Below are 288,358 nucleotides of genomic sequence, written 5' to 3' on the forward strand. Positions count from 1 at the left end.
GACGAGTGGTGGCCACTCTCAAAAAGATATTTAAAAAGTTATTCCTCAGTCTGTGAAACTAGGAACCACAGGAATGTTGCTTCTACCTCCAAAAGAAATACTGTCCAGATTATCCTTTCCAGGTTACTACCATTGCACATCCCTTTCCTTCAACCACACCTCCAAGACCTCAGCTGTGAGGCAGCGTAGGATCATTGCTCCTTGAGGCCCTAATCCAGTGAGCTGCATTGGGACCCTGCATTTGCATTCATGGTGCACCAGAATTAGGGCAAGAAGGCTCACGGCCCATTTATAGATAATCTTAGGTGCATGTCTTTCGGTGCACATTGAAGCTATGGCATCTTTTTTGTACCAGTTTCCAGCTCTGCATAATTCTCAAGCAACGTATTTTAAAGATGTTCCATACAGGGACTTACAATTAAAAAATTATTATTTTGCTATTGAATCCCCCATATTCTATACACACCACGACAGTCTGTTTGTTCATTGGGAGTCGCTTAAGACATTGCACCATGATTCAGTAATATGCATTTATCCAACTCTGACCCATTACCAGCAATGGAAAATATGATAACATGATATTAAAGATGACAACAGATAAAACAATTTATGTAGCAGCCGCAATCATTTTGGTAAGAATGTTACAGCTGTTCAGGTTTTTTTCCTATATTCTGGTAGATGTCTTCCCCTGCAGTGTTACGATTTCCACATGAAGCTGGAGTTTGGAAATCCCTAGGCCCACGTAAAATCTTCCATATGTGTAGAATGATTCAGTTACATCCTGAATTGTATCTCATGTTTAGAAAGTGGGAGAAATATTGCAAAGTCTGGGATATTTTGAACTCTGGTCAAACTGTGCAAGAATCATAAGTCAGAGGGAGTGCTGACATTCAGATTCTGCTGTTTAACAAGAAGAACCAAAATTATTCTCTGCTACTGTTGCTTTGCTTGATGGGTTTGCTACAGAGAAGCAACCAATTACAATCGTATGGTTCTAGTTGCCCAATTGCACAATTGTCTGTCACTTGTTAGAAGCTGAAAGAGATACACTGATCCAAAAACATTAATAGATCATCATACCTTCAATACCAAATAATTTGTAGTCAATGACAAGTACCATAAACTAAATAAGTCATTACATGTCCAACATATATTAGTTAGAACTAAATATTTATAAACCTCTTGGCTGTAGCTGATTAAAATGGAGACCACATCATTTTATTGAAAGAAAATAAAATTGTTCTCCAGTGTATCTCAGATGTTTGAGACTATTTCTGCTAGTTAGTGAGAACTAATTATTCACATAGTTGAAGTCTCAATAGCAATATTTTACTTGAGATAATCAATCTCTCGACATATTATTTTATCAGCTAAAGATTTTTGTGGGAAGAAGGCTTCAATGTGTCAGATAGGTTTGTAACTTACAGCTAAAAGCAGCATGCATCAATTTCCTGGTAGAACAAAACAAGTTATTTATGCCAAGTCTGTGTCTTTTGATGAATTGATGGGTCACTGGAGCATTAAGAGTTAATAATTAATACAAGTCAAATGAAAGTAGTTATTGGCAACTGTATTCATTGCCCTTAGTGTTTCTTTCTCTTCTCCTTAAATTTTGCCAACAAACATTACTGCAAGCCAACATATTGGCAACATAAATGCCCAACGTACAATTTAGAAACTCGAAATAATCAGTTTGGTTAAAAGCAAAACAAATCAATTGCTGAGCATTAGACCTTCAGATCAACCACCTCCTTTTGATGCAGCTGACTTCAGCTACAGGGGAAAGCAAACCTTTATAACGAAGAAGGAATAAGTACAGACAGGGGCTGTTTGAATGGTCATGAACAATAATTGGCGGTACAGCATGTGTGGAAAGCTTACTGCCAACATGGATGTTTGACATGAAGTTCCTGTCGGACTGAATCGCTTTTGTTTCCACCTTCAGCAGGAGATTCCTATCTTACTGAGCCATGTTTTCCCAACAGTTGTGGCCACATTCAGAGGTGGCCAGCAGGGGCCAGGCCACCCCAGTAGCCTCACTCCTCCCCTCTCCCCATGTCCCCCTTACAATTAGTCTCTGTAATTCAGAGTGAAAACAATCCCCAGCCTCTCAGTGCAAGATGAAAGGAATTTGTGCAGCAGAAGTAATTTCACTGCTGTGAAGAAGCCACTCCAGGCATTGTGTCCAGTTAAGGAGTTGGAACAGGATTGGCTGGCAGGGAATGCCATGTGATTCTGCTGCTACCTACTGTTTTTATGGTGCTTAGGTAGAGCTTGTTAGGATAATAGTGACAAAAGAATACAGGACAGAAAGTAATCTTTTAATGCACAGAGAAAAGTGTTTTATTTATACAACACTAGTTCTGCCATTGCATGCAAACCTAATTGCACTTTCTTCATGCAGAACAATTTCTAAAGAAGTCCACTGTCTTTCACTTCACAGTGGCCTAATTAACTAAAAGCCTTAAATAAGCACATTTTATAGTTTGAGATCACAGGTTGGACACTATATAAAATCACATCTACAATTAGTACGTAACAGAAGTCAAGCTGCCCAGGTTTTGAAACCAACCAGAAAATGGAAGAAAGTAAACTGTAACAATTCTCATTTGGATCTTTGAAATCTTGTGCTTTTAACTTTGCAAACATAAAACATTTTTTGCAACAAATAAAGGTAAAAGATATCAAATAAAAAACAGCTTATTTTTTTAATAAGCATCAGTCAATTCTGTATCTCAACAGCTCTGCATATCCATTGCATTATTAAAAAAAAATCAGGTTGAAACTCAAACAAAGTCAAATTTAGTGTGCATCAAGTAAGTTACTAATGGCTTTTCTCAGTTTGACACGTTTCAGATGAATCTGTTTTACCAGAATCCTTCCACAATTTTTAATAAAAAATACTAAACCTATCCAACAAACAAAAATTCCAAGCAAGGGAATAGTTGCTTCTTAAACCAGATACTCTCGATGTGCTTCCAACTAACAACCAGGACAGATTTAGCATGCTGCAACACTTCAATGTTTTTTAATGCAAAGTTTTTTCCGAAGGGAAAGAAATGATGTGTAATCGAACATTAAACCTGTCTAGCCTTAAAGTCTGTTCGGAGCAAAGGAGGTGGCAGTCAAGCAACTAAAGAGAAAACAAGGTTTCGTTACTTCGTTCTTTAAACTACAGGATATTAGCCTGACCTTTCCCAGAGTGCTGCTGGTCCAGTTGTCTATAAAAAAACCCAGAATGTAAGGCTAATGAGGCATGGGGGTCAAGAGCCTGCACACCAGGGGAACAATCAGGGTCAAAAACTCCAGTTACACTTAAAAAAATGTCTTCAGTGGGTGTGCAACACAGACAGCAGTGCAGAACAAGACAAACAGAAAATGTCAGCTACAATCAAGTCTTTAGTCCAAAAAGATCCTTTGCCTTAGAGATTGACTGAGTGACATAGGCCTTGCACATCAACAGAAGATTGAGATAACGTACTATTTGAGTTATTACGTTGTAGTTCCAATTTCAGTACTATGGTAATTCTAATATCTGCAGAGCCATTTACTTATTCAATGTTCTTACTAACTGTAAGAGCCAAGAATCTTTGCTTACATATCCACACTAGAAAATAGTATCTTCACAGCTTTGATGCAATCCAATTTGATCAATTCAAATTAATTGAAACGCTAAAGTCTGGGATAGTTTAACTGAAGTACCACGTGCACAATGTCAGGAAATTCTTCTAAGTTTTTTTCTTAAGATCAAACACGCATTTTTGTATTAACAGATTTAGCTATAACAAACTATTCACGTTCATGTGCTCAAGCAACTTTAGCATCAGTACCATCAATCAACTAGTTTACAACAAAACTTCACAAACTGGAGAGTCCAATTGCCAGAGAGTTGTAGTTTATTAGGGGACAAAAATGCAATGATTGAAGCTTTATATCATAAATAACCCAAATTATGAGAGTATTTTCACACAGTCTCATATGAGATCACAACAATCACTGTATACTTAAACTGAGAATCTGCAGCACAAGCAATAACTAGTCATACGGAAGGGAGTTACTTATTACACAAAGAGAATTAACATGGCACCAGTTACAATATTAATGTGGAAGCTCTTATTCCTTCTCTGTTACAGCTAAAAGCTGGTGTTCTCTTCCTGCTCCTGGAATTGCATGTAAGACAATCCAGTTTACTGAATTTGCCTTTGCCAAGGGTGTGTTTATGGGATTTACAAAATGCAAACTTAATTAGTAGTAGTTAAGATATATATATAATTTTGTTCAGCATTTCCATAAATTTACAATTAAGCATTTTTTTTTATTATTTTGACTGTATTTTAACTGTAATGTAAAAGTAAAGTGTTTAGCTTAAAGTCAAGTAGTTTGACAATTCAAATTGCATCTACGATGCAATGACCTACACTTAAAGTAAGAAAATGTTAAGATCTAAGCTATCTTCTTAATATGTTGAGAAGGGTTTGATCTGGTCCATAACACACCAGGGATCATTACAAAGTGAACGTGAAGACAAATGCATTATTGTGGGAACCTGTAAAGCAACATGAAGTGCAGTTCTGAGTGATAGATTTATTGGTGCTGTTAAGTCACTGACATATGCATAATGTAAAGACTCATGCGTTCAGTTACATAATTTTTTTCCTGCTACTTACACAAGCTCACAGATACTCAGACGCCTCTTTCCAATTGATAAAGCAGTTGTCAATTGTAAGGCCTTAGATCGATAGTCACCATATTATCTTCCAAAGGAATTCTGAAGGTTTTGGAAATCCCTTTGTGTCTCATGAACTCATTTCTACAGCCCTTTTTCTGAACAATATTAACATCAATATGCAGCTCAGCGTATCATTAATTAGATACAATAAATTTTAGGTAAGATATTAATCACAATTGGTGTGCTTGATTGACTTGGTTAGGTTTTGATACTTTAATCTAAAGTATAGGACACATTAGTTAAAAAAAGATAGTGCATTCACTATCTGGGTAGTTAGATGAAAGGAGTCTTGCAATAGGGGTTGCTTTATTCAATGGTACAGACAAGGTTTATTATCGATTAAAGTTCCCCCAGAAGCTGTTAAATTAATCACAAATTCTGCTTAACTATTTCTCTTGCAAATTTGTTTTAAGCCAAGTCTTGATCTCCATATTTACTTAATCACAAGAGAGAACATTGAGAGATTCTACAACCATCCGATTTGAAATGCTGCAGCTGTCTGAAACAAATTCCCGATTTCAAGTAATGTACAACTTTCACATGTTTTATGAATGGCTATTGAGAGCGTAGCTATTGAGTATTTTGTTGCAACATCCTTCAGCCAGTTTAATTGCAATACAGTTGAAAAAGATTTGAATACTGTGCAAATGAACAAAAAGGAATGAGATACAGCTTTTTGCTATTAACATTCTAGCGTCAAATCTGCCACAATTAATGACTCTGTCTCATTAAACAATTTAACATTCTTCAACTGGCCGTCCTCATTTTATCTGTAACTTTTAAACCCGTTCATGTCCTGTATTTTACTCTTGTGGCAGCAGAACACTGGTACAGACAGATTAATTAATGATAATTGTAAATCTAAAAGCCTCAGTTCCTGTAAAATAAACAGCAGGCTCACCCTGGTGCAGATACGTTATATACAATTAATTAAACTGACAATATCTTGGCTTTTGCTAGAATGTGCAGATAATTTGAGATGAGCTAATTGGTGTGAAATATTATCCAAATTGAAAATACATTTACTGTATCTCATGTAATGAACCTCAACAGATTCTTAGTTGCTCAGTAGCATACTGCCACTCACAACAGTAACATTTTCACGTCTTATATACAGCAATTGTAATTATTGAGCTTAATTAAGAAAATAATGTCCTTAGCTAAATTTAAATCAATTCAAAACAGCAATAATGTAACTTAGTATAACATTTGATATGCAATGTGAAATGCAGTTTCCTTTTCTGTATGAATAAATACAAAGCAATCTCTAACTATTCAGGTAGCTATTCAACAAACGAGCTATGTCCGTTGACCTATCTTGGTCTGTACTTACAAAACACTTATCCAAATGAGCCTTTGTAAATCCCTTGACGAATAATAGCACTCACAGTATAGCTTTTCCAATTGAGAACTTGACTCCAGATACAAACAAAATATTAGGTATTCATTCTGCTAACATACACACAGACAACACATTACATGTATCAAAATGGGAGGACTTAGATAGCTATGAAATAGTGTAGCTTCACTGTTTCCTCAGGAGTACTCTCTTTTGAACTAACTTTATAAAAATTTCAAAGTGATCATTAGATGTATAAATTTGGAAATGCTTGACTCAGAGACCTATCAGAGTCATAAATATTCATAGGCAGACTTGATTATAACTACAAATCGTCAGTGTTTCCCCTTTTCATCAAACTTCATCGGGCAAGGATGCAAATCTCATTAAAAATCAGGCTTCCCGTCCAAAAATGCACACATATTTCCAGGCAAAATTCAGCTCTCAATGCAAAAGTGAAGGTAATATTACATTAGGTTCAAACAGAAATACTTCGGTCCTGAGATTTTATGCTGAGGCTAAGTTGTACTTTACATCCCATATACCTTGCTACTCAATGAAATTCTGGTTTTTCCTTTTCCCAGTGGGTCACACAATGTTCCTGCAAGGTAACTCAAGGCCAATTTGATGTCATGTCCCTGGTCTAGATTAGTATAGGATTTTGATTGTATGTGTGTGTATATATATATATACATAGATGCAGAAAGACCGGGTGTCTACGCATACATATCTGTTTACAGAAGGTAAATCCCTCAGGAGCGGACGAGTATTGGGTCCAGAGGCAATAAGACTGACATCATTTGCATGGAGCCCGATTTACGAGTTTTATTTACCGACAGATTCCGATCCACGAACAGCAGCTGATCTTACTAATTAAACAAGGGAACCCTCCTCTCTCGTTTCCTCCCTCCTCCGCTCCATATGCTATGTGACAAACACAGCCACATCTTATCAATTACACCCACCCCTTTCCCACCGGGAATCGATTCTCCCTTTTAAAATCTGTTGCAGCAAGTGGAGGTGGCTTTGTGAAAGATGGCCTCTTTGATCCAGCTCTTTCGATTTTTGAAAATATGTGTACGTATTTTTAAAAAAATTGTTGGATTCTTTCACCCCTCCACGCCAACAAGAGTAAATGATGTAGACATGCAAATACTGCAAGCTTAAGAAGTACGTGTTCCGTAAAAGCAAAACACCTATATTCGGTAGTTATAGTAGTTAGAAAGCCAATGCAGATTGGAGTGGAATATTAACAGCACGGTTTCCATAAAGGTGACAGTGAGAATGAGTTAAATCCGACAGTTTTGTTGCAGATATCGTTAACAGCAGCCAGTAGTGTTCCACTAAATCAGGGGAGTGTATGCTTACTAACTCCTAGGGTTTAAATTTTAATCGAAGTGCTTCGATTTCAACTTTTAACGAACGTGCAAGGCTGGTGGCGGGGTGGTTACACACTATTTAGGACAATTACAGACTGTTGTTACAAATAGAATAAATCGGACCAGTTCAATAATTACACATTGACAGCTCAGAAACCTGAAAGTGGGCTCCGGGCGGCACGGTGTCTGGTTACCATGTCCTCAGGAAACGTGAATCCTCCTGATTAGGCATCAACTGCAAAATTGAGCGCAACGGCGGGATGTATTTGTCGTATAAAGCCTTAATTCTTTCGAAACTAAAACTGGGGCAAAAACGAAACACATTTAGATCTGTAGCATCGCGTGGGTTTTGTTTTTAAAACAAGGAAGCTGCACGAAGATGGCGATCCGCAGTTGAAGTGGCATGAGAAATGTGTGAAGAGTTAACAGCCTAAAAGGTGAGGGAGTAAATCACAATCTTCGGAGTTGAGGGTGGATATGTGTGTTTTGCTTCTTGTGCAGAATCGCTCGGGGACTATGAGGTTGAGTCACGGCTCGATAGCCAGTTGGTGGCAGCACTCTCACAGAATCGGACAACCATCTGTCTGGCTAACTCGCCGTGCACGGCCAAGGATCTGCCTCGCCTCGTATAATCGCCAGCTATTTTTAATATTGCACAACGGCCCGCTCCCACCCAACCCTCAAAAACAATTTTTAAAAAGCGGCACCTCCTGATTAAACACAAGGGGGAGACTGGAACAGGAGGAAATGTCTAGCCAGTTACGAATTTTAACAGCTAGGAAAAACTTTGTTTCTCGAAACGTGACCCTTTCACTCAGTTCCTCACGTCCTTGTACCCCACATATTCTGGAATAAAATGCCGCAGCTCTTCCTTGAGACGATTAGAGCAAGTATTGGGGTTGGAAATGTGCAACGTTCAGCCGGTTTACAAATCCAAATGATAAGGAAAGCCTGTTCTTTCATTGTGATGCGGGTTTAATGAACTATCATTTATTTGCGTTCCGGTTAAGATTTAAACTCAATTGCCAACCAATACTATTCATGGCCAACTTTCCCTTTGCTAAGAGGAGTACTGAATCGTCACTGTTGGTACATGACTCCGACCATCTAAAAACATCACTTGGTCCTCATTAATAACACACTTCCAGCCATAATTAGTTGGCACTTAATGTGGAGACCAGGTCTGGCCTGGATTACAATTATCTTCTCAAAATAAAACAGCCGGCGATCTCCTGGCAGATGGATTCTTGTTTGTTTATTTATTTGCCGTCTTCGTCATCAGTCTTTAGGGTTTGTTGTCACAGCAAACAGAAACAAACTGGCAAACTCTGTTGCAAGTCCAGGTCCATCCGCAAACTCCAAATGGCAATTGCTGAAGAGAGGCTGTTATGCCAGTGACTTCCGGTCCTGGGCAAACCATTTCAGCGGAATCAGAAAGGGAGAGGGGAGACGACGTAAAAACAGATTTCCCACCCACACTTCATTCGCTGCTGTTTAATTACATTGGAGAGAGAGTGCATAAGTCATCTGAATTTTAATTAATGTAATCCAAATATTAATTAATATCTGAATATTGCAAAATGTTGTACTTTGTATATTCCCTTCGGAATAAAGAATGTGGATTAATTAGAATCTATATCAAGGAAACCCACTTCGGTCGGTATTGGATATTTTATGTGGCGTGATTTATTGCCGAATAATTACCTGCAAAGGGGAGGGACATGGCAGCCACGAATTTTATTTCTCTTGCGTTATTAAAATCCTCTATTTTTTTGGACAGCCAGGACTCCCTGGTGTAAAACTAGGAGTTTTGCATCCAGTGACGTGACTGATAATTAGACATTACTTTCAGGGGTATCTGTACTTGTCAAACACTCCCCCAGGACTCTCACTGCAGACTGTTTCAGGCAAGAGTACCGGAGAGAAGGAGGGATGCACACACACCGGGATTTATTTTCCTTGCCGCTCGGTGAGGTCGGTTAATGCTGACTTTCCAACCAACAACAAATGACCTGGCAACGGCGCAGTTTGAGACGGAGCGTAGTAATCAATGGAATCGCGAGAGGAAGGAGTCCAACATTTCAAGAGTATTTGGTTAGCTTCCTTCGTTTTGTGGTGTAGCCCAGTGAAACACACTCCATAAAAAAAATCTATTCCAGTTCAACTTACTCATGTTCACATTATTTTAAACTCATTCTGATAATTATGTAGAAAATAGAGGTTTTTAAAAATGTAACATGTAATCTCTGTTACAACTAACCAAGTCACTATTTAATCTCGCATAGCCTCCCGAACTCACGAAGGCAGTTTATACACATTATTTATCAACGTTAGGGAACTAAAATCATTGAACCGTCGACACATATTTCTGGAACGACTGTATTTTTTAAAAATCCTTTTGAGTTAATTACTTAATTCTTCCTAAATCCGTAGGTATAATTTTTATTTAAAATCGGATTTTGACGGCTTTTAAATGGTACGCTTCACTCCGACGTTGTAATAAATTCCTCGCGGCGTTGATGCAACGATCGGGTGTAAGAATTCTAAAAGGCTTCATATTCTGATTGCACCAACTCGCAAAAGCGGGGAAAATTAAAGTAGGAAACTTTCTGAAACTCTCCACAGCTTTCAAGCGAAGAACTATCACACGACAAAAAACCTCGACATCAAAGCCTTCGCCCCCAAGGCTTTGGAGGCAGAAGTCAAGAGAGTTCACATTAAATCCCAGCAGATTCCGCAAATCTCGCCACACTCTGATCTTCCTCACCTTGCTCCTTTGAAAACAATCTTCCGGAAATAGAACGATACTTTTATAAATATATAATAAAAAGGAGAGGGACGCAAGTCACAGCAAAATTAGCTCTCCTTTCGTGTTCGAAAAACTAGCAGAAGATCGGAATTGAGATTTTATTGACAAGTCTGTTTTAAGAATAGGACGCCTCACCCACTCACCCTTGTTGGGAAGTGAAAACCGCGTGGGGAGAAAAAATACAACTTTTTCTGCACACTCCATTCATCTCCCATCCCCTCAGACTTGACCATGTGAAAGTTTAAAAATAACAACGAATGTTTCTTTGTTTTTTTTTGAAACAAAAAAAATCATTCAATGGATGTTACACTCAAAGCGATTGGCAACGGTCGACCTCCCGACATAAATAGTGGGCCGTAGGAAGAGAAACTTAAAAAGACAAGGCAGGGGATTAATCTTCAGCGAGTACAAGATAATTTCGAGCAATCAGTGTCAATCATCGGGGGAGACATTAAAAATCATTAGCTGAACCACTTCGGTGTTTGAGACAAACTGGCTTCGTCCGATAATTCTGAGTTCTCATTCCATGGAAGATGCAGAAACAAGATTTTGTTTTTAAAACTTCAATTTACTGGCAGGTGAGGAGGCGGCGCCCGGTTTTATGAGCTGGGGATTGTGTTTTAAAATCAGAAGCCAGCACCCGCGGCTCCCCCAGGCGTTCTGACATCCCATTCGTGGAACAGCACTTTGGCTTGTGGGAACAGGGTTTCATTCCCCGCCGAACTGCTGTCCTCGAAAGGAGTTCAGACAGCAAACACTGAAATCAGAAACTCGGGCAGAAACAGCGGCAGGTTCGTCCACAAACAGGAACAGATCTCGTTGCCTGCGTCAGTGATAGTGGGAACTGCAGATGCTGGAGAATCCGAGATAACAAAGTGTGGAGCTGGATGAACACAGCAGGGCCAAGTGCTCCTGAGATGCTGCTTGGCCTGCTGTGTTCATCCAGCCCCACACTTTGTTATCCCGTTGCCTGCGTCTGATGTGTTCCCAGCGTTTGTTACTGAGCCGTTTCCTGGTTTGATGAATGGAAGCTAAAAGATTGCACTTTCTGAACCGACACTATATTCCCTTTAACGGGCCCACTGTGGAGATCTATAAAAATAGAAGCGCACTGCCCTCGGCTCCCGACAGTTTGAACCTCATGAGATTTGCAACATTTATTTTAATGATCCATCTTAACCACTGCCTTCCCCCACCGCTGAAGCCACTCTCTAGACACACCGTTCACTAAAAGTTGCTGAGTATCGTTGAAAGTCAGATCGAAGAAGTCTCAAAGTTAAGCACTCAAAACAACTCTCCAGCATCTGCAGCAAATAGACCATAGAGCGCACTTCCTGACAGAGAGTAAGTCAAATTCTAACATCAGATCAGATTTCGCCAAAACCTTGCCTTTTTTGCCCGCAAGGATATGTATGACGTTCAATTTGCTTCAAAACACATTGGGGAGTTCCTCAAATTCACGCCCATTCCCACCCCCCCCCCCCCCACTCCCAAGTGCACATAAACAGGTAGCGCAATACCTACACCAAACTATCATTAAACGCTTTTCCTGACACGCCGTGGCACCAGCCGGCCGCCGCTGGAAGATGCTTAACTCGCGTCGCTGTAAATCAATTCAAATCGTACTAAAAGCGCACATCCATGTTAACCCTTGTGAAATCGAGACTGTGAAAATAATCCACACATGCACCACAGGCTCGAGGTTACACAGATGTACTGTATGGTATAGTCTAAGAGGGCTGAACCTGCCGCTTTCACAACCGTTAAACACGCCCCCGCACCCCATTCCATCCCATAAACTCCTGAGAAAGGAGCTGGAGAAATGCCATCACTGCAAAGCGGGGCTGAAAGGGGGTGGGGGTGGTGGAATTGTCAGATCAGTTTTATCGCATTAAGCAACAAAAAAAGGAAATTCAACTCAAGTTAAAACAAAATAGAAAACGTGCCTAAGCATAGCGCTCAACACAAGGTCTTACGCTGATGGAGTCCAACGTTTGAGAGTCTTATTTAAGGCTGGGGGTTGTTCAGATTCGGGGAGATGGGGGAGAGCCTACCAGAGGACGGGAGGAGAGATCGGCGAGTTTTGACCGCTGTAGGCTCCGCGGGGGAAAGGTGTCGCAGCCTGTTGCAGCCAGCGGGAGTAGACCCCAGGCGCACTGGCATTCGACATTTGCTTCAAAACACCAGGCAGAAGGTCCCCGCTAGAACACAGTGATAACCTAAAGCAATCACACACACCCAGGCAGCAAACCGGCTCCCCGCGGGCTGGCACACACTTGGCGGGCTGAATGGACGAGGGACCAGACTCAGTTGCGATCAACCTGTGTTTTGGCATCCCAGTGCCCTCGTCAAAATACAAATTTAAAAAAATTCCCCGCCGGTTTTGTCCAACCCCTCCTCCCCTGGACACTTACTGATACCACTCCATGCCGTTGGCGTAGTGTCTGTCAAAAAAGTGGGGCTCTGCCCCCACCGCTCGGACGTCGGGATGGATTCGGAGGAATTCGAGTAGCGCCCGGGTGCCTCCCTTCTTCACGCCGATGATGATCGCCTGCGGCAGCTTCTTGGCTCCGTAGCCTCCCAGGTTGAACTCGAAAGGTTTGGGCGAGTGGCCGCCCTCGGCCGTGGGGCTCTCCTCAGTCAGCTCGACACGGTCATCCTGCAGCAGGTCCCGGGAAGCCGACCTGAAGACCAGGCGCTCCCGGGCGGCGGCTAGAACCGGCTCCTGCCGCGGCTGCGAGCTTAGCTCAGACATACTGCCTCCTGCTGACACCTTCAGGCCGCCCGGCACGCTGCTGCCGCCGCCGCCGTCCTTGGTGTAGCCCAAGCCGGGCACTGAGAGGCAGAGGCCAGCGCAAGAGTAGAAGATGTAGAGCCACAGGAAGATCATGGTGAGCAGCAACAAAAGTTTCTTTCGGAAGGCGGCCGGGAGAGTGAATTCTGAATGATACCAGCTCAGGCTGCATTCCATGCCGTGTGCAAGCGATTCATCTTTAACCAGGCGCAACCTACTTACAGAAAGTGCAAGGGGGTGATCAAATCCATTTCCATCGTCTAGGAACACAGTGGGTGGCGGCTGCAGAGAATCACTGCCTTTAGACTGGCCGCATAGTGAAACTCCTCTCTCTCAGATCCTCGCTTCTGCTTCTGCTGCTAATTCCCAAGCTCACCCAGCCTCACAGCCTCTTTGATAAAAAAAAGAGGGTGGGCTGATGAGAGACGCATCCCCTCATCTGATTGACACCTATTCTCACCAATCGGGATCCTTTATACATATTCATCACCCAGACACAAACCCCGGCTACATCCAATAGAAGACCGGATCGACTCCCGGCAGCCACTAAGCTCTTCTATTGGTTCATAGCCCAGTAGCTCCCGCCACTCCCCACCTCCCCTCCTCAGCACCAACCCCTCAGAGCCCAGCCGCAGAAGTGTTGCTATGCACCTGGTGGGGAATCCATCACACCTTTTACCCTCCTCCACGGGGCAAAGGAGATTGATCCAGTTTTGCTGGGCCCTCTCTGACAAACGCTTTCTGCCCCAGCTCCAGGCGTGTCCCAAGTGAAATACTGACTCGCCAGTCCCTCTCCAGCCCACGATTCCCGTGTCAGAACAGTCCCGGCATTTCCGCCACAGCTCACTTTATACCCGGAGCCGGCTCCTTAATCTCGCCCGTGTATAACATTCCTCCTCTGAGGAAGGATCACCGGACTCTTTTTTCCTTCACAGATGCTGCCAGACCTGTTGGGCTTTTCTAGCAACTTTGTTTTTGTTCCTGATTCACAGCACCCGCAGTTCCTTCGGTTTTTATTATAACATTCCTCCCTCGGCCGTCTCCTTGCAGTGAATAAGACTTCGAGAATTGATACTGATAGAGAAATGTGAAGACTGGCGCAGGCGGGCATTCTAAATAGACGGGTTAATCGGGATATTTCAGATAAATGAAACGGGTTGTAAAATTATTTCTTGTGGGCCCCATCAGAAGGACCTCTGACACTGCCATCTAGTGCAGCCGGTGAAGGCTGGTGGACGAAGGGGAGCGGAGAGGAGTGCGAAAACCTTAATCTTATAAATTGTTGAAAACGATCAACGGGAAGAGAAATTAAACATCTCAGAGTAAAGATGCAAACTGCAGACCAGGGCCCTTTAGATTAAACAAATGTCTCTATCCATGAAACACAACATGCCCAATTAAAATTATATCAAATACATTGTTTTCTGCAACGTTTGATATCTGTATCAGCCGTGAGAACCAGGGTTTGCCCCAGCGTCTGTGGTTACAAACAAGAGGTTTCTAACTCGATATGTAATTACACAGAGTTAGAAAAACACACTAAACTATAAGCTGTTTGAAGTGAAATGTTGTTACTATTAATCTGTCAGATTAATGTAGATTTACCAAACTTCACAAACCGTCCCGTAATTTATACACAAGTATTTAGATTGGACACAGTTGTGAAAGTGATAAAGGCTTTTCGCATTTTTATTAACATCTGGATCGCTTCATTCTTCCAAAGTATTTGATCACTTAAAAGGCAGCGCTTTCAGGAAGGGGTTATCTCTACCTTGCAATCGTGAAATAACTTTCATCTCTTTTTAAAAAAAATAAATATTGTAATTAACGGAAGACCTCGCTACTTCACGACTGTGTTAGGAGGCGAATCGCAGAATTCAGCTTTTGTAGATTTGTCTTAGATAAAAAGAAACGACCCAAAGGATCCCAAATCCGGCGCGTGTCCCTTCACGTTTTCTTAGTGTGTTTTATCCTTTGAGATCATTCCCTGTAGCAGGCCGGCTCTCAGAGACATTATTTATGAGCTTTCAAATTTTTCAACACCGAACCCATATGAAGGCTCAAATGTAAAGAGCCGTTTGATATTTGTTTTGGAGGGGAGTTGGTTATGAGGGAGACTGATCCTAGCGCAGACTGACTTCTTGCAATCGCGGTCGAAATTTGTTGAGCCTTTTAGTTAGTACAGTCCAATCCTTAGGGGAAAAGAAAATAACTTTGCACCGTTGAGACTGCGGAAATTTTTTAAAATATAAAATCAAGTGAACACTTCCTCCGCTGGCATTATTTTAAAATATCGCAACCTGGGCCCTCGAATGTGTTTGGACTGGCCGAGTCAACACTGCTCATGGGTTGAATTTATTTCTTGTTATGTGTTGCTGCAAAAATAGCATTTTAAAACATTAAACTGCCAGCCAGGATGGCTCCTGTGGCAGGCGTGAACGCACGGAAATCGCCGAGCCCGCTCCTTCTTCATTCAGAAAACTGACATGAAATTGATGCGTGGGTGATATAACGGGGCGGGGGTTCTAACCGATTCACACCCGGTATCGGGAAGCACTGTTCACCTTCAAGTACAGACACGCTGGCTTTCCCCGCTCTCTGTACATTCAATCCATCCTCACAATCTATCCCCGCCCGATTCGACATCGTTCTGGCAGGTGCCGGAAAGTCTTTCCCTCCTCTGGGGAGGGACAAGGCGAGAGAGCCCACACCCCAGATTTTGGGTTTTTTTTCAGTCGAACGATTGAACCTTTTCAACAAGCTCCTGGAAAGTTGCTCCAAACATTTGTCCAGCGCGTGGATAATTGACGAGTCTGTGGGATAGGCTGTGTTTTCCCTTCATTATCAACGATTACACTTTGTAATTGCTGCTTGTGGCTGCAGTAACATTAGAAAGAGCCGTGACGCTGTCCTGTGAGAGGATGGTTGATGATCTTCGATAGTGCAACATTATCCTCATTAACACAAGCGTGTGGGGAGCGACTCCCACTTGTGAACTCTCACCACAAAATATTTCCCAAACGTCTTGAATTCCCCTAATTTACGGCCAGAGTCTAAATACACCATTGGTTATAATGTTAGTTCTGTCAACCATTGTTATTTTTTAAAAAAAGCTTTTATTAATGCTTAAAGCGATGACGCAAAGCGATTTCTTCCAGTTCCAGTGGAAGTGTTGGGTATTGATTGTCGTGTGCCCTGTCTATCCCCGTGTCTGTGTGCTGCCTGCTCCCGCGTAGGTCTGTGCTCTGTGTTTGTGTGTGTCCCTGTCTCTGTGTGTACCTCTGTGTGGGTCTGTGCTCTGTGTTTGTGTGTGTCCCTGTCTCTGTGTGTACCTCTGTGTGGGTCTGTGCTCTGTGTTTGTGTGTGTCCCTGTCTCTGTGTGTACCTCTGTGTGGGTCTGTGCTCTGTATGTGTTTGTTTGTGTTGTCTGTCCCTGTGTGTGTCTGTGTTTGCTTGTGTCTGTCCCTGTGTGTGTCTGTGTTTGCTTGTGTCTGATCCTGTGTGGGTCTGTGCTCTGTTTCTGTTTGTGTGTATTGTCTTTCAGAGAGCCTGTTTTTGTGTGCTGTCTTTCTCCTTGTGGGTCTATACTTTTGTGCTTGTGTGTATTGTCTCTCCCTCGTGTGGTTCTACGCTCTGTATTTGCTTGGGTCTGCGTGTTGCCTGTCCCTGTCTGGGTCTGTTCTCTGTCTTGTGTTTGAGTGTATTGTCTGTTCCTGTGTGGGTTCATGGTCTGTGTGCGTGTGTCCGTTGTACATTTGGTGAGGATGAAACAAAATGGATCCCCGACATTCAGAGAAGTATTTCATTGATTGAGTTTCGCTCTGCGCATTGCGTTGGGGAAGTCATAGAAACCGTGGTCAACTTTGAGCTAAGCCCTCCCGTTCACTAACTATTAAAGTTTGAAGTTATAACCGCGACTGGGGTAAAAAATCAAGTTATTTCCGTTTTTATCTGGAACTGACAAAACACAGACTGATAGGATACGAGAGCTTGCTGATAACCTCAAAGTGAGCCGAAACTCGAACAGTGGAAGCTTTACTTTGCAATCTGTTCGATGTTTTGGAATGGTTTTTGATAGGATTGGGACGCCAGAACAACAAAAAAGCGGGAATCATGTGTAAAATATTAATAATGAAATACCTCCAAACACTGCCTGAATCATTTAGTGGCGCTCCCGGAGTTTGTTTACTGTGAAACCAAATGAAGTAAGAACGCGTTGTATTCCCAGTCTGGATGATGGAGCGGAATAAAATGTGGACCGTTCACTCTTTAAACAGGGTTGGTCATTTGTTGTAATAGCTGAACGCTATTGAGATAAATAAAAGAGCAAATATTTCCTGGCAGATAAGCAATGAAGCATTCCGAGATCGGTTAATTACCCTCAGTCGGAAATTGTTTTATAATCTCAGAATTAACATCAGTCACTTAGTTATATCAGTGAACATGTGTTACTATCAGCGAGGAAATTGCTTTATATCTCCTGGTTCACAAGGACATGACACTTCGTGCAGGTTACACTCGAGGTACATTCTGTGCGAAACTTGTTTTTTTCTATTAAAAACGCGTAAAACACATGTACACGAAAAAAAATCAGAGAGAAAGCACTTCCGTTTTTTTCCGTTGAAACTTGTAGAAGCGAGTTCAGGAGCGAGTACACGTATAAGGATTCAATTCGTTCTTATTCTGCTTTTCATATCAGAAAAGAAACTCGCTTCACCAGAATTCATATTTCATACGCTCTGCTTTCGGACGTTTATAACATTTAGAAAGAAAGGGAGCTTGGTTTCAGTTTCCGCAGTTTGCAGTTAGGTTAAGAGAGTTTCTATTTTTAAAAAAAATCAAGAAATTGTCAGCGCCCAGAGGGTTAAAGCGCAGTGTCTGAGACTGGCGTGGAGAGTGTTTGTAATCTGCCCGGGATGTGGTCAGGAACCATTACAAATACTTAGTCCATTTCGAAAATCCCCCAAGCACTCGTCTGTCTCTTTCTGCCGCTTTGGACAGATTCATTATTCTTTACAAACTCGACATCTATTCTAACCCTGAAATATGAAGTGCCGGTGAATGGTCGAGGTAATATTTAATATCCTGCGAGGCAGCCTTCTCTTTTTTCCTTGACAAATGAACTACAAGCCAACCAAATGGTTCACATCTGTTTGGGCGCTTCTTCAGTGTTTGCAAATTAACATTAAAATATGGGAAAACAATAGAGAAGCCGTTTCTAGATCACAGGACACAGACAATGATTACTGCACTAAGAACCGTGCCAAAAGCATCTGACATGGTCAGACCAGATGTTTTTGCATCTCTTATAGTTTCCTTCCTCTTTAGAAACAAAATCCACACACACACACACACACACACACACACACACATATGCACTCATAAATGTACACACACATACATTCTCACAAATACACAGACACTCACAAATATACAGAAACACATGCATACAGTCTCTCTCCCTCTCTCTCTCTCTCACACACACAGACACACCATGAAAGGGTCTGATTTTGGACTTAAATGAAATGACCAAAATCATCCGGTTTAACCTATCTCCACTCTCGGTATTCAACTTTCACATTTCTTTTCCCAACCGGATACCACACACTCGTGTATTTATAAACGTACAGTGTTGAAACGTTAGTCCAGCTTTGAGATTGGACCCTGTGAGAAGTTTTCCCACCAGCACCGAGTGAATGATAACAAGCCGAACACGCATTTCCCAAGTCAGGTTGGTTACGGTGGATCACATCTTCGCGGACTGTCTAATTTAACTGTTTATATTGTCTTCGTGCCAGTGAACTACATTACACGGAATTCAGCTGAAAAATTGATGAAGTTGATAATCAGTAATCCCAGGCTCGGATTCTACCAATTGCTGGTAAGACCGCCTCGTTTCCAGATCTCTGTACGGCCACTCCATTTGGACATATATTCCAGAATTCGGCAGACAGTGATAATAAAATCCTGAAAAAAATTCGAAGCTCAGCTCATGTTTGCAAGCATTCACTGCTTGGGAATTTGGCTGCGGATTGAATGTGTGTTTGGCCGTTAAAATGGGTTATCCGGGAACATTCCACACCTGGATCAAAAAAAAACTCATACACAACGCTTTTCCAACTCTCGAACTTTGCTCTGGAGATTATAAACTCGTCAAGACTGTATTCATTGCACGTAGCTTTATTTTCCTATTGGCTCCAATCGAACATGCGTGTTTAGACGGTGTCTTTTATCTGAAGTTATCGACAGCTCCCTGCGATTAATGTTAAGAGTAATTACTATTGTAATGTGGTAAATACAGCAGCCAATTTATGCGTGTAAGGCCCAATTAAAAACAATGTGACAACAAGGTTATTTGATATTTTTTACTTGCATTTGCCATTAGAATTGGAGCTGTTTTCACTCTCCTGGCCCCACGCTCTAGAATTCTATCCTATGTTTTATAATTTACCCACGCAGCGCCTTGGTGTACCTCATTAGGTTAAAATAGCGGGGTCTTAGATGTTAGGGGATTAGTCATTGATCACGAAACGGAGAAGGGGCGAAGCTCCCTGTTTCTTTTTCCAAACAATCCCACCCACCATCCAAAATACAGACGGCAGGAAGGGGCTCGCTTTAACTTTTCATTGGGAAGGTGGCATAACACAGCATTTCTGCCGTTCTTTCATTCTCTCAGGGCCCCACTTTTACCCAATGCTAGCTGGAATAACTGGGATTAGAGTCTACACCTACAACCTGCTGTCCTAGAGGCGCCAGAGCTAGCGCTAAAACATCTAAAATGAACATTGCCTTGAAAACCATTTTGCAAATCAAATGCTAAACGTCAGTTAACTGAGTTCATAAGAAGCGCTTACATCAATAGTTCCAGCTTTTTCGTCCATGCCACACTTGCAATGAATGTAAATAAATCCTTGAATGCGGAATCTGATAGATTAATGTCAATTTTCCACAGATATTTTAAAGCAGAACCGATCGATCTGAAAGATGTCCAGCCACCGCAAGTTTTTCTCATGGCAAGGTTTGACCAGCGATAGACTGTGGGCAGGTCTTCGGGATTTTAAATTACACTCAGTCCTCTGCTAAAGAAATGATGGTTCTGAAAACGGGATAGAATCTGTTTGAAAATATCATTGGCAACAGAAATGTTCCCTTGTAAATAGTTTTGCTGCTTTTGTGTCTGTGGGTCACGAACATATATATGAAAATGACAAAAAGACGATTGCAACAGGTTTTCTCTAAGGAATGTATGTGGAACGAGGATATACTCCTCACTCAAACAAGGCTTAAAACCATCAACCAATTTAAAAACAAAGATGGGTTCAATGAAAAGTAATAGTTGAAAAAAGGCTATCGCAGCAGTAAAGAGGATGTATTTGGGGTTACTTTACACTCGTATTAACCAGCGACACTTCCACATTAAAAATAACTCCCCGATCAATTAGCAAACTGCGAGGCTAATGACTTCTACACATTTCAGGAAAACCAGTCTTCCAATACAAAGCCGTAACTCCATTGTCCTCATCTGGCTCATGAAGCACTGCCCAAGAAAACAAAAGGTAAATGTTCGCGTTCAGGGGGTTACACTGCGAACAAAACTTGGAAAGCTCTTTTAAAAAGTCGCACTGATTTACTGTAAAGTTGCTGAATTAGAACCAGGCGGAACAATATGCCGCATCAATGGAGCAAAAAGCTGCACTTACAGGGTCTACGCCTGAAACGTCAGCTTTCCTGCTCCTCTGATGCTGCTTGGCCTGCTGTGTTCATCCAGCTCCACACCTTGTTATCTCTTTATGACTAAGGTCCAGAATTCTATCCATTGTTTTCCTCCGTGTGTCTCTAGACCAGTGAACGTTTCTCCTGCTGATATGAATCCATCCTCGCGCAGCTGCCCGCAGTTCCCCACACCACGCATCGGCCAGCTGTACAAAAACTAAAACGTGATGAATCTTAATTGGCAGTGTTCTTCAATCTGAGGAGAGTTTTAATTTGGGATGAATTACCCTTTAAAAACTTCTCCAAAAATCAACAGGACCCCAAATTAATCAGAACGGGAAATTCCGGCATTAGAAGTCTTCATATTCAGTTGCGGTTTAAGTGAGATTTTAACTTTCCATTCACAAACCCAGGGTATTAGTGATCATTTCCACAGGTCCTTTCGGATTTTCCAACTGAAAACCGATTGAGGTTTGAAACGCTCAACATGTTAATGTAATGCGGCCTGCGCTTACGGCCTTGTAAGGACGGGGGTGGATTTGAGCTGATGTAACTGGGAGCTACAAAATGCATTAATATAGACACGACAAGAAGACCTCTTTTATTCGGTCGGGGGACAGGGGCGCCAGCAATTATTGTGTCTAATTGCTTTCGAGAAGATGATGGTAAGCTGCCTTTTTGAACTGCTGATATCTATGTGGCTTAGGTAGAGCCACAATGCTGTCAGAAAGGCAATCCCAAGAGTTTGATCCTGCACCAGTGAAGGAACCACAATATATTTCTAAGTTAGTTTGCTGAGTGGTTTGAAAGGGAACTTGTGAGTGGCAAAAGTATGTAATTTGTCCAATGGGGTCTATTATCTATTCAATGAGATTATAGCTGATCTTATAATTCTTAACTCCACATTTCTGTCTTTTCCTAAATAACCCCTGATTTTCTTATTAATTCAAAATCTATCTTGGTCTGGAATATACTTAAGGATTCAGCTTCAACAAACTACCCTCAGAGAAGAAATTCATCTTTCCCTAATGATTCCAAAACCAAGCTCTCTGAATTCAGAGAACTTGTGGAATTTGCTTGCATTTAAATCTGCTTTCAAAGACATCCCCTCAGGGCAGAATGAGACAAAAAATGATGTAGGCTTTTGATAGAGTACTTGAGAAGAAAAATGCTTTATTACTTGCGGGTATGTCAAGAACTAGAGGCCACAGTTATGAGTCAGCACAATCAACTACAATACAGCCATTTGGCCCACCAAGCCTGCACTGATTCTTAATCCTCATTTAGATCTGCTACTTATTGTTCATGTACAGTTTCTATCCCTCTGTTTGCCTACAGTTCACAAGTCTCATGCCATGACCATTCTCTGCACCCTCTCTAAAATATACATATCCTTCTGGCAGTGCTGCAACCAGAACTGCAGACAATATTCCAAACGTGACCTAACTAAAGTTTTATACAGCCATAACATAACTTGCCAACTTCTATATTTGATGCCACAGCTGATGAAGGCAAGCATGCTGTATGTCTTCTTGACCACCTTATCCCCCAACCTGTGTTGCCACTTTCAAGGATCTGTGGACCTATACACCCAGAAATCTCTGTATGTCAATACTCCTAAGCATTCTTCCATTTATTGCATAACTTGCATTTCAATTTGATCCTCCAAAATGCATCGCCTTGTTTTTGGATTCAACTTCATCTGCCATTTCTCTGCCCAGATCTGCGATCTATCTATACCCCACTGTATCCTTTGACAATCCTCCTCACAATCTACAACTCTGCCAATTTTGGTGTCACTCACAAACTTACTAATCAGACCACTTATATTTTCTTTCAGGTCATTTACATATATTACAAAAGTCTCAGCACTGATCTCTGTGGAATGTCACTAGCTTCTGATCTCCATTCTGAAAAGTACCCTTCTGTCACTAATCTTGGTCTTTGATGACCAAGCCACTTTTGTATCCATTTAGCCAGCTCACGCTGGATCGCATGAGACTCTATTTTCTGTACCAGCCTGCCATGAGGTACCTTATCAAATCTTTACATAAGATCACATAGACAACACACTTCCCTCATTGGTCATTCTTGTCACTTTCTCAAAACACACAATCAAGTTGGTGAGACATGACCTTCCCCTGCACAAACCTATGCTGCCTAACACTAACATGTCCATTCAGTTCCAAATGTGAAAAAAATCCTATCTCTCTGTATGTTCTCCAACATTTTCCCACCATTGGGGTCTGGTTCACTGTCATATACATATGACTGTCATATTAATCTGGATTACCTTTGTTTCCCTTTTAAACAAAAGAACCACATTGGCCATTCTCCAGTCATCTGGAACCTCACCTGAGGCCCAAGAGGATGCAAATATATCTGTTAAGAACCCAGCTATTTCTTCCCTTGCCTCCCATAATATCCCATCTGGCCATGGGGACTTGTCTACCTTAATACATTCCAAAACAACCAACACTTCCACTTTCATTATGTTGACCTGTCTGAGACTATTCACACAGCTTTCCTGAACTTCAACATCGCTCATGATTCGCTCTTTGGTGAAAACTCACTAATAAATCCAAGTGGAACTACTTTACTCACCGGTATATTAATAATTGGGAATTTGTAACAGCATAAGAGTGGCTGAGGCCAATGCATTTAAGGCAAAGCTAAATAAGCACACAGGGGAGAAAGATATAGAAAGGCACGTTACTGTGAGATAAATTAGCCAACAGCAGGCTCCTGTGGAGTACAATTATTGTAAGGTTTTAGAGTAGATTTGTAGCTCGGTTTGTGGATGTTGTGATTGGTTGGCTCGCCAAGCTGGTGCATTATTTTTCTGCAGACGTTTCATTATCTTGCTGGGTAACATCATCAGTGCAGCCTCCAATGAAGCTGCTGCTTTTCCACCATTACTTAAACTCTGGAGTCCATTGACTGGATTACCTCACTTCCGGTTTTCCTTCATAGCAGACTGTATATGGGGTCAAGTTCAATGTGTCTATTAATGGCTTTCTTTGTGGAGTACCAGGCTTCTGGGAATTCCCATGCTTATCTCTGCTTTGCTTGTCCCAAGATCTTGGTGTTGTTCCAGTTGAATTGGTGGTTCTCTTTATTCAAGTGGATAGAGATGAGTGTCGGTCATGTCTTTTCACAGGCAACTGATGTTCTCGTGCGCTTGTTGTTAAGTTCCTTTGCATTTGTCTGATGTCATGTTTGTCATAGTTTGTGCAGGGCATCTTGTATATGACATTGATCCTGTCCATAGTGGGTTTGGTTTGGGTGAGCAGTTGTCACAGTGGTTGATGTGGGTTTGTGTGCTACTCTGATGCCCAGTGGTTGTAGAAGTCTTGTGGTCAGTTCAAATGTGTTCCTGATATAAGGTAATGTGATGCGTATGTCTGGGCATGTAGTATTTTCCTGCTGTTGTTCATGTAATAGGCATCTTCTGACCCAGTTTTTCAGGTATCCACTGTCTTTGAATACCTGGAAGGGGTGCTTTTCCTTCTTCTCAGCATAGCTCTGTGCTGTTGTTCTGGAACAGAATGTTCATAAGTCACCTGGACTTAATGATCTACATCCTAGTGTGTTGTAGAGGTGGTGGATATCTTGGTAGTCATCTTTCAAAATTCCATTGACTCCAGTATGGTTTGTGCAAATAGGATGAAAGTAATTTTATTTAAGAAAGGAAGCAGGGAAGAAACTAAGGGTTACATAGCTGGTACCTTGACATCAATATTAGAGAAAAAGCTAGAATTTATCAAAAATGATGTGATAACTGGGTATTTTAAAAAATAGTGGTAGTATTAGGCAAAGTCATCATGGATTTATAACAGAGAAATCATGCATAGCAAACCCTTTGGAGCATTTTGAGGATTAACAAGCAAAATAGATAAAGGGGACTCGATAGGTATGGTGTATTTGGATTTTTCAGAAGATTTCTCTGAAGTCCCATACAGGTTAGTAATTCGAGACAATGCATGCCGTTGCAACGATATACTGGTATGGATCGAGAAACTGATAATGGGTATGAATCAGACAGTTGGAACAAATGGGTCATTCCCAGGTTGGCAGAGTGTGACTGATGGAATACTGCGAGGCTTAATGCTTGCACACCCAGCTATTCATACTTAAATCAATGATTTAGAGGTGGAAACCAAATGTAATGTTTCTGATTTGCTGATGATAAAATTTCCCACTTTGATATGAGAAAGGCTGAATATTTTTGAAATTGAGAGATTATTGATTTCCATGGGGTCCTGGGAGTTCTTGAAGGTAAACAATTGAAATGGGTGCTGGTGCAGATGCAATGCAAGTACACAATTAGGAAGGGGAATGGGATTTAAGACCATTATTGCAAGAGGAACTGGCTGCAGGAATTAAGTGGTTCTGTTACAATATATAGAGCCTTGGCAAGGCACACCTGGAGGTCAGCAGATTGATCCCAGGAGTGTACTAAAAGGAGGTTGAGAAGACAGGGCTTGTATTCTCCAAAGTTTAGAAGGGCAAGAGGTACTCTTAATTATGAATACAAACATTTTATAGGACTCAGCAGAATGGATGCAGGAAGCATGTTTCCCATGTTTAGATGTGGGGAACAGCATTGTGGTAAGGGTTTAGAAAAATGTACAAAGGCTCAAAATACGTGGTAGGCCATTTGTCATGAAATTCTTCCCTCACAGCTGATGAATTAATGGAATTCCCCACTGCAGAGGCACGTAGAGGTAAGTAATTTTGAGACAGACTGCAACAGATTTGCATGTATTAAAGATATCAGGGGATATGAAGATAATGTGGGAGAACAACATTTGTAGAAGCTCAGTCCGAATTGATCTAATAACAGAACAAGTTCAAGAAGTGGATGGCTTATTCTGGTTCTACATTCTTATAAGGGGATAATTAATTCATTGAGAGTTACAGGGTGAGAAAAGGGTACAACGTATGGAGGATAAGTTCATTTATGGATTATAGGCTGATTTATTCACAATGATGAGAATTTTAATATCAAACACTAATTGACTTCTAATCCAATGCAGCTCATGTAGCACTGGAGGACGGATGATAATGGGCGGCAGAATGTTTGATCAGCTTTAGTTTGTGGAGTATGGCCAACTAATCATTAGAATGATCAAGTCTTCGAATAACAATTACATTGGTAAAATTCTAATCTACATGAGTTGAAAATGAGTGTTTGAGTGAAATCCATTTTAGATATTTACATTTCAGATAATATACTTTTCATAATGTGTATATACATACCATTGCCATCTGATGTATTTCTTGTCCCATAGTGAAAATCAACACGTGCAGTTTAGATTATTACATTTAACCTGCTAATCCATTATTCCCGTGCTCACTGGCCTAGCTTCCAGTTCAGAAATATCTCAATTATAAAATTATTTTTAAATTCCCATATGGCCTCACGCTCTCTATCGTTACTACATTCTCCGCCCCAACAAACCCGCAAGACGCTTGTGCTGCTTCAATTCTGATTTTGGTGCATCCGGTTTACATCGCGTAGTTGCTATTGACGGAGCATACAACGATGGACGATCTTAATATTGGAATGTACTCCCAAAACTTTCTGACAATCTTCCCGTTTTAAGGTAATCTTAAAAACCCACCTCCTTGCTAAGCTTTTGGTCATTTACTCTAAAAGACCCTGGTTTGTTAACACTCCGGTGAAGCACCTTCAGATGTTTTGCTATGTTAATGACACCTAATAAACACGCACTGTTAAATTAAAAAAAAACTGACTAGCTCTGAAACTTAAATTAGCTATTTGTTTTTAAAAAGCTAATCTTGATTTGTTCCTTTCTGAATATCGAATAACTTGTTCAAAGTCTGACCGCAGAGTTCAATTTTAATATGTTAATTGCTTCTTTAGTGAGCAGTTCTTATTAAAACCTCTAGTCGGAGCACCACTTTTTCACCACCATCGTTCCAGGCTCTGTGCAGTGCAACCGTCTGATGATTGCACACAGTGTAGCTCACCACCTCATTTCATCCCCTTGAATACTAAACCATCACGTAAACTAATACAGGAAAATATAAAGTTTGCAAGTACAGTTTACAACTGGAATCTGTTAACATAGCAAATTAACTGCATTAAAAAAACACATTTGAACAAAAAGATCTTTATCTCCCATTTTTATTCCAGCATCATATATATTCTAAAGGCTTAACATAACACATGCATTCTTCATTCCATTCCGGCATCTCATTTATTAATATATCATGACTGCTGGGCAGCTGCAATTTAAAATATCTCCTTTAAGTCAATGTGTGGCGGAGGTGTTGAGAGACAAACAGGTGATCTGGTTGCTGCAGATTGAAATTTAGTGAAAATAAGGTGCAAGTGTTAAGATCCGAACACAAAGTTTGCACAATCACAGGCAGAACAAGACTAAAAGGTTTCACAGTAGAAAGCCAACCACATCTGCCACTATGCGAGGTAGAAGAAATGGCCGATTTTGGGTCAACATGCAAATAGTACACTAGTGAGAATGGAAACCATCTTGAATTTAGAAAAGGATCCTGAAGAATTAAAGATCACAGATCATCAAGGGGATCTTGCAATGGAAAGTCCAATCAATTCTGCTCAAAAGTTTGAATGAATGAGACATTTGGCAGGGCACTGGAAGGTCCACTCTGATGAAGCAGGAAGAGATTCTATTACAGCCAAGAGTAGCTTTAGGCTTTAAACACAAGACAATTCAGCTAAGAATATAATGTAATGATTGAATACTTGGAGAGTTTTTTTATTGTTAAGAAGTTACCAAGAAGACTCTTCCATTGTTACTTAGTAATTAATAAGTACAATTTTTCATCAATGTTGAATTTAATTTTGTCACAGTAAAGATCTTAAAATATATCTTGTTACACGATCCTTTCCTTAGGTCGGTGGGAAATTCACAGTTCTATACTTTACTGGTCTCCAGAGGAATGATGTTTTATTTGGCATCCACTTAATTAGCCGCAATGATATATTCACCGCAATAATGTCCTAACAACCTTTGTCCCTAACGTTAGTTGACGGCTAAACGACATGAAGGGTACAGGGAACAAAGGCCCTGAATGCAACATCTCACTGAAAGATGGCACCTCTGACATGACGAAGCTCCTCAGAACTGGAGTGTCAGTCCAGATTGTGCATTTGAGTCTCTGAAGTAGGACTCAAACACACAAACATATGATTTAGTGGTGAGATTGCTGCCACTGAACAGATCATAAACAAAGATGAGTCATATGCAAATAATAAAACTGCCAGTGAGGAATTACAAAGACAATACAAAAACTATCAATCAAGTACAACCTAGCTGCATAATCCACTGACAGAGAATGGAAGCACTTCATACATTTTTTGAAAATATTTTCTGGAGCCAACTTGGTTTCTCCAATAAGACGAGAATTCATTGACAAGGTTAATGGAAGCAATGTTGAATTTAATAGAGTGAATCATAGGATCACGACAGTGTTGAAGCAGGCCCATCAAGTCCACACTGACCCTCAGAACAGCGTCCCAGCCATTTCCACTACCCCCTCCTATTCATTTAACCCTGCATTACCCAAGGCTGCCATATCCAGCTAACCTGCACATCTTTGGTCTGTGGGAGGAAACCCATGCGGACAAAGGGAGAACATGCAAACTCCACACTGATAGCCACTCTTGTGTGGAATTGAACCTGGGTCCCTGGCACTGTAGGGCAGCTGTGCTAAGCACTAAGCCAGCATGCCGCAAGATAAGCTAAAACCCAGATGAATGTTGTGTCTGAAATGCCTTTATACACATTTTCTATTCCATGCCTTTTTTGAGAAGTATGAAGGTGGAGCTTAGTGTTTGAGACCTCTCAGTAACTGAAGAGACTATACAGACAATAAGCTATAATACGCAAAGTGCACCACAACTTTGTCTTAAATATCTGCCCTCCCCCCACTTCTGTCAGATATTGAGGAACAATGTAACAGCATAGAAAGCAGTTCAAATGTTTGTGTATAATTTAATTGGAAAGAGGAGACTGGCATTTTCGTCTTTTCCTGAGGTAACTTGGTTAAGTACAGACAACTTTCTTCAATGAAATGCTTATATAGCAAATGAATGCTACTTGAGAGAGGATAAAAAATGTTATTTGATTCCTGTACTTGCAATGTAAAAGCAGATTTCATGCATATGAATTCTGGAAGGATGAATGTGAAGGTTTTATTTTTTAAGGAAACTAATTGTCAAAGTTTTTTATTTTGTGCTCACCAGGGTGTATGTGAGGTTGCCAGCTTTCACATTTGACATTTTTGCATTTGTATTGATGAACAGAAAATGGCAACATGAATCTCTTTACAGCAATATTCAAGTTTTGTAGTCCCACCTGACTGTTAATGCAGACTGCAGAGCACTAGCGATATGTACTAAGCACGAGAATGTACGTTGGAAGATCTCGGTTTGAGATTACAATAAACCAGTTTACATTCACAGCAAACACTGGGTAAATTATCTCAATCTGTGATAGTAGTTCTGCAGTTTTTCAATACAGTTGGACAAACTGTACGCATTTCTAACCTATATTTTAAAGGCTACTTCCTGGACGGATAGACAACGAGTGCAATTTATTTTTGTAACATTTTGTTATTTATCTGTGGAACTGTGGTGTAAGAAGGACACAAAAGTATTTGTCTTCCTGCAGTGAGTGAAGGATATATTTATTTTCTCAATCAAAAAATACGTCACTGTCTCTAAAGAGACCACTTGCAAACTTCTTTTCAGATCCATTAAGCAGGGAAATTCACTCTGCTCTCAACAGCAGTACAACCTCTGACTCAATGAGACCAATTACCAATTACTCATTAAAAACGATTTACTTTTAATCAACATACCTTGCAAAGATATGACCACAGATGGTTGAATATCTGATCAGAAACAATATGATATAGGTAACAAATCTTTACACTTCCATTTTAAAAAAATCTTTCAAACAATGTGCATAATGCTAACAATAGTGTGAATTACATTTACTTTGGTGCTTACATAGTATAATAAATCGCTTTACACTATAATTTCTCTTGCCCTACTTTTCAAAAAAAGTAAACCCGACTGTGGACCATTTTATTCTGCTGTACATATTTATTATGTTCATTAAAAGACATAATATAAACAAAATATTTAATTTGATTAAGACAGTTACAATCGGATTCCAATCTATTCATCACATTAATTAATTATTGCAGGTCAAAGTGACAGCAAATAAAAGCTGGAGGATTACTTTACACATTGACCATACTGTTAACTTGTAAAAAATTCTCTCATGGGATGTGGGTGTTGCTGGCCATGTCAGCATTTAATACACATTCTGAGACAACAGCGTGCTCTGCTGAGATATCTCTGATGGAAGTTAAGAGTCAACTGTATTGCCGTGGGTCTGAAGTCACATAAATGTCAGACCAAGTAAGGATGGTAGATTTCTTGAACCTAAATGGCATGAATGAACTAGATGGGACTTTACAAAATCCAGTAGTTTCACTGTCCCCATTACTGGTCCTTGTTCATTTAACTTTATACTTATTTAAATGGATGAATTTAAATTTTCCAGCTCCAGGGGTGAAAGTAGAACTTTTAACTCTGGATCATTAGTCCAGGCCTCTGGACTATGGGTCCAGTAACCTAACCACAATTTTATACAGCTCCTCACACAGTTACTAATGCATAAACAGACATTTATTTCTAAGGGTTGTATTGGTGGAATAAGAATTTCAGCAAAGCTTGAAGATTCACGTAATTTCATATTCACATGAATATAGACTACTAACATGTTCTGAACAATCTTTTAAGTTTCACTGAAGCGACTGAATGATAGTTACTATTGTATCCTTTGTGTTAACAATCTGAGATGAAGAAAAACCAAAAAGAACTGTTCATAACATATTGATGCAATAAATAGATTTTGTGATAACATGAGCTATGGCTTAGATAGTAGTCCTTTCGTCCTTTCATAAATTTCCACGATGTTTCAAGGTAATCAGTTTCAAAGGACATATTCAGCAACATCAATTGTTGACAGACTATGACTGTACTTTAGCAAGACTTCATATATGCAAACAATGTATCTTGGGCATAAGGACATGAAATAATATGGAAAGATAACTCTAACGTGCAATATAAGCTGTCACTTCTGAAGTTCTGAACAAAGTGTCATTGTTAAATAGAAATCTTTGGTCAGAACAGAAATGTCTTCAATACATTGTGAAATGTGACAGGATGTTTTAAAAAGTACTCCAACAGATTAATGTTTTGAAAAGCCTTCAGAGTAAGTGCAGTTCACTGTAATGCCACATTCTTAGGAGAATTTGTTTGATTATTTTCTGGAACAACACAACTGATAACATTTTCACACCTTGTTTTAAGGAAATTCATTCGTTGTGCAAATCACTGGCCACTGATTATATAATAAATCCTGAATTCTCCTTGGTAACATTACCAAAATTTTAATTTGTTATCAGCATGCTTATGTAATGGAGCAATGGGATACTTACAGGGTGTGAGGCTGTAAGATACCATTAAAGGAGAGTTCAGGGAGATTGGAAGACACATTATGAATTTATGGGTACAACGTACAAGTTGAAAATACAATTTAACCCCTGTCAAGGTCCTGAAAGTGTTGATTTCATAAACCTGGCTTGTATTCCCTGGAGTTTAGAAGATTGAGGGTTCAGCTCATTGAGATATTTAACATGTCATAAAGAGTCCATAGGATGGATACAGATAAACCATTTATCCTAAGGAGTGAATTAAGATCAAGCAGCATAAAATCTAAGCTAGGTGAGTTAGGAGATACATCAATAAGCATTTTTTACTTCAGACAAAGGATAGCAGATACTTAGAACTCTTTCCCCCAAAAGGCTGTGGATTCTGAGATAATTGGAGCCTGTAAAATTGAGACTGATATATTCATGTTAGGTTAGGGAGTCAAGGGATTTGGAGTAACAGTGGGTAAAAACAGCTGACGTATAGATCCACTGTGACCTACTGAATGGCTAAGCAGACTACAAGGGAAGAATGGTCTATTTACATTCCTAAGAAAATGATGAAACCAATTTTCATCTTACAGTACAAAATCATATGCAGTAGTATGTTGAAATATCAGGAGTTAGACCAGTGCACTTCATGAAGTTTCATTAACATGACACAGGAATACATTTGGACAATTTCTAAAGATCTCTCAATAAAAGTGAAAGTTACCCTTGCATTTCTGTTTGAACTTTGTGGTGAGCCACATTTACATTTTCAAATAGAGATTTCTTGCAGGTCAACATGAGGAGCAATAACATAGGGAGATGCCAGAGGCTGCAAAAGAAAAGTTTTCGGGCACTGTTGCGATTTGAATCTCTGTAAAATCGATAGCCGAGGTAGCTGATGTACAAGTTGATTGGGAGTGAAATAAGTGGGAAAGTCCATGTAGTTACATCAAAGACAGAACACAACGTTGACAATCCAATGAGAGCAATGCAGTGGCGGAATGCCACTCGTTTGCATAGCAATGGATGTGTGACTGACATCATGCGGTAGCCACCTCGTGAGTAATCTTCTCGAAGATTCCAGCTTAAAGCATTGAAATGTGGGAACTGCCAAGAATACAGGATTCCACCCAATAGCAAGGCACCTAAACGGAGGGACAGGGAGGTGAGTATAAAATTTCAAACAAGGTAAGCTTTTCTAAAGTGAATAATTTCCAAAAAGTTTAACTTCTGCACATTAAATGTTTTTGCAAACTTCCTTGCTTGATAATTCCTCAATATTACAAGCTGAAGCTCTTTACAAGTGACAAAATCAATTTTAGACCATTCTTTCGCACATTTCAACATCCAGTTACACATTGGCTTTCATGCATGAAAACCAGATAAAATTGTGTTGCAGTACTTAAAAAATGTGAGTAGACGAATTGTTCAAATTTTTGCTCCATTACTTGATTTTTGGCTAAAGGTATCAGAAGAATATCAATCATGAGTGTTGGCAGTGCAACATTTCCCATCTGCTTTGTCACTCTCACTGAAACCTATAAGAACTTTAGGTAAGATAAACCGATGCTGCTTTTTTGAACCGTCCTTAAATAGAAAATGCTCTCAGGAGTACTAGGACAGCGTGCCCCATCTTATAACTCTATTATAATTGCTGGTAAGGATAAAAATTTCAGAGTTAAACCATCAGTCATCTCTTTCTCATGAGAGAGCAGTCCTATGGTCCTCTGGGACTCTGGTGACTTTATCTTTACCTTGTGTCATCAAAACATGGGAGAACTAACAGTCATTACTACAAGAAAATACTTGATAAATACAATCTTGAAGATTTGTTTTGTCTGCTTTACTTAAACATCTCTAAAAGGTAAGGATAAAATTCCATTGTCTGATGTAGTTGGACTACTGGAATAATCTAAACTCTCAGCAGGTCCATTACACAAAAGATCCCTATTGAATTTAAAATTAAATCAAAGATCAAATTATAGAGTTATTGAAATGACAGTCCATGGAGCTATTCAACTGTGTCTGTACTTGACCCCAAAAGAGCTCGTCCCATTCTCCAGCCTTATCTCCATAGCCCTCTAAGCTAATCACTTTTAAAGATAAATCCAGCTCTATTTTGAAACTTTGTAGGAAATCTGCCTCCACCACTTTCCTTGGCAGTGCATTCCAAAACCAAACAAGCCTCTGACTTAAAATTCTCTTCATCTCACTCCTTGCTCAATGTTGAAATTCTAATCCCTAGTTACTAATATATTGTCTAATGGAAACATAACATCCACCTTTATCTTGTCAAATCGTTCATAATTTTGAACAGCTCAACAAGTGATCAAGAACAATGGTTCAAAATGTAACCATTGCTAAGAAACAATTTTGAGAATATGCTAAGCTGTTATAGATGTAAGTGGCAATATAACACTAGGGCTGTTTACTGAAACGTACAGAGTACAAGGACTTGCATTCAATACTACACACAGCAAGCTAAGAATCTCAATTGAACCCTTAGGAGAAAGCAAAAAGTTGAGGTGAAGTGTTGCTCTGTATTGGGGGAGGGAAAATGATATGCGGCGAAGTTGATCTCTGTGCTAATCACGAGGGTACCTGGGCAGAGATATAACCATCATCTATCATGGGCACTTGCAAGCAATACTGAGTGGTGTGGCAGAGGTTGGAAAAAAAAAGTAAATCACACCAATTCTCGAGGGTAATAAAGCAAATCAGAACTGAAGAACTAATGCTTGGTTTAGGGAAATATCAGTATTTTGTATAAATATTATAACTTGAGGTATTACTTCAGCAATACCAAAGCAAAGTCCTTAAAAGGCAGGACTAATTTTATTTTTCTTTTTATGAGAAATAATGAAGATTCCCGAAACAGGACTTCAATCTTACGATAAGTGGCAAAGTTCCAAATAGTGCTCACTGTCCCAGTGTGAATAATATAATATTATCACTGTGAATGTCATGTAAAGAAACTAATGTCACTGTTAGAGAAAAGCACAAACTTGTCTCTGATATTTTGGACCTATGACTGTCCATCCCTAGTCATGGGGTCCATGTTTAGGCATTGTGACTAATATCAAAATTCTGAAAATTCAATTCTGGAACAGCTCAATTTTACGTTTTCCCTGGCACAATATTAAATTCTAGAAGCCAAACATTCCATATTGGACACAAGTCACTGCACAATTTCATGGAGTACTGACGGAATTCAAAGAGAGAGTTTTAAGGAATACCTTTTAATATTAAAAATATATCAGAAACAGAATATTTGGCAAGCAATTATGAAGTACTACATTTGAGGGATATTTTGGTAATTCAAACATTTTATTATAATTCTGCTCACTTAAAAGATATTCTATAATTATTCACAGACTATCCTCATTATAGCTCATAGCACAGAAGTGACAGGATGCACAAGAGCCATTAGTCCTGTTTACATTAGTAGATAGAACAACTATCTGGTCAGTGGGGTGGTGGAGCCTGGAGCTGCCCTGTTTATATTACAGCATCAGAGCAGAGCAGCACTGATGACAGATTATGAGTTGCATATGCTAGTTTCACTTGGAAACGTGTCAAAGGCTACAACGTGTCAGATACTTCCAACAGTATTCAGCTGGCTTCGCTGTTGCTAGGTAGCTCAAAGGCCATCACAGTGAGGCCTCATGAGGTAGCAGTTTATAGAACACTTATTCTGTTGTCAAACTATTATAAAGCACAGAGAAGAAAATGCTTGTGCTTTCATAGTGATTGTGCCACAAATATCACGCATATAAAGTCAACTGATGGTGGAATGTGACCAAAATGAGTCGAAATTCAAACTTTTAATAATTTAGACCTGAATTACTAGCAGTGTGATATTAGTTTATTACATTTATTTACTTTTATAGCAAGTACCAATTCAAATACATATTTTAAGCATTTGGTGAAGTCAGAACCCATGTCCCTTCACACTATTTGCTCTGTTCTAGTAGATTCAGAAGAAACACAATTTATTGTTTAAATAAACATGTTTTTAGACAACAGTAAGGGAGCTTGTATTGCTGAGAACCAGATGTATAAAAATTACTACGTCTAGTCAAAACTTTCCATAAAATTTAAATAAATTTCTTAGGGTCACAGCATACGAGAGATAGGACTTTGCCACAAACCTGAATCCATTCAGCACTCACTGGGCAACAAACATTAGAGATCGAACGTGACTAATGACAAGGTTATGTAGAATGTCCTTTATCAATGCATTTCAGACAAAGTAATAGTTGCTTCCAAGATTGTAAATTGCAGCATTAATATAATTAACAATTGTAGTAATAGCCATGTTTTCCCCGGAATATTGTTGACCTCAGGCCACCAAGGCAGCACACTGCTGCTCTTCTGATGAGACACCACCCACTATGAGAAAATCTCCTTATCTGATTAACAATTAATGATAAGGCCATCATGTGTCCACAGGGACCACCTTTCATCCATTGCTCAGTAGTTTGTGCAGTTGCTATAAACTTTAACTTATGTCTTGCCCAATTCACGAGGTTTGGCATGGGAATGATGTGACATTTAGTAACAAGTGGGTCAGGTACAATCTATTCATGACTCAAATTCATGCCAGGAATGCATTCCTTCATCCGAATAGTTGCATACATTATACCATTTTTCTCAACTAAACCTCAACTCAGGAAATAGGCAAGTATAGAAGCAATTACAGGATGACTATTTACTCAACTAGAAGGTTGATTTTATAGGAAAAGTCCAACAAAGTGCATAAACATCTGAATGTGAATTGATTAGTTTAGTCACAACATTGGCTGTTTGACATATAGTAACTAACCAACTTACAACACAGCCTCTACTACCAAACTGTTAATATATTTTGGGTTGTAACTCTATGCTATGGAGCTCAGGAATGTAAATCTTTGATTGTTTACAGAATAGCTGAACTAATTAAATAGGTAACAATTTTCTGCTATACTAATTATTCTAAATCCATGCCCGAGTGGTCATAACTTAATTTTGGAAGAGGATTGTTCAGCTATCCTTTGTAAATCCATTTTTTAAAACAATCCAATCTTGGGATGTGGGTATCACTGGCAGAGCTAACATTTATTGCCCATTCTTGATTGTCACTTGATCTGAATGGCTTTTTTTGGGCCACTTCAGAGGGCAATTAAGAGCCAATCACATTGCTGAGGGTCTGGAATCACATGTATGCCAGACCAAATAAGGATAGTAGATTTCCATTCCCAAAGAACATTCATGAACCAGGTGGGTTTACATGGCAATTGACAATGTGAGCCATTTGGCTAGTACAATTCGAGATTACTGAATCCAAATTTCACTATCTGCCGTGGTGTGATTTGAACTCCAGACATTAGCTTGGGCTCTGAACTACTAGTCCAGTGACATCATCACTATACCACTGTCTCCCCATAGTACCTTTTAATTGGCTTATGAATAAATTTAAGTTCTCCACCCACCTGAAGTTCAACTTCTATGTTAATTACGCACCGTACTGAGAAAAGGCTGTGGTGTAGGATCTAACTCTGTCCTAAAATATACCAAGGAACCAAGAAGGAATACCAAATTAAACAGAACATTGGGAGAAACGGACAGCATTGGAATAGGGGACACTATGTTAATAGGTGGAGTCAGAGAAAAGGAAAAATAATAAAGTTTAAAATCAGGGTTACTGAGCATGTATATGAACATATGGAGTGTGATACAGTGGTAAAGTTGTTGAATATGGCATTAAGAATGTCTCATTAGGATCAAGGTCAAAATCAATTTGCTAGAGCAAAGGAAGAAAAATATGTTCAACTTCATTGCTTTTCATAGTATATAGGTCACCCATTAAGTGGAAACAAGCAACAAGCAAAGGGACAAGTTTTTCAAGAAAAAAATATACAGCAATTATAATGGAGAACTCAATTATTTGAATTTAAACTTTGATCACAGTTGCGTAAAGGACAGATGGGGCAGGTATTCCTAGATAGGGTCAGGAAAATTTTCAACAGCATCATGTTTCCAGGCCAACGGAAGAACAGAAATTGCCGAGCCTTGTTCTTGGGAATGAGATAGGTCAAGCAGATCAAATTACAGTAAGAAAACACTTAGGTACAGTGATCATTATATCATGAAGTTTAGGCTGACCATGGAAAAGGATATTGAACAATCTAGAATAACAATAATAAAATGGAGGAAATCCAATTTCAACAGCGATAAGAATGGATGTGGGAACAAATGTTGAACAAATGCTGGGGAGCAAAAAGAATAAGGAAAATGAGCTAAACAGTGGGCTACCTTCAAAGCAGGGATGGTTTAGGCTCAGTTAAAGTGTATTTCCATGAAAGTGATACGTAGGGCAAAGAAATCCAGAGCTTGCTAGGTGATAACAGTCAGAAATTAGGACAAATATGTTAGGTAGAAAATACAATTGTCAACGAAGCTGAATATAGAAGGATCAAGGTGGAGGTGAAAAAGAAAATAAAAAAAGCCAAGGTGTATGAGAAAAGACTGGCAGCTAACCGCAAAAAAGTATCTCAAAATCTTCCAGAGTCACATAATTTGTAAAAAGGTAGAAAAGGAAGCATGAGGCCAATTAGGGACCAAAAAGGGGATTTACACATGATGGCAGGGCAGAACTGAATATCACATCAGTACTTTACATCCATCTTTATCAAAGATGCTGCTGTATAAACTTGAGAAAGGGAAGTTAACTGAAATAACCATAAGGTTTATGAAAAATAAGGCATCAGATCAGCTGTCTGTACGTAAAGTTGATAAGGCATGGGATAGGATGAGATGCAACTAAGGATTCTGAAGAGTGACAGTGACAGAGGCACCAATTATAAACTTTCAGTCTTCCACAGACTTGAGGGGTTGCTAACATTGTGCCCTTGTTCAACAGAGTATGCAAAGACAGCCCAACAACTGTAGGTCAGTCACTTTAACTTTGGTGTTTGGATACTTATGAGGACAAAATTAACAGCAACCTGGACATATATTGGTTAATTAAGGAAACTCAGCAGGGATTTCTTAAAGGAAAATCATGTTTAGCTTGCTGGAATTTTTTGAAGAGGCAAAAGAGGAGGTTGGTGAGGGCAATGCAGTTCATGTGGTATACACAGACTTCCAAAAGACATTGGATATATTGCCACACAACAGAAATGTGAGCAAAGTTAAGTTCATGAAATAAAAGCGACAGTAACAAAATAGATACTGAATTGACTGAGTGATAGGTAGTTAAAATAAGAGTTAATAGTTATCCTTCAGGTTGGAAGACAGTTTGCACGAGAGTTCCCCAGGGGTCAGTGCTGGAACCCTAGTTTTTTGATATATATTAATGATCTAGTCCTTACTGAACAGGACACAATTTTAAAATTTGTAGATGACGCAAAACGTGGAAACATTCTGAACTGTGGGGAGGATAGTGTGGGACTTCGAAAGGACATAGACCAAGTTGATGGAATGGGTAGACAGTTGACAGATGAAATTCAGTGTGGAGAAATGTCAGGTGATTTACTTTAAAATCATAAGACATAGCAACAGGAGTAGGCCATTTAGGCACTTGAGCCTGCTTTGCCAATCAATAGGACAATGGCTGACCTGACATTCCTGCATGTTCTCCATAACCCTTGATTACCCTACTGATCAAGAATCTTTCTCACTCAAATATACACAAGGATTCTGCCCCCACAGCTGTCTGTGACAAAGAATTTCAAAGACTCTCAATCTTCTAAGAGAAGAAATTCCGCCTCAGGTCAATCTTAAATTGACGCCGCTTTGTTCTGAGACCATGTCCTTCGGTCCTACACTCTGTCTCAGCATTTAGCCTGAGAAGCCCCTTAAGAATGCTATGTTTCAATGAGATCATTTTTCATTTTTCTAGACTCCAGTGGGTAGAGCCCCAACCTGTTTAGCCTTTGCTCATAAGGCAATCCCTCCATACCAGGGATCATCTTCGTGAGCCTTCTCTGAACTGTATCCAATGAAACAATATCTTCTTTTAAAAAAGACTGTTTACAGTACTCCAGATTTGGTCTCACCAGCACATTGTACAGTACAGTAAGACTTTGCAATTCTTGTACTTCAATCCATTTGAAATAAAGGGCTAACATTCCTTTAACCTTTGCGATTCCCTGCTGCACCAATGTGCTAACTTTGTGTTTCATGCATTAGTACCCCCAAGTTTCTCTCTGCTGCAGCTTCCTGCAGTTTTCTCCATTAAATGATATTCTGTTCTTTTGTTCTGCCTTCCAAAATGAATAACTTGACATTTTCCCACCTTATAATCTATTTGCTAACTTTTTTCCCCAATTACATAACCTATTAATATTTCTTTGTAAACTGTTTATATCTGACTTGCAACCACTTTGGTAAGAACAACAACAATAGATAATATAAAGTAAGGATACAACTCTTAAGGAGCGCTGAAACAGAGAAACCTATTGGGTGTGCGTGTGTATGTATAAATATATATATATATAATATTAATATATAGTGTGTGTGTATATAAATATGTATATTATATATGCATACGTCTCTAAAAGCAACAATACAGATGGAGAGGATGGTTAATAAAGCATACAGCTTTAGGCTTTGTAAACAGGGGCATATCTTACAAGAGCAGAGGTTATTTTGAAATTGTATTCAATGTTAGATTGGCCCCCGTTCTGGCCAATACACTTTGGGAGGATGAGAAGACATTGGAGAAAGTGTAAAAGAGTTTTATGCGAATGGCTCCAGGAATTAGGAACTTCAGTTATGAAAATATAATGGAGAAGTTAGGACTGTTCTCCTTAAAAGGTAAAAAAGATTAAGGGGCAATCTGATGTGGTATTAAAAATCATGAGGGAGCAAGACAGTGAGATGGTCAGAGACTGTTCTTACTTGCGAAAGGATTATGAACAAGACGGCAGAGATTTCAGATAATTATCAAAAGAAGAGAAGGTGATGTGAGATAAACAGCTTTTCCAGGTGAGTGGTTAAAGTCTGGACCACACTGCCTGAATGTTGTGGATACAGGTTTATTGAGGCAGTCAATGGGGATTAGACAAGTGAAAAGGAGGAATGTGCAGGCTTATGGGGAGAAGGGAGGAGAATGGCACCATAAAATGCTCAGAGTAAGTGCAGGCATTATGGACAGAATGGTCCTCCTTCGGTGCTGTAGCAATTCTGACAGCGTGGGGTTAGACTAGCTCTGTCAGCCATGATTCGATGTCCTGTTGCCACGGAAAGAATTCCTTCTTAAACTGTTCTTCCTGCTCATCCTAAAAGCATTATTCATTTTTACAATCAATATTGATGATTATTCCAAAAATGACCCTCAATATACATTCAATGCACATCCTTTCCTTTCCCAGAAATACTTTTTGTAGGACAGGCTATATAAAAGGACTTACCTGCGCTGATGGTGCCAGTGGCTGCTGTCCAGCCCATGATCGGAGGAATAGCTCCAACCACAGACCCTACCCAGGTGTTAAGTATACTCAAACGCTTCATTGGGGTGTAGCAGCACGTGTAGAGGAAAATGTTAAAGGCTCCTAATGCTCCAGTCAGTGGGTTAACTCCAAGAGTCAGTACAGCTATACCAGGCACACTGCAGGCAACTGCAAAAGACACCGCATGGAGTGGACTGAGGGTTTTAGAAAGAAAAATAAATCAATAAATTGCAGAAGTTATATCTCTTATACAGTTCCAATAGTATTCCAGAAGTAGAGAAAACTAATCATTAAATGCTGATCTCTCTCACTACATTAGATTTCAATGTTGATTACCAAGTAGAAATTTGCCTGCTCTCTATACCACCATATCCCTGTCCCCTACAATAATGTGATCATAATTAAGTCACTAGGGGCACATTTGTGTCATGTACTTTTGTCTAATCTGCAATTATTAATGCCTGAATCTGTCATGTTACTTTCAGGTTCTAATCAGGATAGGTAACCTTGTGCACATTGACAGTGGATAAGTTAGAATTTAACGACTAACATAAGCAACATTTTAGGTACTTCTGCTATAACGTGTGTTTCGTTAATGCCAATTGGCTGTAACACGATTGATGACTAGTTGACACTGGATAACACACACTGTACAGGTATGGCAATTTTCTATAGCGGTTTCCCCATAATGCGATTTTCTATGGTGATTTCCTACACAGCAATTTTTCAATTACATGAGGTCATACGAGAAAACAACCACATCATAGGAGAACCACCTGTATTCCCTTTGCCATAAATGACTAAGAAGGAAGCTACCTTTACCATCAAATCTATGCCACGTCCTCTGAATATTTCTCACAATTATAAGGACTAAAGGTACTTTACAAGTTTATTTGTCAAGATACTAAGATTAGACAACACTTACTTATTGGCATATCTCCACGAGCCATGAGGACAAAACATTATGGGAGGCTATGATTTACCTAGACATGAAATCTACTGTAATAAGGAGGCTAACTAGATAACTGCACTGTAAATAAGTGTGCTGTGGATGTTGACTTGTTGCCTATGTATAAAGCAGGTAGGTTTTCAGCAGGACCTAATTAAATTACACTTAGAATTCCCAGTTGCATCGACTTGTGGATGTGAAATTTAACTTTATTGCTCTTTTTGCATTGAAATGTTGCAATATTTCTATCTGCCCACAGCATTTCTCACAATGCCTTGTTGAATTCACCAAGTAAAGGAGCCAAGTGGAAGAATTCCAAGATTAAATCTTATTCTGATCTACCAGATTTCAGCAGATCAGATTCACACTTCTCATTGCCACCCAACCAAAGATAGATACATTTGTGTGTCGGCAAAAGACAGGATCCACTTTGGCCATGAGCGTGTAGTTAACTGCCCCTGTTCAGAGTTAATGCTGAGGTAGCTGTACTTTTAGCAGTGGACAAAACAAAGTTTAAACACAAGGGACCTTAAACCACTGGTACAGCAGATACTAGGAACACCCGATCTCATCCCAAGACCAGCCCATCTCATCACTACCTCCTTGACCTGTCTGTCTTTTCTCCCACCTAACTGCTCCTCAGACTTCACTGATCAACTCCCACCTACACGTCTTACCTATTAGCCTCATCCCCGCCTTCTGTCCAACCTACCTGCTCCTGCCTCCTCACTGACCCACACCCCCACCTACACTCACCCGCACTGGCTTCATGTCCGCCTCCTTGACCTGTCCATCTTCTCTCCACCTTTCATCATCGCCTCCCCCTCTCCCTATTTTACAGCCCCATCCCCTCCCGCATTTCTGAAGAGGTGTCCAGACCCGAATCGCCAGCTTCCTGGTCTTCTGATGCTGCCTGGTCTGTTGTGTTCATCCAGCTCCACAACTATCTCAGACTCCAGCATCAGCAGTTCCTACTATCTCTGATGTTCGAATTTCTGTTGTTAGTAGTGTAATTTAGCTGGCTGCAAGTTAAAAGGGCAAAAAAAATCCCTTTCATTCAAGTGGTAGGAGGATCAGAACCAAATGTGAATGTCATTAGACGATGGCACCATTCTAATATTTGCATTCATTCCTCTGCTTCAGATGCTGAGTATGAACTATATGTGACTCTATCTGCCCTGCCATCAGCTGGTCAATTGTTGAACTATTAGGTGCCAGGAATTCCACTTGAGCTTGAGGCTCAATCCTTCACTGTAATGGCAAAGTTGTGCATTGGTGTACCTTAGATACACTTTTGGATGATGCATATACCATACGCACTGAGGCAAAAGCAAGTACAGAATAATTTGCCTTTATTGTACAAGTCCCTGTATTACTGCAATAACTACACAAAGCTATGTTATTTGGTTGCGAAGTGCATTGGGATGTTGAGATGTTTAAGACGCTATGTAAATAATCTATTAAATTTTAGTCTGCTCTTAAGCACAGCAAAATGTACAACAGAAGATTTATTACAACATTGCCGCGGTTTTTGATAAATTAGCTTGCTTTATCTTAATTTAAACTTCACTATTGTAAATGTTGCTGAGCAATGAACACATTCTCTGCATAAGTCAAGGGAAATCCAATGCTATACAGAAAAGATAATTTTGACATACTACCTAAAACTGATCAGATTAATTGGCAACAAAATAAACCATCTTGAAGCGATTCTGAAAAGTAGCTTGCTTTCACACATTTTGTCCAAAGATTGTTGTCACAAATCTTCACTTTTTTTTGAGAATCTGATTCTTTCATTGTGAAACAAATTGTTGAACAAAGAAAATAAGAGAGAGTTAAATAAACAAAGAAACCAAGGTGTTAGGCTTCTCTTGTGTGGTAAATATTGATGACAGCATCTTTAACAAAGGTTTCTTGGGGCATACGGTGTTGCTTCACAATTGCATGGCCTGAACAGGTTCTGGTGTATGGCCAAGCCTGATTCCCTATCCATCATCCCTGGCTAAGCCAGGAACATTATGGAGTTTCACCAACCTGTCAAGTCAGGATGGTTAGCAACTTTCAGCAAGTTGAAGGATGGGCAGAGTGCTGCGATGATAGAGACTCAGTTTGTTCTGAAAAGCCACTTATACTTTATCCTGTAAGCTTCCACAAATTACTTCAGGGAGATGTTAACTTTTAAACATGCAGACAGCCACGTAACACTTCAATCCACTTAGGAACAGATTTTTACACCTTGAAGCACTTTACAACGAGGCTTGCTACACTATGGTACTTTGGCAGTTTGTTTTCTGGAAACAATAATTCCCCAAAAACTAAGTACAATTTGGTTTCCAGGTTATAGGACACTAAATCTGTGAGAAAAATCAGTATATATTTTGACAAAACATTTTATTTGCAATTTCAATGGTGGAATGTAGTCTCTGTTGTAATGTAATGAAACATGGCAGTACATTTGTGCACACCAGTATTTTACAAACAGTACCAGATAAATGACCGCATTGTGATCTTGGGATATGACATGAATGATAAATAAAAGCCAAGTGACTGAGAAAACACTATGTTCTTCTTTGGAGTAATTTTATGGGATCTTTTACACCGAAGAGAGAAGTTGTAATTTTGATTTAACATTTCTTCCAAACAATCAGGCTTGTGATTGTGTAAGATCTTACAACATAGTGATATCACAAAGTGCTTCAAACACAATAAAGTATTGTTGCAGAGCAGTCACTGCTGTTGTGCAGGCAAATATGATGAGCATTTTGAACACAGCAAAACAATCTTTTGGTTTATCCACTTTACAGGTTAAAAGGTAAAAATCGGCCAAATATATTATGCCTATCTGAACAGGTAGATGAGGCTTCAGTTTAACAGTTGCATTTCCTCACTATTGCGTTGAAGTGTCAGCCTACATTATATGTTCAAGACATGAAGCAGTGGTGACAGTGCTATCAAACAAGATGAGATGGCTCTTATTACAAGATCAATCAGAGTGGGTAAGCTTGGAATAGAAGTATTAGACCAAAACGACAATGATTACAATAGGTATGGTAGGTTTCCCTTTAGAAACAAATCCAGTAATTATTTAAGCATCTCATGGCAGCAGCAAGGAAATTTCCAAACATGTGCAGAAACAATGTATGAAACACTCAAAACAATCATGGTGGTTTTGGAAAACTGCACACATTTTCAGGATAGAGCACGGAACAATTTGTTGAAAATGACTTACAATGAAGTCGAGGTACCCTGTTTAAAATTTCAAGTTAGCAGTGCATAAATAAGTCAACATTACATCTTCGTTACTATGTGATATATCTAAATTGAATTTGAAATATAGTTTCACTAACACAGACTGATATAAAATCCAAAATACACCACACTGATAATAAAATGTGAGGCTGGATGAACACAGCAGGGTCAGCAGCATCTCAGGAGCACAAAAGCTTTTGTGCTCCTGAGATGCTGCTGGGCCTGCTGTATTCATCCAGCCTCACATTTTATTATCTTGGATTCTCCAGCATCTGCAGTTCCCATTATCACTACACCACACTGAGGCTCACTAATAATCTGAGTCCAATTAGTCTACAAGTGAGACAAGAAAGGGGGTCAGCTTGTAGGAATTAATAACCATGTTTCATACCACTGAACTAGATAACCAACTCATAATAACCAGGTTTCATGTTAAAATAATTTTTAATTAGTACTAGGTGAAATTTTAGTCTGGAGGCCAGTTTTAGTCCCATAGTTTACTTGCATATTAAGGTTAGATTATTTTCCTCAGCAATCAGCAAAAAAAGCAAAATTCAATTTTATGATCGATATCAAAAATGCATTTATAAGCATTATCAACACACAGAACAGACTTCTGAATATAGCATTGAAAATGAAAACCCTGGAGCCATTTAGAAGTCAACTGGATTTTGAGATTGTCCCAAAGATGCTGCACTTTTGAGGTTGGTTGGCTCGCCGAGCTGGTTTCTTGTTTCACAGACGTTTCATTACCATGTTGGGTATTATCCTCAGTGCAGCGTCCGATGAAGTGAGCATCCGACGCTGGCATAAGGATATTACACAACTTGGTAACGAAACGCCTGTGGAACAAGAAACCAGCTCGGCGAGCCAACCAACCTCAACACCCACAACCTGAGCTACAAATCTATTCCAAAACTTTAGATGCTGCACTTCCTGGGTGGATTAGCTAAAGATTCAAATGATTTTCTTCATCCATGTTTATTGTGAGTGGATGGTATCCATGAAATAGCATTAATTTTTGTAAGTGAAGTGAACCTCTTTTGAAAAATTTCAGGAAATTGAAGAACTGCATTGAGCATTATATTTGACCATTTCACTTCCAAACGAGTGGGGGTAGAGATGGAAAAAGGATATTCTGCATTAAGAGGCTTTAAATTCAAATTTGGAATGAATTCCTGTCACTTCCCACCACCCCCAATCAAAAAACCTATGGATAGTGAAAGGGAAATAACAGGTCATAGCTCTAGAGATCAAAACAGACAGTGGTGACATGCTTTTAAAGGAGAATAATGAGGGCAGTGCAAAAGGTAAGGTCAATGGAATGCGTCATGGAAACTATCAAACTGAGCTGTCATGCCATGGAGTATTTTGGAAAGGCTATTATGATAACAGGAATTACTAGGTAGCTGAAATGCTGCATAATGACATTTTCCATTTAAATCTAAAATCAATAAATTTTAATTGTGTAAAACATTTTGTTGTGGTTAGGGCTTGAATGCATTTGCAAGCATAGTATTGGTGCTAAATAATTTTTGCTGTGGATTGCTACCAAAATAACGAGAAGTAATTCTGGATTTACAGTCTGACTTTACTCGTGACAATCTCTCTCTACTTCTTTCTGGAGCCAGGTGAAACTCTCTGGATTTAGCCTGTCATTAGATGTTAACGGATGATAGGAAGCAAAATCATTGCAAATTGATATCTTATGATAACACAAAAGCACTTATGAATTTGTATTAGATTGATTGAACATTTGTCATTTAAGGATGTTTTGAGCTCTGCAGATGAATCGTGGTACCTAGCAAAAGCCTGATAATATAACAGGACTTAAGTCTGTGAATGTCTTTGCTGCAAGTTGTCAATTTGAGCTGCAATGAAATGACGACGCAGAGAACAGAGGAAAAAGAAAAGAGGTTACATGAACAGTGAGCCAATGACATTCTGCACTTCTACATTTTGGCTTAACTAGCTCAGAACAGTCGTGACTTTCTTTTTGGCATATCAGGAAAGGTGAGTTGAAAAGTGAACAAAATGCATATTAATAATGCATTGAATTAATACAAAAATATTTTGAGGATACATAGTCAATAACATGCATTCTATTCACCTTAAACTTCAATCTAAATCCAATCTAGACTCAATGTTTAGCATGAGTTACAGTTGCAGTGAAAATGTTAGTGGAATAAATGGCACTGGAATGGAAAAGGAAATAGTGTTCACAGCAGAGCACATTATTTAATTTACAGAATATATTTAATGAAATCAAATACTATCTGTCCAGTTATACTTTAAACAACAATGTTCACTTGTGCTGTTAGAAAGGCGGTGGAATGCTGGCCTCAATGCATTGTATATTTGACAAGGTGTACAACTAGAATGAGTCCAAATGTATTGATTTATCTCCTTTGAAATCTAGAAGGATAAAACTGATAATGATGGCTTGTATATGATGGATTCAGTAAAGTGTCAACAGTTGGCTGTGAAATGCAAAATGATGAAAGTACCATGTTTCATTAGATTTATCAGTGTGTAATGGGATTTGTAGCTAGGATAAAACTGGAAGTTTTGCATCTGCATTGGACCAGGTGGGAAAGACAACGCTAACAGTGTTTAAGTTGTACAGTGTAAGAAAACTATTAATTTCTCTCTTCAAACGTGGGATGTAAAGTATTCTTCTTGACAAGTTGGGGTTAATGTTATTTCAAAAAGTTTGCTAATTTGTACAAATTTCATGCATAATATTTTGATGTCATTTTGTAGAGATCAATCACTTCAAGTCTTATATCCACAAAGCTAACTCAAAAGTTTTATTAGACTAGGTCTCTGAGAAGTCCAGAATCCTTATCAGTTACAAATGCCGCTTGGGACCTAATGGACCAGCAGTGAAGCTTCCAGATTTAAATACTTAGCAGAAAACAGGATCAATGCCAGTTTAAGCATTTGCAGGGCAAGTCTGAGACCTGAAATAGGAGGTGTAATGAAGCAGTTAATAATAACACCAGTCAGTTAAGTTGGACTGGGCATTCAAGTTGAAGACTTTTTAAACAATAATTTTAACGTAGATGGATTGAAAAGGAGTGTGGCAATTTTTTTTGAGGGGAGGATGTGGTTTCAGTTAGTAATGTTCTCCTGCTCTATTGTTATTTCATATTAAACATACAGAATGGAGTATGACAAATAGCTGTATCCTGTGAAAGCCTATGTAACCACCTGCCCATTAACCTATGACACCAAAAGAACCAGTAGAAAGTGATTTAAATCTACGTGTTTCATTAGCTCTCAATTTTACAACGTACTGAAGAAAACTCCTGCTTTCCTCTTAAGTAAGATGCATACATTTCAATACACAAAAATACTGAGGAATTTGAGTAGCAAATGTTGTGAATTTTACTTTTAATATTTGCAACAAAATCAAGAACCTTCACAAATAATCTGAATACTCTGTGCATTCTTCAAGATCTTCATCATTTACAAAAGTATAATTTCTCAATTAACAGAATGTGGTGTTTAGGAAGTTATTAAGCCAGATAATAAGCCAGATTAAGCCATGTGGACACTGCAGCGCTTCAAGAGACAAGGCTCCCAGAATTGGGGACCTTATGTGAGAGAGACCATACCTTCTTCTGGCAGGGGAAAGGCACAGACGAGACCAGAGAGCATGGTGTCGGCTTTGCCATGAAGAACTCGCTGTTCAAGATAGTAGAACCCAGCAAGGATGGATCAGAGCGGATCCTCTCACTTCGACTGCACACCTTCGGTGGCCCTTTTAACCTTGTCAGTGCTTATTCCCCAAGCCTCTATTCCACACAAGATGCAAAGGATGAGTTTTATGACCAGCTTTCAAGGAAAATACAGGCGATCCTGAATCAGGAACTTGGCAACTTCAACGCCAGAGTGGCTGCCGACCATGACTCCTGGCCAGGCTGTCTGGGACGGTATGGGATCGGCAACGTGAATGACAATGGACAACGACTGCTCGAGCTTTGCATGCTCCATGAACTATGTGTCACGAACAACCTATTTCCAGGCCAAAGCTCAGCACAAAGTTTCATGGCGACATCCCCGCTCCAAACACTGGCATCAGCTAGACCTGATCCTCACAAGACGCAGCCACCTGAAAAACGTGCTCATGACTCGGTCCTTTCAGAGTGCCGACTGTGACATGGATCACTCCCTGGTCTGCTGCAAACTCAGACTCCAACCAAAGAAGATGCACTACAACAAGCCTGCAGGCAAGCAGTGTATCAATGCTACTATGACCCAACATTCAGACAAAGCGGCAGTATTCATCAAGTCACTGGAGGACGCCCTCCTTGCAGACCCACCAGAAGGAGCTGCTCAGCAGAGATGGGACTCTCTAAGGGACACTATCCACAGCACTGCGTTGAAGATCTTCGGGAAGAAGTGGAGCAGGACACAGGACTGGTTCGAAGCAAATGTGAATAAACTCAACGTGACCATTGAGGCGAAGCGTGCTGCACTGTTGAAACACAGACACCAACCTACCCAGGTAACACTGCAAGTGCCGAGGACAGCAAGAAACAATGCACAGAAGATGGTCAGATGCTGTGCAAATGACTACTGGTTACAACTATGCGAAAGCATCCAGTTATCATTTGACACAGGCAACATACGTGGAATGTATGAGGGGATCAAGAAAGCCATCAGTCTAACCCAGAGCAAGACAGCTCCACTAAAATCCAGGGCAGGCGAGATCATCAAAGACAAAAGCAAGCAGATGGAGAGATGGGTGGAGCATTACTCCGAACTCTACTCCAGGGAAAAGGGCATCTCGGACAACGTGCTAGACACTGTGGAATGCCTACCGGTCATGGAGCAGCTGGACACATTGCCGACTGCTGACGAGCTGAGTAGAGCCATTGACAGCTTACCACTGGGAAGGCATCAGGATTGGATGGCATCCCACCAGAGGTCATCAAGTGTGCAAAGGGAGTTCTGCTTAGCCACCTGCTGGAACTGCTGTGCCAGTGCTGGGAAGAGGGAACGGTGCCACAAGACATGAGAGACTATAACACTGTCAACCCTCAATAAGAACAAAGGGGACAGAAGCGACTGTAACAACTACAGAGGAATCTCTTTGCTAAGCATCGTTGAGAAGGTCTTCGCCCGCGTGGTCCTGAACAGACTACAGAAAATCGCCGAAAGGGTATACCCCGAATCGCAGTGCGGTTTCAGATCAGAACGCTCCACAATCAACATGATCTTCTCCCTCCGACAGCTACAAGAGAAATGCTGACAGCAAAGACAACCAGTCTGCGTCGCTTCCATTGACCTCACGAAGGCATATTATTGTTACATCAGTAGCTGAATCAAAACTCTCCAGGCGCGGATCCATGGTCTCTCGAGACTGACGGATGCCACAGTAAGCCAGATAGGCATAATTTATTCTGAGACAACGTGAAGGTGTAGTACAAAACCAAAGGAAATTGAATGCGTACATTTATTGGTCCAATCCTGTAACAAAAAGCTACAATATACTTAAACAACACAAGTCATTAGAGGTAAAGAAAAGACAAGAAATTTTTAATAATGCATTAGAAAATTATTTCTTAGAGTAGATGCTATGAATTACAACTGCCTAGCTGACACCAATTTAAAATTGTGTGTTTGGTTCAAATAGGACACGATGGCAAGATGTACACAATGGTATAAAACTCCATCAAAGTAACTCAATTTGACCGTTTGAAGATGGCAGCAGCAGTGAAGATGGTTCCATTAGGAGACAAACCTTCTTCTCAGCTCCTCACCAAAAGCAGATGGAGCTCCTTTTAGCAAAATGAACCACGACTCCAAGTTTATAGATGAGCATCTGGGATGTTTCCTAACACAATGAGTGGTGGAATACAGTCAAATCTGTCAAGTGCACAGGCCAATAGTGAATGTGTTAGAAACCTGCATTGTATGCCTCTGGATGCAAGGACCCCTAGCCTCTCCAAAAAAAAATGATTTGAGATGTGAGGGGTCAATGGCATGTGTGCAAGATTAATGTTTAAGAATTTAAGGTTTTGAAACCTCTTGAATTCTATAAAACAATGCCATAAATTTTTAAAAACTTTTATATCTATGAGACATAAGCACAGTAGAATATTATAGGAGACTGTGCTAATAAATTGGGAAGGCACAGAAGAAAAGCAACAAGCACATCCAGCTAATACATGGCAGGAATTTTGTTATAAATCACAAAACTGTTATGTTGTATATGCTCTCAAAGACATGATCCCTTCTGACACTTTGTTTAAAAAAAAATCAGGTTATTGGGTTTATTTCACAAGCTATTAATAACTCTGTTTCATGCCATGTTGTTTTGCCAAGTTGCCAAGTACCCCAGGTAAAATTCTTTGAAAAGGTGAATAGTGTAAACACAAAACTAAAACTGTACATTTTTAAAAAATGTTAAAACTGCACTGATTCCAACCATAAACTGGTTCAATTTCAATGGAATGTCTCAATAAAAATCAGTAGTCAAACTGGAGAATATTAAGGTCAATCTCAGCTGGGTTGATGTTAGATCAAATGTTAATCATGGTTGGAGTTGCTGGAAGAGTTAATGAAAAGGGAACATGAGCTTTTATAGAAAAAAAGCTCCATTTCGAAAGTACTCATTGAAAGAAACAGGAATACTTAAAACACATTGCCATTACTATCACTGAATCCAAGGTTATGTCACAGGTCAAACAAAACAATCTGTTGTATTACTGAAAAAATAGGCTTCATGCGACAAAGATTTCAGCTTTTCAGTTATTTCTGACGTATATATACACATATTTTGTATTAATTACATCAAAATACATAAAAGGTTTTTACATCCTGCAAAAGCATTGCACGAACAATTACAGAGTAGAAATTATCACATTATTCTAAAATTGTGAAGCATGCATAATGCTCTATTTCAATTGAGCCCAGGTTCCAATAAGATTATATTGCTTTTCAATTCAGTGAAAATTCAATAATATATTTTCTGATTACTGAGTTGACAAATGAGTATGCCCAAAACAATCCCTAATAAACCTAATCACACCACTCACTGCTTCTGTAATCTTGTCCTTTCTTGTGATATTGCCGTAGCTCGAAGCCACTTCCAACAATACTCTTAACCATTAGCAAAGTATGCTTGATGTTTTGTGTGTAATTGTTTTGTTATGCATCCATTTGCTCAATGCCTCCTCCCTTTCTTTTTAATCCGTCCATCTAATAGTACAGTTATATCCATAGAATTATTTTAAGAGGTAAGGCAGACACAAAATCACTTTACCACCAGACAGTAGGTTCGACACTAGTATGGCTAGTAAATCTCACAAAGTGTGAATATAAGATTTGAAGAATCAAAGCTTCAGTGATTAAAATTAATGCAAATCAATGTGAAACCAATGCAACAATTAAGATATGTAAATGAATAAGTTAGCACCATTTGTTATTTTTTTGAAATACCAATATCATAGGAACAGCAATCACCTCCCTCTAATACTGGCTGATCTGTAACTTGGACACCACATTTATTAGTAGCCTTGCTCAGTAATGATCTATCAAACTCAGTCTTGAAATTTTCAATCTCCCTCAGGATGAGGATGGGGATGGGGATGGATATAGGATTATAGATCTCTGTCTTGAGTGAAATAAATGTCTTTTCGATTTCACTCCTTGGTGGCCTAGTTGTAATTTTCTTATTATAACTATATGTCTGGAACATTCCTGCCAATGAAAACAGTTCCTCAATACCTACCCAACTGAATCCCTTTTCTATTTTAAACACTTGATTAGAATATCTTCAACCCTAAACTGAAGGAATTATGAAATTTATGTAACCCAAGCTCACAAATTGAAGCCTCACGCCTTCGTATTATGATGTTGAATTGGCAGTGTATCCATTCCAAGACGAATATATCCTTCCTGAGGGGCAGTGCCCGAAACTAAATAGAAATTTCAGGAAGGATCTCCCCAAAACTTTGTGCAACAGAACCACAACTTCTTCCCTTTTGTATTCAATTCCTTAAAGATAAAGGGCAACACCTGCAGCCATTCTGAATATTTTTGGTTCTTGTGCTTTAACTTTTAGAGATCTGAATACAACGACACCTAAATCTCCGTTTCTCGATTGCTTTTAATTACTCACTATTGAGAAAACATTTGGAACATCCTATTATTAAAGCAGCCAGTGTTGACACCATGAAATGGTTTCATTAATTAGATTTAAAGAGCTGAATGGCGACAGAAGATTGACTGTACTGCACACAGTTGAAGCAACAAATGATTATTCTACTTCTGTACTTCCGAGCCCTCTATTAGCCCAGGATTCAGTAATTCAGCACAGATGAGAAACTAAAGCTTGGATTTTTCTAGTTTGTGTTGCTCAGTATCATACTGTGCAGTTAACATGAACCATGTGCTAACAAATGTTTCAAAGCTTACAAAACCTCATGAAACTCTAAAAAAAGTAACAAGCACAATTCTGAATGGAGACCAACCTAATTTGTCCTCTGACCAGGGGTCTGTTCTTCGTCCTGTTCATGTTCGAGTCAAATGGCACCTCAAAGAACTATTAGGAATTACAATGGAACCGTGTTAGACACTATCAATTTGATGAAGCAAATTCAAGTTTAACATAATGAAGCAAAATTTTCTGCCAAGATGAATCTTCAAAACACAAGAAGTCAAACCTCGAATTATACAGAATAAGTATGCAGAAAAAGCACCTTCACACAATAGAATATTTTCTCAAATTGTTTAGCCTATGCTTTAAGATTTAAATTGAAGACCACAAGAAAACCAAAATTATCATTTGCAGTACTACAACCCGAATAAATGGTTTCTGAATGTATTTACAATATAGTTTATATAACTTACACCTTTTTACTTAAGTCAGAACATATTGAAAGTAGTACAGAGAAGATTCACTTGTCTAAACTCTGGGATGGAGGAGTTTTCTTTTATGAAAGGTTGGGACTGCACATATTGGAGTCTAGAAGAAAGAGAGGTGATCTCTTTGAAACATACAGTTCTGGAAGCAAATAGATCGGGTGGGTACTAAGAGGATATTCACTCATTTCAGAGAGACTAGAATTAGGTGATAAAAGTTTTAAAATAATGGGTCTCCCATTATTTTATAGCAGAACAAATAAGAAAATCAATGGGATTCTCTTCCCCAGAGAACAGTAGAGGCAGAATTATTGAATTTATTAAAGCTGAGGCAAAGGCTACATAAGATTTCTAGAAAAGTTGAGCTGAGGCTAAAATCAGATCTACTAACATGTTATTGAATGGTGGGGCAGGTTGAGGAACTGAATAATGTCTTCCTGCTGCTAATTCATATGCTTGTAAATCTATCCGGAAATGCCTCAACTTTGATTATCTTTTGAAACAGAACTACACAGAAACAAAAATAACCAAAGATCTTTGATCAATAGTACATGGTGCTACACACAAGTGGATCGTTGGAGAATTTCAACAACCATCACCACCCAGCTATGTTGATAGTTCTCTTAATAAATGTATTTTCCTAAAGCAGAAAGTATCTTCATCAGCAGGTAGTTTGTATAAAATGAATATTCTCAACTCAAACCTCAGTCGTAAATTGAGATGAAAATATATAAAAATACATACCATGTTGAGTAAAATATGGAGATCTAAACTCCTTAAATATTGAATTTCACTCATTGCTAAGTGATTGTATTTGCACAATAATGATGTTATTTGCAATTGAAACTAGAATACAAGTAAATCACTGCAACAATTTTCATGAAACATTGTGAAATAGACCAAGTGACTATAGTAAGTACATGCCTAATGCACGTCAGTCCAGAACTGCTTTTGTACCATGAAAAGCTTGATGACAGTGGCATCTACCACCTGGTTTCATGAAGATAACTATACCCTTAAAAGAAACTTGCTACAATTTGCCACGATCCGTGACCTGCCCAGCACTTGAGCAGCAGACAGTTGTGCACGACATGAGCGTGGGTTCCAATTTTTAATTATGAACTGCATTAAAGAAATTGTACAGGCGTAACATACTGAATCTCCATCTTCCATGTGTCAAGATTCTATGACTATTTGGATTTCGTGGATTCCTTTATTTTGATGACAGAACAAAAAGAAATTACCAGAAATAATTATGTTCAAAAGTGCCAGCAGAATAAATTGGAGCATTCTGCTAGTAACTATGTTTAGCCTTTTCACAATCCTTTCAAGTTCTTTGTGACAGGACAGGGGAGATTTACAAGAGGCATGCCACAATTTACTTTTAAAAAAGTATCTCGAAAGGCAGTCTAAACTTGAATTCCAGACAAAATTAACTGGATTACGTACACTGGATATTCAATAGTTATAGATTATTCTATCTCACAGTACTCTTAATATCAGATTTAGCGGAAATTAAATGCTATCCTTGTTAACCAACAGACTGTTGAAATGATTCACTATGTATATTCAAGTTGTTTAGATCAAAATGGACTTTCTAAATGCAAGATTTCTTGAATGTAACTAAAATCTACTTTCTAGGAAGAGAGAACATACAGAAAGATTCAGACATTAGAAAATATATAATGGTTAATATGTGCTTCAGATGGCTTTTTTGTTACTTCAAAGCCCAAATGGTAAAGAAAAATCCTCCACAAAAAGGCACTCATTGACAACTGACTCAGTCTACAAAAACTGACTTAAGAGCTGTTGTGCAATGTATTTGTATGCAATTGACCCAGAACATTGCACAATTGCTGATTGGGTTGCTGCTACATTACTGACACCAGGTGCAAGACTACATAGGACTTTGTTTGAGTCAGTGCTGCAAGCCACACCTCCTAGCTGTTCTGTTTATGTCAGACAGCTAACGAATCAAAGTACTTCGATGGCACATTGTTTTGGGTACGGCTAAAACAGAATTTTGTTCCTTTGAAGCCCCATTCAATGAAGAGGACTTTGAAGGTATCTTTTTAACTATACAATCTTTCATGTTGGTGCTCCCAGAAGTAAATGTCTTGCTGCTTTCCCCAATACTTTCTCCGATATGTCAATATCTGTTTGTTCGTCACATTCACTCAAATATCTACACTGACTGTGGCTGAGTGGTGGGAAGAGACACCCTCAATAAGGATGAAAAATAAGAGTAACAGTTTAACAAGACAGCTGAAAACTTATGTTTCTTGGACAGACAAGGTCCAAAAGATGAAAGGAGTTTTGATAAATGAATCAAGCAAGAAATTCTTTATCATTAAGTAATTATACAAGAGTGGAATTTCACAAAGGACATCATGACAGGCTTGTATAATTTTAATTGCAAACAAAATACATCAGCAGTCCATGGAAAAGCAAAATGCAAATAAAAGGGTGGCTGATGGGAGCCGTCAGCCACAACAAATTTTTTTTTTAAGCCTAGTTTTTGGTACAAATGATACATGGCCATTAACATGGAAGTCTTTCATCAACAATGCAATGTGAAACTTTGATTCCCTCACACTGACTCTTTTTTCCACTTGCAACATACAAAGATTCTCAGTTGAATGAAAACAATTCAACATGAACAACTGTAATAGCTGTTTTCAAAATTTCGCTTCAACACAAATTAACGTTCAGGTGATCATAACTATAATTTTACAGAGTCAGATTATTTGACTGTTTAAATTATTTCAGGGATGCATGTAGAGTTTATTTACACAAGTCAATAAATAAGTGCACAGGAAGGTTATCTTGAAATTATGACCTAGGCATCTTAACAGCAGGAACTATGTGCTAATGAAAATGTACAATGGGGTTATTTGCTGTTCATTTATTCAAGTAACATTGCACTTGTCCTAACATGATGCACTATTGGAAGTCAATGTGCTTGTGTACTTAATGTCAGCAAACTCAGTGAACTCTGATATAATTATTAACCAGTCATCTCCTGCTCTTCTTAAATCAGTAACAGTGGAACAAGAGATATCCAGTGGGCAGTCTAAACAAGGGGGTAATATTTAGATATGATCTTTGATTGAGAGAATAAGGTTAATAGGTGCTAAATTTAAAGCTACTTATTTTCCTGACGAATGAAACATTTTCATTTGATTAGTTTACTAGCACCAAATTTGTTGGATTAAAACAACAGTGAAAATTTGATTTGGTCTGCTTGTGAAATAGTCCAGCTGTATGGCATAGCAGAACTTTGTTGATTTAAATTAAGGCATGCAGGGGGGAGGGCAGCAGGTGCAAAAGCAGAAGGAAGATCAAAGGTTTAGACCACAGCAGTGCGGGAAATGACAGGTCAAAACTTAATGTAGGGGAGAATTAATATGTTGTGCCATAAAGTGGGAATAAGTTTTATTCTCTTTTTCTAAACTTTTGACTTGTGGAAGTGCTTGCTCCTAATGTTAGACACCAGAACAGCAGTATTAGCAGTGGCTCAGGAACCAGCTGTGTGCCCATACGCTTTGCTGCAGATATCTGCCCTGGAAAAAAATCTCAGTCCCAAATAAAGGAATTTTCATTTTCTGTTGCTGTTAAGTGAAATTTTTCAACAAAGAATATGGCACTCGTCCAGTTTTAAAACAGATAAAACCAATATCACAGAATCTAATAAAAAGGATATGAAAGAGTCAACTGTACTAAAAATAAAAGTTACAAAATTCCTAAACAGGGTCAATCAGATCCAGATAGCACTTGGAATTTTTACATTGATATATTTATGCAAGTTGTCACATGACAACATTCCACTATATATCATTATATGCAAAATCAATGCAAACTGTGCATCTGTTCTGGGATGATTAAATTACAATTTGACAAAAGTGTTTCAAAATAAGCTTTACTTGCAATTTTAAAACAAATCAGTATTTCCACATGTCAAAAAGTATCTTAAAACATTTTTGACTCCATGCAAATGAGCTGCAAGCTGTTATAGTTGAACAGCAAGAAGAAATAAAACATTTACTAATCCCTTTATGAGATTTTACATAACGGAGTATCAGAGACACAGCTACACACAAATACATCCTCAAGACAAATGGCAAGATGTAACACAACAGGGACACAACTTGTCTTTGGGTTTATTTCTCTCCCAAAGAGTTCTGTATGCCAAACATTTATCATGAGACAAAATTTTACATTGACACCGGCAATAACTAAATGGCGAATTTCTGGTGAGTTAATATTTATTTTTGTGTTTGGATATAATTATCAGCTCTTCTGTTAGGTGCCATGCTTCTAAATCAGTAGGCCATTGGTCCAGCATCATGAAGACACTTATTCACATAATCTAGGATAATATTTCAACATAGCACTGATAGTGTGCATTGTCAAAGGTTCTGTAATTTAGATGTCTAAAAACTTTAAACTGAAGCTGAATGAGATAACGAGGTGTAGAGCTGGATGAACACAGCAGGCCAAGCAGCATCAGAGGAGCCTTCCTTCTCCTGTTCCCCTGGTGTTCTTGTCAATATTGACCCCTTAAGTAATACCACAAAAGTATTGATTATCTAGTCTTTTATCTCATTGCTGAATTTTATTACATCAAACTAACTGCTGTATTTTCTACAGTTCAAAAATTATGTGGAGCACTATTGCATATCCTGAAGTTATTTAAAAAAGCCTTAGACTGCCTCTCAAATGAAGCTGTTTTCTCTCAAAGGCAAGATAAACCAGTACTACAAAATGTGAGGCTGGATGAACACAGCAGGCCAAGCAGCATCTCAGGAGCACAAAAGCTGACGTTTTGGGCCTAGACTCTTCATCAGAGAGGGGGATGGGGTGAGGGAACTGGAATAAATAGGGAGAGGGGGGGAGGCGGACCGAAGATGGAGAGAAAAGAAGATAGGTGGAGAGAGTATAGGTGGGCAGGTAGGGAGGGGATAGGTCAGTCCAGGGAAGACGGACAGGTCAAGGAGGTGGGATGAGGTTACTAGGTAGATGGGGGTGCGGCTTGGGGTGGGAGGAAGGGATGGGTGAGAGGAAGAACCGGTTAGGGAGGCAGAGACAGGTTGGACTGGTTTTGGGATGCAGTGGGTGGAGTGGAGGAGCTGGGCTGGTTGTGTGGTGCAGTGGGGGGAGGGGACGAACTGGGCTGGTTTAGGGATGCAGTGGGGAAGGGGAGATTTTGAAACTGGTGAAGTCCACATTGGTACCATTAGGTTGCAGGGTTCCCAGGCGGAATATGAGTTGCTGTTCCTGCAACCTTGGGTGGCATCACTGTGGCACTGCAGGAGGCCCATGATGGACATGTCATCTAAAGAATGGGAGGGGGAGTGGAAATGGTTTGCGACTGGGAGGTGCAGTAGTTTGTTGTGAACTGAGCGGAGGTGTTCTGCAAAGCGGTCTCCAAGCCCCCGCTTGGTTTCCCCAATGTAGAGGGAGCCACACCGGGGACAGTGGATGCAGTATACCACATTGGCAGATGTGCAGGTGAACCTCTGCTTAATGTGGAATGTCATCTTGGGGCCTGGGATAGGGGTGAGGGGGGAGGGGTGGGGGCAAGTGTAGCATTTCCTCCACTCCACCCACTGCATCCCAAAACCAGTCCAACCTGTCTCCGCCTCCCTAACCTGTTCTTCCTCTCACCCATCCCAAGCCGCACCCCCATCTACCTACTAACCTAATCCCACCTCCTTGACCTGTCCGTCTTCCCTGGACTGACCTATCCCCTCCCTACCTCCCCACCTATACTCTCTCCACCTATCTTCTTTTCTATCCATCTTCGGTCCGCCTCCCCCTCTCTGCCTATTTATTCCAGAACCCTCACCCCATCCCCCTCTCTGATGAAGGGTCTAGGCCCGAAACATCAGCTTTTGTGCTCCTGAGATGCTGCTTGGCCTGCTGTGTTCATCCAGCCTCACACTTTGTTGTCTTGGATTCTCCAGCATCTGCAGTTCCCATTATCTCTCATAAACCAGTACTGTCGTGTTCATATTAAACTAACCAATTAACAAAGCTTCTTACTGAATGGACAAGTTGTCAAGGTTACACCAAGGATAAAATCTCAAAAAATAATAAACATTCCCCTGGAATGGTGAAACTCCATGTTATATCATTATTTGAAATATAAATGCATTAAATCCTGCAGCACATTAGAAGTCCTTTTAATCTTAAAACTGTAAAGTCTCACTACACAAACAATGCTCTCAATTGTGTCACGCACAGAAACTGATGTAATGTTTGAGTTACACAGTGGAACACCATTGAAAACTTTATATTACATTAGTGGATACTTAATCTGATTTCCAAGACAGTGGCTATTAATCTGCAGTTAAAGCTGGCTTTTGCTTCAGAAGCCCTTTGTTTGTGATGTCATTCATACAAGAGACAACTTGGTGCCATTAGTGGTAAGTATACAGCACTTAAGACTGCATTATGTGGGCATTGGAACAGGAGTAAAATATTTGTAAGCAATTTCTTTCAATATGTTCCTCTTTTTGGATAAACACATCATTACTTGGGTAATCAAATCTACTGCACGATCCCTTATTTATATCATTTTGAATTGACAAATGGTGTCACTACATTTTCCAGATTATTATGTATCACTACCTTAAGCAATGTGAATCTTCGTCAGGAACTTTTTTCTAAATTAGGCATATAAAATCTACAGAAACTAAATAAAAGCTCATGATATATCACATCCCTTACTCCCATTTCAATAAAATATGTTAGAAAGCTCACAGATACAGAAGAGCATTTATGAAGTCAAATATGGAGATAAACATTGTGAAATATCAAATATGTTTTGGGTTGTCAATTGGCCTACCTGCCTTTGCTATGTTTTCATGACTAATACTGCCAGTGGAAACTGAAGTGCAGGAACAAGATGGGAAAAGACCACTGAAATCTCATTTATTTTGGGAAAAAAAATCCTACATATTTTAAATATCACAATTTTTTCACCAAACTACATTTAACGTTATTTTTAAGATAGCCTGCACCCCAAATTTCCCACTCATGGTATCATGTGGTTTAAAGCAAGTCATCATTCACGTTCTCCTGTTATCAAGTGTCTTGTATAAACCTTTCAGTTAATCTGGCCCCACAGAACTCTGAAAACTTTGCTGACACCATCCAAACATTCTCTTGTTCTCACAAAAACACATGCCACTTCTTAAAGAGTCTCCGCCCAGATTAGTTGTCTAATTTTTGGCTTCAGCTGACTTCTGTCTCTTAGGCTCACGAAAAATAGGAAGTTTATGCTGTGGCATGGAAATTAACATTAATAGGATTACAGATCGAGTGGAATCCATTCTCTAGGATAATTCCAGTTTCTAACTGATCACCCCCAAAGCCCCATTCGGGAATGAACAGTTCCAATAATCACTTCAATACCAACAGTCTGGACCTCGATACCCAAGTGCACCAATTTATCCATTTACTTTTATTAGCAATTTTCAACATTCGTTAGGTTTCTTTGTCCCTCTCTGCCAATTCCTTCTCTACTGGGGGAAAGCAACCTATGGTTTCCTCTGCGACAAAATTATCTTTTAGCTATCTTGCAACTTTAGGTTATTTAACACTGTATCAAGAAAATACTATTTCCTGACCGCCATATTGATAATACATGTTTTTCACTATGCTCTGTTCCAGAATTTTAAAAGTTGTCAAAAATCATTAAGAATACTTAGAAATTATTAACCCCATTTAGAATAACCCCATTTAGAATACTGTGTCCAATTTTGGGCCGCACACCTCACAAAGGACATAGTGGCACTGGAGTGTGTCCAGCGGAGATTCACGCAGATGATCCCTGGAATGGTAGGTTTAACATACGATGAACAGCTGAGGATCCTGGGACTGTGTTCATGAGAGTTTAGAAGGTTGAGGGGAGATCTAATAGAAACTTACAAGATAATATATGACTTAGAAAGGGTGGACGCTGGGAAGTTGTTTCCGACAGGCAGGGAGACTAGAATCCGTGGGCACAGCCTTAGAGAATTAGAGGGGGTAAATTTAAAACGGAAATGAGAAGGCATTTCTTCAGCCAGAAAGTGGTGGGCCTGTGGAATTCATTGCCACGGAATGCAGTGGAGGCCAGGACGTTAAATGTCTTCAAGGCAGAGATTGATAAATTCTTGATCTCACAAGGAATCAAGGGCTATGGGGAGAGTGCAGGAAAGTGGAGTTGAAATGCCCATCAGCTATGACTAAATGGCGGAGTGGACTCGGTGGGCTGAATGGCCTTCCACTCCTATGTCTTACGGTCTTAATTAGAAAGTTGCTAATAGTTTACAAACTGCATGACTAATTTTTTTACAGGAATACAATTCATGACTGGCACGATTCAAAATATTGTGGACTTCTTACATCGACAACTGGATTCTAAGACAAGACTGTCAGATTATAAAATAATTATGTGTTTCCTCCCGCTTTCCAAAATCTCGAATTTCACAAACAGAATCCAACAAATGAGGGTAAACTCTTCAGGAATAAACTAAGATTCCTCTGTGCCGTACGATTCTGTGAATGCATATATGCTTCTAAATAGCTGTTCCACCAATGCCTCAAGTTTAAAATTCTTGCTATTATGTTTAAATCTCTTCATCAGTTTACTGCTAAACACCTCTAACTTTTTCCATCTGCTACTGATCTCTCCCTGTATTTTGGAAATGTTTTGAATTTCCTTTATCAAACCTTTGTCAGTTGTGTATTTCAGCTACCTAACTTATAATTCTGAAATAAGTGAAGTTCCTCTAACTCTCTACAACTCTCTCCACTGTACAGACCACTGTGAAATAATTTGGGCCATCTTTCCACGTGAAAGACATTACACAAATGCATATAGTTGATGAGAGTTTACTTATAGTATTTACAAAATAGTGATTGATTTCATATATAACCTAATTCTTAATCAAAAGGATATGGTCCATAACAGCCCATCATATTCATTAGTCCATAACAGCAATTAGCCAAAGTCCACAAATAACCAGAGGTATCTTGCTCCAATGGAGACAGAACTGTTCTATGCATCTCGAAGGACATGACTATCCGAACATAAGGTAAACTGAGGAGGCAGGGTCTTCACTAAATTCCATTGAGAGTATGGAGATCAAACCTGTTTTGTTGGCATCATTCTGCACTGGGGTCTAGCCAACTGAATCATAATAACTGAGATAAATTCCATCTTTTCAGTCTGGGAGTATCTGTTGCCCTGATGACAACCTCTTCTCCCCAGTCCCTCCAATCAAGATCCACCTCAGATTAAACCATACCACTAAATCTTTCTCGCCAGCTCCATGGTTAAAGTTCAGAGCACAGACAATTTATACACTTGACTGCACTGGAACTAAACAACCTGCTTAACTTCATTTCCCATAGATAACAAGGTGGATGAACACAACAGGCTAGGCAGCATCAGAGGAGCAGGAATACTGATGTTTCGAGTAAGGTCTAGGCCCGAAACATCAGCTTTCCTGGTCTTCTGATGCTGCTTGGCCTGCTGTGTTCATCCAGCTCCACAACTTGTTATCTTAGATTCTCTAGCATCTGCAGTTCCTGCCATCCCTCTAACTTCATCTCCCAATTCCTTTCTAATTCAGCTCTCGTTTTGTCAGCCTCTCAACTCGCATCTTCCTTTAGCTCCTTCTGCAACTCACCCGCAAGTGAACTGGGAAATTCAGTTATGTGAGAGGTCAGTACAAATCCAATGGCAGAAATTTAAGGAGATGTTTCAGGATGCTAAGAGGAGGTACATCCAGTAAGAAAGAATGCATTATCCCTGCCTAATTAAAGAAGCTAAAGATAGTATGAAACAGAAAGAAAAGCATATGATTCAACAAAACTTAATTTTAAAATAAAAGAAAACAGAACACAACAGGAAAGAATTTAACAGAAAAATAAAATAAGGAACTGAAGGAGGACAAAAAGCTCTAATTTCAGGCAAGTCACATCATTTAAACATTTCGAGCCCATGAGCAACACCACAGAAGTAGAAAGACAGTCTTGATTGCTTTGCTGCTGAGGAGGCTGAAAGGTTTTTCAAACAGGCATCTGCTAAAAAGGAATCTTCACAGCAATTTTGCTGACACAAAAACAAAGTTGCTGGAAAAGCTCAGTGGGTCTGGCAGTATCTGTGAAGCATCTGTGAAGCACAAAACAGAGTTAATGTTTCAGGTCTGCTGACCATTCCTCAGAACTGCTGGTGCCTGGGAGAACATCAGTTTATATGCAGAATAAAAGGAGGGGGGTGGGGTAGTAAGTAAACGATAGGTTAGAGCTTAAAGAGAGAAGAGCAGTTGGACAGACAAAGATTCGATAATGATCTGGCTGGGATAGTGAATAGTTGATAATGGGGACTATTAGCGACAAACAACAGGTGCTGTGTAATGGCAGGCTATGTGGTAACACGGCCTGGTGTGTGGGGTAGGGGGCTAGGGACGTGGGAGAGTTCAGGCCCAAAAATTATGAACTTGATATTGAGTCTGGTCAGCTGCAGGACCCCCAAGTAGAAAATTGGGTGGTGTTCCTCCAGTTTGCGTTAAGCTTTGCCGGAACACTACAACAAGCCAGAGACGAAGATGTTGGCCAGGGAATGGGGTGGTGCATTAACGTGGTAAGCAACAGGTAATTCAGGGTCCTTTTAATGGGCAGAACGTAGAGGTTCTGCAAAGCAGTCACCCAGTCTATGCTTTGTTTCCCCAGCATCGAGGAGCCCACATTGTGAACAGTGAATGCAGTAGACTAGATTCTGGGAAGTGCAGGTGAAGGTGCCATAGGGCTGTGGGGGGTTGCTGGGAGTGAAGGAAGTGTGGACCAGGGTGTCCCAGAGGTAACAGTCCCTGCTGAAGACAGGTAAGGGAGGAGAGGGGAATGTGTGTCTGGTGGTGGAATCTTGGTGGAGATGGCAGAAATGGCCTCTGATTATCTTCTGAATCCAATGTTCTATAGATTCAGGATCAGTTCCTGTGGATTGGAGGGTGGCTAATGTTGTCTCACTTTTCAGTAAAGGGGGGAAGAGAGAAAACAGGGAATTATAGACCGGTTAGCCTGATGGTGGGAAAGATGCTGGAGTCAACTATAAAAGATGAAATTACGACTCATTTGGATAGCAGTAACAGGATAGGTCAGAGTCAGCATGAATTTATGAAGGGGAAATCATGCTTGACTAATCTTCTGGAATTTTTTGAGGATATAACTATGAAGATGGATAAGGGAGAACCAGTGGATGTAGTGTACCTGGACTTTCAGAAAGCCTTTGATAAAGTCCCACAAAGGAGATTGGTGAGCAAAATTAGGGCACATGGTATTGGGGGCAAAATTCTGATTCGGATTGAAAATTGACTGGCTGACAGGAAGCAAAAAGAGTAGTGATAAACGGGTCCCTTTCGGAATAGTAGGTGGTGACCAGTGGGGTGCCACAAGGTTCGTTGCTGGGGCCACCGCTGTTTACAATATACATTAATGATATAGATGAAGGCATTAAAAGTAATATTAGCAAATTTGCTGATGACACAAAGCTGGGTGGCAGTGTGAAATCTGAGGAGGATGTTACGAGAATACAGGGTGACTCGGACAGGCTAGGTGAGTGGACGGATGCATGGCAGATGCAGTTTAATGTGGACAAATGTGTGGTTATCCACTTTGGTGGCAAGAACAGGAAGGCAGATTACTATCTGAATGGAGTCAAGTTAGGTAAAGGGGAAGCACAACGAGATCTAGGTGTTCTTGTACATCAGTCAATGAAAGCAAGCATGCAGGTACAGCAGGCAGTGATGAAAGCTAATGGCATGCTGGCCTTCATAACAAGAGGAATTGAGTATAGGAGCAAAGAGGTCCTTCTGTAGCTGTACAGGGTCCTGGTGAGACCGCACCTGGAGTATTGTATGAAGTTTTGGTCTCCAAACTTAAGGAAGGACATTCTTGCTATTGAGGGAGTGCAGCGTAGGTTCAAGAGGTCAATTCCCAGAACGGCGAGACTATCATATGTTGAAAGATTGGAGCGACTGGGCTTGTACACACTTGAGTTTAGAAGGATGAGAGGGGATCTGATTGAGACGTATAAGATTATTAAGGAATGGGACACTCTGGAGGCAGGAAGCATGTTTCTGCTGTTGGGTGAGTCCAGAACGAGAGGACGCAGTTTAAAAATAAGGGGTAGGCCATTTAGAACAGAGTTGAGGAAAAGTGGTGGATATATGGAATGCTCTGCCCCAGAAGGCAGTGGAGGCCAAGTCTCCGGATAGTTTCAAGAAAGAGATAGATACAGCTCTTAAAGGTAGTGGAATCAAGGGTTATGGGGATAAGGCAGGAACAGGATACTGATTGTGGATGATCAGCCAAGATCATAATGAATGGTGGTGCTGGCTCAAATGGCCGAATGGCTTACTCCTGCACCTATTGTCGATTGGATTGCTAGTGGGACGGTAGGTAAGGATAAGGGGAACTATATTGCTGTTGCAAGAGGAAAGACAAAGGGTGAGGGCAGAAGTGTGGGAGATGGATAGGATCTGGTTGAGGGCCCTTTCAACAAAGGAGCAGGGGAATTCTCAATTGAGGAAGAAGGTGGACATTTCGGATGCTCCCTTGTTGAAGTTGGCCTCCTCTGAGCATAAATGACAGAGACCAAGGAACTGAGAGAATGGGATGAAGTCTTTACAGGAAGTGGGGTGTGAGGATGTGTAGTCAAGGTAGCTGTGGGAGTCAGTGGGTTTGTAATGGATATTAGTGGTTAGTCTATCCCAAGAAATAGAAACAGAAATGTCAAGGAAGGGAAGGGTGGAGTCAGAGATAGACCAGGTGAAAGTGAGGGCAAAGTGAAAATTGGAGGCAGAATTGATGGAAGTTTTCCAATTCCACACGAGAGAGGGAAGCAGCAGCGATGGTATCATCGAAGTGTCGGAGAAAGAGTTGTGGGTGGGGCCCAGACTAGGACTGGAACAAGGAATGTTCCACATACCCCATGAAGGGATAGGCATAACTAGGGGCCATGTGGGTACCCATGGCCAACCCTCTTACCTGAAGAAAACAAGGAGTTAAAAGAGAAGTTGTTGAGATTGAAGACAATCTCGGCAAGCTGAGGAGGGTTGCAGTGGGTGGGGATGATTCAAGTCTTTGCTCCAGGAAGAAGTGGAGAGCCCTATGAGCCTCCTGGTGGGAGATGGTGTGTAAAGGGATTGCTTGTCCACGGTAAAGAGGACTCAGCTGGAACCAGCAAACCGGAAATTTTGAAACCAGCATAAGACATCGGAGGAATCAGGGATGGACACGGACAGGGACTGGACCAGGGAACTGAAGGCTGAGTCAAGGTAGGAAGAGATGAATTCTGTGGGGCACGAGCAGTTTGAAACGATGGGTCTGCCTGGAGTCCTATTTCTAGATTTTTGGGAGGTAGAAGCGAGCTGCATGGGGCTGGGGGACTATAAGCTTGGAAGTAAAGGGTTGGGGGAAAATCACCAGATGAAATGAGATCAACTAACATTGTAGATACAATGGCCTGATATGTCATGGTCCAGGGAAAGGTAGGAGGAGGTATCTGAGAGTTGGCGCTCAGCCTCTGCAAGGTAGAGTCGGCACACCAGGCTACAACAGCACCACCCTTGTCAGCAGGCTTAATAATAAAGTCAGAGTTAGATCCGAGTGCATGGAGTGCAGTTCGATTTGTTGAGGGCGGCAAAGAAATTGAGACGACTGATAGCACGTTGACAGCTCTCAATGAACCGATTGAGTGCACGTAAAAGGCCAGAGGGAGGGGTCCAAGTGGAGGTAGAGTGTTAGAACTGGGCAAAGGGGTTTGTGGGATGGGAAGAGGACTCTTGTCCAAAGAAATGAGCACAGAGGCAAAGACGGTGGAAGAAGAGTTCGATGTCATGTCATGCCCAAAATTCGTTAAGTGGGGACGTAGAGGAATAAAGCTGAGGCCTTTGCTCAGTACAGAACATTCAGAGAGAGAGGAAGTTAGGAGGGATGGTCAATACCTGACTGAAGGTGGGGTTGGGGGGAGGGGATGGAGTCAGAGGGAAGGGAAGGAGAGGAAGGTTCCAGCGGGCCAAGGGTATCTTCGAGTTGATGCATCTTGTGGGGTTTGATGCCTGAAAGGGAAAGAAAAAGCTGCTGAGCTTGTCCAGCAACTTTGTTTTTGTTCCTGATTTACAAATTCCACAGTTCTTTCAGTTTTTATTTAGCAATTTTGCTGAGTCTGTGTAGCTTTAAATCTGACTTGCAGTTAACCATGATAAACTGTAATTGGAGAATCTGGTGCAGGTTGTGAACAACACAACAATGCAGTAGAAATCTTTATATTGTTAGTAGACTATAATGTCAACAAGCTTGGTAATGCATATAATGTCTTGCATTTTGCAGTCGATTATAAACACATCATACATTATACTTTTACACATGATCACACATCATTGAATTAGGGGCAAAATAAGCCACTTTTGGCCCCTCAGGCTAACTCTACATTCAACGTGATCATGGCTGATCTGATTACTCCATATTTCCACCTCTAAGAACAAAGAACAAAGAACAAAGAAAATTACAGCATGGCAACAGGCCCTTCGGCCCTCCAAGCCTGCACCAATCCAGATCCTCTATTTAAACCTGTTGCCTATTTTCCAAGGATCTGTATCCCTCTGCTCCCTGCCCATTCATGTTTCTGTCTAGATACATCTTAAGTGATGCTATCACACTGACCTCTACCACCTCTGCTGGCAATGTGTTCCAGGCACCTACCACCATCTGCGTAAAGAACTTTCCATGCACATCTCCGTTAAACTTTTCCCCTCTCACCTTGAAATTGTGACCCCTAGTAATTGAGTCCCCCACTCTGGGAAAAATCTTCTTGCTATCCACCTTGTCTATATTTCTCGTGATTTTGTAGACCTCAATCAGGTCCCCCCTCAACCTCTGTCTTTCTAATGTAAATAATGCTAATCTACTCAACCTCTCCCAATAGCTAGCACCCTCCATACTAGGCAACATCCTGGTGAACTTCCTCTGCACCCTCTCTAAAGCATCCACATCCTTTTGGTAATGTGGCGACCAGAACTGTACACAGTATTCCAAATCTGGTCGAACCAAAGTCCTATACAACTGTAACATGACCTGCCAACTCTTGTATTCAAAACCCCGTCCGATGAAAGAAAGCATGCCGTATGCCTTCTTGACCACTATCGACCTGCGTTGCCACCTTCAGGGAACAATGGACCTGAACACCCAGATATCTCCGTGCATCAATTCTCCCCAGGACTTTTCCATTTACCGTATAGTTCGCTCTTGAATTGGATCTTCCAAAATGCATCACCTCGCATTTGCCTGGATTGAACTCCATCTGCCATTTCTCCACCAAACCCTCCAATCTATCTATATTCTGCTGCCTTCTCCAACAATCCCCTTCACTATCTGCTACTCCACCAATCTTAGTGTCACCTGCAAACTTAATGATCAGATTGCTGCGGCCGATAACATCTCATTCTTGTTTTTCAAGAATCTATCTACTGCTGCCGTAAAAAAAATTCAGATTCTCTAGGTCCACTGCATTTTGAGGAAGAGAGATTCAAGACTCTAACAGTAAAAAAAATCTCACTTCTCATTTAAATGGGCAGCTGTGCATCGTAACACGTAAGATTCTGATGGGGTCTTGACAGTGTTCGTATGGAAAACGTCACCACTTTGGAAAAACCTAGAAATAGGGTCACTCTTTACAAATCAGCTCTTATCTTCTAGGCCCCATTTGATCCAAGCCGAAACTGTCCACCCTTACCTCATAGGACAACCCACCCATTTTGGATATGTTAAGTAAATCACCTGAACCGCTTCCAATGTATTTACATCTTTCCTTAAATAGGCAAATCAATACTGTACCCAGTAGTTCATATCTTAGCATAGGTCTCAGCAAATTCAACAACTATGCATTCAGTCCCTCTCTCCAAGTCACTAAAAAGACCCTCACTCGAAACACTGACTGGTGAGGTTACTGCTGGTATACTTCTAGTGCATATGCATGAAGCTGAAACATTTTAACTGGGCCATCTCTACTACATTTCAGATTTCAATATAACAATTAACATTGTTCATTGCAGTACGATCCGCTAAATTTTTCCAAGTATAGTAGTTCCTGAACTTAGGCAAGTTTAAACCAGAGATTATGTTCACTTGCAAATAATTCATTACTGTAATAATTTAAGGTTATCTTGGATTCACCCAGTTAATTGAGTGTTCCTTTGCTGACATATTTAAAACGGCTCTCTTCACTTTAGCCTCCTTCTCCCTACACAGGGCTCTCACAGACACTTCGACCAGCCACATCCATCTTGGCCTCTATAACATGCCAGAAGGCTCCAAGCAGAACTCCTGAATCTGGCACAGTCCCAATCCTGGCTTTGGAAAATAACCCTCTCCCCCACCCCCACTAATTTGAGCCACAGGAAAAGGCAGTTCCCCCATCTTGTATTCGGTTTATGGCAGTTCCTGTTTCTGGATTCAGTTGTCTAACTGACCAACAACCAAATGCTGAACAATGTACTAAAAACTTTCGAGATTTACAAGGGGTTTTATTGTAAACCTACAGTTTGGCACAAACATCGGTTTTCACATTTCACTTCTGGATCATTTCCTTGTCCAGAAGGCAACTCCGACTACGCCCCTGCGAAGAATCCCTCAGGGGATGGCAGTGACTCTGCAGTACACAAACCTGCTGCCATCTTTCAGCATCTGTTTGTACTCTCATTACTGCAACTCCACACAACCTGTCTCCCTCCCATATCAAGCTGGTGTAATCTGAAGATAAGCCCTTAAGACCCATATCCATTTGAGGACATCCTATATGGCCATCTACAGTATTCCCAATTCTACTGCTCCAGGCTTTTATACTTTTGAACATTCAGTCTCAGGTCCCAGTATAGCAGGGCAATGCAGACGTGGAGGGTTAGGGTTAGAAAGATGGTTTCTTATCCCTTCCTGAACAACAATGAACACTGAAAGCCTCACTTTTATTCCTATGGCAAAATCCAGGCAAACAGTAGACTCATCCTTTTTGGTTTGACTTGGAAGGTTTGTCACAAAGAGCTTGATTGTTGAAATAGGATTTAAGATATTGTCACAACCATGGTTCACAACCCAAACCACCTATGCACATATCACATTGGAATTAGAAGTGTGCTTTAAAGAGGACTGCTACAGTCAGACAAACGACTGCAGATCGTAAATTCAGTGGCTGTCAGGAGATCCTACAATACCACCTCTGACAAGGTGTTCAGGAAGCTTCGTAGGAATGAAACAGGACAAAAAGACGACACTCTCACTTTGGGTGCTACCAGCTAATTGCCAAACGGAAACAGGACAAAAGGACTTCAACTAATCCGCAAAGCCAAAAATCCCTAAATCAATTGCTTATCTATCAATGTTGCATTATTTACTCTTTATTAATGACTAAGACACTGACCTTTACAATCTGTGTGTATGTTGCATTACTACTTTTTCTTGTATTTAGTGACTAATTTACCAGCTCTTTTATTAACTCAAGAAAGCCTGGTAAAACTGTTTCCTTCTGAACAAAAATTCATTAGTTCTGGGAGAAAGGCAGCCACCGGGAGAGATGATTTTTAAAATGAGCCATCTTTTGACTAACTGAGGAAATTGGTAAATAAAGACAAGGAGCCAGTTCAACCTTCCTACCTGGGAACCTAATAATTTGGGGTATCTGATCTGGAACTATAACTAGTAACTTCACCTGAGAACTGGACGTTACAATGTGGACAGCATAGATGTTGCTAACTCTACCCTGCTTTACTGTCTGCTGGTGTTCAACAAGACATGAGTTTTTTTTTCTGCAGTTTCAACCAATTTCTGCTTTTCATTTCTGAGAATATACCAAGAATGTTCTCCTAATTATTAGCTTGAGGGTACTCATAAGCCTGTAAAAGTATACAGGATTCTTTAATGGGCACTGAAATGGTGAGGAAACAAGAATTTTACACACATTAGTATATGATCAGACAATATTTTCTTTCTTAAAATAAAACTAACAAAACTAATCGAAGACTACAGTCCAAAATAGAGATTACGGTTAAGAGAGGTCCGAGTACACTTGTACATGAATAATGTGCTTTCCTGCAAACAGACAGCAAGCAGCCCTGTTTCCCAAACAAACTCACTAGCTTTATGGTATATTTTTTGCCACTTTGCCTGTGTGACACAGCCTCTGCTTGACACATTGACTAAAAATGAGTTCAAGGCAGGCAGGAATTCTACTGCAAGGTTCTGCTGACCTTTTAAAAATTGAACATTGCTTTTTCAGCTTATGATGTCATTAAAATCATCCAATTGAAGTAACTTTGTAATTCATTGCAACACACCAAACATACAAGGTCAACTTCATCATGTTTATACTGCAGCCACGAAATGTTAAAAACCCTGCTTGTATTACAGGTTTTGTTTTAAACCACAAAAGCCTTCCTCTCAGTGAATTCCACATTCACAACACTTAACAATCTAGCCACGTAATGTGCACCGAAATGCCAGTTTAATAGCGCCCCACATGGTAACTTTTCAAGCAATTATATGGTAACCATTTAATTATCCATGTTGATACAAATTCTTACTGTCTTCTATCTGCACAGTCTAACTGTGTAAATAATATCTAATTTCTTTACAGGCAAGTCTTGCCATGTAAAATTAAAATGTGAGTGCATTTTTGTTCAAAATATTAGTTTGGGGTCCTCTTAAGCGATTCCAAATAATTAACTGTAAACTGAAAGAGAGTGAATTTACTGTTTTAAGAAAAGCCAAAGGGCATTACATTTCTATTTTCTGACTTCTTTAAATATGTTAGCTTCATTTGCAATGCTGTTTCCTAGCACTTTATTTGCAAGATACAAATGATACAACGCACAGTGAAGGTAATAAAACATTTATGACTTATACCAAGCTGAAAAACGACATTTGTTATATTTTAAATGACAAACAGATAATGCTTGAAATTACAGTATTTAGCAGCACTAGTAACTAATGTGGAGAGAGAAACAGAGTTAAGTTTTCAGGTCTCTGACCTTGCATATTTTGCAGGCTAGACCACACCAGTGGTTACAGATCAATATTAATTATTACTGATTCTTTACACACCCAAATCAGCAACTTTGAACTTTTGTTACACTTATCAATAAAGGAGACAAAGGATATGCTTCCTTTTCCTTGAAACAGATGCAAGAATGCAAAGATATGACAAATTCCTAAAAAAATCTGATTGTCTTACTGTAGGTGTTCAACCTAAAGCAAGTTATATCAATTGAACAACTGATCTGATTTCTTCGTTCTTTCTAGAGATTCACATCACGTCAGCTATTGTTCTCTTTATAAAAACGTGATTCTAGGAAAGCACTGCACAGAAGCCTTTGTAAACAGCACCAAATTAAACTTCATACATTATGCTCATCAATGTACTCAAGCACCAACATGCATGGAAGACTGAGTGCTGCCTTAAACAAGCTGTCAAAATAAGCAAAACTGAAGTTCTGTTTAGATAGTTCAAGTTCTCAGTCTATGTGAAACCTTAATACTGATTCAGCATGCAAAATTAAATGACTGCACATTGTTAATCTTGAAGCAGGTTAAATGGCAATTGAAATAAAAAGAACGAATTCAATGATTAGAGTGCCATTTATTCAGAAATATGGATCTGATGTTACTACAGCTGGTTGCCAATCGGAGGTGGTCAGTATTGATTTAAAATTAACTTTCGTGTCCCACATTGCATCAGCACATTTCAGATTTAAAAACTTCTAAAACATATGTTATTGCAAATATTTCACTACAATGCAAAACAATAGGTAAAACCAGAAACATCTAGAGAATGTACGATATATTTTGAGGAATCATTGATCTGACTTCTGACTTAAAAAGTTATTCATTTTTCAAATACCTCACGTACGGGTAGAATTGTGACTTCCAGCCAAAAGAAAACAAAGTTTTTATACTTGACACTCACTCCGGCAGTCATAGAGTCATAAAGCTGTACAGCATGGGAACATAGCCTTTGGTCCAACTTGTCCATGCCAATCAGATATCCTAAATTAACTAGTCTCATTTGCCAGCGTTTGACTCATAGCCCTCGAAACCCTTCCTATTCATATATCCATCCAGATGCCTTTTAAACATTGTATTGTACCAGCCTCCACTACTTCCTCTGGCAGCTCATTCCACACGCACACCACCCACTACGTAAAAAAAAGTTGCTCCTAACGTCCCTTTTAAATCTTTCCCCTCTCTCATTAAATCTGTGCCCTCTAGTTTTAAACTCCCCCACCCCAGTAAAAGACCTTGGCTATTCACCCTAGCTATGCCCTTCATGATTTTACAAACCCCTATAAGGTCACGCCTCAGCCTCCAATGCCCCAGGGGAAATAGCCCCAGCTTATTCAGCCTCTCCGGAGAGTTCAAACCCTCAATCTCATCCTAGTGCATACTTTCTATTGGAATCATAGAACAAAACATCATTGAAGGCAGCTGTTCATCTTATGTCTGTACATAATAACGAGTAATGTCACACTACCAGCCCAACAGTATGTGTTGCATTCTCACCGATCCTGTCCTCTGACTGGTATCAAGAAGGAACAGCAGATACGTAGTCCAGATCAAACCTAGTCATCAAGACTGCACAGCAGCAACATGACTATGCAGCCATACTTGAAAGGCAAAGTTGCAAAGTATGTCAATAAAAAGTGAACGAAAATTTTTCAATGTACTCAGATTTTGCCCTGAAACAAGAAAATTAAGCACGGCACATATCCAAGTCAGCCCCAAGTGATATAAAGGGTTTATAAAGAAAAATAAGTCTGCATTGCACAACAAGACCAAAATTTCACAGTGTCTCCCTGCCAAACTTGATGAGGAGATTACCACACTTCACTGATATATTCACAGAATCCCGACAGCGTGGAAACTGGCACTTCAGCCCAACAAGTCCACACCAACCCTCAGAGGATCCCACCCAGACCCATCCTCCTATAACTCACCTATTCTACACATCCCTGAACACTACAGGCAATTTAGCAAGGCCATTCCACCCAGCCTGCATATCTTTGGACTCTGGGAAGAAACTGGAGCACCCGGAGGAAGGTAACGCAGACATGGGGTGAATGTGCAAACTCCATACTGACAGCTGCCAGAGGGTGGAATTGAACCCAGGTCCCTGGTTCTGTGAGGCAGCAGTGCTAACCACTGAGCCAATGTAGCCAAAAAACTACACACAGATTGGCTGTATGAGGAACACAGATGATAGTCTTATGACTTTATACGTCAGACAGCCAAATGGTGACCAAAGTTGGAGAGAAAATAATGACAATGCAAAGCACACATTCATAGTTGTGCCTATGCACAGGCACAAAAAAAAACACTGGTTGTCATTCTAAGCAAATGTCAAGAATAAGAAGAAAAAAGTGAAAAGTCTGGATGATTACTGAAGAGAGAACATTCACAAAGAGTGTTTGGGCTCTAATGTGAACAATCCTGCAAAAGCAGGATTTGGACACCTAGAAAGAAATAAGACTGTGAAGTAACAGTCATCAAAAAATGGTGACACCCAATGTATTTGATGGCACAGGTTATTATAATTTATGGAATGATATGGCAGCAAATGCTAATAATAGTGATGATCCACACGATGACATTAGTGCAGAAGCGGGCAAACAATTTTCTAAATGGGAGGGTGATTCTTATGGATTTTATATATTCAGTGAATTCACTGCTGCTAAATTATTTTTTTTCTCCATACTATATGTTTGTAGTTCTTGATAGGTTTGATTAATTTAATGAATATAGCATACAGAAATTAATGTCTGTTTCCATGGAGGTTTTTATTTATTTATTAATGGAAAATAATAATTATTTCTGGAACTTGTGGGTGCAGGGCCAGCAAGAACAGGCTCCAACAAGGGAACAAGGATAACGAGGCAACAGAGAGGGTGGGTTTCAAACACAAAAATATATTGTTCATGTAGTGGTTGGTATCCTGCTTTTTGACTCAAGAATTAGTAGCAGAAACTCAACTTTTATACAAATATATACTATGTAGTATGTCTCTTCACAAATGATTACCAGTCCACATCATCAAACATACATTTAATTTGCACCTACTTAGTCAATATATCAAATGCACCAATTTCAAAGGATGTTTCCATTTTGATACTTCTTTTATATAGAACTTGATTTGCCAAGAAAATTAATTTGCAATAAATGGCAAGTGCTGTTCTATCACACAATGACACAAGCACTTACGAATATAATGCCTTGCATATCTTAAAACCTACTTTTCAGTATTAATAGCAAAAAGAAATTGCTGAATTTTCCAAGTGGATCTCAACAAGCCTCTTCATGTGGATTCAATTGTAATGATGATGGCACCAGAGAAGACATATTCTTTGTCTTGATCTGTCCCATTTAATCATGGAATAATTGCTTCAGTTAAAGCAAAGAAAAATTAATGTGTTGAGAAGAAGACATTGTTTTTGCCTTGTAAAGATAAATGAATCCTTGGCTTTTCCTTAAAAACATTTTTTAAAATGTTGATATAGTCAGGTAGGACGAAGCTCTTACAAAGCATAAGCACTAGCTTGAGGCTATTGGGTCAAAATACCTGGTTGAGTTGTAAACATAAAACATTACTTCCAGCTGTATTTCCATTTATATGCCACACTAAATGTAAAAACACCTCTGAGATGAAAACCATGCTTTTAACATCACACTGACATTTATCCAAACAAACACTGATTGTATTTTTGTCTCAATACAAATCAAGTTTAAATTTTATACTTATTTGAGGTTATGTATTGGGTGATGTTACACTCTACACACCCTCACAAATTCTGAGCAAAAGCTTACTATGAATTATATGGACTGTTCGAAACTTCACTTTGAAATTGGTATCCCATGTTATCCTGCAGCAGGGCTGCAATTTTAATGAGGCAGTGTACATAACTCCAAAGGCACAGAGTATGTCAAAAGTGGTCTTACTTTCAGAATAAAGTACTGTCAACAATCAAGGCAAATACTCGGCACAGGTGGCGGTCACCAATGTGATCACTATTTGGCATTTTCACATTCTGGGTAAATACATTCAAAAAGGACTGTGGCTAGAAATGCATCCACAAATGCATATGTACAATATAGGCATATGTCGCATATAGGCAACGTACAATCATTGCCAGAGTCTGAATTTATTTTTCCACATAAGAGCAAACTTAGCACACAGATAGGTGCCACAAGAACCAATTCTATCACAAGGTCCAAAGTAAGTGCACATTAAACCAACAATTAACAGTTGACATTTTCCTCTGCACAATTTAACTGTTCAGTTGATATTTGCTTTCTTGTACCTGCCTCTAGGGCTTATAGCTGCCTTTCGAAGAGGCTTCTAATTCGGATTTCAGGATGCTGGTGTTGTGTGCCAGCTTTCAGCATTTGAGTTGTTCTGCAGAATAGTAAAGACCTGTAGATATAGATAAGGTCACCCATTTGTGGAAAACTGATTTAAAACACAATGAACTGGTGCTTGAATGATGGACTTCTCAAACTGAATTTAATAACGAAGCAAAAACAGCCATGTAATCAATTGTTTTAGCTTAAATAAAATACTAACAAATGATTTGGTTACTGTAATGCAATATCAGATAAGCTTTGAAAAGCTAATCATCAACCGTTAGCTGAAAACAGAGTGATTTCCTTACACTATTTGTCAGCGATTAAGAGAATTGACAGGCTAGACCTGCAATTGCTGGTCATTTACAGAAAAGTCATCAGTAAAGATTGGTGGCAGTCTTGCATCAAATTCCAATTACTGGAAACTGCTTTCAAAAGTACAGATTTTACAGAAGATGGAGAGTACACGGTAAACATAAAGAATCATTCTTCACATACCACAATCAGGAGCCATTTTTAAGGCCTGGTGGCTACTTATCTCAGTCTATTTGTTAACTGCATTATTGTGAAACGCAAATAAAGAAAAAACAGATAGGTTTTGCTCATTAAAGGTCTTTGTTGCATAGCAGTTATGCAGACTGGAGCCTGAATACAGGTAACTATCCATATCAATTTTTGTTTTGGTCTCAAATTCAAAGTATGTGGGCATAGTGTGAACCGGAGTTAACAGTAACAAATACAGTGAAAACCTAAAACCGGGTTTACTGGGAAATTAGGTGAAGGAATAGGTCTGTAAAGGTGCAGTGGAAGGAATTTCAGAGGCCAGGCCACAAAACTCAAACTCCAGTAAAAAAAAAACTTGAGGGGAAGGATGCATCATGTCTTGCTAAATAAGGAAGTCAAAAATGTTACCAAATTAAAATCAAGAAGCGAGCGGTAGGCTAGGAGCTAGGACAGAATACAGCGGCTCAAAATAATGACAAAAAATTGGAAAAAATTAGTGAATGAGAAAAAGCAAGCTAGAAACATAAAAATAGACAGTAGAAGTTTGTGCAGGTAAAGAGTAAGTGTCATGAGTGTTGGTCCTTGAGGAAATGAATCTGGAGAATTAATAATGGAAAAGAATACAAGAACGAAAAAGGTGGCAAGATTAGGCAATTCAATTTCTCAAGCCTACCCAGCTACTCAACGAGATTGTGGCTGATCTGTGCCAGGCCTCAACTTCCCTTTCAGCTCATTATGGACCTCAACTCTCCAATATTTCAAAAGCTCTAACTACTACTTCTTTCAATACTTCCAGTGATTTAGCTTTCACAACTATCCGGCGTAGAGAATTCTAGGCATTCTCTGCTCTTGGAGAAGAAATGAGTGTTCCCTTAACTATGTTCCATAGCTTGAGATTCCCCTCATCCTCTCCATATCTGTCAAATCGAGTCAAGCCCCTCAGATTCATGTACATTTCAATACAAATACCCCTTCTTCTTTTATATTCTAATGAATAAAAACCTAAACTGTTTAGCTACTCTTGATAAGTTAACCTCTTCATGCCACGCATCAGTTGTCTCCAATGACAATACATCCTTATTTTTAAATATGGGGATCAAAATTGTACACAGTACCCTAAGTTCAGTCTCACCACACCTTGCACAGTTGTAACAAGTCTCCCCTACTTTTGAACTTCAACCCCGGCAATAAAGGCCGCAATTCCACTTTCTTTCTTGATTTTCTGTGCATTGACACAAACCTTAAGTTTCATACTCAAGAACACACAGGATGCATACTTTTGGAGACCATCTCCATTTAAATAGCCTGCCTTTTTATTTGTCTAAACAAAGTGCATGGCCTCACACTTTCCGACAGTAAACTCCATCTGCCAAGTTTTTGTTCAGTCACTCAACCTGTCAAGATTCTCTTGCAGATTTATTAGGTCCTCATTGCAACATTGCCTCTATTTATTGAATCAATAGCAAACTTGGATACATTACATTCTGCTGCCTCCTCCAAGCTATTAATATTGATAATATATGAATAGAAGCCCTAGGACTTAGCCCTTGTTTCTTATCAATCTGAAAAAGATCCATTAATACTGACTCACCGTTTTCTCTGTGTTAACCAATCCTCAATCTGTGCCAATCTATTACCTAACTTACAGAATTGAGGATGTGCTTTTTTGAAACAAAAGGATCTTGGATGTGTGAGAGACTAGAACTAGGGATTACTGTTTAAAAATTACAGATGCTCTATCTTAGACAGATGAGGAGAAATGTTTCCTTCACAGGGTCATAAGTCTGTATAACTGTCTTCCCCCGACTGTAGCGAAAGCAGGGTCACTGAATCTTATTAAAGTGGGAGCAAATATGATTCTTGACAAATGAGACAACGGGTAGGATGATAAACTAGACAATGAAGAAGTTTCTGGTTTAATTAAATCCAAAGAACCCAAAGCATGCTTCCAAAGTATACCAAAAACAGTCAATATATTTCAACAGTTAAAATGGTTAAGAGCTTACTGATACATTTTTGGAATTTTTTTATAATTCCATAGGGGATTTGAAAAAACAGATGCAAAAAGTAAAGCTGCAATGTCACACTGTAGCACTCACTTGAATGTTTAAATGCTGGATATTATTATTTTGATTTTTGTAGTTTATTTCTGAATTAACATTAATCACTATTTAGTATGAACCATCAGTTTTAACAAAAATTTGCTTAAAATCATAAGAGCTCTGATGGACAACAGTTATTTCATTTTAAAGACAAGTTGTTGACAACTCTGCTCTGATCCAAAAAGTTGGCCACAACCTCATCTGGCAGCAAGATCTGACAAGCAGTGAAGAAAGAGGCCTGGTGGACAGATAGGAATCTATGTATAGTCTACGAGAGACAATATCAGAACGGCAGGTAGAATTTTCACTGGAATTCTAAATTCTGAGCAAGTGTTATGATATCATTTGCAAAGTTGGTGCAACATGAAAGAAGCTTTGTTTTGTTGAAAGGGGCAGAGAAAAAGGGCAGTGATACAGATTTATACTGGTAGAGGTGGTTTCCTTTCAAAGTATGGAAAATGCATTTTGCCATTAACCGGAGTGTTTGCTTTCTTCGAAAATGCAGGGCAGTACACATTCAGATGTGAGACATCTGTAATTAATCTGTACACCACTGTGCACACAAAATACCACACCACATGGACAATGTGCTCAGTGAAATATACAAATAAGGAACAGGAAGGTTTCGGTTATTTGGCACCTGAACCTGCTCCCTCATTTCTTAAGATCATGGACGATCAGAAAGTAACTTCAACTTGATATTCCCACCAACCCTGGATACCATTTAACTCCTTTGCTTACCAAAAAACCTCCACCTCTGCCTTAAAGGTTGTCAAATATTTTGTTTCCCCCACAATTTAAGGGAGATAGTTCTAAAGACACAAGATTCCCTCAGGGAGGGAAAAAAAGCTTCATCACTGTTTTGAATATGTGGCTCCTATTTTAAACAGTGTCTCCCTAGTTTTAAGTTCTCCCAAACGAAGGAACAATCTTTCCTTATTAGATAACATGTTCATTCCTGTTATTAGACTGATAAGTCTTCTCTGAATTGCTTCCAATGTACTTGCATTGTTCCTCAAATAGGGAGACCAATACCGTGCATAGTACACTAGTTGTTATCTTATTAAATCTCCTGCATAACCAAAGCAGAACTTCCTCACTTTTATATATAATTCCCACAGAGATAAATAATTCTATTAGCTTTCCAAACTTCTTGCAGTCCCTAATTACTAATGTTTTCTGATTAATGCACCATGACACCCAGATCCCTCGACACTGCCTCTCTATTTAGGCCACATGCTTCTCTCATACACTTCCTGCCAAAATGGATAATTTCATATTTTCTCTCATTTATTACATCTTTTGCTACTCTCAAACTATCTTTTCATAGACTTCCTTATGTCCTCTCCAACTTAGCTTTGTGTCACAGGCAAATTCGGCATCAACACCTTCCATCCCTTCATCTAAATAATTTATACAAATTGTAAACAGTTGAGATGCCAGCAGTGATTCCTGTTGCACACCATTCGTTGCATTCTGTCAAGCTGGAAAACAATCCACATCTGCCTATTCCCTGTTAATCAACAGGGAGTAGGCTGAAGTGGATTTTTCCAGCTATGTTAGCCCCTACTCCAAGAGCTTTTGCTTTCTTCAAATCATAAAGCCTTCATCTTCATCTTTAGGCATTCAGCTAACATATAAGTGACGCTGTTTCAAAATGTTCTAATTAACACTTTTACTGAATTATAAACTTAATGTCCACACCACAGAATAGATGTTGACATCTGAATGTAGTACCGAGGGACTCCTCCACATTCACAGGTGCTGACGTCCAGATAAGCCTGTTTGCCTTTCCAAATAGATTCAAAGATTTGCTGACAATATCCTAGCAACTGCAGAGGAATTATTCCCAGTATCTTGGCTGTTATTTCTTTTTCAATCCTGGCACTAAAACAAACTGTATGATCATTATGTTATGGCTGTTTATGGGACCTTGCTGTGTGTAAATTAGCTGTCATATACAACAGTGATTTGACTTCAAAAGTGACTGTAAAGTGTTTAGGATGACCTGGGTTTGTGAAAGGTGGCAAATAAATGCAAAGCTTCCTTCGAGTTTCTTTTCATTTTATGTAAATATTTTTAACAATTCCTACAGTTTTCTAAATTTTGTTGGTGACTCCATAAACCAGTCCATTTGGAATTGTAAGCAAAAGGTACAAAGCGAGTACAAGAGCTGAAATACCTGCAATTATATAAAAGGTGATAAAAGGGAATAGAGCATTTTAAAATATCTAAAATTATATGCAAGGGGAAAATTAATAAAAGGAATGGTGCTGCCGCAATAAATCAGTAATAGCTGAGATTACACCTAACATTTTAAAAGTCACATTATGTGGAACTAAGGAATCAAGTCTCATGTGTCTCGAGTTGAACACAGGGAGTGTGATGGTACTCAGGTGGAATATTTACAAGTTAACTTTTCTTTCAAAATACCAGTTGATCCAAATACTTCAAAGAGTACTTGGTTATGCATGAGGCAAATCACTTTGTTTTCTATGTTAAGAGTTAATATTTACCCTTTTGCTGCACGATATTCCATGGCTTGAGAGGAAAACAACCCATGAATAGACTCTCGCAAATGCTGTAATGCAACCTGTGCTCCCATGTACACAGGATACATTCTACACAACTTGCCATCTAACTGTGAAGAAACACCTTCATTTCCATTCACAACTTCACGATGTCACAGTAAAAATCAAGAAATTAGCATAAGTCCAAACAGGTGCAGGCTTTAGAGTATTAACATCAGCATTCTGCAGCAGATCTTCATTTTTCTTCAGCCGACATTGCAATATTGCAATTAATAAAACATTTGAGCAGGTTACCCAGTGTCTATTACATAAATAAGAACAAGTTATTTTGTCCCTTAATGGATTGAGGAAAATACTGTCTGCTATACCTACTTTCTTTTCTCCAAAATATACTTTCTACTTCAGAGAATTCTGCCTGGACGTGGTGTGTGATGTCTTCAGTTGTGGATGACCAGCAGGGAGCTCTTACTATTTAGGCTGTCACCATAGGTTAGCGAGTAAGTTGTCCCTGGACAGCATAATAAACCTTCTCTAGCAGTCTAATGAGTAAACACCTACCCATTAAGCTATAGATGAAGTCTTTTGGTTTGATTTCCAGTTTGTACTAAGTTAAGCGTTCTTAATTATTTAGCAAGACTTTTACCAATAGTCAGTACCCCTGAGTGAATGGATCCAAGACCAGCAGTTAAAGAGCTCAGGTCTGCTTCGCAAGATCATTGCTCAGTCCTCTGAGTAGAGAAGTTGGGAAGTCAAGTTGAGGCTCTGCAGTATATTGGTGAGGCCTCTTCTGGAATACTGTGTCCAGTTCTGATCAGCCAGTTATCGGAGGGACATTGTCAAACTGGAGAGGGTTCAGAAGAGATTCACCAGGATGTTGTCAGGTACAGAAGGTTTGAGTTATAAAGAAAAGCTGGATAGGCTGGGACTTTTTCCACTGGAGTGTAGGATGTTGAAAGGCAACCGTAAAGAAGTTTACATAATAATGAGGTAGAGATAGAGTTAATGGTAGTTGTCTTTTCCCTAGGATAGGGGACTTCAAGACTAGGGGGAAGATTTTTAAAGTGAGAGGAGAGAGATTTAAAAAAGACATGAGAGGCAATTTTTTTTAAACAGAGGGTGTTTCGCATGTGGAATGAGCTTCCTGAGAAAGTGGTTGGTGCAGGTGCAATTATAATGTTTAAAAGACACTTTGAAAGATACATGAATATGAAAGGTTAGGAGGGATATGGGCCAGGAGCAGGCAGGAAGAACTAGTTCAGTTTGCGCTTATGCTTGGCAATGACTGGTTGGACCAAAGGGTTTGTTTTCTTGCTGTTTGAATTAATGACTCTATTTGGACTCCAGAAGGTATCCTGAATGATTGGCCATGTGGAATAAATCATGAGGTTCCAAAAGTGAACTTCAACAACTGAAAGCCTGTAGCAATGGTGTCTGTACCTGGACAGGTCTTCAGCATGGTGTTCCTCAACAGATTAAAAGCAGAATCAGTTTATGAAGAAAAAGCAGTTTTGAGGTTGGCAGGTCGTGCAGTGAATAAATCTTTAAATTCAAGAACCTTCACAGAACAATACCTAGAGAATCAGAATCTACTTTTTACCAACTCAGTGATTTCAAGTAGGATTTCGATTGCACTCACTGGCAGTCATCCTCGTACACTGCAAGATAATGTGGCATTAAAGAGTGGTATCTTAATATCTTCAAAGCTGTGGCTCCAGCTGCTGCAAGATGACCTGTACTGGCATCAATGACTCCGTCAACATCACAGCAGTATGGCAATACTGCACGCTCTCCCATTCCTTTTCCTCTTGGCTACACATTTCACCATACCTGTTTACACAGAGGCATCCTATGTTGATGAACCAGGAGTTCACAGGTGACATTGCCTAGCTGGCTGGAGAATCACTTCTGTCCCAAGACTTGAATACCAGGCTCTGGAGTAGCCAGACTAAGTTTGATCTAATCATCAGCTGTGAGAAGATCAAGACAATGATGACCGGACAGCAACAAGGTCCTCATTCACTATGCCAAACACTTCCCCTAGCTCGGGAGCAACATATATAGCAAGGGTGATATACAGATCAACTTTGAAAGAAAATTAGAAAAGCAGCATTGATCTTGTCTGGATATCCAGCATCATTACGAAGCTGCAACTCTACATGTCTACAGAACTATTAATCTTAATTTATGTCAGCAAGATATGAAAGAGAACAGCAACGGTGTCAAGCAAAATTCCACCAGTATAACCTATACCTAGGAGCAAGAGAGTTTGTAATGTAACAGGCTGGGGATTCAGTTTTGTATCCCATTACTTCTTTTATCTAGCATAGTAGATTCATCAGAGCTCAGCTGAGTCACTCTAAGAGGATCTGGTCAGGCCATGAGGATTTGGTGACTGAAAGACTGAGTAGTAGTGGTTAATGGCATCAGACGTTACGTCTTTCAGATGGAAGAGGTTGACAGGAGCGCTCCTGCTCCTCCAAGCCACATGTTCAGCTCAGTACATTGTAAGCATGTACCTTGCTGGTTGTGAAAGTAAGGACGGCAGATTAAGCCACATCTAGACCAAGTTTTCCCAAAAGCAGCCAGAATGATTCCAAGGGATTTGGCATCATGCAATAAGGTGAACAATGCATTGCTGGCTCATAAACACGCATACCCCATCTGCTACAGTGAAGACTCAGGAGATGGTTTAGCATTTGCACAGTCAGATCTTTTGACTAGAGTTGGCTCCATCAGATACAAGTCTCTATGAATTTCATAAAATATGGCCTTTCTAATATTGAACAACAATTGCACACAGACAAATATAAAAATGTTCTGCACAAACAAAGTTCATTATCTAGTCAAAACACCACGTTGCAATTTAAATAACTTCAATTTTTTTTGATCATCTATTTCAAATATATAGCATTTGCTTGTCAGAATTGTTTTAAAAACCTGGTGTATGTTCCAAATCCATTCTTTGCCAGTTTTCATTTATTGTCTCTGATCCATTTTCAAATCCACTATCTTAGTCCATCCTTCTAACTCCCTGGATCAATCTTGGTGCTCTTTTGGTAATATTCTAACGCAATAGAAAGAACAGGTTATTGCATGCTTTATAACAATCCTGGCCTGATCTTCAAGCCCTGGAAGTAGTTGTCAAGAAATACTTCTGTGGCAAACAGATGTTGCTATCACAATACCATCCTAATTAAATTCACAACTGGGAGGGTTGGTGCCATGAAATGTGATACAGTTTGGAACTGTTCTGAAAGTCACATAGAATGTCATTGTAGATCAACTTTTTGTTACCTAATCTTCAAAACTGTTAAAAATAAATCTCAATCATCAACAATTTCTTCAACAAATAAAAACTAATGTTATGATGCCTGCATTACATTCAGTACATTCCGTACACTAGCTGTAAGGACGTACTCTCCATGTTTCTGCTATTTTTCATCCAGGCAGAACTCCAAGTCAAAATGTTTTCATTAACAACTTTTTGCTGAAGGCAACAAATGTAGCCAAACCAGGATTCAATGGCCAAAAGCTATTTATCTTTTTTTTCGAAGGCAACAATGATTACATGCCAAGTTCTGTTCACAGTAGCCCATTGACAGATGTAGATTTTTTTTAAACACAAAGGAAAATGTAATCAGAAAATGTTAGAAGATGGTAATAAACAATGTTGTTTGCAAAAAAATTATTGCAATGATGAGGCTTGACCATAACCGATAAGATTTTATTGAACTAAACAATCTTACAGATTTAAATTCTTTCACATTCCCAGTGGATGCAGAATTATGGTCAGTGGTATTCTACAATTACAGAAATTTGTTTCAATACTAGACACTTAATTCACGCACTGAATGCACATTTTTGGGAAATGGCAGCCAAATTTACAGGAAATAATGCTGCTTTGCTGTAATTCACTTTTTAATCGTTAGTCAATGTCAGCAAGAAGAGTCAGTAAAACAGATAATCTCAAATGCTCTCAGTTTGTGCAAATGATTCGTGATTTTTGATGTAAACACCCAATGTTAATGCATTACTGAGTAAAGTAATTATCCAAATTATCAACAGCTACAGGTTTCAAAAATCATGCTCATTGGGATGAGGAAAGCATTTATAGCATTTTGGGGAACTTCAAAAACACCAGTGTAAAACATGAAATTCTGGTCTGCTGATTCAACGAAACAGATTTAATTCTTTGGGCTTTCAACTATGTACTTCTATTCAAATGGATTGGCCCAAACCCTCATACTTTACTCGGACTTATGAACACCAAACATTTACCGGTTCACACAGTATACCCTCTGTGTGTCTCCAGGCAGACAGCCAATCAGCTCCGGGGTACCCAGCACTTAAGCACCTGTTGATTTTATTGATAACAGATGCAATTCTGTTTTCTACATTAGATGCTGAGGAAACAATCCCTTCAAAGCACAAATTCTGCTCCAAATAGAACACACTCAGGATTAAATGTCTGCATGGACTCCTATGTTTATCTCCACTCATCAAGAAAAATAATTACAGTGTGACTGGTTAATGGTATCTTTTCATTGCACAATATGGAAGCATTATTCAAATTGTAACAATGGGTGACATTTTCACAATACCTAACTTTAACAGTTCAATTTAGCTTTCAGGTAGAAGTCATTAATATCGTTGTACAATGCAATAAAAATGCACTCCAGCTGTCACACTGGAGGTAATAATACCCTGGTTGAATTATTAGTGCCGGAAAGTACCGAAAACTTTACAGATCAACATCACGTTCCTTCACTGTAAATAAGTATCTGACCTGAAGGCTAAAAAATGTGCTCATTTCCAAAGCACACCACAGGTTAGGAACATGTATTCTCATTACATCATTGATATTTAATTTGAACTTTAAATATTTATAAAATAAGTCATTTACCACCATGTTGCTCAAAACACTGAGTTCTTTTGAGATGAGACATGGGTTGGTGATTACTGGGGTTAGGTTCTTCCGGTCACAAATCTGTGAATAAGTCGTCTTAAGGGATGGAGAATATATATTGATGGCTTAACCTTGGAGACAACAAGATAATTTACACGCTTTTGTGCCGCGCAAACCTCCAATTAATTTCCACTGGTGGAAGCTGGCTGGTCAACAGCAAAGTGATCAAACTGTGGCTGAAACCCACAGTCGCACTTTCTTCAATGTCTCCCGTCCCTCAAACAGGACTTCATTTCTCTCCCCCTGAAAACTTGACGAGGCCTCTGATTTGCAACCCTGGTGGAATCCACAGGCCAAAGAATAATTTGCTTAAAATTTTATTTTTAAATTAAAACTGTAAGACTCACTTTTAAATGAGGCATGATGTCAAATGTGTTCCAGGAGTTTGATCCAATGACACTGTAGGAATGGCAATGTAGTTCCATGTCAGGATTGTGTGGTGATGTTCCCATGTATCAGCTGCCCTTGTCCTTCCAAGTGATCAAGGTTGTGGATTTGGATAATAGTGTCAAAGTAGTCATCGAGTGTTGCTGCAGTGCAAGTTGTGGAGAGTACACACTACTGCCATTGTGTTTCAGTGGTGAGAAAGTGAATGCTTAAGGTGAAGTAATTGGAAAAAAAATCTTTAGTTCAAATATTCACTTGAGATAATGGTATGTGTATGTGCGTGGGGTTGTTTTAAGGCAAAGGATGAAAGTGGGGCTTACCTTGAATGGGGACAAAATGCAACATGGGTTCACAGTTAAAGAATGTAAAAACAATATAAATTTATTTACCATTAAAATAACAGCCACAAGTTAAAGAAAACTTCTAAGAGCCCATTAGCTATCAATGCATTGTGGCTGGTTGACACATCTGACGATGTCAAGCAGTAGTATAAACTTACAATACACGATCTACACTAGGTGTTTGCTAACAGTGTAAAGAGTGCAAGATTTAGTTAAAACAGAAATTAATTACTTTTATATCCAATAGTGCTAACTTTATTAAACTGTGATGACTTCAAAGCCAACAGAGATTAATACCAATATTGTAACACTGCAATTGAAGAAATTAAGAACAGCCATGAGTGCTATTTCCTCTTGTCTTATTTATAGTTAAGATGACTAAACAAATCTACTTGTTCTGTTATAACTGAAAGTGGAGGGAGACACTTTTTAAAAAAATCCTTCACTTCCACTGGTCACAAAAACTTTAACCAGGTAGATGATATGGGTTATTATATAGACTTCTACTTGTCAGGTTCAATACGAAAAACAAGTCAGACAGATTTCTGTAGTCAACAAGACGTAACTGCTCTATTACCAAAAACAAACTTTCTTGAACAAAGATCAAAAGCATGGATAAACAGGTCAGATTAGTATTTATACCCTTATAAAGAGAAACTAGCACACACACAAGTTAGTCAGGAGAAACAAAAATAATGTTAACTCTGCAGTGTTAATTTTTAAGTAATTTGGTCAAATAACAATTAAAATAATGAAAACAATAAGTCACATATTGTCTCAAATGTGTTCTGATCCCAAAAGAATATTCAGAGCAAAAATAGGGTGCCTTTCCACAAGAAGTTGTAGTTTGCCAAACCCTGAATATGCTGGTCTAGAGATGTTTGGTAGATTCCTGTAAATCATATGCAGAAGCGATTCATGAGTGCTAAGGAGAACCTCTGGTGGGATTTCACCTCTCACCCTTTGATAAAAGAAGTTGCAAGAAGAGAGGGTAGCAATGGAACGTTTTCAGGCAGGTATAAACCCTGCTCACTGAGTTAAAAATTGCAATAGTGCAAGTGCAAAAATTGCATTTTTTATTCTAACACAAACTAGACCACATGAACTCTTTCTGAAAGTCTTCCAAACTCTATGATCAATCCAAATGCCCTGATACTAGCAGGTATGACATTGTTGCCATTGTACCCAGTGCCTTTTCCTTTGCTTAAAAGTTCAAGATATATTTTTATGGGTACAGAGTGTTTTAAAAGGTAATATTTGAATTACAATACTTCACAATGGGATTCTGATATGCAATTTATAATTCTAATAAACTTTAATGAATAATACCTATCGCCAAAGGTGAAAAACAATGCAAATTTTAAAGTTGCAAACATTGATTAGTTTAATCACTGTATTACATTGTGTAAAGACATCTATCTTATGTGAAAAAATAGCTAGCTCAGGCTTTATAACCACATGACTGAATATTTATTGTTGGAAAGTCTGCTGAAATAAAATATTTCAGGCATCAGTTTACTCTTTCAGCTCTTAGAAAAGATTAAGGATATCCTTCTTTCATGTATATTTTACCACTCTGGGCCAGTTCCAGAGTTTTCAGAATTTAATATGATATGGTAGATACAGACACAAATTGTCAGCACAATCCAACATATTGCAAACGGCACCACTACATTGCTGGTCAAATACAGTACTTAATAGTACAGAAGTCTTAAACAAGCTCTCCAGTGTTCACCAAAATCAAGAAATATTCCTGTTCCTAAAGTAATTTACCCGAATTACTTGGTAATAAAACTTAAAAAGGGCAGCACGTGTATCCTTGTATTCATATGGATTAACAGTTCCAGTCCTATGTTCTTATACAAACTAATGTTGTACACTATCAGATATCTTGTTCATTCTGAGGTGAGATTGACAATGTTCTTCATTTGCTGTGTTGGTAGGATTGTTGTGAATAAGATGATGATTGTTGAGGCCGATCTACACCCAGACTGTTTTACTGCAAACAGGACAAAATACTACAGTGAGACATTGTATTATTGCTCTCCTTACTAACTCACTCACAAATGCACTATGTTTACTATACCACATTTCTATTCATTCATTCATAAAACTGCATTTTTGTAGTAGTTTTGCTCTTACAAGATAAATTAATGAAATTTCCTTTCCAATCCATTATTGTTTCTTTATACCTTTCCATTCTTATTGGTTCCATGCTAGAAGCAGTGCAGTGACCTGTTCCTGTATCAAAAACTACATCTGAATACGAGTTAATACCGTAACCTGCTCTGAACAATGCCATCCCTGCCACCACACTTCCATAACTCACTTGAAATTATGGAAAGATTATAATATTAATTAATCCTTAGTAACCATCTCTCAGGACCTGAATAGGTTGCAGAACATCAAACTGTTTCCTCTATTAGTATGTGCTTTTTAAATACATATTAAATAGGGCCTGTACTCTCTTTACGAGACTTACTATCAAAACAGCACTTCTGTGAAACTGCATGATCGTTATCGAAACATGATCCCACACTACAGAGTTATTTCTCAAAGGTCTGCCTGGAATTTCCTCTCCTTGCATTGTCTTTTTGCCCATGTGTTTGCTTTCAACAGTAGCTGTACTATTTTCATTTGATTGTGTCAGGTGTAACGATCCTGACTGAGCTTCTCCCAGTATTCAAGGTCAATATCAGAATGTCTAAATGATGCCTCATTCCTTTCAACACCATTAGAGACCACTTCAGATTCAAGTTCTCCATGGGAGATTTGTTTCAATGACTGTGTGTCAAGCTCCCTGGCTATATGAACAGCCCATTCAGTTAACACAATCTTAATATGTTTCGGATGTTTGCCATTTCAGATTGGGTGAGCACTTCAGTATCTGGTATTCCATCTGATCTCCAGAAGCTTTGAAAGGCAGCTCCAGTCAAAGTGGTTGAGCTTCTTGGCAATGACTTTAGTACACAAGTTTCACAGGCATTCATGGGTTAGCTGAAAGATACGGTAGGACAACAATGTTGAGCATCTGATTTTCCCAATGATGTGGTCAGGCCTGGCTTGGGCTTCAGTGTGAATCAAATGACACTTTCAGACAGGACAGCAGCGAAGTAACAGGGCTGCATGTGGGATCATGCTCAGAGCCCATCTGCTCTCCTCCTTTGTTTAACTTTTGCCTCTGCTCTTTTTCTTTCATTTTATCTTCCTTTTCTTGTGGTATTTTTTCCCTCATTTCTGTGGTAGATTGCTGAGCTAGTGCTGTCGACCAGCGAGAGTAGGCCGTATGCAGGCTGGCGGATGTAGCTTCTTTTGGTGATAGTCCTTGCTGTTGCAGCGTCTTTCTCCTAACAATAGGAGGCTAGTGGTGGCAAGTGTACTCTGCTGCTGTTAGCCCCAAAAAACAGGAGTGGCGAGGTCATTCTCCCAACGTTTGGTGTCAACAGCAGCAGCAGTAAAACTCCTTCAGTGATCGGGAATAGCAGCGCCAGTGCCAGTGGACTCTTCAAGATAGTGGCACGGACAAAGCAACATCTGCAGCTGAAGGAGGACTTGTGGCCTGGCAGTGCAGCCAGGGACTATTGGTGTGGAGCGAACGTGGGTTCAGCAGCAATCTTGCTAACTTTGGTCTCGCCTAGCGCATGGCCCTGTGCGCTGTAACCTGTATGTCTCAACCTAAGCTTTTCTACAACCTTTGATCTGTAGATCCTTGCCTACTATGATCTGCCTGTACTGTCCGTAAACAAAGCTTTCCACTGTACTCCAGTATGCATGACAATAAATCAGTCAGCCAACAAAGTGGGCCCAGTAGCAAAGGGATAGTACCTAAATTGAGGTGACTCCAACGTTGGTGTTCGGGTGGCTCAGTCGTTAGTACTGCTGCTTCTCAGCGCCAGAAACCCGGGTTAGAATCCACCCTCGGGCAACTGACTGCGTGGAGTTTGCACATTCTCCCTGTGTCTGCGTGGGTTTCCTAAGGGTGCTCCGGTTCTCTCCGACAGTCCAAAGATATGCAGGCTAGGTGGACTAGCCATGCTAAATTGCCCATAGTATTCAGGATTGTGTAGATTTGGTGGGTTTGGGGAATGGGTCTGGGTAGGATGCTCTGACGGTCGGTGTGGACTTGTTGGGCCAAAGGACCTGTTTCCACACTGCAGGGATTCTGTGGATCCAGAGCAGGTACTGGCGAGGCAGTAGAAGCCCATCTTGAGACTAGGTCCCAGCACGGACTGGGTTGGAAAGGCTGATATTCTGAGCTGTTTACTTTTGTAATTTTTCTAATTTACTCATATGACCTGAAACGCTGGGCTTTTTGTTTCTTTACTTTTCTCTTTTTTTTTGTTTAATATTTTGATCTGATTAAGGATCTCTACCTAGGTACCTTTGTACCTAAGATGGCTCTGTAATACAGTGACTGTAAACTCTGCACTGTACTCATTTGAGCTAATTCAATTAGTGAAGCATAATTCAATTCAATCCAGACCCACTGGTATTATTGAGCACAACCATGGCACCAATCTACTACCTTCACCACTAACAATGGCTACAGTATGCACCACCTGCCAGATTCACTGCACACCTCACCAACCCTCCTTTTTAAGTGCCTTCTAAACATGTGACACTAACATCTAAGGCAGTAGATGCACGGATGCTATACCATCTGCAAATTCCACTTCAAGCTGCACATATTCCTAACAGAGAATTATCTCTCTGTTCCTTCACTGTCATTGAATCCTGGAATTCCCTTCTTGACAGAATTGTGGGTCCACTTACACTCCAAGGTCTGCTGCAGTTCATGATAGCTCACCTCTAATTCAGGAGCCCCATTAAATGCTGACCTAGCCAGCCAGACCCATGAAAGAATCAAAAAAAAGGAGAAATTAATATTTTAAATGTGTCAGAGTCCATGTTTGGACTTCAACAAGAAAATAACTACACTTTATTATCTTACATGTAATTAATTTTGCTTAAACTACAGACAGTTTGGGCCATTGTGGAACACCCTGTGAATCAAGCTGTTTGCCTTTCCATAGCAGATGCTCGGCTGTAAAACGTGTAAATAACATGAGGAGTGGAATATAAGGACGTATTAATTTTATAAAAAGCGTTTCCTCATTGGTGCACACAATTCAACAGTAAGCAAATTGTACAAGGCTTCACAGCCTAAAACCATTACACTTGTACATAATTTGGCCAAATTGTCTGCAGGCAATGCCTGCTCACCAGGACTTCAAAATATTGTGTATTTATTTAAATTTTCAATAAATAGGTTCACACATTTTAAATAAGCTACCCTGGAAACTTCCATTTTGAAGAAAATATAATGCTGCTCAACCGCTCAGTGACAGCTCAATTTTTACATGGTTTGCAGGCATGTAGTCATGGCCACCTCATGTCAGTTCATGTAAAATTAAGATGATTCTTTTAGTTTATATTGTTTACTACTGTGAGAAGGAAGATAATTTAGAGTCAGGACTGGAGTATTAGTGAGACAGAGTAGAATGATCAATGCTAAGAAAATGTTCAAGGAAATATCCTGGATTGAGCACAGAATATTGAGAGTTTCTTAATGACTTCCCCACTCTGTCATTGCTAATTATCATGGGAACCATTTAAATATATATCTGCTACCCAGGAAACTACAAAATGGTTTCAATTTATTTTGTGTGTTGTGCCTCAGCAGTGATTCTGATTAATGAAAACTTTCACCATTGCAAAATGAGTCCTGTACAAGAAATGCAGCATTAGCAAATGACTGCATCAGTTAAGTGTTCGTCACCTTTTCCATAAACAGATTAAGCCCAGATGAAGTTTGGAAGGTATAGACTGAAAAGACTCCAAAAAGTGCAATTTCTAAAGCCAGTTGCCTAAAGACAATCTGTCTGGAATAAAAAAACAAGACATGCCACTACTCTGTATATGGAGCTTTTTCAAAAAACTGTTCCCTTAGAAGGGCAAAACTGAATAAAATATTTGAACTGCCACACCTCTAGGCCACACTGACGAACAAATATTACTAGCTGTCCAGCTAACTAACGCATCTATTTTGACAAGTTACCATTTTCCACCAGAGTGACTGCTAATTCAGCCATACGCCAAAAGATGCAAATAGAGAATTTACATGCAATTGGACATTATAGCTAAAATCCAAAGTATGCATGCTGAGCAATATAATGAACATGAAGACATCATAACCGCATTTACAAAATACTGTCTCCCAGTATGTTCATGAAGTGGAAGAAAGAAATCGAGGGAGAAAATATCGTGTCAACAAATTTCCGCTACCCTGACTTCGTACATTCAATTTTTATGCAAAAAGATCATACAGCAGAGTGCAAATCAATTCTTAAATAAAGAATCTTGGATTTAATGTGATCTTGACAAATTTAAACTTTTGATTAAACATCTGTAATCTGACAGAAGGTTGTCTATTGTGGTCATTAAAGTTCCTTTAATGAGTACAATTCTATGCAAAACACAAGCTCTTCCCTTATTTAAGTATATAACTTGCAATTTTAGAACATAGAACGGTACAGCGCAGGAATAGACCCTTCAATCCAGGTCTGATCCAACCACGATGCAACTCTAAAACTAATCCCATCTGCCTGCATGTGTTTCGTATCCCTCTATTCTCTGCCTGTTCATATGCCTGTCCTAAATGCCTCTTAAACTTTGCTAACTCTGTTTCTACCATGTCTGGTAGTGTGTTCCAGGCACCTACCACCATCTGTGAAAATGTTCCTTGCACATCTCCTTTATATTTACCCCCTCTCACCTTAAACCTCTGCTCCCAAGTACTGGACATATACTAGACGGGGAAAGAAACTTCGAATATCAACACTATCCATGCCTCACATAATTTTACACAATTTTATCAAGTTGCCCCTCAGCTTCCAATGCTCTAGCGAACACAGTCCACTTTTGTCCAAAACAAAAACACAAATTGCTGGAAAAGTTCTGGTCTGGCCTCCTCTTATGTTTAGAACAGAACAGAATTCCCACAACGTGGAAACAGGCCATTCAACTCAATAATGTGGAGAGAAATCAAAGTTAATGCTACGGCTCAAATGACCCTTCCTCAGAATCCTTCCAGCAATTTGCTTTCATTTCTGATTTACATGATCTGTAGTTCTTCCAGTTTTTACCAAGTTTTATCCTCTTTTGTATTCTTTCCAAAGTATCCACCACCTTCCTACTATGTGGCGACCAGAACAGCAATACAGGTCCTACCACTGATTCTTGTGAAACACCACTGGTCACAAACCTCCAGTCATGGTCAAGCTAATTTTGTATCTAACTTTCCAACTCATGGTTTCCATGTGATTTGATCTTCTGGACCTGCCTTCTATAACAGACCTATCAGGAAGGAAATCAGTAAGCAAAAATCTATGTAAACAACACTGACTGCCTCAACTTCAATAAACTTTGTCACTTTTTCAAAAAAACTAAATCAAGTTTCTGAGACAAGACCTTCCCTGCATTAAGCCATGCTCACTATCCCTAATAAGTCCATTCTTGTCCAAATGCAAATAAATCATGTCCTTAAGAATCTTGTACAATAATTTCCCTATGCAGACATTAGGCTATAATTTGTTGGATTATCCCTGTTGCCCTTCTCAAATAAAGAAACAATATTGGCTACTCTCCAGTCTTCTGGAATATAGCCCGTGGCTGAAGAGGATATAGAAGTCTCCGTCAAGGCCCAAAAGATTGAAAATGCATTTCGACTCACCTTATACAACCTAAATCAGAAAGGCACAAACAGAAATATTTGTAGAATCGTGCTGCTTCACTAATGTATGAAATCAATCATTTGTCTTTTTAATAGGCAAAATAGCTCAGTGTTGTAGATTCCAGCCCTGAAGCAGTAGCTGCATTAACATCACAACCCACAGGCAGCCAACTCCACAGAGAACTGTATTTCAGTGATTAAAAATGTAATATACTAGCAACCTTTATTTAATATTACTCAAGATTCTCTGTTAGCACAGCAAAATATCATGATGCAAGCCTTGCTGGACAGTGCCTCAAGTATCAATGCTATCGCTTCATAGCAAAAAGAGTAAAACTCATTTGACACACTTGATAAGAATTGGATTCAAGGGATTTCTTAAATAAATTTTGTTTGGATCAGCATTTGAATCAGATTCTTATTTTAAAAAAAACAACTGCTGAGTAGTTCTACTACACTTAATATTTCATTCTGCAAATTCAGCCAAATCAAAAAAATACTTAAAACATCTACAACTGTGCCATTTTAACAATGCATTTAGTGTGCAAGGTATATGTAAAAATAATGCAGTAGTGGGAAATATCATGCAGATACAATTTTAAAAAAATTGATTAATAATCTTTAATATGGGTAAAAGATTGAGTAAATGAAACTTGTGGCTGGTATGAGGTTTGAATAAAACTGCATTCAAATGAATCATAATGAGGGCAGTTTTGGATGAGATTAACTTTATGGAAGAATAAAGGTATGAGATTGGGAAGGACAAACTGTCATCAGGAATGGCAAAAACTAAAGCTTTCAGTGTCTGATGAGCTGAGGGAAGAGTTAAATCAGAGCAGAAGTAGATGATACTCAAAGGCAATATTATGTGGTCTTTAGCAATCAACACACACCAAAACAAGATGTGTGTGTTTGGGAAGAAAGAGAGCTGGTGCTGAGAGACCAGAATTTGAGATTTGGCTGAAGATTATAACTAATTAGCCTGACGTTTAGCTGAGGGAAGTTCCAAATCCTTCAAGAGGAGATGTCAGACAAAAATCAACAATACAGATATAAATGGGGAAAGTGAAAGAGGAAATAGAGAAGCAGAAACTGGGTGCCATCAACGTATACGTAAAGTTGGTCCTAATGTAGGCAGATGATAATTTATAAATGACGTCTGTCATATGCAAAATGAAAAATCTATATGATCGAAAGAGAAGAGATTGCTAAAATTGCACTTATTATACTGTTTGAGATTAGAAGAAAAGAATGTGTGGACAGTCTCACCAAACCCAACTATACAGTCCTCCAATATCCATGCAGAGAAGTCAATACTGTGAACTGCATTGGCATTCAATTGCCATACTCAGACCTTCAGAGCGGCTGCATAGCTTAGAGGGAACGTTGCTCAATAACAAATGAATAATGGTCTGGCTGATACATTAACAACTGCAGGTTGTTAATGGCCAACTAATTGTCCAGACAATTAATGGACTATGACCATTGTTACAGGTAATAATAATTACTTGACTTTGACTACAGCTGTTTTGGTAGGATAGGAAGCTGCTTGGAGGCAGTTAGACAGGAAGTAGTGGGAGAGATAAACAGAGTTGAAAGGACACGCCTTCAAGGAATTCAGACAACAAACAAGATTTGGACAAATGGATGCAGTTTGCAGAGTCAAAAAAGCTTGAGGTAGTATCTGTAGAGTGGGTTAATTTTGAGGGGGCAGAGAACAAGGTCCAGGAGAACCAAATTCAAAAAGTGCAGATTAATTATACATTCAAACTTTTCTGGATACCCTGTTCTTGAACTCCTGTTTGAAAGCTTGACAGAATTGACTATTATGATCTAGTTTCTACATTTCTAGGACTTCTACTGTGGGTTCATGCACAATTCAAACCAGTGTTGCCTGTTTGCTTATACATCCAGTGACCACAGCATATATCAGCTGAAAGAAAATTACACGTAGATTTAAACATTAATCACTCAGTTAATGCTGAAATCTTCAATTAATTCTTTTCCCAGACACTGGATGCTTAGCTAAGAGTCACACACAGATAAAACAGATTCCACAAGCACAACTTATACTTGCATTCTTCTTTACTTAAGTGAAACAAAGAACTGCAGATGCTGAAGATCTGAAACACACAAAAATCAAAATTGCTGCAAAAACTCAGCAGCTCTGGCAATATCTGGAGAGAAAACAGAGCTAACATTAACAGCATTCTGCTCTGAAGGAGGGTCACAGGTCTCAAACTGTTAATATTGACTCTCTATTGCTTACTGCTTTTGGAAATTACAGCATAATAATACATATAAAACAATTCTGCCTTATCAGGAAGTAGTCCAAGAAATGGATCTTAAATGTTCATCTAAGGGCACAAATGAACATCTGATTTATAAAAGCAAGCACCAACTGTTCTGCACAAGATTCCCAGTAATTGTTAATGTTTCTAAAGTACTGTTCATGTGTCTTCCTTCAAGAAGTAACTATTACAGTCCTTTCCAGAAAGTCTCATGACACCAGCATTTTAAAAGTGGTTCTAAAAAGCTTTGAAAAACAATTGCATTGAAGTGTCACAACATATTTTATTCATAGTAATCTCATTGTTTAGTTTTAAACAGAACTAAAACCCAATTAGCATTTTGCATGCAATTAGCATATGTTTCACAAAATTGTTGTCCTGCCCAATCAACACATTTACATTGACTTCTATGTGGGTTTGCAAATATTGGAGGTGTGGAAAATGAGATTTAGTAACTGGTGATAATAAAACGTGAGGCTGGATGAACACAGCAGGCCAAGCAGCATCTCAGGAGCACAAAAGCTGACGTTTCGGGCCTAGACCCTTCATTAGAGAGGGGGATGGGGAGAGGGAACTGGAATAAATAGGGACACAGGGGGAGGCGGACTGAAGATGGAGAGAAAGCAAGATAGGTAGAGAGGAGAGTATAGGTGAGGAGGTAGGGAGGGGATAGGTCAGTCCAGGGAAGATGGACAGGTCAAGGAGGTGGGATGAGGTGGTAGGTAGGAAATGGAGGTGCGGCTTGAGGTGGGAGGAAGGGATGGGTGAGAGGAAGAACAGGTTAGGGAAGCAGAGACAGGCTGGGCTGGTTTTAGGATGCAGTGGCGAGAGGGGAAGAACTGGGCTGGTTTTGGGATGCAGTAGAGGAAGGGGAAATTTTGAAGCTTGTGAAGTCCACGTTAATACCACTGGGCTGCAGGGTTCCCAAGTGGAATATGAGTTGCTGTTCCAGCAACCTTCGGGTGGCATCATCATGGCACTGCAGGAGGCCCATGATGGAAACGTCGTCTGAGGAATGGGAGGCGGAGTTGAAATGGTTCGCAACAGGGAGGTGCAGTTGTTTGTTGCGAACCGAGCGGAGGTGTTCTGCAAAGCGGTCCCCAAGCCTCTGCTTGGTTTCACCAAATGTAGAGGAAGCCACACCGGGTGCTATGGAGACAATATACCACATTGGCAGATGTGCAGGTGAACATCTGTTTGATATGGAAGGTCATCCTGGGGCCTGGGATGGGGGTGAGGGAGGCGGTGTGGGGGCAAGTGTAGCACTTCCTGCAGTTGCCGAGTGTGGTGGGATTGGAGGGGAGTGTGGGAGTTTCTAGATTCTAGGTTCTAAACTGATGTCCATTTCAAGCCCACTGACTCCCACAGCTACCTAGAATACACCTCCTCCCACCCACCCTCCTGCAAAAATTCCATCCCCTATTCCCAATTCCTCCGCCTCCGCCGCATCTGCTCCCACGATGAGGCATTCCACTCCCGCACGTCCCAGATGTCCACGTTCTTCCAGGACCGCAACTTCCCCCCGCAGTGGTCGAGAACGCCCTTGACGGCGTCTCCCGCATTTCCCGCAACACATCCCTCACACCCCGCCCCGCCACAACCGCCCCCAGAGGATCCCCCTCGTCCTCACATACCACCCCATCAACCTCCGATACAACGTATCATCCTCCGACACTTCCGCCATCTACAATCTGACCCCACCACCCAAGCCATTTTTCCATCCCCACTCTTGTCTGCCTTCTGGAGAGACCACTCTCTCCGCGACTCCCTTGTCCGCTCCACACTCCCCGCACCTTCCCCTGCAACCGCAGGAAGTGCTACACTTGCCCCCACACCTCCTCCCTCACCCCCAATCCAGGCCCCAAGATGACCTTCCAAGTCAAACAGATGTTCACCTGCACATCTGCCAATGTGGTATATTGTCTCCATAGCACCCAGTGTGGCTTTCTCTACATTCGGGAAACCAAGCAGAGGCTTGGGGACCGCTTTGCAGAACACCTCCGCTCGGTTCGCAACAAACAACTGCACCTCCCAGTCGCGAACCATTTCAACTCCCCCTCCCATTCCTCAGACGACATGGCCATCATGGGCCTCCTGCAGTGCCACGATGATGCCACCCGAAGGTTGCACGAACAGCAACTCATATTCCGTTTGGGAACCCTGCAGCCCAATGGTATCAACGTGGACTTTACAAGCTTCAAAATCTCCCCTTTCCCTACCGCATCCCAAAACCAGCCCAGTTCTTCGACTCTCCCCACTGCATCCCAAAACCAGCCCAGCCTGTCTCTGCTTACCTACCCTGTTCTTCCTCTCACCCATCCCGTTCTCCCACCTCAAGCCGCACCTCCATTTCCTACCTACCACCTCATCCCGCCTCCTTGACCTATCTATTTTCCCTGGACTGACCTATCCCCTCCCTACCTCCCCACCTATACTCTCCTCTCCACCTATCTTGTTATCTCTCCGTCTTCGGTCCGCCTCCCCCTCTCTCCCTATTTATTCCAGTTCCCTCTCCCCATCCCCCTCTCTGCTGAAGGGTCTAGGCCCAAAACATCAGCTTTTGTGCTCTTGAGATGCTGCTTGGCCTGCTGTGTTCATACAGCTCCACTCTTTGTTATCTTATGTTTGTAAATGTTCTTTTTCAGAAAATCAAGTCTGTGTTTCATTTCCTTGATGGGGGAAAGACAAAGAGGCACTTCCTATCGGGAAGCAGAAAATAATCTCACGACACAACATGTTGAATATAACCAGAGTTTATCACCATAGACTGTAAATTTATTTGATGTGTTACTAAACTTTATTAAATAAAATTTGCAGTTTTATCAGACAACAATCCTTAGAGGCAAAGATAAATTAATAATTAAATGCTACAAAGCCTTTGAAATGAGTCAGATTGAATTCCAAATGTTCAAAATGCAACCTCAATGTAATCAGACTTTAAAATCAGTTACGTAACATACATTGAGAGATTGTAAAAAATGGCAGCACAATCTTAATATTACATAGCATTTCTTAGAACTATACCAAACTTGTCAAATTAAGCACACTCGCAAAATATTCATGAGAAATATTCTGACACATCCAAAAGAACCAAATCATCACCTTCTGCCCTATACAAACGTTGTAACTTCATCACTGACCCTAATCCACATCTCAACCTCTATCTCAAGACTGACTGCAATGTTAACTTTCTGCAACTGATCCTGAGTGCAGCTTCTGATCAAGTGTCCTCTGCATTGCAACAGCTTAATTCTACATCAATATCATCTGGTTCTGTCCTCACTTTAGCTCATTTGCTACCAAAATCTTCAAACATCTTGATCAGATTCAGTTTCTCTGATGCTGCCCCGATCAGCTCAGCCAAAAATTTGAATTGTTTAATACATGCTGCATCAATCTTTTCTTCAGCGTAACTGCCACCCCAATTAACCAGGATTCTGTTGCCCTAATGCCTTAAATTTAAATTCTTTGACTTGCTTTTAGATCCCTTCGTGGCTTCATGCCAATTGGGTAAATACTTGAATGTAAACAAGTTAGAGAATATAGGGCAAGAACAGAAGGAATGGAACTGGATTTGCTCTGAAACAGCTAGGGTAAATTGAATGGGATGAAAATCTTCCTTCTAAATCATACTATATTTCAAAATAAAAATCTGGTCAATGCAGTTTGCAAATTAGAATTAGAAAGGAAGGGGAACAAAATATGTCAAGTGCATATCTACACTGAAGAAAACCATCTAGGAAACGAAAGGACAAGAGTCAGTAAATGTTTGCTCTATAATCTTTTTTTAAAATTTGCTGCAGCTCCATGCAAACTGAGTCTGACAGAATCTGAGATGAATTAAGTAATGCTTGGTTTAATCCATTAAATAAACCGCAGATTCTCCTGCCAACTCTCTTATCTGCCTCTTCATATCTATTCTATAGGTGCTTCATCATGAGAGGTTAGCTTGAAATGTTTGGGTGCTTCATCAAATAGGTCAGACTCTGAAAGGGACTACACTTAATTCCAACTGAAACACTTGAGCATAAATATTGACATATTTACACCCTGATTGTTAGACCTGTAAACTGCCTTGATTTCTTTACAATTCCAGTATCCCATTAACTGAGTGAACACACAGATGACTTAAGAGCAATTGAGATTTAACAATGCAAATATATCAACTCAAATTGCTCTCGTGAGGATTTCATTGCTACAAACCTCCAAAATACTCTGCATTATAAATTACTAGGACACTCAAATTTAAGCGCAGCCTGCAAAATATAATACAGTGAATCACTTCTTAGTATTAAAATAACTCAGTTGGATACTTACCATACATAAAGGGTTCAAAGGTCATCTTAGATTATGCTGCTGACATCAATGAAACTAAACCAAAAACAATAGCTTGTTTCAAACCAATCATCTGTTGTAAGGCACAATTTAATCTGAAAGAAACGAATGTGGTAAAAACGTGGCCAATCTGCTACAAAATACGTCAAACTGGCAATTATGGAGTTTGCAAATGAAAATTCTACACTATACAATGGTGTTTAAAGACTGCAACAATTCTTCTAATACTGATGACAGCTTAATTGGAATGATTTGATCTGGGTTACTTTAAAAGTTAAGTGCATGATGCTTCATTTTTAAGATAAGCTTCTTTATATAATGAAGTTGAGTGAAGACACGACTACAGAATCAGCAGTATTATATTGAGTAAAATACATATCAACATGCTCGTTGGTGTCATCTTGCTAGCGGGCTGACTGTTATGTTTCTCCACCTCCTTTTGTTCAGCGCTGCCCTTACATATTCCACGTAAATCAACCGCATTCAATCCATTATTTTCGTCACTTTTTTTCCTACACTGTGCATCAATATTTCTTTCGAATAATTATGTCTACCATCTGATCTAACTGTGTGGCCGAAGTACTGTGTTTTTCTCTTTTTACTATTGCTCACTAAATTCCTCTTTTCTCTCGCCAGTTCCAGCATTTCCTCCTGAGCCTTCTGTTGTTTTGGATATCTGGGGGAAAAAAAACAGGGCATTGGATAGCTCTGTTGGCTGGATGGCTGGCTAACAAAGCAGATTGACTGCAACAACTCAAGTTCAATTCCTATATGGGCTGAGATACAATGACGATTCTGCCTTATTAACATCATCCTTTGCCTGACATATAGTAACCTTCAGGTTAAACTCACACCAGCCATCTCTCTCTAATGGGAAAACAATTCTATGGAGGCTTTACTTACGTTTTGAACAAACTCCTACATATGCACATCTCAAATGTTTAGCAAGTCTCGTTGTTATCCTTGTCTGTGATGCATTTAACATTGACGACAAAATGTAGCCCCTCAGCTTCTTCTCTTAAGATCCAGGCTCAGTTTATTTGATAATAATATACGCTTCACTTTGGTAAAACTGTCACTCACTATCTCAATTCGTCTTCAGATCGCACAGCCTTTTCACTTGTTCCACATCTTTCAATTACTTCAATTTTCACTTCTGGATTTTTCTATTTATCACCATTATCTTGGTCATAGTTATTCTTCCACATTCTTTGCTCTGAACTGATTTAAATTTCTTGCAATGTCTCATCTGACTACAATCTGTGCAACGTCATCTGCGCATCTCAAGTCACTGATGTTCAAACCCCTAAGTTAGATAGATCTGATAGATCTTTTATTCCTCTGAGGGAGGGTGGTATCCTGTCAACAAGTCACCCTTGATTTACACGTGCAAAGTCCTTGGCACTGATCCAATTCCTTCTCAGCCACTTCTCAAGAGTGCCAGGATGTCCGACACTCCTGTCTTATTTGTCAGCCAGGGATCTGTGTTTGGGGATATTAATCTGGGCCAATCAGGGAACTCATATTCTATGAGATGCATCCAGTTAACTTTGTTACAATCACTGCATCCCTGTCCCTCTCGAGTCTGAGGACATAGGCTGGTTCATTTTTTCCGTAGATCCTCCTGGGGTGTTTTTGCGCCGGTTCAGCTTCCTCCGACTCTACCTCAGTGTGTAATGCACAGTAGCTTGCCTCTTGCGTCTGCAGCAACATGGAAGAAATTCATTTGCTTCTTCAGGTGGCAAAGACTTCAAGGCAGTGACATCTGCTGTGTCCATCTCAGATTCTGAGGTCTTTACAGTGGAGAGAGAGAAGGAACCTATGTGTATTGCCAGCCTTTCCGACTGTTCAGAGGAGCTGGGCGTGTTTTGTTTCCGTCCCACTTGCAAGTTTGTAGCATTCATATGGGCCAAATGCTTGTTCAGGACCATCGTACTTACCCGAATCTTATGTGTCACTGGACCTGGCCTCATGTCGACCATGCCACTTACCCATGCACGGCCATTCCTGTAGTTCCTACACCAATCCTCGTTCCCCCAAAGTAAACAGTGTCTCTCACTTAGTTTGTGTCCGGCAAGAGCATTTCTGATGCAGCTTTACCCTTCCACATGTCCCCCAGATCCGGGAATATCAGATTTAACGTAGCGCAGAGTCTTGTCCCCATTAGCAGCTCTGCTGGAGCTATGCCTATAGTTGCATGAGGGGTGGTCCTATAATCAAATATGAATCAGGATAGTTTGGCATTTAGTGAAGTTGTAGTCTGTTTATTTAAACCTGCCTTCAAAGTTTGACTGCTGTTTCCACCAGATCACTGGATGATGGATGGGTGGCATGGAGTTGTCCTCTAATGTTGAAAGCCATTCAAATTTAGGAATACTCAAACTACCTGCTGGTAAACGATGGCCTGTTATCTGTGACAAACACTTCTGGAGGTCCATGCATTGCAAAAGATGTGTGCAGTTTCACTATCATCTTCCCGCGTTTGACAAATGAACTCTGTGCAGATCCAACTACTTTGAGTGAACATCCACAACCACCAAGAACATTGAGCCCACAAAAGGACTTGCACAGTCGACATGTAACTGAGTCCAGGGTTTACCTGGTCATTCCCATGAATGCGAGGAAGCTGCTGGCAATAATTTTTGTCCTTGTTGGCACTCTAGGCTTTGCCACACAAATGCAGCTATGTCTGCAACCGAACCTGGCCACTAGACATAACTTCTTGCCAAGATCTTCATTTTGGAAACGACTGGGTGACCCTGGTGGAGTTGTCAGTATCTAGTAGCAACCTTTGCTTGGAGTAATCACTCTTGCTCTCCATAATATGATACTAATTTCAGTTCTGCAGGACTGGATCGAAGTCATACACTTACTCTGTAAAGATTTCCCTGTATAGGGTCTCAGTATAGTCAAGGTCTTGCACAAACTTGAGGGACGGAGTCCAGAGCAAATTTTGTTGAAGACTGGTTCTGCGATCACTGAAATGATTGTGCCAGTATCAACCTCCATCAGAAGTGGGGCACCACTTAAACAGACATTTACTTTGATTGGTTCTGATTTGGATGTTGCTAAACAATTTAACTGTTCCAAACCAGATACAGATGGGCTTTCCAGGGTATGCACTCCCCAGGTTCTTGAACTGCTGAGTAAAAATGATAGCACCTCAGAATTAGAGGAAGCTTGGGGTTGTAATGTTTCTTAACTAAGTCCATGAATTCTTGAAAGATTTTAGTATCTGTTGCCTCAGGGAAAATCAGGCTCCTAAGAACCAAATAAAAACTGTGGGTCCACAAACTGTCAAGAGAATTATTCATTGCTTTTCATCTTTCCCAATGTCATTTGCCTGGAAAGAATAATGTATTCTTTCCACATACTGAGCCTAGTCTTTGACAGCAAGATCAAATGAGTCAAGCTTCCCAAATTATGGCATGATGCCAGAAATCCTTGCCCCCAACCCAAAGATGACTGTTGCAAGCATAATTCTTCAGGAGAGTGCTTTACTCCCATAGACACTAAAATAAATCCACCAAGGCCATTATCCTGTCACAAAGACAGCCTTCATTTATACATGGAAAGTCCTTGATAGTGACCCAGCTCCCTCAGAGCGTCAGGTTGTCTAACACTCCTTTTTTTTATATTAGTCAGCCAGGGCTCTTCAAGTTGACCAGATTAATAGGCCAAATCAGGGAACACATGTTCTCTGAGGTCCACTGGGCTGGCCTCATTACAATCATTGCAGATAGCTTCAAAAGCTGGTTACCTGGCCAAACACTGAAACAAAGCTGACATTTTGGAACCAGAATTCATAGTGTCCATAAACATCTCCTTTTCTGAATCAAGATGGAACTGATGAATTCACAAGTCTTGGGTCACTGTCCTTTAAAAGATAGCAGTTAGATGGCAATCACTACATTTGGAACTGGGGAACTAGATTAGAATTAGACAGTACAGATGCACTGTAAAAACATTTCCAACATCAGTCCATTGTTGACTACTGTGCCTTCAGTTATCTAAACCCACATTATGCAATTCGTACTGCACCACCTTAAAATCAACTCATTGACCAAGTCTTTCATCATCCCACCAAATAATCACTCATGGCTCAGTGCCTAGATTTGTGTGATTCTGCATCTGAGAAGACTTTGGATCTTTTCCTACATCAAATAAATGATAAAAGATGAAAGCTGTCGTCAGTGGAAACATACGCTTTAATTTCAGCATGCTTGAGTTTATTCAGAAGTGACATCATGAATTACATGGGTGGAGAATAGGTGATAACACGGTGTGAAGCTGGATGAACACAAAAGGCCAAACAGCATCAGAGGAGCAGGAAAGTTTGATGTTTTGGGTCAAGACCCTTCTTCACTTTTTCTGCAGAAGGGCCTTGATCCGAAACATCAAACTTTCCTGCTCCTCTGATGCTGCTTAGTCTGCTGTGTCCATCCAGCTTCTCAGTGTTATCTCAGATTCTCCAGCATCGGCAGTTCCTACTATCTCTGAAGAATAGGTGATGCTTAGATTATTCTAGTGACCATTAAGGTGATGTTACGAGAAAAGTTTCCCATACTTTTTTGTGCTCAAATTCTCCAATTAAAAACAGCAGTCACTACATTTTTGTTCCATTTCAACTTGCCAAATACAAAAACAGTTCACACAAAAATGTCCATCATAAACTGAAGTAGTTAAAATGTAAGAGTTTACCACAAATTTATTCTGTAAATTTATTTTCTAGAAGTGGAGTGATGCTATCAACTCAAAAGAACAGACATGGAATAGCTACTGAAATAGCATGCAAGATATATCATAGCAACTGCAGAAGTAGCACACAGTTATTAATCACTGATACTTCAAAAATTCTATCCCTTCAGCTGTGTAGAATTCCAATTATTTGCATTATTTTTAAAATGGCATAGGAATAAAAAGGTCAAAGCATTTCCTTATAAAGGTTAGGCGCTATCATTAGTTTTTAGGAACAAAAACAGAAGTTGCTAGAAAAACTCGTGTCTGGCAACATCTGTGAAGAAAAAAAAACATCAGAGTTAATGTTTCGGGTCTGGTAACCCTTCATGGTGGCTTTCTACACAGAAGCCGCCAGACCTTTTGAGCTTTTCCAGCAACTTTTGTTTTTGCTCCTGATTTACAGCATCCGCAGTTATTTTGGTTTTTACCATGAGTTTTTAAATTGGTTAGTTGATAACTAAGTATGTGTATTCAGAGTTCAAGTACCTCAGAAACATGCGAACTGTAAATCTTATTTTAGGTTTTAAGAGTGCTCCATCTCCAAGAAGGAACCAAAGAGCTTTGATAAAGGTGGCAATATTATTCATTGCAAAGTGAGAAACAAGCGTCAACACATATCTTACATCTCCATTCATAGTAAAATAGTGGAGTAGACTCAGTACTGTTCCACAAATGTAATTGTCTGAAACAAAAAAAGTTTGGTTTCAATACTATATAAAATATAATAATGAACACCACAAGCAGAGAAACATAGGTGATGGATGTATTGAGAAAGAGCATTAGAAGCAATGTATCTAACAAAACATACTACTGCCAGAATGAGAATTATTCTATTGTTACTATGGCCAGTAACTGGAAAATAACGTTTTTTTTAATGTGGTGGCTCAATGCAAAATTTTGTTCTGATGCTATAAAAACTAGTAGTTAGTAACTATTCTGCCAGGCATGTGAAGGGATTGCAATCTACGCCCAGGTACCTTTTGCACGAATACAATTTTGCTCAGAAAAATGAAAGGTTCATCTATCAGAGCAGCTTCATTACACCAAGTACTCTGATGTAAATAGCTTTGGCTTTGCATGACTGAAAACCATCTCACGTAGTTCTGATTTTATTAATACATGAAACAATTGGTAGGAGGTCACCGTGAGATTTTTGCCCAATTTAGATGCAACTGTATCCCAAAGGAAGGCAAAGCTTAAGGTGACTGCTGGGCAACCTTTTAAAAAGTTGATTTTAATCTTTTTTAATGATATTTGTCAGCTTATAAGCTATGTGACTCTTGCCAATATTTACTGGCGTACAAATGTTACTTAAATGGAATTCTGCAAAAGTACAGCTTTGGCTGAAAAAATCTCAGATTTTCTTGACCAAAGAATATAGCAGAATCAACGGTGCAAATTGTGTCTGTTGGAACCATCTGATTTGAAACAGGTGCTGTTTTTAAACCTGCACAAATAGGATAACAATGTCATGTTATTCTGACTTTCAAAGGAGTGTGTTTAATCTTAGGTGTTTAGGACAACATTTATCCTCAGCTTACACCATTCAAACAGACAAGCTGGTCATTTATCTAATTCATGTTTGTAGGTCTTAACATGTGCAAAATGCTTGTCGCACTTACATTACAACAATGAATACAGTTTGAAAGTAATTCATTGGTTGTGAAGTGTTTTTAAATGTCCGAGGGTGCAACAGGTGTCAGAGGGTGCAACATGCTTGCCTGTAGATTATCTGAAACTTGAGATTGTTTGTATTCTTCAATCTGTTACCATGATTTAACTGGTGTATTTATTATCTACTGCATGGGGGCGTTTCTGGCCGATGTTGTAACATCACATCTCTAGGCAGTTGGATTATACGGCTAGATCTGTAGTTATGCAACCTGGGTACCTTTAAAACCTTTGGCAAAAAATTGTATCATCTTGCAAACTTTGAGTTTGATTTTTCACCTGGGAATGAGCTAACAAGGAAAAATAAAAAATGAAAACGATCCCTTTAACTTGGGGCAAAAAAAAGACATTCAAGTAATAGGAGTTGAGAAACTGAGTAACTTTATGCTGTTTTCCTTTCAATAGCAAACGTTGTCACAATAAGATGATAAACAGATCAGTGTGTTCAATTTCTATTTATGTGAAAAATAAACTCACTGATCAATGATCAAATAAAGTTTAACTGAATTTAATGAAAAAAGCTGAAACCTGTAAATAGGTCATAGAAAAATGCTAGATTAAATATTTGCTTTTTTTAAAAACTGTAGCTATTACTTGTTTAATACACCCAACATGCTCCTGAAAAACAGAATCCTAAAGTATAATGTGCTAAATTAAAAAAGCTTTTCTATTCCTAACCTTGGATCCTAACCTTATCTTATGGAATAGACTACAGTAAGTACAATAAATCATGTATTCTTCATATATATCTCACATGCATGATACTGTATATGGAGCAGCAGCACATTAATTAAGATGAGTTTAGAAACAGCTTAATCATAGAATGGGCTTTCTAATGTCAGGAAGTAAAGCATGGACTATCGACATATATTTTGATACAAACAAGTGACTTGGAAGAGAATCTGCCTCATTTAAAGTATAATTTTTTTGACTGCTCACGTTGAACAGCAAGAAGCACAAAGCTGTGCATCTCCCTCACCAATACTGCAGATTCCAGAACAACACTGTCAAGCTGGTAAACCTATTAATCACATTTTAATCCCTAATTAACTGTGCACTAAGGTTAATTTACACACAGCTTGGCTGATCCTCTTACAATGGATGCGGTGGATTCAACGAATAAGTGTTCTTCTTGAAGGATGGCTTATAAAATGGACTTTTTGATAAGTGTGCAAGAATCACACTAAGTCTGAAATTTGAAGCCAGGGCAGCACTGCTGAGAAAGTTCTTATTTTAACCCCAATGGAAGATGAAAACTCATCAACGTACTAGAAACTCGGGATATCTGTATTGTACAGTCATTAATGAAGGTGGTACCAAACAAAAGCTGAGATGGTCGACCCTGCATCTGGATATAAATTTGCCCATTAAGATTGGACACATAGGGCTGAATGAACAGGAATGTATGCCACACTTTAAATATTGCAAAAAACCAATTCAAACACAACACTAGTTAAGTCCATAACTTGAACAAAGTTCCATAGATTTTAAATCTCAGGACACACAAAATTCCAGGAAAACACAATCTATTTTTAAGCAGTATATCATTTGCTAATGTTTGCACATTAGGCAAAAGCAATTATCAACAGGCCATGGCACAATTAAAGGCTTCAGAATGATGCCAACTGCTATTGTCACAAGTGAAGAATTTGTCTGCAACTTAGCTTTTGGCCAAAGAAACAAATTAACCTAAACCTGGATCGTATTGATGTGGAAGCAACAATTCAAGCCAAGACACTGGACATGGTTAATACTGAAACACAGCTCCTGCCAAGCAACACAATATGTGCTATATATTCTTTTATGAAAAGTGCACTGTTGCACAACTAACAAGCCAGACTTCCTTTTCCAACATAAAACACATACCATCACCTTGTATTACTCAACATCAAACTAGAAATCATTTCCACTATAAATATCTGACACCAGCATCTGCTTTATCAGTTACTGGAGTTCATTATCTGACTGTATTTAACTCAATCTGTACAGTAATTAAAGTTATTCCTCTGCATTAATTTCTGTGAAGTTATGTTGTTCAGCTGAAGTTATCATTTAAATTTATTACCAGTTACTTCTACAAGGTTTGACTTTTGACCTACTGGGAAAATTTATAGTTAATGCCTAAACACAAAAGGAGCTAAATGTTTTTCACTAGAACACACAGCCTAAGTAATTCATATCTTCAAAAAAAATTCGAAAGTCTTTTGAAACTTACCATTGATACTGAACAAACTATTGTTGCTTAGCTTCTACACCCAATGTCAGCAATTTGTAAGTGCTCGCCACTCTTGCAGTACAATATGAACACGGCTGCTAAATGGTAGTATTCAAGAGTGAAATGTATAACTACTTGTTGGATGTAAGCAATGCAATAACCATGTCTGACCATTATTTTCCAAAGCAAACCTTTTGTTTCAGATCATTTTATGAGTTTCCCCTCCCCCAAGTACAAGTGCTTGCAATATAACACAATTCCACGCAACGACAACTTCAGCTCATATTCATTTGTGTAGCGAAATGTAAGACAGCATTTTGCATTCTTATTAATTGAAGAGGGGCAGGATTATGCCCTTTGGGGTAGAACCCTACATTAGATAGGGGTCAAACCTTGTAAAGTGTTGCCAACAGTCATTTTCCCCAAATTGGTTAATTAGGAAAGCATAATTGTCTGCCACCTGTAGTACTGGTTCACCAGTCTGCCATGATGAGGCAGCCTCCAGGCAGATGATCTAGTCCCTGATGTTTTAACAGGCATTTACCTAGTCCAGTTACCTACTTGATACTTATGGACAAATAATGCTACAAACCCTCCATGAGACTGATCCAAGGAGAGATGGTGCTGTCAGATCAGCATGGCAACTGACTCCCATAATTAACCCAATTTTAACAAGCATTTCGAAAACAGAGTTCATTGGCAGATTAGATACAAATTTTCCCCATGAAAACCTTTCAAAATGTACAGGCTTCCTCTCTGTCATATCACAAGACCACACCACTTTACCTGTCAATTGCATTTAATTGTAAGTATAGGATATTTCACAACTGCACACAAATAGACGCACTAAGCACAGTGATGGTGGTGGTTGAGTTTGGAATTGCAACCTCCATAAATTCACCCCTCAGCCTCAGACACTCTAGGGAAACTAGCCCCAGCCTAGTCAGCCTCTCCCCATTGCTCAAACCCTCCAAACCCAACAATATCCTTGTAAATCTGTTCTGAACGCTCACAAATTTAACAACATCTTTCCTACAGCTGGGAGATGAGAACTGAATGCAGTATTCCAAAAGTGGTGTAATCAATGTCCTGCACAGCTGCAACATGACATCCTAACTCTTATACTCAATGCACTAAAGGCAAAGGCATCAAACGCTTTCCTCACTACTCTATCTACCTGTGACTCTACCTTCAATGAACTATGAACATGCACCCTAAGGTCTCTTTGTTCAGGAACACTCGATAGAACTCTACCATTAAGCGTCTAAGTCCTGTCCTGATTTGCTTTACCAAAAAGCAACATCCCACATTTACCTAAATTAAACTCCATCTGACATTCTTCGGCTTACTGGCTCATCCGATCAAGGTGCGCTGAGATCACTGTCCACTCCATCATAGTCAGAGAATAACAGCACAGAAACAGTCCCTTCTGTCCAACTAGTCCAAGTCGACCATAATCATAAATTAAACTAGTTCAACCTGCCTGCATCTGGCCCACATCCCTCCAAACATTTCCTATGCAGGTATTTATCTAAATGTCTTTTAAATGTTTTAATTATAGCCTCATCTACCACTTCTTCTGGAAGTTCATTCCACCATAAACCACTGTGTAAAAAATTTACCTGCCAATCCTTTTCTAAATTTTTCTCCTCTCACCTCGGTAAAAATATGTCCCCTAGTCTTGAAATCCCCACATTAGTCCTGTATTCACATCCAAATCATTGATATAAATCACAAAAAGTAGTTGATCCAGCACTGATTCTTGGGACACACTGCTGGTCAAAGGACTCCAGTCTGAGAAAACAACCAGCCTGCCTCTGTCTATATAAGCAACTCGCTCTCCCCGGATTCCATGTGATCTATCCTTACTAATCAATCTAACATGCAGGACTTTGTCAAACACCTTGCTGAAATCCACGGAGGCAAAATCTACTGCTGTCTCTTCATCAATCTTCTTTGCCACTTCGAAAATAATTCAATCAAGTTGGTCAGACAACATTTTCCATGCACAAAGCCATATTAACTATCCCTAATTAGTTCCTTGCTTTTCCAAACACATGTAAAACCTGGTCCACAGAATTCTCTCCAACAACGTACCCACCACTGATGTGGGGCTCACCAGTCTATAGTCCCCTGATTTTTCCTCACCATCTTTCGGAAATAATGGTAGCCCAACAGTCACCCTCCAGTCTTCCAGCACCTTACCCGTGGCTAATGCTGATACAAATATCTCAGCAACGGGGCCAGCAATCACTTCCCTAGCTTCCCACCAAGTTCTGGAATGTGAAGGACAAAGCTGGTAGGCGTAGGAAATGCCGAATGACTGGAGGAATTGAGGCTCTGTTCAAGTAAATGAGGTCATATGGCAAATATTGACAGCTGGAATTCAGTGAATCTCTCAAGGCCTAAGGGCAGTAGGAGCATACTCAGGAGAGAATAAAAGGAACAAGACAGCTTTGTAAAATAGGATTAAGGACAATCCAAAGAGATTCAACTAATATTTTAAGGGCAAAAGAATAACTAGGGAGTGAATAGTGCCCCTCAAATGATCAAAAAAACTGTGTGCGGAATCACAGATGATATACTGGGCAACATGGTGGTTCAGCAGTTAGTACTGCTGCCTCACAGCACACCAGCAATTTAGGTTCAATTCCAGCCTCTGGTAACTGTGTGCGGAGTTTGCATATTCTCTCTGTGTCTGCGGGGGTTTCCTCCGGGTACTCCGGTTTCCTCCCACGGTCCAAAGATGGGCAGGTTTGGTGGACTGGCCATGATAAATTGCCCATAATGTCAGGGATGTGTAGATTGGGGGGTTATGGTGGGGTGGGTCTGGGTGGGATGCTCCGAGGCTCGGTGTGGACTTGTTGAGCCGAAGGGCCTTTTTCCATATTTTAGGGATTCTATGATTCTATGATAAATGAGTATATCGCATCAGTATTTATGTAGATAAGAGTATGGAAGCTAAAGAACATGGGGAAATAAAGTAGTATCTTGAAAAATGTTCATATTATTTTCGAAGAAAAGATGGGCTGAGCACAGTTAAGGTATAGTCCAAGGTAAAAGTAAAACAAAAAAAGGACTATACTGAATGAAATAAAAAGAGATTAAGATTAGGAAAAAAGTGCACAAAGGAGAGGAAGAAACTCAGTCACTGGAGAAATTTGAAAGTGACAAGTGTTGCTTTTCGGAAGGTTGGTGTGGACTCAATGGGCCGAATGACCTGCTTCCATACTGTAGGGATTTTATGGTTCTATGTTTCTATTTGCAATTCTCAGACCTCTGAAATTATCCCTGAGCAGAGGGAAGACTGACAGATTATTGCTAGTGCCCTTGCAATTTCTACTCTCACTGTTGCAATATCCTTGGATGTACCTCACCAGGTCTGGTGCCTTAGTGATTACGTACCAACAGCCTATTCAATACTTCTTATCAATTTCAAATATTTCCAGTGACTGAGTTTCCTGCTTCAGTAGGGGATTGACAATAACGTAGTCTGGAACTGGTTAGATCATTTTCCTTCCCCAACACCTAATTTTTACCTGCTCTTGTGGTAGGTAGTTATTGAAGTAAAAGGTCTGAATTCCAACAATGCAGAAGGATCGGCATTACCACGAACAGTTAGCATAAAGGTATTGCAGGTAATCAGAAAGGCAAATAGGATGCTTTCCTTTATTTCAAGGGGGATGGAATATATAAGTGGAAAAGTCATATCAGATTTGTACAAAGCGTTTGAGAGATCGCACCTGTAGTACTGAGGGTGGATATACTGACTTCGGAAACAGTTAGAAAGGGTTAACCATCCTGGAACGAAGGGGTTGTTTTATGAGAAAGTTTGTGTAGGTTGAGCCTACATGCATTTGAATTTATAAGTAGCCATCTTATTGAAAAACACAGATTCTGAGTGGACTTCTTTGGTTAGAGGCTAAAATAACTTCTCCTTTTGTGGAATAATCTAGAATTGGAGCACAGAGGTCTGAGAATTGCAAATAGAAACATAGAACCATAAAAGGTGGAGTTTCCCATTTATGAAGCATTTCTTCTCTAGGGCGTCGTTAGTCTTCGGAATTTTCTTCCATGAAGCGCAGTGGAAGCTAGCTGATTGAATGAATTCAAAGTAGATTAGACAGAATTTTGATTGAGTATGAAGTCAAGAATTATGCAGGACAAAAAGGCGGACTTAAGGTCACAATCAAATCAGCGGTGATCTTACTGAATGGTATAACAGGCTTGATGGGCTCAATCGCCTACTCCTGTACCTGTGTTTTTGATTCTATGATCGTATTTGACTGCATGACCTTGTCTCAGAATTGAAGGGGATGTCACTGAACAATGTTGCAAGGGCAATAGAAAATATGAACGCTGTGGCACTATTAAGCTGCAATGCCACCATTTAAAAAGCTGTTAAGCACAACTTTAAACAAAATGAGGCTAAATTTAAAGCAAATAACAGGGGTTCAGAGTTTCTGATCAGTCCATGAAAGCTAGTTTGACAGTCAAAGACAACAATTGTACTTCTAAGTACAATTCACAGACAAACCTGAAAAAGATGGCTTAAATGATAGTCTTTCCTTTGTTCTCCCCCCTTAACAACTTTTTCTCATTTTGATCATTCTGGAATGCTTTTGTTCCCAGTGTGATGATTATTTGTGAATCAAGATCTTGGCAAGAGATCCATCACTTCTACATACAGCTGCTCAGATCAATCACGAGTATTCACGTAATCTTAAAATTATGATTCACCTGGAGAACCAGTCAGTAGTGCAAACTACTTGCATCAATTCAAACTCACCTGTCTTACTTTTAAAAAAAAGATGATCTGTGGCTATATTAAACAGTATTTATATGGGTGTCAAACTTTGATCTTCCACTATTCATATATTAATTCTAAGTAAAATTATGGCTCATGTCATTGGGGTAATTGTGCTAAGTTGGAAGACTAAGGGACTCTTTATTATTTATACATTGAACCTGAGGTAAACTGTCTGCTGTGACTTTGCCAAGTAAACCTGGTGATTTACTGGAATGTTGCCAACTGAAAAATATATCTACATTCATCCAGCTCGACAACTTGTTATCTCTCCACTCTATTTGATGGCAAATGATGGGGTTTTTGTAGAAAGTCAAAAGAAAAGAACTATTTTGTTTTTACTCACAAAATGAAAGTTTCACTTACTGCTCTAAGCAACAAGCTAACTAACAGCCAGTTAATTCAATCAAACCAATTGCGTGACATTAAGAGCAAAAAATTAATCAGTTCACAACGTCAGCTCAACAGTGAAATTAAATACACAAAAACAGAAGTTGCCGGAAAAGTTCAGCTAACTCTTCCTCAGAATGGGTCACTGGACCCGAAACATTAGCACTGATTTTTCTTCACAGATGCTGCCAGACTTGATGAGCTTTTCCAGCAACTTCTGTTTTTGGTCCTGATTTACAGCATCTGCAGTTCATTCAGTTTTTATGTAGTGAGATTTAAAGTCTGCCTAAAATTCAGTGATAGGCATTTATCATATTTTAGAACTTCAGTTTACAAAGTATTGTTATACATGAAGTTACAGTGTAGAAGTCAACTCTTTTTCCCAACCCCTAAGATCATGTCTTTCCTTATACTATGTGGAAGTCAATCTTCTTTTACACCTCGACATGGCACTATGCATGCATTAGTAGTTAGCCTCAATTTCCACACCACAAATACACATTTCATTTGCAGGTACGTAATCATTGGTGCAAGAGATCAAGTAGGCAATATGTGTGAGTTGCAAAGATGTGCAGGCGTTCAAAACAAACCCATTCTTTGCATCAGATGCTGATGGCCATTTTTAAATGCTGACCACCAACAGCCAGGCTGGTGGTTCACTTTTATAATCAGCAAATAGTTTACCTCTCTTTTTGGAAGGATTCTTTGATGATTCAAAAGGTGACTTGTGTATGGTAATTCCTTTACTGTAATAAGAGTCAACAGGTGCTTCAGCCTGATTTGACAATAAACCACATTAAAGCAAATGACCGAAAGCTTGGTCAAAGACATAAGCTTTAAGGAATAGTTCAAAGGAGAAAGCAGGACTTGAAAAGGCCAATGGAGAGTATTCCTAAGCTCAGCATCAAGACACCTGAAGGCATGGTCACAAACATGGAGCAACTGAAATCAAGGATGCTGAAGATACCAGAATTACATTTATCGAAGAGGGCTTTTGAGGCTAATGGAGGTTACAGAAATTGACGATGGCAAGACCATGGAGGGACAGGAAAACAATGATAATTTTAAAACTGAAGCATTGCTTAACTAGGTGTTAGTGAGCACGAGAGTGATGACAGAAGACAATCTGATGTGTGTTACGGATAACAGAACTTTTGATAAATTTAAGGTTAAGGAGGGAAATATGTGGGAAGTTGGCCAGAAATATTAGTCTAAAGGTTACAATGGCAGAGATATGGGTCCCACCAACACACGAGCAAGACAGAGAGCAGTCATGTAAAGCTACGTAGCTTGAAATAGACAGTCTTTATGATGATGTGGTTGTACAGTCAGAATTTCATCTTGTGGTCAAATATGGTATTAAGATGCAAATTGTTCGGCTTATTCACAGAGCGTTGCCATGGACATGCATGGAGTCAGCAGCCAGTGAACAGACTCTACAGCAGGATCGACAGACAATAGCTTCATTCTTTTTAATGTTTAACTGAAGATTTCTGTTTCTCCAGAATTGAACAAGTAATCTGATCATTTTGTAACATGAATGCAGCCAAGAGAGAAGATGACAACAATGTAGGTGCAGTTCACATACTTCAGAAAACTTAAGGTCGTGTTTTTCAATAATGCTGCTGAGCATACAGATGAGAAAAGGGAAAAATGTCAAGATCCTTTGAGAAAGCTATTTTTAAAACCTCACACCCTAACTAAATCCAGGTGGAGCTGTAATCAAGACTATAGTGACATTGGCGACAGAAGCAAAAATACACAATCAAATTAATGTGCCTCTATCAACCAGACTATAGCAAGTTTATATGAAATCTATGAAAAATCTATAGAATAACCAAAGATAAATATATAAAAGTCAATAGAAAGTTGTGGATAAATTGAAAACTTCAAATCCAGTTGTGACTGGCAACTGCACAAAAAGATATAATTTATTCTACAGCAAAGTAAACAATCAGATAATCTATTGCCATTTGAACTGAAGCTGCTCATAATGAGTGATATTAATTGTACTGATACAGTGGAAATTGGGAAGGCTTAAATTCCTCACAGTACAAAAGTTCCAAAAAAAAAGGTAATGTGGAGCTGCATGCTAGGCGTCAATAAAAACTTGAACAGGATTTCATTGATAGTGTTAATTTTTAATAGGTTTGCAGTGAAGTTAATTCTCATTCAAGTGCTTTACTGGCCTTCAGAAGTTTATTCTCTGGTTTGCACTATTTTGTGATTTATCAAATAAAACCTTATATATTACTAATTAGGGATACGCACTTACTCTCAAATTGTACATGATATTTGTCCCTTCAAATTTAGTTTTGAAACAGCATCATAAGCAACCAAGAAATATTTTGACATATTGCTATCACAGTCACTCAACCAGGAGATGAAAGGAAGCACTACGGCTCAAGGCAATCTGCCTGGCTAAAACCAAGTTGGCTTCATGAAGGCCGATCAGGTATTTACACTCTACTGCTGTGGAATGTTATTTTCTAGTATGTTCTTAGATTAAGTCATCTGTCAAATTATTTCTCATTGTTTGAACAATTCAAATCTATATTTGTAGATTTACAATCCTGCTGGCAACCATTAATTTTCAAACAGCTGAAAAAATAACACTGGGCAAGTTAAATGCATGCTTGCCAGAGAAGCTCCTGTTGCACGTGAGACAGAGTGGAGCTATCACAGGTTCTAGCTTTCTTCACATGCAACACATTAATAGCAAAAACGTGCAACATTTCCAGCTTCAGGTTTTGACACATAGCTGAAGTGCAAAATGGAAATGTCTACGAAACCATAAGAAGCCACATCCATTTAGGTTGAAGGATATGACATTCAGTTAAATGAAAATCATTCAACTTCTTTATTGGTGTATCATTGGAAGGCTTTAGTTTGCAAATAATTTATACAATTTGAACTGTTATTAGAATTGAGACCTTGTGAATTCTAATAAAAAACACAACCTTCAATTCATCAATTAATATCAGGAAAAGCAAAAATGCAAAACTCTATTATACCAGTGCAAGTCTGTACAGCTACTGCAAAGCTGTAAATGGGAGGGGAAGGATCCAGGCATCTTGGATTATGTATGTGCCAACAATACAGGCAGGACAGTAGAGGTGGTTTTACTTACTCAGTATGAGAAGTAAAGTCTCAAACAAAAAAAAGTTGAACCTCAAAAGGTCATGTTGTTGCTTTATGACTTCAACCATTTGCGAATTGTATAGGGTAAATCAGATTAGGGAGCTGCCTGAATGACTGGAGCGGAAAAACGAGAGCTCTGTTTTGTACAGCACTGACACCAGTACCAGGGAAAATTAGATCTGTACCAATGGGATGGTGTATATCTGAATCACTCTAGGGCAGGTGTTGTCGTCAGCTGCAAAACTAGGGAAGTAGCTGGGATTTTAATGTAAATAGTGGGGCAAGGCAACACATTTGGCAAGATGTAGTAAACCAAACAATTGATCCAAGATCATAGAAAAAGGTATAACTTGGGAAATGATTAGTAAGACTTTGACAGATTCAATGCTTACTGTTCCTTCCTAACAGTCCTTGATAACAATGCATTTAAGGGGATATTTCTGTTTGGACAAAATAGAGGCTTTCCAATGGGTAGGAAAAAAGCCAAGGGATGGACCCACCATTAGTGGTTAAACAGAAAGGTTACAAGTAATGAAGAAAAGGAAAAAATCTGTAATTATGCAAAGGCTGGTGGCAGGTCGTAATAATGAAAAGAATTTTTAAAAAGGGCCAAAAAAACTAATAAAGTGGGAGAATTAGAGTAGGAGAAAAGCTTGCGAGAAACATAAAAACAGATAGAAAGGATTTCTTTAAATTTTAAAAGAGGAGTCAACAAAATCAGTGTTGATCCAAAAGAAGCTGACGTTGGAGAATTAATAATGAAAAATAGTAGTAAAATGGCAGACAAATCAGCAGGCATCTTGCATCAGTCTTCACTGTAGGGGATACAAGTAACATACATACCAGAAGCAATAACAAAGCAGAAAATAGAAGGAAGGGAGGCACTCAGCAAAATCATAATGTAGTAGTACTAAGGAAATTGTTGGAGCTGCAAACTGCCAACTTTCTAGGCCCTGATAGCCTTCATCCTAGGATCTTAAATGAACTGGTAATTAAGATAATTAATGCATTGGTTTTAATTTTCCAATTTGATGATGGTCTGACTATATTGGTAAATCGCAAATATAACTCCTTTATTCAGAAAACAGGCAATTTTAGGGAAGTTTGCTTTACATGTCACAGGAAAAAATGTTAGAAACTATTATTAAAAAAGTTATAGCAGGGGAAACTGGATAAATTCAAGGCAAGTAGGCAGGGTTAATATGATTCGGTGGAAGGAAAATCACATTTGACAAATCTATTGGCATTCTTGAAAGAGGTAACATGCTGTGAATAAAAGGGAACCAGTGGACACACTGAACTTAGATTTCAAGAAGGCATTTACGAAGATGCCACATAATGTCATTGTGCAAAATAAAATTCTGTGGTGTAAGGGTGAATATTTGCACGGACAGAAGATCGGCAAGCGCACTAGAAGCAGAGAACAGGCAATAAATGGATCTGTTTCAGGCTGACAAGACATAATGTATGTGCAACAGGGATTGGGGCAAGGGCCTCAAATGTTTGCAAATTGTACTAATGACTTGGATGAAGGAATGGTGGCCAATTTGTTCATGCCACAGGTATGTAGGAAACTGAGTTATGAAAAAGACAAAGAAAACGTATAAAAAGATATAGTTTGGTGAAGGAAGTCAGCAAAAACGTGGCAAATGGAGTATAATATGGGAAAATATGAAACTATCCATTTCAGAAGAAAGAATCAAAAAGCATTCTATTTAAACAGTGACAAATTGCAGAGCTCTATAGGGATATTGGTGCCCTCATGTATGAATTATTAAAGGTAACACAAATAATTAGGAGAGGTAATAGAGCATCATTTATTACAAGAGGAATTGAATACAAAAGTCAAGTGGTTATGCTTCAGTTTTACAGGGCAACTGTAAAATCACATCTGTGCATAGTATTGTCACCTCATTTAAGGAAGGATGTAAATGTATTAGAGACAGTTCAGAAAAAGTTTACCTGAAATGCGGGCAGAGGTTTAATTTATGAGGAAAGGTTGGACAGGCTAGGCTTGTATCCATTGGAGTTTAGAAGAGTAAAAGGTGAGTTAATGAAACATAAAAGGATCCTGAGAAGTCTCAACACTGTCCCATAAGAGACAGTCTAGAACTAGTGCCCACTGTTTTAAAATGAAGTTGGGGCACACATTTAAAAGAAAGATGAGACAAAATCCTGTCTCAAAGGTTTATGAGTCTTTGGAAATCTGAAAGATGGCATGAAGCAGTATCCTTAAATACTTTGAAGGGAGAGTTGGATTTTTCATGTTAGGCAACAGTGTGAAAGCTCATCAGGGTAGGCAGGAATGCAGATTTGAGGTTACAATCAGATCACCTATGTTACTACTAAATGAAGGAGTAGGCTTGAGGAATTGAATGGTTTACTCCTGGTCCTTAACAAATAATTACACAAGTAAATAAGTGGCAAACTTAATGATTCCAATTATACAGCAAGGAATCTGATAGACCTTTCAATCCAGCTCCAATGACATCTTGATAAAACACAGAGACATTCTCAGCAATCCTCGAGATTTTTATTAAAAAGAGAAAGTTCTTTGGCTTTCCACAGACTAAAAAGTTTGAAAGACTGAGGTTTATTCATAGGTTGATTTGTTTGAATCATTATGCTGATACACTAATGCATATTTTCTACTTTTACAAAATAAGCAGCATTGAATAAATTAGGTGTGCTCGATTTTCTCAGTGTTACTCTGTGTATTTACCTGTGAAATCAAGATACTTAGCCAATCTGTGTCACCAAGTCTTTTTACAGAGTCCTTTCTGAGAGACTAAAAATATATACATACAAAGAACAGGCATATATCAGTTCAGGTCACACAAGGTTTGATTGTCACTCCTTCAGGTTTATACTCAAGTGGGCAGTGCGAATCAGCTCCAATAATAACATGTCATTTGGAGTACTTATGGGAGTGACTAATAGCAAACCCAGGTTATCCCGTGCAGATCCAAAACTTCTAACAAGCAAGTGGATTCAGTTAGCATCATTCTGCCTTTATTCAAGTCTAACTTTAGAGTCAGTGCTTTAAAAATTTGTTCATGGGATGTGGATGTGGCTGGTTAAGCTAACATTTGTTGCCCATCTCTAATTTCTCAGGCAGCAGTTAAGAATCAGCCAAATTGCTACGGCTCTGAAGTCACTTGCCAGACCAGGTAAGGATTTCATTCCTAAAGATTGTGAGTGAACCAGTTGGCTTTTTACAACAATCGATCATGGTTACAACTGCCATGAGGCTGGCTTTTCACATTGATTTTTATTAAATTCGAATTTCACCATCTTCCATAGTGAGTGTTCAATCCATGTCCGCAGAACTTAAGAGCGGTGCTCTTGATTACTTGTCCAGTGACATTACCACAGTGCCATTTCTTAACCCTGCTTTGCCTAAGGCAAAGGGAGCCATTTGGCCCATCCACAGAGCAATGCAGTCAATGCCACTGTCCTACTTGACCCCTGTAACCCAATAAGCCTATTTTCCTCAAGTGTTCATACATTTTTTTGAAATAATTGATTGTTTCCACTTACTTCATCAACACGGGCAGTAAGTTCCAAATCACTGCCGAAAAAAATTCTTCCTCAAATTTCCGGTGCTTCTTGCCAAAGAACTTAAACAGTGCCCATTAGTCACTGTACCATTAATTGATGGGAATAGTTTTCCATCAGCTACATTATCAAAACCTGTCATAAGCTTGTACATCTCTAACAAATCCCTCCTTAACTTCCTTTGCTTCAAGGAAATCCATCCAAGCTTCTTCAAACAACCAATTAATATCCACTGTCCCTGAAGCTTCTCTGGTAAATCTCTTGAATCCTCTGAGGCGGCAATGGCCTAGCGGTATGGTCACCGGGCCATCAATCCAGAGACCTAGATAACATTTTGGGGACCCACGTTCAAATTCCGCCATGACAGATGGTGGAATTTGAATTAAATAAATATCGGAAATGAAGAGTCTAATGATAACAGTGAATCCATTGTCGATTGTTGGAAAAGTCCATCTGGTTCACTAATGTCTTTTAGTGAAGGAAACTGCCATCCCTACCTGGTCTGGCTTACATGAGACTCCAGACCCATAGCAATATGGTTGACTCTTAACTGCCCTCTGGGCAATTAGAGACGGGCAATAAATGCTGCCTTGCCAGCGATGCCCTCATCTCGTGAATGAATCAAAAAAAGAGAGGACCCACACACATCAAGGCTTGAATAAAATTCTCCAGACTGATTACAGTGCAGTACTGAAGGTATTAGATATTATTTGATGGCCATCTTTCAAATGGGTTGTTTTGCAAAGATCCTGACTGCCTATTCAGGTTGAAGCAAGATATTCCACAGCATTACTGAAAGAGAATCAGCAAATCTCGTTTTGTTACCTGGATTTTTGATCTCTCAGGGAATCGAACATATGGGGAAATGCTGGAAAAATGGACCAATATAGCAGGTCAACCATGATTGTAATGAAAAACAGAGCATGCTAAATATTCTATTGCGAAGTGTATTTCTTTTTTTATATCAAAATCAACAACAGGCTATTTATCATCTTTGTTACTGTTAAGATTTTGCAGATAGCCAACTGCCTGTTGCATTGAACTATATAACAGTGACTGGTTTCAAAAGTACATCACCAGTGATTTAAGAATTATTAAGAACATGGAGATGCTCTATAAACACAAGTTCTCCTTTCAAGCCAATATTCTTCTTAAAGATTGATTGCCTGAAGATCAGAAATAAGTATGAATATAATTTGGCCTCAGTGATCAAGGCTATGGGCTTTCAGCAGACATAAACGCACCAGTTGTGAACAGTGATGAAACACTATCAAAATGCACATATGGTTACACCGTAAGGTCAGACTTAAGGACATTTTTCACGTGAACATTATCCCAAGGACAATGTTTTTTTCTTGAAATGACTCAGTGCATGTGTCTGTAAATCAATTTAAAATAAAAACCTTACAGTTTATTACACTACCTGAAGTACATACACATTTGCGTATTTAAGTTCTGGCAAATTTTTAAGTTTTTAATAGTTTTCCTTGCCACTTTCATGTCAACAGCAAGACTATAAGATCATCATTACTCCAATGAAAAAGCATGGAAGATTTTGTTTTACTAGTTGGGATTGCCAATTTGCAAGCGTTTTTAATAGACATGATACTGTAAAATGTTTCCTACCCCAAAAAGGTGGTGAAAGTCACATCCTGTACTAACGTGCTCAGCTTTTGGCCTGGTTTGTGTTAAAATGAATAACTCACCTGGTTAATGGAGTTGGCAGCACAGGAAGCAAGGCCTGTTCCAAAAGTGGCGAGAAGGAAACAGCCAAGGTCAAAGGGTACAGGTGCCATTGCAAATCCAGCAGATGCAGTTATTGCAACTAAAGCTGAAAGAAACGAGAAACAGGAAGAGAGGAAATCATTTATAATTTCAAAAAGAAGCTAGTTTTGAGGGCTTTTCTGATCTTAACTTAAGAAGGTTTTGACTTTAAAAATGGCTGGGAAATAAAAATCAACATTCTTTATGCCTTATTCCGTGACTATGTCATCTTAACCTGACTTGTACATCTTCAACGCCCTTTCCAGATGCAGTATGAGGTTGGATTTTGAGCCATGGCAGAGAGTTATTCCTATCAAAAAGATTCCACAAGTGGAGAAGTTACAATCTGAGCAAAGCAATGATGAATCGTTTGTTTAAATTATATTTTAATGTATTTATAAAACTGATAAATAGATAGATGCAGGGAACTGCAGATGCTGGAGAAGTTTGGAGCTAGACGAACACAGAAGCCAAACAGCATCTTAGAAGCACAAAAGCTGACGTTTTGGGCCTAGGCCCTTCATCAGAAAAGGGGGATGGGGAGACAGTTCTGAAATAAATAGGGAGACAGGGGGAGGGGGATAGAAGATGGATAGAGGAGAAGGTAGGTGGAGAGGAGACAGACAAGTTAGAGGGGCGGGGATAGATTACAAGAGAGTTGCAGTGGGAGAGAGGTCCCGAGGTTGGTCTGGAGGGAGGAGGGTAACTTCTTCAGATTAGACATCCCTGGAAGAGGCTTCGCAGTGAGGTTAAAATTGTATCAGAGATAATGGGAACTGCAGATCCAGGAGAATCCGAGACAACAAAGTGTGGATTTCAGAATCCTCTCCCCCTTGCCCCTTTTCTGAAGGGGGGTCTAGGCCCGAAACGTCAGTTTTTGTGCTCCTAAGATGTGGGCTGCTCTGTTCATCCAGCTCCACACATTGTTATCTCGGATTGTCCGGCATCTGCAGTTCCCATTATCTCTGATACGATTTTAACCTCACTGCGAAGCCTCCTCCAGGGATGCCTAACCTGAAGAAGTTACCACCCTCCCTCCGGACAAACCTCAGGGGATCTCAGCTTTTGTGCTCCTAAGATGCTGCTTGGCCTGCTACGTTCATCCAGCTCCACACTTTGTTATGTTAAATAGAGAGATGCTCTCTTTACATGTACGCTTGGCACATTTGAGGGTGAAAGCATCTAATTGTGAAGATTGATAGTTACCTCCAAAAGCTCAACCAGAAAATCACAAATAATGCTGACAATTTTCCAGCAAACACTCCAAAGCATCTATGCTGAACTAACAAAATGAATTTTAAAAATAAAGGTGATTTAAGGCTTCCTATAGACCAATTTAATAAACTTCAGAAATGATTATATGTTTGAAAACTATTATAATTAGCAACAGACATTGGCTTTGATTAAATTCCATGATTAAGGTTGAGGAAGCTCAATAGATTTTACTTCTAACTGTATTATTTTTGTAGTCCGCTATTCAAGGTGTTCAGATGTAATAATTCAAAGCAATTTTCCTTGCCAACAGGCTTGTTGCAAAAATCAATGGCCTTTCTATCTTTCAGTAGTCAAATTCCCTCATTTAAATTAAAGGTTCTCCCTTTTATGCATGAAACAGATGCAAAATGCTCAAGAAGAATGGATCAGAGTAATTAAAAGGCAATGTAATTCTGGGAAGAGTAGGAGAGAACAATCAACATTACAGCAAAGTAAAACTTAACACCTCATTGGCTAAATTCATTGATCAAAGTTTTATCATATCTTCTTTTGCTTTGAACAAGTCCCTTAATATGGTACATCCGATGTAAGAGCTCACATAAAATGACAGTGGGGATATTGCTCAGAGATCCATTGAGAGTTACCTGGTTCAAGAAGGTGTCTTCATTCAATTTGCTTTAAATTACTTAAAAACTTTTTTAAAATATACATTACATTAATATATGACAAGATTTATAATCCTAGCATTCTGTTTTAGAATTACATATATTGTGTAACTATGTTTGTTAGAAACCACAAAATGTGACTAATGCTAACTTGCTGAGGTCATTCAGAGTGTAATTTCAGATTTAAACAGTTCATCTCTCATGATGTTACTGAGTGACTGAGAGACAGTAAACGCATAGTTTTTATAATACAGGTTTGTCAAGTTCCAACAACAATCAAATCCAGGAAGAAAATTCCACAACAATATAATGCTCTTCCTTTGAAAAATCTCTCAAAAAGATCTTTCTTTTTCCCAGCCTGCCATCTTGCCGTTTTCTCTTCAATCCAGAGTGTCTCTCCCTCTCAGGGTCAAAGATAGGCTCAGCCAGTAAGCCAAGACTGAGACAAACAAAAGCTGTCTATCTGCACATTACTACCAGCTTGCTAGGAATCATTCTGGTTTTAGATAAACTCTTGTTCCAGTCTGTTTTGTCATTGTTTTGTTAAAGCTTATCTGTCAGCAGCTCATCTTGTACCAGCTCTATCAGCAGAAAGCAATCAAAGTACCGAATTAGTTCAAAAATCACACAACACCAGGTTATTTGAAAACACAAGCTTCTTCAGGTGTTAGTGAAATAGGTGTAGTATCAGACAGAATTTATAAGTCAAAGATCAATGGATCACACTGCTGATGATGATATACCAGACAAACCTAAGATGCTGTTAAATCTTTAATCAGTTAGAAGGTTTTAATTGATTAATATACATATGTAAATGCCTGGATTCCTTTCAAGTCACTGTCCTGTGAGAACTAAAGGTTTTATCAGTGAAAAGAAGAGGTGACACTTTCGGTCAGACAATGCATGAGAGGTGTGAGGCCTTATTTAGAATCTGTTCGTACTTTGGTTTGGAGTCAGATTGGTTTTACTTCTAAAGCAGGCATTTGTAAAACGCCACATTGACTAACTGTCTATAAATTGTGTACTTTTTGAACAAAATAGAATGTATCTACAAATATATTCCATAGATGTGTGGGGAGAGTCTGTGTGAGAGAAAAAGGGAGGAGAAGAGAGAGAGTGTGTGCGAGACAGGGAGGAGGGAGGCAGTGTGATAAAGGGGAAGTGGGAGGGGGAGGGGGAGAGAGAGAGAGAGAGAGGGAGGGAGGGAGGGAGGGAGGGAGAGAGAGAGAGAGAGAGAGAGAGAGAGAGAAAGAGCGCCGCGCGAGTGTGGTGGGAGCAGAGGGAGAGAGCGCGCGAGTGTGGTGGGGGGGGAGGGAGAGAGCGTGAGTGTGGTGGGGGAGAGCGACAGAGAGCGAGTGTGGTGGGGGGGAGCGACAGAGAGCGAGTGTGGTGGGGGGGAGCAACAGAGAGCGAGTGTGGTGGGGGGGGAGGGAGAACGAGTGTGGTAGGGGGGAGGGAGAGAGCGAGTGTGGGGGGAGAGAGCGAGTGTGGGTGGGGGGGGGGTGAAGAGAGGCCAGAGCAAGTGTGAGGGCGGTAGCAAGTGAAGGGGGGTAGGGAGAGAGCGAGTGTGTAGAAGAGAGGGGGAGCAATGTGTGTGTGCGCAAGTCACAGTAATAGAGGGGGAAACTGTGTGCGTGCGTGTGTGTGTGCGTGCGTGCGTGCGTGCGAGAGAGAGCGTGCGTGCGAGAGAGAGCGTGGGTGCATGCGTGCCTGCGAGTGTGCGTGTGCGTGCGAGAGAGTGTGCGTGTGCGTGCGAGAGAGTGTGCGTGCGTGCGTATGTGAGTGAGTGACTGCGAGTAAGCGTACAGTGCGATGGGGTCACCTGTGCTGTGACATCAACCCAAGATCCTGGTTAAGGCCATCCTCATGGGTACCAGACTTGGCTATCAGCCTCTGCTTCGCTACTCTGCATCAATGAGTATCCTGAAATCTGCCTTGGGAGGACATTTCCCTGAAGACAAGAGGTTGAATGACCTTAACAACTTAAGGATTCCACCGCTGGGAGGGAACAAGCCTGTCTGGTGATGGTTGTGCAGGTTTTGGCTCTAACAGCTGATAACCACACCAGATCCAGAATGTTGCTTCTATTAATTAATCCCTCTGAATATTATTTTAGTTGATAAATACCATAATACAACAAATAACTTCTGTTTAGAACATTTTTTTAAAAAGACAATATGTTGTAGCAAGTTGGTATAAAGCATTTGGGAGAAAAAGTGCACTAACTAGGCAGTCTTCCATCAGATACTTTGGAATGCCAAATGGTGTATGTTTGTATAAAAAGAAACAGGACTTTTCAGGCTTCTGAAATTGATCCCACCGTCATCTTGTACATTACAATGTACGTGCAATTCTTCTCAAACCTGTGCAAGTTTCTACAACTGGGTCAAAATAACTGATTGCATTTATGGATAAATAAAAGAATGCTGCTGAGATGACATTACACAGTCAAACTTTCATATTTTAATATACAACGGTGTAGCTTTGGACAGCATTTATAGCAATACAAGTGACATTTATTGATTCTGGCAATTTTAAACATATTGCAATACATTTTATAATCAATGAAATTAACAGTGATCACGTTAAAACAGTAGACATCAGACAGCACTTTCTGGCATTCATATATGCTGCTGAATCATGCAAGTACTGAAGCTGCTGTTTAAGATACCCTGTTTGTCCAAGTGAAATGAATGCAATTGCATAAAATTACTGCACTTGTTCACTCGCTCTGAATTTCAGATAGCTGAAAAAGTTAGAACTGTGAATTTGGGACTGAGTGAGTCTTGACAGCATGAGAAGTAATAATTACTGAACAGCATCTCTGGTTTTGCAGAAGTAATTTTGCATATGGTGAACCTTAGAAGGAAATTAGTACTTGGTGCTTAAATAAAAGACTTTCGTTTTGGTTGTTTTGCCTCTTTTGTATTTTACTTTGCTTTCCATACATCATTTGAATCTAATGTTTATTTTCTGTTTTATACTTTATTGTTCAAGTGCTGCAAGCATGGATTTTTCAACTTGATTCATTGTCTCCTCGATGCGTTTCTTTTCCCACTTGCCAAAGTCCAGTGGAGGGGACTGTGCAGGATCAGACACCAGGTCAAAGCAAGTCTGTTTGCTACAGCCCAGTAAACCTTTGTGCACAGTTGATAGTTAGCAGCATTCCTTTACTACTGGCTGCAAAATTCAGACTATTAAAAACTGCCTTTCTCATTCACTTTTTTTGACTAGATTTTAGTGTTATGTCTGTCACTATCAATATACTAGAGGACATACTAGAAGCCGGTAGAAGGCAGTGGGAATTAATTAAGAACAAACAAAGAATCACCCTGCAAATTCTTTTCTCAATCTTACAAAATCCCTTTTGGGGAATGACAATAACTAAACTAATTTGACCCATTATATATCTCAGCATGTTAATTGTTATTGAGTGCCAGCTTGCCGAAATTAAATTTTCTTGAAATAACTGGCTCATTTCCTCCCTTGGACTTTTGCTAATACCAGATAGAAACAAATTTCTAGTTTTCAAATATCTTGTTATAGTACAGATTAATCACTAAATGAATTATTAAATTTCTTTCAGCAGTCGCAATTCAATATTGTTTACATACAAAAATTCACTTGGCATGTATTTACTACCAAGTTAATCAAATAAGATAGCAGCTAATTCTTTAAAAGTAGATATCATCTAATACCATGAATTTAAGTAAAGATTACTTATTAGTTTCCAGGTTTGTAATACATGCATTATTTTATTATTACATGTATTCTTTTTAACTGTTGAAATAGCATTGACACAGGCACTGAAGTTCTTTTGGCATGTAATGTGTTCCACTAAAATCCATTTTTTCTAATAAGAGTGGATTGTGGTAGGGAAGCCCTGGGTTTGCAATGGAGTTCAACCAGCTAAATCGATACATGCTGATAACAGAGCAGTGACAAAACAAAAGAAGGGCCTGCAGTTATAAAGGCTGAGGGGAGGAACTTGACAGAAGTCTATGAAATTATGACATGCATAGATAGAAGTGAGTCAGAATCTTTTTCCCAGAGTTGAAAATGTCTCATGCGAGGGGGAATGCATTTAACGTTAGAGAGAAAGTTCAAGGGAGAAGTGTGGGGCACGCTTTTTTTTAATACAGAGTGTGGCAGGAGTCTGGAACATACTGCCAGGAGTCATGATGGAGGCAGATATAATATTTAAGAGACTTTTAGATAAGCCCATGAATAATCAAGGAACAGAGGGATATGGACCAATGGTAGACAGAGGGATTAAGTTTCATTTGGCATCATGTTCAGCTCAATATTGCTGGCCAAAGGGCCCGTTCCTGTGTTGTACAGTTCTATGTTTTGTCAGTCACAGTACAATCACTAAACCTTGCGTTATGAGCATGTGTTCCCACATACAACTTTCGGGTAACAACTTCAGCAGCACTTATTCCGGGTCTCAGTGTTTCCATTATCAATGATTTAATATCAGTTTCTGGTGCATTTAGCTGAAGTCACTAACTCGAAGTTTGCTAACCTCATCCATTGACGTTCTGCTGTTACATTCTGTAGAAAAGAGCAGGAGAAGGCGCCTTCAAATTGTACAGACTAAGTTAAGAGCTAAGGCATTTTCCCTCTGCGTTACTTATGGGCTGGTTGAGAAACACAAACAATGAAATTATCCGTTAAATAAAGGACAGAAGATGCTGATTAATTTACTAGTTTTGAAACAAATGAATAAAAATGACTCAATAAACAAAAAGTCACTTCATGAAACTGGCCTTTTCCATGAACAGTCCTTGAACATGGGGAAATTAGTTGCTATGCTGTAATTGACATGGCCAGTAACAGAAGAGTAATTCATGAAATGTCAAACTTAGATTTGTTCATTTGTTACAATAATTTTGCCTACAAAACTCATCTGTATAACAGGCAAGTGGAGAACAAGTCAGTTGTTTAGTTGCCACCACTGACCTTGAAAGATGTATTTCACCCCATAAACACAGTTCTAATAGTAATTAACAATGACAAGGTGTACAGCTGGATGAACACAGCATGCCAAGCAGCAGTAGAGGAGCAGGAAAGCTGCCGTTTCAGGCCTGCACCCTTCTTCAGAAAGGATTTCTGAAGAAGGGTGCAGGCCTGAAACGGCAGGTTTCCTGCTCCTCTACTGCTGTTTGGCATGCTGTGTTCATCCAGCTGTACACCTTGTCATTGTTAGAAAGGATTTCTGAAGAAGGGTCTAGGCCCAAAACGTCATCTTTCTTGCTCCTCCGATGCTGCTTGGCCTGCTGTGTTCATCCAGTTCTACACCTTGTTATCTCAGATTCTCCAGCATCTGCAGTTCCTACTATCTCTAATAGCGATTAAGTTGTTTGAATGGATCCTTTTAGTTAATTATTATAAATGATAAAATAACAGAAGCACCTTATACTTTGAGTGACATAAAAAGTGAAACTTACAGAACAATCCCTTTGCATTTCACTGAAATGAACTGCACGGAATTCTTTGATTCAAACTACAGGTATGAATAAAAACATCAAATTATAAAATAACCAAATTAATTGCACTCAAAAAGTATAACAATCTTTGCAAGTGGAACTTTTTCGATGGATCCCTGTGAAGGAAAACAGATGTTCCTTACATTCAGATGTATTGCTGAAGCAAACACAATCGAATGCAAGAAAAATAATGGGTGCTTGGACAAATAATACTGTCCAAAACAAAACAGTTTTAATTCAGGATGCTTCCTGACTACTATTTAATATTTTAAATTGATTCAACCTTAAAAAAATCCTCCTGTAAACAGATCATTTTCCTCACTGTTTACGAGTCCAAATATAGAAATTTAAAATGTTTGAAAGCATATTAAAATCAACAACTTAACCTGGTTACTCTTCTGTCCTCTCTCCAAGACAATAACCTACACTGGGCTACTGGATGAGACATTAAAGCAAGGCTGCATCTGTACTCGAAGGAGATGTAAACGCTGCCAACAGTGAATGTGAAAACAGGGGCACTCTTCTTCTGCTATTGATTTTGGCAATATCCACCTCCAAACTAACATCACAAAACAGATTATTTTGTCGTGCACTTCAGTGTTATTTGTGGAACCTTGCTGTATGTAAATCAGATGCCATATTTATGTAATTAAAACAGTAAAAACATCTAAAGTTAAATTTACTGGCTTTAAAACTACTTTGGGACATCAGAGGTCATGAATAATATATAAATACAAATCTTTCCCTCTTAGCATACTGAAAATTTGATTTGTCTTATACTGCCAATGTAAGTGAAGCAATGCCAAAGGCAAAAAAAATGTAGTTTGAACATTGCTCACTGGGTCAACATTTGTTATTCATCTCTAAGTGCCCGGGAGATGGTGATGGTGATGGTGATGGTGAACTACCTTCTTGAATATCTGCAGTCCTTGGTGCGTAGGTACACCCGCAGAGCTGTTAGGAGGGGAGGCCAGGATTTAGAACCAGCAACAGTGAAGAACAGTGCCATAATTCCAAGTCAGGATGATGTGTGGCTTGGCGAGGAACTTTTAGGCGATGATGTTACCATGCATTTGCTGGATGGTAGAGGCTGTGGGTTTGGAAGGTGCTGTTAAAGCAGGCTTGGTGAGTGACTGCATCTCCTAAATGTCACACACCGCCGCCACTATCTGTGGGTGCTAAAGGGAGCAGATCTTGAAGGTGGAGGATGGGGTATCAAACTAGCAGGATGCTTTGTCCTGGATTTGGTCAAGCTGCTTCTGTGTTATTGGAGCTGCACTTACCCAACTTAATTGAGAGGAATGTGCCAATAATTGAACCCCGGTATTCCACCGGCCACAAGGGAATGTATAAAAGCTCACTGAAACTATCAAAGTAATCAATGTGTCTGACTGATGTTATATAAATGAAAGCAACTCACACCACGCAGACACAACTTTAAAAGCTGAGAAAATAATTTCTATTTACAATTATACTTCTTCAAGGCCCTGAAATACACAAACACATCCACACTTATTTCAAACATAAGTTAAATTTTCTGTCTTTTGTGATGACACACTTCTGCCTGGCGGCAGACACACTGTTGATTCAATGATTAAGCAAGTAGACTTTTGGCCTTTTTTTAAAAAAACTGATGGAACTGCGGAGGCGGTAAATCAGAAATAAAAACACAAGTTGCTGGTAAAGGTCAGTAGGTTTGGCAGCATCTGTGAAGAGAAATCAATGTTAACATTTTGGGTCCAATGACCCTTCCTTGTTTCTGAGCAAGGGCCTCCAGACCCAAAATGTTAACTCTTAAACTTTGAACGGAGATTTACAGGTGGTATTACACAGAGTCTACAGCTCTTATTCTTCTCGGTGAGAGGGGTCAATAATTTAGATAGTACTGTCCAAGAAAATTTTGAGAAATTGCAAGGCACTTCATTGGTAGTATGTACTGTCCTAACTGTGCATTGGTGGTGGAGAAACTAAATGTTTGCTTCTCTGTTCTTTTCAGATGCTGTCAGGCCTGCTAAATTTGGTCATTTTTTGTTTGAGTTCTCTCTTTAAGCTTTTTCATTTTTCACAGAATCATATAACCTCTAAGTGCAGATAAAGGCCATTCGGCCCATGGAGTCTGCACCAACCCTCTGATTAGCATCTACCCAAAGCTGCTCCCTTCCTCAACCACTCACTCTATCCCTGTAACTCTGCATTTACCATGGCTAATTCACCTAGCCTTCATATCCATGGAAACTTGGGAATTTAACAGCCAATTCAGTTAACCTGCACATCTTTGTATTACAGGTGAAACCAGAGCACCCAGCAGAAACACATGCAGACCCCACACAGACAGTCATCCAAGGCTGGAACAGAACCCAGGTACCTGGCACTGTTTGGCAGGAGTGTGAATAACTGTGTCACAGTGCTGCTTTGTATTTTTTCCCCTCCACACATAGAGAGATGGGAAGAGATTGTTGTTTCCAGTTTCAGGCCCTATAAATTTCTCTCCACTCCCCCCAGTGTTACAACTTTTTGATGTTCAGCAGTACAACTAGAGGGCAGCTGTCAGGCAGTATTTCCTTAATGACAAACTTTTGCTGCTGCTCAGACTTGAATTCTCCCTCTTTCTGCTTCAAATAACAACACTGTATCAGGCAGTTCAAAAAATATACAATTGATTTTTAAGCTTCAAAATTCTCCTGGTATTTCAGATAGAGCAGTCCAGTCTCTATTTTAGTTTATAGTCCCCAAAGAGAAAAATATGTCGCCTTTTAAACACAGGGAAGAATTTCCAACCCAATCTTGACTGGAGCCTTACAGATGTTGGACAGGCTTTTGGGGATAGGAGGTGAGTTACTCATCGCAGAATTCTCAACATCTGATCTAGTTACATATGCAGTATTTATATGGCTGGTCTGTCTCACTTTCATCATGGTAATCACCAGGATGTTGATAGTGGGGGTATTATATATCACAATGTCCCTGAACATCAAATTTGATTCTCTCTTGTTTAAGATGATCATGTGGTGTGAATGGTGTCCAGGTATTGCTGCATGTGGATTCAGATTGCTTCCATACCCAAGGAGTCCAAGTACTGAATGTGCTGAACGTTGCATGACCATCAGTGAACATCCCCATTTCTGGCCTTATCTTGGAGGGAAGGTCATTGAGAAATCAGCTGAAGATGGTTGGACTGAGAACACTACATTGAAGAATTCATGGAAATACATGCAATTCCTGCACAAATTGTCTGTGTTAGAAAATGCATGTTTAAATCACAGAAGGGAGAAGTAGTAGTCCTTCAAAAGCTACACTGATAAAGAAATCTTTGAGAATTTCTTCAGAGCACTCTGAGCATAAAAAAGCATACTAAATGCAAGCTATTTTGTTTTTTAAAAAGACTCATTTCACGCGTGCATTTGCTAAATCAGTGAGCAATATTGCCGAACACCCTTGTTTTCCGGTTATATAAGAGACACAAAGGTTAATCCAACAGCATCAGCAAGGCCTCATGTTCTCGGGAAAGATTTGGAACCATAGAAGGTGATTGGCAAAGCTCTGAAACACTGGGAAGACCGTTTCATCCTAACACTTACTGATAACACACTGTGAGCTATCCCGTACAAAACAGTGTGGGGTGATGCAGTTTATTTTATGCAACACCATGTTCCTTTTCATCGTCAATATTTATGTTTCCAGAATGTCAGGGCAACAGATAATTTTATTTTTGTTTCAGCAGCAACCATGTATTTTAAAATTGAGAGGTGAGTGAGCACAACTCTCTGATCTCTACCCATATGGTTATGCTAAAACACGAAACTCTTAATACAGTGGCAACATTGTAGCTAGACTTCTCTGTAATTTAACATAGCCTTTAATGATAAATACCATTTAATGAAAGACTAGTGCAGTCATAAAAGCATACTATGCAACATTTAATGGCCTAGACTAGTTCTTGTTCTTACAGAAAGAATCCCCAAAATAAAAATGCACTCCAGGAAAGTTATAAAAACACAAATCAAAATAGATAGCAAAATTGTATTCTTTAGAAACTGGGTGGATCACAAAAGACAGAAGTTGGCAAGGGAAAAACTCATTTGACTTATTTTAGTCAGTTTAACCCATAATACAGGCAGCACCTTTCAAAATTTTTTTCAATTCACGGGATGTGAGTATCACTGACTAGGCCAGCATTTATTGCCCATCCCTAATTGCCAAGAGGGCACTTTAAGAGTCAACCTCAATGCTATGCATCTGGATTCACATGGGCCAGACCAGGTAAGGATGGCAGCTTCCTTCCACAAAGGACATTCATGAATGAGATGAGTTTTTCCAACAATTGAAAATGGATTCACGGTCATCATTATGCTCTCAATTCCAGATTCTTATTGAATTCCAATTCCACCATTTGTTATGGCAGGATGCAAACCCGGGTCTTCGATCTAGGCCCGAAACGTCAGCTTTTGTGCTCCTGAGATGCTGCTGGGCCTGCTGTGTTCATCCAGCCTCACATTTTATTATCCCGGGTCTTTGGAACTGGCTTTCTGGATTAGCAGTCCAGCAATAATACCACAGGGCCATCACCTCTCTTTCCATTACACTATTTAAGCAAAGGTCAAAATATTCAATCTGTAATAATTCTTCTTCTTTGGCAGTCCCTCAACACAGTGGATGACTTTATTCCACTCGAGTTCAAATTCTTCAGCTGACAACACTTCAATTCTGAATCTGCAACACCATGCCATGTTTGGGGCAGCTGACATTTGAAGAGATAGGTAGGGGGAATATTCAGATTTCCACACGTCCCTGACCTTCTTTATACTTGGCTTCCACCTGAACCAGTTAGAAATGTTCAAGATTGTTGGAAACTTCTTTAGTTTCAGTGATCTAGGACAAGGGATTCCCAAGAGTTGGTGCAGATACTGTTTTTTTTCAGGAAAGCTTTGAGGATATACTTCAGACATTTTGAGTCAACCTGGTAACTGCTTGCCACGTTAGAACACAGAGTAGGGGACTTGTTTTGGAAGTCTTGTGTCAGACATGTAGACAATGTGGTCTGTCAAATGTGGCTGATAAGCAGGAATCAGTACCTCAGTGCTGGGGATATTGGCCTGAGGGAGAGAGAACATTGACATTGGATACCTACCCCTTGATGGGATTTACAGGACTTTGCAGCGACATCTGCTGTACATTGTCCACATCTCTGGTGCATACAATAAGGCCAGATTAACGCTACTGTCTGTAGGGTTTTTTTAAATTCATTCACGGCACGTGGGTGTCACTGATTGAGCCAGCAACTATTGTCTATCCCTAATTGCTCAGAGGGCAGTTAAGAGTCAACTACTTTGCTGTGGGTCTGGAGTCACATGTAGGTTAAGCCAAGATGGCAGTTTCCTCCCCTAAAGGAGATTAATGAACCAGACGTGTTTTTCTGATCATCAATAGATTCATGGAATCATCAGTGGACTCTTTAATTCCATACTTTATTTTAAATTGAATGCACCAGCAGCCTATAGGTTCCCAGCTCTAAGATGGGCCTTTTTAACTTCATGGTGTTGAGAAGCTTCTGCATAAAAAAAAGACCATTAAAGACAAGCATTCACAAAGCTCCAACAAGACAAGAACTTATGCACAAAGAGAGCAGATATAAATGAGTTCTTCTTGGACAGATTTTCTGAATAGGTCACAAGGCATTTTCGTGGGCCTTGCAGGTATCAAGCAAAATTAATATTTACAACAGAAGCTGGTCCGGATATATTCAAAATTCACTGTTTCTTAGCTAATATGGTACTAGATATAACCACATAACCTAGACTCGATTTGATACTGAATGTGCTATAATGTTGCAGGCACCACATTTCAGATTAGGTATTCAAATAAAGACTTTGTCTGGCTGTGTAGCTAGGTATAGAAGTTTCCACGGCACAATACAAAGACGTGACCCTGAGCAGAATTTCTCCCCTTCAACAAAATAAAACATTACTGGACATTTACCTTGGGTTCGGTTTCAGTAAGTGTTAATGTTACACTGCCAATTGACGACACATCTAAAGTAATTCAATCAATGTGAAATACATTGAAATGTATTGAGAATGTAAGAAGGGTCTATAAAATAAGCATGTCAGAAAAGATTAGCAGTTTACCACACTACACATATTATTTTGCTCCGTTATACCTGCAGGCCTTGGCACACTTCTGGTTTCTCAAATTCTACATCACCAGTGAGTCCAATGTAGAATTTAGCTATTTGTTACACAGATATCAACAGCTAATATGCAAGATCAGATAGCGCTACCAATACTTATATTTGATTAATTCCTGTTAGGCCTTATGTCTCCAAATTAAACATGTTGAACGACTGCTCCATAGTAAAGATAAGCTGGCGTCAAGTGGTTAACTCCTCTCATTTACACCTCAGTCAGAATAATGCCCACTTCACCAACTGTGATTTGGGAATGGGCAGGTGGAGGTGGAATGGTCAATACATGTATCATCAACCCACCATCCCTGCCAAACACTGTCATGCTTCCACAATGGGATTCCTTTTACTTTGTTTCAATTTCAATTTTTGCCGCTCCCTTTCTACCCAGCCAGACAAAAGACTGGCACTGGCTTGAAGTATTTGTTAAACTTTTATGAAGTTTTCCATGTGGCCAGTTAATACTGTATTTCACCTAAACAAATTTTGTAAGCACGCAGGTCAGCTAGATTCCAAGGCTGCACAGGAAACTGAAGTGTTATTTTTAAAAGGGCTGACAAGAAAAAAGGCAGGCGGTCAGTAATCTGTGCTTCTGGCTAGATTTGGACTAGAAATTAGTCACTCTTTACTGAACTCTGCTGTAAATTTAAAAATATCAATACTGCTTATATTCTAGCAGGTGAAATGTTTGCACTGCAGGCTTTGGTTCTGCACAAAGAGATCTCTCATCTCTGTTTTATTGCCCTTGGTAAGTCTAATACCAGTTTTGTGTTGCTAACTGTCCAAATCTACTTTGCACTAATGAAGTAGTGGTAGTACAAATGCAGTCTCAAGGGACTGAAATCAGTTTCACTCTAACAGTGTTCTTCACAGAATGGGACAAGAAAAGCACAAGCTATACAGTACCTGTGAGTTTTATTTTAGACAGTCTCGCATAGATCCCTGGTAGATCTGACAGTTGTACTTTCATCTCTTTCCACTGCTTTGCTTCCTTGATGCCTTGGGCAGTGTCTTTATCGTCAGCCATTGCTGTCTTCTCTATCATGTTGTCATCTTCAAGACTGGATGGATATGACTTAATAGCAGGAATTTGTTGTCCTGATCGGATGACTGCTTCATCACTGGCAATAGATTGTTCCTCTGGAAAAGGTGATGCTGATGGTGCAGCTTTGGGTTTTGCATGTTGGTACAGTCCTTTGTCAACTTTGGTTACATACTACAAAAGAAAGAAATGATAGTGCCTCTTAGTTTAAGCACCCAAACATCTTTGAGTGTTTTTATGCTTGTATATGAGAAAAAGAATGCGTGAAATAAATTTATAGTGATCGCTTTTAAGTGCTAGTTTACTTTTCAGATTGAAATCATATCCTATTCGATCTGAATTGCTAGCTGGTATTTAGCTTTCAGTGATTGCAACATGATCCCTACTGACACTGAGTTTAGATTGTTCTTAGTAATTTACTTATGAATAACGGAAAATTTAAAATGCTCATGAAACAAATTGGGTCTTGCCTTCAACATTATAATTTTCCCTACCTCTGAATTACGTGGCTTGGGTTCAAATCCCACCTGTTCCAGAGATGTGTATTAGCATACTAAAAAGGTTGATTAGAAAACATGAACATCCAATGGACGACTTCTAAATTTCACTTTTGAAACACAGTCTAATATTATTAAACAACATTGCTGCATGTACTGTATGTCATGGTCTTCTTGAATCTTTGTGGAATCTTCTAGGAAACCAGAGCTAAACAGAAGTGTAGATATTCAAAGTGGCTAATTTTATTGGCTGCCCATTAATAGTGAATCTATTACAGAAAGGATAACCTATGCATTTGGTGAAACAAAAGGAGAAAATTACTAGGCTTTTCAAAAAAATACCTTAACATAAGGTATGGTGGAAAATCTTCTTGTTTTTTTTAAAGGCAGCATCTATCCACTCAATTAAAGTGCATTTTCAGCTCTATAGTTACCATAAATATGAAGCTAGAATACATATCTCAAGTATTGCAAATCAAGAAATACAAACCTGAATGCTGCAATCAATACAATTTAAAGTCAGTTGATGTGGCAATGTCAAGTCATTCCATTAATTGCATACTGTGGTGAGACTTGCAACATTGCAAAGGAATTCCAAAATTACACACTGAGAACGTAGCATGTCCTGCAAAATCTAAAACTCCTTGTATCAGAAATAGTTAGAATATCAAGAGTTTTTCATTGCATAATTGAGTTACAAAATGGAAAAGGAATAGAAGGGAAAGTCAAAATAAAGTGGATTGTTTGAAAAACTAGTTTTTACCAACATCAGTGAGAGATTTCACAAAGCATTTAGTCTATCTTATACTGTAATTAAACAGCACAGCTTGAACTTCTGTTCTAGCCACTTTGGGTGCGGCTAAACTTGGATAAGGTTTCTTTTTGCCAAATTTACTTTAAGAGTCGCCTGGATCTAAAATTAAGTATGATAAAATAGATAGCTTGTTTTTAGATCCAGTGGCCAAAGTAAGTGACATCAGCAACAAGAAATGCAATTTCTCCAGTTTAAAGAAATCTCAAGGCAGGCAACAGTATACGGCAAGTATAGATTAAAGCTCCCTCTACCGTGTCCCATCGGAGCACAATAATTATTTTCTTCAAAGAACTCTTGTCACTGCACCTACATTTTTCCCTAATTGCCACAAATATTATTAGTCATACAGTCACATAGCATGGAAATAGACGCTTTGGCCCCACGAGTTCATGCTGAACATAATTCCAAACTACACTAGACCTGCCTGCCAGATCCTGGCTCAAATCCCTCTAAACCTTTCCAATCATGCATTCATCCAAATGTCTTTTAAACATTCTAAGTATACCCACAGCCACTGGAAGTTCATTCCACATGTGAGTTTTTGTGTGTAAAATTTACCTCTTAAGTCTCCTTTAAATCGCTCTCCTCTCACCTTAAAAATGTGCCCCCCAGTCTTGAAATTCATCATCCTAAGGAAAAGACAACTAGCATCAACTCCATCAATACCCGTCATTATTTTATAAACTTCCTTCAGGTTGGCTTTCAACCTCTTAGACACCAGTGAAATAAGTCCTAGCCTGTCCAGGTTTTCTTTATAACTCAAACCTCCTATACTCAGCAACAACCTGGTAAATCTCTTCTGCCCTCTCCAGCTTGATGATATCCGTGCTACAACTGAGTGACTGGAACAGGACACAGTATTCCATAAGAGGCCTCACCAATGACCTGTACAACTTCGACATGACTTCCTAAATCCTATACTCAAAGGACTGAGCAATGAAGAAAGCATGTCAAAAGCCTTTCTAACCATCCTGTATATGTGTGACACAAACTTCAAAGAATTATGTACCTGCACTCCTAGGTCCGTCTTTTCTACAGCACTACAAGACCCTACCATTAACTGTATAAGCCCTACGTTTGTTTGTTGTACCAAAATTCAATAGCTCACATTTATCCAGATTGAACTCCATCTGCCATTTTTCAGCCCATTGACCAAGTTCCCTCCGCAATCTTAGAATACCTTCTTTGCTGTCTACCATGCCACCAATTTTGGTGTTGTCTGCAAACTTATTAACCATGCCTTCTACATTCTCATGGAAATCATTTATATAAATGACAAACAAGAGGACCCAGAACTGATTCCTGTGGAATGCCACTAGCCACAGGCCTCCAATCCAAAAAGCAGCCTTCCACCATTACTCTGCCTCCTGTCATTAAGCCAGTTATGTATCCAATTGGCAAGCTCACCCTGAATCCCATGTGACCTAACTTTACTAATTAGTCTAGCACGCGCAACCTTGTCAAAGACTTCAGTAAAATCAAAATAAACAACATCTACTCCTCTGCCATCATCAATCCTTTTCGTAACTTCCTCAAAAACTCAAGCAAGTTTGTGAGACATGATTTTCCTCACACAAAACCATGCTGACTATCCCTAATCAATTTTTGCCTCTCTACATGTCCATAAATTGCATCTTTTATAATCACCTCCAACAATTTACCCACAATCAAAGTTAGACTCTCGGATCTATAGCTTCCTGGTTTCTCCCTACAACTTTTCTTAAACAAAGGTATAACATTAGTCACCTTCCAATCATCAGGCATCTCACTTGTTGTTATAGATAATATTAAAATTTCTGCAAGGGTTCTTGTAATTTCCTCACTTACTTCCCACAATCTTCTGGGATACATTAGATCAAGTCCCAGGCATTTATCCACCTTTATATTCTCTAAGGCCTCCTGAACCTCCTTTTCGGTGATGTGCATTGGTTGTAAAACACATTTTATTTCTCTGCATTCTCTTGGCTCCATGTTTTTCTCCACAGTAAAAGCTGATGTGGAATATTAATTTATTATCTCTCCCATCTCGTGGGATTCAACACAAAGATGACTTCCATGATCTTCAAGAGGCCCTACCCTCTCTTTAGTTACCCTCTTGCTCATGATGTACTGTAGAATCTCTTTGGATTATCCTTCACCTTCTCTGACAATGCTATCTCATATACCCTCTCTGCCTTCCTTAAGAATGCTCCTACACTCTCCACATTAAGAGATTCAATTGAACTAAGTTGTCTACATCTAAAGTAAGATTCTCTTTTATTCTTGACTAGAACCTCAATATCTTTACTCATCCATTGTTCCTTAATCTTACCAGTCTTACCCTTGACTCTAACAGGAACAAAACACCCCTGAACCCTCATCATCACACTCTCGAATGCTTCCCACTTGTCAGACGTCCTTTTACCTACGAACAGTCTACTCCAATCAACTTTTGAAAGTTATTCTTTTGGCCTCCGTCAGCAAAATTGCCAATCAGTGCTGAATCATACATAATTACATCCATTGTGAACCTGATTACCAATACGCATACTTATTCCATGTAGAATCTTTACATCAGTGAACAAAGCTTTCCACTTTTTTTTCCACATTGACTCCTTGAATCCTGGTTTTCAATCCAAAAATGCTGTATGCAAATTTACGCAGACACGATTCCCTGAACAAATCTACGTTTTGGGAAGGTAAGGATCGAAAAAAACTGAGCAACAATGGACTGTGGAGTAACACATTTCAAATCAAAACGGAGAATTTCAAGTTCAAAAGCAATTTAAACTCCCAACTTGTCAAACATTGTATTCCAAAATTATTTATTTCCTTTGTGTTCTTTAAACAGTCAATTTCAGTTCAAATTTCACACTTGGACTGATGAACAGTATTAAAAACAAATTTTTCAACTTTTATATTTTTGTGAATTGTTAACTATTTTGCTTCACGCTAACAATGAATTTATTGCTGTATGCAGAAGCAAATTGCACACAAGTTTGCAAAATATCTACTTTTGCCAAAAGTTAATAAATACGTGAATCCAAGCATTAACTTTCTTGGCAATGTGATAATTTGTCTATTAGGATTGGGCTGCACTTAAAGTTTTCTTCAGTGTTTCCTTTTGTAAAATATGACTGGCAAACAAAACATAATATGTCAGACTATAATTATGAGATAGAATTATATGCATAACCATCTGTGTAAATGAGACGCACAAAGTCAGAAAGGAACAGAAAACAGTGGGCTATTCAAGTTCTTGGAACTTCTAAGAAGTTCTTAGAAGTGTCAAAACCAGTAACCTATTTGAGGTATCTGGTGAGACCAAGAAACTGTAAATACTGAAGACTGGTGATTTGCATTTACAAAAATGAATTTCCACAAAGTTGAAAAGCAACCATTGGTTATCCTTTTGCAGTCTGCAATGGTATTTCTCAAAAGCCTGCTCCAATTGATAATTCATATGAATGATATTGGTAATTCCTTCACTGTCACTGGGACAAAATCCTGGAACTCTTTCCCTGATGGTACTGTAGGTGTCCCTACACCACAGGGCCTGTAGCGGTTCAAGAAGGTTGCTCACCACTACTTTACCCAGGAGCAATTAGCGACGGGAAATAACTGTTGACGCAGCTAGTGATGCTCACATCCTATAGGTGAGTAAAAAAAATAAAAGTTCAGTCAGTGACTAATGTGGAGCCAAATTTTGTTATAGAAAATCAGGAGGAGAAAATTCTCAAACAGCAATTGCAATTCATGAAAGAAAAACTCGACAATACAAATAACAGTGACAGACAATATCACTGATGACTGTGCGAATCAATAGCACCTCCAGACAAAGTCACCATCATGAGATCTGGATGTGTCAGCGAAGTACCTCTATATTACAGAGGCCTGTAGACTCCTTTGCTACTATAAACAGTTAAACTTTGCTTTCAAAAGGAGAGGGATGTTGCATGTGTATTTTATCATTCATGCATACATGCAGCATGTGGATTATAAGTTGTGGCATTGTCTGGCTGTTAGTCTACCTCGAGTTTGCAAGCTGCATACACAGTTAGTTTGCAGTCATGTCTGCTTCATAACTTGCAATGTATTTTACTCTTTTGAATAAACTAACACACAAGTTATCAGAGATAATAGGAACTGCAGATGCTGGAGAATCCGAGTTAACAAAGTGTGGAGCTGGATGAACACAGCTGGCCAAGCAGCATCTTAGGAGCACAAAAGCTGACGTTTTGGGCCTAGGCCCTTCATTAGAAATTTCTGAAGAAAGGTCTAGGCCCGAAACATCAGCTTTTGTGCTCCTAAGATGCTGCTTGGCCTGCTGTGTTCATCCAGCTCTGCACAGAAGTTATCACTTTGGATGACTAATTGCTAGACAGCAATCTCCTACGCACAAACATTTACAGGAACAGAACTAGCTTCTAAGTTCACATGAAGAGTCATCAGCATTTTCGTTCTCAGGTCTGCTGAGTATTTTCAGTGTTTTATTATACTTCCAGGTTCTAGCATCCATAATATTGTGCGTTTGGACACACTTTTCAACAAAGGGTTTTGAAATGATTTATATTTTCACTATACTCAGTAATTCCAAGAAATAAATTATTTTTGAACCACACATATTCTAGTCAAGAACCCTAAAATGCACAGTACAGTTTCTTCCTTGTACTGCTCACTGAAATTATTAAACAATAAGGTATTATGCTCAGCAAATTCTTGTTCAATTCCAGGCTATTGAACAGGTCTTAACAGAATTTTAAGAAACATTTGCTGTTATCAGGAATGCCTACTGACTAGGTTTCAATGGGCAGTCAAGATGTTGTGTCGAAAATCCAAGTCGTAATAAATTGGGAAAACCATTTCCTTGGAGCAAATTTGTTCCTGGAACGGGATTCATTTAATTTTAACTTGATAATTCAGATATATTAAATCACCATGAAAACACGCAGCAATTTTTGGAGGAATTCATAATGATTATCATGACACTGAATAATCATCAGTTCATTGGAGTCAGATTCGCCCCTCAATAACCAAGATAATGAATGAGGCAAAGGTTAAAATCTTAGAGTTTTCATCTGCACTGGTAAGTCTTAGTCAAGCACAAGGAGCAATCGAATGTAACTAGCGCAGTATTTTTTTGAATAGAGTATCAATATAGAACAATCAAATTTCCCTACAAAACAATGACAACACTTCAACGTCAATGAAGCTCTTTGGGGAACTCTAAGGATATGAAAGGTGCTTCGTCCATGCCACTAGCCAGTTGTCTAATAAATCTTGCCGTAAGATTTTATTTTCTGCAGAATAAATTCAACAATTTTTCAAAAAACTACGCTTCTGTAGAAAGAGACAAAAAGCTATATAATTTTTAAAGTGCGCATACCTGGAGCCTTTTTATTATGCTCACAAAGATTAGAAAAGATTGTGCGAAATATAAAACCCAGGACCTGATCAGGTCTACCCCAGAAATTTGTGGGAAGTTAGGGAAGAGATTGCTGGGTCCCCTGTTGAGACATTTGTATTATCAATAGCTACAGGTGAGGTGCCTAAAGATTGGAAGTTGGTTAACGCTGTACCAGTATTTAAGAAATGATGGTAAAGAAAAGCTAGGGAACTACAGACAGGTGAGCCTGACTTCAGTGGTGGACAAGTCGTTACAGCAGATTCTGAGGGACAGGATTCACATGTATTTGGAAAGGCAAGGACTGATTAGGGATAGACAAGGCTTTGGGTATGGGAAATTGTGCCTCACTAGCTTGATTGAGTTTTTTGAAGTGACGAAGCGGATTGACAAAGGCAGACTGATGGACTTTAGTAAGGCATTCAACAAGGCTCCACATAACAGACTGTTTGGCAAGGTTAGAATTCATGGAATCCAGGGAGAGTTGGCCAACTGGATACAGAACTAGTTTGCAGGTAGAGGACAGAGGGTGGTGGTGGAGGGTTGGTTTTCAGACTGGAGGCCTGTGACCAGCAGTGTGCCACATGGATGGTGCTGGGCCCATTGCTTTTCATCATTTAGACAATGATTTTGTTGTGAACACAGAAGGTATGGTTAGTAAGTTTGTAGATGACGGTAAAATTGGAGGTGTCGCGGACAGCAACGGAGGTTACCTCGGATTGCAATGGGATCTTGGTCACATGGGCTGATGAGCCGAGGTGACACCAAGAGTTTCATTTGGATAAATGAAGGGTGCTGGATTTTGGAAAGGCAAATCAGGGCAGGACTTATACACTTAGTGGTAAGGTTCTGCAGAGTGCTACTGAACAAAGAGACATTGGATTGTAGGTTCCAAGTTCCTGAAAGCGTAGTTGCAGGTAGACAGGATGGTGAAGGCGGCATTTGGTATGCTTAGATAGCAAGGTGTAGAACTGAATGAACACTGCAGACCAAGCAGCATCAGAGGAGCAGGAAAGCTGACATTTAGGGTCTGGACCCTTCTTCAGAAATGGTATGCTTGCCTTTAATGGTCAGTGCATTGAGTACACGAGTTGGGAGGTAATGTCAGACCAAAAGACAAAGGAGCAGAAATTAGGACATTCAGCCCATCAAGTGTATTTTTCCATATAATCATGGCTGATAAGTTTTTCAACCCTATTCTCTCGCTTTCTCCCCATAACCCTTGATCCCCTTGACAATCAAGAACCTAGGTACATCTGTCTTACATATACTCCATGAGCTGGGCTCCACAACGTTCTGTGAGAATGAATTCTATTGATTTACCACTCTCTCACAAAAGAAGTTTCTAATCATCTCCGTTCTGAACGGTCTTCCCTTTACTCTAAGGCTGTACGCTTAGGTCCTAGTGTCTCCTACTTAGGGAAACATCTTCCTAATGTCCACTGTTCAGGCCATTCAATATTCTGTAAGTTTCAATTATATCCTCCGTCACCCTTATAAGTCCTCAAACATTTCTCACATGTTAAGCCTTTCATTCCTGGGATCATTGTAGTGGACCTCCTCTGGACAAGCTCCAGGGCCAATAAGTCCTTCCTGAGGTACGGGGCCCAAAATTGCTCACAAAACTCTCAAAGTGGTCTGACCTGAGCTTTATAAAGCCTCAGATGCACATCTTTGCTTTTATATTCTGGCCCTCTCGAAATAAATATCAAACACTGTATTTGCCTCACAACAAAAACAAACTTGCTGGAAAAGTTCAGCAAGGGCTGGCAGCATCTGTGCAGGAGAAAACAGAGTGAACGTTTCGGTAAGTGCCCCTGCCTCAGAACTGGTGGTGGATCGGAAAATGTCAGTTTATATGCAGAAAACAGGGAGGTGGGTGGGGTAGGGAGTAAACGATAGGTTAGAGACCAAAGAGAGAGAAAGACAGTTGGACAGACAAAGGACATGCTAACAAACAGGCTGGGAGGGTGAATTTTGTTAATGGGGACTGTTAGTGACTAACAACAGGGGGCGTATAGTGGCAGGCTGTGTCGTAAGAAGGCCTGGTGTGTGGGATGGGGGTGTGTGTGGGGCGCGGGGGTTGGCAGGGACATGGGAGCGTTTAGGCCCTAAAATTATTGAACTCAATATTGAGTCCGGAGGGCTGTAGGGTTCCCAAGTGGAAATTGAGGTGTTGTTCCTCCAGCTTGCGCTGGGATTCATTGAAACACTGTAGCAACCCGGAGACCGAGATGTTGGCCAGGGAACAAGGTGGTGCATTGAAGTGGCAGGCAACAGGTAGCTCAGGGTGTTTTTTGCGAGCAGAACGTAGAGGAGACCACATTGTGAGCAGTGAATGCAGTAGACTGGATTCTGGGAAGTGCAGGTGAAGTGTTGGTTCACCTGGGCCCTTGGATACTGGGGAGGGAGGAAATAAATGCGCAGGTGTTGCACTTTTACCAGTTACAGGGAGAGGGTGCCATGGGGCTGTGGGGAGGTGTTGAGGGTGAAAGGAGTATGGACCACAGTGTCCTGGAGGGAATGGCCCATGCGGAAGGCAGACGGGGGGGGGGGGGGGGGGGGGGACGTGTGTCTGGTGGTGGCATCTTGCTAGAGGTGGCGGAAATGGTGTCGGATGATCATCTGGATGTGGACGCTAGTGGAATGACAGGTGAAGATCAGGGGAACCTTATCACTGTTGCGGAAGGGAACAGAAGGGGTGAGGGCATTGTATTTGCCTTCCTAAAACTACCGACTCAACCTGCAAGTTTACTTTAAGTGGATCTTGGACGAGAACTCCCAGTCCCTTTCCACTTTAGATTTCTGAATGTTCTATCCATTTAGAAAATAGCCCATGCCTCTATTCTTCCTATCAAAGTTCATGACTTCACACTTCTCCACGTTGTATTCCATCTATTACTCTTAGTGCACTCCCCTAACCTGTCTAAATCCTTCTGCAGCCTCCCCACCTCCTCAATACTACCTGTCCCTCTACCCATCTTTGTATCATCTACAAACATAGCCAGAATGCCCTGAGTTCCTTCATCTAGATCAATAACGTATAAAGAGAAAAGTTGTGGTCCCAACGCTGTCCCTTGTGGAATATCACTGGTCACGAGCTGCCATCTTGAAAAGGACCGTTTTATCCACATACTCTGCTTTCTGCCAGACAGCCAATCTTCTATCCACCCTAGTACCTTGCCTCCAACAAAATGGGCCTTTATCTTACTCGGCCGCCTCCTGTGCAGCATCTTCCACCTTCTGGAATTTCAGGTAGATATTATCCATTGGCTCTTCTTGGTCTACCCTGCTTGTTATATCCTCAAAGAATTCTAAGAGATTTGTCAGGCATGATGTTCCCTTGATGAAACTATGCTGACATCGCCCTAGCTTACTACGCACTTCCGAGTATTCAAAAATCTCATCTTTCACAATGGTGAAATCTTACTAACAACCAAGGTCAAGCTAATCTGCCTATAATTTCCAGTCTCTTCCCTTACTCCCTTCTTAAATAGGATGGTTATATCAGTGATTTCCCAGTCCTCTGAGACGTTCCCTAACTCCAGTAATTCCTGAAAGATCACCACTAACACCTCCACTAGCTTTCTGGCTATCTCCTTCAAAATAGCTCTGGGGTGTATTCCATCTGGTCAACTTAGCAAACTTCAGATCTTTCAGTTTTTCTAGCACATTTTCCTTAGTGATAGCCACACACTCACCTCTGCCCTCTGACTCTCCTGAATTTTTGGGATATTACCAGTGTCTTCCACCATGAAGACTGACACAAAGTGCTTATTCACTTCTTCAGCCATTTCTTTGTTCCCTCTTACTACTCCTCCAGCATCATTTTCCAGCAGTCTAATGTCCACTTTTGTCCTTTATATATCTAAAGGAACTCTAGCAATCTTGTTTTATTTTGTAGCTGTACAGGTCATTGGCTACGTCACTTTTAGAACACTGCTTGAAAAGATTCATAACAGATTTAAAAGAATGTTGCCACAGTTGGAGGATTGGGCTAGAACAAGTGGCTGAAAAGGCTGGAGCGAAGCATCAGACGCTGAGGGATGACATTATAGAAGTTTACAAAATGCTGGGCATGGATAGGGTGAGTAGCCAAGGTCTTTTCCCCAGGGTAAGGGAATCTAAAACTAAAAGGCACAGATTTAAGGCAGGAGGGGAAAGGTTTAAAAAGAACCCAAGGACTAACTTTTTTACACAGACGATGGTGCATGAATGGAATGAACTGCTGGAGGAAGTAGTGGAGGCTGATACAATTACAACATTTGAAAAGAATTTGGTGGGTACATGAATAGGAAGGGTTGAGAGGGATATGGGTTAAATGTTGGCAAATGGGATTAGATTAATTTAGGATATCTGGTCAGCATGGGCAAGTTGGACCAAAGGGTCTGTTTCCACATTGTACACGTCTACAACTCTAATTTGAGTTCAAGGATGAGGTAGGGGATGAGGAGAAAAGAGTAGCTTCTTTTCTTGCAAGGGTCATATTTTCCTCCAGTATAACAAAGTGTGGAGCTGGATTCTCCAGTGTCTGCAGTTCCCATTATCTCTGACCATATATTTTCCTCCAGTGTTTGCTCTGAGCTGTTTTTTGACTTCTGCATGATGAGACGAGCAGCACAACATCAATGCTTGGTCATCAACTGCTCTTCCACTCTGTTTCCTTGGAACTATCTCTACTGACTCCTATCTAACCTTTCATTGCTGTTTTAAAATTAGTTATAGAGAGATTTGAAAATCTATAGGAAAATAGAGACAAATTGGTCATTCAAAATATCACAGCACTAAGAAAATGAAGCAATGGCAGATGAGAAATTGTTGGTCATAACAAGAAATAATAAATAAAGAACGTACTTGTTGATGCTCATTAAGAGAAACAGAGAATTGGTTCACAAGGAGACTGCTTTCATGAGTATGGGACTTCAAGATTTTATGAGACTGCATAGTATATAGATCACCTTTTACTTGATGTACGGTGTATTAATGTACTGTTAAGGAGGCACATTACGTCAATCAGTTGCTAAATTATTCAATCTGAATCAGTACTAAAGCTACTTGTGTCGATAGCTACGCAAGATTAACTTCTTTGCTTTTTATCATTTTGTTCCATGCAAATCTTTGGGTACACATTGAAGTTTCCATTATTACAGCAATAAAGAAAGCATCCTTGAAGCAGCAGTTCCACACAATTAGTCCACTAACAAAGTATTGTTCTTTGTTGAATTTTTCTAAACTCAACCAAAATTCAGGTTGTAAAATCAGTCTTGACACAAGGCTGAAGTATCTATATTTTTTAATAAAAAGACAATTAGAGATTCTTCTGTCTTCAAAGGGTTTAGGCTTTCTTTCAAATGTAAACTCATCATGTGGTCAAAATAGCAATTAAAGATAATTACTTGCATAAAAATAACTGGTTACACAAAGTGAGTGGGTTTATTTACTTCAAATCTAAATATAGCCTTGCTGCCCTAAAACATGAGCTTATTAATAATTGTGAAACTGAAAATATGTGCTTAAAGCCACAGGTGAAATACAGAAATTTACTTTACAATACATCTAACAATATACAAGTTAAAACATGATAGCATTAATTTCGTCCTTAAGTTTTGAATAGAACAGCTGCTGCTCAATCATCCTGCTTATTGCAGTTTTGAAAAGAGACAAATGTAATCTCCCATTGCTCATATAACTTACTAGAGACAAATAGTTGCCTTTCAAGTAAAATACTTGTCATATTTCATTGGAAACCATTGGGGTAAGTTTGTCAAGAATTCTTAAATTGTGAGCAGAAGAAAAGCTCTTTTCAAATGATTTTCAAGAAGGGAGGGTATTCCACTCTCCTTCTGTACAGATTACCAGACAAGCTAGCACGGAACATTTTCGTTATCATCTCCGAAGTCCTTCAACATATTGTAAATGGCAAAATATCTGCTCTTACACTCTTTGTAATCAATTTCAACAAACAACAATGTCTTAAACTATGATCTTGGTCCATTTGGTCTCTGTGAACTGGCTGCAGCCTTTGGAATAGTTGGAACAGTTGGAACATCATTCTCTTCCATTATCATCCAATTTCGTGGGGCTATTGTCAGCTGGATTGGCTCTGAACTATTCAAATCACAAACAATGCACTTCAGCAATTGTTTTCCTTCTCACTCCCATGCTATTAAGGCCAGAGCTCCCAAAAAACCATTCTTCAATTCTTCATAACCATATTCAGACCCAACCTTAGCATATGACTCCACAATCATCGCTATCACAAAGACTACCTGTGCTGTCAATTTCAGCCAAGTACATCTATTCCTAATATTTTCCTTGACTGCCTTCAGGTGCACCTAGTTAAGGACTGTCCTCGCCAGCTTCCCATTTTCTGTTAACTTCAGCTCAGTCAAACTTGGCTCGGTATCATATCTCACAGCAAGGCCCACTTGCCCAGTACCAGTACTGGCAGAAGAACTCACTGGCTTACCATTTAACATTTTAAATGCAAAGGGTTTGCATTTAAAACCCTTTGTGGCCTTGCTCCTTAAAGTCTCTGTAACCTTATCTATTCTGATAATGATCCATTTTATATATTTGACTGACCTCCTATGCAATATCGCTTCCCTTGACCATAGCTCTGGGCGTTGCATCGTCAGTTGCTTTAGCCTAACATGCTGGAGTTTTCTCCCTAATTCAATCCCTTGTTCCATCTCCCCATTTTAACTTATGTGGCTCCTCAAAATCAGTTCTTGATCATACACACTAATCCTGTTTCTTTTCTTCACATGTGTTTTTTGGTCACAATCTGTTATATTGGAATGTTTATCTCTATTCATGGTCTAATTTAGATTCCAACTGTAGGTTAAGCGTTCCCAGGATAAACTGGCATCCTTTTAATGTCAAATTCACCATTATCCTTGAAATAATCAGCCTGAAGTTTGATGATCCATTTTTAATCACTAACTGGTTTTTAAAAAGTGCTTAAGAATCTGACAGAAATCTATTATTTATTTCTACTTCTCATCACAATATTGAAGAATATGGGAAAATACAATTGCAACAGCAACTCAAATGTCAGAGCTGCTCATATTTAAACAGATTCCTTTCAGAGATCCACAAATCAAAATTTGCTCTCTAGGGTGTACAATTAAACAAGTTTTTTTTTCACAAGACATTTACTCTGAAACAAGTCTTACAATGAGGGGAAAATTAAGAATTGGTGCATTTTTAATTCCATTCCTGTTTCAAAATACTTCACAATAATGCATTAATATAGCATCCTTAACACCATAAACCATTAGAAGGTGTTAGCAAAAGAAATTTCACATCCAGCCACATGATGCAATATTACGTCAAGTGATCAGAAGTGTGGTCAAAGAATTTGGTTTTAAAGAAGAAATGAGACACTGAGGTGAAGAAATGTAAGGAAAGAATTCCAAAAACTAGGCCCTGGGGATCTGAAAGCAAGGCCATCAATGGTGAAGTAATTAAAAACAAAACACTAAGAGACCAGAATTAGCTGAGTGTGGATACTTTGGATATTTGTGGGACTATAGAAGATCTCAGATATAGAAAGGAGATGGCCATGAAGAGCTCTAAAGACAAGGGTGAGAACTTCAAAATTGAGGCATTCCATTAGCAGCAGCCAGCGCAGATCAGTGAGGACATAGGTGATAGCTAAATGTGATTTAGTGAGAGTTAAGGTATGGGCAGCAAAGTTTTGAATGAGTTTTAGTTTACATTGGATGGAAGCTGGGATGTCATACAGGTCTCTTTCAAAACATCCAAGTTTAGAAGTAACAGACAAATAATTTTTTTTATGCATACTTACATTGTGCAATGTGGCAATCGATTTGAACAAATGAAGTCCCACAAATAGATGAGATTAATAACCAGCCAATTTTTGTTGGTGTTGGATGAGAGAAGAATGATGGGCAAGACAGTGGAGGACTACCTGCTCTTCTTAGTGCCATGGGATGTTTTATACCTATTTTGTCCTTTTTTTAACATCTGATCTAAAGCACAGTATCTTTGAGACAGTACTGGAATGTGCTGAACCCACATCAGACTTGAACTAACAACTGTTTGACTTGTTGACAGGAGAGTTAATTCCATCAGGTCGACACTTGAAAATGTAACTGCATGCTTAGAATTACCAACCTAATTACCCAGCAAAATCTACATGTCCTGTAATGATTACCATGTTTAACAAACAGATTATCAAAGAAGAGATTACATTTGCAAGTTGGAGAGTGCTGGTGAAGCTTATAATCACTATGCTGCTCTTCCAAAAAAAAGGGACTAACATCAGTGCTTCACGTTAGAATTCTGATCGGATATCCAAGTTTAAAAAGTTACGCTGAGCATAACCAGTAAAAAAAATTCCATGATAACAAAGCGTGGAGCTGGATGAACACAGCAGGCCAAGCAGCATCTCAGGAGCACAAAAGCTGACCTTTCGGGCCTAGACCCTTCATCAGAGAGGGGGATGGGGAGAGGGAACTGGAATAAATAGGGGGGGGGGGGGGGAGGTGGACCGAAGATGGAGAGAAAACAAGATAGGTAGAGAGGAGAGTATAGGTGAGGAGGTAGGGAGGGGATAGGTCAGTCCAGGGAAGATGGACAGGTCAAGGAGGCGGGATGAGGTGGTAGGTAGGAAATGGAGGTGCGGCGTGAGGTGGGAGGAAGGGATGGGTGAGAGGAAGAACAGGTTCGGGAAGCAGAGACAGGCTGGGCTGGTTTTGGGATGCAGTGGGGGGAGGGGACGAGCTGGGCTGGTTTTGGGATGCAGTGGGGGAAGGGGAGATTTTGAAGCTGGTGACGTCCACATTGATACCATTGGGCTGCAGGGTTGCCAAGCGGAATATGAGTTGCTGTTCCTGCAACCTTCGGGTGGCATCATTGTGGCACTGCAGGAGGCCCATGATGGACATGTCGTCTGAGGAATGGGAGGGGGAGTTGAAACGGTTTGTGACTGGGTGGTGCCGTTGTTTGTTGCGAACCGAGTGGAGGTGTTCTGCAAAGCGGTGCCCAAGCCTCCGCTTGGTTTCCCCAATGTAGAGGAAGCCACACCGGCTGCAATGGATACTATATACCACATTGGCAGATGTCCCAAAACTGGGCTGGTATTGTAACCTGTTCTTCCTCTCACCCATCCCTTCCTCCCACCTCAAGCTGCACCTCCATTTCCTACCTACCACCTCATCCCGCCTCCTTGACCTGTCCATCTTCCCTGGACTGACATATCCCCTCCCTACCTCCTCACCTATACTCTCCTCTCTACCTATCTTGTTTTCTCTCCATCTTCAGTCTGCCTCCCCCTCTCTCCCTATTTCTTCCAGTTCCCTCTCCCCATCCCCCTCTCTGCTGAAGGGTCTAGGCCCGAAAGGTCAGCTTTTGTGCTCCTGAGATGCTGCTTGGCCTGCTGTGTTCATCCAGCTCCACACTTTGTTATCTTGGATTCTCCAGCGTCTGCAGTTCCAATTATCACTAAAAAAATTCCATGACTCATTTGTCCTAGTTGTCACATTAACTTTCATTTTACTTACTTACACTGATCACCCAAAATAAACAATAGCAAAACAGCATGGAGCTAATGGATTTAAAATTTACTACCAGTAATTAGTTAGGATTTAAAACAAGAGCAGCCCACCAATAACAACTAATCAGTTGCGAATGAAGTATGTTATTAGATTGTTGCACACCTTATCTGTTGCTGTATTCAATCGCAGCATGAAATATTTAGAACACAAGTAGGTACCCACAATAAAATGTTTCACTTCTCTTCTAACGTAACTATTTTAACTACAATGTAAACTACATCATTTAAGCCGAGTGGGAGACCTGGTCCACAACTCAGCTATTAAACAATAACATCCACTTGATGCCAAACACGTCACATAATAAATCCTCCTGGAATGTGCCAGAAGAGAAAATAGGAAGGGGCACTGCTGCTGTTGCTGCAGGCACAAATGTTTAGCACACTAACAGCCTGTGTTGCAGTGACATGATCCTGGAACAGAAGCCCTGGTAGATTTGTGAGGCAAAGAAGTTTAAACAAGAGAGATGAGGTAGGAAGCAAGGTGGGGTGAATGGCAATGAAAAGAGCAAGAGTCAGAAGTAGAGAACACAAAAAAGGAAGGGGGAATTCAGAAGAGGGCACAATGATGACAACAGTTGGAAATAGCACAGCATCAACAGCAGCTTCCAAACCTGGGACCTCTACCACCTAAAAGGGTAAGGGCAGATAAAGTAAAAGCACAGAAACACCTGAAAATTCCCTTCCAAGCCACATACAATTCCAATGTGTAACTTCATTGTCACTAGATCAAAATTCTGGAAGTCCAAAAGCAATTTGAATGGGCAGCAAATGCTGACCTAACCAGCACACCAACATTGCATGATAGAACAACAAAAAAAAATGCTGTAATTTCACTGATGAACTAGGCTTCAAAATTCTTTGCTTGGTATCCTATCCTAACTGTAGCAACAGTAAGAACTTTGGCAAAGCCAAGGATATATTCAATTCATAGAGTTCTTGTGCTCCTATTTCCGAGCTACAATTATTCTGCTACCTGCATTTGTCTCTGATTTTCTGTATTATTGGGCCTTGTGCAGTACAAAGACCACTGAAGTTTCACAGTGACATTGTATTGACTAAAAACACATAGTACTTCAAGCTGAGTGAAATGTCATACTTGTTTCTTCCAGGTTTTAATGAAAAAAGCTGTTAGTGCCATAATTTTGTTTTTCAAAGAACACCCTTCACCCGTAATACAGATGTTAAAAGACAGTCACAATAAACGTACCTCCTCCAAGACTGAGGTTCACATTCCAATTTCAGTCTCACTCATTAAAGTATAACTTTAGACTTCAGGTGCTGTCTTGGACTATATGGTGTAGGAGCTAAAGGAGACCCTTTGGTCAACTGAGTCTGTTCCACCATTCAATGAACTCATGGCTGACTGGATTAATGCTCAAACTTAACTTCCTGCCTTTTCCTCATATTGCTCCCTCACTTATTAAAAGTCTGTCTACCTCAGCCATGAATATACTCAGAGACCGTTATTTTTCTTATTGTTCATTTTTGGTTTAGAACTGCGAGGGGCAATCGATAGCTGAACTCTGAACAGAAGCCTGTTTCCAAATAAAAAGGAGAGAACAAGACTGATGTTTGCTGTTGGAAGGCAATATGGGGAGGTAATGGCCTCATGGTATTATCGCTCGACTGTTAATACGGAGACCCAGATAATGTTCTGGGGACCTGGGTTCAAATTCCACCACAGCAGATGGTGGAATTTGAATTCAATAAAATATATGGAATTAACAGGATTCATGGTCACCATTAGTCTTTGTCTATAGTCGGAAAAAAAACATCTATTTCACTAATGTCCTTGAGGGAAGGAAACTGCTATCCTTGCCTGGTCTGGCCGACATGTGACTTCAGACCCACAACAATGTGGCTGACACTTAACTGCCCTTTGGGCAATTAAGGATGGACAATAAATGCTGCCTAGCCAGTGATACCCTCACACCATTAATGAATAAGGAAAAAAAAACTGGCCTGGAAAGATATTGCAGGTCAATTACTGTTCTAAGGACACAATAGTCAAACTAGCACAAAGTTGTCATTATGCCAGGAACTGGCAGCTGGTTGGATGTGGAATTGGCCAATCAGGGGAGGACTTGTGCTGACCAGCCAAACATAAAGAATGTTTTTTTTTGGTGTTGCTCTCTCTAATTATTGTCAAGAAATAAGGAAAAAAAACACTCCAGAGGTCTGCAGAAGCCATTTGCATTGATTGGTAACTTCAGAATTCAAGCGAAATACAATCCTACATGCCTGTGATAAATTCATGGAATTCATGAAGGCTTGATATTTATCATCAAAATAGTTACGAACTGATAATCAAAAAGAAATTGCAGGTTATATTTAAATTTACCTCTTAACTGTGTCTGTCTGCATATAAAAAGGGATTGTGATCAAAGGTTGGGTTTAGATTATAGATATTGTTAATTTGTGTTCTGCTAAAGTTACACTACTAATAATTCAGTATTTTTTTAAAAGTACAAAAACAGTGTCTAAGATCGGTTATTTGTAAAGTCTGATTAGGAACAATTGACAAATTTTGATGGTCACCAAATGCTTTAATTTCACTGTATTATGAATCCAGTCCGATTTGGTCTGGCTTGCAATCGATATCATTGAATCAGTGACTTAGCTCTACAGATTTCTGTCGCAAAGAATACCACAGAATCACTGCTATCAGAAAAAAGAATCCTTATCTGGGTTTTAAGTGGCCAACACCTTAATTTGAGGTTGGACCTACTGGTCCAGAGCTACTCCACTATCTCCACATCAACTCTGTCAATCCCTCTAAGAATCTTACTTTCAGAAAGGTCTCTTTTATTCTTTTAAACTCTAATGAAGTACAACCTATCCAACCTTTCCTCATCAGAAAGTTCATCCATACCTAGGATCAACCTATTGAACCTTGTCTTCAGTGCCTTCAATACCAAAGTATCTTCCCTCAGGTAAAGGGACCAAAAAAGTTCAAAGTATTCCAGGTACAGTCTAACTAGTACCTTTTGTAGTTTTAGCAAGATGTCCTTATTTTTATAATCCATCTTCTTTGAAATAAAGGCCAGTCTATTTGTATTCTTTATTACCTGAAATTATGTGCTAGCCTTGTGATTCATGCACAAGGACCCCCAAATCCTTCTGTGCTATAGTTTCCTCAAGTTTTTCTCCATGTAATGAATAACTAGCTTCTCCATTCTCCCTGTCAAAATGCTTAACTTCACAGTTTACCACATTATATTCCATCTGCTATGTTTCTGCTCACTCACTCAATCTGTCTACATCCGTTGGTACAACCTTTGTGTTGTTCTCACTACTTGCCTTCCCACCTATTGTGTGTCACCCACAAGCGTGACTATAGCATATTCACTTCCATCAGTGAAGTCATTAATACATGTTGTAAATAATTCTAGCACCAGCCCCCAGGGCACACCACTAGTTTCCGGTTGCTGTCTTGGATATAGTTCCCTTGCCTCACTTCACCTGACAAAGGGGCAACGTTGCAAAAGCTTGTGGTTTCAAATGAACCTGTTGGACTATAGCCTGCTGTTGCCAAACATCTGACCGTATCTTCTATTAGTCAGCAAATCTTTTATCTATGCTGATGTACAACCTCATCAGCACAGACTCTTATTTTATTAAATAGCCTAATATGTAGTATCTTATCAAATACCAGGTGGAAATCCAAATATGTGACATCTACAGGTTTCCTCTCTCTATCCTTAAACACTTATCATACATTTAGCAGACATGATGCCCACCCTCTCATGAAGACGTGCTGACTTTGCTTGGCTACATTCCACATTTCTAAAGGCTCCATTATATCCTTTGTAATAGATGCTAACATTTTCCCAATAACGGATGTTAAGCTTATTAGCCTATAGTTCCTGCTTATTATTTTATTTCCTTTTTGAATAAGACTGTTGTATTGACAGTTTTCCAATGCTTGGGAACTCTTCCAGAGTCTAAGGTTTCTTGGAAGACTACTACCATTGCATCCACTATCCCTGTTGCTATCTTTTTTAATATCATAGGATGTAACAGTCTTTAACCCCACTTGTATTTCCAGGACTGCTTCTCTTGTAACGGGTATTGCATTTATTCCCATTCCCTCTTTTTCCTGTGGACTATTTAGTATTTTTTGAAATGGCATTAGTGTCTTCTATCAATATAAAAAACTGGTGCAAAATATTTATTCACCTGGAATTTTTTGGCTCCCACATTATTATTTCTCAAGCCTCATTTTCTGAAGGACTTACACTCAAGTTGGTCTCTTACTTCACTTCGAAGTATGTAAAGCTGCTCTTGCTATCCATTTAGATGGAGCTTGCTGGTTTTCCCTAAAAGTTTATTTTCTCCCTCTTAATTCTTTATGGCCAACTTTTGTTGGTTTTTAACACATCACAAATCTTCTGTCTTTCCACCAACCTTTGCCATGTTGTATGTTTTTTCTTCCAATTGATGCTTTCTTTAACTTCTATGGTTAACCCATCCTAGAATCTTTCATCCTCACTCGGATATAATTTTGTTTATGAGACATGATGTATTTACTTAAAAGTCTGTCATTATTTCTCAACAGCCTTAAATCCACTTCCCAGTCCACTCCAGCTGATTCAGTCCCCATTCCTTCGTAATTACCATTATGCCTTCTAAGTCTGTCCTGCTTCAGTTTTAGTCATAAATTTTATGTTGCAGTTTTAAGACACTAAAATACATCCAGACTGCTTGATAATATACAGCAGAATATACATCAATTGTTATAGAACTTTAGCAGCTCTGGATAACAAAATAATTTCCTTTATCAAGTCTGGAGCTTTGGAAAGTTGGTGATAATGAATGTCTAGAAGAATCCAATTTATTGGTAGAGGAGCCACAACAGTTCGTGTATTTCAATGACCAATGGAAAAGGCTTATTGGGAAGGGAAGAAAATAGAAATCGGAATCAAGTGGCCAGGAGTAGAACTAGCAGATAAGAACCCTCTGAGAGCTAGTTCATTAATGGAAGCAAATGCTTATTTTTCATATGTACTAAACTGTGAACACAAGTGCGAGGCACTAATCCAGACAGGAACAATGACAAGTATCAAACACATTGGTCATCAAAACTCAAGATAACAGAGAACTGATGAGAATTCTCTGTCCACAAACCCTTGTTTACTAGCAGAAGATAACCAATATGAATCAGGAAACATTAAAGGAGAGAGAGAATTTTACAAACCATATTATATTATTTTTGCTATCTGGACTCTGCAGAAGAATCTTATAATAAAGGAAATTGAAAACAAAGTACTTTAAAAATACTTAAGTAGGGAACCATCTTTTATGATCTGAATGATTTCTTTTCTGTTCAAGAATGCTGATTTTTTTTGTGGGAGGCCCAGATCAATTTCATGTTGAAAGCAACATTTTAATTATTCAATACAACAGTGGGCTAATTTCCAACATCTGCAGTCCTTACTGTCTACAGCAGTGGGTGTGAACTTTCTACATAGAGGATATAGCTATCCCAAAAGGTGTTGTCAATACAATCAGGATATCTGCATTCCTCATGCTCTGTCATGGTACTTCCTCCTTTTTGATACTATAAAATATTTAGTGATTGGTCAGGCAACATCACTTATACCATTCAGTGCAAAAGGAAACAAACAACATTTAAAAAACTTATGAAGTTGTTTGGAAACGGCATAAACATTGAATTGTCCATACACCCACACTTGCTTTATCCCCATTGCATATACGCGACCTTTTATTTTACATTGTGTTCAAGAAACCTGTACATGTTTCCCAAAAATATCAGAACCAATCGAACACTCAAAGTGCATTTACTAACCTGGCATTTAGGAACTGTAAAATGCTCAAACGTGAACCATTCATGACTGCCTGATCTGTAACGATGGATAACCTTTGGAAACTGCTTTATGATTGTTACTTTTTGAAGTGTTTCAAAAACAGACACTCCCAAGCGACCTGAGGAGACAGAAGAAAACAAACTGTAAACACTTCAGGGAACAAAACTTTAATAAGAGTTAAAATATGCGATACTTTTATCTACAAGAACCTACACACAAGAATATGAAATAAACTCAGTACTTAAATTTGTATTGTTTTCACCATTTAATATTTCAGTGTCACCGTTTACTTCAGTTAGATAGACAATAAATATATCACAAAACGCTGACAGATGAGGACATATATCAACTCCTTTTCTACTGGGTTATGTGGAGTTCTACTACACTGGATTCCATCATGTAGAATCCTCACAACCAGTAGTTATTCAATGTTACTATGATGGATCTCCCAATACTAACAGTTCAGTGAATTAGAGAGAAAGGTTTTCCTAGCTTGGAAAGCCACATGCAAGCTGAAACATCTCCATACCCTCATGTGTGTATACTAGTCAGGACCTGCAATTTGATAACTTTTAGGTAGTTATCAAAGTCAAGAAGCTTTCTAAATAATTACAGTGATTTTAGGAGTATCATAATTTATAACTAATTTGAACTTAAGCATCCCAATTAATCTCTTTAGTATTTAGTTAATACATTAAACAAACAGCCTTAGGGCAATGCATTTATTGTTCATAACATTCACTTAGTAAGATGTTAAATGCACATGGACTCTCTAGTGTAATAAATCATCTTTGTTTGAATATAATTTCTGATTAACATCACATTTTAATATGAAACATTCTGCCCGCCTTCTAGGGTTAGTTAGTTCAACATTGATATTATCATTTGTTACTTGTGTTATTACATGCAACAGATCCTAAGTCATTCAAAATTTTGAAGGACTTAGCTGATCGGCATGTGTTGCATAAAAACCAAAAAACTGTTCATGCCAACTATTATGTTATATATTCAGCTCAAAAGAACTCAAATTTGTTGCTAAAATAATTAAAATGCTGATGTCTGGCCTACAAATGTTCTATTAAGATATCAATAGGAACATCAAAATACTTTTCCACTAACAAAAATGCAGTTTCCCTTTGATTTAATTACTACTCCTAAGAATCCACAAGATAGTATACTAGCTTCAGTGACCACCTTTGATCTGAAAACATTACAGTAAAGAAAGTTTGTCATTTCTTTGAAATGTTTGTGAAATCTGCAATAGTTTATCAGATTATCCAAAAAGCACAAGAATTGTAAACAGATCAATTGTCACTTTATTTCTTTGTAAAAAACAATAATCCATGTGAACCAGTGACACTTGACTTGGAAGCAGAACCGACAGGAAGATAATTAAGATGTGAAAGCTGAAAGGTTAGCAAACACAAAGACAATTTGGAGGCAGATGATCCATGCACAACTGTAGGAGCCCTAGGAGACATTGTTCAAATGGGCTAAAAAGCCGTTTAAAATAAAACCAAGAATGCAATGTAAATAACTTGGATATATTAAAAAAGTGGGAGTTTTAACAGAAGACCACAAAACAAGGTTCTTCATTGATTGAAAAGAAATTATGGAAAACTACACTATCACAAGTATTACGATGACAGTGTAAGAGGCTTTGCACAAGTGTTTTGCTGATAAAATTTGTTTCTGAATCACGCAGGTGAAAGAAATTTGTTGATTCATGTTTATTGACATTGGGTCTGATTCACACTAAAGTGAAAATAATAAAATGTGCCACACATGAGTTCTTTAAAATGTTACGAAGCATTTCAAAATCCCTTGAAAATAGGATGAAACTGTACGTTTAATGAATGGCAAGTGCTGAATGACTGAAAATCTACATCACTATAAAAAAAATGATGCATTCGTCTTGTAGCTTCAACATTACTTCAACGCACGTTTTTCAGGCACACAAACCATTTAATTTTGATATGACTTCTGCAATTGACTCAGTTAGATCAATCAGTGGGATTTGTTGTAACCATTCAAGCAGATCACCTCAATTTAAAATGAAATATTAAACTCATAACATTCATTCACCTTTCTGGTAGACAACCTAACTACAAACTAGGTTTTTCCTTGTAAATGATCTATCATCTTGTACAATTGTTCTTCATTCTCAATGTTACATCAATAAATGGAAAGATAATTGGCATGAAGGAAGGCACATGCTGGAAAATAATGATAAAATCTTTACATTATAACAGTAAAATGTTTAAGTCTTGCCTCTGATAGGTATGGCATTGTTTAACATTCCTGAATACATTTTTGTTAGTTATCTGTTGCCCATGACAAGTAGCCCTCACAATGGTGTTGGTGAACCGTCTCTTTGAAATAATGCCAACCTTGTGGCAGAGGAAGGAGTTCCTATATTGTCTCTAAGTAAAAGTAGAGAAATGGTGATATAGCTTCATGAACCAAGGGGAATTTGCAGGTCGTGGCACATCCAGCGTTGCGTTGCTCTACATCTAAGGATAGCTGTAAATCTTTAAATCTTTTTCACTCACAAGATGGACTTCTCAAATATTAGTTGTTTAATTGACAATCACCTGTCATGGTCGGATGTAGCAGGGTTCAAAACTTGTGATCTATCTGCTGGATGTGTTGTACCAGAACCTTATTTCTAGGTAGCCCTGATGTTGAACATTCCTCATTGAGCCAGTGTTGATCTTCTAACTTGATGCTAAGTTGAGGGATATGCTGACATCACAGATTGGGTTCCAATACAATAATTTTGCTACTGTTTACAGCTCACCTCCCCATGGACACCCAGTTTTAAGCTGTTCTTTTATCCCATTGAGCACGCATCGTGTTCAAGGATGTCCTCAACATGAATATGGGATGGTGTCTCTGCAATGATTGTGCAATTGTCACTTCTGCCAATACTATTTAAATAAATAAAAGGAGAGCATGAGCTCAAAAAGGCTTATGTGTTATTGGTTCCCTTATCTGCCAGACTGTGCCAGCAAAGGCTGGTATGTCCTTCATGTTACTCGATCACCTCAGCCAGTACTGTAGTGCTGCTACCAAGCTACACATTCTGATGAACATTGAAGGTAACATCAAAGAAGATTCTGTGCACTTGGTACTCTTCATGCTTCTTCCAAGTGATCTTCAAATGGAAGAGCAGTTACTTTTTAGCTGAGAGTGACGTGTGAATATGTGGCCATGGGATGTGAAGTCAACATTAAAAATTTCCCAGTTAATCAAGATACATTCTCCTCCTCTCAACTTTTGTATCGATGCTAAATGAATTTTAGCCATGCAAATCACTGCCATCTACTAAATATTCTTCAATGCTGAGAGTTGCACACATATTCAACTGTGGGGACAATCAAGAATTGAACACTAATTAATAGAATTACCCTTTCACAAATCAAAGATGCATGATTCCAAGACAGCTTGTATGGCTTTAAACTGATGTCTCAATATAACTGCAATAGCCATGAATTACTTTAAATCTACTTATCATTTAGCCACTTGGGTTTTCAAGAAAAACAATTTAAGTAAAGTCATCCAAAAAATGTAAGCTGAAAGACAAACATGCTTTTTCTGTAGTTTCTCATATTCTAAAACACAATTTCTTGAAAGCTATCAATATAGTTGTCGTTTTATCAAAATATTCAAACAATTTCACACACTAAAAACTGCCCAGAAAACAGATGGTTATAATTTGGTTTTGTCCTGTGTAAATATGAACTGTAACCAGCACAAAAAAATGCTAATTTCAAACCAGTGACTTAATTCAATGCTTGACAAGATAATTCATCTTCAATTTCAGACATTTCCCTTACCTAAGAAAACATTAATTCAAGTAACCAATTAAGATATTTACACCCAATTTCTTTTAGCAGAAAACATACAAATCATTAGACTACTGATGCATTAATTTATTGTCCTGCACATTTATCACAAAAAAATCACTTAAACAACAATTTACTCAATTTTCCAGAACACCGATGCACTTGCTTTAATGCAAATGCATCAAAAAAGATTCCAAAGGGGATTTGTCTTGAATCTTTATATACAGCAGATCAATTTTCTCATTATTCTTGCTCCATACGAATAGTTACCAGAAGCTCTCCACAAATACAGTATTTAATTCTAAGTGCCTATACAGCCCCTTGGCACCAATTACAGAAATGCCAGAAACCAGGCGTTCAAGAGTGACGTGGGAAATGAAAGGGCTGTCCTGCCATGATTCATTTGGTCGCAGTACAATATTTAATCCAGATATTCTAATTCCACAGCTTCCAAAATAGAATCCCTGGAAAAATTGGTCATAGAGGGGAAAAATTAACCTATTGTTACGTATCATTGATGTCTGGGAGCTGAGCCAGGACAGAAGACTGCAGTTGCAAACTCCATTTTGCTGCTGTCTAACCCCATTTCCTTTGCAGCATTTTATATTGGGACAGGGGCAATGCACTCAACTTTTTCCTTTGTATGGCTTCAGAAAAGAACATGCACTGAAAGCAGTATTATGACATTCTCAGAATGAAGGAGCAAAGTTGGTCAGGACATCAGGAAAACTCTACATTCACCCAAAATGGCCATGCAAGACCTCAATCTCACGTAAAGTACAACAGAAGTAAAAGTGACCTAATTTCATGCAGTTTCTAGAGAGCAAAAGAAATCAAAAGAAACAAAAAATCAGGATTTTTAAAAAATGCTAAAAAAAACTATCAACAAAAATATAAAGTGTTGAGACTCAATTAAGGGATAGATTTTGGTGTATTCTGAACACTACTGGTCGACATGTTCATTGACATTCAAAGGCATTACTACTGTTGAAGCCCCTCTCTATCAACATGAAAGTTTAGCATTGATTAGAGATTTAACTGGATCAAGAGCTAAGAATTCAGTAGTGACTCACTTGCATCCTGTCTCTTCAATTCCTGAACACACACTACTTGCCTGGTTTGTACAGTTTCAACAATACTTAAAGTTGACAACATCCAGAAAAAGCAGCCCACTTGATTCGCAATCCAGCCACAACCTTCGCTTCCTTCAGCAACAATGCACAGTAGCAGCCGTATGGTCCATTTATAAGAAGCACTGCAAAAACTCATCAAGTATCTTTCTATAGGGCTGGCCAAACTCACTACTTCTACCAACTGGAAGGACAAGGAGAGTGGAAGCATGGAAACATAATTACCTGCAAGCATCCCTCCAAGTCACACACCAACCTGGTTTTTGAACTTTATTGCCATTGGTTCACCTTGACAACATCAAATTCTTCAATCTTCCTAACAGTTCCGTGGGTGTCCCTGCACTCCAAGGACAACAGCACTTCAAAAAGTCAGCTCACCATCACCTTCTCTTTCTCCAGAGCAATTAAAAATGGGTAATAAATGCTGATCCAGTCAGCAATGCCCATACCCATGAGCAATTTTTTTTAAAAATGCTATACACATGACAGAGTTGAGAAGGTACCAAGAGGATTTACTAGCATTATGCGAGAACTATACAACAGGAAATGCTGAAGCTGGAACTCTAAAAACAAGTAGGGGCAATTGATTAAGATCTTTAAGTTTGTGAAAGGGTTTGACAGGATAAACATAGTGAAAATATTGCCAATTTATAAGTGACAGTAGAATTAGGAGCAATTTATACAGGACTGCCCACAAAAATCTGAAAGGAAATTCAAGATAAAGTTGTTTATCCAAAAAGTAGTTCGAGGAACTCACTAACACAAGAAATATTTCAGGTGATTATTATGGATGGATTAAAGGTGAAGCTAATAACTAAATCAAGGAGAAATGTTTATAGCATTCAATGAAGATGCTTCTGCAAGGAGGCTTACGTGGTACACAGACACCAGCAAGTACCTATTGAGCTGTATGGCCTGTTTCTGCACTGTAACAATAACATGCAACAAAATGGCCTTTCACCCAAATGAAATTAAGTACTAGCCTTTTGAACTGTGTTGAAGTTTTAAGTCTTACTTTTCTTTGCTCATGACCCAATCTTTCTCCCATGTTTCCCTCAAAGGGTGAGCAGAAATGTTCACTTTGACATGCTCTTGTACATTGCAGGTGACAGATTCTCAAATTAAATTGTAAAGTTCACTTTTTTTGTAGATATTTTAGGCGCTAGCTCACTGTGATACTTCAGTCGATTAATATAGTGGCATCCCCATCTCCAACACTGCATTGCATAATGAGATTAGATCAGCTCAACATTCTCTGGTTAGGTTAATAACTAAATTGGTAATAAGAAATTTTACTTCCTCCTAATATTCAACACTAACTTTCATTCTGACAGCCTCTTCTGATCAACTCTGCTAAATTAAATTTTTATCATCTAACATTGTGCTTTCCTTTACACCCTCACAGCAGGCTTGACTAATCTCTTGCATTTTCCACTGCACTGTTTATCTTCTTGCCTTCAAATCACCTCAATTCTCAAATGATTACTTAATTTAATGTCTCATGTTTAGATAAAAAGAAATGGTTGAAACAAAGATGGAATTTGTCACCTGTGATTCACCTTCAACCTCCAGCACCAAAATGGAACTTTTAACTCAGAAATTACACCATGAAATTCAAAACAGCTTGTCTGCAGTCATATTAAAGTAGGTTTAGTAGCTGATTGCTTACTAGGTTAGTTTGACTAAGCTATGATGGATCTTTTTCCATTACTCCATAACCACTGTCAATAGCACTGTATTAGCCTAAGCCTAAAAGCTTTCAATGTTCATCTTTCTGAAGCATATTTAATTGTGAAGAAAATCAAGCATAAAATAGTCGTTAAACAGATGGATATCACAAATAAATGAGCAACTAAAACAATGATTAGAAGCCAAACTAATGCATACACATTGATTCACAAAAGCTATCCTTAATCCAGTGATGTAGAAGCCATCAAAAATGCTAAGGCAGCTGCATATTCCAGAAACATACACAGAGGAATTACCGAGTTGCAGTCAGGCTCCAAAAATTGAGTACCTTTACTAATATCCTCACATAATTAAATAAGAACAACTCAGATAATGTATACATTTGTAATGTGGTTTACCAATTACCATGAACTTGTTGCATCTGTTTCTTTTTTGTCTCTGTTTAGGTTTTATTGAACCACTTCCTGCTGGCAAAGCCAAGCAAAGAACCAGCACTATCCACTGCCAATAAACCGGTTGCCGTGAGAGAGAAATGACTCATTCTTCAAATGATTCTCCTATCCAATGTCTAGTTTCTAATTTCAGTGACATGGTGCGTGCAAAAACTGAAATTTTATCAACTAAATTTACCACATTAATACATGCCAATACCTCAGACTATTTAAAAAAACCTACAAAATCAATTAAGTATTGTACTTTTAAAGCAGAAGCAAAATACTGCAGATGCTGGAAACATGAAATAAGACAGAAAATGCCAGAAACGCTCAGCAAGTCTGACATTTATGAACAGACTTATTACTTTAGGTCTATGATAGTTAAGCAGAACTGATACAAGGTTACAAAGTGAGAGGCTGGATGAACACAGCAGGCCAAGCAGCATCTCAGGAGCACAAAGGCTGACGTTGCGGGCCTAGACCCTTCATCAGAGGCTCTGATTAAGGGTCTAGGCCTGAAACGTCAGCTTTTGTGCTCCTGAGATGCTGCTTGGCCTGCTGTGTTCATCCAGCCTCACACTTTGTAATCTTGGATTCTCCAGCATCTGCAGTTCCCATTATCTCTGATACAGGATTCACTTTTTCTCTTTCTTTTTGAGTGGCCAGGCCTGCTGGGTATCCCCAGCATTTTCCATTTTTATTTTCAGTACTTTTAAAGTATAGTCACTATTGCAACATCAGCAGAAAAGTTACATACAGCAAGGTTTGAAACATCGATAAATAACCAGTAAAGCACTGAAAAATCCCCCCTTTCCTTCTAAGCATCTCTATGGGATTACTTGGATGCACAAGTTGGTGAGCAAGATCCCAATTTCACATTTCATCCCAAAAGTAATCTCTGGCAATATACTGTTTATAAATATAAAATAGCTCCATCAAAGGAGGCTGCCATATGGACTTTGAGTCCTTGCCACATCACAAGAGCAACTTAGCTTGCTTCACACTCCTACCTTTTCTCTATAGTCCTTTATTTTTAATTTTTTTTTAAATTTCATGGGTTATGGGCATTGCTGGAAACATAAATTTTCATTCCTAATTGACCCCAAGAATTAGCACACTTCTTCAACAATGGCTGTCCATATGCTTTATATATCCCCCACTAAAGCTGTTAGGAAGGGAGTTCCAGAATTTTAACCCTGTGGCGTGAAGCAATGGCAAGATGGTTCCAAGTCAGAATGCTGTATGGCTTGGAGGGGACCTTGCAGGTGGTAGTGTTCCATTGTGTCGCAGCCTAATCCTATTACATCACAGGCTACCAATATGCTCAACTGCACTCAACCTTCTGTCAGCTGCTGAAGCGCATCCACACCCCTCAAATTTTCACTATGGGGTCATGCAAAGTCTGGGATACAGCAATGAGGTGACTTTAAGAAGTGATCGAGTAGGCATTTCTTCTTATGTGGTACAACCTAAGGGTTTGGATGGTGTTTTAAAGGAATCGTGGTGAGTTGAAGTGCAGTGTGTAGATGGTACATACTGCTGCTATTCTGTCAATGGTGGAGGGGTCAATCAGGCTATTTTTATCCTGATATTTGTTGAGCTTCTTAGGTGTTATTGGAGTTACATTCATCTGGGCAAGTGGAGAAAATTCCTTTAATTCCTGACTTGGGCCTGGTTGATAGTGGACAGACTTTAGGATTCAGACAAGTTGCAACAGGGATACATAAAGTTTCCACTAAGTAACAGGTTAAGCAAGTGGGCGAAAAGTTGACAAATGGGGTATAATGTCAGAAAATGTGAAGTTGTTCATTTTGAAAGGGACAATAAAAGAACAGAATATTACATGAATGGAGAAAAATGACAAACTGCAACACAAAGGGAATTGGGAGCATGACATACAAAGTTAGCACACAGCTGGCAGGTAAGCAGGATGGTTAATGGCATGTTGGCCTTCATTTTGAGGTGACTGGAATATAAGAGTAAGGAAGTCTTACTACAACTTTCTACATCTGGAGTACTATGAGCAGTTAGGTTCCCTTCGTTAACAAAATATATTACTTCATTGCAGACAGTTCAAACAAGGTTCACTAGATTGATCCGTGGTATGGAGGGATTATCTTGTGAGCAAAGGTTAAGCAAGTTGAGACTCTACTCATTGGAATTTAAAAAAATGAAAAGTGGTGTCAGTGAAACAAAGGATTCTTAAGGGGCTTCTGAGGTTAAATGCGAAGATGATATTTCCCCTCATGCAAGAGCCTGGAACTTTAGACATATAAGGGCCCCAATTCAAGACCAATATAAGAGGAATTTCATTTGTTGGAGGGTTAAGAGCCTTTAGAGCTCCTTGCTACAAAGGTTTGAGGGGACATGGGCCTTGTGCATATTGAATCATAGAGATATACAGAACAGAAACAGTCCCAACGGTTCAACTCATTTGCGCTGACCAGATATCCTAAGCTGATCTAGTCCCATTTGTCAGCGTTTGACCCATATCCCTCTAAACCCTTTCCAGTCACGTACTCGTCCAAGCTGCCTTTTAATTGTTGTAATTGTACCTGTTTCTATTACCTCCTCTTAGGCTAAAATACATAGATTCTCAATCAGTCAGGGAATAAGGAGTTATACAAAAAGGGCAGGAAAGAGGACATGATGAATTTCAGATCAGCCATGACCCTACTGAATTGCAGAGCAGGCCTGAGACATCAAATGACCTCCTCTTGTTCCCAGTTTCTTATGGCCTCAGATGATGACCTAATGGTCATAGGATTCAAAGCCTCTGTATTACTGTTGCGGGTCACTTCCAGCTGGGGTGTTGACAATGGCGGAATACATGGATGGTAACGCCACTGAATATAAAAGGGGTGATGTTTTTATTCCCCCTTGTTGAAGATTGTCAAATATCATCTTGCAAAGATGGATAATGAGCAACCTTATAGACCAAACTGGTTGGTACATCCTGATGTCACTGCTGTTGCTGCTCCAGAAAAAACACAAAACTTCAGTACTGGGCTCTTCTAATTATGTCACTGGATGCAAGTACAACACAAACGCATGTGAGGAAAATGACAAAAAAATCCAAGGTCAGTTTATTAGTTTTACGTAAGTCAACCAGATGAGAAAGAGGCAGTCTTCTATTCTGTACCTTTCAAAGTAAATGGAGGAACATCAAAAAAGACTGAAGGATTACACTTGCAGAAAAACGTCATGTGTACTTTGACATTAGTGACATTAAAAGCTTCTATGAAGTACTCAAGTATGGAGCACCAAATCAAGCCAAAAACAACCTGATGGCAAGTCAATCCACATATTAACACACAATCAGTTCGGGATCCCTGGTTGTGCCACTTTGAAATATTCTTCAGTGTCAACAGCTCAATGCAAGATACTATGATCAACTGTGTCCAATAATAGCCTGTCAAAAAACAAAATGAATTGCAACACCAAAACATCAGCCTCCCTGCTCCTTTGATGCTGCTTGGCCTGCTGTGTTCATCCAGCTCTCCACCTTGTTATCTCTTGAATTGCAACCTAATTCTGCAGGAAAATAAAACTGCCATAAAACAGAAGAAGAGTTACAAAGTCCCTGGAATTTCACTGAAACCTTGAAGCATGGGGCCCTATTTCACATAAAAAGCTCTATGAGGCTTTCTTAGCCTGTTAGAACAGGACAGGGGACCTGATAAGGTGTACCCTAGAACTCTGTGGGAAGCGAGGGAAGAGATTGCTAGACCCCTTGTTGAAATATTTGTATCATCGATAGCTATAGATGAGGTACCAGAAGTCTGGAGGTTGCCTAACGTTGTGCTATTTAAGAAAAGTGGTAAGGAAAAGCCAAGAAGCTACAGACCAGTAAGCCTGACATCAGTGGTGGGCAAGTTGTTGGAGCGAATCCTGAGGGACAGGATGTACATGTATTTGGAAGTGCAAAGACCGATGAGGGCTATTCAACATGGCATTGTACATGGGAAATCATGTCTCACTAACTTGATTGAGTTTTTTGAAGTGATGAAGAAGATTGATAAAGGCAGACTGATGGACTTGATCTGTCTGGATCTTAATAAGGTGCTTGACAAGGCTCCACACAGCAGACTGGTTAGCAAGGTTTGAACTCATGGAATCCAGGGAGAACTAGCTATTTGGATACAGTACGACCTCAAAGGTAGAAGATAGAGGGTGGTGATGGAGGGTTGCTTTTCAGACTGGAGGCCTGTGACCAGCAGTGCGCCACAAGAATCGGTGTTGGATCCATTGCTTTTTGTCATTTACATAAATGGGTTGGATGTGAACATAGAAAGTATGGTTAGTAAGTTTGGAGATGACACTCAACTGGAGCTGTAGTGGACAGCGAAGGAAGTTACCACAGAATACAATGGGATGTTATCAGATGTGTTAGTGGGCTGAACAGTGGCTGATGGAGTTTAATTTAGATAAATGTGAGGTATCCTGATTTGACTATCAAAAATGCAGCACCTGAAATTTAGCTAAATTAAACTCAATCTGCCACTCCTCAGCCCATTGGCCTATCGGATCAAATCCCACTGTACTCTGAGATAACCTCCTTTGCTGTCCACTGACCTCCAATTTCAGTGGTGCGTGTATGGAATGAGCTGCCAGAGGTGGTGGTGAAGGCGGATACAATTACATCATTTAAAAGGCATCTGGATGGGTACATGAGTAGGAAGGGTTTAGACGGATATGAGCCAAATACTGGCAAATGGGGCTAGATTTATACAGGATATCCAGTCAGTATGGACATATTGGGCCAAAAGGATATTTTTCCGTGCTGTATATCTCTATGGCTCTACAACAGAATTCCACAGGAACTCTGTAATGACATTAGATTGTACAAAAACATACCAGAAAAATTAGACATCAACTACTGTGAAAGCATCATTGATTCTATTGCTGGGAATATTCTGGCTAGAACAGTTATAAACAGGCTTCTGCTTGCTCTACAAACTGGCAATTGATAAAGACTACAGTTTCATGTGATCTCAGTCCAAGAACAGGCTGAAATTCAACCCAAAGAAATTTCAGCAGCCTGCACCCACCCATATGGGAAAAAAAGACTCCTAGAGAGGAAGTGCAGTTTGAGCAACCACAGACACCATAGAAGTGAATCTACACTCAAGACAAATGCAAGAAAAGGCCTCAACATCATTTTTATAGACTTCATCTAAGACATCACTTTTACAGGCACAAAAACAGAAACTGCTAGAAAAACTCAGCAACTCTGGAATCATCTATGCTGAACTCAGAATTCTGAGGAAGAGGCACTGGGCCCGAAATGTTAACTCTGATTTCTCTCCACAGTTGCTGCCAGATCTGTTGAGCTTTTCCAGCAATTTCTATTTTCATTTCTGATTTCCAGCATCTGCAGTTCTTTCAGTTTGCACTTTTATTGGATTCACTAAGATATTCAACACTGTGAAAGATAGACTTTGGAAAGTCCATGAAAGCCTTGAAATCCCAGGCAGATTTCAGACTGTGGTGAAACAGGTTTCATGAGAATCAACATCGACAAGTGAAGCACAATAGCAACTGCTCAAGTTCCATCAGAATTTCGTGAAACAGTATTGGTGCAAAACAGTAATGTGTCTTGGCTCTGACTTTATTCATTTTGTTTTCTATCGCTCCATTAAAATATTGCAGAGGGAGTTTATATATGCTTCTGGATTGATAAAAGTCTTGAAAATCACAGGTGTCTTCAGACTCGCACAAAAACACACGAAAAACTCTTGCAAACTTTTCACTGATGACTGAACATTCCTGGTCCAAAGTCATTCAGACTCAAAACTGCAACTATAACATACCATTTGTCCAAGACAGCACAACCCTTCAGGCTAAAAATCAGTTTAAGAAAAACCGAGGTTCTCCATCAGCTTGTACCCCAAGAAGATTACAGACTATCAAGCACTGTCACCTGGAGACCAAACTGAATACTGTTAAGCAATTTCCCTATTTGATATCACCATTAATAAGGAAGTAGACAACAGGCTTTCAAAAGAAAACAGTGTACTCAGTAGACGTTATCGACGAGCCTGGAGCAACTGCAGCCTTATAGCACAGAGCAAACTCAAAGTGCATAAAAGCCATAGTCCTCACATAGAACGGCACTGAGTCCCAGGCATAATCATTACCCCAAAGCTTCTTCAAGCTGGCAGGACCACTCAGAATTCAAATGGAATCTCCTGCCTAGTAATCACATGATTTTACAACTGGGAAACGACCCATAGCTTATTCATACCAGAATGAGAAATCATGTTACAAATTTGTACGATATAGTCAAATTGGGAACATTACTACAAGTCAAAATAGCCCACAGAAAATTGCAATAAAATGTCCTTTGCTACACTATCTCTGACAAGACGATAACACGTGCTCATGTATTGTGCGAGACTGTAACTGAAAACAGACAGTAAGTCAGATCTCCAAAATAATTTTAATCATTGTAAAATCTGGCCTTTCCAATAACTGAAGCCTCTAACTATTAAATGCAATGATCTGCTTATAGGAATAATGTTTTGAACTTTTAACCAAGATGGTAAACAGTCTGGCACAAAAGGAAACTATATAGATGTTATTAACATGTAAACTGCTTTGTTACCAACAGCTGATGGAACAAGAACGAGTCTGTTAATGTTACCTGGAACCTAATTCCCTTCAAAAGAGAATGTGCAAGAAATACAGAAAGCCCCAAAATGAAAGAAACCCCTGAGAGAAGCGTGGCCTTGGGCTATGCTCACGAGTGACATATTTAAACTAATAGGAGAAGTAATGATTTGGTCACTTTCAATCCATTCCATGAGTCACCCTAAATCCAGGAAGGAGTTATTTTAACTCTTGGGGACTGTGTATGTTTATGTTTTAACAACAATGTTGGGCTTTAGGAGAAGTCTGTGCCTTGGAGGGCTTCGTGTTAAATGTTACTAAAGGATGAAACAACCAAGCTCAACTAAATATCTGAGATAATAGGAACCGCAGATGCTGGAAAGTCTGAGATAACAAAGTGTGAAGCTGGATGAACACAGCAGGCCAAGCAGCATCTTAGGAGCACAAAAGCTGACGTTTCAGGCCTAGACCCTTCATCAGAAAAGGGGACGGAAGGGAAGAAGAGGGTTCTGAAATAAATAGGGAGAGAGGGGGAGGCGGATAGAAGATAGATAGAGGAGAAGAGAGTTGCAGTGGGAGAGTGATACCCTGAGGTTTGTCCGAAGGGAGGAGGGCAACTTCTTCAGGTTCGGCATCCCTGGAAGAGGCTTCTCAATGAGGTTAAAATTCTATCAGAGATAATGGGAACTGCAGATCCTGGAGAATCCGAGATAACAAAGCGTCCTCAGAATCCTCTTCCCCCTCCCCCTTTTCTGATGAAGGGTGTAGGCCCGCAACGTCAGCTTTTGTGCCCTAAGATATGGATTACTGCGTTCATTCAGCTCCACACTTTGTTATCTCAACTAAATATCTCCTGCGCTCGCACGCTTTCATCCTTTCCCCATTCAAGGTTGACAGGGTCAACAAGAAAGGTAAGGCGGGAATCACACAACTGTTTTATTATCCTTCCCTTTTGTTCCTATTCCCCGCCAGACAACCAGTCGTCGTGTTCTTTGATAATAAAATGTGAGGCTGGATGAACACAGCAGGCCAAGCAGCAGCTCAGGGACTCTCTCGTGTTCTTTCGTCCTGTTAACGTACCTGGCAAAAGCTGACATAACACACTGGACATGGTCTCTATATCTGAGACCGAGGCCTCTTTACCGGTTCCTCTGCCCTCACCTACTACACGCCTCCATCTTGCGCCGCTCCCTGACCTCGCGCGACAACCACTTCCGGCTCCCCATTTCCGGCCGCCCCGGGCGCTCGGTGATTGGTCACCGCCTCGTTCCCATGGCGACCAGGCCCAGCGTTTCAGAGCTGCGGCTGTGAGGTTTCTATGGCCTGGTATCTGACAATATAGTTTAAATATAAATATAAGTACAGGACCGGGGGTGGGAGCGGTTCGCTCGATAAAAGCAGGTCCGGAAATCCGCAGCTCCGATGGTGTAATTTGAGCAAACATAATCCGAAAGACAATTCCAGGTAGATGGTGCCTGTGCTTTCTCTCAGCCTCACCCTCTCCCCCCACCCAACTCCGTTAATGTTGATGTTCGCTTTTCCAGCGTAAAATCCTGATCCCCAGCTCCTTCAGAATTGCAGAGAACGCCTGCAATCTTAACACCTTTAGTGCAGTGCTGTCGGAGAAGGCAATCCACACCTCTTCTTGCAGCACTCAGTCTGCCCTGTTCTGAGACTTAAATGTCCAGCAGCACAGCCAGACACTTTGACAGCTGCTGTGAAAGGATAAACATGTCAGGTATCTGTGGAGTTGGGGGTGGGGGGAACAGTGGGATAAGGTGCCAGATAAGTGGCAGATTGCTTCGGCTATTCTGGCATCGAGAATGTCAGGGTTGGTGGGTGAGGGATAGAGGGAGGGTCTATCAGGGATAAAGGGAGTTGGGTGATGTGTTTTTAGACTATCAGAATATCCGGGACATTATTTGTAACTAAAAACCTACTCTAACCCCTGGATGATCGTTTAAACTAAAGACCCAACACCTCAATGCACCCCACTCTCTTCCACAACCCCTCACCAAATACCAACAACGACAGCTCAATTTCTGATCTGACCTTACACTGCTTGACCAACTTTCAACATTCATCCACTTGCCCAGCACCCAACACCCTCACCCACCTGTCAATATACCTCCTCCAGATGTTTGCTAAATAACCTGTTCAGAGACGATATTACATACCTCTGGAGTATGTTGGTCTTGAACCCAGAGGAAGGGACACTAACATTACGCCACAGAATTCTCACACTTATGTACTTCACAAAAATTGCAGATGCTGTAAATCTGAAATAAAAACTTTGTAACTTACATACTTTTACAGTAGCAGACTAGCTGGCTGCAAAATATTTAAATTACAAAATGCAGCACACATACTGCTGCAAAAGTGATGTAATTTTTGCAATGATTGCTACTGGCTGCGATGTTTTTTTTCTGAATTTGTCTCTGCTCTTTTGGAATAAGAGGTTAATATCTAGGAAATTCCACAGTGGGACAGATGAAAAAGCAAGTTTTCTTTAGTCTCATTGAGGTTAGTATTGCATATTCTGGTCTAGCCATTTTTAGGCTGTAGGCATTGTCTGATAGTGTGCTCGAATAAGAAACTAAAAGTGCACTGGGAACTCCTACTAAAAAGTTTCAGGACTTGTAACAGCAGTAAGAGCAGCTTCATTTAAGTTTGTCTTCCTTGAAATGTTAAATTTGTGACTTTGTATTTTCTTTCAGCCTGAGATGTGATGCATAAGTCTTTCATATGTTAGGAATGGGTTTCTTGAAGGTGTCAATTGTTAAACACAGGGGAGATGTGATAAGATGGTTCCCCTCTTTTTTTTAAAACTTGTTGACTGACTAGAAACGTGTTTCAAATAGAAATAATGTTTTAACCCTTTGAATGCTGTTCAAATATATGATTGAAGGAGCAGAGGATTAGGCCATTCAACTCCTAAACCATGCTGTGCCATGAAATGAGATCATGGCTGAACGAGTTGTAATCTCAAATCTGCTTTCCCATCCATCCCTGACTACCTTTTACCTCAAAACAAGAGTTTGTTTACCTCTGCCATAAAAATACTCAAGGAGCCTGTTTCCACCACCTTTTCGGGAAAAGCATTCCAAATTCTCACAATCATTTCAGCAAAAAATAATTGTCTCAACTCTATTTTAAAAAAAGTCACCCTGACTTTTAAACAGTGACTTCTAGTTCCAGATTTTCCTATGAAATGAATTATGTTTCTCATGCCTACCCTACTAGGACAGCTCCAGATTTTGTTTGTTTCAATCAAGTTGCCTCTTACTGTTTTGAAGGTAATGGATATCAGTATAGCCTGTCCAATCTTACCTCATAAGACAACCCACCTGTTCCAGAAATTTGTCTGGTAAACCTTCTTTAAACTGCTTCCAATGCATTGACATCCTTTGTAAAAAAAAACGGTGGCCAGCACTGTCCACAGTATTCCAGATATAGTCTTACCATTAGTTTGTATACTGAAATATAATTTCTCACTTTTGTAGAACAACTGCCCTTGCAAAACATTCAATCACTTTCCTATTTGCTTGCTGTATATATTAAACTTTCCTCATGCATGAAGACACCCAGGTCTTTCTGCATCACAGAGCTCTACAATCTCTCACCATTAAGATAACAGGCTTGTTCTTCATTCTTCCTGCCAAAATCAATAATTTCATACGTATCCACAATGTATTTCATTTGCTAGATCTTGAACACTTACTGTAGGTCTCAAGAACAGACAAGTTTTCTCATAAGTTTAAATAAAAAGCCAAATGTTTATGAATCAATTGTATTTGTAACAGCAGCCACTCAAATGCACACATAGACACACAAACACGCAAAAATGATGATTACAATAAAATTGGCATGCACTTAGGTCTTGAGTCTGAAATTTCACTTGTCACCCTTTTGAGATGCTGTCATGAAACATTGCAGGCCTGTTACTTTTGATTCACTAAAGAAATGGAGGTGGTAAGTTCCCGATGATGACCTTGCAGTGGCTTGCTGCATTCAGCAATGGGTTTCTCTGGCTTCACTCCAGTTAAGGTGGAATCGTTAGAATGAAAATCTGGTTTTGTTCTTTAATTAGTAGATACAGACAAGCCCCGATCCTTTGTCAGCTGATAGGTCCGAGGTAGTGCCCTTCCTGCATTAGTTCTGGATTTGTTCTTGTTTTTTCTCTTTCTCCCTTTGAGTGCTGTTGAAATTTTGTATGATCAATTTTTCTTTGTCTAAAACTGGTTTTTGTTGGGTGACCATAGTATTTGTCTTAAGCTGCCTGCACAAAAGGTGCTCTGAAGATTTATGTATTGACATACAAAAATGTTTGAGTTACACCTCATAAGCATCTTCTTATGATGAATTTGGTTTCTTCTCACACCTGTTCTGTGGATTTCTACTTTGAAGCCATGAAGTCTGCAAGTATAGTATGAACTAGCTTCTGCAGTTATTTTGACAATTGCAGCCAGTAATTCATGAGAGAGAATTGCTGTATTTTAATTCCTTCTCATTGTAATATCCCAAAAGGTCATTTGTGTTTTAATGTCTTGTCCACACACCATAGACATACCTGAAGCATTAAATGATGACAAAACATTATATAGCAGTAATAATAATGGTTTTACTTAATCTTGAGGGCATAAGTTTAAGGTGAGGATTAAGTGGTATAGAGGGGATATGAAGAAAAAGGTTTTCACCCAGAGGGTGGCAGAAATATGGAACATGCTGCCTGAGGGAGTAAGTGGAGGCAAATATTCTCACAACATTTTAAGAAGTATCTTGACAGACACTTAAAATGCCAGGACGTAATTGGCTATGGACTAAGTACAGATAAATGGGATTAGTGTAGTTTGAAGTTTGTTGGTCAGCATAGACATGGTGGGCCAAAGGGCTTGTCCATGTGTTGTATAATTCTCTATCTCTCTGTGTTCAAAACCATAAGACATAGGAGTGGAAGTAAGGCCATTCGGCCCATCAAGTCCAGTCCACCATTTAAATCATGGCTGATGGGCATTTCAACTCCACTTCCCTACACTCTCCCCGTAGCCCTTGATTCCTTGTGAGATCAAGAATTTGTCGATCTCTGCCTTGAAGACATCTAACGTCCCGGACTCCACTGCACTCCGTGGCAATGAATTCTACAAACCCACCACTCTTTGGCTGAAGAAATGTCTCCTCATTTCCGTTTTAAATTTACCCCCTCTAATTTTAAGGCTATGCCCACGGGTCCTAGTCTCCCAGCCTAATGGAAACAACTTCCCAGCGACCACCCTTTCTAAGCCATACATTATCTTGTCAGTTTCTATTAGATCTCCCCTCAACCTTCTAAACTCTAATGAGTACAGTCCCAGGATCCTTAGCCGTTCATCATACGTAAACCTACCATTCCAGGGATCATCCATGTGAATCTTCGCTGGACACGCTCCAGGGATAGTATGTCCTTCCTGAGGTGTGGGGCCCAAAATTGGACACAGTATTCTAAATGGGACCTAACTCGAGCTTAATAAAGTCTCAGAAGCACATCGCTGCTTTTATATTCCAACCCCCTTAAGAGAAACGACAACATTACGTTCGCTTCTTAATCACGGACTCTACCTGCAAGTTAACTTTTAGAGAATCCTGGACCAACACTCCCAGATCCCTTTTCACTAAACACTAAAGTAATGCTATGAGTTGCCTTGATCTGCTTAAAATATTTCCAGACAACTGATATTTGTGAAACCAAATGTAATTATACATTAAAAGAAGTCTAATCATTGTTTATTATCAATGAATTAAATATTGAGTTAATGCTGAAACAAACAGTGTAAGAGATACTTCGAGATTATCTCAGTTAAGAATCAGTTAAATTCAAGTGGTTGAAGACTGCCCTTTAAATCAGGTTATAATAATCTGAAATTACTGTAAATATGAAAATAAACTGTAATGCTTGTGAACTTTGAATTGCACTTGCTAAACAATGACACAGTTGGACCTGCATTAGAGAAATTACTGCTATTGAACAATGGCTTTGGTCTGTTTTAATTGTGAATATTGTGCTAAGAACCTGTACAAAATTATATTCTCTCTTTGAAATTTTATAGTTTCTGAAATTTAGTGGTATGTATTAGTGTTTGCACGCATTTTTTTTGTTTCTCTGTCAACCTTCCAGAAAATGTTTTATTTTAAATAATGGGGTTTTACAGACAAAAACTGCCCTCCATTGCTGCACCTAAATTGCTGTACTCTTCAAACATGAATTTAGAAAACAGGACATCAGGTTATTTCTTGATGTATATGTGGGAGTTAATCAAAATTAAACATGTTTTTCCCCTTATTCAACACCCAAACATGTACATTTCTACATTAATTAAATATTGAACATGAACTGACTTGAACCTTTCTTTTCAAAGTCCAAGTACACTGAACCATAATGTTCTATATTTCTGCGAACAGTTGTTGACTGGAAAAGGGGCATGCAACCTTTCTGATCTGGGTCTGCCAATACTAGGCAGTAAATTTACTAACCATGCCATCGTGACAGCATTGCCTACACAGGTAACACTTGGTTTGTGACGTCCTTCATTCAATCACTACATTGATCTACATTGGCCGTATTAATAGGTTCCTCATTACCAACTTACAGTGTTAACAAACACAAGAAAACTATCATTTGACTGTAAAAAGATAACTCAGCATTATAATTCATTGGGGGTATTCCATCACTGTTCTGACTCGAGGTTTATAAGATGATGGACAGGCTTTAGGAAGTCACAAAGTGAGTTACTTACTGCAAAATTCCTAACTTCTGATCCAGCCTCCAAGCTGGCCAGTGTATTTTTTATGGCTATTCCAGTTCAGTTTCTGGTCAATGGTGACCCTCGGGATGTTGCTGATGGTGGATTCAGTGACGGTAATGTAATTAAATGTCGAGGGATGACATTTAAATTGTGTCTTTAAGAGACAGTCATTGCCTGGCACTTGTATGGCATGAATATTATTTGTCACTTGTCAGCTCAACTTTGGATATTGTCCAGTTCCTGTTGCACTAGGACAAGGGTTGCTTCAGTAACTGAGGAGTCATGAATGGTGCTAAACATTTCACAATCATCAGTAAAACCTCCAGTTCTGAACTTTCAAGAGGGTGAATGTCATTGATGAAGCAGCTGATAATCTTTGGGCCTGGCAAACTACCCTGAGGAAAATTTGCAGAGATGACCTGAAGCTGAGGTGATTGACATCTAACAACCATAACATCTTTCTTTGTGCTAGGCATATATCCAACCAATTGAGAATTTTTCCCGTCACCATAGTTTTGGTACAGCTCTTGATGCCATGTGTCAAATGCAGCCTTGATGTTAAAAGCTGTCACTCCCACTTCACCATTGAAATTCAGTTCTTTCATCCATTTGAACCAAGGCTTTAATGAGGTCAGGAGCTGAGTGGTCTTGACAGAACTGAGTATTGGTCAGTAGGTTATTGCTAATAAGTGTTGTTTGATAACACTATTGATTATATCGTTCAGCACTTTACAGATAATCAAGAATAGACTGAAAGGGTGGTATTTGGCCTGGTTGGATTTGTCCTGCTTTTTGTATACAGGACATACCTGGGCAATTTTCCACATTCAGTACTATGCCAGAATGTTATCAAGACCCATAGTCTTTTTAGTATGCAGTGCCTCCGGCTTTTTCTTTGATGTCATGTGGAAATTGGCTAAAGACCGATGTCCGATACTATTGATCTCTGGAGTAGTTTGAGATGGATCATCCACTTGGCACTTCTGGCTCAGGATTGTTGCAATTGCTCCAGCCTTATCTTTTGCACTGATGTGCTGGGCTCCCCTATCATTAAAAATGGGGATATTTGTGGAGCCTGCATCTCCTGTGAGTTGTTTAATTGGCCACCACCATTTAGGTCTGGATGTGGTAGGATTGCAGAGCTTAAATTTAATCAGTTGGTTCTGGAATTGATTTGCCCTGTCTCTCAAGCAGGGTAAACGTGGTTTTGTGAAGGGGAATTGTGTTTGACTGACTTATTAGATGTTTTTGAAATACCAACCAACACAAATAAAGATAAATCTGTGAGATTTCTAGAAGTCAGTTGACAATGTGCCATATCAAAGCTTACAGGTCAAAATAAGAGCAATGGTGTAAGGGTACCATATTACCATGGGTAGAGGATTGGTTAGCTCTCAAGAAACAATATCAGCATAAATGGATAATTTTAGGATTGACAAGATTTAAAATGACTGGAGTGTCTCAGGGACTCATCTGGGGTGAGAACCATTTCCTATCTATGGCAGTTATTTGGATTAAGGAAACAAATGTACGGTTGACACAAAATTAGATAGGAAAGTAAGTTGTGAAGAGGACATAAGATGATAAAGGGATATGGATAGATTAAGAGAATTAGCAAACTTTTGGCAGGTGGAATATCATGCAGCAAAATGTGAACTTGACCACATAAGCAGGAAGGATAGAAAGGCACCATGTTACTTAAGTGGAGGGATGTTGCACATCTCTGAGACACAGAGGGATCTGGGCATCTTAGTACATGAATTGCAAAAAGTTAAGATGCGGGTACAGGAGGAGAGAAGGAACGTAAATGGAATGCTATCATGTTTTAGAAGGGGAATGAATAAAAGAACAGACATTTTGCTACATTTGCACAGGGACATTGATAAGAACACATCTGCAGGACTGTATACATTTCTATTTCCAGCAGCAGGAAGAGCGAGAGCTTGGACCAGGGGACTGTCAGTGATTTAAAACTTTGAGCAGCAGCAGCACCTCGGAGACCAGAAGTTTCTGGGAAAGGAGGGACTTTTTTTTTTCTCCTCAGCTATATAAGTGTGTGTTTTCTAAACCCGAGACCCTACCCTTGTAGGGCCTCCCACCCATCCACCTCCTCTAACCTTATACACCAGGGACAAATATGGTAAGCTTCACTTTTTTTTAACATACTTTCTGATAAGGGGACTAACAGGGATGGCAGTGCAGGGAGAGGAATGTTCCTCCTGCATCATGTTTGAGGTGAGGGACGCCATTAGTGTCCCTTCAAGTACATCTGCAGGAAGTGCACCCAACTCTTGCTCCTCCAAGACCATGTTAGGGAACTGGAGTGGGAGCTGGATGAGCTTCGGATCATTTGGGAAGCAGAGTCTGTGATAGATTAGAGTTACAGGGAAGTAGTTACTCTGGGGCACGAAAAAAACTGAGTAACTGTTAGAAGGGGGAAAACAGTCTTTGCAGGGATCCCCTGTGGTCGTTCTCTTGAAAAACAAGTGTACCGTTTTGGATACTCTTGGGGGGACGACTTACCAGGGGCATGCAAAGGGGTCCCTCTTGCACAGAAGGGAAGGGGGGAAAGGAGGAGAGTGTTAGTCATTGGGGACTCAATAGTGAAAAGGACAGATAGAAGGTTTGTTGGGAACAAAAGAGACTCACAGTTGATGTGTTGCCTCCCAGGTGCCACAGTCCGTGATGTCTCAGATCGTGTCTTTGAGGTCCTGAAGTGTGGTCCACATAGGTACCAATGACATAGGTAGAAAGAGGGATAGGGATGTAAGGCAGGATTTCAGAGAGCTAGGGTGGAAGCTGAGAACTAGAACAAACAAAGTGGTTATCTCTGGTTCGTTACCCATGCCACATGATAGCGAGGCAGAGAACAGGGAGAGATTTCAGCTGAACACGTGGCTGCAGGGATGGTGCAGGAGGGACGGTTTGAGGTATATGGATAATTGGGGCTCATTCTGGGGAATGTGGGACCTCTACAAACAGGACGGTCTTCCCTTACACCAGAGGGGTACTAATATCCTGGGTGGGAAATTTGCTAGTGCTGTTTGGATGGATTTAAACTAGCTCAGCAGTGGGATGGGAACCTGTAGTGTAGTTCTGGTGCGTAGGAGGATGAGAGTAGGGAGCTCATGGACAGGATTTCACTGTCACAGGAGTGTGCTGGCAGACTGCAAGCTGATTTGAAGTGTGTCTGCTTCAACACCAGGAGTATCCAGAATAAGGTGGGTGAACTTGCAGCATGGACAGGTACCTGGGACTTTGATGTTGTGGCCATTTTGGAGACATGGATAGAGCAAGGTTAGGAATGGATGTTGCAGGTTCCAGGGTTTAGATCTTTCATAAAGATCAGGGAAGGTGGTAAAAGACGGGGAAGCATGGCTTTGTTAGTCAAGGACAATATAATGGTGGCTGAAAGAATTTTTGACAAGGACTCGTTTACTGAGGTTGTATGGGCTGAGGTCAGAAACAGGAGAGAAGAGGTCAGGGAGTTTTTTTATAAGCCTCCGCAAAGTTCCAGGGATGTGGAGGAGAGGATTGGCAAAATGATTCTGGGCAGGAGTGAAAGGAACAGGGTGGTCATTATGGGAGACCTTTAACTTCCCCAACATTGACTGAAAATGCTATAACTGAAGTATGTCGGACGGATCAGTTTTTGTCCAGTGTGTGCCGGAGGTTTTCCTGAGACAGTATGTCGAAGGGCCGACAGGAGGAGAGGCCACACTGGATCTGGTACTTAGTAATGAACCAGGCCAGGTGTTTGATTTAGTGATAGGTGAGCACTTTGGAGAGAGTGACCATAATTTGGTTATGTTTAGTTTAGCAATGGAGAGGGATAGGAACATGCCACTGGGCAAGAGTTATAGATGGGAGAAGGGCAATTATAATGCAATTAGGCAAGACTTAGGAGGCATAGAATGGGGTAGCAAATTGCAGGGGATGGGGAAAATTGAAATGTGGAACTGGTTTAAGGAACAGATATTGCGTGTCCTTGGTGGGCATGTCCCTGTCAGGCAAGGAGGAAGTGATAAAGTAAGGGAACCGTGGTTTACTAAAGAAATTGTATCTCTTGTTAAGCGGAAGAGGGAGGCTTATGTGACGTTGAGATAAGATGGTTCAGATGAGGCAATGGAGAGTTACAGATTAGCTAGGAAGGATTTAAAGAGAAAGTTAAAAGGAGCAAGGAGGGGACATGAGCAGTCGTTAGCAGGTAGAATAAAGGAGAACTCTAAAGCTTTCTATAGGTTTGTGAGGAATAAGAGGATGACTAGGGTAGGAATACAGTCAGTCAGAGACAGGAGTGGGAAGTTGTGTGTGGACCCGGTGGAGATCGGAGAGGTGCTAAACAAGTACTTCTCATCTGTTTTCACTCAGGAAAAGGAGAATAATGTAGAGGAGAAGTCTGAGTTACGGGCTATTAGACTTGAAAGGATTGAGCTTAGTAAGGAGGAGGTGTTATCAATTCTAGAAGGTGTGAAGGTAGATAAAACCCCTGGGCCGGATGGGATTTTTCCGAGGATTCTCTGGGACACCAGGGAGGAGATGGCGGAGCCTATAGCCTTGATCTTTGAGTCGTCATTGTCTACAGGTTTAGTACCAGAGGACAGGAGGATTGCAAATGTTGTGCCCTTGTTCAAGAAGAACAGTACAGATGACCCAGGTAATTATAGACCAGTGAGCCTTACGTCTGTTGTAGGAAAAGTTTTGGAAAGGATTATAAGAGATAGGATTTATAATCATGTAACAAGCAACAATTTGATTGGAGATAGTCAACATGGATTCGTCATGGGCAGATCGTGTCTCACAAACTTCATCGAGTTTTTTGAAAAGGTGACCAAGCATGTGGATGAGGGTAGGGCATTTGACGTAATGTACGTCGACTTCAGTAAAGCCTTTGATAAGGCTCCACTTGGTAGGCTATTGGAGAAAATGTGGAGGCATGGGATTGAGGGAGATTTAGCAGTTTGGATTAGAAACTGGCTTTCTGTAAGAAGGCAACGAGTGGTGGTTGATGGAAAATATTCAGCCAGGAGTCCGGTTACTTATGGTGTGCCACAAGGATCTGTTTTGGGACCACTGCTGTTTGTCATTCTTATGAATAACTTGGATGCAGGCATAGGTGGATGGGTTAGTAAGTTTTCAGATGACACTAAAGTAGGTGGAGTGGTGGACAGTGTGGAAGAATGTTGCAGGTTGCAGGGAGACTTGGATAAACTGCAGAATTGGGCCGAAAGGTGAAAAATGGAGTTCAATGCAGATAAATGTGAGGTGATTCACTTGGGAAGAATAATAGAAAGACAAAATACTGGGTCAGTGGGAAGATTCTTGGTAGTGTGGATGTGCAGAGGGATCTTGGTGTCCATGTACATAGATCCTTGAAAGTTGCCACCCAGGTTGATAGTGCTGTTAAGAAGGCATACAATGTGTTAATGTTTTATTGGTAGATGGATTGAGTTCCGGAGCCATGATGTCATTGCTGCAACTGTACAAAACGCTAGTGCAGCCTCACTTGGAATATTGCATACAGTTCTGATCGCCCCATTACAGGAAGGATGTGGAAGCATTGGAAAAGGTGCAGAGGAGATTTACCAGGATGTTGCCTGGTCTGGAGCGAAAGTCTAATGAGGAAAGGCTGAGGGACTTGGGTCTGTTCTCATTGGAGAGAAGAAGGCTAAGAGGGGATTTAATAGAGACATATAAGATGATCAGAGGATTAAATAGGGTGGACAGTGAGAGTCTCTTTCCTAGGATGATGATGTCAGCTTGTACGAGGGGACATAGCTGCAAATTGAGGGCTGATAGATTTATGACAGATGGCAGAGGCAGGTTCTTAACTCAGAGAGTGGTAAGGGCATGGAATGCCCTGCCTGCCAGTGTAGTTAACTCAGCTACATTAGGGGCATTTAAACAGTCCTTGGATAAGCAGATGGATGATGGTGGGATAGTGTATGGGGATGGGCTTAGATTAGTTCACAGGTTGGCGCAACATCGAGGGCCGAAGGGCCTGTTTTGTGCTGTGTTGTTCCCTGTTCTATGTACAGCTTTAGTCTCCTTATTTAGGAAAGGATATAACTGCATTAAAAGCAATTCAAAAGAGATCCACTCGAGTAAACCCTAGGATTAGGGCTTTATGTTATGAGGAAAGATTGGACAGATCGTGCCTGAGAGAACTTAACTGGGGGAATTGGCGTTTCCCATGTGGGAGAGGAGAATGAGGGATACAGTTTAAAAATACTTGGTCTCTCATTTGAGATAGAGCTGAGGAGAATTTCTTTTCTCTTTGAGGGTCTGTGTCATGTTCATACCCAGAGAGCAGTGAAGGCAGAGACTGGATATTTTTAGGTAGTGTTTGATGGGTTTTTTTCTAATAAGGGAGTCATAGGGTACAGAGGGTAGTCAGGAAAGGATGTTGAGGCCTCAATCTCAGTAGCCATGATGTTATTGAATTGCAGAGCAGGCTTGAGGTGCCAACTGGCCAAATCCTGTTCCTTACTTGTAGCTTTACGTGTTTGAGAAGATGCTAAACCAGTATTGTGTTTTTGATGTGCAACATCAGATACCTACTTTGAATTTGGTCTCTCCATGCAACATTAATATATGTATATATACAAAAAAATGTATTCTGTCTATGTAAAACATTTGGTAATAATTTTAAAGGGACCATTTTTAGGAAAGATAAGAATGGTTCAACTTCATTTCCATATTGAATATGTAAATGGTGAGGGTTTTCACATTGTCTACTTTGGTAAATAATTACTTACAAATAAGTGCTTCATGAGAGAATGTCCCTTCAAAAAAATTACAGGAACTTTTTTAGTAACATTAGTAAACACACAGTGAACAGTAGTTCCCTGTGTGTGACTGCAGTAGGAACCACACCCTGTCCCATAAGATCAGATGACAATAGTCTTCAATTGCTTTCCAGCCAGACTGACAAGATATGTCACATCACTGGAAACAACTTGGCCGCCAGCTGAAAAAAAAATTATTTCCTTCTCGTGTTTGGCTTTCAGCCATACATATTTACAAATTGAATTGAAGGGTAAAATAAACCCCTCAGTGGTCAGACCGCAGATAATCCTAATGATCAGAACATCTGATATTTTCAGGCTGATTAATTACTTTGAACATTGGAATAGCAACATTTGAGTGGGACCTAATTCGGAAGCTGTCAATGTATTTGCAAATGATTGGATAAACTTGCAGTCTCTTTTGCTGTCAAAATCTGCCAACATTTGTACCACCTGTATAAATGATTGAAGCTGTATCTATTCACCTGAGGAGTGAATAAAAGATTGATGACCGAAGAAGATAAAATCTGGTGATTTTAAGTCTGTGACAAAACTGAATTGTGGACATATGATCTGACCAAATAATCAAACAGAAAGGTGTAGAAAACAGGATAACAGTAATAAGTAACTCTACCAAACTGTTAATGGCTTATAGTCTCATTTACTGTGAAATTGTACTTTTTAATGTAACAATAGGAAATATTAAAACAGTTTAAAAGATGTAATGCTGTTAAATAAGCTCTAGATAATTTAGACAAAAACATTATGTGCCAACATGATTTACATTTTAAATCAGGGAAAACCTCCTGTTTGCTTTCATTTTCTCACTGGCACAGCTAACCCAATATAAACTGGATTAGATCCATCCACCTGTCTTGTTTCCACCAAGACATGTTAGCTATTATTAATGGAACTTCATTTTTGCCTGCATTAAGTGAGTTCTGGTGATATATTGTGTGATGACAAGGTACTGAGCATATTTTTTTTTAAGATTTGCAGAAGTTGTGAAAAACACAGAGCATTCTCCTTTCATATTCTCATTTGTACTAAGGTGAAGGCACACAATTCTAATCTTTACAGATGTTGTTAGTTCAAAGTTTAATTCCATAATGACCGTTTGCTCACCAACTGTGATATCAGGCTAAATGCTCCTTTTTTATGGCAAAGTATGTATTCAAATGAGATTCATACAAATGTATCTGCTCTTCATCTCATTGATTATGCAAGCATCTTATGAAATTGTACTGCAAGAGAGGTGGCAACATTACTACCACTGGCACATAAATAAATTCCAGCTACATATTGAATCTGATATTGTAAGCCAGAAACTGGCTTTCACAAAAACAGACTACCAAAAGACTGCAGATGTTCAAAATCAGAAACAAATACATCAATTGCTGGAAGAACTGAGCAGGTCTGTCAACCGCTGGAGAGAAGCAGAGTTAATGTTTCAGGTCCAGTGACTCTTCTTTAGAACTGATAGTAGCTAGTACAAGGTTGGTGTATATATACTAGACGAGGGATGGGGGGAAGGGAAAAAGTAAAGGGGCGGTGCAGTGGTTAGCACTGCTGCCTCACAGCATCAGGGACCCAGATTCGATTCTAGCCTCAGGTGTCTGTCTATGTGGAGTTTGCACATTTTCCCTGTGTCTGCATGGGTTTCCTCCACGTGCTCCGGGTTCCTCCCACAGTCCACGCTAAATTGCCTAAAGTGTTCAGGGGTGTGTAGCTTAGGTGGGTTATAGGGGAATAGGTCTGGGTTGGATGCACTGAGGTTCGGTGTGGACTTGTTGGGCCGAAGGGCCTGTTTCCACACTGTGGGGATTCTCTGATTCTATGATAGTTGGTGATGGAGCCCACAGAGAGCAAACATCAGGAGCGACAACCAAAGTAATGACTGTGAGTAAGGAAAAGGATTAGAATAGAAATCCTGTCGGACAGAGGATTAGAACTTATTCAAAGTCGGCCTATTTTGAAGAGACTGGCAGTGAGTAAAACACTAAAGAAAAATCTAAAGAACTGCAAGTACTGGAAAACATCATAAATCGCTGAAAAAACTCAGCAGATTGGGCTGCAACTAGCCTTCACGCTTTGGGGCCCCCCTATTATTCCCAAAGAAATGGCCCAGAAAAGGAGATTGTCTCACTGGGACCTTGAGGTGTTCATGGGTGGGCTGTTGGAAAAGAGGGTAGTGCTCCTTCCTTCTGACTCACACAAGAGGCTACACCACCACACTTGGCTGACCTGGACCAAAATAATGGCCTGGAACATTGCAGAATCCTGAGTGAAATGCAATACACAGCATTTCTGGATGAAAGCTGATGATCTTCTACACTCCACAAAGTTATGTGCCGTTATCCTCCCTCTGCTACCTCACACATATGCAGTGACACCACTCACTCTGACACTGTCATTACACACACATCTCACCAGAGCTCGTAGACTACAGCTCATTATTGCATGCATCACATCCACTCAATGACTATCACTCACCTCATCTTCCCAAGCTACTAGTCACTTCCTGCTCACTCATTAGGGACATCGCAGTATAGCAATTGCTCCTGTAACACTGCTAACCACTCTCCCATTCACTTGCATCATACGCTCTTCCTCCTATTTGTCTCTTTACGACAAAATCTGTCCCATCCCTATACCTATATCTCCAGAGCACCCTAATTGACCTATCTGTAATCCTCAGATAGTTACACCTGATTAGCAGGACTGACAATGACCAACACCCTTAGAATGAAATCTGATGTACTCCTTGACCGATTGTAGTGGTATCGCAGACTCCAGTCTCCTTCGACTTTAAGAAATGGCCAATTGGTTGAAGCACATAAGCACCACCACAGAAACTGGTGGTGTTTGCTGCAGGTGTGACATTGACACAACATGGGTCTCTGCAGGAATATGTCATCACCATCCCCTTGACGTTCAGTGCTGAGAAGCATGACAAGCTGCTGCCACTCCCTATGAACTGAAAATACCAATGCTCACTACAAAGGCTGTCGGCCTCCAAGTCAGCACCAAGTGTGTGAGCATGAGGAATGTAAGAAAAGAGACACCTCCTGTGTAGATGCATGAGATGCATGTTTGTCCTTCCATGCACAGTGACCTGGCAGAAGCCCCTAAGCTCCAAGTGAAGTCTTGAGGGACTGTCATGATAGGTGAATTGGAGCAGACAGTTATGATGATGTAGTGATGATTGTGGTTTGCATGGACTAAATGTGGGAGAAGATGATGTCTGTGAATTATGCAGGGATGTTATGGTGAAGATACAGTTGTCTGGAAGCCCAGTAAAGCAGCAGTGACCTATTGCTGCTTGGTAACACACTGACCTTCGTGCTAGAAATTGGTGCCGTCTAGTAGCTCAGGGAGAAAGGAGAGAATTGGAAGTGCATAAAAATGTGGTGAGATCAGCAACAATGAGATGCAAATGCATAGAAATAAGGCAGTTGCAGCTCATTTGTGACGATCTGACCTAGCCATTTTAAACCTTAGGAGAAAATTGTTTTCACTTTCAAGGAACTGATTTTTCCAGTCTCAATACTTTTCCAAATTCATTGCCATTGCCCACACCACTCTGGACTGGAATATTCTGTCCATTGTCATTTACAATTGCGCCAGAATGACAAAAATTGACAATCACCACTCTGTTTTAGCAATGTCCAGTAAGATTCTTTGTCCCTTCCATGAGAGAGGTGCACTTTTGCTTTATTCCTAAAATCCATGCTATTGAGAATGCTTTAGAACTGTTGAGAAGGAATATTAATATACAAGCACAATCAGTGTTGACAATTAAAGTAAAGTTGACAAGTGAAGAAGGGATATAGTATTGGAACAGCCAACTGTTGTCATCTGACGAAGACCATTTGGACCAGAGTTTTGGTAGTTTTGTTTGTTAATCCACATTCCCACTTTTCTTTACGTGCCTTAATAAGCCTGTACCAACTGTTTAACTCAACTTTTGTCTCTTGTGACCATTATTCTGCAATTTATCACATTACTCGACTCAAATCTTGCTGAGTGCACGTTAGCTGCTCTAGTTCCCTATTTTTAAATATACTTCGAAAAGCAGTGAATGGTTTCAAAATGCTTTGGGTCTTCTTAAGCTCATGTAAACTATTATATGAAGGCAAGTTCTTGCTTTTTGGAGATAAAGGGAAGAAGGAATGCTAAGGTGATCAAGAAAACAGACATATTCTAGGTTTCATTAATGGGGGCATACAGAACAAGAGCAGGGAGGTAAGTATGAACTTGTATAGGACACTGACTAAACCTCAACTGGTGATTGTGTACAGTTTTGCATGACATACTGTAGGAGGGATGTGAATGCTTTGGAAAGAATTCAGAAGAGGCTTATCATAAAGATGAAACAAAATACGAGTTGTGAGAAAAATTGGAGAAGCTAGGACTATTTTCATTGGAGAGGAGAAGACTAAGGTGATTTGATGGAAGTTTTCAGATTCATAAGGAATCTGGATAGAGCAGAAAACCTACTTGTAAAAGGATTGAGAACCAGAGAGCACAGTTTAAAGTGTTTTACAATAGAAGTAGGTGAAAAAAAAATGTTTTCACCTAACCAGTTCAGGTATGGAAAGCTCTTCCTAGATCTGTGGCGATGGCAGGTTAAATTGAGCATTGAAGAGGACATTGGATAATTATTTAAATCAAGTGTACAGGTTTCCAGAGGAAAAAGACAAGAGATTGGCTGAAAAAGCTGGCGCAGACATGAGGGACCAAATGACCTTGTTCTGCACCATAACAATTCTGTGATCCTATGCTTCAACAGAGCCTGGAAACCTGCACGGGCCATGATTCCAACTATTCCCTGTGGCTTTGGGAAACTGGTATCACACAAAATCAAAATGTAATGATATAATTAAATCAATATGTAATGTGTTGCAAAGAGGCCTGTAGCCAACATGCAACAGAAGTCTGGTGCAGCCAGTCATAGTAACAGTCAGTTACAAATTCCAATCTCTTCCGAAGTAAGATGACTTGCTGACCTTGGGGATTGGTGCCCTGAGATTCCCTAAAGGCCAATCTGCTCCTAACAGCCTCATGTAACACCATGTCCAACTACTTGCAGTCAAATGGGGGAATGAGCACTGGGCAACTCTGACACATATCTAGAGACTCCATTTTATGTTTCAGTGTTAACTTGCCTCTTCTCTTTTTAGACCCTTTTTCCCTTTTAACCTCTCAACATGTGCAAAACCTGCTACTATGTATGTGGTTGAAGTCCCTTCGGAAACTTGAACAAGATGTAATTAAGTGCCTGCATTGTCATAAAATTCAGTTGAAACATAATTTTCATCTTCCAATTTAGTCCTTGGGACTCTGAATTATTATATTAATGAGCTGACACTGGAAATAATACATAATTAGCACACTATGGTTTTAGTCAGCTTGGCAGAAGTAATGGCATTTTCCAGAAAATAAAGAAGATGGCCAACTTCAGCAAGAATATTTCTTGCACTAGACAGGTATTTAAATTTTCATTTCATAACATTTGAAATGTACAGTTATCTATGCATTTTTGGGTAGAATTAAATGTTCTCCTCATGAGAGTGAAGAGGTGGGTAGACATGTAAGGGGATACAGAGATGACAACGGAGAGATCCATAAACTACATGACTATTCCCAATGGACTACATGAATACTCCCTGAGGTGTCAAGGATAGAGAGGCTAACTGAGGCTTTAAGAGGCCATTTAAGAGTCTCTGCTAGCCAATATTGATAATCTAACAATAGCAAGGGATGACACCTTGTGGACTAACAGTTGATAAACCCTGGCATACATTCCTGTTGCCTATGGCGGGTGGTGAGCCTACCTTTTGAATTCTCTGTGGCCAACAGAAAGAAACCCACCAGCAACAAGAGGGTAACTACAAGAAGGCATCCTCCTAGTCTTTACACTCACCTCTCCTCATTAGATCTCACTCCTGACACTGGAAATCCTGTCACTCTTCCTGCCTTCTGGGCTCCAATGATGATCTTCATTGTCTGGCTGACTGCATTGCTGGCAGTGGCCACTGCTTTCATTGGTGCTACTTGTACTGAAGAGCTGGGTCATCAGCACTCCAGGAGAGATCCAACCCCCACCCCACGTAGCATCTGGAACACCAACAGCAGAGGAGTCTGCCTATTTGGGATTTAATCCTTACAGGTCTCCCAGAAATAGCCACTGGATCTGCAGCCACCAAACAGGCCCATCTTCATAAGCATCAAATTCTGTGCATATGGCAAATTTGTCTCCTTGACCTAGGTTTTATTGTGGTTTATGTTTGGAACACACCCTTAGAATTGATACAAGAATAGAATAATGTGCATTAAAATGGATATAGATATCAAATACCTTTATCATTAATACCTTTTACATTTAAAAATATTCAGCTTCTTGCGTCCCTGTCTATAGGATGAAATAATGTACAATCTGAGTTGCTACTAAGCACCACAGTTTAACAATTGTATGGTCCAGAGAGAAGCTTGAAAACAAAATCTAAGAACTGGAGTTCATGAAGTTGACCCAGGAGTTCTTTAAGAATTATAGGTGAGACCCAATCCCACCCCCATTCTCTCAATCAGCAGTTTTTATTCATGCAGTTGTGTGAACCTCACCTGAATTTGTGACTTAGCCAGTTGAATTCACAGCAATGAAAGACATATCATAGACCTACCCCCACCATTGGAATGTTCATCCTGTTGAGGATACAGGTTCATTACAATCTGATTTCAGGAACCCTTTGAAAAGTACAACTAATAGGCCTTATTTGTACCCCCATGACCCACAGCAGGGTGAGACAGTGTGAAAATTGGAAGGCTAGAGCATCTAACAGCCTATTAGGGCTCTTGTTGTGTAACAGTAGTGTCCCTATTTCTAGGCCAGGAGACCTGGGATCTTGTCCTTTCAGCTCCAGAGCTGTAGGTTGATGAGAAAATGTCCAACATCATGACTATAACTGGGACAAAATCCTAGACAACCAAGGTAGGCTTTCTAACCTGCTCACCTTGGCACTTGCCTGCTTCCGTGGCCTTCTTTGAACTGTCTCTGACTAGATCCCACCCCTATACGTGTAGAAGGGTGCAGGATCTTGGGGGTGCAGGTAGGCTGAGTTGGGAAATTTTTCACTTGAGCTTTCCATTTTGTTTGTCTAAAATCTGGCCCAACCAATCCATTAGTCTGATCAGAATTGATAAAACAATACATTGAAGATGCCAGTAATACCAGAAATGTCAAGTCCAGAAGATTGAGATTCCTGACTGAGTTTTTAAGATGGATATAAAATTGTCAAATTCTTTTCTGTAATGCTGCTTTCAGTTTGAATTATTTAAATCCAAGGTCTGACTCTTCAATACCAGCAATACCAGTGATTAATGAATATCAGGTGTTGTAGTCACCATCAGTTTCATTTTAGGTAGTTGGGAGGCAAAACATTGTTAATTCAGTTCTTCTTCATCTGAACAGGATAATGATGCCCCTTCGAAAACCCATGGGATGTTTAAAGAATGGTTGCTACTTGGGAGTAATTTGCTTCCTGCTATTCATACCCAGAAGAATTGATAAAGAATACCAAAGAGGGTAGACAAACTGAGACAACAACTGAAATTGCTGGAGAAACTCGGTAGGTTTGGCGGCATTTGTAGAGAGAATGCACATTCAGTGTTTCAAGTTCACTGATCCTTTTCAGAACTTGTAGTAGATTGGAAAAGGTGATATATATCCTGAAGATGGAGTGTTGGGGACGGGATATAAAGGACTCTGAGAGGTCAGTAGAGACGGAGCCCAGAGGGAGACAAAGCAAACTGAGCCTAGATATAGTCTCAAAGAAGTCAGTTTGTCTTCAAATTGTATTTAATTGCCCCCAGACTTAACTATTAACTTCATAATAGTAACTGATTCAAAGTAACGAGGCCAGGCCTTACAGGGAACAATATTTGTACCCTGGCACAACAATTCTTCATTTTCTAGTACCTAATGTTCTTGCTGATCCAATACAGCTTTGAACACATTTACAGTTCAATCAGGCAATTAATATAGCTACGCTTGGCTGGAAGCACTGGAAGGTAATGTGAGGCACCAAACCTCAATTGAATTATTTGTTTGACTGGGAGAAGAGGTATTTTATCAGGCCATAATTTAAAAACATTTTGCATTTGCTATCACTTGTAAACCACTCTGGGCTTTCCACAATTTCTTCCAAAAATAGCATAATAATAGCACTGATATTGTCAAAGGAAAGAAGCTTTGTTTTAAAAGGTTTGTGCTTGCCCTGAGGAATGGCAATACTGGTAAATGGGATATATATCTTTCGATGACAATATCAACAGAGGACTTCATCTACTTACTACATCATACTTAATTTTTAGAGTAAATAAAAATAAGGTGGTTCTAGTACAGAAATGAATGTTGATACTTGCACACTGACAGTACTGTCTTCAAATTCTCAAGTATTTGTTTGTTCGTTGGACTGTTGTACATTACCAAAAGGATGTGGATGCTTTGGAAAGGGTGCAGAGGAGGTTCACCAGGATGTTGCCTGGTCTGGAGGGCGCTATCTATGAAGAAAGGTTGAGTAGATTAGGATTATTTTCATCAGAAAGACGGAGATTGAGGGGGGACCCGATTGAGGTCTACAAAATCATGAGGGGTATAGACAAGGTGGATAGCAAGAAGCTTTTTCCAGCAGTGTGGGGCTCACTTACTAGGGGTCATGAGTTCAAAGTGAGAGGAGGAAAGATTATGGGAGATAAGCATAGAAAGTTCTTTACACAGAGGGTGGTAGACTCAGACAGGATAGTGTCTTTTAAGATGTGTCTGGACAGGTACATGGATGGGCAGGGAGCAAAGGGTTATAGACCCTTAGAAAATAGATGACAGGTTTAGACAGAGGATCTTGATCAGCGCAGGCTTGGAGGACCAAAGGGCCTGCTCCTGTACTGTAATTTTCTTCGTTCTTTGTTTTACAACTATAAACAGAGTAATATCAAAGACTAGTGTTCACTATTTGGCAAAATTTACACTTCTGACCTATCTTGAAATGAGTCATTGTACCATAATGCAGTGTTACACCCAGTTATATAATCTACTGACTGGATCATCGTAATTTTGAGGAATGTATGAGGCCACCTCTACAAAAATGAAAGTATAGATAAAGGAGTAGAATGTGCAAGAGGAAAATAATCAAGAATGGCTGATAAATCAAAATAGCCAAGTGGTTTAAAATGCTTTGGTATGAATAACACCAAATTTGCAAGACTGTGGTTCATGACAGCCAGTTACCAAGATGGAGATTGGATACAGTATTCTTTTCACTAATGCTGATTGAAGAAGTGTTTGAATAATTCAAGCATTGCCATCTTGAAATTCAGTAATAAATGCAAAGAACAAACCTCAGATGCTACTTTTTAAATGCATTCCATGTAGGTGTCTTGTCTGGGCCATCATTTATTGCCCATCTCCAGTTGTCCGGGGCCAGGTGGTAGTGAGCTGCCTTCTTGAGCCACAGTGGTCCATATGCTAGAGATTGAGCCACAGTAATTTTGGAGAGGATTCTAGAATTTTGTCCCAGCAACAATAAAGAAATGATAATTATATCTCCACGCAAATATGATGAATGGAGTAGAAGAAACCCTTGCAGGTATTGGTGCTCCTATCTATTGCTGCCCTTACCTTTTGAGATGGCAGTGGACCTGGGCTTGAAAGGTGCTGTCTTTGGAGCCTTGGTGAATTTCTGAAATGCACCGTGTCAATGGTACACATGGCTTTTGAGCATCAGTGGTGGATGAAGTGAACGTTTGTAGTTGAGGTGCCACTCAAGTCAGAGTCATTGACTCACACAGTGCAGAAAAGGCCTTTTGGCCCATTGAGTCTGCACCAACACAGTTACCTTTGAAAGCACACTCATCTCAATTTCCTACACTTGCCCATATCCTTGAGTGTTATGATAAGTGGTCCTCTTTATTTTGGATAGTGTTAAGCCTCTTCAGTGTTATTAGAACTGCACTCATTGACCAAACAGGGACTATTCCATTACACTCCTTACTTGCACCTTGTAAATGGTGGACAGGTTTTGGAGGAGTCAGGATAAGACTTACTGCACGATTCCTAGCCTCAGGCCTGATCTTGTAGCTACTGTATTTATACAGCTAGTCCAATTTAGTTCCTGGTTGACGGTGATCTATAGAATATTGACAGTGGGCGGTTGAATGTCAAGATACAAAGGTTAGATTGTCTCTTATTGGAGATGGTCATGGCTTGGCATTTGAGTTTTGGAAAAGTTTCTTGCCATTTTCAGCCCAAGCCTGGATATTGTGCAGATCTTGTCACATTTGGAAGTGGACTCTTTTAGTATCTGAGGAGCTCCAAGTGGTGCGATCATTGTAGAACATCTCCACTTGTGATTTCATGATGGAAGGTACATCATGAATGAAACAGTTGAAGACGGTTTGATCGCTATTGCTATTCAGTTCATTTTAAATGGTTCTAAGGCTTAACAATAATTGTAATTTTTTTATCCACCCCTGAGGGAAAATGACACACCTTCAACATAGCAAAAGTCACATGTAAAATGTAGTTGCCATTCAGTGGCTTTGGGCAAAGTTTCTTCTTGTCATTTAGACCCACAAATACTGGTAAAACCATTTGAAATAGGGCAAGTGAACAGGCACTGCTTTCAGATTCAAGTAAAAAGACAATTGAGCTTAGAATCATAACACAACCCTTGGGCATTACTGTTAAATAACAATAACTGTCAAACTGTTCAAAAATATCGAGAAACAAAACTGCTGAATCTCAAACATCCATCAAATTTTATAAGATCCAATATTCTTGGGTCTCAAAGATGCTTGAAATACATCTCATACTACAGTTGCCTCAAACAATTTTAAAATTTCATGTGTGGTCTTTATGGGCAGATGTGTTCTTTAACTTGTTTATGATGGCTCCAATGGAATTTAGGATTCGTCAGGGAAACTGATCAGTGCTTATCTTCTTAGATCTACATAGAGTCAAATAATTTTTAAAAATGAAAAAAAAATCTTCCTGTGGTGCTGAATTTTGGAATTGAGTGCTTAGCTGTGATTAACCTTGCCTTAATAGATTCTTGAGGGCAGCTGCTGGCTCACAATCACACCATTTCTATTGTCTTGTCCCTCACATTTCAGGTCCTTCCTAATGGCCATTGCTGGGCAACTGCTAGCACAATTTTGTATTTGTGGAATAATATTGACAATGCACTGTAATATGCTGCTGAGGCCAAATACCTACTTTTGCGTGAGCTGCAGGTCTCCAGCTTTTGCCTTAGATTACCAGCGTATCACAAAGGTAATGAAATGAATCAACAGTTAATCGGTTTTTGGTGGTAGTTCAGCAGAGAATTTTGCTCATCACACTAGGAGATGTTCCCCCCTCTCCCAGTTAGTCCCTGGCATCCTTTGTACCCACCTGAATCACTGGAATAGGCAGATGGTGATCTGAAGACTTAGCAAACTTCACCAATGCAAAATTACATTTGCAGAAACATATACAGAACTAGATTCTTGTCTTGCAAACCCACAGCTTTAAGCCAGCTGGGAATACCAATTATCCCATTTATATAGCCAGTTGAAATGAGTAAAACAATTTTTTAATGAAATAATATTGGAATAGATTTAAATCTATCAGATTTATCTGCTAACCAACAGGTGCAGCCATGTTAATCAATATTAGGAGACAATGTGTGAAAGGCTGTGATTAATATAGCAGCAGCTCAAGTCTAAGTATTAAGCACCAGCTATAACATGTAGCACAGCACAAAAAGGCAAGATTTTTCTTATTGTGCTCAAAGTTGTCACAAAGCTCTTCATATTTAAGGAAATGCTACTGAAGGGTAACTTTTTTTCCTATGGATCTGTATCAGTGGCAAAAATAATACAAGCTTTGTTGAATCTACAGCTGAGGAACAGGCATGAAAGCCATCAGTCTTTCTCCATTCAAATCTAAATCAGTTTACAGATGTGAGAAGGCTATACATAAAGTAATATAACTCTTGTCACATTTTGGAAGACATGTAAATGTGCCTTTTATGTTACCAACAATATCTGAAGATATCAGCAGTCTTTCATCTCTGACCAAACAAAATAGCTACACTTCAATTGGGAAAAAATTGATTCATGTGAGGCAATCTTGTGGTCTGCTGAAATTTCACTCTTGGGAGAAGGATTAGTAGATGGCTTTTGATCTTATCAGACTATCTTCAGGTGACTTTCATTATCTCTCGGCTTCACCCAAAAGAGTGGAGGGACTGGGGGCTAATTTAACTTGCAGTAAGTATAAATATAGTTCACAGGCTGAACATTTTACACTGCTTAGTATAACCAAGACTGCTATATTTGTCACCTAGGGCTATTTTTTTTTCTTTTGGCAGTGCCATGTCATCTCCAAAAATAATGCCCACAACACATTCGCACACTTTTGGGTGTGCTACTTCATTTTCCATGTTGTTAAGGGTTTTCATGGCATGCATCCAGCGTCCAACAGAAGGATTCAGAACGATACTAATTTGATGGCAACTTAGCCAATTCGGAGTTCACTACTCAGCCTATTTCTTCTCCGAACTTTGTACAATTGAACCTGTTGCTGAGCAGAGTAACTATCATGACAGAGTTGCCTTTGCCATCAACTATGTCCAAAGAGACCTTGCTGTGCTTGTTTATATGTTACTAAAAGCTAACATAAAGGTTCACCAAGTAATTTGGAAAGCAAGTGGTAAGTTGTTCTTTATTGTGAACCAATTTGAATACAGGAGCAGAGTTGCCCTGTTCAATTGTACAGAGCCCTGCTACAATTCCACCTGGATTACTGTGTGCAATTTCACTCCTCCTACCTGAGAAAGGATATATTTTCCATAAAGGACTACAGCAGAAGTTCAGTCAACTAATTCCTGGAATGATGGGACTATGCTGTAGAGAGTACAGTCTGTGCCAGTTCTCTCGAGTTTAGAAGAATAAATGGTTATCTCATTAAAATTTACTAAATTCTTAAAAAGGACAAAAGGTTAGATGCAAAAAGATGTTTCCCCTGACAGGTCAGTTCTGGATATAGGGAAAATAAACCCTGTGTAAGGGGAAAGCCATTTTAAACTGAAATGAGGAGGGATTTCTTCATTCAGAGGGTGGAGAACCTATCAGGAAAAGCTGAGGAATCTCAGTCATTGTGTATCAAAGATTAACAGATTTCTAGATACTACTGATGTCAGGAGAGCAGTGTAAGAAAATAAGCCTTGACATAAATGATCATCCATGATCTAAAATAATAGAGTGCTTGAGGGGCTGAATGGCTTACTCATGCTCCAATGTTCCTGTACTACGAGCACTTGAAAAAGGAGGAAGAGGACAAAGAAGAGAAGAGGCAACTAATACAACCCTTTTTTGGCCAGACTATCAATGATTGCTTAACTTATCTGTAATGCTGGTCTCACACTTTACCTAAAACAAAAACAGAAATTGCAGGAGAAACTCAGCAGGCCTGGCAGCATCTATAGATAGAAAGCAGCATGGGTAGAGTTGTGAAGAAGGATATGAATAGAAAATATCTGTTTTTAGAGATTTTGTCTGACCTTTTCAGCATTTCCAGCACTATATGTTTTTAGTTTTGGATTTCCAGCTACTGAAGTACTTTATCTTCATGTGTATCTATATAAATGGATTATTTAAATTCTTCCAAATGCATTCACTTCTCTTCTAAATTCCATGAAGTGAAGTATAACTTTAAGATTTTTGCCCAGTGTTATCTTTTGAAAAACAAGTTGAGGCTAACAGTATCTGTGTTATTTAATCACAAATGGTACAGCAGCTTAAGGTAAGGGATGTGTGGTAAATGGCAACTATGAGAAGTAGCGTCAATGTTGCAACAGAGATAATAGGAACTGCAGATGCTGGAGAATCTGAGATAACAAAGTGCGGAGCTGGATGAACAGAGCAGGCCAAGCAGCATCTTAGGAGCACAAAAGCTGATGTTTTGGGCTGAGACCCTTCATCAGAAAAAGTTGTACCTGGTTTGCTTCAGGATATGGTCGAGCAGTTTCAAGGCTGAAGAGATTACAAGAGAGTTGCAATGGGAGAGAGATCCCCTGAGGTTTGTTCGGAGGGCAGAGGGTAACTTCTTCAGGTTAGGCATCCCTGGAAGAGGCTTCGCAGTGAGGTTAAAATTGTATCAGAGATAATGGAAACTGCAGATGCTGGAGAATCTGAGATAACAAAGTGTGGAGCTGGATGAACACAGCAGGCCAAGCAGCATTTTAGGAACACAAAGCTGATGTTTCGGGCCTAGACCCTTCAACTGGCCTTTTTCTGATGATATCTCAATGCTGCAACATTTTCTTTTCATTATTTTAATCTATCTTGGAACATGCTGTAACAGATCTTTGGGACAAATGGGACTTAGCCTGGACCTTCTAGTTCAGATGTAGGTTGTTATTGTGCCGTTATTATGCCACAAGACCCTTTACATTTTAACCTGTTGCCATGTTGTGGTCTGAACCTATGTCCCCAAAGCATTGATCTGTATCACAGGATTACTAGTCCACTGACATTACCACTTCACGATGGTCTCCCACCCTGCCATTTGCCTATTGCTTTGCTAAATGGGTACCATGCTACTGCCACACCATTGGCTTCCATTGAATGGTGTGGATTGACCCTATTTGTTGGGTGATTCTGAAGTAAACTGGTCACAGACACATCATTTCACATTTATATGTCCTGTTCGTGACAAGTGCTAATTACTGCCAATTAATCTCTCTGACAGTGACTGATATTTCTTACCAGTGTGGGATATCACTCCTTCAGATATGAATTGCCGTTGTTGATTTTAAGAATGTAAACATATGATGTTTTCTCTCTGCTGTTTTTCCTCTATTTTAGTTCAGTCTTTCTTTCCTTTTTTATGCATGGAATTCGATGTGGATGATAGGGTCTTACATGCTAGTTGGGAGAACTAGTAGAATACCCATATTACCTTTGTTGTGGCATAAAGGAAACCAATACGATCAGATTTAACTGGCCAGTGTCACGTTACCCTGAGATTTTCGATCCCATGGATGGAAGCATTTGAAATCCGCTGGCCAATCAACACAGGGACTAAGGTGACGAGTGATTGGGTGTGATATAGGAGCGGGTGAGGGTGATCTGAAGAATGTCTTGGTGCTGGTTCTTAATCAGTCCCCACTACTTGATGCTGGGTGCCTTGCTCAAGCATTGAGTGCCTTTGAATGAGGGTTTCCAAAAGCCTGCCTAGAAACCTGGTTTGTTTCTTGAGCTTCCTGTGTCGCAACTCCCTATCAGCCATTGGTTGACTATCGGTGGCAATGGGAAAAGGCTTTTCAGTGAACATTAATTGCTCATTTAAGGCCTTTAGTTAGCATTCACGTGGGAAGACTGTTCACGTGCTTTCCCAACCCAGACAGAGGCAGGAAGGCACATTAAATTCTGCCATTTATATTTCTTCCTGTACCTGTTATGTATTTGAATTCATTCACAGTATGTTCTATTGTTTCTCATGGTTTACAAGATACCATGCGGAGACTGCACAAGACACTATGTTGGACAAACAGGCAGACAACTAGCAACCCGCATCCGCAAACACTAGCTAGCAATGAAACAACGTGACCAGATGTCCTTGGTTTCAATACAGACAGATGAGAAAAACCACACATTCAACTGGGACAACACTACTATCATTGGACAAGCCAAACAGAGGACAGCCAGGGAATTCCTGGAGCCTTGGCATTCATCCGCAGACTCCATTAACAAACACATTGAATTAGACCCGATGTACCAACCGTTACAACACACTGGAACCGACACCGATCGGAAGCAGCAAAAACCAGTCCGCATAAATTTGAACCGGCACAAGACAACAGCATTTCACAGGAGGCTCCACAGTACTGTGGATGTCACCTAGTAAAGGGACGAAATGTCTGCTATCAAACCTCCCAGCTCTGTGAACACACCAACATCTACAATCAGCACCCGAGCTACAAATCTTCACTCAAATCCTGAACTTTTGTCCGCTTTTTTGCTATTTATTTCATAATCCTTCTGTTTGACTGGGTTGGAACTGAACACACTTCTGGCCTTTTCACTCAGATTCTGTGAATGCTTTGTTTCCCTGGTGCAATAAAATCAGTTTGAACTTTTAGTATTGCGTCAAACCAAAAATGTAACAAAATACCTATATGTGCAAGTACAATTCTGTTCACCAGCAGATGCTTTTAGATGCCATACTTCAACAAATTATAGACTTTTTTCACTTTTTGAAACGTTAGAGATTTCTTCTTCAGTAGGTTTCTCAAGCTTTTGAAGAAGTATCGTTTGCATGGTTGATTATTAGCTGTAGAAGATAAACAGACTTTAATTTCAGCAAGTTTAATATTCATGAAAACCTAAGGTGTGAAGCAAACTTATTGATAGTTCTTTTTATATTCTTTGCTGGCAAGAGTATGCACCACAGACCAAACATATCAATGTTTATGCAACAGAAGGTTTCTTATCCTTGTGAAAATATATATTGGAGGCAATGTCCTTGTACATGAATGGGTGGATTCAGGTGTAATCTGAAATATGGGTGACCTCTCACTTCATTTAACTGTTTAAATATTTATTTTAAAACTCCATAGCTCTGTTCTAATTTATCCAAAGCTCTTGCAATGAGCACTTTGTTTAACTGACAAAAATCATTTTTTAAAAATTCCATGCAGGAAAACATTAAGTGTGTCTGCCTTTTTCTGAAGTAATTGGTGCGGCCCACTTAACCATTATAGCTATAATTGTTACTGTGACCCCATGTGAGTGAGGAGGTTTCTCAAAATTTGGCATTATGTAGCAGGCTGTGTTGTTTTGCTGCAGAGATTGGAAGGGATGATGTACGATTTTCAAATTGCTTTCATTCTATACATAGCATTATAGAACGTGCACACTATTCAAACATTTAATGACCATTGTTACTTGAACGCCTTACAATATTTCATAATAAGCACAATCAATTCCCAGGCAAATCTCTGTTGCTGCTGAGTACGAGACCTGAAGGAGCCAATTAGATTAAAATGGCCAGGACTAAAAACACTACAAATGATGGACATATGAAAGCTTAGTAAACTAACAGTTCCAAGGCAATTAGGGATGGGTGGCCTAACCAGAAAAAAATCAAAAAGCACTTATTGTTAAACAATTGTTTTAATAATTAAGATATTTTGCAATGCATAATGTTAACTTTTTAAAGTCTGTTTAACTATTTCTCACAAGCTGTATGCCAAAACTGTACTTCTATCATTAAACTTCTGTTCCTTAACAGAGTATAAATTCACATGCGTCAGGCAGCAATTTCTCAGCCAAAAGGAGATGGGTTCATGAATGACTTGTGTAGGAAAGTCCTCGAAATTGATGCCAAGTCAGGATTCTGCCCTCTGCCAACGTGCCTTGGGTGGCATAGAAAAGAAAGAGGGAACCATTTTGGACCTGTCAGGTAAGTATTTAACTAGTTGTTGAAAATGGTATGAAGTCACCTAACTCAGATTTATGACTTTCCCAGCTATGCAATTTTCTGATCTGTTAACAACTTGTCAGGGTTACCAAAGAAAATCTTGTCCAGTGAAAATGAGAAGCTATGAAGCTTCCAATCATTTCGACTGCAAAGCTCCAAATGCGGTCATAGGAGACACTGCCGTACAAAGCACACCTTCTGACAGAGTGCTATCACTGCTTTGTAAATGATTACCAAATGCATGCAAGACATGTGACCTGTCCAGATTTAACTTAGCCTTTGGCTGCACTACTCTCACAGTCTCCATAACAGCATGGGAGAATTTTGTGCATCTCCACTTTCCACCTCTGATGAGAGATGAGGGTGGAGGCCCCAACAGAACCTACTGCTCCAACAGCCACATCAGCAACAACAGTCAGAACCATCTGCTTTCTTCTTCTGAACTGCACGCCCCTCCAAAGGGCAGGGGAAATGACACTGAGAACCAGTTGGGAAAAAGTAAGACCACCAATTTCGAGTTTAGAGGAAGAAGATCAGTACCCTCCACATGCATGAGCCCCAGGACATGTGGGCTGTTGTGACAGATCATTACTGACATTAGCAAACTCCGGAAACAAGAATATTCTACTGGTGGATCAGGTGGGCATGCACTGCCATTGGATATCAAGTTGCCTGTTTTGGATATCTCTCCATCCTCCTTCCCACCCCATGAATCTTCCAGTCTCTGTCCCTCACCAAGTTGCAAATAGGTGATTAGGAACAGGAGTAGACTATTCAGCATCTAAAATTTGCTCAATCAGTTGATAAGATCATGCCGTCAACTCCACTGACCTGTCCATTACTCATATTGTTTAATCCTCTTGTTAGTTAAGAATCTATTGTCTTCTGCCTTAAAAATATTCAAAGCCTTGCTTTCAATGCTCTCTCTGAAGAAGAGAATTCTAGGGATTCACGACTCTTTCAAATTCTTTTCATCTCCATCGTAAATGGGACACCTCTGATTTTCAAACAGTGTCCCTATTTAAATTGTGTAAAAAAGTGAGTGGGTTTGTAATGGCTTGTGTTTAGAAGGAAAATGCATACTATTCGTGGAGGGTAATGTGAGGCTCGTAAATATTGGTTGTACAGGTGGGAATGTGAAAAGCCTGTAGAAAGGGATTGGATGATATTGGTGTATTAACTTGAAGCAAATTGTGCAGAAGAATGTTGAGCAAGTCAAAGGATGGAGCTTGGTATTTGAAAGTGTTGTTCAACTCACCTGCCATGGCCTTCTGAATTCTTCTTGGTGCACTGTCTCCAAGTTGGAGAGAGCACACATCAACTCCTCATTTCCACCACTTTCTTTCATGGCTGCTTGGTTTTGACAAGTTTTCTACCTCTTCCTATCCCACATGGAGCCTCATCTCACTTAAGTCCCCCAGATCCCTTAGAACAACCACCAGATAACAGTGAGATGCCCCTTGATGTGCTGCTTTCTCAGGTCTCCTCATCTTGCTGCAATTTTAAAACTCCTGCTAAAAGTCCTGCTAAATTTCTCTGACACGTCACGGTCTGCTTGATTAGATAGGGATGACAATTGATTTTGTCTGCTATAAGAGCAACTGTTAAGTGTGCTGTCCTACAAGTCCAAACTCAAATGTGATCCCATCATCATGGATAAGTTGGTATCATTCAACCCATTATATCTGATGATATAGCGTTTCCTAAGGTCGAGGTAAACCCTGTTACCTCAGCTATTCTTTGGTCATCCAGGACCCTAAATTCACATATAATTTATTGGCAGGCCTGTAAATGTACAAACAATGCACCCAATTATTCAAGAGGTAAGCTGCTAATTACGCCATGGAAGGACCTTGCATGCAGGTTTGACGTGCCTAATATCAAGGATGTTTATCACACATGCTCTACTAATTTGTGCAAGGTACATGTTTAATCCTTTAAAATAAAATCCCTTTGTAAATTGTTTTTGTCTTTTTTTGTGGGATCAGCCAGTGTAACTTTTCTGAAACCAAAAAGTGTTGTGGCTTGCTGCTGGCCAATTGTTAGTCCTTCAAAATTGGCTTCTCCTTTCAAGTATGACTTGCCAGTAGTGTAGGAGCCAATATTTTGTCACCTTCTGACAGCATTAAGGAATTGCCTATTTATCACATGTTTGTCAAATGATTTAGACATGCAATACCTGGTTTTAGCCAAGTGGAACAGATTGCCCGTACCAAATTCCTATCCATTTTATTGAAATTTCCAGCGTGGAGTTCCCTTGATTAAAGGTATGGTGTACTAGCCTTTGGAACTCCTTACCACAGAGTGCTGTCAGACAGAGTCCTTGTGTACATTTAAGGATGAAATCAATCAGTAGGGGAATCAAGGGCCATGGGAAAATGCAGGCAAGTGGATTTGATGAGTGTTGAGTCAGCCATGATCTTATTGAACAGTGGAGCAGGCTCAAGGGGCTTGGTATCTACTAACATAGTCTTGAAAACAAATTTACTTGTCATATCATTTTGGAAGTCTATTTGATTTAATTGACTAGTCACTTGAACAAAACAAACAATTAGATAAAGGCAACATTTGAAAATGTCATTATTAACACATTCCTGACTTATTTACCCAAGGGAATTGTTTTCATGAAATACCACCTTATACTGCATCTTTCATGAGCATTGAACATCTTAAACTATTTTACAACCAAAGGCATGGATCACATGATAGGCACAACAGTATGTTCAAGATTGTGTTTTGCTGAATTATTGTTAGGGTCTTAGAATAACCTTCAGATGTACTTATGAGTTGCATAGTAAGCAATTTACAGATCCTGGAAGAAACATGTAACAAGTGTCAAAGGGGGTTTTCACTTGTATGGAACATTTCGCGTCATCAGGCTTTTCTCAAAGCATTTCACACCTGAAATTACTTTTAATGTGTGTCCTATGTTATAATCAAAGCAAATGTGAAAGATAATGTGTGCCTGTGATGCCATGGAGGTAGCACTGGGATAAGTGACTAGTTTATCTACTTCAGTGACATTGATCGCAAAAAAACTAATGTTGGCTGGACAGCATGAAAACTCCCTTGCTTTTCTACTAATAGGACCAAACTTTTTTAGATGTACCAGAACAGGCAGACAGTGCTTTGATTTATTGTCTCAGCTGAAAATCCCCTTCCCCCTATAGTGTGCTGAATTGTCAGTGATATTATTATGTCCGGGTACTCAGTGAGGCTTGAACTAACGATCCTCTAACTCAGATGCTGAGATGAGGTAACAGTGAGTTATTATTTTACTATTAGGTACAGAAATAATACAGATTACCACCCACTGAGAGAGAAAGAATCATAAATTTAACTGATCATTTTTTTGGCATTCACAGAGCTTTTTAAAACATGCATTTCTCTTTAAAGAAATGGCCTTCAAAGCAATTTCTTAAAGTGTACTTTAATTTGCAAGCCATTTTCAGGCCTAAGCTTTTACCAGTACAAAGTTTCCATGATATGCTGTTTGACAGATCACATTTTTAATTCTGTTCACAGCAGCTCTTTGTTAATAAGAATAATTCGTTGTACAATAGATATTGATACCGTTTTTAGTTTTAAAAGTGCATTTAGAACAAATATCTTCTCTTTCCTTTCGTATTTTTTCCTCGGTGTCACTGCACCTTATATCATGCTTACATTGAGATGTCAAGCAAGTGATTGAGTTGCTCCTAAGCCTATGACACTTGCACTCTATAACTTCTTTTGTAAAGACAAGCAAAAGCTGCCGCAGACAACTTCCCCTTATGCAAAGTACTTGCTTTCACAGTGTGCTTTCATTTCCACATGACTATTGCAATTTGGAATTGTCTGAAGAATGCTGTGTGAAAATTTGGATTCTTAGGCCCTTGGCAGCATTCTTTGGAGTTACAATTGTGGACTGAGTTCTGTCATACCACCCCATGGTTGCTGGTGATATAAAGTCAAGATTAATGGAAAATAATTCCACAATTCAAATATTTGTCCAGTAGTGCAATTTCAGGACTTGTTAAAATTTAAATGATGCTATGTCTTAAAATAATAATGTGTGTGGTAAAATTTGTGAATGTTATGTAGAAGATCAAAGGAAGATTGATAAAATACCAGAAATCATATAATGCTTTTGCATTATTGTAATGTCCTGGAGAAAGACAGTAATTACGGTGATCAGCATCTTAAATTCTTACAACTGTTCAAATGGTGCTGTTCCTTTTATGGAGGGCAGTAGTTTAAAGCAACTCATTATGACATATCCTAAACAAGCTTGATCATAAAACAACTTAACCTTCCTGAAAAGTTACTTTCACAGTGCTGTGCAATTTGGGTTCTCGAAAGAAAGTCTCTTGGGTAAATAATATGGAGGCTGCTTTCTGTAGTACACCTGTCATTTTTGACTAGGTTTACATTTACTACCATAAATATTATGCCAAGCCTGGGATGTGTGGAAGAATGGTGTGAAAAACATGAGTGATGGCAGATGGAAAGTCAATGCCAACAAAATTGAAAAATGCTTGTTTTGAAACTATCTTTTACCAAATTTTACTTGAAATAGCTTGTTTTATGCCATCAATTTTCTCGTCATTAAAGAGAGTGATGATAGTGCTATGAAACAAAATTTTTATTGTTTTTGTCTATTTGCCAAATATGCCAATATCATACATTCCCACATGGTCTAGATCCAGTTCGCACTTCATCCTGAGCTAATAAAACAGTGTGCCCTAACTCCCCAAGACAGGGAGCGTAATGTACTAAATCATTGTGATATTTCCATTTTGCCTATTTGTTTTCCTAATGGATGCTAGTGAGATTGATAACTTAGCATAGCATTTAACTATTGGCTGATTTATCCTATGGCCCCACACCCACTCAAAACTTAATTAGTTTGGGAAGTCCAAATTTTCACATCATGACCTTAACAACAATTGTTTTTTTAAAATCTCATTTGCAAAGACACAGGCTCAAACCTTAAGGATTTAAAGGTGAAGGGAATATGTTTCAATTCAAAAAGCTAAGAGAATGTTGTTTAATGTGAAACACTGTTACAAGCATGATAAAAATTAAATCTGACTCATTGAAATGGGGTTGTGAACATTTAAATGCACATTTAATATCCGAAACAGCAATTGGAGAAATTGAACTTCCATTTCATTCATTCATTCATCTGACATATTTTAATTTGAGGGAAATCCAGTAGTAGAAAATTATTTTTATTCAGGAAAGGTTTTGGCAATCCAAGAAAGTCTGAAAATTTAGTGCATGCTGCTGAAGTGGCCATACAGGGATTAAAGTCGGCTGAAGTTTCTGTTGAAGTACTTTGGTCTGGTCACTAGAAATGTTAAAGTAGACTTGTCAGGTGTACACAATGCTACCTTTAAAAAAGACCAGCTGGTTAGTTATTAGTGGTTCTGAGGACTTACTTTGTGCTAAATGGTTGCCACATGTGTCTACATTACAATAGCATCAGGTCTTTAAAGTTATTCATTGTGTGTGCATGGGAACATTTCGAAGGAATTTGATAAGGTGTCATATATATGCAAGGTTTTTGTTTCACCGTGTTAATTTGTTAGAAAACAGTGTAAACATGCAGCGTTTAGTGTTTTAATTTGGTTTCATCTTCAGAAGTCCTAAAATCTGATATATTCAGATAGTGCTGCACAGTCTACTATCCCTAAGTTCTCAGATAAACTGAGCTTTGCCATTAGTTTAGGAATAATTAATGCATTATTTTGCCAAATGAGAAAAATTTAGAAAATTGATTCACACAAAAGTTACTGAGAAATCAGGAACAATGAAGTAACAACATGAAACAGGAACTGTGCAATCAATTTTATTTCTGTAATTGTGATCGTCAATAATTAAAAATAATGTGTATATTTAATCTTTTTTTGGTTTTGAAAGACGTGTTTTAAGCATAACCTCGGCTGACTTGCACATTAAGGGATTCATTCACAATGTTTGTCTCTTGATCTCTTGACTTGAAGTTAAGTTCTTTCCTACTCTCAAAACCTCGAGCCAAAGAAGGGCTCTCCATTCTATGTCAGCTCTCTGTTGAGCAATCCAGTCCCTTTTCCCTGGTCTGTCCCAGTGACCCTGCACAATTATTTTCTTCAAGTGCCCAGCCAATGTCCTTTAGAAATTATTGATCATTTCCTCTTTGTTCACCCTTATGGGCAGTGAGTTCCAGGTCATTACAAGCAGCTACACATACAAATTCTCCTCAAATTTCCTCTATTTCTATCACCCAAAACATGATTTATTTTTTCCTTAGATGGGGCATTAGCGTTGCTGGTGAAATCGCCATTTGTTACCCGTCACTAATTCCCCTTGAGAAGTTTGTGGTGAGCTGCCGTTTCAAACAGCTGCAATCAATATTATGTAGATAAACTCACTGTGTTGTTAGAAAGGGGAGTTCCAGGATTTTGGTACAGTGAAAATGAAGAAATATGAATTCCAAGTCAATTTGATGTGTAGCTTGATGGGGAGCTGCAAATAGTAATGTCCAGATGTGCCTACTGGATTTGGTGAAAGAAGTTGCTGGTTTGGAAGGTGCTGCCAAAGAAGTTTTGGTGAGTCAATGCATTGCAACTTGTGTATATTTGACACTTTTGCCACTGTGTGACAGTGATTGAATAGTTCACGTGGTGGATATATAATCATTAAATGTCAAAATTGCCTAGGATGACATTGAATGTCTTGAATATAGTTGGAGCTACACTCAAGTGGCAGGTATTCCATTTTACGCCTGTCTTCTGCCTTCTAATGGGTGGACATGTTTTCAAGAACTGAGAGATGAGTTCTCACTGCAAAATTCTCAGTCTCTGACCTGATCTTGTAATAACAGTATTAATATGGCTGGCCTAGTTAGAATTTTCTTCAGCAGTAATCCCCAGGATGGGGCAAGTTCAACAATGATGATGCTGTTGAATGTTAAATGAAATGGTTTGATTCTGTGATGTTGCCAATGGTCATTGCCTGATTTTTGTGCAGTGTGAATTTTCTCATCACTTGTCAGTCCAAGCCTGAATGTTGTCTGGGTGTTGTTGCATATGTTCATAGACAGTGTCTATATCACAAATGGTGCTGAATACTGTGTATTTATGAGCAAATATTCTTACACTTGACCTTATGTTAGAGGAAAGGTGAAGAAGCTGAAGCTGGTTGGGCAAAGATCATACCCGGAGAAACTCCTGTTGTAATGTAGTGGGGCTCAGATTATTGGCCTTTGTATCTCCTGGTTCTTTTGTTTAAGAACTGAGAATTTTTCAATCTACCTTATCCAAGTCTGCCATAGTCCTTCAATTTCATTTTGCTTGAAGGAGGAAAAGCTCAGTTTCTCCAAGTTACTGCAAAGCTACCCATTAATGGAACCATTGCGGCAAATCTCCTCAGCACTTTCTCGAATATCCACACAGCATCCCTAAATCTGGATGCACAACAGGCAGAAAACACAGACTAAAATATAACAAACAAAACGTAAATGGCTGTCTGGCAAAAAGTGACAAGTGGATTCTGTAGGAGTCTGAGCTAAGGCCTCGATCTTTTACACTTTATCTTAAATACTTGGATGAAGAAAGCAAAACATGATAGTTAAATCCACAGGTAACGCTAAGATTGAGAGAAAGTATGTTGTGAAGAAGACATATGGAAGTCATAGGCAGATATAGGTACAGTGAGTGAATGGGCAAAGGTTTGGCAGATGACATGGAAAAATGTGAAGTTGTTCACTCTCGTATTACTTAAACAGAGAATGCTTGCAGAATTCTGAGATATAGAGGCACTTAGGTGTTCAGCTGCGTGGGCCAGGTTATGTTTGTTATGTGCAGTTGTAGTCCCCTTATTTCAGGAAGACTCTAAATGCATTGGACATGATTTAGAAGAGATTTACTTAATTGATACCTGGAATGAGCAGGTTGTGCTGTAGGGCAGTATTTAGGATTTGGTGAATGTGGTTGGTGAAGGAAAATGTAAAGAGGGAGAAATCAGCAGAGAGCAGAAGAGAAATGGGAGCCAGTATGGCCTGGGACATTTTATAATCACCCGGTGTTGGCAGCCTGATACCCATCAGAACTCTAATTCCTGAGTTGCTGCAAACAGGAAAACAGATGCACGCCTCAGAAGTTGAGAGGCCCAGGTTAACAATGCCATCTTTATTAGGGGCACTTCTCTTTGAGACACATGCATGTCGGCCATGTTTGTGGTGGGCAAGGAACAGCAGGGTACACACGCAGCTTTCCTTTAACATAAGGTGAAAATATCAAGGAGAAGGTTTTGCAGATGGGTTCGTCAAAAACATTAGATCAATGTCACTCAATTAATCAAGATTTAAGTGTTATCGGCTGCTGCATCTGGAAAGGTTAAGGACATTGCAGTTGGATGCTTTGCTGCAAAGATTATATCACGATCTGAGAGTGACACTTGATTAATCAGGACCTGGATGTTGTCAGCCTTTGATTAGGTGGTAGCCACATTGGTGAGGTTGGTCCAGCATGAACTCAAGGCTGCAGCGTCATTGACAGAGATGAGTTGGCACTGGAGACTGGTGTCTCTTTCTTCCAGTGATTGCGGTGGTGTGGGTAGGGATTGCAGCGGTGTAGTCAGTTTAGCAGCGGTGTGAAGAAGCCCAGATCCAGGAGCTTCCACCTAACTTTATTGAGATAAGACAATAAAATAAACTTTATTACTTTATTTTTCCAGTTTTATATTATGTGTTTTGGTTTATTTCCTGTTTTTTTTTCAGATGGTGCCACAGAGTTGCGACACTAAACAATACTTAAATAGTCACGACAGTAAAATAAATCAAATGCAAGTCTCAGGATAGTTTGGACAAGCTGAGCTTGTTTTCACTGGTGATTGAGAGTGAGGATTAAGTTGATTGCATTATTTAAGATCCAGACTGGTTTTGACAAGGTGGTCATAAAAAGATGTTTTCAGTTATGAGTCAGTCCAGAACTAGGGGAGCACTGTTTTAAAATCAAGGGTCACCCTTTCAGTATAGAGGTGAGGAGAATTTTTTCTCTTAGAGGATTACACAACTTTGAAACTCTCTGCCTCAGAATGTAGAGGTGCCAGTGTTGGACTGGGGTGGACAAGTTCAAAGATCACATGACACCAGGGTACAACCCAGCAGGTTAATTTGAAGACACTAGCTTTTGGAGCTTTGATCCTTCATCAAGTGTAATGTCAGAGGTATCAAGACACAGAATCTCTCAGTGAAAGAGCAAAAGATCATACAACTGAATGTATTGAATAAGTCTAAAATGGCTGGCTGACTCCCTCCTGCTAAATTTTTAGTCAGTTAGAAAGGAGATGCAGTTTTTGATCAATTAAAATGTACACCTCAGAATTCCTTTCAAGTCACTGCCCAAGATAACTAAAGATTTTATCGGTGTATACAAGAGGTGATGTCCCAGGTCAAACAATACATGTTAGGTGCGAGGACTCGTTTAGAATCTGTCTGCATTTTAACCTGGAGTCAGACTGGTTTTATTTCTAAAGTAGAAATTTATAAAACACCACATTGACTGACTGTGTGTGTGTGTGTGTGTGTGTGTGTGTGTGTGTGTGTGTGTGTGTGTGTGTGTGTGTGTGTGTGTGTGTGTGTGTTTTAGAGAGAGAGAGAAACAAGGGTGTTCCCTTCTAGTGGGGGTATACTTCAGCAATCAAGGGCACTTGGCATCAGATCTTCAGGTAAACATCCTGCGAGGCAGACTTCAGGATACACAACAACACAGCATCATCAAGCAGAGGCTGAAAGCCAAGCTTTGTACCCATGAGGATGGCCTCAAGTGGGATCTTGGATTCATGTCGCACTACAGGTGATCCCACCACACTACATGCTGTCTCACACACATGCATACATAAACACTCTCTCTCACACTGTCTCATACACATATGTTCTCTCTCTCTCTCTCTCTCTCTCTCTCTCACTCACACACACACACAAACCCTGTTTCTCTCTTTCTCTCTCTGTCTTTCTTTCTTTCTCTCTCTGCCTCTCTCCCCCCTCCCCCCCCCCCTGCAGACGCACATGCATACATAAAAATCTTTGGGATAAATTTGCATTTGCAGATTTTCATTTGCAGATACATTCTATTTTGTTCATGCAACATCAAGGGCCAAAGGGCCTGTTCTGCGCTGTATTGTTCTATGTTCTATGTGTGGAGCTGGACGAACACAGCAGGCCAAGCAGCATCAGAGGAGCAGGAAGGTTGATGTTTCAGGTCTAGACCCTTCTTCAGAAAATTTTCTGAAGAAGGGTCTAGGACCAAAGCGTCAGCCTTCGTATTCTGCTGATGCTGCTTAGCCTGCTGTGTTCATCCAGCTCTACACCTTGTTATCTCAGATTCTCCAGCATCTGCAGTTCCTACTATATCTGAAACAATGTGTACACACAGTCAGTCAGTGGGGCATTTTACAAATTCCTGCCTTGGAAATTAAAAGCAGTCTGACTCCAGGTTAAAACATATGACAAATTCTAAAGAAGGCCTCACACCTAAAATACATTGTTTGCCCTTAGATGTCACCTCTTGTACACTCTGATTAAAGCCTTTAGTTAACTCGGGGCAGTGACTTGAAAGAAATTCTAGGATTTGCATTTTACTCAATTGAAACCTGCATCTCCTTTCTAACTCTTCAAGATTTAGCCAGAGCAAGTCAGCCAGCTATTTTAGATTTATTCAAACATTCGCAACAGTTGTTTGATCTTTTACTTATAAATTCTGTGTCTTGATGCCTCTCTCACTATGCCTGCTAAAGGAGCAATGCTTCGAAAGCTTGTGTTTTCAAATTAACCTGCCAGACTGTAACCTGGTGTCATGTGATTTTTGACCTCTGCCCCAAAAGGCAGTGAAGGCAGGGCTATTTAATACTTTTATAACAGAGATGGATAGATTCTTGTTAGACTGGGGAATCAAGACTTATTGATGTAAAAATGGGATTCTGAAAGCACAAACAGATCAGCCATGATTACATTGATTGATGGGACAGGCCTTAAGGGTCAAATGGTCTACTTCTGCTCCTATATTGTATGTTTATAAAGAGCTTTATAAAGGTTCAGCAGTATAACTTCTCAGTTTTTATACTTAATATCTCTGTTTATGAATCCCAAAATACCATCTACTTTGCAATTTGCTTTCTCAAAATATCGATCCAGTTTCAAAGACCTATGCACAGGCATCCATGGTCTCTCTTTTCCTCTTTGAATCACTGCCATTAAAGCTATATTAAAAACATTGGAATTAGGGGCAGGGGTAGTCCATTGCATTGAGCCTGCACTGTCATTCTCACAGACTAAACATCTGTCACTACGTCATTTTTCCCTCTATCCCCGTATCTCTTCATGCCATTAGTTACCCAAAATTTACTGAATTCTGCCTTGAACATATTCATTAGTTCATCTTCTGTAGCCTTCTGGCGTGGAGGAATTCCAAAGGTTCATTACTTTCTGAATGAAGGAAGTTCTCCTTGTCTCAGTTTTAAATGGCCTGCCTCTTATTCTGCAACTAGATCCCTTGTTTCCAGCCCCCTAGTCAAGAGATATATCTTATCTGTAACTACCCTGTCAGGAACCTGTAAGAATATTGTAGGCTTTGATGAGATCACTGCTCAAAGTTCTAGAGAAGATAGATCCAGGTTACACAGGGACTTGTGGATTATATATGTACCTGCAATTCAAATATTTTGTGCTTTAGTCGCTACAAAATGCATTGATTTAAAGTCAGAAGTGAAGGGAAGCAGCCACAAAGAAGATAATTATATTTCATGATGCTACTTTCTGTAGACCAGCAACACAAATATGTGAATAATCTACAGGTTTATTTACTAAAGCTAGACAGCTAAAAATGGCTAAAAATGATATTCATTTTGTGTTTCCATTCTACTTCAACCATTATCACAACAATTGAGTGTGATTCTGAACAAAATCTTCTAAGAATTCTCTAAGAATAATACATGTTGGGCGAGAGGCCATTTTTAAGATTTTCTGCAGCAAAATGTGATAAACAAAACAGTACCAATTAAAAAGTACAGGCATACTCAGTCCCAAAACAGTGACAAGAAAGTTTCTTGTTTATAAAGCATTTGGTTCTGTACTTGCATTTATCTGATAAGTTAGGTAAATTCGGGTGTGTGTTTAGCAGTTCGTTTGCTGATAGTTGGTATAGTTTATTTTACCACACTTAGTTTCAAAACTGACATATTTGAATCAAAAGAATTCAGGCAGTTATTATGAATGAGGCTGCTATATTAATTTAACCTCAACAATTACCTTACACAGGCAGGAAAGATATCAGGAATTGGTGATTTGTATATTGATTGTAATGTCAGTTAGAAAATTTGCTGTGTAAGATACGTTCAAGAATGACATTACTTTTATACAGTGTTTAAATTTATAATATGTGATTGGATTTTCTCACTGATCATCATATCTCAGTATGTTCCACATATGTTAATAACAATAATATTCATTCTTTATAAAACTATAAAGCAATTATTCTTGACTTTTACCATTCTAATGTACTGTCAACCTACCCGCAGACACTTTGCTGACAAGAAGATGGAGTGACAAGTTCAGTAGTGAATTTATTGCATCTTTCATGTAGCACAAATATGGTCAGGCAACAGCTGGCCCGCAGTTACAGTCTGCTCAGCCTGGCCACATCTGACAGGGTTACAACAGTGCCAGGAGGACTCTTCCACTTAAATATACTTCTTAATTAAAACACTGCTTTAATTGCAGATTGTCAGTGGTACAATTAAATTAATAATTGTTTTGCTGCCAAAAACACTAATTAAAATGCACCACTCTTTCAAAAGCAAGACTTGTTAAAAAAAAATCATAAGCTTGTATCATTTAATTATTCAGGACCTTTTCAATAAATTGCCTTAACCCAGTAGATAGATCTTTGTCAGATGGTAAATTTTGATTTACAAACCTGGAAAATGGGTGCTATACTTTTAATATACAATGTACAATATAGAAATTGTATTTAGTTTAATTGATGCATTTTGCACAGAATTTTCTGAAATGCTGAATATTCACATTGGTATGATAAAGATGGAAAATGGGAATCTCTGTGCAGACCTCCCTATACCCAATGAATTTCTCTTTGTAATCGACCCTAACTTTCATGTGTAGCACTCTGTGACTATTTAATTAAAAGTTTCCAAACGGAAAATTCTGTTTACAATTTCTGGCCTCTGGGGATGGAAAGTAATGCCTTGCACTAGTCAAGGACTTTCAGTTGGTTTTATACAAGCCGACTAAACTGGCACCAGGACAGGACACAACACTGTCCTGTTAGGCACAAGTGAAGCAATACTCATTGCAATGTATGCATGTGATTCTCTCTGTGGCCTAAACAGAAAGTAATGTTGTATTTACATAACATTAAACAAAATTACTTTTTATGTCATCGCTACTACATTATATGATTAAGAATGCATACAGTGTCAGAAAGGAAAAATCTGATTCTCTAACTGTGGAAACTTTGAAATTTTAAAGATTCCTTTTGGTAATGAAGCTAAAATGAATACTTGTTGCTTCTGGCACATAACTGACATAAACAGAAGTGCACAAAAGGCATGGCTGTGTTTAATACACTTTAAAATTAAACTTAGTTAAATATCAACACATCAAGTAGGAATAGTTCAATCTAGGTTTACAGAATAGATCCAACCATCCTGTTAAAAATATTTTATCTTTTAATTGCATATTGTCGGTGGTACAATTAAATTAATAATTGCTCTGCTGCCAATAACACCAGTTGAAATGCAGCACTTTTTCAAAAGCAAGACTTGTTTTAAAAAATCATAAGCTTGTATCATTTAGTTATCTAGGACCTGTTCGATAAATTGTCTGAACCCCACTGGATAGGTCTTTGTCAGATGTGAATTTTGATTAACAAATCTGGAAAGTGAGTGCTATACTTTTAATATACAATATAGAAATTGTATTTAGTTTTTACGATGTGTTTTGCACAGAATTTGCTGAAATACTGAACGTTCACATTATTATGATATAGATGGAAAATGGGAATCTCCCCGCAGACCTCCCTATACCCAACGAACTTCTCTTTGTAATAGAAGCTAATCTTCATATGTAGTACTCTGTAACTATTTAATTAAAAGTTTCCAAACGGAAAATTCTGTTTACAAGTGCTTTTTACAATTACTGTTTCCTAGGGACCTATACTAGGGTGATAACATTTCACCATATATAGTATCAATGACTTAGGAAAGTAAATAGAAAGTTGCATATCTTAATTTGCAGATGTTACTCAATTAGGAGGCAAGTTAAGTTGTGCAGAAGTGAGCAGAGAAAGTGAGTAGGTATATCTGTGGCAGATGAGGTTCAATGTTCGATAAAGTGAAGCAACTTAATTTTCGATCTAAGAATGATAAGTGGGAATATTTTCTTCCTGGTGACAGACTAGATGTTGTAGAGGAGCAGGAGTTCATGTAAACAAAGCGTTGAAAGCTAATGCACATATATAAAAGGTAAATAGAATTGAGGTATAGATCAACCATGATCAAATTAGAAGACCAATCTCAAGGAGCTGGATGGTTTATTACTTTAAACATTTCTTCCAGTACCTTGGATTCAGGCTACATTAATACTTTACTGCAATATAAATGTAATATTCTGTATATACAGCTGACATTCAACAACATTTTTAACCCTGAAAATTTAGCTTTCTGTTGATTATTTTTCCACTCAGCCCTACTCTTCAAGTTCTTCTGTCACATTTCTGATGATTAAATTTCTTGACAATGTTATCTAAATCTCTAACATTCAATATCTATCAGAGTTTTAATGCCAATGTAGCCTAGGCACTATTACCTTAAAGTGTTTGTCCTAGGAAGTGTTTCATTCTTGACAGGCTGCAACCAGTACTATGTCAACATACTGTTTTGCACCGAGATGGAATAACAACATTTTCAGGTTATAAAATTACTGTAGTGGTTTTCTTCCTTTTCCCAAAACATACATCATCTACATTTAAGAAGCTTAGTCGGCCCTTCCAGCTCTTTAGGGTTTTTCTACAGAAATTTCAGTGCATTCTGATTAACCCCGCCCGGGAGTCATGAAAGTAGCAATAGTCTTCAACTAAATTTATATGATTTGATACATCTTTAGTCTATATGATTTGAACTGGTGATTGCATGCTACATCACTATAGAGAACCAGCATTTCTTGGGGAATGTTTTGCACTCTGTAGAAAACAGTGATTGCCTTGGCACTGTCTGGATTATCTATGTAGTTCCTGGCAGCTGAGAGGTTGTGTGATAGCAACGTCAATTGCCACACTCTGCAACCTGTTCTTTCCCATGTCCAATCAAATCAAGATAAAACATGAGAAAGATGATATAATTAGGATCTAAAATATATATACTGAAAATGGTTTCTTGTGTGTTGTTATTTCAACATTAAGGGAAAAGCAGTAGAAACTCAAGTGAAAAAAAGGCCAGAAGCATGAAAAGTTTATCTCATGTATTTTGTGTCCCAGCTCCCTCGATGTCAAGTCCTTGGGCTTAAGTCATGTTGACTTCCTCAATGAAAATACATTTAGCCCTGGTAACTAGAGTTGAGCAAAACCAGCTGGTCAAGCTAGATGTAAATTATTTTTTCATATGTTGTCTCGAATTTTTGCATGTGTATAGACACAGGAAATAGCAAGAGTAGGCCATTCAGTCCCTATGATCCTGCTCAGCCATTAAATTATATTGTGGTCGATCCTTCACACACTATCCACATATCCCTTTATGTCTATAATATCCAGAAATGGATCAGTTTCTGATCTTTGTCTCAAATGTGCCCAATCACTGAATCTCAACAGACTTCGGGGATAAAAATTTCCAAAGATTCATTATCCTGAATGTAGAAATTCCTCTACATCTTGGTCTACTCGTTATTCTGAGACTGTGTACCCTGGTTCTACTATACAAATAAATACCTCGGTTAAATTCTCCTTTTGTCATGGATTATTTATGCCCCAGTCTTTATTCACTAGCAGCTCATTCAGAGCCATCAAGTAATCAATGATGCTCATGAAAGACAAGGAGAAGTCTGTGTGCAGTGGTACAGCTGGGTCCATGAGTTCAAGCAAAGCCATCTGGCAGCCAATTAAAATGTGTGTATTTTACCCAAACACTATCGTTGCATCAACATGCTTCCTTTTCAGAAGCTTTTTATAGCCATTCTAAAATTCTGAAATGAGGAAAATGATTGCTAAAACAAATCTTGAAGAATTCCTGGTTTATGTGTTGGAGAGTGTAGTTTTTGGAAGTAAGCGGTTGTAAATGCAGTGCAAACACGAATAAGATGCTCCTCCTTTGTTTTGTGCTTTTGATTATTTGTGCTTTTGATGAGTTCTGTCCAGGTTAATTATGAAGAAAGGTCAAAGTTTCCTGCATTCTTGAAATCTAAGCACTTTTTAATTGCTGTTATGGTTCATTTTCCAGATGGCTTCCTTCAACTACTTGACTTGAAATGCACTGCAGCTGAAAAAATTAGGACTTCACAAGGAGGAGAATAAAGATCTGTGTTTTGTGATGGTTAAACATAAAAAAAATTCAATTTTAGGTTAATGTATCGATATTGAAAATGTAACTTAAGCATGTAATTAAACCTACCAAAGTTTTAATAACTATATTGTAGACTTTTTGGGCTCCATTTTGATGTTTGAAGGAAAGATGAATCATACGTGTATGGTAAAAACCACACACTATTAACGCCACAGTTAGATTAGCCATGAGGGAATCCTGACCTACTGGAAAGCCTGTGGCAGGAACAACACATAAAACAGTGGATAGAATAATCCAAATCAGATTCTGTTTTTTGTAAATGACTATGTTGGGTAAATATCTAAATGACGTGAAATGAAAGAAACGGATGTTTAAAATTGATTTTATGGCTTTAAAATAAGAATAATAGTAGGGATTGATTTTGTGGAGTGCATCAGCTGTGCTCTGCTGTCACTTTTGTACCATATGGTAAAAGCTTTAAACTTCATCATAAGCCAGTTTAACTCCATAAGAGTGTGGTAGCATTTATAATAGCATAAAAGAAATATTTCACAAGCCCGCATGTTTATATCTTACTAATATTGTCTTTCTCTCTAAAATAAGACAATTAAGACAAGTATCCAGCACTGAGTTTCTTTCTCATTTGTTAGGGTGGTGCTTTCTGTTCCTTCTCCAACAGCACCTTTGCTGGTGTTAGCCTGCTGAACCTCTCTCTCATCTCTACCTTGGAAGCCTTTGCTTTGAATAAATTAAATGTCTTCTATTCCTGCCTTTTACCTGGTTCAATTCACATCTTGGCGCCTTTAGGTCTATGAGTCACATACTTAAGCAAACCTGGTGCAAGTCTCTTTCCCCTTTTAAGAACCTTGTCAAAGCCATTGTTTCAAACAGACATTCAGGTACCTATCCAAGCTCTTTTAATGTTTCTCACTGAACATTCTTTTTGTAACTTGGTAGCAGGTCTTGGAACTTTTTCGGCAAGTGTGACCAATCGTTGACTATTCTTAGGTCATAGAGATGTATAGCGTGGAAACAGACCTTTCAGTCCAACTTCTCTGTGCCAACCAGATATCCTAGATAAATCTAGTCCCATTTGCCAGCATTTGGCTCATATCCCTTTAATTTTTTCCTATTCCTATACCCATGCAGATGCCGTTTAAGTGTCGTAATTGTATTGGTGTTCTACTCTATCCTGCATGATTCCTTTGAGCTGATGTTAGTCTAGGAGAACCCTGCAGACAAAGAAGAACCTATAGGTTCTGTTCCACATAATGAACCATCTTCTTAAACTCCTTTCCCCTTCCCCCTTTAAAATTACTGTGAGCACTAACTGGAAAGTCTGAAGAATTGCATTAGCTCTCAGATAGAAAGGATCATCCATGTCAATACAGTGTGGAGCTCTAGGAACACAGCAGGCCAAGTACCATCACAGGAGCAAGAAAGTTGACATTTCAGGCTTACATCCTTCATCAGGACTGAGGAGGGGGTACCGAGCTTGGAAATAAATGGGGTCTGGGACTGGAGGAAGGTAGGTGGGATGGTGATAGATACATGCAGGTGGGGGAGTAGAGATTGGTCAGTGAGAAGAGTGGGGTGGATAGGTGGGAAAGAAGATGGACAGCTTGTGTCATGTCAAGGATGTGGGGGGGTGAGAGGCAGGGTTGGACATGGGATGAAATGGGCGTGGAGAGATTTTAAAACTGGTGAATTCCATGTTTAGGACATCAGGTTATAGGCTCCCGAAACGGAATATGAGGTGTTGTTCCTCCAGTCCCTTTGTTTCTGCCTACTCCTGCCCCACTGAACTCACCTCCATGTTTTTTTCCCCCAGTCCAGGAATTCCCCACCTACGTTTGGGACACTAGCGATGCCCTCCACCTCCTCCAACACTTTCAATTCCCTGGCCTCCAAATTCAAGTTCACCATGGACATCCAATCCCTGTATGCCCATATCCCCCATGCAGATGGCCTAAAATCCCTCCACTTCTTCCCCTCCCACAGGCTCAAATAGTCCCCCTCCACAGGCACCCTCATCTGTCTAACATAATTTGTCCTTACCGTCACCCACTTTTCCTTTAACTCCTCCCCCTTCCTACAAACTAAGGGGGTGACTATGGTCACCAGTATGGGTCCAAGCTGTGGGTGCCTCTTCACAGGATATGTGGAACAGTCGCTCTTCCGATGTTACAATGGCAACATCCCTCACCTATTCCTCAGCTACATCAATGACTATATCGGTATTGCCTCGTGCTCCCACGAGGAGCTTGAACAGTTCATCAGCTTTACCAGTACCTTTCACCCAAACCTCAAGTTCAGCTGGACCATCTCTTATACCTCCCTTCCCTTCCTAGAACTGTCCGTCTCCATCTCCAGTAACCGCCTCAGCACCGACATCCATTTCAAACACACCGACTTGCATAGCTCCCTTGACTACACGTCCGCTCAATCACCTTCCTGCAAGAATGCAATTCTACACTCCAAATTCCTCCGCATCTGCTCCCAAGTTGGAATGTTCCACTCCCAGACATCCCAGATGTCCTCCTATTTCAAGGGCCACAATTTCCACTCTCCGTAGATTCATAATGCCCTCGATCACATCTCTTGCAATTGCCACATTTCTGCCCTCAAAACACCTCCCCCCAATAAAAACAAGGACAGAGTCCCCCTGGTCCTCACATACCACCCCAACAAACTTTGCACCCAGCTCGTCATCCTCCGTCACTTCTGCCATCTGCAATCCGACCCCACCACCAAAGAGATATTTCCCTCCCCACCCCTTATCTACCTTTCGTAGGGACCACTCACTCTGTGACTCGCTCATCTGCCCCACACTCCCATTGACCCCACTGCTGGAGGTGCTATACCTGACCATACACCTCTCCCCTTACCTCCGCCTAAGGACCCAGATAATCTTTCCAAATCTGACAGGTATTTGCCTGTACATCCTCCAACCTGGTCTACTGTATCTGTTGCTCCCGATGTTATCTCCACTACATTGGTAAGACCAAGCGCAGACTCAGTGACCAATTCCAGAGCACCTGTGCTCTGTACGCTAAGATCAACAACGCCTTCCAGTTGCTGACCATTTTAACTCCCACTCCCACTTTCTTGGTGACATGTCCATCCTGGTCCTCCTCCAGTGTCACAATGATGTCAAATGCAAATTGGAGAAACAACACCTCATATTCCACCTCAGGAGCCTACAGTCCAATGGCCTCAACATAGAATTCATGTGTTTCAAAATCTCCCCATGTCCGGCCTCATCCCATGTCCAACCCTCCCCCTCATCCCTGCCTCCTTGCCATCACACAACCTGTCCATCTTCTTTCCCACCTATCCACCCCACCCTCCCCACTGACCAATCTCCATTACACCTTACCTGCAAGCACCTATCACCATCCCAAACTACCTCCCCCCAGCCCCGCACCCCCTTATTTCCAAGCTCCCTTCCCCTTCCCCAGACCTAATGAAGGGTGTAAACCTGAAATGTCAACTTTCCTGTTCCTCTGATGTTGCCTGAGCTACTGTGTTCCTTGAGCTCCACACGGTATTGTCGCTGACTCCATCATCTGCAACTCTTGCTATCTCCAAGGATCGTCTCTGTGCCTAATCTTCTTTCTTTGTCCGTGGCCTGGCACCTTTCCTAGATTCCAGGAAATCTAAACATCTATTTACCAACCTCCAATCCCATAAAGCATTCACAAGAACTTTATTGTTGCCAAAATATTTATCATAAGAAAAAGAAATGATCACAAGGAGAAGACCGGGAAGAAAGAAAAGATAATTGAAGTAAAACTCGCAGATCAGAAAGACAGCTAAGAACAAAATAAACAATTCTGAATATGAAACTTGAGGCGCAGCTCCTTTTGTTCATGGGTTACACAGAAATGCCGATGACAGAAAACTTTATGGACAAAGTGCAAGATTTGAAGAAAAAGTAGGTTCAAAGTGTGTTAATTAACTTGGATAAGTTCAGAAAGGAGTATACTTTTGTCCCAATTCAAGCAAATATAGTTACCAAATAGGAGAATAGTATTGTTATAAAATTTGAAAGCTTGACTTAAGAAAACCTTTGTGAAAAGACTTGAAAACAAAGGAGATGAGAGACAGAAAGTAAGTAAGTGAGAGCAACATCATCTTTTCAAGGTGATGGCAGACTGGCAGCACTGTGTTTGGATTCCTGGCCCAGGCTTGTCCACTTCTATCTACTTTCTTTGTTTCTTTGTTTTTACTTTTGCTCATCTTCTGTAATGACCAATGACAAGGATTTGCTTGTGACGAGAATTTGTATCCCACACAGTTGGACACTGCATGCTTTTCATACACAGAGTGTTATGATCACAGATGTCTTCATCCTGTACTGTTTAAGTGTCTGATTATTGTTATTGTCCCTTGAAGGACATCACATCACGTACAGGTAGAACCCATGTGCTCAGACATAAAAACAAACTTACTCAGCCCACTCACAGTATTATAACCATTTTGCTGTTCCACTGTGCATTTGTAATTTGATGAGGAAGGAAAGCAACACAAAGTTGTGTTTGGCAGAGTCCAGTCATAGACTTGATTGAGTCATCAAGGGACCCCTAGAAACCTTTATGTTTATTGCTTTCTTGGTCTCCCTGTTGACTTTTTTTGGACCTGAGCTTCTACCCAATTCCGCCCAACTCTTTTATTTAAGGCTTCATCCCCTGATATTAGCCTTTCAGCCTCAGCCCCACAGTGTTGCTATACCAACTATTGTGCTACACAGTTCCTCTGTTGATTGTGATTATCAATAATTACAATAAGTAATTATTGTCCTCCATTGCACTATTGTTACTAACCCTTATATGTTGAGTTTCTCCCCTTCACTATTATTGCTACCTCTGCATCCCAGTTTGCTGCCTCCAAAGGGCACACTGACTTCCTCAGCTTCCCTACCACAGCAGTGGCTCCTGATAGCAGCCCTTGACTTTTATTGAGCAGACTCATGATACTGCAATTCGCCCCTCTCACTGCCCCCCACTCGACTGACATGAAGAACAGCCCCACTGATAATAATCAGACCCTTCCCTGATCTCTGTAAACCTTCTTAACATACTCTGAACCCTCAGTCTGATGCATTGGAACTGCAAGACTGACCGTGGCCCATTCCCTGGACTGTATTGGTACAGACTCCCTGATCCTGATCATACCAAGCAGCTGAACTGCTGTGTCCAAACCACTGGATGGAGATTGGATGCTGCCCTTTACTAACAGTGGTGGACCCTTTGACTGGTGACAATTCCATTATTCTCGATCACAGATTATGCCCCTTAGACTTTGAGATATGGCTATTTGGTTGCATCACATGCAGTGTGTTTGCCACATAAACTGCTGGCACGTATGTAGATGTGATATAGCATAGTGTTGTACAGTAACACATTGAACCCCTTGATAGATGACTACTGACAAAAATGACAAGCTTCCTGGCTTTGTGAATGTGTATAGCAACAAAGCAAGCCAGAAACACTGTAAGCCTGTAAGTTTTGAATGACGTGGCAAAATGCAAACCTGCAAAGCAAGGCAGGGCAGAGATGCCATGGGCTAAGTAGGTACAAAATGAATGCGTGCTGAGGGAGCAAATGAGGTGCCCTGAGATAGATGCACACCCTTGAGTCCAAATAGAGGTGGGGAGACAGCATTACAATAGAAGGTACCAGTATGCTCTAAAGTGCAGGACTGAAGTGGAAAATTATATTCCAAATGAGTAAAAGATGTGCTGTGAGGATATGAGGAGGCTGATGTGTGTCTGATGCCAACCTCTGTGGTCTGGGGTTGCAGGCAGTCCTTGTCCATGAAACCTAACCTATATCACTGGGGACTTGCATGTCGGGAATTATAGCCATCTAATTTCTCTTGAGCGCTTGAAGAATTTGCGACTACATAAAATTGCAGCGAGACTCGATCACAGTGAGATGTTAATATATGCAAATAAGCCTATTGTCACTCATGAGTGAGATTCTTACCTCTTGATTCAAGACTTGGTTACAAAATCTGATTTTGTTTTCTTGATGCCAAGAATCTAACCTTGTCAAATTTTGCCACCTGACTCGTCATTGCCCACACCGCTTAGGGACTGGGAAAATTCGACCCAGTGTCCCAAACCTCTGAGGAGGGTTTCAAATTTCAAATTGGCACAACTCAAATACGTTATTCTCTTGAACTGCAACAGATAGAAGTTTTCCTTTCCAAATCTAATATTGTAACTAATTTATCAAAACTTCAGTAACTGTGCTTTGGGAATTTTTAAAAGCTACTTGCGGTTCACCACAACTTCCAAATGGTTTTCATAAAATTCCACACAAAAGTCTATTAATTAAACTTGAAGCTGTGCTCCGCAAATGGATAAGAAACCGGCTAAAGGGAACATTGAAATGAAAGGCAATTTTATCTTTAAGTCTTTTCCAACATTCAACTAGACTATGCTGATCTCAATGAGAACTCAATTTATTCACCTTTGTTTAATAACTGTACAACTGTAACCTAAGAATAATCTATTAATCTTAGTTTTGACAGGGTTGATTGATCTGATCTCAATAGCCATTTGGGGAGAGTGTTCAAGATTCCTACTCCCTTTTGTATAAAGATGTACTTCCTAACATCCGTTCTGAATAGTCTAGTGCCAATGTGAGATAATGTCCTCATGTTTTGGACATTTCTACCAATTAAAAATAAAGTTGGAAAACATCAGTACGTATTAAAGGATTGAACAACATTCTGACTAGCACATCCAGGGCTCAATATTGTGATCACAACTATTTCTATTTACTATGAATTTCCTTGACCTAAAGATTCAATGCAAACTGGTCAAATTCACAGATGACACTGAACCATGTATAGACATTGGAAATGGAAGAATTAACTCATAAATTAAGATTCAGCTGGATAAAATAGACACATGGGTGAAAGAATGCAAGAATAGATTTACAATAAATAAGTGTAACATGCTCCACACAGGAAGACAAAATAGATGATGATATATGCACTTCATGTCAAAATAACCAGGCATGAAAATGAAGTGAATTCATAATATTAGTAAGTTCACTGCTAAATATTTCTAACCAATGCAAAGTGGAAGTTAACAAAGCTAACAGCTAAAATACAATTATTATGTTTAAAGGGGTGAAGATTGGAGAACAATGGAAAACATTAAAAGTTGAAGAGTCACAAAAATGTGTGCAAATATTAGAAGGGACCATCCACTGCATAGGCTGTCATATTAAGAATAACTGGTAAGGATTATGTAGCCAGAAAACTACTATTAATTTGAAACATTCTGTGGTATCAAAGACTACAGGGTGGGAGAGATAGGCAAAAAAAAAGCCAAGGGCAAAACAAGCTTATCAGAAATCGTAATTATTTTGTCTCCTTTTCAATGTCTTGCACAATTTTGACAAACAGTAATATTTTATCAAGGTGGGAACTAATTGTGCCTTGATGTTTATCACATTCATAATCAGTGATTAACACTGCATTTTGCATTGATTCAATGTTTCTCACATCAATATTTGCCATCTAGATTCAATAGCTTCCAACCTTAAACAAACTGTTTGGCTCTGTTGCAAAGGTGAATGATTAATCAAAGTGTCACAGTGTATTGCATTTCATATTGCACCATGACAATGACTGTGGAACAGCTTTGCAATTTATTAAGAGAGTAAAGGCCATTTCTAATGACAGTGTCCACAGTGAATATCCTGTCTCAAAGCAATATGCCCATTACTTCTCAATTTTGACAAATCTTTCCTCATGTCCTGTTTTATTATGAACATAAAATACTTAGCGAGTGCACGATGGAGCACGTTACAATTGATGTCACTACGGCTGATGTTGTAATTATTCAATCTATGAACCATGTTCTTCAGTATTTTGAAACATTAACTCCTTGGCTGACAGTCTCCATATAAGCAATGATATTTTGGCATGGCCATTACCCTATTTTGCTGTTATAAATACACTCAGTTTGTTAATACACAGCTGCCAATTCCTCCATTCTCAGAAATAGGCTTTACGGAAAGAGAATGGATGGATCTGAAAATATAGAGGTAACAAGGTGTTGAGCTGGTTGAACACAGAGGCCAAGTGGCATCAAAGGAGCTGGAAGGCTGACGTTTTGGCCTAGACCTTCCTTCAGAAAATGAAGGGTCCGAACATCAGCCTTTCTGCTCCTCTGATGCTGCTTGGCCTGCTGTGTTCATCCAGCTCTACACCTTGTTATCTCAGATTCTCCAGCATCCGCAGTTCCTATTATCTCTGAAAATATAACTGTGATTACACTAACTATTCTCGCTTTAATATATCTGAATATGTTTGGAAAGAGTGCTTTAAATAAAATATAATTATTTAAGGAATGAATCAACAGTAGTGGGAGTTGCATCAGAACACAGAAATGAATGAAAAAGGATTTTTTGGGGTGGAATTTTGATGGTGGATCCCTGAACTGCCCTATCTGTGGAAGATTGGCAGAAAAAAAACAACAGAAATTATTTATATTATGCTGCTTATGCTAATTATCCCCTTGATTTAAATCAGGAAGTTGGAAGAAAACTAGTAGAAATGTCAGATGGTTACATTTTTCAGTCCTTTCTACCATTATTGTCCTTGATTTTTCCATCATTCTTGTTGGCACATCCTGACTCCATGGACTGGATTTTGATTTTGCACAAGGATATTAAAACAAGCAGCTGCATATTTTGCACTCATCCTAATTTTTATTTCCATGGAAATCAATGCAGTGGTCATTCGAGCTAATATCACTATTATTTCCTCAGTACCAAATCTTGACTGTTATGGCTTCACGAAGTACCTTCTGATGTTTTACCATTTTAAAATATTCTACATTAAAGCAATTGATGGTTGACAACACGTTGGTAGCAATATTCCTTTTACTGCTTCTCAAACTGTGGCGCAAAAGAAGTTGAGGGGCAAGTCAGGGACAATAATTCAATTTCACAGCCCATCTTGCCTTTAATTTTTTCTGGCATGAAATAGGGAAGTCCACTCCAGGGAATAAAACCGTGAGTTTGACAGTAGTACCATGGGGGAAACTGCGAGCAGGAGCAGTTGGAGTTGGAATGGAAGGAATAGAAAACTTGCCAGAAGTTTTAAGGACGGAAATGCCATAAATAAAATGATTTCTAAGTTTGAAGTATTGTTGTGTAAAGACAATAACAGTTTATATTTCTCATTCTTTAGCTTGTGGACTGAAAAGTGTAAAGGACTATTTTAGAAACCAAGCTTTTAAGAGTAAGTTACCTGACACTTATTGGATGTACTACTACATCTTCAATCAGTGTGAGAGGTTACCACAGATGAGCTGAAGCTATGGGGTGTGTGTGCGCAAAGGGAGATTTGGATGGCCACAAGTAGCTGGTTGGTGTGTGGAGGCGTGACCAGTTGTCAATGACAAAAGCTGCGTGTTTGCCTGCCTGAGCAAGTACCTGAACAGCTTGTGAATGTGAGTATTTGGTCAGAAGCCTTAGATCTCCAGAAAGTACATTCCTGTACTCTGCAATTAAACAAAAACCTGAAGAAAGCTAATTTATTTCTTCTCGCTGGTTGCTGTGAGGTGTTGCTTTAAACAAATACATCAAAGACTTCATGATTTGAGAACCAGTCTGTCTATGCCGCCTGTAAGCAAATGAAAGTACCTAGAGAAGGAAGATTGAAAAGCACAAATCCTGACAAGATGAGAGGATTATCTCAGCAACCCTTGTCAACAGTGGCCACTGAAAGCCTTCCCAGGCTTTCTCCCTGGCTATAACATCCTTCTTTTTGTCTGTCTATATACTTGAGTTTAGGAGCCGTTTTTATGAGTTTTACCCATAGAGCTACAACACTAAAATTTCATAATTATCTACCAAATGGAATCTATTTACTTATAATAAACAATTATTTTTATTGAGTGCTGAAAACTGGTATGTGTTTTCTGTCAACCCTTTGTCTAAAAGAGGTAACTTGGGAATTTGCATTATTTTACAATATCTTTAAATTTTGTGACAACTCCAGAACAGTGGTGCTTGATGCCCAGCACACTAACCGAGTGAGGCGAAACATTTATTATCACTGAAAACTATAGCAACAGCTTTTAACATATGACAGCTAATCTGAAGGATTCTATCACTTACGCACATGATGCATTCTATCTTGGCATCCTGGGAACTCATTGTTGCTCTCCTCCTGTCCCATCCAGGGCAATCACAATCCTTGGAATACAATGCCATCTTCTGCTACCGAAGACTTGATGATTCAATAAGACCAGTGACAGTGGTTCAATGACATTAATACAACAAAATCTGGTCATTAACAAATCAATGGTGATATGGATCCTAGGGAAATACAAAATGGCAATAAATGATATGAATTTCTCTCCTGCTGCCAGAAAGATCCATATTCAGAAGACCATGAGATATTAGAGCAGAATTAGATCATTTGGCCCATCAATTCTACTCTGCCATTCAGTCATGGCCGATATCTTTCTCAGCTCAATCTCTTGCCTTCTCCCCTTAATATGTGACCCCCTTACTCATCAAGAACTTAACTATCTATATCTTCAATACACTCAATGGTTGGGCCTGCACAGCCTTCTGCAGCAATGAGCTCCATAGATTCACCACCCGCTGGCTGAAAGCAATTCCTTCTCATCTCAGTTCTAACGGGTGTCCATTCACCCTGAGGCTGTGCCCTCAGGCCCTGGTCTTCGTACTTGCAGAAACATCTTCTTCATGTCTACTTAGTAATCTGTAAGTTTCAATCATATCTCCTGTCATCCTTCTCAACTCTAAGTACAAACCTAGAGTCCTCAACTTCTCCCCTCATGACTAGCCTTTCATTTCCAGATCATTCTCTAACCCCCCTCCAATGTCATCACATCCTTCCCGAAACAGGGGGAGCAAAACTGCTCACAATATTCAAAATGCTTTGACCAGAGACTTATAAACTCTCAGAAGTATATCTCTGCTTTTGTATTTGAGCCATCTTGAAATCAATGCTAACATTGTATTTGCCTTCCTAACTGTCAACTGAACCTAAATGTTAATCATGAGTGAATCTTGAACAAGGACTCTCAAGTGTTTCAGATTTTTGAAGCTTTTGCTCATTTAGATAATAGTCTGCACCTCTATGCTTCCTACCAAAGTGCATAACCTCACACTTTGCCTTATTGTATTCCATCTACCACTTGTTTGCCCACTCTCCTAGCCTGTCCAAATCCTTTTGCAGTTTCCCCACTTCCTCAACACCATCTGTGTCCACCTATCTTTTTGTCATCTGCAAACTTAGCACCAATGTTTTCTGTTTCTTTGTCCAGATAGTTAATGTGTAAAGTAAGTAGTTGTGGTTGCAACACTGACCCCTGCAGAACTCCACTAGTTACCAGCTGCCATTCTGAAAATGACCCTCTTATCCTCATTCACTGTCTTGTGCTAGTCAGCCAATCCTCTAACCATGCCATGACTTTACCCATAACATCATGTGCTCTTGTCTTATTTAGTAGTCTCCTGTGTGGCACTTGTCAAAGGCCTTCTGGATATCCAAACAGATAACCTTTGGCTTTCCTATGTCTAACTTGCTTGTTACTTCCTCAAAGAATTCTAACTGATTTGCCAGGCATGGCCTCCTCCTTGAGAAAGCTGTGCTGATCCCACGGCTGCAACCCTATGGACTCCCAAGTAATCCGCAATCTCATCCTTAATAATAGACACTAAGATCTTATCAACGACCAAGGTCAAGCTAACCAGCCTATAGTTTCCTCTCTTCTGCCTCCCTCCCTTCTTAAGCAGGCTATTATATTACCACAAATCATTCCACCACTGCCCCACAATGGGACTCACAGCTGGAACTTGCAGTAGGACAATCACACACTTGGGCTCACAGTGATTGAAAGGCGCCACATCTAAGGACTATCTGACAGTCATAACTGCGAGCCTTCTCAAAAGCTGTTAGGAAGGTTACATCAATCAAAGAATTGTTAGGGGTGCAGTGGAGTATACATGTGCTCTTCTATACATGTGATAGTAAGCATGAAAATGAAAAGAGTTGCCAAGTTTAAATGAATAAAATGCAGTGACATTCTCATACTAACTAGTAATGTTCTTTCTGGCTGGTTCTGAAACAATCAGTCTACTTTCAATCATCAGCAAAGTGAGGACGGTGTCAACAAATGTGATATCAAACAGCACCTGCTCAGCAATAACCTGCTCACTGACACCCACTTTAGGTTCCATCAGGGCCACTCAGCTCCTGACTTCATTACAGTCTTGGCTCAAATAAGGACAAAAGAACTGAATTCCGTAAGTGAGGTGAGATTGACAGGCCTTGACATCAAGGCTGCATTCGACCATGTGGTATTAAGGAGCCCTAGCAAAACTGGAATCAATAGATATTGGGGGAAAACTTTCCAGTGCTCACAGTCAAACCTGACACATAGGAAGATGGCTGTGGCTCATCATAGAATCCCTACAAGTCCACACCAACCCCTGGAGCATCCCACCCAGACTCATCCCCCTATAACTCAACTAAGCTACATATCCCTGAACACTATAGGCAATTTAGCATGGTCAATCCACCAAACCTGCACAACTTTGGACCATTGGAGGAAACCGGAGCACCCAGAGGAAACCCACACAGACATGGGGAGAATGTGCAAACTCCACCCTGAGGGTGGAATTGAACCCAGGTCCCTAGCGCTGTGAGGCAGCAGTGCTCACCACTGAGCCACTATGGTTGTTGGAGGTCAATCATCTCAGCTCCAGGACATCTCTGTGGGGATTCCTCTGGGTAGTATCCTAGGCCCAGCCATCTTCAGCTACTTCATCAATGACCTTCTTTCCATCATAAGGTCAGAATTGGGAGCGTTCATCAATAATAGCACAATATTCAGCACCACTCGTTCTCCTCAGTCCATGCAACAAAATCTGGACAATAACCAGTTTTGGCCTGTCAAGTGTCAATTAACATTCATGCCACACAAATACCAGGTTATCAGCATCACCAATAAGACACAATCTAACCACCACTCCCTTGACATTCAATGGTGTTACCATCACTGAGTCCCCCACTATTAACAGCCTGGGAGTTACCATTGATCACAAACAGGACTCACCACATAAACGCAGTGGCTACAAGAGCAGGTCAGAAGCTAGGAATAATGCGGTGACTAGCTCACCTCCTGACTCCCCAAAGCCCAAACCCCATCATCTACAAGGCGCAAATCAGGACTGTGATGGAATACTCCCCACTTGGCTGGATGAGTACAGCCCAAACAACACTCAAGAAGCTTGACATCATCCAGAAAAAGCAGCCCATTTGATTGACACTACATCCACAAGCATTCACTCCCTCCACCACTGACGTTCAGTAGCACGGTGTGTACTGTCCAAAAGATGGACTTCAGAAATTCACCAAAATCCTCAGACAGCACATTCCAAATCCATGAAAAGTTCCATCTTGAAGGACAAGGGGAGAAGATACATGGGAACACCACCACCGACAAGTTTCGCTCCAAGCCACTCACCAACCTGACTTGGAAATATATTGCGATCAGAGATAATGGGAACTGCAGATGCTGGAGAATCCGAGATAACAAAGTGTGGAGCTGGATGAACACAGCAGGCCAAGCAGCATCTTAGGAGCACAAAAGCTGACGTTTCAGGCCTAGACCCTTCATCAGAAAAGGCCCTTTTCTGATGAAGGGTCTACGCCCGAAATGTCAGCTTTTGTACTCTTAAGATGCTGCTTGGCCTGGTGTGTTCATCCAGGTCCACACTTTGTTATCTTGGAAATATATTGCCATGCCTTCAGTGTCGTTGGGTCAAAATCCTGCAGCTTCCTCCCTAATAGCATTGTGGGTCAACCCATAGCACATAGACAGCAGCGGTTCAAGAAATCAGCTCACCCCCGCCTTCTCAAGAGTAAGTAGGCTTGGGCAAGAAATGGTCACTAGCCAGTAATGACCACATCCCATAAAATGAATAAATAAGAGAAAACTGATATCCAGTTCAAAGGAACTGTCTGTCATCCAGATAAATATAACCGTAGCACAAAGAGATCATAGATTGATTGTAAGCATTTGTCTTTCAAAATGCCTTTTCCACATGACAAAGCTCCTGCACTGCTGTTTCATCCAACTCCTCAAACTGATCAGTCCTGTAACCATGCTTTCACAGCATTGAAATGCATCGTTTCATCCATCGTTTCTACCTCAAGTGGCAGTGCATGTACCATTGTGCTGAACTGAAGATTTACTGCACAAGGCAGATTGATGGAATTACCAGAGTCAAAACTGAAAGGTGACCAAACTTGTGGTGCTTCTTGATGCTCATAACACAGAACAATGCCAGAAATGTTATCCTGTAATTCAGGGTGCAAGTAATTGGCTGCATCAATAAACAAAATTTTAGCATTAAGGTATGGCTGAGCAAAGCAGAATGTTCATTTTCTCTAGACAGTAATTTCCAATGGAATTAACAAAATAATGCTTCACTTCTATATGTATTCCTGTATGACCAACTGTCATAAAAGCACCACATGCACAGATAAATGAATAACTGGTGTCACAAACCAGCATATCTATTTCTGTGTGTTTATGTTGATCGTAAAAAGACATTAACAGGAAGAAAAGATAGACTCAATATATCTTTCCCTTCCCTTGTATTGGCTACTTATTATTCCCTGGATGATGTTTACATTTACCTTTAATAAGTTGAAGGTTCAGCGAGGCTGGAAGTACAGGAACATGAGTGGCACAACAAATGAACCATGTAGCTAGCTTTACTGTCTCAAAGCAGCTTGTCAGCAGCGAAGGCCTTGCGTTTTGAGACATATATTCCTGGACATGTCTCTATTCAGTGCTTTAGTGGAAAAAAAAGGCCTTCCACGATCCAACTTCTTACTTTGTTCATTGATGTGTTGTTCAAATACAGAGACATAAGGCCTGCGATTGTATCAGTGATTATCCATTGGTCATGTCATATAGCAATGTCAGCGTTAATTAAATTTTATGACAGATGACTGTGATCAGTTTTTACTTCATTATTTATCTTTGTTCCTTCTGGTGCTGCTCTAATGGTTATATTTCATTTGCTGTTAGATGCCAAGATGACAAAGAGTAAGAGCTGCCTAGCATAAAACTGGCAAATTGTATCAGTGCAAAAAAATAATTAACAGTCTGTGAGTTTAGGTGATGAAGAAGAGTTATGCAGAATATTTTACATCTCATCTGTTTTACAGTGATTCCCCAACTCAGGGACCATCCATTATCTCTCCTATAAAAGCAGAATCTGGCATCTTCAGACTCAAGTTACTCGTGTATGATGAAGTAAATACCTGCTACTCCACAGAGCTTCTGATGGCAATATTTATTTTTAAAAAGTGTATGCTTGCTTTATGGATTAATTTGTATAAGTTTTGTGCAATATGATGTGAATTGATGTGAATCATATGACTAAAATCTACTTCATTTTTCATCTGCTAATGAATGACAACTATATTTAATTACTAAGTTGTTTGATTCATAATCAAAAGAACTTTTGTTTAATTGACTGTTGAGTTTGGTACACTTATGTTTTGGGTAAAGTACTGCAAGTATTTTCAATTGGGTGTGATGATTTATTAACAATTTAATAAAACGCAGCATGTTTCCCCTTGTTATAGATTCTTGGCTAATGATGATGAAATGGTACCATTTACAAAAGGATGTATTTATATTGGAGGCACCACAGCTAAGGCGGATTAAATTAGTCCCTGTGATGAGGGGCTTGTCCAATGATGAAAGGCTGAGTAAACAGGACCTTTATTCTTTGGACTTGCAAAGAATGAGAGGTGATCTCACTGAGATTACAAGGGGCTCTATTAAGTAGACAGTGAGAAATTGTATCGGTTTGTTAGGGAATTTAAAACACAGGGTACAGTTTTAGAATAAGGGGCTAACGGTTTAATACTGAAAGGTAGAAACATTCCTTTATTCAAAGGGTTGTGAATCTATGGAACTCTTGACCCTAGACAGTTGTGAATGTTCCATCATTGAATATGTTTAAGGCTGAGACAGTCAGACTTCTGGTGTCTGAGGGAATCAGTGGATTTAGGAAGTGGGCATGAAAGTGGTGTTGAAGGCCAAGATCGATCATAATAATATTAAATGGTGGAGAAGGTTCAAAGAACCTTATGATATATTCCAAGTCCGTTACCTTGCCTTCTCATGTTTTAGACAATTGATAGCTAGGAGTAGGTTGCAAAAAAAGTTTTTTGGTACACTAAAAGAGTGACTGCTGTATGCTTCATCAATGCCTTTCTAACCAAGAAACTGTGTTAAATTTATGAACATAGTAGCAAGAATTACTTTAAAGAATAAATTATAGTATTAAAATATAATTCCAAACTTGAGTTTTGGCAGAGAGCAGGCAGCATCACAAGCGGGAATGCAGAAAAGACTAACAAAAATCTTTCTAATAATGAAGAACGTCAATTACCTGGATAAATTAGAGAAATTGGGAGCATTTTGAAAGAAAATTGAGTGGAGATTTGGCACAGGCATTCATAATCATGATGAGTCAGGACAGAGTGACCATGAAGATACTGATGAATATTAAGAACAAGAGGTCACAGATTGAAGGTAATTGACAAAAGAAGCAAGGGAGACATGAAAGAAATTTTTTACATAGTGAGTGCTTAGGATCTGGAATGTGCTGCCTGATGGTGTGATTGTGGCAGATTCAAGACAGAATTAGAATTAGATTAATATTCCTAAAGAAAGAATGTGTAAGTTCACAGGAAGAACATGGTGGAATAGTTTCTCCTACCTATCTGCTCCTCCCACCTCACTGATCAATCCCCTTCACTGCCTGCCTGCACTCACCTATCACCACCCCACCTACCTTCCCCAGGCCTACGTCTCCTCTCTCTATTTATTTCAGAGATCCCTTTCCCCTCTCCCATTTCTGAAGAAGGATCCCAACTGGAAAAGTTAGCTTTCCTGCTCCTTTGATACCTGAACTGCTGTGTTCCTCCAACTCCACGCTGTGTTATCTCTGACTCCAGCATCAGCAGTTCTTACTATCTCAGAGTAGTGGGGCTTACTGATTTGTGAGCGAGAATATCTGGATTGCTTGTTGAAAGAGACCAGCATCAATAATGAACAGTTGGCCTCCATCTATGTTATATTCATTTGATAATTCTTAAATGCATATAGAAACACTGCAAGTAGACAGAAAGGAATAGGGCCATTTATCAAGCAAAGTTTAATTTTCTAGTCTGGTAATGAGGAACCATATCAGAAAAAACAATTCATTTTCCATTTTTTGCAATTGGTTTTAAAACCATTTTAAATCTGTCATTTTTAAGTACATTTTTAACATCTGACACTTGTTTTTGTGAGTGTGATCTTAGCTTATTTTGGTAATTGATCTATTGTGTGGCTGTTAGGTGGCTCAACATTTTCTAATGGTATTGGCAGGGTTACTGAATACAATGGGAGTCTTAATCAGACTTTGTAGTTTTTAGTACCATAATGTACGAAAGTAATCGAGGTTAACATGGTGTGAAGCTGGATGAACACAGCAGACCAAGCAGCATCAGAGGAGCAGGAAAGTTTGACATTTTGGGTTGGAACCCTTCTTTTTTTCTGAAGAAGGATCCCAACCCGAAATATCAAGCGTTTCTGCTCCTCTGATGCTGCTTGGCCTGCTGTGTTCATCCAGCTTCACACTGTATTATCTCAGATTCTCCAGCATTGGCAGTTCCTACTATCAAAGTAATCTAGGTTGTTTGGTTTTTAATAATTTGCTGCATGAGAAAAGTCCATTTTCAAATTTACTGAAAAGTACAAAAATAGGTTGACTTCCAAAGCCAAATTTAAAGTACTACATTTATACCCCTAGTCTTGCAGGGGAACAAATGTTTCCATCCACGTACCAGGCAATGATTGTTTTCAACAAGGAAGAATTTTCCCTTAATATTCAATGGCATTATCTTCACTGAATCGCCCAGCATTAATATCTTGACATTACTATTAACCAGAAACTTAACCGGACCGACTTTTTAAATGCCACGAGTACACGAGCAGATCAGAACCTGGGAATTCTAAAGTGAAACCTTCCCTCCTGACTCGTCACATCTGTCTACCATTAATAAGGCACATGTCAAGAGTGTGGAGCTGGAAGACACGTGAGTATTGTTCCATCAAATTTCCTCCAAGCCACCCACCACAAGGACATGGAGCTAAGTCCCTGTTCCTTCATTGTTGCTGGGTCAAAATCCAGGAACACTAACCCTAGCTCATTATAGGTATGCCTACTTCCACCACATGGACTGCAGTTACTCAAGAAAGCAGTCCAACACACCATTCTAAGAGCATTTGGGTATAGACAACAGATGTTTGACATATTAGCAATGCTCACGTATCATGAACAAACAAAAAAGGTGTAACTTCAAGTAAGTTGCCTGGTAATTTAGTCAGGTAACTGTCCTAATTTCACCTTATTATATTTTGACTCATTTATTATCATTTGTTGTAATTAATTAGTTTCAGTAGCTATACAAGGACAACGTTCAATGTACACAAAGTGGTTTATGGCAGTTAAACTTTAGTTTGCTTCACACCAGTTCAAATTCAGTTTGCATTCTTAGTAAAATGATATCTAATATTCAACTGAAATTCAGTGAAGTATCCTCAGGTGTTAACTCAAACTTAGTGTCATAGAGTTATACAGCACAGAAGCAGACCCTTTGGTCCAATTTGTCTGTGCTGACTTGTCTCCAAAGAAAAAGTTATTTCATTCAACGCTTGATGATAATAGAACCATTTGGCTACTGTAGTTGAGATTTTAAAGTGAACCATCAACCTTTGCATTTTAGAAAGGAAGTGATTACAAATTGAAGCTATAATGTGGAAACTCCATTAGAGATCTCCAGATCATCTGTCATAAATTGTATCCATTGAATTCCCCAGTGATCAGCATAACTGAGCTCCAGATGTTTTCTGACAACTTTTCCACAGAGTCCTGCTTAGTGAGTGGTTGAACCATTGTGGAAACATACACTTTTATTCATGTCATAGAGAAGAAGCAGTGCAAGGTGCTTACCAGAGGTGAGTAAAATAGGTAGTCAATGTTAAGTGGGAATATTTGAAGTTTCTTTCAGAGATGTAGAGTGTTAAAGGAGAAATAGTAAGATTATGGAGTTTGGATGCACAAGAAGCCAGAGAAATGGATATTTTTGGCAGGGAGAGGTTGGTATGAGGGTGTGTAAAGAGAGATGGAGGGACTTTGAAGGTTTAGAAATTGACCCAATTTTGTGGATATTGTCACTAAAGGGTAATGTGTAGAGATTGTAGAAAAGTAGGACAACAATATATTGTTGTGCAATTCTGGAATTATTGGTGGAGATCAGGAGGGGAGGGGATGATCTGACTATGGTTAGATAGATCAGACTGAAACCAAGTAAGCGAAGTCCCACTGAGCTAGAGAGTAGAAGAGAGGTGTTGAAGGAGGACTTTGTGGTTAAATGTCTTAAAGATAATAACAAGGTGAGGAGAATGGGAAGAAAGAATGTATCTCAGTTTTAATCACAAAGGATGTCTGCTTTTAAACTGATCTGTTTTAATGACAAGATCAAATCTTGATTCAAGCCTCGACTTACAAGAAAGATGGATTTCAGAGGCAACAATTTGTTCATGGGTTTGAGAGAAAAAAGAGACAATTTGCAGGTAATTTGCAAGGATGGGAGAAAGGGATGTAAAGTAGTAGGTGTTTTAGGAGAAATGATAATGGAAGTTTTGAAACATACCTGAGAGGAATCCATTTATAATACTTGCTGTTCCCTATACCTCAATATATCAGACCAACAAAACTGTTTCCCAGAATGAATGACTATCTTCCGAATTTTTTTTAAAAAAACCAAGAGACCTTGAAAACATGGTAAATATGTTTTGCTTTTGATTCAAGATTTCAAAAGATCCTTGTTCACTTTTATTTCCCATGGGGGTAGTACTTTAGGACCTAGGCTCCAGTTAGCTCTTGGATAATTAATGCATTGAGCACACGTTGAAGAGTGCTTCAAAGGGGTCTTGTGTTAAGCTGTGGAAAATTCTGAACCAGTTCTAAAATGTAATTCCAGTTCCACAAGGGTTAAATAATCTGATGATTAATGCTGCAATTGTTCTCACATTTAACCTTATGTATTTTACTTATTTCATTAATAAGGAACCCAAATGTGTGGATAGTTTTCTGGATAAACAAATAATAGAGACAAATGTGTATTGTAAAACAGCCCTTCAATAAGAAAGCTTCATTGGTGCCTAACTGAGCTGGGTGTGGTGTGGTCTGTCTATGGGGTTCCAAGATTTATTCCAGCATAAATTAAGTTTACAACATTACTATTTCAATTGCAGTTGCAAAGCAAACTTAATATTCTTGATAGAATTTCTGTCAATTGTTAGCACTGGCTCAGTTCTCTGTTAAAGCTTACAATAGCTCTTTTCAGAAACTAAAAGCATTGCTCCTCAGTTTCTTTTGCTTTCACAACATGCAACGTATTTTTCAAGGGTGGTACCACAAGAAGCTTGGTATTTTCTTTAAAATATATTGAATTACTAAAAGCTGTTATTTAATTTGTATTGAGTTCCAGATTCCCATGTGCTTACAGAATATGAAATTCAGATCTGCCAATAATATTTTCCAATGGAAATATTTCTATCTTTTAGTGTTCAAGAGATGCATGAGAAGGTTCATGAGCAGTTGCTTATATATACTGTAGGTTCAGCTCCAATAGAAGAACATTTGTTGCAATACTTTCCCCATGGAAACTGATGCCAATTCACTGCAAGAAATTATGTACAAATCAGAAAAGTACTTTAGTCTTCCTCCTTTCTGTAAAGAATTTGCAACTTGGCTGTCTTCAACTCTGCTCATCATTTAAAGGCCAGGTTTCTTCCTGAATGCTAAAGAAATCAAAGAATTTTGAAAGTCAGTCTATGTTTCCAACTTATTGCTGTCATGGTCAGCCAAGTATGTTGGTTGTTGATCACTCCTAAGTATAGTGCCACTGAAAGCACTATTATAATGAATATGTCTCTGGGGAAATGGTCAGCTGTGGTCAATGTTTAATTAAGCATGCACATATGCTTGAGTTCTGTGCCTGAAGGCAGGTCTAACTTACAGCACTGTGATCTTGATCCGAGGTAGGTCAAAAAGGCAAGTCCTGAATCCACCAGAACCAGATTGAACACCGTGCTTTTAGCACCAATCAGATCCACCTTGGCAGTCCAGCCAACTGGTCCTGTCACAGCTGTGACAGCATACTGTTTTACAACCATATTGTAATCTAATAGCCTTGGATCGTGATGGTAGAGGCTCCAAATTCTTTCCGCCAATGCTGACCAGGAATCCCTGCAGATCTTAATGTCTGCCATTGGAGTATTCTAAAAGACAGCTTCCTCTGCCACATCTTAGCCCACTTTTCTATTACTCTGCCACCCATTTCCCTTCCCAGACAACTGAAGCTCCTGCCCTTTCACCTCACCACCATCCAGAGCTCAAACTCTCCTTTTGGGTGAAACTGAAAAATACATTTATTTTCCTCAATATAATAATTGTACCTATTGATTGCAATTACAAAGATTTGATGATCGCTTTGATTTCAACTCTGTTTATTCTGAAAATGTAGAGTGATTAATCATCACAACTGCCCTGTACCTGTTCTGTGGTCTTCCTGGAATGCTGTGTGCCCTAGCTTTCTCCAGGCAGTGGCTGGGGAGACTGCTGCAATATCCTTTTACCGTTGCCTGAGTACTTTAGTGTCTGTACAAGTATATTATTCATCTACAACTGCACAGCCCAGGGTCCACACCATCTCAACCATGAAAAGCAGTCGGGGGCCAGTGAGTAGAGAGTGAGCAGCACAGTGCTATATCAACCTTCTCAGAAAGTTATTTGCATTTGGGTAGGAAGGGAGGGAAGCATGGGAGAGGTGGAACATGTGGTGTACCGGACTGCAGGGTCCAGTAACAGCAGGGCTGAGTCAGTGACATGGTAGTGTCTGGGTCATGAGTCCAGAGTCCCAGCTATGACTGAGATCCAGGGAGGGGGCCCTGTAAACCTGACTAGAGAGTCTGACAACCTCATGGAGGAATACCAGCAGAAATAGGAAGAGGTTCCCGCAAGTCCGAGAATGGAGTTCCTCAAAGTGGGAGGGGTTTAGTCAACACTGGTGAAGGTCCTGCAACTGCAATGGTGCTGGAGGAGAAAGTCTGCTGAAATAGTTTGAGTGGAGAGTTAGAAAGAGGAGGTTTAACAACGTGAATTCTTGATTAAGCGGGGGGAGGGCATTTGGGAGGGAAGCTGCAGAATTGGCATGCAGGGGGACTGTGGAGAGGAGCTTCTCATTATGTCTGTTGGAGAAGTGAATTGAGTGGAGGTGTGCGTTTGTTTATATAGAGATCAGTGTGCAACTTTGAAGGAGTAGCATGAACAGATTTGTCAGGATCAAGGAGATCAACTGAAAGTGAAACATTTCATATGTAGTTTGTTTTTCCACAACCTTTTTGGGCCTTCTAGATCCTGTAGATGTGTGCACTTTGTTTACTGAGCCACCAAACCCCAACAGGTGTCTCACTCCCAACAGTGGTTTATTTTAGAACTGTCACCCCATTGTTTGCCCTCCCCACCCCAGTCAATTTCACCAGTATTCCTGTGCACCCCTGCTCCATGCCTTGGGAGCATCCATTATTTTTACCCCATAGAGTTGGTGGCTAAGTACAAGCATGACCCTGAGATTCAGGTCAATTTCCATGTGAAATCTTTGAAAATGACTACCTTTGCCCTTAGCTTTCTCCACAGTGTCAGTGAAGTTCAATGTAAGCTCAAACACCAGCACTTCACTTTCCCATAAGATGCTTTATAAGTTCCAAAATTTATATTGTATTAAAAAAACTTGTGCTTCTCCCTATTTGTTCCTGTCTTTAAGCAACTAATTATTTTACTGATTTCGCTGTTGTCATTTACAGCTCCTCTTGACCAATGTATTGTTGCTTCACTTGTCCTGTTACCACCTATTTGTACTATCTGCTCTTTTGTTGTCATTTACTCACTCTTGCTTTCCATGCTATCAAAGTCTTTCCACCTCTGGCCCCTTTCTCTGCCTCTGTAATTCTTAATAAAGTGTTAAATTTCAAACGTTTCCTTTTTCCAGTTCTAACACATTAATTCTAGCCAGGCTTTTCGTGTGTGTGTGTGTGTGTGTGTGTGTGTGTGGTGGGGGTCAAACCTGTTAGATGGTGGCAACACACCACCCACTCCTGCCCCAATGTTGCAATAACTCATGGTCTCACATTGTAACTATTAATAAGAACTAATAGGCAGCTTAAAGGTGTTTCATACCCTAGTGTTGTCTCGATATCAGGTTGCCAGAAGCTGCTGGCCAATCCAGGTCCTAAGAACTGCTACTTGAGGCCACTTCTGGAATGGATCCAATAGTGAGAAGATAAATCATTTCTCTTCTTCCCAAGAGGTTCATGGGAAAAGAGGGCTCAAGGATGTCAGAGGTAAGGACAGGAGGATGACATTTAGAGACCATTGCTTACCTGCCTGCCTCATGCCTCCAATTTCCACTGATTGAGGCAATTTGAGGCTGCTCCCAAACTCTACTGGCAGGTCACCTTGGTATCCCAGTTGGGAAAATGGCCATGTTTCCCAGCCATCAGGAAGGCGGGATGAATGTAGATCCTTAAGTGGTCAACAATTGATCACTTAATGGCTTTAATCATTGTCATGTTGAGAAAATTAGCCATGCCCAGCATTTAATTGCAGGGGTAAGGAGGAGGAAGCAATTTCTTCTCTGTGGCAACTTTCCCAATTATTTTCATCCATTGCCACCTCCAGGGATGGAAATTTCCACTCTCTGTTTCTTTTTTTGATGATGCCAGATTATCTGTTGAGTATTTCTAGCATTTTTCTTTCTATTTTATGCAATAATGGTTGGTTGGCCCAGATCTGGGGGTGTTGGGAACCATTGCATGCCAAATGTCTGCTGAGGCAGACGTGCTGCTACTGTTGGGTTGACTGAATATCTTCCACACTCACATTCCTGCAGTGGTCCTCCATTTCTTCAAAGAAAATAACCCTGTGTTTAAAGAATTCCAGAGTTAAAGTGTACCATATTTTAACATAGAAGGGCAATTCAGCAAATGATGCACCGAGAGATAAATATCAACAAAAAAAAAGCTAAATGAACACTCATCTTTTCAAGTCTTTTGGATCAATGGATCTTCCAATCTCAAAGATGTGGTCAAGTGACCACAGGCTCAAAATTGGCCATTTGAAATTGACCCATAGCTGGAGAAATTGGGTCTGACAGAAAATTGGCCAAAGTAAATTAAACAGCAGCCAGCATCTATTGGCTACAGATTTTTGCAAACCAAACTCAAAGAGGTCACAAAGGTACAAGAAGAACCAATTACAACCAGCCTTGTACGTTGGAGAAATGTTGATTTGACTTTCTGGCACCTTGACAATCAGCCAATGCTTGATAACATGCATCATGTTTGAGTACCCCATAGGATGCTTTGAACCCACACACGACCCCATTTGCCAGAACATTCTGGAAGGTTCAAGGCTAGGGGAATAAAAACACACACCTGGAATTCACTGCTCAGTGAAACTTGCAGCGAGTCCTGTGGAAGAAGGGTGTTCAGCGACACAAGAAGACCCAGGACGAGATGGGTCCTGACTTGCAAGACCCACCTTCATGGAAGAGAGCCAGATCTAAGTTGGAGAGGGCAGAAATTCCAATGGTCCAACTCAAACACATGGATCGTTGTGGTTAATATCCTTTATCAGATGAATAGAGCTGGATAAGGAGTAATTACTGTGGGAAACTGGGGAATACTCACATGGTTTTTTAAATTAGGAATATTTTATCCATAAAATTGAGTTGAAACACAAACCAAATTTTTCCTTCGTCTGCTTTACTGACAAAAGCACTTGGGTGATGTTTTTAATTATGATACTGTCACAATGAAGGCAGAAGCAAGTGACCAGGTGAGTAGGGATACATCAGCTCCCATCTTTCCATCTCTTTGGTTGCAAAAAAAGATTTTTGGCATGTCACTACATATTTCATAAGTTAAAATATAGTTAACTGTTTTCATAGTAAGCAATAATGAACTAATTACAAGGTTTACTTGAGTCAAAGAAAGAGCATCTTTATTCATTGTAAACCCTGAGAAAATAATGATGACATGAATCTAGCATGTGGCCTTCCTGGACCCTCACCAATACCCACACAAACACACACACAGAGTCAAAACAGATTAATCTTCAGTACAAAGGAACATAAAAAGAATGTATAGTTTAAAGTCCTTTCCTTGAACTTTGCACCAGTTAGATATAATTGAATGATTTATTTTTGCTGATTCAGAGGACATTTTGAATTAACCACATTTCTGAGGATTTTGTATCACAAGTAGGTGACACCAACCAAAAAAACCAGATTCCCTTCCCTAAAGAACATTAGTGAACCAATTTTTACAACAATTGACAAAGCTTGCATGGTCATCATTAGACTAAATTTTAAGTATGGATTTATAAGTTGAGCTCTACCATCACCGTCTGCCATGTTGAGATTTGAAGCCATGACTACAGAGCATTAACCTGGGCCTCTGGATGACTAGTTCAGTGATATTGCCACCATTTCACCACATCACCTCTCACTATCTGCATAGCTCATTCACAAGGAATTGCATGCCATAAAAATTGGCAAACCCACCTGACCTGACAGATTCCTGTCTAATTTAACAAATAGATACATCTGACGTGTAGGCACAAATTGGGCAGGCTTGATACAAGAATCCAAACTTTATCGTGGTTTTTCATGAGTTATGGTAATTTTTATGCAATATAATTATTTTCTAAAAATCAAAAGAACTGTGGCTGCTGTAAATCGGAAACAAAAACAGAAGTTGTTAGAAAAGCTCAGAAGGCCTGGCAGCAACTGTGAAGAGAAGCCAGAGTTAAAATTTTGGGCCCGGTGACCCTTCCTCAGAACAGATGATTATTTTCTAAATGAAATGCTGCTAACTATAACATAAGACTTGGGCAATTTGAATAATGAGTAATTTCAATGCAGGATTTGATGCAAAAGTTGCATCTACATACCAGTTACTGTGTTTATATTTTAATCATCAGGGATTTATCATTCAATCTAAGATTGTTGAGTAAGGGCCTATTCAATCACCTTGAAGTGTCCCCCATCAGTTTTGAATAAATAATCAGACAATCATAACTTTTTCCTTCCTTTTGAATCAATTTGTTTATTCAGCTTGACGTACTACAGAGGTAACATGGGGAGATTCTGTGGTGTTGTGGCAATGTCGCTAGTCTATTGCCCCAGGTTAATGCCTTCAGGACGTGGGATTCAATGAGTGCAGAATTTTCTTTCTTCCTGGATACTTGCCGAAATTTTTTCAGTGCTACTTTTGAATTTTCAGTAGTTTCTTTCTGTTCTTATTAATTAATTTGTCACATAGTTATATATGAGGAATGCCTTCTATAGGTGTGTCGGAATACGCAGAACTTGGGCACACACAGAAGCAAGTTCAGAAAAATTTATCAATATTCTCGATGGTTATGTATCCTTCCATTAAACTTAAACCGACAACACGCAAAGAAATTATTAAGTTCTTAGGCACCAGAGTATTTAAATTGGCATAAGTTGACAGGCATAATTTAGAAATTTTTTTCACAACACAATTCTACAAACAAAAAACATTGCCCCATTGTCACCTGCCAGAAACTGTTGAGGTCAAAGTTCATGCCAATGCATATGCACAAAGCTGGAATGCACAGTGATGATCCTTTTTAATTGCATTACAGATCTCACTTACTGTTTTAAATTTAGGAATTGACATTGTGTCATTACATTCAAAACATCCACTACATGTGTCCACATACAATAGTTCCTGAGCATATGCAATATGGCCGAGAGATTCCACATTTATTTGCAAGGAATTTAGCACTTCAGTAATTTTAAGCTTTGCAGGCTCCTGGTTAGCTGAGTAGTCCTTTGTTCACAAGGTCAAAACTGATTGTCTCATTTACAGCATTGCTCTCCCCACCACTTTACAGCCTAAATACCCCTCCTGCAACTTGCCTGAACCCTCATTCTTTGTAGAATCCTTTTCACTAATCCATAACCCCAGTCCCCACAGCTCCATCTCCATCTCCCCATCCCCACTTAAGACTTCCTATCACCCTTGTCCTTTTTGACCTCATCGATTCCCCCTAAGAGTACATCACCTTCCCTTCCCTTTACTCTTTCTCCTTTGCAGTTTCTTATCCATCCAGTCACTTGCAACCTTTCTCTTCTCCAGTCACATGCCCCCAAACTAGCAAACAGCCCACCCCCACGAGTCAGGACAAATTGATTCACAATAGATAACTCACTAGTCTTGGACATCTGCTACCTCCTTGCACCTCCCACCCTGGTCAGCCTCAGTCAACTTTCTGGCTTTGGGCCCACCTAGGGAAAGAATTCCATTCCTTTCATTCCAACTCCCCTGCCTATTTATTGTCTAATTACAGGCTGCTTCTATCCAACAGCTACTGTTGATAGGCTCAAAGCAGCAACTGCAAGAGAGAGTTAGCTTGGATTTACAGGAGCTGTCTCCCAAAAATTCTGTTCAATCTACTTATAAGCAAAAGCTTTCCCTGGTTGCTGCCCCCACGACTTTTTAAAATTCATTCATGTGATATGGATTACACTGGTTGGCCAGAAGTTATTGCCTGTCTCTAGTTACCCTTGATACGGTGGTGGGCTGCTTTCTTGAACAGTTGCAGGCCATGTTTTGTCAGTTTACCCAAAATGCCCTTGGGGGGAAATTCAAGGACTTTGACCCAAGTCAGGATGGTGAATGGCTTGGAGGGGAACTTGCAGGTGGCAGTGATCCCATGTAACTGCTGCCTTTCTCCTTTTAGATGGAAGTGTTCGTGGGTTTGAAAGGTGCTGTCTAAAGAGTTTTGGTAAATTTCTGAAGTGCATCTTGTTGATAGTACACACTACTGCTTTTGAACATTGATGATGGAGGGAGTGGATGTGGTGCCAATCAAGTGGCCTGTTTTGTCCCAAATTGTGTCACAGGTGTAATTGGAATGCACCCATCCAAGCGAGTGGGGAGTATTCCATCACACTCAGACTTGTGCCTTGTCAATGGTAGATAGACTTTGAGGAATCAGGTGGTAAGTTATTTGCAACAGTATTCCTTGCCTGTCATCTGCTCTTTAGCTTCTGTGTTTATGTGGCAGGTCCAGTTTAGTTTCTGGCCCATGGTAACCCCCAGGATGTTGCTCGTGATGGTAACACCATTGAATGTTAAAGGGTGGTGGTCAGATTGTCTCTTATTTGAGTTAATCATTGCCTGGCATTTGTCTGACATGAATATTACTTGCCACGTGTCAGCCCAAGCCTGGATATTGTCTGGATCTTGTTGCATTTGAACATGGACTGCTTCAGTATCTGAGGAGTTGTGAATGACGCTAAACATTGTTCAAACTTTGGCAATCATCCCCACTTCTGAATTTATGATGGAGAGAAGGCCATTGGTGAAGGAGCTGAAGATAGCCAAGCCGAGGACATTACCTTAAGAAGCCCTTGGAGAAATGTCCTGCAACTGAAATGACTGACCTCTAAGATTCAATCCTTCTGGATGTTTTGAATACTTAAGGGTTGGAATTCGACCTGCCCCTCTGTATTTTGAATCCTCGATCAAATCTAACCATAGCACTAACACACAGTGGAGGAATTCAAGTTCAGTTACTTTATAAATTCAAAAGGAAATGATATTGAAAGTTAGCCTCAGTAATGGTGCCGTGAGACAATCTCCAATTGTCATAGAAATTCATCTGCTTCAATAATGTACTTAACTTGATCTGGCTGACGTGTCTCCATCACAGAAATGTGGTTAACTCTTAATTGCCATCTGAAATGGCCCAGCAAACTGCTCCTTTTAAGGATAATTGGGTATGGGAAACAATTGCCGGTCTTGCCAGTGACTTCATATGAAAGAATAACAGAAAGACCAGATTGAAGAAGCAAGATGAAACCTTCTCTAAATTCTGTGTTTGGTCAACATTAAAGATAAATTACGAAGAAAGAGAGAATAAGTAACTGACAAGAGGAACACAGATCACCATTCTGTGCTTTTCCAGAGAGAAAAAGAAACTTAAGTAATGAGACATGTGGTGTTGAAGTTATATCTCGTGGTCAGTACTTCAGTAAACCTTTAAAAGACATGTTTATGATACCATCACTGTACTATACATAAAACCTGAGGGTACTAAGGTCTCATAAGTCCATCTTATTCCTGAGATCACTTAAATCTAACACTGTCTTAGAAATATGCCTGTCTGTGGAACTTAGTAGCTTGATCTTAACCCAATTTCTTGTTATATGTGATAACATAAACATTACCACATCAGGTAAATTACCCTGTTAAAGTCAAAACTAACATCATGGTGATAGTGACAGGATCTGTGAAGTACTCCACTGTCTTGATAGCAGGTATTTGGAAAACTAATTGAAGACCAGCTGGTCAACAGCTATGGATAAGAGAAAGTTTGAACAATATGACATTTCATCACATTTTAACAGCTCAATTTCTATGAGTATAAATAGCCATCTATGATCTATGAATAGGCATTGACCACCAAGAAGACAGATAGGCGGTTCTGTGAACGTGAACGAGACGAACAATGGTATGTTGCCTCCCGGATGCCAGCTTCTGTGATGTCCCAGATCATGTCTTCAAGATGCTTAAGGGGGAGTGTGAGCAACCAGCTCTCATGGTACTCATTAGTACCAATGATATAGGTAGAAAAAGGACTGAGAATGTGAAAAACGAGTACAGGGAGTTAGGGCGGAATCTGAAGTCCACGACAAACAGGGTGGTTATCTCTGGATTACTACCTGTGCCACGTGATATCATCACACAATAGATCACTTACAAAAAACTGCAGAAATGACACACCATTTCAGAAAAGAAGAAGAAATCCAATAACCAGTCATAAAGTAGTTGAAGGAAGTGGAACAGTTGTGACAAAAATTCCTGGGAGAAATAGATATCCAGACTGTACATTTTGTAAAGCTAATGTAAGGTGCCTTGGATATAGCAAGAACTGGAGATGCTGGAGTCAGAGGTAACACAGTGTGAAGCTGGAGGAATGCAGCAGGTCAGGCAGCATCAGAGGAGCAAGAATTTGACACTTGAAGAAGGGTCCTGGCCCAAAATGTCGACTTTCCTACTCCTTTGATGCTGTTCTTCCAGTTCCCCATTATGCTGACTGAGGTGCCTTGGGACTCCTTTATGTTAGAGATGCTATATGAATGCTATTTCTTGTGATGATATTACAGTTTGTACCCATGCACAACATTGATGATTAATAAACCTTTAATCGGTAATTCACTGTAAGAATTCTCTATATTACTGCACTTGATTTAGATGAAGTTAAAAGATCACAAAGTGAGTTGCAAAGAAAAGGCTTAGAAAATCTGTTAGAGACACCTATGCTCATTAAGCACTAGTCCCTAGGATGGCTTTCTTTCCTCTATAAACCGACTTTCTCTGCAGGTTTGTTCTGATTTACTTGCAGTCTGCATGGCCTACTCATTTTTCATCTACTGTCTTTAATGATTCATGCACAGTAATCTCCTTCTTCATGGTTTGGTTCCAACCTCATTACTCTTAAAAATTCATAGTTGTCCACAGAAAATCTAGTTAACCACCTCTCTGATAAGTTCAGAGATACTGTGCAATCACTCTTCTTTGGAGTGTTCAAAACGTCACAATGCATCATTTTTAAAATAAGAAATTTTGGTAGCAGATGTAGCAGTCTCCAGTATTTATCATCCTGTTCCCTGTATTGATATTACCTCAATGCACTTTTCCTGTCATAAGATAATTAACAAATGGACAGAGGACAGGAGAACTTTCATTGTGACAAACGTATGGCTGATGGCTCTGTTCTTCTGCAACATTAAGGTGCTCTTTCTCTAGCATATAATCCTTTTCATTTAGATGCATATTTTTATGTCAAATGATACCTTATATTGTTTATTATAATATGATTTTGCAGATGATATTATGCTAAGGCAAATAGTGAGGATGATGCTAAGCAAATTCAGAGGGAAGTTAAAAATTTGGCCAAATGGGCAGACAAAATTCAATGCAGAGAAATATGAGGTAATGCATTTTGATAGAAGAAACCACAGAGAGACAATACAGACTCAATGGTACAATTTTGAGGGTAGTGCAGTAGCAGAGGGACCTCAGAGTTCATGTGCATATTCTCTGAAGGTGGCCAGGTAAGTTGAAACAGTTGTTAAGAAGGCTTACAGGATCCTTGGGGTTTATAAATGGAGCCATAGGATATAAAAGCAAAGAAGGAATGCTATCCCTCTACAAATCATTGGTCAGGTCACAGTTGGAGTATTGTGTTCAATTCTGAGCACCTTATTTAAGGAAGGCTATCAAAGCCCCAGAGTTCAAAGGAGATTCAAAGGATACCAGGAATGAAGGACTTTAGATATAAAGAAAGATTAGAGAAATTGAGTTTGTTCTCCTTGGAGCAAAGAGAATTAAAAGCTGACCTTATTGAGGTGTTCAAAATTATAAACAATTTTGACAGGGTAAAAAAGGATATTCTATTTCCAACGGTTAGTATGTCAGTAAGTAGGGGTCACAAATTCACGACTGTTAGCAAGATATCTAAGAATGAGATTAGGAGAAACTTGTTTACTGAGTCAGTTGTTAGGTTTTGGAATGCTCTGTCTGGGAGATTGGATGAGGTGGATTCCAGTGAAGATTTCAAAAGAGAGTTGGATGTGTATTTGGAAGCGATGAAGTTAAGGGACTACGGAGATAGGGTCAGAAAATGGGATGAGCTGGGTTGTTCTTTCGGGAGCCAGTACAGACATGATTGGTTGAATGGCCTCCCTCTGTACTCTAAGATTCTATGATTCTATTATAATATCTTCACAAAGTAATTGTGTGACAAAGCCACTGACAAAAGTGCTGCACTTATTTCTGAGCTTCTACATACTACCTGAAAATTAAAAGGCTATCTAATATGTTGGGAGGAAGATGCAATCAAGTTTTACAGCATATGCAGGGTATTGAATAACCGAATATAAATACAAACAGGTTTTTAAAGGTCCTCTGTTCTTTCTTTCTGAGCAGTGGGTTTTTGTTATACTCCACAGTCTTGTGCATTGTTCAGGCTTTTGCACAAAGCAAGATTTTCAAACATATTTAGTATCTTTGGTTGAAAATGTCATTGCTCTGGAAGCCAGAGTTCAAGTTGTATTTCATTCGAACAATCAAATAGATATTACAATATGGAGTGAAGACTGTTACTGCTAACTTTAATACTCACGTCATTATCATCTTGTGACTAGTCAATGAAACAAAATAGCATGATGATTTCAGCGTCATAGAGTCATAGGGCTGTACAGCAGAGAAGCAGACCCTTCAGTCCAACTCGACCATGCTGACCAGATACCCTCAGTAAATCTAGTCCCTTTAACTGCCATTTTGCCCATATCCCTCTCAATCCTTCTTATTCATAGACCTATCCACATGACTTTTAAATGTTGTAATTGTACCAGCCTCCACCACTTCTTCTGGCAGCTCATTCCATACTCGCATTACCCTCTATGTGAAAAAGTTGCCCGTTAGGTCCTTTTTAAATCTTTCCTCACTCATCATAAACCTTTGTCCTCCTGTTTTGGACTCCACTAGCATGGGGGAAGGACATTGACTATTCACCCTTTACATTCCCCTAAGCTTTTATAAACTTCTATAAGGTCATCCCTCAGCTTCTGAAACTCCAGAGAAAATAGTTCTAGCCTGTTCAGCCTCTCCCTATAGCTCAAGTCGTCCAACCCTGGGGACATCCTTGTAAATCTTTTCTGAACCCCTTCAAGTTTCACAACATCCTTCCTAAAGTAAGGAGACCAGAATTGAATGGAATATTCCGAATGCAGCTGATCAAATATCCTGTATAGCTGTAATATGACCTCCCAATTCCTACACTCAACGCACTGAAAATAAAAACAAGCATACCAAATGTCTTTTTCACTATCCTGTCAACTGCAACTCTACTTTCAAGGAACTGTCAACCTCCACTCCCAGGTCTGTTCATTCAGCAAAACTTCCCAGGACCTTGCTTTTAAGTCTATAAATCCTGCCCCGATTTGCCTTTCTAAAATGCAGCACCTCACATTTATCTAAATTGAATTCCATCTGCCACTCCTCAGCTCTTTGACACATCTGCTCAAGGTCCCTTTGTACACTGAGGTAATCTTCTTGGCTACCCACTATACTACCTGTTTCAGTGTCATCTGCAAACCTATTACTGTACCTCTGAGTTCACATACAAATCATCTGATTGACTCATTTCACTGATCTATTTCACTATAGACCAATGTGAAATGTTACATTGGGGATCAGAATTTTGATGACTGGTAGACTCACATTTTATTTTTCTACTGAAATTATCACAGTCACCTATTCTTTCATACATATTTGCACAAATTTCAATAAAATGTAGAAATATTACATGCTTTTATCCTTTAGTCTTCTAGGGATATGTCTCAAATGCGGGAAAGTTATACATGTCTTCTCATTGAAAGCTTGGAGTAATGGTTACTCAGAGATTTAAATGATCAACGTAGTATTGCATGTTTTATATTAAATATAGATGTTGCTTTTGCAAGTCATGGCAAACACAAGGGAGGTGAAAACCTCATGGCATTATCACTAGACTAGTAATCTAGAGACCCTGGTAATGTTCTGGGGACCTAGGTTCAAATCCTGTTGTGGCATATGGTGGGATTTGAATTCAATAAGAAAAGAAATCTGGAATTAAGAGTCTCATGATGACCGTTAATTAATTGACAATTGTCAGAAAAAAACCATGTGTTTCAATAACGTCCTTTAGGGAAGGAAACTGTTATCCTTACCCGGTCCAGTCCATATGTGACTCCAGACCCACAGCAATGTGGTTGACTCTCAATTGCCCTCAGGGCAATTGGGGATGGGCAATAAATGCTGACCTTGCCAGTAATGCCCTCATCTTATGAAAGAATTTTAAAAATACACTTTGACAGTTTCCCTATTGCAGCAATCTAACATTTATGTGGCTCAGTTACAGGCAGGGAGTTTCATACCTTAACGAGCTTTAAAATACAATCAGAAGCATTGTTAGTAAAATACAAACAAAGATAAAGGATAGTTCAGTGGTTTTAATCGGAAATGTGAAAAGAAAGATTACGAATTAAAAGAAGCCAATCATTTCAATCATGCAAGAACTGTAATAGAACAGCAATTTTAGACTGAAAAGAAATTCTGAACAAGTCACAAAGTTGAAATGAGTTATTTTGTTTCTTTTGACCCTCCAGCTTTGCTTGCTGATATTTAATTAAGTTGGAAGTTAGTCCATGTCTTGTAAAGCAACATAATATAGTAATTGAGTAGTCAAAAAGTTTAAAAACTACATAACATCGTGTAAAAGATTTGTAGAAACCGTATAAGCTCCAGTGAGAGACTGACTGATATGAAAACATGATCTGCTTGCCATTCTATTGAAAAATGTGCTTGACAATGGTCAACTTTTCTGACAGAACACAGAACTCATTTTAGGCGAACCAAGCCCAAGGCACAGAATGTTCCTCCAATTTTCACGGCTGAGTTAGACAGATTTTTGACTGACAAGGGAGTCAAGGCTGTGAGCAAGTAGGAAAGTGAAGTTAAGGGTCCAGTCACTTCAGTCATATCTTATTGAATGGCAGAGCAGACTGGGGGTGGGGGTGGTGGCAGGGAGTGGGTTTGAATGGTCCACTGCTGTTCCTATTTCACACTTGCTTCTATTAAGTTCAACGGAAGGATAGCATGAGAAGTGACTGATTTCTGGAAACTTCCATATCAACGTAACTTAAAAAGGCCAGAGATGAAAAAAACATGTCTTGCATTATCTGAAATATCAGAACCTGACAAAGCTGTCTTCAGCTGTTAGCCTCTCATCAAAAACAAATCAATTTTATGACCAGTAAATCTGAACATCCTTTAAATTTTCTGTAATGGAACAAGTAAAGATTTCATACGCTAAACAGAAATTAAAATCAAGATTATTTTCAATATTTATTTTATATTTACAATTGCTGTATTGTGTTGGATTGCTTTCAGTGTATGTTTAGAGTACAATCTAATCCATAGCCTAAGTGTGAGTAGAAAAGCCATGCATTATTTGTATTGTTCTGCATTTAGCTGAATAGACTTAAAAAGAAATAAAGACAGGCAATTTGGATTAGATTTTCAAATCTTGTTATTTTCTTACAATATGCAGTTATGACATTTAGTGCTCACTGAGATATGGCTAAATAACTGTAATGAGATATATTTTATAGACTCTTCTTAATTATGGTATCATAATTGACAGTGATATGGCTCATCTCCAGATTAAACTGAACCTTATTTAGCAAATAAATTGAGATATATTAACAGTCTCAGTTAAAAGACCTGACCATCACGACCATCCCAATGTTGTCTGCTGTCTTTTTTAGGAGCTACATTATCAAACTAGAAATGATGATAGAACGGTGCATTTTGTTTCCTTAAATTTTATTCTGCCTGAGTAAATTCATGTTGAACTTGTTTATCCTCAAAATGTAATTGTCTAGTTTCACTAGACCCTCTTGATTTCTGCATAAAACACTTCTGAAATGTGCCATACATTCAACGCAAAGAGTGATTTTGACAACATATATCAACCAACTAAATCAAATAGATTTTTACAGGTTAAAACTGCATTTTTTTAAACTATTTTGAGAAAGTGCAATTGTAGAGGCAATTAGATGAAGGGACCAACCTGACAGTCAGAGCTTTTGCTATTTTTTCCCAATAGCCATCAATGGCCATCAAGGTTTCAGTACACACAACCCTCCCCTGCCATATGACATTGAAACTGCTGAGTATGTTATAAATTCAGAAGTCAGATGACACCAGGGTATAGTCCAACAGATTTATTTGAAATCACAAGCTTTCAGAGCACTGCTCCTTCGCCAGGTGAAGTCTGAAAGCTTGTGATTTCAACTAAACCTGTCGGAAACTATAACCTGGTGTCATCTGACTTCTGACTTTGTCCACCCCAGTCCAACACTGGCATCTCTACATCACATCAGTTGTACCATTGCTAAATTTATTGAACATTCATTCATCTCCGTGAATGAATCTGAATAGTTTCAGCAACAATTAAGAGGCTGAATTGTATGGCTAGCGGCAGTGGGCAAAAGTCTAACCTGGAACTGAGTGGCTCATTCAATTCTGACTTGCTGTTTCAAGAGGTCAAATAATACAAAAAATGACCAAATCAAAGTTACCAGGCCAGTTGCTGGCCAACAGTATGAGTGCTCATCCAATAGGCTTTAGAGGGGATGGCATCCGGGCACAGAGTTGGCATAGTGACCCAGACAGTCACTCAATTAAAAGTATTCCTGGCATGGAACTCTGTCAGGTGCACCAAAGATGGAAGGTTTCCTCAAGGGAGATGGTTTTGGTGTTGTTTATATGTATGTGGAGCCACTGATACAGCTGAGTATGATTTATTACTTTTTAAAAATATTTTCATTGAAGAGTTCAGGAACTTTGAAACGAAAACAGAAATTATTGGAGGAACTCAGCAGATCTGGCAGTACCTGTGAGAAGAAATCAGAGTCAACGTTTCAAGCCTAGTGACTCTTTGTCAGAACTGTTAACAGCAAACTGTATTTATGTTGAAGCTGAAGTGGGGTGTGGGAGAGGTGAGCAAATAGATAGAGATGGAATCTAGACACAGAGAGAGAGAGATAAGAAAGGGATAGATAAACAAGGAGGTAATGGATAGTTGGCCTGGAGAGAAGAAAAGTGGAAGAAGAGATAATAAGAATTAAGAGTGAGAAAATGGGTGATTATGCTAAAAGCAACCCATATCCATTATATACTCACCGACTCCCACAGTTACCCTGACTATAAATCCTCACACCCTGCTTCTCAATCCTTGTTTCTCAGTTTCTCCATCTCCATCGTATCTGTTCTGATGATGCCAGCTTCCACAGGGGGGCTTCAGAACTGCCCATCTTTCTTCTCAACTGAGGATTCCCTGCTAACATGTTCAACAGGGCACTAGGTGTGTTTGACCATCCTCCCTCCATCACTCACTGCCCTCCACCAAACCCCCACATCTGCTTCAACATAAATACCAGTCTTTCCTAGCTATTTCCTAGCTTTCCTAGCTATAACAGTACTGATGAAGAGTCACCAAACACAAAATGTTAACTCTTTCTTCTCACAGATGCTTCCAGACCTCCTGAGATTCTTCAACAATTTCTGTGTTTATTTCACATCTCCAACATCCTCAGTCTTTTGTTTTATTTTAATTCAGGAACTTTGGCAGGGAAGACACAGCCATGAAATGCATTGGAGGCATAACCAGGGATGAAAATAAAAACACATGAGGCATCAGCCCGATATGTTTTTGACTGAAGAAAGGGCACAAGGTGAAGGACAGTCCTAAGGTTCTTGAAAACTCCTCCTTGCAAGTCCTTCTCCAGGCTGCAAGCAAAATGGGCAGGAGTTCTCATGCCTGCCAATGGAAAAAGTAAGACTTCTGAATATGACAAGAACAGTCTCTGCAGAGATTGCAGTGGGGTTGAACATCTTTGGAGTTGTCCTAAGGACATGTGTCTAGTGTTGGAAAGATTGCAGTGGGCTTTTAAGAGGTGTAAGAGGGAATAAGCCTTCATTGTGGAGATGGACAACACAGAAAGTCATGGGAAGGCTCCATCTAGGTGGTGTTTTTACCTTGTGTTTGACTCAGAGCAGTGAAGCAACATGATGTACAAATACTATAGATTATGGCCCCAAAGCCACTGAACAATATGTTGGAGTTTTTGCAAAGTATTCCAAAAGGGACACTAGCTACTGGTCACTAATATTTATGCAAAATGTGGTGTTCTCATAGTTCTCAGATTTGTCACACTTTATTGTAAGAGAAGAGGGTTGTAACACAAGGGAAAGAAAAAGATGCTGAAACTAGCTATCTACTTTTTTTTTGTTCATTCATGGGACTTGAGCATTCTTGGCTAGACTAGCATTTATTGCACATGCCTAATTGGCTACAGGGCACTTAACAGTCAATCATTTAGCTTTGGTCGGAAGTGACATGTAGGCCAGACCAGGCAAGGATAGCAATTTCCTTCCTTCAAGACATTAGTAACCCCAACAATCAGCAATGGTTTCATGGTCATTATTTAACTCTTAACAGTATGTGAACCCAGGTCCCTGAATATTACATGGATGCCTGGATTAATAGTCTGATGAAAATGCCTCTAAGCCATCAGCGGTGACGGCTATGGAGTGGTGAGATTACAAAAGGGCATCTTCTACAGTGAAACAGTAAGATCTTTTCCAAGAGAGTTGTATGTTAGCTAGATTGCTGTTAACGAATCATCCATTGATAGTTTGTGGTCCACAGTTGACAGGGACTTGCCATGGAAGTCCTTGTCATTGACTCTGGATCCTATGAAGTCTAATGGGAACAGATTAAACATGGACAAGGAAACCTATTGCTGATTACCACAAATGACACCCTATTTATCCCCTCAGCTGATGAATTAATACTTCTCCATGTTGAACAACACATTGAGGTAGTAATATTCTCTGGATAGGAATTTCAATGACGAACACCAGGAGTAACTTGGCAGCAGCACTATTGCTCAAACAGTTTGGGTCCTAAAGGATATAGTTGCTAGACTGGGTCTTCAGTAGGTGGTTAGGGAACCAATAAGAGGGAAAATATAATCGATCTCATCCTTACTAATCTGCCGGCTGCAGATGTATCTGTCCATGACAATATCGGTAAGAAAAACCATCGCAAAGTGGTTGTGGAGAGGATGTTCTATCTTCACACTAACACCCTCCATGACTTTTTGTGGCATTGTCACAATGCTAGACTTTAAACAAATCTAGCAACATAAAGCTGGGCATCTGTGAGGCACTGTGAACCATCAGCAGAATTGTACTCTGACATAATCTGTGACTTTATGGCCTGAAATTATCCCTCATTCTACTGATGGCATTAAATCAAGGGATCAAACCTGGTTCAATGGAGAGTGCAGGAGGGCATGCTAGGAATAGTAAGGATACCTAAAAATGAGGTGTCAAACTGGTGAAGATACAAAACAAGACTGCTTGCATGCCAAATAACGCAAGCATAAAGTGATAGACAGGACAAAGTGATTCCATTGGAGAGCGTCACAGGCCCGACCATCTTCAAAAGCTTCATCAATGATATTCTTTGTATCATAGGCTCTGAAGTGGAGGTGTTTACAGACAATTGCACAATGTTCAGCACCATTCACAACTCCTCAGTTACTGAAGCAATAAATGCTAAAACGCATCAAGGCCTCAACATCATCCAGGTTTGGGCTGACAGCTGGCAAGGAACATTCACACTATACAAATGTCAAGCAATGACCAACTCCAGTAAGACTGGACCTAACCATTGCCATGAACATTCAATAGCATTATCATCACGGAAGGTACAGCAAGTACTCCTGACTGATGTACCACTGAAGTCAAACCTTGAGCACATATGCAGCTGTAAACATGTGCTGACATGTAACCACTGAGTTACCCAACTTGTATTTTTCCCATGCTCAGACCATTTCATTCACCATGCATTATTGAGGTTGACTGAACTGATTTTGAGTCTAATTAGGCATAAATTGACAATTTGAATATTGTGGGCTCCCGATTTCAAGGATTGTTTGCCCACCATATTATTGCCTTCCTGAGTGATGACATTGGGCTCATGACTCAACATCACTGCACCAGGTCAGGTTTCCAATGGTTTGTTGATTGTTTGTGCTGCAAGGTGGGAGATGTGCATTGGTGATCTATGCGATCGCCAACCAGACCCCAAGGGACTGTAGAGCTAATTGAAAATTTTGAGGGGCATTTCCCCAGTGGCTGTAGTATTTAGATTGCTCAATTTTGTCTGAGAATTTGGAGGGTTTTGCTGCAATTAGATGTGTGTGAAAAGTGTGAATAGTTAGGCTCAAAGACGCAGTCTAACTCCTGAGTAATTATTCTACTGACCCCTGCAATTTCCCACATGCACTCTTAACTCCACCTCCTCCAAACCTCTTACAACCCCCAGACCCTGACCCAACACTACTCACCACAGCACCTGACCTCCCATCTGCCACCTGAGGATCTCACAACCCTGTCTATCCGGAGATCAAATACTTTCTACTGGTGAACCGGACATTCTCCTGCCTTAACACCCTCTTCCCCCTGAGTCCCTTCTGGGATCTGACACTATTTTTCGTGCCATTGTACACAACCCGTGCCTTCCCCACTTCCAGCCTAGTCACCAACCACTTCCTGCTCTCTTCCCCCGAAGACTTAACAATTCTCTGCCCCTTTAGGATTCGACTCCCCCCCCCCCACCCACCACATTGGCACCCTCCCCTATTCCTCTAGGACCTGTTACCTCACCCCTTCCACCTCGCCCAGATTGCCCCTTCTCCCTGAAGACCCCGGAACCCCAAAGTCTAGTTGTTACCCCCACCAAGCTCCCATTGGACCTGACATCTCCTACAAACACTGACTTAAGCTAAACACTCCTTCGCTTACCTGTCCTCATTGCCACCTTGGCATACTACTTACCTGGCACCCTAACATTACACTTATCTAACTTACTTACCTTCTCATAGGAGCTGTCTAAGAGGCTGTGGTGATGGACCTTTACAGTTCAGTTGATAGAAACTGGCTACTGTGAAAAAGAGGCTGTGATTTGTCCTCACACTATTATTCCACACTAGGAGGGACCATTAAATTTAAAGGATGGTTCTTCCTACTGAAGGAGTACTGATCAGAATCTCCAGTCAGAAATGTGAAGCCTCTGTTTTTTTTTGCAGAAATGAAGGAATAGTGTAGCAATCACACCAGAGTTGTCAATCCTTAGAAAATCTGGCTCTATGCCAATGCAGACACATAGCAGGTCCGTTTTCAAACTATACAGTTCAGCCTAATGATTATCTGTAGTTATTTCCGGCTGGTATTGTCACTTGTGGGGCTAGTATAAAGGTTCCACTCCTTCATTGACAACCGCTTAATAACACTACGTGTCAAATGACAGAAGTCTTTTGAGTCTTATCAAGGTTCATGCTCTCAAATGCTTTCACTATTTTAATCTCCTGAGGAAACCAAATGAGCCGGGATAAGATCTCCATTTGGACAAAACATTAAGACATTTATTTTCATCTCAGAAGGTAATTACCCAAAAAGCCCAATATATCCACAAGAGCATCATCACGCACACAATACAGCTCTGATTACTCTTAGATCGTACCAAAACTAAAGTTTGCCGTAATACACAAATAACGTACAATACTAACAATCAGGTTATTAAGTAAACAAAGAGCTTGCATTTCAGAAGGAGTATTATCTGTCCTCAGGATGACCCAAAGTTCTTTACAGCCAATGAAGCACTCTTGAAGTTTAATCACTGTTGTAATTTAGGAAATAGAGCAGCCAATTTGTGTTCAGCTAGCTCCCACAATTAACAGTACAATTTGACCAGATAATCTGTTTTAATGATGTTTTAGTGGTAAATGTTAGCCAGGACATTTACCTCTTTATTCTACTCCTGTAAAATGGGATCTTTTGTGTCCACATGAGAGGTCAGGCAGAGCCTGATGTTATTATCGCATCCAAAAGTCCGTATCTCTGACATGTCACTGTCTCTGTAGTGTACTGAGGTATCAACAGTCTTAATTAAGTGCTCTAGTCTTTTGACTGCAACGTAATCCACAACCTTCTGATACAGACATGAGAGTGCTACCACTGAGACATGGCAGACATGCTGACACATAAAAGTACTATTGTCAGACTAGTTTTTGCTCTGATACAGTCAATTCTCCAAACGTACAACACCAACAGAAGGCTCATATTTTGTGAACTGCAGGCATGCTCTCTATTGTTTTCAATGGCTAAAGTTTTTTTTCTCCATTTAGGGATATGCTGTACTTCCTTCAGTATCCTGTATCATCTTTGATGAATGTTTTCCATTAGAATATCATTAGCATAATGTTCCCTTTTCTCGCAGCAACTTTTTATTAGAATTACCACTTCCATTCTTTATATAAATCAATAAATTATACTTGCAGTATCGTAGTTTAGCTTTCAATATATCTTATCAAAATCAGAATTAGGTTTATTAATCATAGAATCGTAGAATTATATAGCATGAAAACAGACCCCTCAGTCCAACTTGTGCAGATATCCTAAATTAATCTCGTCCCATTTGCTAACATTTGGCTCATATCCTTCTAAACCTTTCCTATTCATATGCTCATCCAATGCCTTTTAAATGTTGTAATTGTACCAGTTTCCACCACATAGAACACAGAATATTGCAGAGCAGTACAGACCCTTCGGCCCTTGATGTTGTGCTGACCTTGAAACCAATCAGAAGTCCATCTAACCTACACCATTCCATTATCATCCATATGTTTATCCAATGACCATTTAAATGCCCACTTCCTCTGGCAGCTCGTTCCAAACCTGCACCACCCTGTTTGTGAAGAAATTGTACCTTAAACCCCTTTTATATCTTTCCCCTCTCACCTGTGCCCTCTCACCTTAAACCTATGCCCTCTAGTCATTAAAGACCTTGGCTATTCACTCTATCCATAACCATCATGATTTTATAAACTTTCACCCTCAGCCTCTGACTCTCCTGGGCAAATGGTCCCAGCCTATTCAGATTTTCCGTATAGCTCACACCCTCCAACCTAATCCTTGTAAATCTTTTCTGAGCCCTTTCCAGGTTCACAATATCCCACCTAGAGTAGGGTGACCAGAATTGAATGAAATATTCCAAAAATGGCCAAACCAATGTCCTGTACAGCTGCCATAATATGACCTGCCAACTCCTATACTCAATGCACTGATTAATAACAAACTCAAGTACAGGGATACATAAGTACAGTGAAAAGTGTACAAAGTCGCCATTTCCGGCTCCATTTTAAGTGTAAAGATAACTAGGTACGAAATCTTAGGTGTAAATTAGAAAAGTAAAGAAATAAAGATAAAAGCTCAGTATTACAATCCCAAAGTTCCAAGGCAGGGAGTCCAGACTGGGCTCCACCTTGAGGCTGGGAATCCGCTCTGGGCTTAAGAGAGCCTATGTGAAGAATTGATCTGAGAATAATTAGATGAACAGAAAATAGCTTGGGTGGCACTCATAGCTTTGTTGATGTCAGGAAATATTTTCTTTATGGTGAGTATTTCCTGCTTCCCTGAATATGCAGCTGTTTCTATACGTACCACCATCAGCACGATGACAAACGTACATTTTGCTAGAAACTTTTCCTAAAATGAAGATTTTCCAGAGGGGGTTGTCAACTGGGAACTAGGCATTGTGGAGTTCCTTAGAAATATCCTTTCTTTCTAGTCAAGATTTCAATCCTTATCTAATGTTTGATATTTCTCATTTAATGAAAATGCAAGACCTGGTTGGTTTCTGCCAATTTTCACAACTATGTACAAGTACTGGGCACACACAGCTTTAAAAGGCATGATTTGTGAGAATGGAGCTTTGTTGGCTGCTGCAGAAAAGTTGCAGCCAATCACCTAGAAGAGAGCAAGAAATTTTATTGTATGTAGCTGCCACTTGGTCCAGATTGGCCTCCTAATGGGTGCTTGCTATAATGAGGAAATAGTGATGTGTTTTAAATCCACTTGCTCAGAGATGTTGTTACCTACTCCTACAGCTAGTGGGACTTGAACCTAGGCCTCCTAGTCAGGACGAATAGACACTACCACAATGGCACAAACACCCCATTCATTATGGAATGGACACGAGTGTAAAGCTGTCGCCACTAAGGGTTGTTATTTAAACAAGCTGTTTAATTCTTGTAGGGTATTAATCCACAAATGACGACTCAAAAGAGGGAACACCTTCCTTTGGTGATTTTACATCAGAGACGCTTATGGAGCACCAAAAACGGTTTGGATCCTTGGTTAGGATTTCAGGCATCCCTCAAAAATGCCTCCATAAAATGACAGTATTCAGTTTTGTGTGTAATAAGTGAAAGAATAGGAGAAAATGAGGGAGAAGGTTTAACAGTTTAAGGAAGACTATTAAAATTAGGCCATTGAGAATGTCACTTATACAATAGGGGAACACTAAATTTCCTCTCACTGTGAGAAACTATCACATAACATTCAATATACATTTCAAAGCAAATCATTGTGCAAATTCACATTCAGTTTCTATAGAAATAAATTCATCAATGAAGGAAAAAGGTTAAATTCCTGTTGCAAATTGAAACTGTTAGATTCCTTTTCTGGTTCAAGATAATGGCTCTTCAAAACAAAGACATTGCTGATGTAACAGACCACAATAAGGCTGAGAGAAAGATAGTGCCCACAAAAACAGACTAAAATACGTTCTGATATGTAGAGAACAGGCTGTTACTCACAAGAAGACACTTTTATGATTAAAAGTGGGACCAAAGGTTGTTCTGATATGACAAATCTCTGAAGGGCAACAAGGGACTGTTAACAGGCAAAGAGACCTTAAGAATGGCTAAGCACAAGATAAGGAGAATAACAAATGTCAGAGGTCTGCCCTTATGTTTCAACTATGATAAGTAGCCCATGAGAATTGGTCCTGACGGGTGCCTTATAAAGAGGCTGCAGAGCATAGGCATATTGGTGTTGTCAGAGAGGAGCCAGTGGCAGATCAGTAATATGAAGAGATGATTGCCATTAACCCTGGATATGGATGGTAAAGACTGCAATGTCATTCAAGTGTGTGAACTGAGTCATACTCTGGGAGGAGTGCGTGTTAAGGTCACATCGTGGTTATATGCTTAATGAATGATTAATTGCAGTAACACTGAAAAACCAAAAGAAGTAATTCAATCAACGTTTATGACCCTTCCTGCATCTGAGTGAAAAGACAATCACCAGAATGAATAATAGGTGCAGCTGCCTTTTTTGCAGCTAAACATTTGCAAGAATGCGCAAAAAACAGGTAATGCTCATAGGTAAACCAAGGAATGGTTTTGTATGGCTAAACCATGAGTAAATTACATATGTAACGAAACTATGACCTATAGGTGTAGGTTAAAGCTTCACAAAACAATTCCTTTGAATTTTCACATACATGTCCATTCTGCAACATTCATTCCTAAATGGCTACTTCAAAATGGAACTATTGATATGCTATTAATTGACACAACTCAGAGGCATATGCATACACAAGCTTGGATAAACAGCTTCATTCACTCCGAACGTCTAACAGTCTAACACAATTTATCGTTTTGCAAAACAGAAGGAAAGAAAATCTAATCAAGAGCAGACCTAATTAAATTAGACCAATGAATCAGTTTGAACAGATCAACATCCTGGAGCCTGAGAATGTAGAAAATGAGACCAATTTGCTGCATGAGACTTTGGCAATATTCTGGACTAGAACTATCCTTTTCATAGAACATAGATGAGTACAGCATGGGAATGGGCCCTTTGGCCCAGCATGTCTGCTCTGACCATAATGCCATTCCAAATGAATCTCATCTGCCTGCATATGATTTGTGTCCCTTTATTCCCTGCCTGTTCATGTCTCTGTCTAAAAGCTCCTTAAACATTGCTATCCTATCTGCTTCTACCACGTCCCCAGGAGCAGCATGTTCCAGGCACCTACCACCTTCTGTATGCCTTTGCATATCTCCTTTAAACAGCCCCCTCTGACAGTAAATCTATGTCCCTTAGTATTTGATACTGACAGCCTGGGATAAAGACTCCAACTATCGACTGTATCCATGCACCTCATACTTTTATATATTTCTAACAGGTTGCCCCCTCATCCTCCAACCCTGGCGAAAACAATCCAAGTTTGTCCAGCCGCTCCTCATGGCTAATACACTCAAACCCAGGCAATGTCCAGTGAAACCAGACATCGCAAAAAATGAGGTGTCAATCTGACAAACAACCAAACATGTGACCTATGAGTTCAAAGATCTCCATCTTACCTCAGGATCATAAGAACATAAGAACTAGGAGCAGGAGTAGGCCATCTGGCCCCTCGAGCCTGCCCCGCCATTCAATAAGATCATGGCTGATCTTTGAGATTCAGCTCCACTTATCCACCATAACCCTTAATTCCTTTACTGGTCAAAGGTTTATCTAATCTTGCCTTAAAAACATTCAGTGAGGTAGCTTCAACCACTTCACTGGGCAGGGAATTCCACAGATTCACAACCCTTTGGGTGAAGAAGTTCCTCCCGACCTCCGCCCTACACCTGCTTCCCTTTATCTTGGGGTGATGCCTTCTAGTCCTAATTTCACCTGCGAGCGGAAACAACCTCCCTGCCTTCACTTTATCTGTTCCCTTCATAATCTTATATGTTTCTATAAGATCTCCCCTCATTCTTCTGAATTCCAGTATAATCCCAGCCAACTCAGTCTCTCCTCAGAATCCAACCCTCTCAACTCTGGAATCAACCAAGTGAATCTCCTCTGCACCCCCTCCAGTGCTAGTATATCTCTTCTCAAGTAAGGAGACCAAAATTGCACTCAGTACTCCAGGTGTGGCCTCACCAGGACCCTGTACAGCTGCAGCATTGCCTCCCTATTTTTAAACTCCATCCCTGTAGCAATGGCAGACAAAATTCCATTTGCTTTTTTAATTACCTGCTGCACCTGCAATCCCACCTTCAGCGATTCATGCACAGGGACACCCAAGTCCTTCTTGCACGGCAGTGTGCTGCAATTTTTTACCATTTAAAACATGGTCCATTTTGCTGTTATTCCTACCATCTGAAGCATGAGACACCATCATAAGTGTGTCATTAAATTGTCATCTAAGATTTGTGTACAATGGTTGGCTATAGTAAATGTTTTGTTCTTCAATGTCACAATATCCACACCTAGGTTGAAGTCTCAGAGGGGTCTAGGTGACATGAGTTATGATGAAATGTGTGGCAGAATCAGGCTTAAGTGCAGCAAGGCCAGGCCTATCTCAAATTCAAGGTTAGGGTCAGGGTTTTATGTTTTATGTTTTCCACAAACAGCTTGATGATATTCTCAATAGGCAGCAGTGAGTTTCCAAATGATGGGGATTAACCTTTGTTTAATGTCTCGTTAACACCACAACTTGGCTCATAAATGCTTAGAGTCCCATGTCACCAAACTCTCTAAACAAGCTTGACATCAGGAAAATTCAACAAGGAAACCAGAAACCAGGGTAATCAACTGGTGGATTCAGCTTGCTACCTGCTCCGAATGACCTCCATATTAAACACCAGGGGACAACATCTCAGGGTATGATCCTTGGGCATCAGCTGAATGCAGTCATCCTCAGTGGACATTGGCATCTGAAACCAGACCAGTCATTGTGACCATCCTAGCACTTCTAGCTCTGGAAATCCTGACTCTGAAAGCACAGTTTTGCTTTGCAGAGAGCACTGGCAACTAGCATTGAAAGGCTGCAGTGGAAACACTTTGCCGACAGCGACAGGCAAACCGAATAAATCAATCCGAGCAATCTTATATGTCCATGTGATGTTCTTTTGTTTCACTAGATGTGAATGCAGTCATAAGATTGCATCCTTATGATGGATTACCTCTCCGAATTTCCCATGATTTTATTAAGCATAGCTATTGTCAATATGAGCGCCATCATCAGATACTGCCTAATAATGACATTCTTCTTCAAAGACAAGATATGTGAAACAGAAACATGACAAGGGGGCAGGTAGAGGATTATCAGAACTGTGCAGAGGCCAGAATGCAAGTTAGAAATGTAAATACAAATACTTTGATGCCAGCAAAATGTTCTAAAATATGCACCAGACCAGATAATATGAAGTCATTACTGATCATGGTGTTACATTGCAAAGGGATGATAGTCAGCTCATACCAATATACAATGCACCAATCATGCATGAATAGAATGCAAAAGAACACTTCAGCGATAATGATTGGTGATGTTGAGTGGCAACAACCAGTAGTGAGACAATCAAGAAGTATAATACATAACAATGTGCACTTCTCCACATGAAGATATGATCCGCAGACTGAGATGAATTGTCAGATCCCCAAAGTGTTACATTGAGGTTTGAATTGCTAATTGAGTAAAATATGTTTTAGGTATCAAATTGACAATCATGCACATCTGTTTGGGGTAAGATTTTATAACTGGAAAATGGAATGCTGCAATGTGTTTCAGGGTCAGTATACAGTATGCATAGAACATAGAACAATACAGCGCAGAACAGGCCCTTCGGCCCTCGATGTTGCGCCAACCTGTGAACTAACCTAAGCCCTTCCCCTACACTATCCCATCATCATCCATATGCTTATCCAAGGACTGTTTAAATGCCCCTAATGTGGCTGAGTTAACTACATTGGCAGGCAGGGTGTTCCAGGCCCTTACCACTCTCTGAGTAAAGAACCTGCCTCTGACATCTGTCTTAAATCTATCACCCCTCAATTTGTAGCTATGCCCCCTTGTACAAGCTGAAGTCATCATCCTCGGAAAAAGACTCTCACTGTCCACCCTATCTAATCCTCTGATCATCTTGCCTGTCTCTATTAAATGCCCTCTTAGCCTCCTTCTCTCCAATGAGAACAGACACAAGTCCCTCAGCCTTTCTTCATAGGGCCTGTGCTCCAGACCAGGCAACATCCTGGTAAATCTCCTCTGCACCTTTTCCAATGCTTTCACATCCTTCCTGTAATGGAGCGACCAGAACTGCAAGCAATATTCCAAATTAGGCCACACTAGCGTTTTGTACAATTGCATCATGGCATCACGGCTCCAGAACTCAAACCCTCTACCAATAAAACCTGACACACCGTAAGCCTTCTTAACAGCACTATCAACCTGGGTGGCAGCTTTCAGGGATCTATGTACATGGACACCAAGATCCCTCTGGGCATCTACACTACCAAGAATCTTTCCATTGACCCAGTATTCTGCCTTCCTATTATTCCTCCCAAAGTGAATCACCTCACATTTATCTGTATTAAACTCCATTTGCCACCTTTCGGCCCAATTCTGCAGTTTATCCAAATCTCCCTGCAACCTGCAACATTCTTCCACACTGTCCACTACTCCACCGACTTTAGTGTCATCTACAAACATACTAACCCATCCACCTATGCCTGTGTCCAAGTCATTTATAAAAATGAAAAACAGCAGTGGTCCCAAAACAGATCCTTGTGGCACACCCTAAGTAACCAGACTCCCGGCTGAATATTTTCCATCAACCACCACTTGTTGCTTTCTTACAGAAAGCCAGTTTCTAATCCAAACTGCTAAATCTCCCTCAATCCCATGCCTCTGTATTTTCTCCACTAGCCTACCATGTGGAACCTTATCAAAGGCTTTACAGAAGTCCATGTACACCATGTCAACTGCTGTACTCTCATCCATATGCTTGGTCACCTTCTCAAAAAACTCAATGAGGTTTGTGAGACACGACCTGCCCTTGACGAATCCATGTTTACTATCTCCAATCAAATTGTTGCTTGCTAGATGATTATAAATCCTATCTCTTATAATCCTTTCCAAAATTTTTCCTACAACAGACGTAAGGCTCACAGGTCTACAATTACCTGGGTCATCCCTAATGCACTTCTTGAACAAGGGCACAATATTTGCAATCCTCCAGTCCTCTGGTACTAAACCTGTCGACAATGAGGACTTAAAGATCAAGGCCAAAGGCTCCGCCACCTCCTCCCTAGCTTCCCAGACAATCCTCGGCAAAATCCCATCTGTCCCAGAAGATTTATCTACCTTCACACCTTCTAGAATTGATAACACCTCCACCTTACTAACTTTAATCCTTTCAATTCTAGTAGCCCGTAACTCAGTCATCTCCTCTACAATATTTTCCTGTTCCTCAGTGAAGACAGATGAGAAATAATCATTTAGCACTTCTCCAATCTGCACAGGGTCCACACTCAACTTCCCACTTCTGTCTTTGACTGGCCCTATTCCTACTCTAGTCATCCTCTTATTCCTCACATACCTATAGAAAACTTTAGTGTTATCCTTTATTCTATCTGCTAATGTCTGGTAATGTCCACTCCTTGCTCTTCTTAACTCTCTCTTTAAATCCTTCCTAGCTCATCTGTAACTCTCCATCGCCTCATCTGAACCATCTCGTCTCATCGTCACATAAGCCTCCTTCTTCCTCTTAACAAGAGATACAATTTCTTTAGTAAACCATGGTTCCCTTGCCTTATCACTTCCTCCCTGCCTGACAGGGACATACCTATCAAGGACACGCAATATCTGTTCCTTAAACCAGCTCCACATTTCGATTGTTCCCACCCCCTGCATTTTGCTAACCCATTCTATGCCTCCTAAGTCTTGCCTAATCGCATTATAATTGCCCTTCCCCCATTTATAACTCTTGCCCTGTGGCATGTTCCTATCCCTCTCCATCGCTAAAGTAAACATAACCGAATTATGGTCACTCTCTCCAAAGTGCTCACCTACCACTAAATCAAACACCTGGCCTGGTTCATTACCAAGTACCAGATCCAGTGTAACTCCCCTCTTGTCGGCCCTTCGACATACTGAGTCAGGAAACCCTCCTGCACACAGTGGACAAAAAGTGATCCAACTGACGCACTGGAGTTATAGCATTTCCAGTCAATGTTAGGGAAGTTAAAGTCTCCCATAATGACTACCCTGTTCTTTTCACTCCTGCCCAGAATAGTTTTGCTGATCGTCTCCTCCACATCCCTGGAACTTTGCGGGAGGCCTATAAAAACTCCCAGCAGTGTTACCTCTCCTCTCCTGTTTCTGACCTCAGCCCGTACCACCTCAGTAGACAAGTCCTTATCAAAAGTCCTTTCAGCCATCGTTATATTGTCCTTGACTAACAAAGCCACACCTCCCCCTCTTTTACCACCTTCCCTGACCTGATTGAAAGATCTAAACCCTGGAACCTGCAACATCCATTCCTGACCCTGCTCTATCCTTGTCTCCAAAATGGCCATAACATCAAAGCCCCAGGTGCCTATCCAAGCTGCAAGCTCACCTACCTTATTCCAGATACTCCTGGCGTTAAAGTAGACACACTTCAACCCAGCTTGCTGTCTGCCAGCCCACTCCTGTGACAGTGAGATCCTGTCCATGTCTTCCCTACACTCATTCTCCTGTTAGAAGCACAGCCTGTTCGTATAACTTCAAGAGAAGTGCCACAATATCATCAATGTATCATAGCATACAGCTTAAGGGTACAAAGGTATCATAGGGCCCTTGTGGTGCAGAAGTAATGTCACTACTTCTAAGCTAGGAGGCTTGGGTTCCAGTCCCACCTACTCTAGAGCCATGGACTAACGTCTCTGAACAGGTTGATTAGAAAATATCTACGAAGATCTCGTATCTTATGATCAATTGAAGCATGAGATGTTTTTGAAAGCGTGCTAATCTGACACAATCTAATGTTTATCCATCACAGTTGGGGAAACCAAGCGGAGGCTTGGGGATCGCTTTGCAGAACACCTACGCTCAGTTCACAGTAAACAACTCCACCTCCCAGTTGCAAACCATTTTAACTCCCCCTCCCATTCCTTAGACGACATGTCCATCCTGGGCCTCCTGAAGTGCTATAATGATGCCACCCGTAGGTTGCAGGAACAGCAACTCATATTCCACTTGGGAACCCTGCAGCCCAATGGTATCAATGTGGATTTCATAAGCTTCAAAATCTCCCCTCCCCCCACTGCATCCCAAAGCCAGCCCAGTTCATCCTTGCCTCCCTAACCTGTTCTTCCTCTCACCTATCCCCTCCTCCCACCTCAAGCTGCACCCCCATTTCCTGCCTACTAGCCTCATTCCGCCCCCTTGACCTGTCTGTCCTTCCTGGACTGACCTATCCCCTCCCTACCTCCCCACCTACACTTTCCTCTCCACCTATCTTCTCCTCCATCCATCTTCAGTCCACCTCCCTCTCTCTCCGTATTTATTTCAGAATCCTCTCCCCATCTCCCTTTTCTGATGAAGGGTCTTGGCCCGAAACGTCAGCTTTTGTGCTCCTAAGATGCTGCTTGGCCTGCTGTGTCCATCCAGCTCCACACATTGTTATATCAGTAATGAAGGTGTGCTGGATTCTTCAATACCATTATATTCTGTGCCTAGTTTCTTATGTGAAATAACTGCACAGGGGCTGGTATCCCATCAGTAAATTAACCCTTATCTATATGTGCATGAAACATGGACTCTGACCAGCCAGCTCAGAACCAGTCCCTAAAACAAGGAGGCTCTCTGAATCTCCTGTTTATTTGCCCCAATCAGGGAACTCATACTCAATTACATCTGCCCAGCTGTCATTCCAAACACTATGTTGTGTTATGAGGGATAATGTAAGCATTACCACATTAGGCAAAATACCCTCCAAAGTCATACCATCCACCACTGAGAATATTCATGGTGAGTAAAGAAACAAAAGTCTCCTCCTGATGCCTTACACTATTATTTTCTGAGGCCTCTAATCACCTGCTGGCTCCAGAGAGCTGGAAAAGCTGAGCTCCATCTGTTCCTTTTCTATTTCAAGACATCAATGTCATGAAGCAGCACAAGGCCTTGCACTACTAAAGGCTGATTTTCTTACTGTAGCCATTGTCATCTGTTCTCTCTGCAGCAACTATGAGCACAGATCTACCCAACCCTGTATATTTAGCAAGTTTACGTGAGACACCAAGCAAGAGTGAGCAGAAGCAGATATTATAGCCCGAGGATTTGAACCTGATGTAGACTGGATAGAAATTATGTAGAGCAACATTGTTCCTTGCTGTAATTACAGAGTGTGCCAGGCACCCTTCAAAGATTGGGATTAACTAATCTACAAGTTACTTGGCATAACTATAGTTATACTTCCCACATACATGTGGAACAATTTATTATATCTCCCAAAAACAAGGATCCAGTTCATCAGATTTGGCCAGATATGCTACCTGCTGCCTAACATAAAGCAGTTGAGCTGTCACAACTGTAGACAGATTCAGAAAATCACCTCCTACCACTTTTCTAATTGAGTGTTTACAGTTCTAACAAAATAAGTTCTGAAATGTAGGACAGGTGTTCAAACAAAACATGCTCAGAAGTTGTCTGATGCCTCAACAGACAAGATTTTGCATTCTTTCACATCTTACAGTGCTTCTCACATCTAACAACATTGTGAGTGCACACTTCTAACTCAGAATTCTACAGCTCATTAAAACAACCTATTCAACAGCATTTGGAGATGGGCTGGCCAACAATGTCCAGATCATGAATTAGCCCCTGGGGAAACATTTGCAATTACATAAGATCATTCAAAGCTTTTGGCCTTTACCTCTGAAATTTTGATAATAAAATATTAATAACCTGCCATTGAGTTAAATGTTGTATCTATTATTACCAGGTGCACTAATCCCAGTGATGTTCTGCCGATATATGTTTAAGACGGTGTAGCTTTCCTGATTGAGGTAACCACATTCCAAAAATTTTAGGCTGGCTGTTTGCAGTGTTGGTTAACATTGAAAAGTTATTGCCTTCCCTCACTTGTGTTTGTGATTCATGTTCTATAGATTTTTAAGACCTCTCTTTATTACCCTCCCTTGGTGGGTCAGAACAAATATTTTCCTTTTATTTACATAGCAATCAGACTTCAGTTAAACCTTAGTTAGCAGGAACAAAATGAAGAAGTCAATTATAAGGTTTTCCTCAGCGAGAAGAGGTGGAGTTATATTCCTCACTACCTGAAAAAAATAAATTGACATCAAACGCGCAGAAACACATTTAGTAAGTTTAAAAAGAATGGGGTGGGCCTCTGCAGACACAAAGTTAAAGGCAGCTGCAATTAAGGTTTTCAGACTCTTTACTTTCTGAGAGTGAAATCTCAGTCCCAATAGTTTAGTTGTTCACCCAGAAGTGACAATGCTTTCAGATAATCTTGATTTCTCAGTGAACAGTAATGTTTAAATGTTACTTTCTCACTGGTCCTGCTTTCAGAGAAGAGAGAGAGGGGAATGAGGGACACAAGAGCTTTTAGTATCCATGCTTCTATCAGTCCATGTTGCTTTTTCTCTTGTTTGTTGCTCAAAGGTTGCTGTTGATGTACACACATTCTCTATCCAGATCATGACGTCCATATCATTGATACAACTGTCCAGCTTGGAATAAAATAAGGATGTATTTATCACGCGAGTGTGAGTAAATCAAGGGATGCAATTTTTTTGACTTCTTGCTGAGTTTCAGTGCCATTATCATTATTAACATATTCACCTCTCCCCAAGTCTCCACTTCTACATAATTTGAGCAATTGTTTTAACTCCTTACATTATCACCATTGCCTCTCCTACAAGTTTGCACATCAGAGTTGAGATGTTGTATAATTTTCACTATTCACCCTGATCTGGTTCACTTGACTGCTGAATGAGGGTGGTACACTTCCATCATTTTTGGCTTGTACAACTCTGCTTGGTAGTTAACGTACTTCTGTTCTTTCTGTCCTACATTCTGAGGTTATTACAGTCAGTCTTCTTGATTTTTGTAAGACCAAAATTTTACGGTCTCTTTTGAATATTTCTTTAGATGTGCAAACAAAGTACAATAGAAATGAAAACAGAAATTGCTGGAAAAACTCAGCAGGTCTGGCAGCATCTGTGAAGAGAAAAGAGAGTTAACATTTCAGGCCTGGTGACCCTTCCTTAGAACATTCTGAATAAGATCACAGTTGTTCTGTTCTTCCGAGGAACTTACCCTCTGCTTATCTGCTCCTTAACCAAACTTTCTGATCTGCTGTCATCTTCGACAGAGCTTTTGCACTGTGCCTGGGATTGAACTTGTTGCTTCCTTCTGTTGTCTCTTTCTATTTCCTTGGCTTCTTCATGATCCTGATATGGAATTGGTCTGAAATCACGCTTTAATAAAAGAATTTCCGTGCTTATTTTTTTTCCCATGAGTAATTCCTCTGCTGAGCATACTTTATGCACTGGACTTGTGTCTTAATGATGCTAATTCCCAATGCGTATTTTTGGCCATCTATGGTTTTAGCCACCCTTTCTGCTTCTCCATTTGCCTGTGGATGAAGTGGAGAACTTATGACCTAATTGATAGCTGCCTCTGTTAAGAATTTCTTGAACGCTTCACTTATGAACTGTGGTCCATTGTCAGAAACCACCTCAAGTAGAAAACGGTGTGTTGAAAATACTTCAGTTTCTTAATTCCTGACTCTACCATGATTGTTTGAAGTCCAGAAACTTCTATTTGCCTGGTGTAATAATCTACCAGTACTAAACTGTGTATTCACTCAGAAGTTGAATAATACTAATGCAATCCTTTGCCAGGACCTGTCTGGAAGTGGTGAAGATGTTAATGGATTTATTGTTGATCAACCAATCCTAATATCAATCTGACTGTTTGTAAATTCTTGCAAATTCTTTATTTATGTTTTTGTATGCATTATCCTGATTACAGTTCTCTAGTACAGTGTGACCATTTCTCTCTTTTTTGAGTCATGATGGCATGTGCCTTTTGATGTTTGACTATCCATGGTAGGGAGCTCTGCTGTTCTGTATCCATCTCTGTTAAGACCACTCAGATGCAGGAATAGCAAGTCAGGAAGCCAATCTGACACAACACACTCAGAGATCGCACACTCTCCAACCTTCAAATCCATTTTGCAGGGCAGGAAAAGTTCTCTTCTTTGATGCTTCTATGAATAGAAGTCTTGTTCTGGCTGTCCAAGTGCTTAAAAGCTGTTAATCTTCAAAATTTTCTTGTTGTGACAAAAGTCAATTAAACTAAAACTCCAATCAGTTTCTCATTATATATATGCCTCCTGACCTGCTGTGATTTCCTCAAATTTTATGTTCTTAGCCCTACCCCTTTAATCTAATTTTAAACCTTTTATTTGTTCATGGGATGTGGGCATCACCGGCAAGGTCAACATTTATTGTTCATTTTTAATTGCTTGGCTTGTAGTTAAGAGTCAACCACCTTGGTAATAGGTCTGGAGTCACATATAGGACAGCAAAGTTTCTTCCCTAAAGGACACAAGTGAACCAGATGAGTTTTACAACAATTGCCGATGGCTACGTGGTCACCAGTAGGATATCTTGTTATTTATTAAATTCAAGTTTCACTATCTGCCATTGTGGAATTTGAATCCATGTCCCAGAACATAAGTCTGGATTTCTGGATTATAATTTCAGCGACATTACCAGCATGCCACCTCCCCAAAATAGCACTTTGTATGTTAAGCTTTGTTAATATATGCTGATACTTTGGAAGAAATTGTATTTTAAAAATGTGTACTTAAAACATTCGCCAGATGCTTCTGCATCTCATTGATCATTTTCTTCAAGACGTTTGAGTGAATTCCCCTTTAAGAGTGACAAATTGCTTTTTGAGAAGTATTTGCTTTTAATACACCATCCAGTCTCTTGTGCTGTCCTCACGATGAGCTGGTGTTTCGTTAACATCAAGAACACACTCGATGCAGGTAAGCATGCGTGTTTCCTGTAGAAAGTCAGTCCTGCTGGACTGTACTGGACAAAATTGTTCCATCTCATGTCATAGAGGACAGAGTCATAGAGATATGCAGCGCAGAAAAAGACCTCTCGGTCCAACTCCTCATGCTGACCAAATATCCTAAATAAATCTAGTCCCATTTGCCAGCATTTGGCCTATATTCCTCTAAACCCTTCCTATTCATATACTCATCTAGATGCCTTTTAGATGTTGTAATTGTACCAGCCTCCACCACATCCTCTGGCAGGTCATTCCATGCAGGTACTACACTGAGTATGAAATAGTTGTTCCTTAGGTATGTTTTAATTTTCTTCCTTCTCATCTTAAACCTATGCCCTCTAGTTTTGGAATCGCCACCCCAGGGAAAAGACCTTGGCCGTTTACCCTATCCATGCTCCTCATGATTTTACAAACCTGAATTAGGTCATCCCTCAGCCTCCAACATTTTTGGGAAAATAGTCCCAGTGTATTCAGCCTCTCCCTATAGCTCAAATAATTCAAATTTTGCAACATCCTAGTAAATCTTTCCTAAACCCTTTCAAGTTTCACAACCTCATTCCAATAGCAGAGAGACCAGAATTGCACACAGTATTCCAATATTGCCCTAATCAATGTCCTATACAGCCGCAACATGACCTTCCAACTCCTACACTCAATGCACTGACCAATAAAGGCAAGCATACCAAACGCCTCCTTGACTATTGTATCTACCTATGACTCCAAGGAACTATGAACCTGCACTCCAAGGTCTCTTTTTTCAGCAACACTCCTAAAGAAATGAAAAACTTAAACTAACAAGAAATTAACAGAAATGAACTAATTTATCTTCAGTTACATACATATGTTTCCTTATTATGCATACTTGTATTACCTGCTGTTATCAGCATCATATTATTGATATCATCACTTTTCAAACTCTATATAATGGCACCAAGACTGCCTCAATCTTATTCACCAAACCTTTGCATTAAATGCAAACACACCTTTTACCTTCAAAACTGCTTCCTACATTTGTATGTTATCTTTCTAAGATTTGTGTGTAAGAACAGCCAAATTCTTCTGCATACCAATATTTACATGTCTCTTACTATAAAAATATTTTTATTGCTATTATCTTTTCAAGAAAAATGGATAAGTAAATATATTGCTGATATTATACCCATCTGCAACTTCTGTCCCACTCTTTTAATACTTTACAATTCCTTTGCAGCCTCCCCAGTGCTTTTCTGCTTTGTCCAGCTTTACCAATTTTGGTTATCAGCAAATTTGGCTATTTTGCTATCAACTGCCTCATCTAAGTCATTGATATAAATTGTAAGTAGCTGTGAACCCAACATGAACTTAATAACACACCACTCATCATAATCTCCCTGTGTAAAATTTACTAAATTTTTGCTTTCTACTTGTCAACCAATCTCCAATCCATGTGAACAAATTACAAATAATGGAATCTTGTGCCCTAATCTTGTACAACAATCTCTTGTTGACATGTTATTGAATGCTTTTTGAAAAACCAAGTATGCGACATTTACTGATTTCTCCTTATCCTGCTAGTTACACCCCAGAAAACTCAAATAGGTGTATAAAACATCATTTCTCTTTCATTAAATTGTTTGCCTCACATACTGTGATTTTCCAAATACCCAATTATCACAGACTCATCTGGACCAGATTGTATATTATCAGAGTATTACAAATACGATCATTTGCAATTTGACACTATTCTTGTAAGAAATTGACTTATATTAACAGATCCACATGTTAAACTGTGATTAGGTTAATATTTTCATGTCAATAATGCAAAAGTCATTCATTATAATTGCTCAGTCATATTATTGCATCACAAAAAAAATTGTACTGTGGATTGTACTGTAGAAACCCAATATATGATTATGGTTAACTGGAATGTGTTCGCCTCCACCTTAAAAAATATTCAAAGGCTTAGCTTCCCCCACCTTTTAAGGAGACTTTCAAAAATTTATGATCATCTGAGAGAAAGAAGCTTTCCTCATTTCTACCTTAAATGGACCACTGTTAATTTTTAGATGATGGCATCTTGTCCCAAGTTCTCCCATAAGATGAGCCATCCTTTTTACATTCACCTTATCAGGACCTGTCAAGATCCTGTACGTTACAATCAAATCACATTTTATAAGTATAAACTCCAGGGCGTGTGAATCAAGTCTGTCCAACCATTTCATAAACAACAACCAGCCCATTCCAGAAACTAATCTAGTAAAGCTTCTCTGAACTGCTTCCACTGTATTTACATCCTTCTTAAATAGGTCACAAATATTGTGCACAGTAGTCCATACGTGATCTCACATGCACTCTCTGTAAATGAAACATAAACTCTCTACTTATGTGTTCAATTACCGTAGCCGTAAACAATACCATTCTATTAGCTTTGCTAATTATTTGTTGTACCTGCATACTAGCCATTTGTGATTGATGCACTTGGACTCCCAAAACCTTACGCATCTCTGCGTTCTGCAAACTCTTACAATGTAGATAGTGTGCTTCTGTTTTGCTCTTCCTGATGAAAGCAAACAATTCACACATTACATTCCATTTGTCATATGCTTTCCCACTTACTTAATCTATCTGTGTACCCTTTGATACCATTTTCAGAGCTTTTTTTATTAGCTATCTATCTTTGTGTCACCAATGTGCCTCTTTATCCAAGTAATTCAGCTAAATTGTAAGATGTTGCAGCCTTAGCGCCAATTCCAACGGCACACTACTCATTATATCTTGCCAAACAGCCAACAATACATTTATTCCTGCTGTCTGTTTCCTGTTGACTGACCAATCTTCTCTCCATGCCACTGTTACCCTTACATCATAAGCATTTATTTCTCATGATAACCTTTCATGTAGTATCTTACAAAAAGCCTTCTGAAAATTTAAGTGTTGTACATAAAGCAGTCGCCCTTATCCACAGCACCTCTCGCTTTTTTCAATAACAGAATTTGGGCATTACCTTTCCAATCTACTGGAACCTTCCCCATTTCGAGGGAATTTTGAAAATTGAAACCAATCAATCAAGTATCTTATCAGTACTTTCTTTCAAGACCCGAAGATGATGTCAATCAGGACCTAAGCACTTGTCAGCATGCAGCTCCAGCAATTGTTCTGTTCTTCTTCCCTGGTGATTATGGATTTCTTTTATTCTTCCCTCCATTCCATTTCCTGTATTTCCTGTAGCTATTTCTGTAATGTTACTTATATCATCCAGAGAGATGACCGATGCAAATGGCTATTTAATTTATCAGGCATCTCCTTATTTTCCATTATTCATCTCTCAGGCTCACCTACTATAAGATCAATTTCACTTTGTTAACTCTTTTCATATTCTGCAAACATATAGGAATGCTTTCTAGCTGTTTCATTCATATTTCTAGCTGGCTCTTTCTCATACTCAGTTATTAACTTTAGTCATGCTCTACTGTTTATTGAATTTTGTCCAATCTTCTGACCCACCAGCCATCTTTGGGCAATTATATTTAAAAAAAACTATTTTCTAATCAATCAGTTCAGAGATGTTATTACACACTTGTGGAACAGAAGGGGCTTGTACAATTAAATAGTTTGTCTTGAGGCTATCCTTAACTTTTTCAGTTAACCGTGGATGGTGGATCCCCCGCTTTTTTCTCATTCTAATCTACCAATTCTATGTATTCTAAAATACCTGCTTAAATGTCTACTACTGTATCTCTACTAACTGATCCTATAAAATAATTTGCCAATTCATTATTGTTAATTGTCTTTTCATCCCCTCATAATTTTCTCCATTTAATTTTAAAATAACAGTCCTGGACCCACCCCTCTCTCCTTCAAACTGAGTATAAAATGTGGCTGCTACTCATAGATCAGGCCCTGAGTTGCTGTATTGTCATAACTAATATGGAGATCGTCAGAGCAAGCAGCAAGCTGAATTCAAAAGGTACCTGCTCTGATGATGGCTCAGTGGCTAGCACTGCTGCCTCATAGTGCTAGGGACCTGGGTTGGATTCCAACTTCAGGCCACTGTTTGTGTGGAGTTTGCACATTCTTCTGGTGTCTGCCTAGATTTCTTTCGTGTGCTTCGGTTTTCTCCCACAGTCAGGATGTGCAGGTTAGGTGGATTGGCCGTGCTGAATTTCCCAGTGTGTGCAGGTTAGGTGGATTGGTCATGGGAAATCTAGGGTCACAGGGATGGGGTGAGTCTGGGTGGCATGATCTTCAAAGGGTCATTGCGGACGTGATGGGCCAAACGGCCTGCTTCCATACTGTAATTCTATGATTTCCATCTTGATATCTAAGTTGTTAAGCACATTTGGTAACATAATAACACAAGAAGCTGAATATTAACAGGCAAGTTGAACCAACAGTAAGGTTTTTTAACGAGCAATAACCCCCTTCCCTTGGCAATTTGCCACTTCCTAGTAAGAAACTTGTCACACCAATTTACAAAAGCATAAAAGATAGGGCAATATATTCCTGACATTGTGATAAGCTTCTCTGGACTTTGTGCCCACATTACTCAGACCCCAATAAAATTTTTCCCTCTGCCTTCTTTGATATAAGACCATTACTTTGCATGTAGCACTGATCAGCAGACATGAATTTTTGTTAGGGAATAAAGTGACAACAGATTTATAAATCAGCAAGGTATAAATGCACAATAACTTTAGTGTATTAAAACTATTTTTAAAAACTACTAGAGAAGAATTTGACTTTAAATAGGCCACCGTAACTGAAGAAAGAAAATGCTATATCTAGAAAACATGTGTGAGGTAGAAATGCCTCCTTATCCTAGAGGAATATTTCGATCAGTTTCAAAGAATGTTACAATATTTATATTTTTAAAATTTGTCAAATCCTTTCACCACTTGCACCAAGTTTATGGTGGTTTTCATCTTTACTGTTGACAATTTATTAAATCTCTCATCAGTTTTTACGTTTCTGTTACAGAATGTTCTCTCCTTTGATTTGAACTGTAACATGATTCATTTGTAGATCTGAAGTATTATAGATCTGAAGAAAACAATTCAATACATGCAGCAACTATGCTCAAAGTCAAATGTGACGGTGTGTCAAAAATTCAAGTCTGCTGTGCTCTGGAGTTCCCTCCTTAAACCTTCCCACCTCTCTACCTCACTTTCTTCTTTCACAAAACTCTTTTAAAACTCATCTCATTAACCAAACTTTCAAACCATTGCCCAAATAGATTTTTATGTGGCTTAGTATGATTTTTATTTTATGCTACTCCTGTGATGTGGTTTGGAATGTTTGATTATGTTAAAAGTGCTACAAAGACACAAATTGCTGCACAAAAGCTGACATTTCGGGCCTAGACCCTTCATCAGAGAGTGAAGAGTCTGATGAAGGGTCTAGGCCCGAAACGTCAGCTTTTGTGCTCCTGAGATGCTGCTTGGCCTGCTGTGTTCATCCAGCCTCACATTTTATTATCTTGGAATTCTCCAGCATGTGCAGTTCCCATTATCTCTGACACAAATTGCTGCGTTTTGTCCATTTGGTGAGATTAGTCCTCAAAGGACACACGAGATGGAAAGGTTGATGAGGGAGTGGGAATAGATAAACAGAGCCAACATCAAGTGCCTCCGTGAAACTGTTGGACGATGCCAAGAGAAGTACAAAAGAAAACTGCAGACTGGTCAAGCACAGAGTTTAGTCAAGGACTGCAACTAGAGAGCTGGAAGGCTAAGCAGTAACTTAAGCAAAGAACTGTGGATGCTGTAAATATGAATCAAAAACAGCAAGTGCTTGAGAAACTCAGCAGGTCTGACAGCACCGTTGGGGAGAGAAATACAGTGAACATTTTGAGTCTGGTGACCCTTCATTGTGGAAGGCTGAGCCATGTTGATTGATTGAGATGGGGAATTGATATAGAGGCTTTGAGAGAGGGGAAGTGAAACAAGGCTTGACAAAGGGAGCATAGAGTAAGGAGAAAAGTAGTTAAAAAGAAGGCACAAAAGTGGAGATAGATTGTTAGGCTCAGGTCTAGAAAAGCAACAAAAATGTGGTTGCAAATGGATTAAGGAGGAGTTCAAGTTGCTTAGTTACATAAGAATGAAGATGCATGAAATTTGATATGGGTATTGCTAAAAAAGACACATTTTGTGGAAGATTTTTGCAAGACTGTCAATAAAGGACAGTAACAACATTTTTACCAGAGATATTATTCAGTATTCCAAAATGGTCACAGGTGCATATGCAGATAAGCCAGTGTTGTAATCTCACACTGAAACATCCTTCTTTGTCAGAATGCATTTGCACACGTGTGAATTCTATCGACCGTCTGTTTGCAGGGGGCAGCTTTCCTTCTATTAAAAAGAGAGCCTCCTGCAGCCAATGGCACAGACAACCCATTATGTTCCACATAGTATTTTTAAACACAGACAGCAGAAATCCTTCAATCTGGTCGGAACATTCAGAGAAGACAATGCGTGGTGTGAAGCTGGTCCCTTTCAAGCCTGGATCTATAGAAATTAGACAAGAGTCTCAGTAAAATCAGGGAGTTAATTCCTGGCACAAACCCATTGTCCTAAGAATTTATTTTAAAGTTCTATATTTTGCATTGAACTGTTTTTGATGATCATCACAACCAGAGATGAAATGTCTGTTGCTTTCAGTGAGAAGACAATGATCATAACTTGGACTGCATTGTGATTATTTGGGCAGCACCATTTTTGCCAGCACCAGGCAGTTGCCATTCCACTGCTAAGCTGTGTTTTGCATGTGTGCCACACCATCGTTGCACTACCCAGTGGTGGCATTCATAATAAATACAATCCAACTACACTGTATCAGTGGAGTGTGCTGTGTGTTTGGACTCTGACTGGTAGGGACATTGCTGAGGAGAATACACCAATTAATAATGATTGACTGTTAACTGCCAGGGTTTGCTTAGATTTCATGTTGACTAATTGTCCTGAGAAATGAACCGGTGAATGGCTGTCATCTATTTTGTTGACTTGAAGCAGGCAGAATGCATGTAAATAGTATCTTTATTTGTAAAGATCAGGGCCTTGTATGAGTGCACCATACTGCAAGACTGAATGACAAGCTCAAGTCGATTGGCAGGCTCAGAGTTGGTCATCTGTATAATATTGTCCAACTGCAAAACAGTAAATTAAGTTGGACACTGAGTTGGGAGTTTTGTAAGCATGGCCTGGTTGGCTAATGTTAATACTTTACTTGGTTCAAACAGTTAAAGACATGTTCTGTGTATGTGGCATTATACTGGCACTTAAATTGCAAATGAAATACAGAAGCTGTTTGAAGAAAAGTATTGGATGATGCAATGGTGGAGCTGTTATGTAGAAATTAAGATCTACGAGTTGCACAGAGTCACTTGTAGGATACAAAAGTGAATTTGGAGGTCACTATAAAATCCAGATGTAGCAGAGGTTTGCGATGCAGCCCAAATAGGTGACCCTGGCTAATATCAAGTTGAAGTGGTAAAGCCAGGAGAACCACTGGCTGATCACAGGCTAAGCATATCTCTCAATCGGGGGGAGGAGATGGCCTAGCGGTAGTAGCACTAATAATCCAGAGACCCTGGTAATGTCTTGGAGACCCAGGTTTGAATTCCGCCATAGCAGATGGCAGAATTTAAATTCAATGTAAAAATAACCTGTAATTAAGAGTCTAATGCCTCGAATGTTGGAAAAAACCCATCTGGTTCACTAATGTCCTATAGGGAAGGAAACTGCCATCTTTACCCGGTCTGGCCTACGTGTGACTCCAGATCCCCAACAATGTGGTTGACTCTTAAACTGCCCTCTGGGCAATTAAGGGCAGTCAGGTGTATAAAATATTTGTTGTTATATTAGAATGAAACATGGCTCAGAATATGGAACAGTACAAATGCAGAGCTAGATTCATACAGCTCAGTAGGTTAAACAAAGTCAATAACAAAAGAGATCAGTTTCTGCAGATGTGAATACAATTGTTTTTCACGTTAGTACATTTAAAGAAGCTGATCAGCTGCATAGCTTAGCCTTCTCAAGCTACAGCAAGTATTTGACAAAAAAAACCATCAGCAAATGAATACAAATCTTTGTTGTGCAGGGCAGTTATTGCTACCAATATTCCAGGACTTCTCTAAGGCAGGGAATGTATATAAGTGGCATATTAAGGTGCTAGAGAAATTCCATTGACATTGCCTCGATTAAAATCTCAATGGAAGACCATTGAACAAACATTCATAAACGTCTTGAAGCCAGGTCCATAATTATTCAGGCAACCAACCCGAAAAACCAGCTCCAATGGATTAGATGCTCTATCAGAATGGTTGAAAAGCATTTCCCATACCGCATGCTGTGTTCTCAATTCTTAAATGCCAGCATTCCAGACGATAGCGGACAAGATACTTCAAAGACATCCTGAAGCCCTCCCTTGAAATGCAGCAGTACCAATATTAATGACTGAGCTTGTTGCCAATTATTCAAAATGGCAACAACGTATCCTTCAAACTGCACCACCTTCTGAGTCCGGAAGCTTTAATCATGAGGCAAAGCTGGAGAGGTGAATGAGCCGTATGAATCTAGCTCTGCATTTGTGTTGTCCCATATTCTGAGCCATGTTTCAGGAAAGACTGGAAGAGAATCTCACACTCTGGATGCCACTGCCTGTTCAGATGTTCGGCCCTTTGTGTCCAACCATCTGTGGATCAAGAATTAGCCTGTTCAGTCTTATGAAGTAGCCCTCCACTCTGAGTAGGAATTTTCCAGAATCAAGTGTCAGCTGCCACTAGCACAGGATTTCATATCTCATACCATGAGCTAAAAAGGCACACCAGTGTCAATCCAATAATTCTTGGAAAATGAATGCCTTGGATGTACTGGCGCTCCATTTTGAGACCTACAAGGTAAAACAGACTGGTATGTGTTCTTCGCAAGTTTTGCTGTTTTTCCCCTGAAGTTGCTTGATAAAAGTACTGGGGATTTTATTTTGTGCTGCTCCTGATTGACTATCTA

The 288,358-nt window shown here is 39.7% G+C and overlaps 2 protein-coding genes across 2 annotated transcripts in view; both read right to left on the reverse strand.

Moving 5' to 3' along the window:
- Positions 1 to 13,455, reverse strand: part of LOC125463671 (heparan sulfate glucosamine 3-O-sulfotransferase 3B1-like) — a 24,524-nt gene extending 11,069 nt beyond the window's left edge. Inside the window, exon 1 of the mRNA XM_048555240.2 lies at positions 12,671 to 13,455. Within this exon, the coding sequence (XP_048411197.2) occupies positions 12,671 to 13,227 (557 nt within the window). The 5' untranslated portion in view covers positions 13,228 to 13,455. The remainder of the gene's footprint in view (positions 1 to 12,670) is intronic.
- Positions 13,456 to 29,597: 16,142 nt separating this feature from the next.
- Positions 29,598 to 176,316, reverse strand: LOC125463659 (protoheme IX farnesyltransferase, mitochondrial). Its single transcript, XM_048555210.1, has 7 exons — positions 176,180 to 176,316; positions 161,368 to 161,504; positions 139,146 to 139,455; positions 124,632 to 124,756; positions 53,388 to 53,458; positions 40,665 to 40,897; positions 29,598 to 32,414 (listed from the first exon to the last, which is right to left on the reverse strand). Exons 1-7 carry the CDS (start codon positions 176,208 to 176,210, stop codon positions 31,990 to 31,992), a joined length of 1,332 nt encoding a protein of 443 aa, XP_048411167.1. The 5' UTR covers positions 176,211 to 176,316; the 3' UTR covers positions 29,598 to 31,989.
- Between the last annotated feature and the right edge of the window lie 112,042 nt (positions 176,317 to 288,358).

This window comes from Stegostoma tigrinum, chromosome 22, assembly GCF_030684315.1.
Source record: "Stegostoma tigrinum isolate sSteTig4 chromosome 22, sSteTig4.hap1, whole genome shotgun sequence".
In the NCBI taxonomy this organism is placed as follows: domain Eukaryota; kingdom Metazoa; phylum Chordata; class Chondrichthyes; order Orectolobiformes; family Stegostomatidae; genus Stegostoma; species Stegostoma tigrinum.

Excerpts from the sequence above, each read along its gene's own strand:
- LOC125463659 (XM_048555210.1), bottom strand. The coding sequence starts at position 176,210 with ATGTCCAGTGTGTTATGTCAGCTTTTGCCAG. Across the intron at positions 161,505-176,179 it reads GTTATGTCAGCTTTTGCCAG|GTCGCTTGGGAGTGTCTGTT; the intron begins GTACGTTAACAG and ends CTGTCTCCTCAG. Across the intron at positions 124,757-139,145 it reads GTCTAAAATAAAACTCACAG|CTTTAGTTGCAATAACTGCA; the intron begins GTACTGTATAGC and ends CGTTTCTTTCAG.